This window comes from Rhinolophus sinicus, chromosome 1 (assembly GCF_057876585.1).
Source record: "Rhinolophus sinicus isolate RSI-liver-muscle chromosome 1, RSI-T2T, whole genome shotgun sequence".
Classification (NCBI taxonomy): Eukaryota; Metazoa; Chordata; class Mammalia; order Chiroptera; family Rhinolophidae; genus Rhinolophus; species Rhinolophus sinicus.
The window spans coordinates 72,724,204-73,011,639 of NC_142501.1; the positions used below are offsets into that span (position 1 = coordinate 72,724,204).

Here is a 287,436-nt window from a genome sequence, read left to right on the forward strand (position 1 = left end):
CCAAAAAAATGCACACAATTATTTTACCCTCAAGTAACAAACAAATCATGGAAAGAGAGTAAATCAGATACCAAGAAAATAATATAGTCTTAAAATCTTAACAGGATAACTTAAATGATATTTTCAGTAACTTAAACTAGTCTAGAAATGCTCTCCTAATTTCTGATTCCACATATATGTTGTGCTTAAATATATCAAATTGTAAAGTATGGATTTCATGTTCAAAACAAGATATTTAAATTTTTTTCACTCCCCACAAATGTTCCAAGATATTATGTAGGACATTTATTAACTCAGAATCTATAGTTTATCTAGGAATGATTCTATCAACAGTTAGTAATAACTCCCAAGGCATGTCATTGATACACTACTTAGAATATGGCACCCACAGAAATGAATGAGTGACACATTTTTAGATGTTTCTATCCACACTGCACATTATCTGTGGGAGGACAAGGAGAATCCCCATAGACTCAGCTTTACACATCATTTACTTCTTAATGGCAAACTGACAACACGTGAACAGTGAGAGAGAAAATTGAACTCAGTTCTTTAAGAAAAAAATAACTGATACTGCAACTTTGCCACTGGGGACAAGACTTGGTGGACGGCCTGTTCATCATCCATCAGGAGAATATTGTGGTCATTCGTTTACTCTTCCTTCTCTGTGTATGAAGGTTACTTTGCACTACTTTGACTTTCTCTGGATCCCACTGACCTAGACCAAGATCACTGGCTCCTACTAATGCCGGCCGAGCATGAGCGGATACTTACTCTCGGAGTGTTTTTGTCTTTACCTGTTTATGCTGAGGAGCCAGCTTCCTGGACTTCATTCCAGTCCCTGCCAAAGGCCACTCAACTTCCCAACCCAAAGTCTCTCACCCTCCTAGAAGACAGATGATGGAAAGAGGGTAGGACAGGGATATTAGGACATTAGGGTTAAAAAATTACATGTTTTCTTCCCTTTCACATGTCAAACTGTGAGCATCATTTGGCCAACTCACATCACAGCATAGGAAAGGACACTGCCAGCAGGGACCAGCTCCCTTTCTCTGACCCTCTTTTGTTCTCCTTAATCCTCAAAGCATTTGAGCTTTTCGTGTTCAGTAAATGAAGAGGTGACTTCAGGTGCTTGACAAAGAGAACTTGAGGCTTAGGGAAAGCATATAAATAACCCCCCAAATGTATTTTTAAATTGTACATATATGTTTCATTTTTTAAAAAATGACTGGAAATCTCTAAGGCAGCTCCATTCAATAGAAATACAGCTACCTATGTAATGTTAAAGTTTCTAGTAGTCACATTAAAACAACTAAAAAGAAACCAGTTAAATTAATTTTAATATTGAGTTTCCATACTACAATCCCTTCTATTTAAATCCAGCCTGAAATTTTCCATGTAACCTTTACAAATGGGTATGAAAAACGTTAACAGGGGGTTGCCAGATGGCTCAGTTGGTTAGAGCACAAGCTCTTAACAGCAAGGTTGCCTGTTCAATTCTCGCTCAGGATGGTGGGCTGCACCCCCTGCAACTAAGACTGAAAATGGCGACTGGACTTGGAGCTGAGCTGCACCCTCTACAACTAGATTGAAGGACAACGACTTGACTTGGAGTTGATGGGCCCTGGAGAAACACATTTTTTCCCAATATTCCCCCCCTCCAAAAAAAAGAATCTAAAAACCCAAAACTTTAACAGGAAACCCTCATACATGCAGTGAGTGAAGCTGGGATAGACAATTGATGGTGTGATACAGGAAATAACCGACAGTATTTGGAAGTGATGAGAGCGATCTTTTCAGGTAGTTCTCAACATGCTCTGTGACTGTTGTTTCAGTCACTCTGTGACTGAAAAGAGAGGACGGATCACCTAAATCAGAGCATTCTGTGACACAGAATAGACAGCAATTTGTAGCCTACATTTTGCAGCCTATATTTTTACAGAACTGTCATTGTACAGATCAGTCCTGGAACAAATAAGAGAACTATCCAGAGTTTTAGGAAAGCAGTTGATGAAACCTCTGTATGACCCCTAAGAAAATCTGCCCTCAAGAAATGTTATAGTTCATTTAAACTTACCGTGTTTCCCTGAAAATATGACCTAGCTTGACAATCAGCTTTAATGCATCTTTTGGAGCAAAAATTAATGTAAGACCGGTATTATATGTTATTATATTACACCCAGTCTTATATAAAATAAGATTGGGTATTATATTATATTATATTATATTATATTATATTATACCCAGTCTTATAGTAAAATAAGTCCAGGTCTTATATTAATTTTTGCTCCAAAAGACGCAGTAGAGCTGATTGTCCAGCTAGGTCTTATTTTCAGGGAAACACAGTAGTGTGAATTTCTTTTTTTTTTTTTTTAAATCTTCTCCCGTTCAGTTGGTTGCCTCTTTATTTTTTATTTTTAGTTTTTTTTTAAAGATTTTCATTGGGGAAGGGGAATGGGACTTTATTCGGGAACAGTGTATACTTCCAGGACTTTTTTCTAAATCAAGTTGTTGTTGTCCTTTCAATCTTAGTTGTAGAGGGCGCAGCTCAGCTCCAGGTCCAGTTGCCATTGATAGTTGCAGGGGTCGCAGTCCAGCATCCCTTGTGGGAGTCGAACCGGCAACCTTGTGGTTGAGAGGATGCGCTCCAACCAACTGAGCCATCCGGGAGCTCAGCGGCAACTCAGCTCAAGGTGCTGTGTTCAATCTTAGTTGCAGGGGGCAGAGCCCACCATCCCTTGTGGGACTCGAGGAATTGAACCAGCAACCTTGTGGTTGAGAGCCCATTGGCCCTCAGCTCCAGGTCCAGTTGCCATTGCTAGTTGCAGGGGTCGCAGTCCAGCATCCCTTGTGGGAATTGAACTGGCAGCCTTGAGAGTTAGGAGCACGGAGTTTCAACCACCTGAGCCACCGGGCCAGCTTGGTAGTGTGAATTTAAACACTGTCTCAGGAGTATTTGCTTTTTGATAATAACTGTGATTGAGGATGAGATGGCTTAGTGCAATGCAAGATATTTAAGGCCCTTGTGAGCCGAGGAAGAGCTATTTCTGAGGAAGGAGCATCTTCCTGTCACTCTGTCCCAGTAGGGGCTCCATAAGTCAGAGCCAAAGGTAAACAGTAACTGTGGAGGGGGCGGGGGCATGTGAATGCTTTGCCTTTAGGAATAGAAGCGGCACAGGGATGGGATGCGGTGCTGGACAGAGGTGATGGGGTGGATGGTGACTATTCTGGGGGTTCTCCAGGCATCAATCATCTCTGGGAACAGAAAGGAGGGTCATCATCATCATCGTCAGAAAAGAAGGCTCCAGACATCTGCCTCTGAGAAGTGTTGCTCTTTATTCCTTTCCTTTCCTTCCCAAGGCTCGTGAATGCAAAGTCCCCTGAGCACTCCAGATGCAGAAGGAGCTGAGAGGAGCGTGCTCACCGACGTCTGAGAGGGCACACGCAGAGGGCCACAGACAGAGGCAGAGTGACTGTGACAGGGGCAGGGAGGAGGACTTCTGCTACGTAGGAGAGTTTCCTTCTTCTCAGAACCACCTTGGAAAACACCAAAGTAATGTCGACTCTTCTGACCATTCCCAGTAATGACAAAAGCAGGGACAGCAATAGCCACACCTGTAGTCAGAGCTTGCCTCACACTGTGGCAAGCTCTGTCTGTGCTCAGTCTTTCCTGCGGGTCGTTACACTGAATCCTCACAATACCCCTTACAGAGGTATAAGCACTGTTACCGCTGTCATTTGGATGCGAGGCTTGCCCAAGGACAGTCCGCTAGCAAGCGGCAGAACAGAACAGAGAGGAGTGTTGTACCCAGAAGAGCCTATGCCTGTGATAGGAGTCCCCGGTCCTGCCTTATTCCTGACGAGTAAGTGGAGAATCTGAGGACCTGCTTGGCTCTGTGCAAAAGTACAGACGAGGCTGAACCTGAAATGCAAACATAGCTGAGATATTGAGACCCCTTTCATTGAGTTCCTAAGAGCCCAGGTTTTCTTCGAAAAAAGGAAGCGCAAAAGGAGAACAGCCCTCACGTATCTTTTCATTTTTCTCAAATTGTATTATTTTCTGGATCAATATTTCTATAATTCCAACTCTTAAGGAAAGAAGTTATAGGATATTTTTGTATAGTCAACAGTCCCTTCTCAGAAACCTTTGTGGCTGGATATTTCATAATTTAGAATTTTAAAGATTTTTAGAAAGGTTACGCATTTGTATATCATATTTTACATAATACCTCAGTGGAATCTGCAGATGCTATGAACCAGTTTTGTCCCCCAAAAATTCATATGTTGAAGCCGCAACTCCCAAGTGACTATATTGGTGATAGGACTTTTAAAGAGGTGATGAAGGTTAAATTAAGTCATAAGGCTGGAACCCTGATCTAATAGAACTGGTGTGCTTATAATAAAGGAAGATACCAGATCTTTCTCTCTCTGTTATGTGAGGACACAGTGAGAAGTTGGCCACCTGCAAGCTAGGAAGAGAGTTCTCACCAGAAATCAAATCAGTTGGCACCTTGATCTTGGACTTCCCAGTTTCCAGAACTGTGAGAAATTACGTCTGTTGTTTAAGCTATCTAGTCTTTGATATTTTATTATGGAAGCCTGAGCAGATCCCCCAAAGCAAATATATTAATATTTCTGCAGTGAAACATGACTATTCAAATTAAGTGTGCTAAAGACTGTAAATAGTATTATAGTTCATTTATATAGTAACAAATTGGTAAATAAAATAGTGAAATAAATATTAACCAAATATTATGTTTTATTTTTAAGAGAAATAATCAATAAAATTTCAATTATACACAGGTTAAAACTAAGTTAAAGGTTTTACATACACACACATATAAAGTTATGTGTATGCATATGTATGTATATGTTTACTCTTAGGTGTGTATACACACACACGCATACATACATATACACATTCTTGAAGATCTTAGAGAAGTGGATATATTGGTCATTTGGATACAGTTAGATAGTAGATGATGGGTCAAGACCAAGATTCTCAAATGATGAAGCAGCAGCACTATCCATGGCCTTTAAAACACTTGCTCCACCTTTTGCTTCTGGCCATGATTGAGTAAGTGGGTCCAGACTTGCTCTCCTGCTATAAAAATGAAAACTGGATAAAATACATTAAACAGCTGTTTTTGAACATTCGATAGTATTCAGTGCAAGACTGTGATGTCCAAGAGAAGGAAAACCAGTAAGGTGAGCCCTTCCACCCCCCTTGCTTTCCTGGTGGAGGCACGCTTTGGACCACAGCACAAGGAGCAGGACCCTAAGCGGAGCATGGTGGTATCATTGACTCACCTCAGAGGTGGAAGCGGCTGGAAGTTGTGACAGGTACACCAGAATGGAGGGTGTGATGCAGAAAAAGAGCTCTAGATATCTGACTAGGGCTCCCCATAAGTCTGTTGCTGAAGAATAAACTACAGATACAAAGAGTGCAACTCCAGGAGGCCCGGCGGAGCCAGACCAGGGATCTGTATGCTGAATAACTCCTAGAGCTGACACAGAGTTGGGAGACTTTCAAGTTCTCACCAGTCAGAATGGAGAGTCCTTGTTGAACACCAAAGCATTTACTAGATACCCTAGAAAAATTCCATATTATCAGAAAGACTAAACTAGCCTTAAAGCAAAGACTAATCTTAAACCCACCATCATAAGGTTTAAAAAAATAAACCTTGAAACATTCAAGCTTTGAAATAATCAAGCCTACCACAACAACATCCAACACTCTGTAACGAAGGAGACCAACGAGATACAATTTTACATTCCAACATCCAATGTCCATCTACTAAATACTTGAAAAACCAGAGAACTAGAATGCACACCTACAAGAAAAGGATCAATCGATAGAAACAGATCTAGAAATGACAAAGATGAGGGAGTGAGCATTTGGGACTTTAAAGTAGCTATCATACGTACGCTCAAGTATTATACTTAAAAGAAAACATCAACAGAATGAGGAAAGCAACAAAAGACATGAAAAATTCACTGGATGGGCTTAACAGAAAATTAGACATTACAGAAGAGAAAATAAGTGAACTTAAAGATGTAGTAATAAAAACGATCCAAAGTCAAGCAGAAAGAAAAAAAAGACTGAAAAAAGAAACGAACGGGGCCTCAGTGCCAGTGGGACAATATCAAGCTAATATATATGCAATTGATGTCCCAGAAGGAAGAGGAGAAAGACAGAAAAATATTATATTTCAAAAACTAATGGTTGAAAAATTTTGAAATTTATGAGCATTAATTTTCCATCACTGTGCAATAACTTAACCACGAAGTTAAGCAATCCTGCCTCAAGATGCTAACACAATAATCCTGTCTCAAATTTCTAGCTTGTTTACCTGCCCTACAGATTTTGGAATTGCTAGCTTCCACAATCATGTGATCCAATTCCTTAAAATAAATCTCTTATGTATATACTTAAAAAATAATATCCTATTGATTCTGTTTCTTTAGAGAACCCTGACTAATGCAGCTGCCTGCTGACTATTTGCATTGTTTTCAATGTTTAATTTTTATAGTATATGAGTATTATAACTTGCTTCATGACCAAGAAACTAGTGGTATATGTTCACGTCTCCATTGTCAAATACATTTTACCAGCACATGGTCATGATCTGTACTGTTTGTCCTTTGCGATGTTTTCTTACTTTTCTTTAGTTCTTGATCGTCACTATACAGGAAATCTTCCACAACATGCCATTTTGGTTTTGTTTGTATATTGTTTTTATATTGATATTCTATGTTTCATTAAGACAGACACCATGATATGTCTTCTGCAGGACAATTACGACATTATTGATTACAACAGATACCTTCTTCCTTTCCTTCTCTTACTTGTTACCTACAGAGGCAGCTTTAACTCGTCAAAGAGTGAAACTAAACCCAAGTTTTAAAATAACAAAAATGCCTACAGCAGATGTGATACTTATGGGTAGGAACTCTGAGACACAACTAATGTCAGAACTGTTTTTGCCACCAAATGAGTTTTGTCCCTGCTCTTACAAAAAACACAAAAACAAAAAAACACTTCTCTTTTTCAGACTTTTGGGAATTTGCAGAGAACGGATTATGGACCTGTACCTGCCTCCTGCTAAGATGTCACACATTTGAAATGTACTTGTCCTTGTTTGACTAAGCAATAAGACAGAGTGTTCTCTGGGAAGAGAACTCTCCCTGCCACCTACTTTTGTTACACATGGGACATTAAGAAGGTGACAGTGATCTCATCCTCCTGGCTTGAGTTCCTTGGCTGAGCTTCCAAAGCGGGGCAGTCGGAGGCTCTTGATCCATCAGGCAGAGCTGAGTGATGAGCTGACCTTGGCTTTCACACCTCTTTGCTGATCTAGCATTTTGAGTCCTGGGCAAGCTGGCACCCAAAAGGAATCCCTTTTTCTGCTAATACCAAATCCTATAAAAGCTTCCCTCAATCTCTGAGGGCCTCTACTGCCGGCGATGAATATGCTTGGTTGGTCCATCAAATCTGCCACCTATTAGAAATATCGGATGATGAAGGGATTGATGCCAAGAAACTCTGCACACCTGAATTCTGTTCTAGAGTGAAGTGCATGTACAGAAAATGATACTGGTCAATGAAAGCGTGTTATAGTTTGTTGGGCTCTGGCCCAGCCCAAGTGCACACCTACATGACCTAGAGCAGACCACACGCAATTTGGTGAATGTATTTTGCCCAGACTAATCTGGGCTCTTAGTTTTTCTGTCTTCGTTTCCGTCCCTATAAAGAAAAAGGCACGTAGAGCTTACAGCATGTCCACACTCTTCCATTTGGGGTAAAATGAGGGGACCCCAAAATGAGGGGATACCTCATTTGGTGTGAAATGAGGGGATCCGTGGGGAGAGTGGGAGAAGCTATGAATATTTCCTAGTTAATAGATTCCCTGATTTTTATTCTTTGAGCTATTCTCCCATAGACTTAACTTCTAGGCCCATCTCATCTCATCTCGCCTTGTGGGATGAAAAGTACCGATCGAGTCAGTATCACCAGAACATTGTCCCTAAAATAGAATAATTTGAACCTTTCCAGTAAGACTATACTCCCCAGAAACCTATCTCACCGACTCTTTTTGCTGTTGATCCTGTTGTTGAGGGAAGAGCAAAGGTAGCAGAGAGGGTGGAACTCTGAGCTTCTCATGGCCAACATGGTGGATGTTTTACAAAGTGATGGTTAATACATGAAAATGGAACAAGACTTCTTATAATCACGATCATCCCCTATCTCAGAATGTGGCATAAAGGATGCTGCTCAAGTCATTTGCTTACTTACTATCCTGGGGGGGGGGGGACAATCTCTTCAGTCTTGGGCTAATGGTGAGCTGAGGCAATAAGAGATTGAAATGCAGTATACGTTGCATTTGGAAACAAGGGATCCATATAAACCCCAACTTCTCTCCACTTGTGTTTCTTTCTCTTTCAGAAGCGAATCAAAGGCATTGAAGATGTTGCACTGTCACATATATATCAGACCTCAACACATACTCTGTAACAGAGGTCGCCCTTTAATAAGAAACAACAACCTCACAAAATATCCTCATCCCACTTTGTGAATTATAATCTTGACTTGATGTACTTGTCTGCTTGTGTTGTTTTCATAAGAGTCTAGACCAGAAATCTAATTATACTGCATATTAGAACACTAATGCTGATGTTATTCCATCAAGGCCCATCTTCCTTTATAGGCTATATATATATCTTTATGGCCTAGATTTGTCTTCGTTTACATAACTTGAGCCCTCTTGATGAAATGCTCTGAATTAGGCTGAGAGAAAGTTCATTCTGATATGCGGTCGGATCCAGAACTATTTATTCTCAAGTCTCATTGGAAACCCACTAATAATATGCCTGTCTAGAAAAAGTTGATTGCTTTTTCCTATGATGGTTTGACTATCTAAATGTGAAAAGGAAAATGATACTTCTAGAGGAAAATTTAGGAAAGGACCTTTATGATTTGGGGCTAGGTAAAGATTTCTTAAGACACGAAGAACAGCAGCCATAACTAAAACAATAGATTGGACTGCATAAAATTAGAAATTTCTTTTCATCAAAACACACCATAAAGAGAATGAAAAGGGAAGTGGGAGAAGATATTTGCAATACTTACAACTGACAAAGGATTCTTATCCAAAGTATATAAAGAGTACTACAAATCAATAAGAAAAAGCCAAGTGACCTAATAGAAAAGGGGGCAAAGGTACTTCACAAAAAAGAGGTTATCAAAAGGGCCGGTCAACATATGTTTATTTGTTTTGAAGTCTACCAAGCATGTGGGATTCTCAATTAATATCCAAGGATCAGAGAATCCAGAAAAGTCAAGTGCTGCGCTGATGTGGTCAGAGAATCAAGTATAAATAAGACAGGATTCGTGTCCACAAGGATGAAATCATTGAAAGACACAACACCGTAAAGAGCAAGGCTCAAGGCAGTATGAAGACAAGATTTAAAACTCATGGTGACTACATAGCTTAAGTCTGAATAAGAAGCAAGGCGGCTTCAGAGGAGGTGACACACAGCACTGCCTGCCGGGTGCCTGATGGGTGATCAAATGCATGAGCTAATAACGTGTAACTCCCCTCTCAAGGGGCTTTGCAGGTGGCACTGTTGATAGTGGAAGGGGAGGAAGCACAAGGGAGCAAGTCTGAACAGTTTTCCCAAAGCAGCACCTTGTCAAGGATCGGTAAGACATGGGACCAAAACCTCTGGCATCACTCCACAAGCACTCCAAGAGAAAAGTGATCAAAAGGCAGCTCCTCTTTCAACAGTGTACTCTGTCCACCGGTGGAATAGACCCTGCCCCTGTTCTGGCTCTTACTCTTTGCACCCCTCCCCCAATTCCTAGGCAGACCTTGGCTTGCAGGCCACTGAAATAGAGATTCCTCTTGGTTGTTCTACGTTTTAGTCAGGGGTCAGGTTTGATCTGTTATCAGCACAACTCGTTTGAGTTTTGTTTCTACATCTTTCGTGAAGCCACTTTTGTAGGTCGTCAGCCTTTAGCCTCTGGAAGCTTCAGGACGCTACTATTTCAGTTAATTTCTCCTGGGTGTGGGACACAAAATCCTGCTCCTTTAAAAGATTTCCCATGTGAGGCTTCACAGAAATAATGAAAATACTGTCAACCAGTCAGCAAGAATTTCAAAGCAACCCTTTTATCTCTGGTGTGAGGGCATTGAGGTCGGCCTCCTTTGCTGTCAGTCATTCCAGCTCAAGGCACGATAGCTTTGGTGTTCTTCTCAGAAAACAGTGAAACCCTCCTGGAGCCATTTGGTAAAGGCATTAGAAAAAAAAAAAAAAAAAGACAAGAAAGAACAAAACATTATATGACTTTCCAGAGAAAATAAGTCATTTGCAAGTGGGTCTTAAATGGAATTGTAGCGACACCCTCCTCAGTGCAGAGCTAAGCAGAGGTGTGTGATGCTTACTGACACACTTTGCTCCAACTCATTGAAGTTGTAAAGATTTAGGTAGACTGTTTTATCTTTTGGTATTTCCATTTTTTTTTTTTTTTTTTTTAGGAGAGTCACTATAAATTGTCTAAAAAATAACAACTCCCTTAAAATTTCCTTATAGTTTTGTGTAGGTCAATGGGAAGCAGGAGAAAATGGCAAGACCTAATAAAGATTTGAATTGGATTTCTGATGGAAAAAGGGAAATGTAACAAGCTAAAGAAAGTGGCTTCAGTTCTTCAACAAACTTTCCAACAGATTAGAAGACACCACGTGGGAAATAGTAGTGGATGGCTACAAGAGTGGGGTGAACAGCAATTCAGCCTTAATTTCCGCTATCAGTCTATGTGCACACTCTTTAGATGTGTGGTTTTCAGACTGTGTTCCATGGAGCCCTAAGGTTTTCCTAGGGTTCCCAAGAGACAGAAGTGTCTCAGGCATAGAGGTGCTAAACTCGGTACATCAACGAGGTTTTGAACCCTCATGTCCTAATTCAAACACTATGATCTGGGCTAGTATCTGTTTTACATATTGGTGTTCCTTGTAAGATTTATCTGAAAACTATATGTATATGTATATGTACATGGATATGTACGTGTATGTATATGATCAAGAGAGAGGGACGGGGAAACGAGGGTTTGGAATGGATCATTTCCCTTAGCATCTTCTAAGAGTCTCTTAACTAAACCTCCAGCCCTTCAGTACAGTGCGACCTGAAAACCGTAAGCACTACCTTTAGACATGGGCAGGCAGGGCTGCTGTCTAAGGCCCTGTGGCAAAGGGGGCCTCATGTTTCAGAATGCCTTCCTTGAAATTTTCTACACTCTCTATTGCCTGGTGGTTCCATTACCACCGTCCAGGCAAAGCACTGCTGCCCTACATAGTTCTTGGCCCCTGTTTTTTTTCTTTCTCTTCAGAGTACTTTCTGAAACTCTATCTGGTATGTGTAGCCCACCACTTGCCCCAAGGAACTGTGGAACTTGCCGCTGTGGGTTGTTCTGAGGTCCTGTGGCTGGACCCTAGTTCCAGGAGTACAGCCTGACCCACAGATTGTTTTTACTGAGCAGTGTGGCATTTCTTTCAAAGGACTGTTTAAGATTGGGTTGCCAGAGAAGTGCTGACATTCTAATCTGGGGTTATTGACACTCCTAACAGGCATGAGAAGAAATCCGGCTTTGGGCAGCTGACAGCCCTCTGCCTATCACTGCACTTGAGCTGCCTCTGTGGGCATGTGCATGGGCTCTGGAGTGTCCCTGCTCCGACTACAGTGCCATCTCTGGTCTCCAGCAATCAAGGTTATTGACAGCAGTAGAGGAAACCCATTACCTCCAACCCCTTGCTATGGGCACCCAAGGCAATCACCAGAGTCCCTTTGCAGGCTACCCACCACATGTCAGGGAGTCTTCGAGGAGGGACCAGGCCCGCCTTCTCCAAGGGCTTTTGAGACCGTTGCTGTGCATGGCAGCAGGGTCTCTGATCAGCGTCTTTTCTTTCCTCTGATTGATATGGTGGCATTGTGCTCTCAGGTTGGTCTTCAGCCTGGCCAGATGAGGGATGGATGCTCCTTGAGCGAGTGGACTGTGCTCCTCCTACTGGGCCCACCGGCTCTTCTCCTATCCTTATTGCAGATGGTGAGGGGGAAGGCAGGCGTGTGGTAAAAGATGATATTCTAGGAGTGCAGTGATTATGGCCTAAAGAGTTCAAGAGAAGGGTTCCTTGGAATATGTGCTATTTTACAGTGAGGGTATGGTTCTGAACCATAAATTTCCCATAAGTAGAAAATGAATTATTGCTCGCATTTTCCTGCGTACCCTGGGCAAGACTTGCATTGGTGGTCATCGTCAATGCACAACATAACCACCTCCGAGGGAACCACTGGAAGCCAGTGTTCACAGGCAGTATGACGGATGGCGCCACGTCATGAGCAATGAAGTAACCAGCATGAAATAACTGGTGTTAGGGGACTGCAAGAGCAGAAAGATCTATACTGTTGCTCTACTAACAGATTACAAAGAGCCACGGCACTGCGAGTAATAACTGCGCTGTACTTATTTTTCTTGCAGTGGGAGGTATAAATTAGCCAGGAACAGCGTATTTAAAAATAAAGAGCATGAAGTGATATTTCCTGGACCTGAACAGGAACAGCTGGGGCCTGGACACCATGAAGAATCTTTGTATGCACTAATTGGATAGAAAATCGTTATAAATACCTCTCCTCTACTTATGTTCTAAGTCATCAGTTAATCATCTTTCATGGACCCATAAACTTTGCAATACATTTTTAATAAAAAAATTTATATAGAAAACCCCCCCAATATTTTGCCTAGGGACTCACACCATGGGAACGGCCCCGCTAAGACCCTCACCACACCTTGCCTGATATTTTGTAATAACCTCCTACTTGGTCTCTGTTTTGTTAATGTCTACACTTTCCAGGGCATCTTCCAAACTGCCAGAGTGCTCTTTCTAAAATGCAAATCCAATCAAGTTTTTCCTGCTTACAACCCTTCAATATCTAGGGGACTAAACCAAAAGTCTTTGGCTTGGCACATAATTTCCTTCGTGATCTGGCCCCTCCTGTCTCTTTTAGTCTCATCGTCTACAAACCCTAATAGACGTTCTAATGACACACTTGGCAATTTTCAAAATCCTCAGTGCTCTTCAATGTTCTACTCTCTCTTGGGATTTCCTTACCATCAACTAACTGTCTCCATAAACGATTCCTACGTGTCCCACAAGACTCACTCAGGCTCCCACCACCACCTCCCTGAATGCCTCCTTCCATCCCACCACTCCCAGGCTGAAGAAAAGCAAGGGGACCAGTGAAGTCACAGAGAAGTAGGGGAGGGAGGGAGGGAGGACGGAGTTGAGGTCAGAAGCTGTAGGGTACGATTCACAGAGATCTTCAGAGGATTTTATTCTGAAAGAGATGGGAAGCCATCAGATGCCTTCCAATGAATTACACCTCCCAGTATTCACATCGTCTGTAGTCTTTCCCACTCTGAATCTAGGCTGGTTGTGTGACTCAGTTTCACCAGTACAACAAGGCAGAAATGACACTGCCAATTTCAAGTTTAAGTTATCAGAAGGTATGGCAGCTTCTGCTTTTGTGTTTTGGAAATCCCTGGGTGCCTTGTAAGATGTTCAGCTACCCTGCTGGAGAGACCCCGTGAGGAGGCCATATGGAAAAGGAGAGGCCTGAGTCGACATGGGGAAAGCAAGACACCCAGCCACCAGTAGCCCAGCTGTGTCCAGCTTCTAGCTGTCCTGGCCAAGGGGTCCAACTTGTGAATAAAGCATCTTGGATGCCCCAGCCCCATCCACAGCTGCATGAGGGTCCAGTGAGACATCCACCTGAGCCCTAGTCAATCTTGTGGAATCCAGTGAAATAAGAAAAAGGTTATATCAAGCCACTAAGTTGACTGATGACTGAACCAGAGCTCAACGGGTAAGAATGGGTCTTGGCATCAAGCGTCAATGAAAGAATATTGGATGGGGGATGTGCAGTAAGTACCATTAGCAAACCCCACAAGTGGCATTGGGAAGCAGGGCTCAGAGACTGGATGGGCAGGCAGGATGCACTAGGAGGCATCCAGCGAGACTGTACCTACACTCGTTGATCTTTCACACTCCCTATGATGCTCACTCTGTCAGTCCCACACTTGATCAAGAGAGATAAGGCCTCAAACAAGTTCAGTGTGACATCTATCCATAGCTGTGCCAGGGCAATAAGGCAAGGGGCCCATCCAGCTGGCAGGACACTGAGGACAGGAAGCCAATACCTGATTAGATGTTACAACAGAAATGACTGGAGCTGACCACCAGTGAGTCCTTTGCTCTTCTGTTCAAGGGCACAGATTCCATCCCAGTTAATCTGGCTTTATTCCATGGCCACAGACTAAACCTTTAACCCAGCCAGCTGTCCAAATTGGATTCCCTCCATACATCTTGGAAAAGATAGGATGAGACACCATGTCCAGTTCACAGCTCTTCTCAGGGAAATGCTGTGTCGTGAGTGAGTCCGTCTGTAACAGTGGCATTCTCAGAAAAATCACTGGGTTCTAAAATCCATTTGCTCTTCCCCTTCCTCCCCACATTCCAGCCTAAACTGGTTCCTCTGTTTGAGTTCACTATGTGTGGCAATGGGACGAAGAGTCTCCACTCCATCCCTCAGGTTTCAACTCTGACATCATTTTGAAGTCTGTCTTCTCTCTGTCCCCTGTACTCAATCTATAATACAGAAGGTGCCAAAAAAAGTATACACATTTTAAGAGAGAAAAAAAAAACAGTATTAAAATGGTAATAATATAAACCAATAACAAAAGATGAATTCAAGTCTTGTGTATACATTATTTTGGCACCCCCAGTATACCTTTATGTCACTTCTGCAATGTCTCTTAACAGTCTTTTGATTCCCACGGTTCTAGTTTAGGTACGTATAATCAACACGGAGGGTTCCGGGGACTTCTTAACTGGTATTGCAGTTTCAACACTATTTTTTTCTTCTTCTCCAATCTATCCGTCACATCTCTGCAAGAATAATCTTCCTAAAATATGTTTTGAGCGTGTCATTTCCCAACTCACAATCCACCAGTGGTTCCTAATTTTTGCAACAGGGCTACAAACTCAAATGCCCTCAGGTGCTTTAAGTATAAGATGTGACCAAATGCTTAGGACAACTGCGTAGACCCTCTGGCAAGCGGAGAGAATGGATCCTGCTACAGGCATTTACAGTCCATATTTTTAGAACTACTGTTCTGACCGAATGAACCACAAAATCCCACAAAATAAATGCCAGACTCTTCATTCTAATATTCAAAGTTTCTAGGACTAGATTCCAACCTACTTTTCTAAACCCAGACTTCCAATGTCAATGTGTAGTTCAGAGACGGTATGTATATGGCCATGACCATTACGCTTCCGTCCTGGGTCTACGGCAGACACTGATCATGACCCTCTTTCCTCTTGGGCTCAGGAACAGCCTCAGGACCCTCATCAAGACAATGCTCCAGAGAGCAGCTATGAGCCAGGCAGGCCTAGTGTGCCAGTTAAAACCTATTTGCCATTGTGTGGAGCATATTTCTGATCAATCCCAGCCCAGGCTGAATCCTCTAGGTTCACTCTACTGTGCTTATCATGCAGAGGAATTCAGAATTTTGACATAAACTGCCTGATTTAGCTATTTTTCTCTTGCTGACACTCTGGGCTCTCTCTTAGGCTACTATGCTCTAGACTCAATCCCAGTTTAGGTGAATTGCCCCACTGGTCACTATAGGTCATGGGAGAAGACTGACCTGATCCTGGCAGTTTGCTCTGGAGAGCGTCATAGATGAGGTTTCCCATCTTAGCAAAAGCAGATTTCTTGGAAAGTCTGCCATCCCCACATCCCACCTTTACCCTTTTAGGGGTGAGTGATTTCAGGGAGACCAGATCCACAGTGATGCTGCTGTTTTAACTGGACTGGCGCACAGTTTTCAGTCTGCTCATTGGTCACCTGTTAACATGGTGTACATAGATTCAAGCTCCGTAGACGCATCATAACTTAGGCTGCCAGTTGGATGTGGCTCCGTGGTGTGTGTGGTTTGTGGGAGATATTTATACTACGATACCTACATCAGACTGAGTCCAAGACTTCCCCATTGGGGTTCATTCCATTCTGTAAGCATTGCTTCCACGACTCGGGGGCTGCTTCACTTTTTTTCTATTTAATTGGGGCCTGCACATTCCTAAGACCTCAGTTTAGCATGACGCTTATACCTTCCTCTATAGCAACTGACTTTATTCTTTGTCCTAAAGGAGAGAGTAGGATAGGTGCTAATAATATCTTGCAGACCAACTCAAAAACCCAAGGGAGGGGAAGGAGGAGAAGAACCATTTATTTTACAACATAGTTAATGGAGCCAGTTTGTCTTCGTTTATGATCCTCCTGAGAGGTCTTCAGCCTGGTACCTGCTGTGGTGGACCTCACACCTGCTCCCTGTGGGCTTCGTGCCCCAATAACAGGCGTGGATAAGGCAAAAGTTGACAGAACAAGGAGGCTTTCTTCAAATGTCACCCTAAATTCTACTCTGATTGCCTATACAGGTTGACATGCTTCCTGCAAAGCCTTAGAATGATCTGGTCTCTGGGGCAACCACAGCTAGTGATGCAGCAGTTAGGAGAGTGTGTGTGTGTGTGTGTGGGGTGTTAAATGCCGCATTGCAGCTGGGACCCAGGACCTCAGGGACTCCTATAACCCCATGACCTTAGCCACTGAGTGTTTTTGATCTGTTCAGAGTTCTTGTTTTTGTGTGTATGTGTGTTGTTCTGTCTTGATTTTTTAAAGTTAGGAATAAACTCTGCTATGGACTGAAAGCTTGTGTCCCCCCCAGATTCATATGTTGAAGCCCTAATCCTGAACATGACAGTATATGGAGGGGGAGCCTTTAGGAGGTAATTAGGCCGTGAATGGGCTTAGTGCCTTCACAGGAAGACACATGAGAGGGATGATCTCTGGCTCCACTAAAAAGTGGGTCCTCACCAGACACTGAATCTGCCTGTACCATCACCTTGGCCTCCAGAGTTGTGAGAAATAAATACATGATGCTTACAAGCCACCAGTCCATGGTAATTGTTATAGCAGCCCAAGCTGACTAAGATAAACCCCCACAAATATTTGAAGAAAAGAGGTAAAATCCATGCTAAGGACCATTTGCCAAAATATCTCCCAGGGAGAGTGATTATTTCCATCAGTTTCATCTATACAAGAGGGAGGCATTATACAGTCAGAATCCCCCAGCAGAATGGGAATGTGTTAAAGTTGGTTTTTTTTATATCTTTAATAAAGACAAAGATACCAGTGAGTTTGTGTTTATAACTGAGGTGGCTTCATGGAGAAGGCAGAACTTGGTGGTCCCTGAGGAAATGAGCCCAGAAACCACCCCTGTTTCACCAAAGCTTGTTCCTCATTGGGAGCTCACCTCAACTGCAATGGTAGGGTCAGCCCAGGCCTGGGGAGCTAGGCCTCCCACATGATCCCTGTCCTGGCTCAGGGAATATACATTGTCCCCTGGGCCTGAAGTCCAGGCGGAGGGGGTGCTTCAGCCTTAAGGTCCCCAGTGTACGTGGAGCTGTGTTCTGTGAAAACTCCTGAAAGATGTTAAAATAAATTTTTATGTTTTATTAACCATTTTCCCCAATTAACTGATATGATTACTTTGTGTGTGTGTGTGTGTAGAAAAAATATATATAATTTTACCAAAGAAAGATACTATGGCATTCTTACTCCCACCCCCCCACCCCCCATAACTCTGTTTGATTGTTGACAGGGTGACTCCAGATTAATGTAATGTACCACCCAGTAAGACTCCTGCCAGAAATAGCCTCCCAGCTCAGGCCCTCTGGGCTAAGGATGACAACATGGCTGGTAAGGGGAGACCGGGACCTGTGCTATTCAACAAAATGTTTGCAAAACAACGAAGGAATACGTCTGTTGAAAAACTGACAAAATTATGTCCCTTTCCTGATCATCGCAGGGATCGTAGGATTTTTTTCATAGTTAAAATTTTATCAGGAAATAGGAATACTCAGAAAGACTGAAAAAAAAAAAATCACAAGATACCATGAAGAATTAATTAGGAAAAAGCATAGAGAGAAGGCTGTAACAAATAAGAGCGTATACAATTTCTCTCATGGCACCAACAGTCGATCTCTTGATACTTCTCCTTTTCTCACAGCCACCTTTTATTTTTATCACCCTTCAATTTCTTTCTCATCAAATATTTAGGTTTCTTATTCATTGCCTTATATAAAGTTAACAGTACATCTCCTGTATTCTGTCTTGTCTTTTTTTTCCTCCCCTAAATGCTGCCTGAAATGGCAGGTCAGGGTGTAGGGTGTCTGATGTTCTCTGAGTTACCAGGATTTCTGGGCTGTAAATAAATCATAAATGTACCACATCATTCATGAATTATTCATTTTCACTTGTGGTTTCTATAGAACACTATGCATCCAAAATAGAATCCAAAATACTGAAATCTTAGGTGGTTTAAAATGATTAAAATAGCTAGTTATTCAGCCTTGCAGAAAGATTTTCTAAAAGAGAGCTATTTCTCTGTAAAAATGCTTACCAACTGGAGGAAGTACACTTACCAATGCCACAGTGCTGATGCATTATGCCACAGAGAACACAAGTGGTTTAGAGTCCTAACGTCGTAGGGTCTATATCTCAATTTTTTTAAAGTTGAAAATAGTGCTTTCCTGTAATGTGTATCCTTTTCAGTCTTTGGGCTTGCAGCCCGATTCCATGACTGTCTAAAAGGATATTTTCTCCTCTTCCACAAATGGAACACAGGCTGTTCCCAGCTTACTAAGTTCCAAAGCTTCATTCACAAGTTGTTTAGATGGGACAAATTAAACACATATTCCTATAGAAACAAGATGAGTGGTTCTGTCCCCAGGTGAGCTCACAGCCTATTAACCCACAAAGTACCAGAAATATAGACCTAATGATAACCTAGAAAGTGATCAACAGATAGAAACAAACTTCTGTGGAAAATCATGTTTAGTATTTCAACTTAGGATAGGAAGAACAGATCCCTTGTCATTCCTTCTTTGTTCCTGCCTTCCTTAGCTGTTATGTCACACAGATCTGTGGCTGTTCCAGCCTGGCCAAGACTGGGAAGAACGAGAAAACAGAAAGGAGAGGGTCAGTATACATGGGAGCACCCATGTGGAGGGTTGATTCGTAATTCTAGGGGTCTTCAAATTCAAAATTATGTTTCATGCATGTGTGTGCATATCAACACATATTTTCAAGCAAGATACCCTATTTCTTTCATTGGATTCTTTAAAGGATCTCAGACCCTCAAACTCAAAAAAAGAATGAAAAATCACCACTCTAGCAGATATGAACAAAGAATGGGATGAGCATTGCCAGCTCACCCACTCAGCAGCATTCTTTCATCTTAGGCAACCTCCCAAGACATTTAGGATAAGTGAAAAGGTTCTCCTGCTCTGTGTGCTCCACTAATATCTGACTTTTAAATCAAAGTTCCTCTTCTTTCTGACGCCCTAGGAAACAAGGCCTCCTGTTCTGGAAGCAGTTTTTACCAGTTCTTGCTGACTTGTGTATTTAATCGTGACAGCTGGGGCAAGCGGTTTCAAGGAAACCACAAGATATTTAACCTTGGCTCTAAGAGGTCCAGGTGTGATATCCAGGTTCTGTATCCCCAGTCCAGGCTGAATGCTTCTGCTTTATCCTCTGCTAGGCTTGCACTTTGGATACAATTCTACATAACTCAACATATCACTTTCTTATTTGTTTATATAGTTGCTTTTTTTCCTATACTTTCAGAGGAGTGATTATTGTATCCCAGTATTTTGCATAATGCCTGACATTTAGTGTGTACTCACTAATGTTTGTTGACTAAATGAAGAAACACTGCCTGCTGCCTACCAAAGAGGAGGCTTTTTACCCTGGTTAAACACACCTCGTACGTCAGCCTTCATAAGCTGAAACCCTGCAGGGCACAGAAGACCAGAGCAGCAAGACTGGGTGCAACGATCACTCTAATTTTATGGTCTGCTGCCCTAGCTCTAGGAAAAGGGAGATAAAAATAATATTAATGAAAGAAAGAGAGAGCGAGAAGCAGGGAGGGAAAACAGAGGAAGACCAGGCCATAGACTTTCAGGACCAAATGCACATCTCTCTGTTGAGAGGCACTTTCTCTCTTTTCTCACAGCTAAGGTAGCATAGTAAAAAATTGTTAAAAATGATGCCTGGCCCATCAATGCTATTTTTGTAAGGAAGAATGTAGAGTGCGGAAGAGAGGCTAAGAACACGTATGAGGGTGTGTATGACAGAGAAGAGTGAGTGAGCTTGCAACTGAGCAAGGCAGCTTGCATGAGAACAACAGAAACCGAGTGTGTATAAGAGAAAAAGACAGAAATTGGAAGGAAGGAAAGAAGGAAGGAAGGAAGGAGAAAAGACATAATTCAAATAGTACATACCTAGCATGAAAATAATTTTCTCATTATCAATAGAAGCTTTCAAAACAAAATAAAACAACAACAACTTCATAAAGGTTAAAAAGCAAACATGTCAGCCACCTTTGGATATGGGGTGTGGCATCCGTGGTAGTAAGATATACCTGGTTCCCTGGAAATATCGCCCTTAGACTTGGACCAATGGGGCTAGTGTCTCAGAGTGGCCTAGGATTTGGAGCATCTGGAATTTCTTTATGTCTCTTTCTGGTGCTTGGGACCAGCTTGCGCTAGCAATGCCATATGGACAGGGTAGAGCAAGCCTGCCTTAGACTCATGCCTCTGGGGATATCCTGGGATGTTCTTGTCAGGCCTGATGCCAGACGGGCAGCTTGGTGAGCAGACGTTTCTCTCATTATATAAGACTGGTCCACCAGAGTGATGCTGACAAGCTAATTTGGGGAGGCTCCAATTTTTATATAGATGAGCCCCATACACACATGGGGCAGCGTCCCCACTAGTTCTGCTCTTCCATGATCATGTTATTCGCAAGAAAGAAGGAAGGCAGAGGAAAGTTTACCTAATCAGCTGGGGAGGGGATTATTGAAATAAAGGAAATACATTTCCCAGAGGACACTGTAGGACTCTAGAAGTACATCTCCAGTTTGGGGCAAAAGAATTCTGTAGAGAGGAATCTTGCAGAAAGAATATCTTAGTTGTAGAGTATATCTTAAATCAGTCTTGGCCAGAGTGCAACTGATTCAGAGACATAAGAGACAGATTGAAATTTCCCCCTAAAAATGGAAATTTAAGGACTTTGCTTGACTCAATAAAACTATGATCTCAATGAGTAGGAAGTGGGAAGAGTAGAAGATAGAAGAAAATGAAGAAAAAAGGGAAAGAATCAGGGACTAGTAGGGGATGAAACATGATACTATTTCTGGAAAACCTGTTGTCAGGAAGGACTGGAAGTTGAAATTGGGAGCTTTGGTGGTTTTGATACAAGAAGATAATAGCCCTGAGCCTGATAACCTCTCCAGTGTCTGGGCCAACAAGAAGAGCATAGCCTACAAGGATTCTCAAACTTGAGAGATGGGTGACTTGTTGAAAATGTAAATTCCAGGGTCCTGATGCCTTGGTTCTAATTTGTAGTCTTACCTGGGGCTCAGGCATCTGCATTTAAACATGCCCTCAAGCTGATTCTGATCCAGATGGTCCATGGGCCACACTCTTGGAAACACAAAGTCAGGATTCTTTTTCAATGATTAAAAGAAAAACATATTACAAATACAAACACAAGCACTCTCTCCAGGTCACAGGGTTAAATTCCAGGCCCCTGCAGAGCCTACCTTTGGGTTCCACCCACAACTTTCTGCCCATCCGTCAACTTGAGGTCTCAAACTCTCTCCTTTTACGGGCTCTCCAAGCCCCAAGCTGCTTGGATGGAAAGGAAGGCTCTGTCTGAATCTAAAGGCTGTTTTCTCTCATGCAAACAGTTCTTCTACAACACTGTGTAACTGGTTTTTTCCATGGAGAGATAACAAATAGGTAAATGTGATAGTCTTTTTTCTGTGTTCAGAAAGAAAGCAAGCAGTTGACTAACACTTGAGTCTAAGAAGAGCTTAATTTCTGCACATATACTGCAACTTAAAAAAAAAAAAAAAAGTTTTTAAATACTTTCCCCAAGTAGTTGAAATGTAATTACTTACGCCAACATTTGTTATGTAATAAATTAAAGTGATCAAGAAGAGATCTACTATAATTGATAATGAAAGACTATTCAAGAGACTGCAGAACATATAAACAGCCCCTTTCCAATCCTGAGAGGGTGGGAGATAGACAACCTGCTTAATTTCACTTGTGCTCAGAATATGTTTATTAGAATTAAGTCCATTTTCTTTTTTTATCAAAAATCATTTTCTTTAATTTTTATTTCTCATTTATATACCCAGAGAAATGAATGGGTTTGAAGGTTATTTAATTCAACAGGTATTTCCTGCTGTCTTAGAATTTCAGCTGACATCCAAAGCCGAGAACCATAGCTAAGGAGTACTACAAGTTCCAAAGAGAGAGATGTTGGACACATCTACTCAGGACTTGCTAAGTGGCCAAATGTGATCATGTGACTCTCAGCCTATCACCCACTGTCAGCTTGTCGAAGAGAAGGCTAGAAATTTGGTAGAGCAAAGAGGCTATTTTTGAAGAGCGTTGTCAGTTAGGATAGCAGGCTCTGGAATGCCCTTCGACCCGAAGCCAAGTGAAGGAAGCAGCCAGAGAACCTTTTGAAGCCAGGGGTGTGGTGTCTGCCACCAGGGGACAGGGACAGCTCACCTAGTCCGCAGCTAGATGCACACTGAGGTGTGCCAGTTCTCCTACCACAGCCAGGAATCTACATGGGATCACGAGTTTGGGTGTGTACATGATGAAGACAGAGGCTGCCCCTGGTGACCCCTGATGGCAGGTCAAGGAGAGTGGCCTGATCTTCTAAGTTTCAGTGGTGTTGTGGGGCAAGACAGGCAAGCCTACGTAATGTGCTCTAGGGAGCCAAGTGGACATTAGGGAAAGAAGTTTGGCAAGGAGAAAGAGCTATGTGGAAATTACCCAAAGAGTGCATTGGACAGAGTGGGAGTCTGGGTGTGGTCATGGAAAATGTCATTCAAACAACCCACAAATGTTTGTCACAAGAAAAACAAACCAGCCTTTGAGCTTTTTCAAAGAGAGAGAAGGCAGTTCCAGTCAAGATGGCAGTGTAGGTAAATGCTATGTGTCATGCAGGGTCTCAGCACCCGTTCCCCACATAAGAATGCAGGATATGGTGAGGCCAAAAAGGAACACCCACGGAGCCATAGATAGGGGAGCCATACCACTGTATTCTCGCTGGCGGCCAGGCAAGACACACGAAGTAGGATCCTCACGATCCACAATCCGCCATCTGCTTTTCTGCCTGCCAACCAACCAACCAACGCAGTCACGGAAGTTACATCAGTGGCCAATTGGCCAACTGGTTACAGCTGTTGGCCAACCAGTCACAGCCGATGACCATCCAATAATCACAGCTGATGGTCATTTACTACCCGAGCCAGCACCTTTCCACGTGAGGCCGAGAGCCTGGAAACTGCACTCCTGGCTTGGACCCCATTCTGTGCTCACCTTCTCTCATGACCACATCAACATTACAACTAACTATAAAACAAACATCATTGAAAGTCACCTGAAATCTTGCTGAACCAAAGCTCTACAACTAATGACATACAGAAGAAGCCACCTCATGACTGGTAGGAGGGGTAGAGACATGGAATGGGCTGGTCCCACACCTGCGTGTGACCATTAAAAATTAGGAGGGATACCTTGGCTGTGGAGGTCCCCCCTCAAGAAACAAGGGATCCCAGCAACACAGCAAGCTCCCCAGCCCAGGGTTCCAGTGCCAGGGAGACAAGTTCCTATAATTTCTGGTTGTGAAAACCAGTGGAGACTGTGGTTGAGTGAGATGGAGTCCCAGGTGCCTGCACATAGACTTGCTGACAGATTGCTCACTTTGAGCTCCAGCGCTGGAGCAGCTTCTGAAGAGGTGACAGGGACATATGGGGATGGGGGTGGGGGAGGGAAGGAAACTGAGTTGTCCAGCTTCAGGATAAGGGTAGAGGGGCAGCTTTCTCCCGGACACAGGAGCTGGCAGAAGCTCCTGTTGAGCATTCCCCCTTCCTGGTGTGCAGACACAGCTGCCATATATGAGTCTCTATCAACATCACTAATGTCGTTCATTCACCTGCCCTGGTGATTCTGAGACCACACCACACCAAACTTTCAGGCACAACCAAACTGCTCCCAGGGGCTTTTTCATACAAACAACCAGCCTTGGCTCATGCTGCAGACTTTCCTAGAGTCTCTCAAATGTTCATGGAACACAGACAAGCAGCATCTAACTTAAGGGTGTCCTGTATCTCTGAGCAGCCCTAAGCCTGGGACTAGCAGTACCCAGCCTTGGTTCCCAGCCTGGCCTCTGGGGGCACTTCCAAGCACAGTGTGGGTGGCACTCATCCATGGGATTTCTTTGTGGCTCCTTCTGGATGGCCCTGGGCAGGGCACGGGCTGCGGCTGACTTGGCCTACAGCCGCTGGCCCTGAGGCTGGCACGTGAAGTATCTAGCTTTGAAATGAGCTGGAGCATCACCCAGCTGCCTCCAAAGATGACACATGCAAGGGGCAGATTAGGCAGGCCTCTGAGCCCTGTTGAGGCAGATCTTTCCCTGTAGGGTCAGCCTCTGCAGCACAACTTCTCCACTGTAGTCACAGTCAGTCCTCACAACAAATGAGCCTGAGGGTCAATCCCTCTCATTGATGTGCAAACAAAAACCAAGGCCCAACTACAAGAGGAGGGCACACACAACCCACACAAGGGACACACCTGGAGTGCATGGCTCAGGTGACCAGGAAGCCTGAGCCACTGAGCCCCACAGCATACCTACAATGTAAGGCCACTCTTGTAAGACCTGGACACATAGCAGCCCTGCCTAATACATAGAAACAGACACAGGGAGGCAGCCAAAATAAGGAGACAAAGAAACATGTCCCAAATAAAAGAACAGAACAAAGCTCCAGAAAAAGAAGTAAACAAAATGTAGACAAGCAACCTACCAGATTCAGAGTTCCAAACACTGGTTATAAGGATACTCAGTGATCTCAGAGAGAACTTAACAAACAGAGAGGAAACAAAAATGGAGATAGAAAACATGAAAAAGAACCAGTAAGAAACAAAGACTACAATAATTGAAATAAAGAATACATTACAGGTAATCAACAGTAGATTAGATAAAGCAGAGACTCGAATCAGCGATTTAGAAGATAAGGTGGTAGGAAACACCCAATCAGAGGAGCAAAAAGAAAAAAGAATCCCAAAAAAATTAGGATAGTTTAGGGACCTCTGGGACAACATCAACCATACCAACATTCACACCATAAGGGTACCAGAAGGAGAAGAGAAAGAGCAAGGGATTGAAAGCCTATTTGAAGAAATAATGACAAAAAACTTCCCTAACCCAGTGAAGGAAACAGATATTCAAGCCCGGGAAGCACAGAGAATCCCAAACAAGATAAACCCATAGAGTCCAACAAGAGGTGTACAACAAAACAAATCATAATTAAAATGCCAAAGGATAAAGACAAAGAAAGAATCTTAAAAGCAGCAAGAGAAAAGCAGTTAGTCACCTACAAGGGAGCTCCCAAAAGACTGACAGCTGATTTCTCAACAGAAACTTTGGAGGCCAGAAGGGATTGGCACAAAATATTTAACGTAATGAAAAGCAAGGATCTACAACCCAGCAAAGGTTATCATTTAAAACTGAAGGACAGATAAAGAGCTTCCCAGACAAAAAAAAGTTAAAGGATTTTATTATCACCAAACCAGTATTATTAAGGAATTTTGGAGGGACTTCTTTAAGACAAAAGACAAACAAAAAACAAAAACGAAAAATAATATGAATAATAAAATGGCAATAACTACATATCTATCAACAATTTCTTTCAATGTACCGTGTTTCCCCAAAACTAAGACCTAGCTGGACAATCAGCTCTAATTCATCTTTTGGAGCAAAAATTAATATAAGACCCGTTCTTATTTTACTATAATATAAGACCTGGTCTATAATATAATATAATATAATATAATATAATATAATATAATATAATATAATATAATATAATATAATATATACTGGGTCTTATATTAATTTTTGCTCCAAAAGATGAATTAGAGTTAATTGTCCGGCTAAGTCTTATTTTCAGGGAAACACAGTAAATGGATTAAATGCTCCAATCAAAAGATAGGGTGGCTGAATGGATAAGAACATAAGACCCTTATACATGTTGCCTACAGGAGACTCACTTCAGATTGAAAGACGCACACATACAGAAAGCAAAAGGATTATATGGCAATAATACATAGGTATAGTACCAGGTGGATACTGTTGAATAACTACAAGGTACACCTAAAACTAATACAATATTGTATTGTAATATTGTATATTAGCTATACTTTAATAAAAATCTTAAAAAATAAAAAAAATAGTTTCTAATAAGGAGAGAGAGAGAGAGAGAGAGAGAGAGAGAGAGAGAGAGAGAGAGAGCGAGAGAGAGCACTAAATGACCAGAAGAGATGTTCAAACACTGCTGGCTAAATAATCAATTTTACCCCTTTCCTATCATCTGTCCTCCTCTGCATGCACCCCTTGCTCTGAATGTGGAGGCGCCAATAGCCTCCTGGAGGACAGGAGAAGACGTGGAGTCAGAATAGACCATAGTCCTCTTCCTGAGCATAGGTAAGGAGGAGAAAGGGAAGAAGCTTTGAACTAGATGAGAGAGCAAAAGTCTGGCATGAGATTGGTCTGGATTTCTTAATTACTGACAATAAGAGTGTTCTCATACTTGGACAGGTAAAGCCAAGGGATCTGCCTGAGATATTGTCTGAGAGCAGAGAAGGAAAAACCAACAGGATGTCTGACGTTAGTGATGGAGGAAAAACAAAACAAAACATGTTTATTTCCTGATTTAGTCCTCCTGAGTCCATTTATTAAACCAGATGTCTTTATAATGTGCACTGGCAGGAAAGAATAGAAACAAGAGTGAGGCTATGCTGTCGCCAGATACCTTGGACAAGTGCAGCAGGGATCCTTATTGAGCTAGGAGCTTGTCACTGGTTCTTTGTGATTTTTCAGCCTCCCCAAGGCTAAGAAGATTGCTGTGCTCACAGGTGCCTTTTGCCTCAGGGAGGTTTGTGTTTCAGGGCAGAAAGTAGAATTATGGAGGACAATCCTTCCTTCTATCTTTTGTGAAAGGTTTTATGACTTTTGTGAACATATTAGGTATACAGTAAAGAGAGGCAGAGAAAAAGGAGTATCTTTGAGGGATAACAGAGGAGAGAAATTTCCCTTAAATGAAAAGGGAATAAAATTCAGCTGTGTCTAAGGGTCGCTGGAGTCTGTCTTTTCTTCCAACAGCACCATAAACAGGGCAGAGCTTAGAGCAGGGGTGTTCAAACTTTTTTCAACGTTTTTCACCAAGGGCCATATGCGGTAAAATACACAAACAGCCGGGCCACTCACTCAAAGTGAAGTACGTATTGCCTCACCTGGTTTATTTAAGTAAACTAAATATATTTTTGGAATTTGCTGCAGGCCAATTAAAAATGAATTGCAGGCCACAGTTGGCCCGCAGGTCGCAGTTTGGACACCCCTGGCTTAGAGTGAAGAGAGGACCACGGAAATACAATATGTCTCAGCCACGGGGCTCCCTTCAGGAACCGAGAAGCCCGGGACAATGAGATCTAACAATGGGCTAGAAACTAAAGGCTCATTGCCCTCACTGTGTGGGCTCCATCTGAGGACCATTTAGCCTCTTTAAGTTCTCATTCATCCCTAGGGAAGACTGAATTCTCCAGCAATCTGGAGGCATTCGGACTCGGAGTCAGATATAATATGGTTTTTGAATTGACATTTACTGACCATTTGAATTTGTAGTTGTAAAGTCATATCCACTGTGTGAGAAAAGAAATAACCAAACTGTAAGTCTCTTGATAAATGCCATAAAAGAGGTATATGGTAAGCGGCTCAAGGAAGAGGTCACCAGCAAATGATGGAGGAGATAGGATTTGAGGGAGGTAAACCTTGCATGATACGTAGGATTCCAAATCGTAGTAGGGCCAGAGGGATGAATGCAAGGCATTCCAATGTCAGCAACTGCATGGAGACGGAAAAGTCAGAGGGGAACAGTGTAGAAAAGCACTTTACTGTAGTTATTCATAGAAGATGCGACATGGGGAAATCAGGGGTGAGAAATGAAATTGGGTGGGGCCTGAATGGGAGTCTGAAGATTTGTATTTATTTTGGCAGCAACCGGAAAACACTGACCATTTTTAAGCAATAATGTGACATCATCAGAGCTAAGCTTTAGAAAAAATTAAGGAGGGAAGGAGAAAGTGATTGAGATGGATGGGAAATAGGAGGTTATTGTAGGAATCCAGGTGAGAGGTCATGGAGGGCATGACAGCAGTAGTGACCTCCGGTTGTAAGAAAGGCTGTTATAGACATTGAGGTGGTTGTCTCAGACCTGCGTGGCTGTGAGACGAGAGAGACTTCTAAGTGTCAAGTCAAGCCCAACTGACAGGAAATTTCATAATGCCATCACAGAGATGGGAAATAGAGGACGAGGAGCTAGTTTGTAATTGACAAGTTCTAAACTTGAAGTTTAACCTGATATCTGGATTTACAAGTAGATAAAGATTCCGGAGAGAGGAAGAGACTAAAGATGAAGCAGTGCCTTCACAGCAAAGTTGCCTATCTCCCTCCGGGGATGTCGCAATGATTTGGGGACAGGAGGCAACAGAAAAGCAAAGTGCAGAGTGGGGCAAAAATGTGGCTCAGTCCAGATACTGAACCTGAACAGTACTGGTTTTAAATCATTTTCTGGTTTACTTGGGATTCCCCATTTTCCCCAGTGCTCTCTTTAGCCCTGGGCCCCTATGTCTTTCCCAGTACCTTTCAGGCTTTCTGTCCCATGGACTTTTCTCAAAAAATGGGATGAGAGCCAAATAGACTTCCTGAGTTTGGAGAGGCTCTGCCACTTTTGACTTGGTGGACCTGGGGAACATTTCTTAACTTGGTCTGCTTCATTACCCGCCTCCAAAATTATTTCTAATTAAAAAAAAATGAAATAAGTAGGTTTTTTTGTGGACAAGAAATGAGATCATGCATAATAAACCACCCAATAGTGACTGGTAAATATTAAGCCTTCAACAAACATTATTCCCTTCCTTCTCTTCTGCCCTGCACTGGCGAGTAGTAAGTGCTGGTAGAGATAAGAGCCCCCCAGGGTAGCACCACTGAATTCCACCCAGAAGAAAGCACAGAGACCTACAGCCCCATTCAGCTCTACAGATGGCAACTCCATCCTGTACTTGCTCAGGCCAGACCTGGAAGTCCTAGCAGATCTCTCTTCACTCTCACATCCTACACAAATCCCTTCGGCAAGCCCTTTTGGCTACACCAAAAATGTGTCCAGAACCTGACAGCTTTGCAGCTCCTCCACAATACACACAGACCTGTCCACAAGTATCTCTGCCATGGATTATTGCAGTAGCCTCCTAATTGCTCTCCCAGCCTCCACTCTGTCCCCCACAGAGACTGTTTTCCACACAGAAGCTGGAATGATCCTTGTAAAAATATCAATCAGATCACGTTCCTCTTCTGCTCAAAACTCTCCTGTGATACGCCGTCTCACTGAGTACCAAATCCAAATGCTGGGCTGTGGTCGAAACGGGCACGTGTCAGCTCAGTTTTGGCCCCTCTCTGCCATCGCCTCCCCCCCAGTCTCCAGCCCCTCTGACCTCCTTGCCTGTCTGGACAGGCTTGCCCCTCACTCTTCCCTGCCTTTTGAATGTTCTTCCTCAGATACTGCATAGCTCCCATCAAGCCGGAGATATTTCCCAAACTCTTTTTTAAAAAAGGAAGAAGAACGAGAGAATCTTCAAATCTTACTTCATTAGGGAAAGCGTGCTCTCTCTCTCTTAGACAAAAAAGCAACCTCCACCCCTTTACTCTTTTCTATTATTCTGCTTTATGCATATTTTTTCCTTCCTAGCATTTACCATCACCTGTATTCTATGTTTACTCATTGAGTTGTTTTTTAAATCTCTTTCCACTAGATCATAAGCTGCGTGAATAGAAAGTTTCATTCCCCCCATCCCACCCTCCCACACACTGCTATATTCCCAGTGCCTAGGTGGGCGTGGTGCCTCATTCCTTTTTAAGCAAGAAAAATATACCTGAATATCCCCCACCCCCCGGAAAAGCCCTTCCAGGAGTGCTCTCACTCTAGTTTTTCTTCAGGCACATTGGTTCCTTTCCACCGTGCAGGATATTTACTTAGTGTCTTCTCAGAACACTAAAGTGGTTTGAACGTGCTAGCCCGAGTCTCTGTCACAGTACAGGTAGCCCCGTCTTTTAGAAAGTTCATTGTACACCACTTTGCTTTTACACATGACCTACATTAGTAGCTGTTTTTGCTAACAGAAAGAAATCCAAAGCGGTTACTTTCACAAAAAAGGGATGATGTGAAAATAACATTCAGCGTTTATCTTGCAATGAGCAGTGAGCACCCTGAGCAGGAAATGGGACCCCACCCAGATCCTTCTCTGGGAACTACACTCAGCATCAAGCGCTGTTTCTTCCAACTGTGTGAGCACTGGTGCTTTATCCAGATTTATTTTGTGGATCCGTTAGCAAGATGTGTCCTAAGGTATCGCAAAGGCCCAAGAGAGCTTATAAGAGTGTTAATGCTTAGCCTAAAACTGGACATAATTACGTGGATTTGGTATGATTTGGTAGGTTATTTGGGGGTCTGAGAATGCGCAACATTTTTTTCATTTAAATTAATGGTAATTGCCTTTTCACTTTTCAACATTTCTTCTTACAAAAGTTTTCATAGGAATATTCTACTTTTGGATAGTGGGGGAAACCTATATCTGTTTCTTTCATTACAGTCCTTTATGATTGGCAATTTCTGTTTCATTGATCTGCTTACTCTGTCGTGTCTGTCTTCCCACTGGAATGTGAGTCCCACGAAGGATGGAGCTGGTCGGCTTCCCTCAGGCCGCGCGGCTCTGACAGAGTGGCACGCGCACTGGAGGCTCTCAAACTACTGTTGGACCAATGGGTGAATGAAAGCATGGAATGACGTGGGGAGGGGAAACTGCTGTTGCAAGCAGACAAAAGAAAATCTGCCTATAGATGCTTCCAGCTTTTCAGGAGGTGGCATATTCCTTGTTAAGGAAGAATAGACTTTTATACTGCTCCCTTCCAACTTAGAGACTGGTGTGCCGAAGAGTTTGGTCTCATTCAAGTAAAGATTCAATTTCAAGCTTCTACGGGTGCTCTGTGCTACTAACGGGCAGATATCCTGGGAGAATGGCCTTTGTTTAGAAGAGAGCCGTAATGAGGTGAAGGATTTACCAACAGAGGCTTCCATGAGTTCAGAGCAGGGAACTGGAGAATAAAACTGTTCTACATTAAAATGAGCAGTGTATTAGTTTGCTAGTGCTGTCATAACATACTAAAACAGACCGGGGTGGCTTAAATAACAGAAATTTATCTTCTCACAGTTCTGGAGGTTAGGAGTCCAAGATCAAGGTGCTAGCAGTGTCGATTTCTTCTGAGGCCTTTCTCCTTGGCTTGTAGATGGCTGCCTTCTCCCTCTCTCGTCCCATGGTCTTTCCTTAATGGGTGTCTGTATTATAATCACCTCTTCTTGTAAGGACCATTAATATTGAATTAAGGCCCATGTTAATGAACTCATTTTCACTTACCCCTTTAAGACGATCTGCTGTGTGACAGACTTATTCCACTTAGCATCACGTCCTTCAGGTTCCTCCACATGGACCTGGATTTGCTTTTGCACATTGTAGGATTCCCTTCTTTTTCAAGGCTGAATAATTCCACTGTATGTATATACCACATTTGCTTTATTTATTCATCCGTCAGGGGACAGTTAGATTGTGCCTATATCTTGGCTGTTGTGAATAGTGCTGCAATGAACACGGGAGTGCAGGTATCTCTTTGAGATTCTGATACCAATTCTTTTGGATACATACCCAGACGTGGGATTGCTGGGTCCTATGGTAGGTTTATGTCTAATTTTTTTGAGGAACCGCCATACTATTTTCCACAACAACTACACCATTTTACATTCGCACCAACGACATACAAGGGTTTCAATTTCTTCATATCCTCACCAACACTTTTCTTTTGTCTTTATTTTTGACAATAGTCACCCTAACAGGTATGAGATGATATCTCATTATGGTTCTACTTATATGAAGTATCTGAAATACACTCATACAAGCAGAAAGTAGAATGGTTATTACCAGGGCCTGGGGGAGGCAGGAAATGGGACGTTCCCTGCCTTACTGGGTATAAAGTTTCAGTTACACAAGATGAGTAAGCTGTGAAGATCTGCTGTACAACACAGTGCCTATAATTAACAATATTGTGATGTACACTGAAAACTTTGTTAAGAGGGTACATGTCAAGTTACATATTCTTAGCCCCCCTGCCACTCTCCCCCCAACACACACACAAACGGAGGGAGCAGGAGGAAACTTTTGGAGGAGATGGATAGTTTATTACCTTAATTGATGGTTTCATGTCTGTTTGTATACGTTCAAACCAATCAAATTTTTTATATACGTACAGTTTTATTTTTTGTATGTCCAGTTACACCTCAATAAAACTGTTAAAAAACCAAAGACCCTATCTTCAAATACAATCACATTCTGAGCTACTTGGATATTATAACTTCAACATATGAATTTTGGGGAGGGACACAACTCAGCCCACAACAAAGAGGGATCACAAAGAGGTAGGGAAGTGGAGAGAAAGAGATGGATGAGTGAACATGGAGGCCCCATCCCATGGTGGGAGGCCAGGGATCCTGCGGAGGGAGACACGCAGTGTGGCGGGGGCTGCCAGGTGTCTTCCTTTCTTCCAGAGTAATAGCGTTTAGCGGGGCAGATGGTCACCTCACTAGAGGGTGCATTTCCTAGTCCCCCTTGTGGCCAGGTGTGGTCATGGACTGTGCCATGTGCAGGAAAGGGATGCATGGGATGTCTGTTCACTGGCTTAGAAAACATGTGTTCGCCTTGCTTTCCCACTCTGTTATCTGTGAATGCGAGCATGAGCTTGTCTGCAGCCCAGCTGTGACTGTGCAGTCCAGGACCAGGTCCTCGGGGAAGGCGGGGAAATGAATGGAAAGAATTTGGTCCCTGCATGGCCATGTGGAGTCATCCCACACACCCGACTACTCCCCTCAAGACCCGTATGTGAGAATGAAACCAATTTCTGCATTGTTAGTCTCTGTATTTGGGAGACTCTTTTTTATGTTAGTTACCCTAACTAATATAGATAGCAAAATATCTCCTATGGTCCCATGATTAGTGTATTTTTTTAAGTGGTTTTAAGAAGAGGCATATTTTATTTTAAATTATCTACTATGCCACTTGGCAGTATAAAACTATTGATTGTTTCAAACTTCAGTTAATGTCTACTACACGTGAACTTCTTGCATTGGTGAAAAAACATGTGCTGTTTTTTTCTTGTAAGATGACAATGGATGAAGGGAAGTGGAATTTGAGGTGGGTTGAGAGTTTAATGGGACCAGGAAATCTGAGCAAGAAGTGAGCACAGCAATGGAAGCAGCTTGGGCTTGCAGAAATTTTGGGAAAGTCACGGAACTCTCCACAGAATGTATGAGAGGGACCCAGCCATTTTTATTTAAACATGAAACATATAAACAATTACATAGAGGACTTAGGAACACCAAGATGAGAGCCAGCATGTGTTTAGGATGTACATGAATGAAGAGATGGATGAAAGAATGAACCTAGTATTGTACCATTGGGTACAATGCCAACTTTGGTATTTAAACCCAAGAGGGAGGGCTCTCTGAGACCAAGAGGAAAGCAAAATAAATGGAGCACACTTGTATGACTCCTCTCAGTCTTCTGACCCTCAGTCTAGAATTTTACCGGATGCTCCTTCACCTGGGCCTGTACTGAACCTTCATTGGGCTTTGCCTTTGCAATTATTGATGCTCAGCTTCTGTCTCCCCCTCTCTCACAGCTGTGAGGAGGGATACTGTCTAAGAGGTTGATCTTCCACCTGGTTGTTCCATTTGTGAGGTGTTCAATGTGCTTTATTTGACCTTTTTTTTTTTTTTTTTCTCTCAGTAAGGAGTAATCAATCCACTGTGAGCTCTGAGGAGCAATCCCACCAGACCGTGTGTTTCTTGATCCTCTACAGAACCCAGTGTGTACGTCATGCTTCCTGATACAAAAAGTCAGCATGAAATATCCAAATGTAAATACTGTGTGTCCAGGAGGCAGGTGGGGGCCAGATAACAGGGGTGCTAGTTTAAAGTATTTTCTTCATGATTTTCAGGCTTTTCTAATTTGGGCTACAAGTCCATATTCAGATATTCTGTTTTGTCTGATTTTGAAATCTTAAACTTATTTCCCTCTGTTATAGAAACCCTAGTTTCTGAGATAGCACTCCATCTGCAAGTACACCTCAAGGTGGGGTGTCACGGCTTGCAATAGGATTTCCCAATGAGCAGGGATAAATTATCCTAATTAAAATGAATGGGGGAAACTAGAAATTTCGATGGCTATTGTGTTGTCACAATGCCCATCAAGTGGATTTGGGGACTGTATGAAAATAGAAGAATACTTTTAGTTTGGCAGCAATCCATAGTGTCATATTTGGCAGGAAATTTCTCAAATTCAGTTATTCAAATCTCACTGCTATTTTAGCCAGTCTGTAGAACCTGTGTAGAGGATCAGATTGTGCCGATGAAATTCTTGGCAGAATCCCTGGAGAAAGGACCCGTTCAAGACTATCTGATTCTACAGGGGTCTGTGTCTTTCATTGTCCTTAACTATTTTGCAAGTCTGGGGAAACTGAAGTTAACTGTGGAAGGCTGATGGTGATGCAACTAATTCCCATTCTTAGAAATACAAATGTATTTTGTCCACTGAAAATGCATCAATTGGGTCGGCCTGGTGGCTCAGGCAGTTAGAGCTCCATGCTCCTAACTCCGAAGACTGCCAGTTCGATTCCCACATGGGCCAGTGGGCTCTCAACCACAAGGTTGCCGGTTCGACTCCCGCAAGGGATGGTGGGCTGCGCCCCCACCAACTAGAAAACGGCAACTGGACGTGGAGCTGAGCTGTGCCCTCCACAACTAAGACTGAAAAGACAACAACTTGAAGCTGAACAGCATACTCCACAACTAAGATGGAAAGGACAACAACTTGACTTGGAAAAAAAAAAAAAGGAAGTACACACTGTTCCCCAATAAAGTCCTGTTCCCCTTCCCCAATAAAATAAATAAATAAATAAATAAATAATAATTAAAAAAAAAAGAAAAAAAGAAAATGCATCAATTTCCATTCTGTGGAAGAGGCCAGTTTTGCATTGGTCAGCAAATTAAGTTCAGAATTCCTGATTGCCTGCCTATAAATGTGTTTCTTCTTTGGATTCTCTTTTGAATCAGTTTTTACTTCTTACTGGTTCTGTCATTAAATAGTGAGTGAAATAAAAAATCTTTTACACATTCATTTTATAGTTGTATGAAATTACCTTTTGGCACCCTGATCTCTAGCAACTTGGTTCATCCCCAAAGGTAGGGTTGGCAAGGGGCGAGGGGAGAACCCTGAAATTCTGACTGAGCATTTACCCCGAAGAGATTGATTGAATGACTTACTTAAAAGGGCAAGATAATGTTTACCCTCATTCCTGGACATAGAGGCTCTAAATTTGGGTGCATTTCAGTATAGAGTTATAAAAAATATTATATGTTTGCGCAGCTAAATTTGAGGACTTCTGTGATTCTCTATTTTTTATCCTACATTTTAACTAGTTCACTTATATAACAACAACAACAACAAAAATGGTAATAACAGATGTTGTGCTGGCCTCAGAGAAACGGAATGGAAAAATAAACCCTGTTGGATCTCTCTCTCTCCCTCCCTTCAGCACTTATCTCCTCACCTGTTCCCATGTTAATTTCATTCTCCCAGGCTGCCTCCTCCACAAGTTTTGACCTACTGGCTGCTAGCATTTCAGCATCTCTTACTCACATCCTCTGTGGAAAAAAACAAGAGAACCATTAGCATAACTCTTTTTTTCAAAACTGTCAGCATGAGGAGCTTTCTAACTTGGGAAGAAGGGTGGAATTTTTTATAGGGCTTTAGCAGGCAGGGTCAGCTGAAGTTCAGATAGTTTCAAGAAAATTTGTTCCAAGATGGTTCTCAGGAAAGGGAGGACTAATTCTGACTAATTAGCAGCCATTGTGTGGACAATTTGGATTTACCAAGAGGAGTGGGAGAATGTGAGGGGCTGAGGTCATGTGCAAATGGGGGTACAAGGACACGGAGGGCCACAGTGGCAACTTTTCAGTCCTCAGACCATAGAGACCCTCTCCCCACATTCAGCTGGCTAACTCCTAGAAAAGGATTTTCATTGATCTGAGTTGGAACACGTGCCTATCTCTGGACCACTCACTGTGGTCCAGGAATAGGATTAAGGACAAAGAGGCCTCTCTCCAGCCGCCCCAAAGGCTAGAGCAGGGGGAGGGGCAGCTCGTGAAAGGAGAGAGTAGCCTAGACCTGACCGCTGAGGGTATCACAGTGAGCAGGGTGATACCCTCAGCTCTTCTCTCCTTCTGTGTCCTTGAAACACTTCTTTTCCTCTTTCCAGGTGAAGGTCTCAACTTTGCCTTTAGGGGACAAGCCTTAGCGGAGGGTCACTCAGAGAACTTTTTGTCTAATGAATGTGAAGAGGTGAAAGCTTCTTCTGGAAGCAGCCCCCAACTAAAACTGCTGAAAGGCTGTACACAGCCCTCATGCCCAGAGTTCTTCTTCTGAAATCCTGAGTACTTTCTAAATGATCACCATGGTCATTTAGGGAAGAAAAACAAGTTTGATTTTCACAAACAACTCAACCTTGGCTGTGCTCTGTGCCTCTTCATTCTTTTCTCTCTTGTTTTTGACAACAAAACCCCTTTCAAACATCCAGTGCCCATTAGCCCTTCTTTCCTATAAAAATGAGACAGACCTAACCCATGAACATAGTTACTGGTGAAAAAAAAATTAAGATTCAGGGGAAGAAAATAATTGTCCTTATCGTTTGTATTTTGCTAGAAGAGCAAGTTGCCTACGTATTATATACTCTACAGTCAAAAGCCCCGGAATTTGAATCCTGACTTCCCACTTACTTGTTCCGTAACCTTTGGCAAATACTTAGCCTCAATAAGTCCCAGTTTTCTTATTTGAGACATACAGATAACACCTACCTCAAAATTTACTTCCCCAAGTTAGAATGCTCCTCATGCTCAAAAAGATAATCGGTGTAAAGAACACACCATTGTATCTGACATATATTAAACTCCAATAACTATCATTTTTTGTGATGAAGATGATAATGATAATTATGAAGGTACTAAACCCTGCTCTTCAATATGTCTCCCACAGACACACCCTGAAATTCTAGTAGAATTTCAGGATTAGAAGGGAACTCACAGAGGACATTAGCCAGTGGTCAAGCCTCCCTGAAGAGATCTCAATTGCTCCAGGGCCAAGAAGGAGAAGAACCAGGTGGGAATTTGTGTGGGAGCAGAGTAAACCTCTGCCCTGCAGAAGAAAGTAAGTGAGCCAGGGACAAAGGAATCCTCATTTTAGAGAGTTGGGTCCAGACTCACTCTTTGTTATTTAGTGTGTGGGTGTGTGTCTGGATCTGTGTATGTTCATGGGATGTGATGATTAAATGGAATGTGACATCAAGAAATTATTGACATTGACACTAATTACAGATCAGCATCTGTAATTAGCAATGTAGAAAGGGGAAATGAAATTTGGCTTAGCTGTGAAAAAGTAACACTAATTACAGTCATTTATATGAGCCCCTTACCATTATGCTGAATTATCATGCAGCCCAATCATAATCACGTGTATCATTAAATATGTGCCCAGTTAACTTTCATGTAAGTTGTCTTGATTAGAGTCATCATCTCTGCTTAACGCAGACACCTGCTCAGAGACACATTGCTTCAAGTCCCTCCTACTTCAGCAGCTATCAAGAGCAACCAGAGTCCCTGAAATTCCGGAGCTGACCGTCAGGTTGTACTGATTAATCCAGTTTGCGAAATAGTCGTCTCAATCATATCCCAATGCAGGGGAACGCACAGAGGTGCTGAGGTCTTCCCCTTCTTCTTTTCCACCAGAAGGTCTTCAGAGAGCCCAGGGAACTCACCTGCCATAGCTGAGGGGACACACACAGTTAAGGGGAGAGAGAGAGAGAACAAGAGATAGTGATAAAGACACACAGAGAGAATGGAGAAAGACATGCAAACCAAGAGACAAGGAGAGAGTCAGAAAGAGACAGATTCAGAGAGGCAGACAGAGGTGGAGACAGAGAGTCAAGTAGGCAGAGAGACGATATAAAAAGTTGGGTGGAGGTGCAGACACGGACGGTTGTTGAGTAAGGAGAGTGCATTCAGAGGCCTCATGGCGCTGGTTGTTTGTCTATGATACTTCATGAGACAAAAATATTTCCCACAAGCAGAACCAGACAATTGTAGGGTCCCGCATTGTCCTGGATGGTGAGGAAACAGGAAGGAGAGGTAGAAAGAAAAGGGGAGGGAGGGAGAAGAGAGGGAGATAGAGCAACAGAAAGAGAGACTGGGAAAGACAGACATGGAAGTGTCAGTGAAAGGCAAGAGGGGCTGGAGGGGGTTAATGAGTTTGCTGGACGCTGGGTCAGAACCCATCTGCTTAAAGGCTGTGGAGACAGTGAAACGGGGGACACATTCAGGTCTTACTTTTGTTGTGATAAAAGTCCCAAGTCCCTAATGATCATTTATTGGGCACCTAAGATGTACCCAGAATCAGGCTAAGTGCGTTTACCCATATTGACTCATCAGTCCTCAAAATGACACTACCTGGCAGATATTATCGTGATGCCCATATTATTGAAAAGGCACGTAACTTGACCAAAGTCAGCCAGGTAGTAAGATTCAAACCTGCCATCTGGCTCCAGATCCTGTGTTTTCAACCACAGCATATCACCAGCAAAGTCACTCATGTCATAAATAATGGTTAAGGGATCCGCAGTTTAAAAGCATTCTTTGTGTGTGTGTGTTTTAATTTTCTTTATGGAAAAATGATGAAAATACATATAGGGAGAAGTATTTAACTGTAATAAACTGGCCCCATAGGGCCCTGCCTTCAAAGAAAAGAGCATTCTTGCTTAATTATAATATATTTCTAATTAATTTAAGATGTAAGTCAGTCGACATTCCCAGAATAAAACATATTCATTTCCATAAAGACTTCAATACCTTATCAGCTTAACAAGAGAAGCAGGGGTAGAGTTATAGAGTTGTGGTCGACAGAGAACTAGAAGCCTTGAGGAGTTTGGTTACTTCATGACTTCACACAGTGAGTTGGACAGATTCCAGGTCCCCCCTCTGTGGGCCCCACTTGCTACAGTGAGTCTGATTCTGTTGCTTTTCTGTGCAGAGACCTTAAAGGGATTGGAATTTGGCTCCTCAGTGACTCCAATTTCCCTTGTGGAAACTTGTGCAAAATATCTTCATCCGCTTTCTAATCTGTTAATAAATAATGATAATTTTTAAAATAAATCATTTGGTTATCATCCTTGGAGATTAATTGGGTAATTAATTTTAGCTAAGTGCTTCTGAAGTATAAAGTGCTCCGTACGTCTTAAGGATTTATGCTCCTGTGTTCTCCGTAGGCCTGTAGGGCAGACATTCTCTGTGAAATGAGAAGCTGGTTTGAATAACCCTGATCAGTGCTGACTCTCACTAGATTACACCAACCCTCCTCAGAGAACTCACTGGGAAGGCGGATGATTGTCAGGATCATATCTACTCCCCAGACTGAAACTCTGAGCACTGAACTGAAAAGCTAAAGGGACTGGCTAGAAAGAATTCAGCCTCCTAGTTGCTCAGTGGCAGGTCATCCATGCACTGTATTAATTTTCCAGTAAGGGAGTCGTTTTGGGGGGTGGTGGTGCCGCAAAGGGCTTCGTATGTCCATGGGACCCTCGCCAACCCAAGGACCTAGGGGATATTGGTGCCACTGAAGCCTGTGCTTCCTTTCTATAGTTGCTGACTTTTGAACATATTGACAACTATTGACAACTATTAAAAAGGCAAGAAGGTAACAGTATTGGCTAGTGATTAAAAACATAAACTTTGGAGTCACACAGCCTGGGTTTGAATCTGGCATAGCTGTTCACTAGCTACATGTTCACCACTTTAACCACTGCTTCTATGCAGATAACTTATATTTATAAGTTGAATTTATTGTATAAAAATGACTATACTAGAACCTTTAGAGAACTTGGTGACTAGAGTAGACTGAGACAAAAAGATATGTCTACATTCTAATGCCAAGAACCTGTAAATATTACTTTATATAGCAAACACACACACACACACTCACACACCACCACCACCACCACCACCACCAATAACAACAAAAATACCCAACAACAAAACCCCCAAAAACGTATATGGCAAATGAAGTGGTTGCGGTAAGGGCTTCTCGAGTGTTTATCCAGGAGTATCCATTTGGGCTCTAAATCCAAAGACAAGTGTCCTTATAAGAATGAGGCAGAGGGAGGTTTGACAGATAGAAGAGGAGGACGTGATGTGACCACGGAGGCAAAGAGTGGAGTAACGTGGCCACGAACGCGGGAACTCCCGGAGCCTCCAGAAGCTGGAAGAGGCAAGAGACAGATGCTCCCCTACAGTCTTTGGAGGGATCACAGCTCTACGGACACCTTAATTTCAGACATCTGGCTCCCAGAACTGTGAGGGAATAAATGCCTGCTGTTTTAAGCCACCCAGTTTGTGGTAATTTGTTACAGCAGCCGCAGGAGACTAATACAGTGGCTACTTAGATTCGGGGAGTAAGTAACAGAGTCGGCCTGAGACAGTTGCCGGTTTCTGGTTTAGGTGATTGGGGTTGAAGGTGGTCCCCTTCATCAAGACTGACAACAGACGTGCAGGTCTAAGGAAGCTGTTGGTGAGTTCCGGTTGGACATGCTGACTGTTGGAACAGACATTCTTCCCTCCACGTCTTACTGAGTATGGCAAGGGTGCAAGGCCCTGACTGCTCTCTACCTGGACCATTTCTCAGGCTCAGTTTTGCAGTGAGTAATCCTGAGGGACTCCTTGCAAGACAAGGAGCAGGCTTGCTCACCGCTTGTAATAAAGCAGCAGGTTCCTAAAGCTCAGTGTCCCTTTCCTGTCACACAATCCAGTGTGCGTACAGGCATGTCATCTGGCCCTCCATTGCACTCTTGCAGGACTTGGAGTATAAAGGACTGGCGGCAACATGCTGAGGCTCATGCTGTCTGCTGTGTTGATTAAGGACCTTTGTCTCTGAACCAAGAGTCTCTTTTCTTTTGCCTGCATCCATAAAACAGTGATAGGTGAACTCACTGACTCAGAAGTAGAGTGAAATCAACCTCACCTGGACCCCGAGTTGAGGGTCTATGTATGGGTCCTTCTGGAAACACCAAATAGGGAGTTGAACAAATTAGTCTGCAGGTCACCAGGGACATTTGGGCTAGAGATAACAGATTTGGAAATTGTCAGTTGAGAACTCAGTCAAAGCTATGAATTTGAATCATGTCAGCCAGGAAAATTTTATGAAGTAGGAAGAAAGGGAAAGGGAGGGGAGGCGAGGGAAGGGGAGTGGAAGGGAGGGGAGGAAACCCAAGAAACACTGATATTTGTGGGGGAAAGAGAAGAATGCAGAGTAGATAAAATGGTGCCAATATTTTCCTACTTAGTCTTTGTATCTCAGTAATCTTTCACTTACTATCTTCGACTCCTTCCTCTGCCATCTTCTCCTGCATCTAATCAGTTTTTCATTTCAGTTAATCTTTGAATCACACTTTGTCCCACATCCATCCTTAGCTGACATGCTTGCTCCACATCTATTGCATAAATTCTTTGCAATAGCCTCCTAATTGGTCTCTTTTCTTTCTGTTATTCCCAAAACAATCCATCCTACACAGTGCTGCCAGATTAATTTTCTTAAAATGTCACTTGGATTGACTCATTCTCCCTGGTTAGAAAGAGTCCATAGTTCCCTAGTATGTCTGAGATTCCTATTCTTTCTGTGTCCGGTGACCCTGATTTTTATCACAGAACAGGAATTGGCATCAGAAGGAATAATTTTTTTTTTTTTTTTTAAAGCTAGAAGGAATAAAATTTAATTGTGAAGAGAGAACCAGCAAAAGGATGGATGGGGAGAAAAATGAAAAGGACACACTTAGGTTGTGAGGAAAAGTCATCTTTGTGGGGTATTGGATGGGTCTCATTTCAGGCTAAGCAAGCTATAACCTACAGACCAAATTCAGCCTCCCCCTGTGATTGTAAATAAAGTTTTATTGGAACACAGCCACAGCCATCCTTTGCATATTGTCTAGGGCTGCTTTTGTGCTACAACTTCAGAGTCCAGTAGTTGCGGCAGAGACTATGTGGCCTGCGAATGCCTAAGATATTTACTCTCTGGCCCTTTACAGAAAAAGTTTGCCAATTTCTGGTGTAGTTACAGCTGCAATATGTGAGGTATTTGACCTCTTCAGAATGTAGAAAAGGATATTTTAAGAAGTGATACTAAGGATTACCAATTGGGTGAGTCGCTGCAGACAGCCTCTGAAAGGTTCCAGTAAAGACATGAATTACTTTTAATGCTAGACAGTTTCTCTGAATATGTCTTCTCAGAGACCGAGCCACAAGGCAGTCCCAATTAAGCACCTTTGTTTACACTGCTAATCTCGCCTCTGAAATTTCTCTTCACATTTCCATGTCTACTTTATTCCTTTAAATTCCTTCCTTCAAATTCCAACTCAAATTCCGCCGTCTTTGAGAAGCTTTCCCTGTCCTATACTGAACAGAGTAGTTAACCCTGCATGCCAATAGCTGCATTTAATCAGAACTCCCCCCATTCGAATCTTATTTACTGCTGTGTCTTTTGGGTCAATCTTTTTGTGGTGTGGAGCTCTCTTCCTATAGATCACAACCCCATTGAAGCCAAGGACTGTGTCTCCTGTATTTTTTTATTCCCCCAAGTCCCTGGCAAAGGGACTTGAAGAAAATTGTGTTTGATAAATCTGCTTGTAAATAGTGAAATCATGAGAAATACTAGAAAACAGATTTTCCAACTTCCAAGCCATACAGAAATGCTATGCACAAAGACTGTCACACATTGACGTCTGGGTCAGTTTTTAAGCAACTGGGTTTATTGTGTAAAGTTGCAAATCTGATAATGAGACAGTGAGGGTGGCTGGGCTCTGATATGTGTCACCTTGTTGATTGCTAGGCTTGATTTGCTGTCCTTTAGCTTTTTAGCCCCTCCTGAGTGTTGCCTCCTACAGCCTCCTGCTCAAAAAGGGGTCTTAGACAGGACAGTTCTGTGGTCACATGTGCAGTAGCCTTCCATCAGAAAGATCTGTGATCATGGTGAAAATGTGGGCTAATGTCCTAAGTTTCTGTTTTAGGACACATGTCTCCTGTAGGTGTTCCATATATTTCTTTTTATTTTTTAAACACTTCTTACTGAAAAATAACATATACACATAAAAGTATACTTATCATAAATGTATCGCACAGTGAAAATCACAAATGGAACACACCTGTGTAACCAGCGCTCAGATCAAGAAACAACATTATCCATACCAAGAACCCATATCACGCTCTTTCAGTGGCTGGCTTCCCCAACCCTTCTGCAAAGGGACTGCTCTGCTGACTTGTAACAGCATTGATTAGTTTTGACAGGTGTTGTACTTCATATAAATGGAATCGTATGATATGCACATTTGTATGTGGCTTCTTTTGTTGTGTGTAGTTGTAGGCTATTCCTTCCTGTTGCTTCGTAATGAGTAAACAAATAGTAGTGCATCTGTACAATGGGATACTATCCATTTTGTTTTCATTAACAGCATCTTATATTGGAATCTCCAGAGCTCAGCTGTTTAAAGTGAAGTCCAATGCTGCAGTGAACACAGTGTTATTCTCAAATTTTTAATTCACGAAAGCTTAACAGCATCAGTGTCTTACCTAAGGATAATGTTACAGGCACTATACCAGCTTCGGAGCCAAGAAAACCTGTTTTGCTTCATATCTGTTATTGGTTTGTAACAAAATAATAGTCTCTTAAATTCCATTGTTAAGTATCATTGTTGATCTTAGAACTGTATTCATACGGCGACATTTTTTTTCAGAATGAAATTAGAGCAACCAAAAAAGCTATCATGTACATTAAGTAACTTGATTCATTATCTCCGAAAAATTTCCCCATTCATGCTTCACATACTTATGAAAACATCTTACTTTTAATGACAAAACTACTATATTTAGTTTACTTTGATGTGCGTTTATTCCTTTTACACACACACACCCCCTCACTCTCACTGACTGCAGAGTTTTAACTACAGCCCCACTAGTGGCATTAAACTTCATTTTGACCGTCTTCTGTTGATACTGCAGGAATTAATGCTGTTTGGAAGAAACCCAAAACCCATATTATAGGAAAAGTCACAATGTTATGGTAACTCTCCATAAGCGTGCCTGCAGAAAAGGTTTACTGAGGTATAATTTACATATAATAAAATTCGCACTCTTTACAGTTCTTTGTGTTCCAACACTCTTGTAACCTCTACCACAATTAAGATACAGAATAGTCCATCATCCCCAAAAGTTCCTTCATGGCCCTTTGTAGTCAACTCCAACCCCCAGCTCTACTCCCTGGCAAACAGCAGTCTCCTAAAAGAGTGTAAAATGGAGTTTCCCGCTCTTTGTCAGACAGAAAAGCAAAGCAGAGGCCGGCTCCTTGCTGCCTCTCCCACTGTAACCCACAGCGCTTCTCCTGCCGCTTCCACAGTGGCCTCATCCAGTGCCGTGTCCTCTCCATGCTTTCACCCCCGAGTCTTACCCGTCATCCCTCTTCCCTAGAACGCTCTTCTCTTCCCTCTGCACCTAAGTCCACTCCTACTCATCTTTGAGATCTCAGGTCAACATTATTTCCTCAGAGAAACCTTTCCCGACTAGTTCTAATCCTTCTACGTTGCATTGTGCACATGCGAAGCAGCGGTTTTACATTGGTTTATGTATTATCTGATTAATGTCTATCTTCCCATTACACTGGGAGCTTCATGAGGGCAGAACTCTGCTGGGTTTTCTCACGATCCTATGCTGAGCGTGCAGCACAGTAGTAGGTACTCAATAAAGACTAAGTAGATGAATATATACTTTGAAGCCAGCACTGTCCTATATGTTAATCTTTGGTTCTTTCAACGTTGCAGTAAAATCAATATTATTATTTCTGTTCTACAAATGTGATGACCTTAAACCATATTTTTGCCATTCCTCCCTCCACCAAAGGGTGGAGCCTAATTCCCCTTCCATTGAATGCAAGCTGACTCAGTGACTCACTTCTTATGAATAAAAGAATACAACAGAACAGACAGTATCGTAAAGGCATTGTGCTTTCTTCTCGCTCTCTCTGGGGGAAGCCGCCTGCCTTGCCCTGCAGACCTCAGCAGCCCTATGGAGAAGCCCACGTGGAGAGCAACTGAGTCCTCTTGCCAACAGCCATGTGAGTGAAGGAAGTGGGTTAACCCGTCAAGTCTTCAGATGATTGTGGCCCTGACCAACATCCTGACTGCAACCTTATGAAAGTCTCTGAGCCAGAACCACCCAGCTAAACCGCTCCAATTTCTGACTCACAAAAACCCTATGACAGAATAAACGTCTGCTGTTTTGAGCTACTAAGTCTGAGGATACTTTGCGCAATAGACAACGAAAAGAACTGATAAGGAAAGTAAAGCAGTTTAAGTAAGTTGTTCAATGTCACTCAGCTAGCAAATGGCAGATCCAGGATCCAAACACAGGTCTGTGTTGCTCTAAAACCCATGTCTCTGTACCGTGCCACACTACCTCCTAAATTTGCTTAGTATGGGATAGATGTCCAAGATGGCGGATTGGGTAAATGCTAAGGATCCCACCAAAATTACAAATAAATTACAGCACACTCAACCTCAATAATCCTGTGAAGACTAGCTGAACAAAACCCCTATAACTAAGGATGTAAAGAGGCCACATTGAGACTGGTAGGAGGGGCTACACATGAAGCAGGCTGACCCCAAGCCCGTGGATGCTGTTTGAATGCTGGGAGGGACACCTCAGTGGCAGAGGTACCCCATGAAGAGGGAGGGGTCCCGGCCCCACTTTGGGCTCCCCAGCCCAGGGGTTCTGTGCCAGGAAGAGGAGTTCCCACGGCATCTGGCAGTGAAAATCAGCGAGGAGTCTGTCAGCCAGTCTCGGTGGGGTGGAAGGCAGCTGGAAACCCAGACACCTTTTTATAGAGCCGGCACATGGACTTGCTGGCTTGCAAACACTCACCTGGTCTCTGGTGGAGGGGCGGCAGCTCAGGAGGCCCATTGATATGCGGGAAAGGACTGAGTTGTGTGGCTTCAGAGTAGAAGCTGGAGGGACAGGAGCCATTGCTGTCCCTGTGTGGAGCCTGACTCACCTGTGGCCTATAGGAGGGCACTATCTTTTCAGGGTTAAGCTCGCCCCCAAAGGTCAAGTCTGGGACCACATTGGTCTGGTGGAATCCGCATGTGCGCACTGCCTTGGTGATGCCCTGGGTCCCCGCCCCCCACACAGCTGGTGCTACATCACCCAGGACACTCTTGGCCGCTGGGCTGCTGGGCCCACCCCACAGGCTGCTGAAGCCTTTTAGCCACAGCTGTGGGCCCTTGGTGGCCCAGAAACGTTTGCTAGTGGGCAGTAACCCAAGAACTGCAACACAGCATTTGCTGGGCAGGTCTCGGGAACATGTGGGCCTGAGATGGTCTGTGGCTGGCAGCAGTGCCCTTTCAGGGTGGTCGCAGGCCCAGCACAGTTGCAGGAGCTGACACTGCACTGACTTTGTAGAAACCACTGACCACACCCCTTAGCTCCCTGGAACCCCTACCCACCCACCTAGGGCTGCACTGCCAGGGGCACTCTGGGCGCCTGGGCGACCGGCCCCACTTCACAAGCCATGAAGGCCTTTTACAGCAGTGGACAGAACGCGACAGCCTGGGGAGATTTTGGTGGTGGACAGTGACCCAAAACCTTTGCCGTAGCCACTCTCAGGAAGCTCTCAGGGATTTGCAAACCTGAGGCAAGCTGTGGTTGGTTGCGGTATTCCAAGGGCATTTAACGAAATGATCACAGGCCAGGCACTGCCCCCACGCGAGCTATGGCTGGTTCTGGTGTCCTCAGGGTGTTGTGAGAAGTGGTCACAAGGGGGCACAGGCATAAGAAGTGAATCTGCATTAACTTTGTGAAAACCACCTGCCATGTTATGTGACTCCCTGGGACTCTGCTCTGCCCAGCTAGTGTTGTATCGCCAGGGACACTCAACACTGGGTCAACCAGCCCAGACTGCACCCCAAAAGAGGCTCTTTCAACGGCCGGGCCTTAGGGACAGTCGGTGGGTGGTGATAGGCCTAGGGGCCCCTGGGCTTTTTGCTAAGCTGCCTCAGGCCAATGACTGGTGGCAGCCAGCCTCGGTTCCCAGGAAGGCCTCCAGGTCCAGCACAGGCAACAGCCAACCATATATACCTTTGTGGCTCCTACCAGGTAGCTGCGGGCCGGTCACAGGCAAGGCTGAAAGTGGCCTGCGCGGGAGCCCCCTCCCAAGAGACACCAAAAAGAACACACCCAGAGGCTTGCTTCACACCACACCATAGCACTGCCTGGTTAGCCCCACAAGTGGCACATATAAAGGGAGTAGTCTCAACAGGCACCAGAGCCCATGGGGGTGAATCCCCCTCTGAGGGGTCAGCCCCCACACAGCAGCTCATACACTGTGGGTACAGCCAATCCTCAGTCAGTCAGCCTGGGAGTCAATTCCACCCAGACGTGGCAAAAGCAATCAAGGCTCAACTACAATAGAACACACAAAACACACTCAAGGGACACTCCTGGAACACACGCACAGATTAGGGAGGCTGCACCTGATATTAAAGCAGGTATACCTGAATGAAGTGAGGAAGTGAGCCATATGATAGGAGGGGAACAGTGTTCTACACAGAGAGAACAGCAAGCAAGTGGAAAGCTCAGAGGCGAGGATGAACTTGTGTGTGTTCAAGGAGCAGAAAGACTATTTTTGTACTCATTAGGGCTGTTTGTCAAATGTTCTGGTTGTCTCTCCTTCCAGGCATAAAGTAGGATTGAACTTCCTAGTTCTTCTTTGGATGGGTAGGCCATGTGATTAGCTCTGGACAGTGAGTCCTGAGCAGAAATGACATAGACCATTTGTGGAGTGAGCCAAAGAAAAGCCCTGCAGAGCTCCTTTGTTCTCTATGGCACGGTCATTAAAATGCTCTAGAGAGTGGCTGCTCCATCAGCCTGAATCTGAGTGAGGGAGAAAACAATGGGGAAACAGAGTCACCAGCTGATCCCTAATTGACACGAATGTGGCAAGAAATAAATTTGTGTCCCAAGCCTCTGAGATTTGGAGGTGTTACCTCAGTATGGTATAATTTGTCCCGACTGATACAGTCACTGTAACTGGTGGGGAGAAGGCTAGAGGAAAGGTGAAAGAGGATCTAAGGGACGAGCAGGGGACAGATTATGCAGAGCCTTTTACACAATAATAAATTTGGATTTCATTCTATGTGAAGGAACTTTAAACAAGGGGAATGGCATGACTTGCATATAAAAAGAATCATTCAGTCATGTCCAGGAAAGTCCTTTTCATGGGAAATACATGTTGATGTATTTAGAGATAAAGTATGTCTACAACTTCCTTTCAAGTGGTTCATAAAATGTGTGTGTGTCTGTACAAGCACAACAGGGTAAAGTTGTAATTGTGGGTGAAAGGTATATAGGTGTTGATTGTCCTCTTTTTCAATTTTTTTGTGGGTTTAAAATTTTTTTAAATAAAAAATTGGGAAATCACTTTAAAGAATTACAAAGTAAGTCAGAAGCAAAGAAGACCATTAGGAGGCTGCTGTGAAGTATGGTTTAGGCTAGAGTAGTCATGGTGAGAAATGGGTGGATTTGAAATGTATTTTGTATGTGGAGCCAGCAAGATTTGCTGAGACAGTAGCTGCAGGGTATGAAACAAAGAGAGGAGTCAAGGTGTCTCGTATGTTTCTGTCCTGAACAAGTGGAGCTAGGTGATGCTGTTAACTGACATGGATGGCAGGGGAAGCACTAGGTTTATGGGATGGTAAACAGTTCCATTTTGGACACGCTGACGGTGAGCATCCAAGAGGAGACTGGGCTGGCAGTTGGACAAATGAGTTGGGAGTTCAGAGCAGAGGTTGGCTAGAAATACAAAATGTGGAATTATCAGCATGTAACGGCACATGGAACTGGACAGAGTCCCCTAGGAAGCAAATGTAGGTGGGGAAGAGGGCCAGGACTGAGCACTGGGGAACTGGAGCATGGACATCCTGGGAGGAGGACCATGAAGTTAATTTGATTTCTCTTGTTCTGATGCCATGATTACTGGGCAATCACCTCATTATTAGTTGACTTCCCACCCACACAGTAAGTATTGGTCAGATGAACTTGGAACATTCTAATTCCTGGGACTGTTCTCATTGTAAATAAATTGATCATACCAGTTTGGTTGGAGTCAGCCCGAGACAGGTCTGTTCTCAATGTGCTGACAAAATTTGATGGTGAGTCTGCATAAGAGGGAGCCAAATTCAGGACCGTGGAAATTTCCTAAGAAAATGAATGCCACACCGCTTGCTGGCACTCTTCCTTAGCTCACAGTGGCCTGCTAAGCAAAAATGTTTCCAGAACTGGTGAGAAAACCCCAAACTAGGTATAGCTAAGAGAATATTCCCTTTTTTGGTTATATCCCATTCTTCTGTCAAAGTTTTACTGATTTGTCACTGTGTCTCTCAAAGTTTTTCTTCCATGTTGATCTTGCATTTTTTTAATATCAGGATCCTTATTACTTTATTACTATTTGGGGAGTAATCTCTGTGTTTGCTGTATTTTTAAATTTTTATTTCATTTTTGGATAGCATTCAAATAGTTCAAAACTCAAAATGATATAAAGTATACACTGAGAATTCACCTTCCCACCTCTTTCTTATGCGTGTTTCCCCCCAAATCACTGTCCTTACCCATTTTAGTTTGTGTATCCATCTAGAGTTTAGGTTATCAATCTCTTGCTATTACAAACTTGCAATGAATAACAATATATATGATTTATGAGCTGTAGTTTTTGTGTTCTCTGCTATGCGGTGATGGAAAAGATATATTCTATTCCTCTGAGAGGGGATGAGTAATTTCTGATAAAAGTTCAGCTCAAATTGCATTCCTCTTTCCCTTCTCTTTCAGTCTGAAACACGGATACCAAGGCATTTCCAGTATAACATGACTAAATAGCTCCCCCTAGCTAAAGCAGTTCAGGGATGTTGAACTATTGCCTATTGTTTTGGGGATAAAAATGGCTTGTACTGACCTAATAAGAAAAAAAAGAGGTTTATAAAGGTTATTGGAGAATATGTGTTTATGGGAGGTGAACTGACATGTGACTTCCGAGACCAATAATAAAACACTCAGCTAAGTAGTTCACGCATATTTGTCCTCTTTTCCCTCCCATGGGTGTAGGAGGTTGTATTTTCCAAAAAGAGCTACCTCAATATATCTCATCCCATATGCTCTTCTTATAACATGACAGTGACACTCTTCCCACAGTGGTGGGGCCTATGTTCCTCCCCTTGAACTTCAGCTGACCTTAGTGATTGCCTCAACCAATGGAATACAGTGGACGTCCCAGCTAAGTCCAGGCAACTCTCAGAACCATGAGAAGTATTAACAGTGATTCCAATCTAGTAAGTCTTAAGGTTATTCACTGTGTATCAACAGAAAACAGGAACATGGTCTTGACTTTTAATCATCGTTTTTACATTTTCTTTGGTTTTGATTCTTTAATTTTTATTCAGATTTTACTGTAATTTTGTCTTTTCTTATTGCGTGTCACCTCAAATCCTTTGTTGAGGATGGTTTAAGTACAATGTAATTACACATTAAAAAGTGCTCTAGCTAACCCAGTGGTGTAAACCCCCTGGAGTTCTGTAAATGGTAAGGTTAACCCATGAAAGCAAGACTGATCACCATTTTTGAGGGATTTTTCTAATTAAAAGAAAGACTGCTTTGTGTACACCTGTCTACATTTTCTGCTTCTCCCCCAAAACAGATCCTTTGTCCATGAAAGTTTGATAGAAATAATTATGACCTCATCTATGAGGACCAAACGACTCATTCAACAAGCAGTTCCTCAACAAACACTTATTGGCTACTATTGTGTGCCAGATAAAATTGTGTGCCAGATATCAGATCAGGTGCCAAACATACAGACTCATTCCCAGCTTACAAAGGGACTCTTGAACCAGTGATAATTTATAGCTACAAAACACCTACAATGTGCAAGTCACTGGGCATGTCTGCAAAAGTCTTCAAATGCCTTCAATGATGGAGGGGTATTTAAAAAAACAACAACAAAAATAAAGCAAGACTATCAAATGACCTGTCAGGCAATTTAAAAAAAAGTAAATGGAAAAAATTATACAGCAATTTTACAATAGGTTCATGTATCTATGAATTCGTATTAGAAGTAGAGGTAATTTATTTTCTCCATAGTCACAGAAATTAATGTTATCATATGGCATTAACCTTACAAAAATGAAATTATCTGTGGGTAGATGCAAAGTACTATTTGCATTTATAAACCTTTAAAATAAAATACAAACATTTTGAAGTTCACATTAGGAATAAATGTCTTAAATTATTTGTTACTACTGAATTCTGGCTATGCACCAAATACAAGAAAAAAACAGCAAATACATTAATTATTTTTACAAGCTCTTAGAGGCCAAGAGAAAATTGAAGTATGAATTTCATATCCTTTTTGGAATTAACTTTTAACTACAGAAATGAAAATAAGTTCATAATGCACCAAATCGTATTTTTGGTAACATATCTTCAATAGAGTATGGATGCTGAGAATCCCTTCAGGTTTTTCCACATGAAATGGAAATAAGGGTCATATAAAGTAAAAACCAATTTTATGTATATGCTTTTTGAGGGAAAAAAATAGACTTTTTACTTATTGTTTTAGAAATGATGAGTAGGGGAAATAAATTATTTTAAATGAAGCAAATAATATGTCCTGTATTATAGAAAATTAATAGGATGGGATTTCCAGACCCCATCCAAATCTGAGATTAAATGAGTCTAAGAACTAAATACAGAAAGGTAAGGGAGTAAAGATGAAGAGAGTGAAAAGATACAGAAAAGTAAAAAGAAGGATCTTTAAAGAAACACCCTACCACAAACACACGTAGAGGTGAGACACAGGGACATTGAGGGGGACGAACACACTTAGTCAGATCTTGGCTTCCCTCATTGGGAAGGCTTCCTCCTCAGAACGGTTCCATAACACAGTCTAATACTTGTGTCTGAATGTCTGCTGGCCTCTTAGTGTACTTCTTCTGATGACTTTTTAAATTAGGCTGTTTTCCTAACTACATTGAATGGACTTGAGAATCAGCGGTCACATAACTGCTTTATGTCTTGAGTTGGAGTGTAACTTAGGGTAATAAAAATGTTCCAATTTTATAGTTCCTCTTCTGAATCTAGATCATAAGTTTCCTGAGGTTGTCTCTTAATATTGATTACCAAATCAATGGTTAAAATTTTTGTCAAACACTGAAGAACTGAAGTTAGTAACTGGTACTTACCAGATACTGATTCCAAACCTGTCTGACTGCTTACCATGGGTTGATTGGTTTGCAGTGAGTGAAGAGCTCTTATATATATTTGTGGAAAGCTGTGAATTCCTTTCTTAGACTTATACAGGATTTTGGGAATGCCTAAAAGTGCATTAGCTATGATCCTACCAACCATGGCTGCTTCTGACTGCTGGCATTTTTTGGCATAGATGAGAAGATAGTAATGTAACAAAATCTCAAAATTACCACCCACTGGCAAAACACAACCTGCTGGTATAGATGAGAAACAGTAATTCTGGGAAGTACCCATCTCCAGTGACTTATATCTCACTGGTAACGTATACCCCTTTCCAGCAATTTTTGTGGCCTGTAAACTTTCATAAGAAATTTCTATTCTAGAGTTTGCTCTTGTTGAATTAGTAGAATTACTCTCAATAAATGGATCATGGTCATCAATTATCCTGGTTTTGTTTGGAGATAAACATCTCAGTGTTTCATCTGTCTGGTATGTATCTGTTGGTGTCACTTTTGGTGTTGAACATGGACCATGTGTTTCTAATTCTACACTTGGAACTACCAAATTTGAATATACTTTTACATATGTTTGAATTTTTTCCAGTTCATCTTTGTTCTTTACAATAGTGCCCTGATATGGCCTTTGTATTGAGCCATTAACAATTTCTGGTAACTGACTACTTTCTGTTGTATTCTTATAAATAGGACTAGATATAAAATTTTGGTCACTAACTTGTGTCATATAATTTAGATCAAGGTCTTTAAATAACTGCCGAAGCATTTTAAATGCTCCATGTAAAGCATCCTCATGTTGTTTAACAAGACCCTGCACTGGTCCACAAAGAACTAAACAGTGTGGTATAAACGGGCATGTGGTAATCAAGCCAAGATGAACATACCTTTTAGATCTAAGGATAAGGGGCTCACAAAATTTCACCAAAGCAGTGTTCGAGATTTCACACTGTGAAGAGGCCTGTGGTAGTATAAAGGGAGAAAGACCAGTGATCCTCTGAATAAGAGAAATTTCATCGGATGATAAACACTCTACCACTGATATGCTATTCAGTCCTGCATAATAAACAACAAAGTCTGGTTGTTTCACACTAGATAGGAGCAATTTTACATTCTGACTCTGTAAATGTTTCATTATTGCTTTTGTCCTTTCCATAATCCAAAACTGAGATGTCTGAAACTGTGCCTCTGAATTTAGAATAAACTCTGTCCCAGAAGTTGAAAAGAGAGGCTGAATAGTTTCTGTTACTAGCACTATTCTTATGTCACCATCTGCTGGACAGTATACAGAAAAGTCTCTGTGAAGCACAAGCCCGGCAATGATCCTGGAATCTGAAACAGGAAGGCCGGTTACACCAACATTCAACTCTACAAAACAGTCATCCACTAATTCAAATACTTCTTCAAACCCACTTTCACAAGGCATACACTTGAAAAAGAAGTCACACATCAATTGTGAAATAAAGTTGTGATTATTTCTTCCCACTCTTCCACAAAAGTATGCCCCTAACAGCAACTCTAAAGAGCTCCTACACAATGTTCTCTCTTTAGTGGATGAAGAAAAGATGGACAAAAAGTGTCTACTTAAGTATTGGTCCATAACGTAGTCTAATATTTGTGTCTGAAATGTTAGAAGAGCTTGAGAAATAAATTTCCATTGACAACAATTTTTCCAATGTCTTCCATGGGTTTGAATATTTTTGGAAATAAAAGAATCTTTTTCTTTGTGTGTGACAGCAGTAAGTCCTCTGAGCAAATGGCAAAGAAAGATAATAAATGTCTTAGCACCATCTCCTGTTTTTCTTAGATGACTGGAAACACATGCCACCATCATCCTAGACAAAAAAGAAACAAAGCAACTCAGATTTTCAGTGGACTGCCTTCCTAAATGCCCACAAAGTTGAAACCATGCTTTCACAGCTATAAGCATAAAATGAGAACACTGTCCCTTTGAAATGTCCTTAGTTTCAGTTTTTCCTTTTCCAAGTTACTTTGTTCTATTCCAAGATTCTAGGGTTGGGTAGGTAGGGGAGGAGCGTTCTTGGGACTTGGTAAGATTTGACGAACGGGATGTTCCCTTGGGCAGCGCTCTAACCCTGAGCGTACACCGGTCTCATCCAAGGTCATTTTCCCCGGAGCATAGCCTCAGGGACAATAAATTCAGAGAGATGGCCTGGGGTGCCCGTCTATAGCATGCCCTAATGGGCTGGAGTGCGGGACCGCGTACCTGGCTAAGGGATGCTCTAAGTGTAGCGCCTCCAGGAGGCGGCCTCCATCCCGGCTGAGCAGCACCTCACCGGTGGGCTTCGTACACAGAACTTGACGACCCTCGGGCCCCACACAGCAGCTCACGATGGTTTCCAGCACCTCCGCGACCTGTAACGCCGCCTTCACAGACCCGGCAGCAGCCATAGCCCGCCGGGCTCGGGCCGTTGTCAGAACAGCAGGACAGCCAGGAGGGGCGGGGCGGGGCGGGGCGGGGCATGGCCGGAAGCGGAAAAGGCGGGGAGGCCGGAAATCCGGGCAGCTCGGCTTCTTGGTTGGGCGAGGGGGCTGTCCTTCTGCCCCCTCAGCTGAAAGCCCCGCTATTTTGACAGTTGGGGCTAGCGCGGTCCACTAGCTCGTGAAGATAGAAAACAGGTCAGGACTTTCGGGGAATTGTCGGTGGAGCGCAAACCGCAAGCCCTTCCCCACGTCCCTCGGTAAATTCATTGCCCCCCAGTAGCTGCCGCCAAATCCCTCCGTCTCCCAGAAAGCTGCTTTCCGAAGTCGGCACGATAGTGGGGCCTACGTGAAGGAGGGAGTCGGCTTTATGCTTTCCTCAAGGGGGCTCTGCCACATTTCCTGGGCTCAGTTAGCACTGTGAAGTCTCAGCCACCATAGTTTATTCTTTAGCAGAGGTGACAGATGTGAAGGCTTAGCCACATTGGTGGTAAATAGCATGCTTTAAAAACAGTGGCCTAACATTGGATACAACAGCAGAAAAAAGAACACGTACTGTTAGGCAGAAAGAACATACTGTTTTATATATTAAAATGCACTCTTGTAAGGATGAAATGGTTAAGAGTGTGGGCTTACGATTCAGACTTGGATTTGCTCTGCCATTTGTCTGTGACATTCAGCAAGTAGCCTCTTTTGTCTTATCTTTTTTAAAAAACGGAGATCATAGATATGTAAATGAAAAATCTAATAAGGCTTTGGGGAGGGTGGGGATGTTTATAAAGCGCTTTACCTGCATGGTGCCAAGCATATACTAAGCACTCGACAGTCAAATATTTACAGCTCACTCACCAAATTACTGTGACATTTCACCACTGTATGGGCCCACTGTCTCTACAAGAAAGGGCAATTTTGTAAGGCGCAGAAGAGTTGAATAGCATAATAACATAACATAGCATAATAGCATAACTTAAGAGTGTGATCAGTATTAGTAAGAAATTTATTTATCTTGTAGATGTTTCATTGAGATTGAACAGTGCGGGGCTGTTTTCCTTACCCCTTATTATTCCTATGCACAGGGCAGGAGAAACTTGTAAGCCCTCCCCCGCCTCCCCCCAATTATTAATAAGACAGAACAAACTATTAGCCAGAAGCAATTGGACCCTGAGGAGAGAGTAAGAAAGGGAGGGGAGGAGGATGGAGGAAAACCAGAGGCATAATTTGTTGGAACTCAACTGATGTTGACTCAATATAAACTAATAGGTGATTTGAGGGGGAAAAAACTTTCATATGGGTTTTGTGTATATGCTTAATAGTAAGGTTTTTATTTTTTCTGGTTCTACGCACCACAAAGGGATTACATTACTCAATATAGATTCGAGCAGTGGATTATTACAAACACTTAAAAGTGAAGTGCTGGGATCAGAGTTCTATTTAAGTGTACAGTGGAAAGAGAATGGACATTGAAGTCAGACATAGATTCAAACTTGGGCTCACTATCACTCTTACTATGAAGCTTTTGAAATCATTTAACTTCTCTGAGACTCAGATTCTTTATCTATAAAATCGGGCTAACTTCCACTTATTTTAAGGTTATTATGAGTACTCAAGAAGAAAGAATATAAAGCACCAAGTAAAGCATACATTAGGGATTCTGTTAATCCCTTCTAAGTCCTGTACCACCCATCACAACTACCCCCACACAAAATTTATTTTAATTTAAAAATTAGCACTAATTTAGTCACCACATGTTATATTCAAAGTCATTTGGTCACAATTTGTTCTTTTTTTAAATTTTTATTTAGAATGCCTACTTGTAGAAGTTAGCATAATTTTACAGATTTTTAGAAAAACTCTATTCTTTTGTCTGCAAACATTTATAATAGGTTAGGAATAATAGATTAGAAATGTAATACATTATAAAACAGTAGCCTATGACTATCTATACATTTACAATGCACCTTAAGGAAAATAATCTGACAGTGTGCTGTACTTAACACTGCAGATAACATACCTTTATTCTATTACACAAAACTGACCAGTGGTAGTATTTGAACTTAAAAATGGCCATCAATCAGGTTATTTATCTTAGATGTATATTTAGGCATGCTAAAAAAGTGGAAAATTTTTCAATTGAAGTTCTGTGGCTCATCAGTTCAAATATTTCATGGCATTTTTCTTTAAATAAATTTCAATCTTGTAATACTAAAGTAATTTTACATGATAAATGCATAAAAGAATTTTTCTAAATATTTTAGAAGGTATATTCACATTCATTTTGTCACGGGTTTCTTGTGGCTCTTCTAAATATGTTAATCATATTAAGGAGACACTGGTCCTACATAATTTTAACAGTCCATCTTCAATTAAAAACTGTAACTAAACAAACAGTATGTTAACAGTAACATAAAGTAAATATACTAAATTCACACTATAGGTAAACGAAATGAAACTACATTACATAATAGTGACAGGTTATACATTTTTAAGCATCTCTTTTTCCATATAGTCAAATGAGAAGTTGAAATGCAATGTTAGTGATTTGTGTTGGGTGTCCCCCATTGGTTCAAATTAGAAAGTTTGGTATAAATGCTAATTTTAATATTTTATTTCTGTGTATTTAACATAATTCAAAATAATCTGCAGCATCACATATGGCTCATCAATAATGCCATCATCACTTTATGTCAAACAACCCCCCCAATATAGTCATTGCTCACTAGAAATGCTAAACATGGGAAAAAATGGAATTTTATACATTTGTTTTACTTAAATATGTGACTAAGATATTCTTTAAAAAGTTAAAACTGCCTTTAACAGAATTTTGTATGTATATGGCACAAGTTGACACCCAAAACAGTGTGAATTCCATCAAAAAGGCACTGTTTACAATACTCAGAGTAATCTGACAAATCTACTTCAATGATGTGATAAAGAATATATTTGAAATAAGTAAACAGACAAACCCTTGTAAAAGTACAGCATCACCAACTTAGATATACGTAACTATATAAAAGGAAATAAGGTGACACAGAGAAATGACCCTTTTATGACAAGTCTATAAACACTTTGAATCATATAATAGTTCTGTAACACAAAATGACAAAAAGTATTCTCTTAAAGGCACAAAAGCGTGAATACTAAATGACGGCTGTATTTAACAAGGCCAACTTTTTCAGTGGAATGGTGACAAAGATTACACTGTACCTTTACAAGTGGTACAAAAAAGTGCTGATATGGAATACAAGTAAAATATCTATTGCTGAAACTAATTTCACATGCCCTATTTATTGTCTTTTCCTGGGTCAACTACATCTCAATGGTGAACAACTGAAGGCATAGCACATTTAACAATTAAAATAGAAATGCACATTTCAATAACTCTTACCTAAATTTTCATGAGAAAAAAATAAATTTTTGATCAAATGAAAAAACAGGTCATACGGTTCTAGGTTAAATCCTAGAAACCATTATGAGGCTCTCAGACAACTGGAAACTGTAAATCACAATTTTTATGAATCCATGTGTGAAGGGAAGATTAATCTCAGGTAGAGATCATTCAAAGTCAATTACATATATGGCTAAATACAAAGTTAACTGCGAGTTTTAAAGGATTCATATAGTTAGCCTGGTATAAGCAGTGATCTAAAACTAAGCCACCAGTTCCTGAGTGTTTTCAGTTTGCAGAAAGGAACTCACACAACTAAAAGCATAATAAGACTACTAGATTAATGCTTTTAGAGTACAAGAAACAGTGATGAGTAACCCTGCTCTTTCTCATGAAATAGTTTTTGACTCCTTGGGTAGTAAGAACGCATAACATCTGCCCTAAAAAGAAAATTCAAAAAATAAAACAACTACCTTTCCAGTCTTAGAAGGTACTCATACAAATAAAACACTATTTAGAGCAAATGAAAATAACCCACAAGTGGATTAGACTAAAACCCCAAAGGGGGGATACCAACAAGAAATTTTAAGTTTTCAGAGTTTAATGATGAAATGACTTTTGTGATCAGCCAATCAAGTTATATATAATATAAATACTAATTTCAACCATAAAAAGATCAAATTGTACAATATTTACAAAATGTATATCAGTGAATAGGCAGTTGAGCATAACATTGGAAACAAAAAGTGAGTACAAAAATTGTATTGACAAGTATGAAATACAAATGAAAAACCCCCATTTGTTCCAGTGTAGTCATATTATACCTATACTTATACTGAGTATAGGTATATCTTATTTATATTTTAATCAATTAAAAAATGTTTTCACATGTACATATGGAATATAGCATAATTTTGCCAAAAAAAAACACACAAAAAACCATGGGAAATGGCTCTTCATAAAACCTAAGGATACTTAAGGTAGCTACATTGATTAGGCAGGAAAAAAGCTGGCTCTTTTTATCATTTTCAATTTTCATGATTTAGCAACCATTCTTTAGTTTTATATTTATCATGGCATTCAACAGTTGATTATTATTTTACTAGTGTCTAACAGTCTCTTCTCAGTCAAAGGCAAATGTAGCCAGAGCAATTATTTTGACCTACATTTTCATTAAGAAACATTTTAAAACTATACTTTCAAGGATTCTACGATATATCTGAGAATAACATGTTCCTAACTTTAACTTACATTTGCAAAAATTGCTTTGAGGACTATAAATATTTATGTAAAAACATGAAGTAAAAATATTAAAATAAAATAAAAATTAGGAAAAAGTTTGCCTGAGCCTGAACAAAAGGAAATCTTGAATTGTGGTTTCTGCTACAGAATGAAGTTACTAAGAACCAAGGAGGAGAATAAAAAATTAAACTTCAAAACCTGATGTTCTTCTTAGATGCTCAACTTATTGCACATTGTAAAGAAACCAATTTTAATGTACACATAAATGCCACCACACAAAGCGTCTTTTCTTATTGCCTCTCATATTTGGCTTTTGAAGTAAAATATTAGTTATAATTTCTTCTATCCTACTTATTCACTGAACAACTAGGGTCTAAATGAAAGATAAAATAAGTTTTTCATAATGAAAAAAACAAGAGTTATCAGCATTTCATATGCCCTATAAACATCTCTAGAACTTGGCCTGTGTTATTGGACCAACTGAATTAAAAAACAAAAATAAGAAAAAAGGACAGCAACTAATTTTGATCACATTTTTTTAAGCAAGTGCTTAAGGTGGTATTATATAGGTATGATAAGATATAATCAATAGATCCAAGTAGCTGCATACCATTTTTTATGTTGATATACACATACGTGCATTTGTACCTGTATCTATAAATATTAAATTCTAGGCGTTAAAAAAATCTTGTGTAAACTTTTAAAAAAGCAATTTATCACCTTGTATCTCTCAACAAATCAATTTTAACCACACTTTGTCTTGCTGTTTCTAAGAAGACAATTGAGCTGGGTGCTTTGGAAATGATCTTTTTTTTTTTAACAGTACAGTGTATTGAACTATTTATGATATGTCTATTATTCCATCATTTCCCATTTTGTAATTCCTTATTAATAAGTTTTGTGCCTGTTTTATGAAGAAAACAGATTATTATACATGTACTTATAATATTGATAGCTTTTTTTGTTATGAATGTTAGTGCTGTACCTCAGAACATACTATAGAATACAAAGACTACTGTCAGGTATACATAAAACACTACTGTGTATACATGTGGATTTATTATACTCACATGTAGACACATTCTCACAAAAGCTAGAAATGGTCTGGCACTTAACACATAGTTCACTTTAATAACCAAACAGAATAGCTCTTGTTTCAGGTTAAGGATAAAAGGTATGAAAGGTCAACACTTCTACATTTAAATCTAAGATTTTGTTTCTGAAATATTGTGATGTATTAATAAAGACCAAACCAGTTTGAACTTTGGTCCCAGGCCAAATCTGATCATTCCAGTTCATTGATTCAACTGTGAAGAACTTCTATTTAAAAATGAAGTTTATTATGACTTGAAGCAAGATCAGGAGGAAAATGATGAAGTAGTCTTTTTGTTGTAGAAAATCCGTGGCAGGTGTGCTTGAAACTAAATGATTTCGAAGAGCCGTAATATTTCTATAAAAATAAGCAACAATAAATTTTATAATTATTTGTCAAAAAAGTTAGCACAGAACCCATATTTGATACATGGTCACAGAGCACTTAGTTACGTTAACAAGTACTTACCAGGATTATGCTATGTGGAGCCATTATTAGGACCTGTCTAAATCTATGTTCCACATTGTACCAAATATATAAATTAATGATGCATCAAACATAGTTATTAAGTTTGATAATGTGAAATATATCACCTTCTCTGTTATCACAGTAGTTTTAAAACAAAATTTTTGCTTCTTACCGTGTTTCCCTAAAAATAAGACCTAACCAGAAAATAAGCCCTAGCGTGATTTTTCAGGATGACATTCCTTGAACATAAGCCCTACTATGTCTTTTGGAGCAAAACTTAATATAAGACCTGGTTTTCTTTTTGGGGAAACACGGCAGTTGGCCCACTAAGATTCCTTTATCTTTACGTTAGGGAGATAAAGGGAGAATTGGAGAAAAACCCTAAACTGCCCAGGAAAAAAATAATACAACAGATTTTATGGCATTCCTAACTTGAAGAATACTCTACAGGCATTTCATATGCTAATAAAAATGTTAATTTAGTCTTGAAATGAGCTTAAATTATCCTCAAGCCACCCTAAATGTTTTTGGCTAAGAAGAGCTCATCAGTGAAGACCGTTAATGCAGAAGACACACTCCCCGCTCTAAAGGAGCTCATGGGCCAATGGATGGTAAACACACACAACAACTCTGTAGTGTAGTCAGCACTCAAAAGGAGTATGTATAGGGAGCTGAACCAGTGAAGTGGAGGGATTATTAACGCTACCGGGCAGGGTGAGTGATGAGAAATGTCACAAAAAGGGTGGCATTTGAGTTATATTCCGAGGGATAAACAGAGATTTTCTTGACGGGCAGGGTAGGAGGAAGGGCAATCTAAGAAGTGGACTGAGTATGCACAAAGATCCAAAGATAAGAGAGTGCACTATATTCCTGAGATGTGAGGACTCAGGACTTGAGCATGGGATAGGTGTAGGGGAATGGCAGGTGAGGCTGTAGATGAAAATAGCAACTCAATATGAATCATAAAATCACCATGAACAGAGAAAACATCTTTAAAAAAATCTTCCAGATCACCTAGCACTAAATGAATACACAAAAGCAAGCTGGCTAATATTTAAAAATGTAACATCTGATATAGCAATGAGAGGCAATCAATCTGAACTCATGATAGCCTTAGCAATGAAGCAGGATAAGGACCCTTTTCCCTCCAAGGAACCTTCCTAAGTGTTAATGACCTTTATTTTAGTTGCTGGATCATGGGAGAGTGTGCGGGGAAGGTGTGGGACTGCAAGTGGAGCACTCGAAGGACTCAGGGTAGTGGCTATTTACCCACTGTTTGGAAGTATTTCAATAACTGGTGCACTGCAGTTGAATATTAACCACATACAAAGGGGACTGCAGAGGTCTTTGCTGACTCAGAAACCTCCCCACATCCACAGCCAACCCAGCTACACTCCTGGTATGCTACTGCAATAACGTAATGAGATTCCACTCTACCCTCACAAATGAGGAAAAACCTCCCCCTCTTCCCCAATATTTTAGTGCTGAAAGAATTTCATATGTTTCAGTCATCAGGTGACAAAAGTCAAGGTTCTATTTTAGCTTAGAAATGATATAAAAATGTAGAGTTTGCATATGATTTCCTACGAAACTACTCCTCTCGATTCAAATGAATAGTCACTTTCAGTATATATTACCTTTTAATTTCTTCTTGTGTTTGTTTTATAGATTCGATGGAATTCTGAATGTCTCCCAGCTCTATACCTTTCTTTCTTCTTGTGCTTGGTTTTACTGATTGAGCTAAAAGGACATTTAGAATAAACTTGGTGAAAATAGTGAACATATTTAATTGTAAACAATCCTCAGCTTAATAATTCTCATGTAATAAAAATTTTCCTAGGCATTATTTTATAGTTTAGAGATTAACATAATAATACTAATACTCTGCATTTCTGAAGTTTTAATCATTATTTCAAAACTAGAACACTACAGGTATATTTAAAGTAACCACGAATTAATTTCAGATGGCATCAGTTTTATTTTTTAACAAATATAAATGGACAAAAATAGTTCATTAAAAATACATATATTAATTTGGAGAAGGTATTGCTCTCTTCTGTCTCTTGTACATTTGTCTCCATCTGAAGAAGTCAGCTTTTCTTGCCCCCTTTTCAGTTTTTTATTAATTGTTAATGTTATCTTTATTCCCCTAGTCTCCCAAACTTTAAACCTTTTCAATTGGTTTTGGTATCTTTTCTAGAAATTTTTATTGTAATTCCCCTCTCACATCTGTTCCTTCCTTTCCATTTTTCTTCAGATCTTAACCTCTTTCTCCCAATCTCAGTTTTGTCATTTGTAAAATAGGGATAATAACACTCAAACTTCATATGGTTGTAATAAGGTGTATTTAACATCCAGTTTGTCACATGTTAAGGACTCACTAAATGTCAGCTGATACATTATAGGTAATATAGTAGTGGAGGGATAAGAGAGTAGCCAAAATATCTGCATATGCAACATATGTATGTGTGTGGCCTTGGGCAGATTAATCTCAGTTTCCTTTTCTGCAAAATGGAAACAACAGTGTAATTCTCCATTGTAGCACACTAGTATCATGCATTTCCTGCTGTTAAACCTTTATTAATTTTATCCCTCTCCTATTCCAGTAGCCTGTACCCTACCGTGCATTCTCAAGCCTAGATTGCTGTAGTCCACTACAACTCACTAGGGTTGCTCTAAGAACATTCCCTCAGACTGAATTCAGCTACTTTTCCTTTCAACTCTTTACCATTTTCATCTACTAATTTCCTGATATTTATAATTTATTCACTTCTAGTGTTATCTCTGCAAAAATGAGCTCCCCAGCTCAGTGTAAGCTTAATGATTATGGCATTAAAAAAATTTATTTTTCAGTGTCTCAGACAGTACCTTAACTTTTTCTTGATTATATCGCAATGTAGTTCAACACAGCTGACACATTATTTGACTTAAGAATGGCACACTAGTTAATTTAGTCCATAATGTTGATACAGTTCTTTTTACTTGTCTGTGATGTCTAAACAATACAATAATTTTGAGAATGAAAAATTGTTTTGAAGTGTGGAACTGAGCTCAAAGCTCAAAAAATGCTTCCTGCATTGAATCTAGGAAGCTATTAACATTTTTTTCAGAAGCTAACAGGGCATAAGAGCCACACTACAGTGTGGTTCTTGATTTGCATGTTTCACTCTTTTGTTTTCATTCCTCGTGCCCTTATCTGTAGCCTGGTCTTGAAATTTATCTATAATGTAAAATAGGTTTTTTTTTGTTTTGGTTTGGTTTTTTTGCATACCATCCCTGCCCCCTTCAAAACTCTTGTACATCTTCTTAAGTTAATATGAAAACTATTTTGGTATATCAAACATAGCATCGTACTATCCTTTTAAAAATTTAGACTCCTATAGTGAATTAATCTGCAATAAATATTTTTACCTTCACTTCCCGATGAGTCCTGGATATCAGGTTCCGGGGAGGAATAGCCTTTTGCCACTTTCTTCTGTTGCCTGGTTGGCTTATGTTTCAATTTTGGGACGCTAACCTAAAAAATAAATCATGCTACAATGTGAATTTGCACTGAATTTTGTAATTAAAGACCAATGTTGTAGAACTGTCAAAACTATTTGTTCATGGGCACAATACTTAGAGATACAAACAAAGATGAAATAGTCTAACTAAAACTTAACAAATAAGATGTGATACACTTATATAATCATATTGTCTTATTTAATTTTAATAGGAAATATCAATTTGGCACAAATATCAAAAAGCATAAAAAATATACAATGAAGAGTTTCCCTCTCACTCCTGATCCCTATCTACCCCATCCCCTCTCCACTAAATAGATACTCACTGCTATTTGTTTGTATATCTTTCAAGAGATATTTTTATGCACACACAAATATGAATACATATCCCCCCCCCCGTTCTAACTCCATCAGTTAGTACCTCTAGTTCAATGTTAAATAATAGTGTTGTTTTTAATCATCTTATCTTGTTCCCAACATTAGAAACATTTCCACTGAATGATGTTGGGTTTCCAATGAAATTATTTAGATTATTTACTTTTTCTAGTATCTGCATAAGGTAGAAAGCATCTTATAATAAATAAAAATGATATTATTTTGCAGAGCATGATTTAAATTTACTGAAAGCATTTGAGTGCATGCACAAGATTCAAAAGCATATTAAACCATCAACTAGGACTAAATTTTCCGAGAATAATAAACTTTAGACTTTATCCTATTAATAGGCTTGCAATTTTGGAAGTAAAATCTTAAATTTAAAAACTCCAATGCAAGAGAAGAAACTAGAATCAGAAGGGCAAGGTAAATTACTTAGAAAAACAGGGAACCAGTGGTCATACACCTTTAACCCTGCTCTTCCCTGTTTACTGTTTTAAATAGAAATGATCCCCAAATAATTTTCTCCCCAACTTCACATTCTCTCCTTCCCTCAGTCCCTAGTAACCTCTAATCTTTCTATGAATTTTCCTATATTTTATTTTATATTATGAGTAGAATCATACAACATTTGTTCATTTGTGTTTCACTTATTTCACTTAGCATAATATTTTCAGAGTTTATCCACGTTGTAGCATGTAGCAGAATTTCATTCTTTTTATGGCTGAATAATATTCCATTGTAAGTATATACCACATTTTGTTTACCCATCTATTGATGGACACCTGAATTGTTTTCACCTTTTGGCTAATGTGAATAATGATCTTCTATCCATTATTGCTAGTGGTAGACTTAAGTATCCATCTATTGTTATAGAATGGTCTATTTCTCTCTTTATTCTGTCAATGTTTGAATCATATATTGGGGCTTCACTGATTTGTACATATGTAATTGTTATATATTCTTGACAAATTGACTCTTTTAACAAAATACAATGTCCTTGTCTCTTAAAAGTTTTTTAATTAAAGTCTATTTTGTCTGATATTAGAATAGCCATCCCAGCTCTTCTTTGGTTATTATTTGTATAGAATAACTTGTTCCATCCTTTCATTTTACTCTATTTGTGTCTTTGATCTAAAGTGAGTCTCTTGTAGATAGCACATAGTTCGATCATGTTTGTCTTCATCTATTCTGCCAATCTGCCTTTTGATTAGAGAGCTTAAGCCATTTAAATGTAATGTAATTACTGACTACAAAGGACTTACTTCTGCCATTTCACTGTTTTCTGTATGTCTTACACTTTTTTTGTTCCTCATTTCGTCCATTACTCCTTTTGTGTTTAGCTGATTTTTTTGGGTAGTAAAATCGTCAATTCCCTTCTCATTTCCTTTTGTATACATGTTTTAGATATTTTCTTTATGGTTACATAGGGATGACATTTACATCTAAATTTATAACAATCTAGCTTGAACTGATACCAACTCAATTTCAGTAACACACAAAAACTTTGCTACTATACAGCTCCATCCTTCCTCTCTTTAGGTTGTTGTCACAAATTACACCTTTATACACTGTATGCCCAATAATAGATTTGTAATTATTATTCATTCTGCTTTTAAATGCCGTAGAAAACAAAAAGTGGAGTTATACTTGTAAATTAAAACTATAATAACATTGGGCTTTTATGTTTGCCCAACTATTTATTTTTACTGAAAATCTTTATTTTTCATACAGCTTTAGTTTCATTTCAATCTGAACAACTCCCTTTAGCATTTCTTGGAGGGCAGGTCTAGGGGCAGTGAACTCCCTCTTTTATTTATCTGGAAATGTCTCAATTTCCCCCCCATTTTTGAAGTACAGTTTTGAAAGACAGAATTCTTGGTTGACAACTTTTTTCTTCCAACACTTCATGCCTTCTGGCCTCCATAGTTTTTGATGTAAAATTGGCTGTTATGCCTATTGAGGATTCCCTCATATGTGACAAGTTGCTTCTCTCTTACTGCTTTCAAGGCTCTCTTGGCTTTTGATAGTTTGTGTATAATGTCTCAGTATGGGTCTCTGCATTTATCCTACTTGGAATTTGTTGAACTTCTTGGGTTTGTAGATACATGTCTTTCACTAAATTTGGGGATTTGGAGGACTTCTTTCTTCAAATATGCCTTTGCCTCTTTTTCTTTCTCTTCTATTTCTGTGACTCCCTTAATGCATATGATCCACTTGATCGTGCCTCATAGGTCCCTTAGGCTCTGTTCACTTTCCTTCATTCTTTTGTTTCTCAGACTGAATAATTTCAATTGTCCTGTACCTAAATTTGCTGAATGTCTTCTGTCAGCCCAAATCTTAGTTTTAGTCATTACATTTTTAAGCTCCAGAATTTATTTGATTCCTTTGTATAATTTCTCTTTATTGATATTCTGATTTGATTTATACATCTTTTTCTTGATTTCCTTTGGTTCTCTGTCCCTGTTTCCTTTAACTCTTTGAGCATATTTAAGACTGCTGTACTCAAGGCTTCGTTTGTTAAGTCTGGTATCTGTACTTCATCAGGGATAGTTTCTGTCAATGTATTTTATTCATTTTAATGGGTCATACTTGTCTGTTTCTCTGTATGCTTATAATTCTTTGTTGAAAACTAAACATCTGAATATTATAATGTGGTGACTCTGGAAATAAGATTCTCCACCTTCCCCAGCGTTTGCTGTTTTCTGGATTGCTGAAGTTGTTCAGTGAATTTCCCAAACTATTTTTGCAAAAACTGTATTCCCTGTTGTGCACGGTCACTGATGTCTCTGTTCCTTAGCTGTTCAGTTAGTATTTTGACAGAGATTTCCTTAAACACCAATAGGTAAACAAATAAAAACAAAACAAAAACAAAAACAAAAAAATACTCTCCCAGTCTTAGCAGACTGGCTCTATGCAGGGGCACTCCTTCAACACTTAGCCAGTCTTGCATAGAACCTTGGTATTAGCCTTAGGCAAAACTTAGGGTTTTCTTTTCTGAGCAAAAACATCTTGCCTTGGACATTTTCATGGCTTTCTAAATTTCCCTGTTCATACGGGGCTTTCCAATGCCCTAGTTTGCCAAAAAATCTCTCCCCTGCTTTTGTTTCTGTCTATTGTATGTTTCAATGGTAATCTTTTTTCCTGGGTGTCTGCAGTTTGTTAGTTTGGCTTGCAGTACTTCCAAGCATTGCCTGCAGCCTTTCTAGCTGAGCTCTGAGTTAGATGAAACGGAGCTGTGGGCCCTGCATATATCCTCAAGTAGCCCCCAGACAAATTACAATAGATGTACGAAACAATTTGTGAGCTCTGCTCTGCTCCCTGTGGAACCATGGCTCAGGCTGTGAATCTGGGAACCCTTCAATGTCACTGCATCAGGGAGGAGTTGATGCAAGGGCAGTAAAAATGCCATAAAGCTTTCCTACTGCTTTGAACTTACCTCTTTCTTGAGTCAATGTTCACTTAATTGCTACAAACCTCGAACTGTTTTTCAGATTTCTGGGAAATTTGGTTCTGGCAGTCTGCTTGTTTTTTTTTACGTTTCTTTTGGGGGGACAAGAGCTTGGAGCTGCCCAGTCTGCTGACCTAAAATTTTAAACTTTGAAACCAAATTTTAAATGTTGGTGGCCAAATATACTAGTAAGGATTTAAAACTTTTATATGCCTAGCAGATCTAGTTAGTTTTTTTATCACATACCATTGGAGTGCGATGTTTCACTTTGGTCTGGATAACACCATCTTTCTCGAACTGTATCATATCATTAAGTGGGTCCCATGGTCTAGTACTACATAAGTAAAAAGAACACCATTTGTTTAATGACTAAATAAAACACTCAAAAATTTTCTCAAAGTTTAGATTAGATGAGATTTTCATTAGTAATTATAAACCCAGCTGTTAGATTAAGATTTTTTATATCTAATCTTCTGATTCTCAGCTTATTTTATAGGCTAACTATTATCATGGAGTCAAATTAATAATGAATGGAACATCAAATTTAAAATCTCACACTAATTTATATATCTATGACTTAATAAAAAACCACTCCAACTAACAATAAAAATTCTAGAAATGAAGGCAACAAACTATGTTCATACAGTGTTTGTAATGTACTCTCTTTAAGTACTTACTCTGCAAACTTGTAATGCCATTCTCCTGTGAGTGGATCAAGTTCAAATAATTTGCAAGTCCACTCTTCATTTTTTGTTTTCCGATTTCTGGCAGCTTGTCTTTGAGCTTCTTCTAAAACACATTTCTCTTGTGTAGCTTCTGTTTGGTCTTTGGCATTTATGGCTCGAGTTACCCGCTGCCAGAGTCTAATACACGTGCAAAACAGTATTTAAAAAGCAACAGAAAATCAAATCTACATTGAGTAGGTTTGAATCCCCGTAAGAGAAAATGATGCCCATGTGGGTTTCTGGCTTTGACAAAGCTTATGCTTAGCTACTTGGAAATGAGTCAAGATATAATAAGTGGTACCTGGAGTAGAGTAACACAGTGAAGACTAATTTTTTTTCTTGGCAAGAAAAATTTATTACATGGGTTCTTAAACATATGGCAATGAATGGCTGACCCAATGATAGGAATGTAATGACGTCTAATAAGATCCACTGGCCTCAAAGACCCAACAGTGTAATGCCATGCTTCCCAACCTTGGATGCAGGAATTATCAGGGAACTGTTAAAATCAGAATCTTTGGTAGGCCCAAGTATTGGTTTTTTAAAATGTTTCCCAGATGATTTTAATGTTCAGTCAGTGTTGAGAACCACCAATTAAACAGAAAAGACTACTGAGGTAAAATTTTTTCCCCTACTAAAGTTTAGTTTTTTTATCAGATAAATAAAAATATAATACCTATATTCCACCCAGCTGGGAAGACAACATGTTGGGACTGAAAGAACCAAAGGCTTTGGAATTAGACAGACGAGAGTTGAATCCTAGATCTGCAACTTCTTGGCTGGGGAATTTAGAGTTACTTATACTGTCTATGACTCATTTTAAAAATATGTTAAATTATACCCACACCTCAAAAATTGTATGCCTTGGTAAAGCTTCACTCTGGATGAAGAGCAGCATGTGATTACAGCTGGAACAGAATTTTTAGAACTGGTGCATACATATTCTTCCATCTCTGACAACCTCAATTTTGAGTGTAGAAGGAAAGTACACATAGATTTGAGTCCCATTAGACAGAACGATAACGCACGTGGGAACATGTAGTGAGGACTAAACTGCATAATGTATATACAGTACCCAGTATAGTGTCTTTTACACAGACGCGCCCCCACCCCCCCCACCCCTGTTTCTCCAAACATAAAGAAATATATAGTAAGAATAAAACTGGGCAATGTATATACAATATTTTGGTTCAAAAGTATTACAGATCTAATAAGATATAACAAAGAACAGAAACTATGGCCTTAATTATTACCCAGCCTATGTAAGTCCTCTAGAAGCCTGCATGTCCAGGGGCATTTTTTTTTTTTTTTTTTTTGCATTATTCTTATATTTTAGAAAACGAAACAAAAGTAGATTTTGTGCTACATCCTTCATCGAGAGTTTTACGTGACTCACCCAGGTTAGAAAACAGCTACTAGATAAAAAAACCAAGGATCATTAATTACTCCCATAATTTTATGAACACAAACTAGAAGTTGTTTTTTATTTTAATAGGCTCTGGAACACACAAGAAAAGAAAGGAAAAAAAATGAGAAGTTTTAGTTTTGAGCTGCAGGAAAGCAGTATGATTTGTATTATAGGTATTTATTTGACATTTACATAAACTAAAACAGAATCCCACAAATGTTAAACTATTTTGCTGAATTAAAATGACTGAAGACAGAGAAAAGTGCCCACGCTATTGAGGGATTAAAGAAAAAATACTCTTTATCATCATGAAATTAGCTGAAAAATGTACACTTACTTCTCCGATTCAAAGTCTCCCTGTTCTTCAAATTTTACGGTGTGCCTTATTAATCTCCATTGCTTAATGTCTGGTGTTGGATTCCAGAAAACCTCGGAATTATCAGTCTTTTTGTCATTAATAAAAACTTCACTATCCTGTATTTTAAAATATTAAAAATTAATGTAGAGAATTATATTTATTTAAAAATTATTGAAAAGAGGATTATATAGCATAGTAGTGATACTTTCTTCCTGATACTTAATCCCACAGTTAAACACATTTTTAAAACAAATAAAACTAGCACTTTTCCAAAAGCCCCAAATCTCTTGTCATTTTAATAAAAACATTAAAATTAAATAGTGAATACTAGTCATTTTAAAATTCGATTGAATACACAGGAAATCACAGGATTTTACAAGTTTTACTTCAAAAAGCAAATTTCAAACAATTACATGCAAAGCCTCAACAACTATGTCTGAGCTGCCAGTGGACCAGCATTTGCTGCAGCCATAAAGAGATACACACAATCTATGTAGAAAAATCCAACAGAGCCTTTCTTGGCATTAAAAATTTGAGCACAATATTAGAAATTCCATTAAAAAACACGCAAACTTTTATATTTTTTTCCAAACGATATTCAGATAGAATTTTAAAAATTACAAAGCGTATGTGGCCTCTTAGTTGAGTTTCTAGGGCGTTTCATTTCATTCTCTTCTATTTCTTATCATTTTCTGCTTATTATAATGCAGAAAACAGTATACATTGTTCACAGTGAGAGTGCATCTAGGCAGTAACATGATATAGTCCTTTTTATTCATTTAAGCTTGTCTTAACAAAATTACATAGTGTGAATTTAGGTTAGCAGAGAATAAAAGCCATTGCTCTCATTTACCACTATATAATTTCCATGTTCCTCAAAAGGAAATATAACTCTAGTTGGAAATGGCCCTTCGTTCTAGGTGAGAGGCAGTATACTGCTGTTCATAAAAGCACAGCCCTGGAGGCAAAGTACCTGGGCTAGAATTCTCACTCCATCACTTACTTTGAGCAAATTATTTAAACTCTCCATGCCTTAACAGTGTCCTCTGTAAAATGGGGACAATAACAGACTCACCTTATAGGATTATTATATTAAATGTTAAATGAGTTAATATAAGGAACATTTTTAAATAATTCAGTACATAGTAACTGATATATAAGTGTTAGCTGGTTTTGTTGATTTAAAATTTTGGAAACATAAAATATCACGTAAAACTAAGTATTATTGATAACAGATCAACATCAAAATACTTGTTAAGCTGAAGCTTATGTTAAATAATGATGCTTTTATCAATGGAATAAGTGAGTTTATAAAATGTGATTATTTTTTCACAGAATAAAATTCTTTTGTTAAGCGAAAATAAAAAATACTTACCCAATGGCCTTCCAAAGTAGCTAGGACTTCTTTTCCCAGTTTAAGTTTCCCTGATATTTGATTAACATAGTCACTGCTACCTAGAAATGGCTTTTAAAAGAGAAAATGTTAAAGAAACATTTTGCTTTTAATTTGTATTTACATACAATGTAAACAAAAAACAACAACAGAAAAAGTAACTGTATAGTTACAGTGCTATTGAAGGCCCAAATAGTGAAATACTGACTCAAATTTTAGTCAGAAATGTTCAATAAAAAGAAATGTGAATTTGTTGCTGTGGAAAAGGAGGTTAAAAAGCATAAAATGTGAAGTGCAGATAAACATATTGAGAAAGGTCACACCGACATAACTGACTCAAATCCTGTGCTCTGTTACTGTCACAATATATGAAGCAATAACAACTCGGTAAACTTAAGGGATTTAACTCAGCTATTGAAAGAAATAACACCCCTTCCTTCAAAATAAAACAGTAAAACAATACCCAACCATACAAACAAAAATTTGCTAAAATGAAAAAAATAAGCAAACAAAGGGTACTGTATCTAATAATACTTAAAAGAGAAAATACTTATTAGAGAAAACTGGTTATCAACATAGGAGCTACTAATGAATCTTCAACAGTTCATATTAATAGAAGTATTTTTATCTGAACACAATGTACGGTCTTACACCAACCACAGTGAAAAGGTCTTAAATTTCTTTCACTCTAAGCCAGACATTATTTTCCAAAGATGGTCGTAAGCATACTTACCCTTCCCCCACTAGCCCACATGCTTTTCCCCAGTGAGACCTTGCCATCCTCCCACTCACTGAGAAGTGAGGCCTACATGCCTTCCCCCTTGAATGTGGATGGGTTTATAACTCTTCAACTACTAGACTATGGAGGAAGTGACATAATTTGATTTTTGAGGTTAGGTCCTGGGCGGTGATGCAGCGTTCACCTTGCTCACAAGGACACTCGCACTAGGAACCCTGAGCTGCCAAGTAAGCCAGCACTCTGTGAGGAAGCCAAGCGCCATGGGAAGGCTGCGCGCACGGTCATTCACATCAGCAGTCCTCGTCTCTCAGTCATCCCAGCCAGGCCTGGGACATGTCACTGATGAGCCTTCTGTCACTCGTAGCCTGCAAGTCTTCCTGAGGCTCCAGACATTACGGAGCAGAGACAAGTCATCTTCATGTGCCCTGTCCAAATTCCTGACCCACAGAACCCCTAAGGGTTGGAACACGGTTGTGTTTAAGCTTGTGAGTTTGCGAGTAAATTGTTAGGCAGAAACAGTAACTAACACAACTCTGTCAGAATGCACACAGATATAGCTCAAGCTGATACAGACTTTCTGGTATTTTGTAAAGCAATGCTGTAATTTACTGAAAAATTTCTATCCATTCACATTTAAAATCTCAGCTCCTATACAACACTAACCATTTTATAATTAAAATAAAAAATAAAAAAATGATGGCTTTGTGTTGATTTGGAGCTTCCAAGGCTGCCCTTTCATGAATTCTGTGTTCTTATCTTTAGTCTTTAATTAGGCACTAAACTGTACTCTTTGTTAGGTGATAATTCCTATTAGGTGATACCTCCTATTACTCTCTACTAACCTTTAGTTTGAATTCAAGTATTGCACTGTATCCAGTTTTTTGACATGTAATATTGACTGTTCCACCAAGCTCCAGCGTCATTGTGCCATAAAGAATTCCTAAAGGAAAACACAACTTTGATAAAAGGCTGAAGAGATAGAGACAATGGTTAATAACAAGCATCTTTAATCTAAATTTGTTCTAGGAGAAACTAATAAGGAAAAGATATTCTGTCCCACTCAATAACAATCTGTAATTAAACACATAAAGTTGGTTTCGTAGGATTTAAATAGATAAGAGTTGATCTACATTATCTGCAGATTCCATATTTGCAAATTCACCTACTCACTAAAATATATTAGTAACCCCTAAACCAATACTTATAGCACTTCTGCAGTCAATCATGGACATGGGCAGAGTGGCAAAAATTTTGAGTTGTTCAATGTGCACATTCCCAGCTGCGGTGGAACAGGGAGACACTCTGCTTTCTTGTTTCAGCTCTCAGGTCGTAGGGAAACAGGTGTCTTTTTTGCAGTATAGTTAGTGCCACAGTTTTGTGCTTTTTGTTCATGACTTTACTGTTTAAAATGGCCCCAAATGTAGTACTGACATGCTGTCTAGTTTCCTAAGCACAGAAGGTTGTGATGTACCTTACGGAGAAAATATGTGTGTGAAAGCTTGGTTCTGACATGCATATATAGTACTGTGGGCTGTTAGTTCCATTTTCATGAGTCAACAACATATATTAAATGAAGTGTCTTTAAACAGAAACAAGGTTATGTATTGATTGGTTGATAAAAATGAGACAAGAGGCTCACAGAAGTGTTTCCCCTAGGAGCAGTGGCTCAATATTATTTAATTCAGTGTCTGTGGTTAATTTATAGAACAGAACTACTGCAAATAAGAAGAATGAATTGTATAAGACAAACAAAAATACCCCAAAATAGGTTCTGTAGCTAAAAGCCGGGGAAATTATGAGTTTAATAAAGTTAAACAAAAATTGTGCATATCTGTTGTTGGAATAAGCTGTTAAGACAGCCTTAATATACAAATACACAATGTTAATTTGTTGGGGAACAACTATGCAATGTTTCTCATATTTATTTGGCTATGGAACTCTTATTTTGTAAAATAATTTGTGAGACTAGTGATTTGGGGAACACATCCTAGAAAATACAAAGGGTAGAAAATAATCATTTCCTATGCTCATTTATAAGGGGTTATAATCACTTCTTTTTTCCATCAATAAAAACAACGCTATGAAAAAATTTTCCCCTGTTGATAGTTGGGTATGGTACTGGGTATCTACATGAAATATTTTATTTACTTCAAGTGATATAAAATTTTAAAATATATTTATCAATTCAATTCCTAATTTCAGGTATTTAACATCATGCTTATTTCTAGAACCACATGTGAAGCTCTAAGATTATCTAGCCTCAAGCCACAAGTTGGCCACTCTTGTACTCCGTACTAGGTAGGTTCATAGTACAGTAAATAGGAGTCAACGAGCCCGGATATTAGTCTCAGCATTCTTACTGACTAGCTGGTTTAGCCTTGGATAAGATTCTTAACCCCAGTTTTCTCATCTGTGAAATGAGGTCATAGTATATTTCTGTTTTCATGAATCTGTTCCTAGAATAAAGGATGATTACCAAAAAAGTTATTTTTAAGAAATGGGTTGGAAAGGAAGGTACAGACAATGAGCAACCTGAGTGATTCAGCTGCTGCTCTATAGCACAGCAGTGCAGATGGCAGAGATCTTGGCACTGCCACATCCTAGTGGTGCAATATGGGGCATATTAACCTCATCGTACCTCCTTTTCCTTTTCCATAAAAGAGGGCTACTATTGCCTACCGTACAGGGCTGGGGAATGACTGGGTTTATAAATTGTAAAGCATACAGAATAGTCGGGAGGTCTGGACTGTTGTAAACGATAGTTATTATTTAGTATCTTCACCTATGTCCTAAATAATAGGGATAAAAAAGCATAATACATTAAATTTTAAGAAGTTTCCAAATGAGGATGAAAACATTTTTTAAAGAACTTGGTACAATGAAAAGCAGTAAATTAGAAATTTAAAAAGGGTGGTGGTGCAAGAAGATAAAAATCACTTTTAAGGATTCTGAAATAATAAGCAGTCTCATCAAATTTTAAAGCTTGCCCTTAAGGCAAATGAAATTCCATTATTGTAATCTGTCTCTTTCAACTAAAGTACGCGTCACAAAAAGTCCATTGTTGCTCAATTAATTCACCACAGAAATATTCAGCAGATGATAGCAATGATCTAAGTATCTGTAAACCAAGGACACTGTCAATCAAAAGGCTGACTCCTACCATTCTCAAAACATAACAATTTACAGCCACCGAGTAGTCATTTATTTAAAAGGTTTAAGAAATATCTAACTCAAGTATGAAAAACATTTACCTTTACAATGAGCATATGGCATTGTCATTACATAATCTTCACCTCTATTCAAGAAAGTCAACCGTGCTTCTCCTTCTAATATTGCAGATAATGAGTTTCCTAAAATAAATAGTTCACTAAATTTTACAAAACAAATTCAACCAATTCAAAACAAGCAAGGTACGCGTATATTTAGGATACCTACCACACAGCTACAGTGGAATGTCTTAAAAATGTCTCAGTCTTAATGCGCCCAAACATGTGTTTGTTGTTTTATATCCAAAACACATTTGATCCATATTCCCATTCTTATGAGTACTTTTAAAAGTATAGTTACATTATTATGTTATTTTACATGAGGGTCTCAAGAAAAATCTTAAACATGTAATGCATGCAATAAAACACTGACAGTTTCACTGTATAGCTTAATTTGCCCATTTTTGAATAAAAACATTATTTCTTATCCACCATCAGTCACATTACTTAGTGAAGGCCCAAGCTTTAGGTACTTATAACTGGTATAATACTATAGATACTTTAGACAAATAAAAATATGCATAACCTATTACCCAGGCAATCAATGATAAAATTTCATGGTATTTTCTTCCAGTTTTTCTCCCATGAGTACTTTTCATTCCCCCATCACCAGTTTTATTGAAGTATAATTTACATATATTGTGATCTATTTTAAGTGTGTATTTTGATAGTCTTGGCAATTGTATATAGTCACGTAACTACCACCATCACAATCAAGATGCAAAATTTCCCATCATCCCAAAAAGTTTCTCTTCACTCCTTGGAAGTCAATGCTCTCCCCCAGCCCCAGGAAACCACTGATCTGGTTTCAAGCACTGTAGTTTAACCTATTCTAGAGCTTTGTATAGGTGGCATCATAAAATATGTAGTTTGTGTCTGACTTCTTTCACTTAGCAAAATGTGTTTTAGATTCATCCATCCTGTTGTGTTCACATTTCAGACAATTTTAACACTATTAAGTAATCTAATATATGAACATAGTGTAGTTTTCCATTGGTCTTCTTTAATTTTCCTCAACGTTTTGCAGTTTTCAGTGTACTCACGTATCGTTCATTAAATTTATTGCTAAATATTTTATTTTCCAGACACTATTAGAATCAAAGTTATTTTTTAAAATTTCACTCTGCAAGTGTTTTCATTTCTAGCATATAGAAATAAAATTGATATTTGTATTTTGACCTTGAATCTGGCGACCTTACTAAATTTACTTACTAGTTCTAGTAGTTTTTTGGCATATTTTAAAAGTTTTTCTATATAAATTTGGTATGTATATGGTTTAACTTCTTGCTAATCTGCGTTTTAACTTGCTTACTGCACTGGCTAGGACCTCTAATACAATTTAATACAGAAGTAGTGGGAATGAACACTTTTGCCTTGCTCCTGATTTTAGGAAAAATTATTCAATTTCCACCTCAGTAGTATGAAGTTGGCTATATATTTTTCATAAATACCTTTAATCTAGTCCTAATTTGTCAAGAGCTTTTATTGTGAATGGGTGCTGAATTTTGTAAAATCCTTCTCCCACATCTCTTAAAAAATGATACAGTTTTCCTTCATTCTATTAATATAAATTACACATTGGTTGATTTTCAGATGATATACCAACCCTATATTCCTAAGATAAACCCCACTTGATCATGATATATTGTCCTTTTAATATAATGATCATGAAACTTACACTTTTAATATATCCTTTTATGTGTATTACCCTTTATATATATTGATTTGTTACTAATTTGTTAAAGATTTTTTTTCAAGAGAGATTGATTTGCTATTTTCTTGTAATGTCTGGTTTTTGGGCTTAAAGTAATGCTGGCCTTATAAAATAAGTTGAGAAGTGTATCCTCCTTTTCTATTTTCTGTAATAAGTTGTATAAAATTGGTATTACTTCATCCTTAAATGTTTAGAAGATCTCAAGACATCTGGGCCTGGAGTATATCTTTGAAGGAAAATTTTTAATTAGTAATTCAATTTCTTTCACTGATCTAAGCCTATTAAATTTTTGTATTTCTTCTTGGGTCAGTTTTGGCAATTTGTGTTTTTCAAGCAATTTGCCCATTACAATTTAAGCTGTCAAATTTGTTGGCATAAAATAGTCTATAGTATTTCCTTATCATCCTTTCAGGGTCTGTAGGATCAGTAATGATACTTATTCTAGATCTGTATTCTCTTCATCAGTCTACAATCAACTCCTGGATTCTCTGATTTTCTGTATTGTTTGTCCACTTTCTACACTGATATCTGCTCTTTATTATTTAATTTCTTTTATTTTCTTTGAATTTATTTAGCTCTTTTTCTAATTTCATAGGGTATAAAGTCAGATCACTGATTTAGATCTTTCTCCTTTTCTAATTTAAAATCATAAATTTCCTCTAAGCACTGCTTTTGCTGCATGCCACAACTTTTGATATGTTATATTTTCATTATCATTTAATTTAAAATATTTTCTAATTTCTCTTGTGATTTCTACTTTGGCCTATGAATTACTTAGAAGTATGATTTTTAATTCCCAAATATTTGGAATTTATATTGATATCTTATGTTTATTTTTTATTCTATTTCATTGAGGTTGCAGAACAATATACTCTATGATTTTCAGTCTTTTGAAATTTATGGAGAGTTGTTTTATGGTCAAACACATGCTCTATACCAGTGAAAACACCATACATATATCTGAAAATAATGTAAATTCTGCAACTGTCCACTGTAAAGTTCTAGAAATATCAATTAGGGTAAGGTGGTTGCTAGTGTTCTCCATGGTCTTAAGCCATTTACACTATAGTTATAGAGTGTGGAGGGATGGAAGGTGTAGTAGCGAGGGAATAACCTAAATATATGTAACATTCAGAAGAAAACAATCACACTCTGAAACAAACAAAACATGAAACTAGGCCAAAAAAATACAAAAACAAAAATAAAACCCAAACAAAATTAACATTAAGGGAAATAAAAGACATCTTGAAAAACAATAAAGGCATACATCATGTTCCTGTATCAAAAACTATCAGATTCTCCTGTCACAGACTTATCTATGGTTCTCTGCCCTCTCAGGTAACCAAACCTTAGATTTCTGTTGACATGTTTTATTTTTCCTATTTTACCGTAATTATTTTTTCTCCCAAGATTGAAATTCTTCAGTTGAAATTTAATTTGATTTTTCTCCATTTAAAATTTAATTTTAAAATCCAAATAAAAGCATTTAAGGTTATATGTTTTCTACTGGTGTATAACTTTGGCCATTTGTTTGGATTGTCATAGTTTTTAAATTAAGTTTCCTACTGTAACCGTATTTCTCTATATCCCCTTGTACTTAACAAAACCTTTTAAGGGTGTGTTATTTATAAATGGATAAAGACACTATAAAAGGCTATTATCCAGGTAAAAATGATACTTAAAATGACATACAAATTCCTTACTGAAAACAGCCGAAGACACTGTCTAAATAAAAACTCACAAGAAAATATTTCTTCCCAGAAAAGGGAGCCAACTGAGACAAGGGGAAACTCACCATAGAACTTGGACTTAGCCAGGATACTACCACTAAGACAAAATCCATCCTTTCGGTTACTAACATAAAAGGCAGATATTGGTGGGTGATGAGACACCTATTGAATAGAAGAAAAAACATAGAATACAATTAGCATATCATTGTGCTATTATCAAAAGTTCACTTCTTAAACATATACTCTATTAATGAAGAAGAAGAACATTTGGTAAGTAGTAAAATCAAATATTGATGATTGTAATAATCAGCCGCCAAGATGTCTCCTCAGGAAACTCACCTTCTGGTATTCACACCATGAGGTGGGCTCCTCTTACACTGTTCAAATCTGGTTTATGGGGAAGTGATAGTATGTCACTTCTGATATTAGGTTATAATCCAGTCTCTCTCTCTCTCTCTCTCTCTCAGATTATTAGCTCTAAGAAGCCAGCTTCCACATTGTGAACAACCCTATGCAGAGGCCCAAGTGGTAAGGAACTAAGTCCTATTGTGAAATAGCTTGGAAGTAGAATCTTCCAGCCCAGTTAAGCTTTCAGAGGATTGCAAAACTGTCTGACATCTTGACCACAACCTCCTGAGAGATCCTGTGCCAGAACCACCCAGCTAAGGAGCTTCCAGATTCCCAAACCTCATCGTATCAGATAATAAAGATTGTTTTAAGCAATTCAGTTTTGGCAGTACTTTGTTATAAATATAACTAACACAGTGGCTATTCTTCATATAGAGTACTGAATAGGCGGTAGGAAACTAATAAAAGCTTTGACAAACATGTTATTTTAAGAATTGAACATTATAAATATAAATACATCTTGTGTTTTCTGAAATGACACAAAGCTAAAATTACACTCTTCCTCAAGCATCTCAATTTAGCGAAGCATTGTAACAAAGTAAAATGCAAGGTGTTACAATCATTAATTGAAAAAAATTAATACAAATAAGTGGTTTGAATCCGAGAAGGATATTCAAATCTCTAAAGAAAAGGAAGGTTTTTCAAATGCCTCATGGTCTACGCATCCTCCTTACACTCCCAGCGAGAATTATTATAATAAGGATCCACTGTATGGAGAGATAACGTCATATTCTTCAGGTTTGTTTGGATGAGGGTGGGGGAAGATTAATAATCATGAATACAGATGTATAAAAGTTTAAATTAATAAAATATTAAAACTAAGAAATATTTTATGACTGCCTACTATGTGTACAATAAAAAATGTATTATGGGGAGGGTACACCTTCAAAGGGCTAACAATTCAATTGGGGAAATAAATGTTCTGTAAAAAGTTAATAACAAGTGTCAACATAACAGCTTAATAGGTAATCACAAAAAATAATACAGAAGTTTGAGAAGGAAAACATCACTAGTCATCTGGATCATGAAAGATAAGCAGGTCAGGGTTTGTTTAAATGAAGAATTGCTGAGAAGAAACACTGGGGTGGGAGAATTAAATTTAAACATACTGAGGCAAAGCAGCACAGTATCAGGTCACCTAACTGTGAATGCACAGGTTTAACTGCAGTGGAAGGCTCAGAAAGACATGTAATTTGAGGTAAATTTAAAAGATATGGAGGACCTTGGATACCAGACAAATGGATGTAAAATTGTTTAGTAACTGGGGAAACACTGAAGAACTTTGGCAAAAAAGGTGGGGTGGGGGCACGGTCACAGGATTCCATGACTTTAACAGGAATCCTTATGAGGACGGCATTCAGTAGTACTCAATACTAAAAGGCAAAATGCTTACCAAATGTTCACAAATAAAGGTTAATCAACAGTGAGTTTACTGAGTTAATATTTTCTATGAAAATATCCCAATAACTTCTGATTCAGTTTTGTTTCAGTAACACGCATTTCTAATACCTGTTCAGCAATATAAAAAGTTTTGCTGTTTGTTCTGGGATGAATCCACAAACAACGGAAAGTCTCACCAAGTATAGGATTATAAGGTTTCTTCAGACCCTAGTGAAAAACACAAGTTTCAAATTACAAATGTGGAAGATTCAAAATAGTTCAAACCAATCAAGATGGGTTTAGCTGTATCACCTGGGAGCTTATCCTTATAAAATTTCACAGTAGTGATATGAAATAAAGTTAAATGACTTTAATCATAATGCAGGTGTAAATTATCAAGTATTTTGCCATTTTGCTAATTCAAAAAGACCGTGCGAATGCAATTATTAATAAATAAATATAACATAAAAAATACAGAACTCATATAAGGCTAAAGAAAGTAAAATATAAAAATTACCTTTGGCTTTTTATAGAATCCTGACAAATACCATTTCACTACTTTCTTCAAACGAAAATAAGGATTTTCTTCAAGAGCAGCCCTAAAAAACAAAATGGTAAACACAAAAACTTTATAGAATCTATCACAAATTCTCCCTCACATTTATTAAGTCAACAACTGAATATGAGATATGATTGGGAAACATTTTTAAAATAGATGGCAAAAACAACCACGTACATCAGTTTGTAAGAATCATTTTTCAAAATCTGGTTACTTTTCTCCCCATTTTTCCTATTCTTTGATGTGCTTGCTGCCCAGGTCTTTGCTCAAGCAGTTTTTGAAAACTCTCTGAACTAAGATTTCATGCATGACTGGGGTTCTGGAGAAACCTAGATGTTGCTAGGGGTTCCCTGAGAAATTGTGATTGAAAAAAATAAACAGATTTTGAGATTCATGCACTGTTTGATGCCTCACATTTGCAATAAGGGGCCGTGGCCGAGAAGGCTCATTAACAACTTTGTTAGAGGTCTTCAGTCCGTATGTCAGAGAGAGGACCACGTGCACTTGATTTAGTCTCGTCTTGGTTGTTAATTACAGGAGATGAACGGTAACTGGTGAGTGCTGTAGCACACGGAGGGAGGACACCCGGAGCATGTTAGCCTCTCGTGCACAGACTGCCTCCCTAAGTGTATAGGACTATATGCCTTTTCTGCCCCTTGTACACAACACAGACGTTTCAAACCACAAATATGGAAGTTTTAGAAGAATTTAAACCAATCAAAAGCTTTTAACACATTTTTAGCCTTAACCTCCCCTATGTGCTACCAAATGATTTTCCAGAGTGAACAAACTACCAACATAATGGGTAATCAAAGAATAATTTTCATTTTAAAGAAGAAATTTTTAGAAGCCATGACTCAGCTGCCTTTTTGCCGTTGACATAAACATTGTAAAACACTGACTGTGTACGTCAGAAGTGAATTCTACTGCAAAGTTAATCTGTTTATTGATTATTTATCTATTTTATTATACAATTTAACTATTACACTCTTCAAGCATGTCGGATGGTCCAGTGTGGTGAATTCTGAAGATGATGTGTGAGATGAAGGAGGCTAGGCCTAGGCTTACTGACAACTATGTCAAGTTGGAAGGCCGCATTTTCGGGAATAACACCCTTTGATTGTTCTCTTCCTCTCCGGTTTAAATTCTCTTACTATGATATTTTATTTTAAATTTTACACATATATAGACTACATAGTTAAAAACTCAGAGCAAAATAAAAAAGTATAAAGCAATAAAAGAATACACATGTCCTGTATTGCCCCATCTCTCCATACTGTTATGCTCTATAGGCAATATTTTTTAGCTTCCTTTTTTTAATAAACAATTTTCTTTATACATAAAGAATATAAATATATAGTCTTTCTTTAAAAAGAAGGTAGCAAACTGTACACATTCTTCTGTGCCTGGCTTGGTTCACACACACACATACTCCTGAGGATCCCTGCATATCAGTTTACAGAGTTCTTCCTATGTGTGGGTACACCATACATAATTTAACCAGTCAACTGGGGCTGGATAGTTGAGTTATCTAATTTTATGCTATAACAAACCCTGCTGCAACAACCTTGTATATATGTCATTTTGTATATGTGGAACTATGTCTGTAGGGATTATTCCCAGAAGCAGGATTACTGGATCAAAGGGTTGAATGCATCTGTAATTCTGGAAATACTGCCAGATTCCTTCCAAAAGTGCTGTGATAGTTTGTATCGCCCAGCAGCCGAGTATGAGTGCCTATTGCACACAACCTTGGCAATAAAACAGTGTGTGTTCCCAGAAAAGTGCATCTTTTCAATTTGGGAAAGTGGGCATATCTTAAGAAGATCTTACTGTGATTCATACACTCTGAAAGAAATGAATTTCTAGACAGATAAAAGAAAGAGGTATAATAAGACATAGGCCGAACTGGGGTATAAAAGTTTTTGACTTTTGGTTAATGTGATGGATGAAAAACAGTATCTTACTGTAGTTTCAACTTGCATTTTTCTTATTTTGTGTGATGTTTACATGTTTAAGGACTGTTTCTATTTTTTCAATGTTAAACTGGTCTTATCCTCCTTTTCCTATTAGGTTTTTGATCATTTTAATTCACTTTCTAAGAGTTCTTTTTTATTTCAGGGAGATTAACACTTTGTATATGATTTAATTTGCAAAAATCTCCCACAGTTTATCAATAGTCTTTTGATTCAGGTTATGATTTTCTTTTTGCAATGTTCATTAATGTAACTAATAGACTAATAATGCAACTAGTAAACTGAATACAGATATTGATGGGGAATCTAAACATCAGGTCATAGGGTCAGAACGTAGTGTCTTAGAAAACAGTGCCTTGAAACACCACAGCTGCTAAAATGGGCACGGCAGGTGAAACTTGGAAAGGTATGCACAGAGTTGCTGCCTTTTATTGGTTCTCCAAGCAACTGTTGGGACACAGGTGGACAGTTAGTTCCTCCTCTACCTCCTTTGTGCCTGCCTTTTTCGGAACTGTACCCAGGATCAGCGGGCAGGAAGAAAGATGAAAGTGGGGATTTATGCCGAGAGCCAGCATGTGGCAGAGCATTCTGGTTCTGGTAAGCTGCATGTGCCTCACAGCATGCAGAGAGGATAAGTATAAACAAAAGCACAAGCCCCAGGATGGGACCTGAACAAGGGCTGAGGTGGGAGAACAAACAATGCCAACCACCTGTCCCTGTGTTAGGTCAGGAAGCAGTCAGGGAGCCTGTGACAGCAGTGCTGTCGGGTGAGAGGTAAAACTCCCGTCCTCCTCAAGCTTGTGATCTTAGTTCAACTTCATAAGTGAAAACATTATACCAAAGTATTAAATATGCTTCTTATTAAGGTCAACTGTAGGAGTGGTGGAGAAGAGAGAGGGATAGCGCAGTAGGGTCTGATTTTGGTAAGGCGTAACTATTAAATAGTACTCTAGGAAAAAAATCTAGAAAACCATGAAGTACCTTCTATTTTAAGAAATGAGAATCTACTTACTCAGATAGGAAATCTGCATGATAGTAATAATCTGAAAGTTTATCCAGGAAAGAACGAGGTTCCAAGATAAATGTAGGCAGAACCACCCTGGACAGGTCCATGCCAGGACGAACTTGTTTCAGCAGTGTCCAGATAAGGCTTTTGTTTTCTTCAGACACAGTTTCTGTTTGAGAAGCCTCACCTGCCTTCAGCAATTAACAAAAATACTGAAATATTATATTTATTTCAGACACACAGATGCATAGAAAAGACAGCTAATGTTGAAAATCAGAATTCTCTATTTGACTATTTTAAGCATCGTTAAAATGCGGAAATAACCCATTAGGTAATAAATAAAGTCTATAGCTATAAAAGTTATGTAAAAAGGGTAGTTGCAAGAGATATCAAAGTGAATCATATGTGCAAAGAATCCATCACAAAAAATATTATACTCCATTATATTATTATCTTTACTTCTATGCACAAGTAATAACAAAGTTACAAACTCATGTTTCCTTGCAGTTTACTTTGTACCTGGCAATGACATTGAGCAGTATCCCATTTTAAAAGCAAACCTGAAGAAAATGTGAACTTTATATTTAACAGAATAGAGTCCTATTTGTATGACTACGCTGTATTTTTAGCTGTTTATAAATCATATTTCATATGTATGCAACTTTTAAAATACAATAGGTATCATAGAAATATCCTTTTAGGAAAAATAAGCCACAGGTCAAACAAATAATATATTCGATTACATTTAAAAATTCCCAAGAATTAGAAAACCCAAATCTTTGAAAATCACAGACTTTTACCTCTCCAAGTTCCTCATGACTCTGTTCAGTGTAGGTCGTCTCCTTTAAAGGCTCAACGGGCTCAGGTTCGATATATGAATCATCTTGCCTTTCTGATGTATCGGTGTCACTTTCTTCACTTTTCCCCATCACCTCATTGTCAGACTCATCATGCTCTTGATCATTTTCTTTATCAGATTTATCAGAATACATATCTTGGTCCTTAAAATGCTGTCGTTCAATTTCACTATCATTTAACCTTAAGGGAAAGAATTATTAGAAGGAAGAATAAAAAGGGGTTAAGAATATTTAACTTACAAATAAAGATGCTGTCTAACATTCATTGAGAATTTACTATGTGCTGGGCACTGTTCTTAGTGCTTTATGTAGTTTTACTCATTTATTTCTCAAAATAACCCTATGAAATAGGTAGCTATTCTCACTTTACACATTAGTAAATGGCAGAGAAGTAAAAAAAAAAAAAAATGGGGAAATGTAAAAGATGACACACTGAACTCTTTGTCTCTACCACCTGGGGCTAAAATCTTCAAAAGCAAAATTTTACACTATCTCTTGCTTATTTTCTTAGTTTTGTGATCATCATCACTGGAACCAACCTCACTGTCACTTCTGCTCTGAAACTTCAACTCACAATCATCAGATTCTGAAGTGAATGCACATGAATTATGACTTTCCACCTGTAAAGGTATCCAAAGTCACTTAAAATAAGTTCAAGAATGAGACAAGAAAATGTAAAAGATAACTAATTATATTATTTAATACTTGACCAATAGGCTTAATCTTAAGGAAAAAAATCCAGGGAGAACTGGAAACGGAAATTTCAGCTTAAGGAAATGAAACTATAACCTAAAATTGACAAACTGCTATACTCAACTCTGTTTCTACTAATCCTAAAATGATTAGGTTTGATAATATGTACAAAAAGGAAGATTAAAAAGAACAAACTCATTGTCAGAATCAATTTTTTAAAAAGAAATTTCTTATTTAGGAAAGTATCTGTGGGTTTCATTTGCTATAATAAAACTTACAGGGATGAACACGAAAGTACTTTAAAAATGAATACACAGTGCCATTATATTTAGCTGATATTTTAACAATGCTGAGATAGTAACAGAGCAAAGACGTCCTATTTGATTCCTATGTTAGTTTCTATTTTTCCAAAATCTTCATTTGATGGATTTTTAACCAGAGAATTTCTAATAGAAATACATTTTTATATGCATATTATTTTCTTTCTTTCCCTTTATAACCATATTTTTTTGTTTTGTCTTTTTTTCTATGATAGCTGCATTACAATAGATTTTTACAAAGAAGACTAAATTAAACTCCCTATGCAATTTTATGAAGTCATATTTCTTTTTTCAAAAAAGATTTTTATTAAAATCTAGCTAACACACAATATTATATTAAGTTTAGGTGTACATCATAGTTATTCAACAGTACCCGCCTGGCACTATACATAGTTATTACATTATTGATTATATTACCTATGGTAAAGAAGTGGTCACCATGATAAACCCAGGAACCATCTGACACTGTATCATGCTAACACAGTATTATCCGCCTTTCCCTCCCTTTTAAAATTTTCAATAATAGTTGACATTCAATATTATTTTGTATTAGTTTCAGGTGTATGCACAGTGGTTAGACATTTATATAATTTAGGACGTGACCCCCCTAACTAGTACCACCTGGCACTACACGTAGTTGTTACCATATTATAGATTGTATTCCCTATACTTTACATCCCCATGACTATCATATATTTTTAAAAAGTAGTCTAAAATTGCTGTCTCTGCTTTCTTACCATCTATTCTCTCCTTGACTACTAATGATCTGGCTTTCACTCCCCTAAATCCAGTGAATCTGTTCCCTAAAGGTCACTAATGATGGCTTAGCTGACAAACCCAACAGCCTTGTCTAATCTTCGCCTCCTGTGACTTCTCTGCATCCCAGGATTTTGATGATGATTATTTTCCTTGAAATGGTCTTAGTGCTTGGGTTCCATGTAACCGTGGTTCTACTTTTTAAGCTCTCTGATCTCTCTTACTTCCTTCTGTCCTTAGATATTTTCATCTTCCTTGGCCCTTTTTTATTTTCTATATCCTCTCTCTCCTTTGCCAAGCTCCCCAATTTCAAGGCTTCATTATCATTTGTATGTGATTTCCAAACCCATGCATGCAGGAATAAGCTTTACACCCATGTTTTTATTTTAAATGCTTGGCTGACATCATCTATTTGTCCTGGGACCACTGCAGCCTCGACATGTACAATATTCAATAAATTATTATTTCCCAAACATGGTCCTTTGTTTTATTTTACCATTATCTTCCCAGTTAAAGCTTGGTGACCTTCTTTAACTTCACACACTTCCTGTTTATATCCCAGCAGACTACAAGTCTCGGAGACAGGCTCCCACCCCCTCACCTCTGCATCATCAGCTCCCTGCTCATTTTCTGTCATATACCCAAATAAACATGTTGATATGTTGAGTCTATTTTTGAAAAAGTCTGCTATATTGATCCTCTCCCTGATTGCCTCGCTGGGTGCTATGTTTTCAACTTCTAAATTTTCCTGATCTTATGTATATTATCCTGAAGCATCTCTCCTTTGGTTGTTTATGTCTTTTTCTTCCTACTATTTATAGTTACCAGGCATTTATAGGTTTCAAACATAACAAAACAAAATAAAACATCTCTCCAGGATCACACAGCTAGTGAACTGCTATGATGTATTCAAATTTAGGATCATATCTGATTCATCTCCCTATTCACAATGTGATGAGTTATACAGAAAATGTATGATATCTTCTACTAAAAAGAGGTTCAAAAATTTTAATGAATAAATATGTGAAGCAGATAAATTTTTAAGATCCCCAAATTTACAAATTACCTGGTAGTCAATAAAAACAATGAACAGTTTACAGCTGAAGAGCTTCAAGGGAAAAATGTCGGAAGAGGCCCCAACAAACATCTATTCCCACATAAATTGTGCCCCACCCCCCAATCTTATGCCATTCAGGCTTTCATATTGGGGATTAAGATAAAACTCCAGATTATAGGTCTGCAAGGAAATGATGTAAAAGCTCATGTAATAGAGGTTTTTAAAGAGAGTAAAGAGTCAAGCAAAAGGATAAGAAAAAACCCCAGCTCAGGTTACATGGGGAAGAGGAGAGTGGCAGTCGTACTTTGAGGAGAGTAACCCCAATGCTGATAGGTGTAAGTGGCTGTAGAGCAGAAGCTGAGCACTGGGGTAAGGGAGGAAAAAAGGAAGTCTACTGTTTTTCCTACAAAGCACCAAAAGAGACATGAACCTCAACAAACCACTGAATCTTAAACAAAGTACTTCTTAGTTTCTGTGGAGAAAATTTTTTATTATTATTAACTATAATAAATGCTGCAGGGACTAAAATCACAAATAAGATACAATTCCAACTCGAAACACTTAAAATACACTAGAAGAATTCCACAAATATCAGGTAGAATAAGTCAGGTGCCATTATTAAAAAAAAAAAAAAAGCTACAGAGCAGCAATAGAAGGGCATTTCATGGTTCCATTTCATGGTTATGAGGCAGGAAAGTCTTCACATATGATGTAATATTTGAGATTGGTCTTGAAGAATACATAGGATTATAACAGGAGAAAAGAGCAAGCACCAGAAATCATTCTTAATGAAGGGAACACCATGCACAAAGACAAGGTAGACAGCATGATTGTATTTGGGAAGTAAGTTATTCTCATAGGCTGGAATCAAGGAAATAATTTTCTATACCTTACCATAGTCACTGAACAAATCTTAATCCAGGCCTTGGACATATAATGAGAAGAAGACAGCCAAGTTTCAATCCTAGAAACACTACAAAAATCCTAGGCCTATCTACTAACCTAGTGAACAACATGATCTCTAAAATAATGACCAAATTAGTGGCAATATCTACTTACTGGAAGTTGTCACCACTGTGGAGATTGTTAGCACGTAATAAGCCATACAAAGTCACATGTGTGCTATCTGACGAAATGCTCAGGTCATGTTCCTTTCCTTCCCTGATCATTGTACGTTTAAGAAGACTAGAACATTTCAAAGCCAATTCCAGAGCATCCATCCAGCACCTTCCTAGGAGAACACAGATTCATAAGGAGTATAATTCAAGAAACTAGAAAAACTAGCATCCATCTTAATTTAACACTGTTAGCCTTTAAGCATACTATTATTTCTTTGAGAAAGATGTACTGGTAAAGTTAATTTGAACATAAAATCTTGTAAAGGTTTTTCTTAAATGCAATTTTTTAGATTAACAAGTGCTTTTTACATACTAAGCACATACAAACCACTGGTAAATGAATAGAATATAGCACGAATTAGAAAGTCGCCTAAATAAGTGTACTTAAAAGAAAAAAAAATCTTAGAACATTAACATGTAGTATAATTTGAAGGTACCAAACAAGGTACATAAAATATACGACAGGGGTTATGTTTCTACTATAAACAAACGATTGTCTAAAATAATGTTTTGTTATTGATAATAGGTCTACCCCCAGGTTTAGCATCCATTCCACTTACATGTTTAAAAAATTTTAAGTCAAGGAAATGCTTGTATAATACTGTCATTAACTGCCACATTAGTTAGTAGAAACACTAATAACTGATTTTTTAATTAAAATTTAGAACTGTAATTAGCAGAAAAAGAAATGCTGGTTGCTCTTAAATTCATATACATTTGTTTCAAGATCTGTTGGAAATATCAGCCAAGTTAAACACTTTTATAATGAAAGCTTGTACCTATTTTAATTTTAAAAATAATATCTGGTAAAAGTAAACTTGGAAGATTACAAGATTCCTTAGGCTAAGCGAGTCTATAAAATATAAAAGTGAGGAACAAATCCACTGTCGATTATTAAGGTTGTAAAGTTACCGTGCTTTCATATAAGTAAGTTTTACTCTTCCTGTATTTGCTTCAGGAATTAAGTATTAATTGACTGAGCTTAGTATGTACTTAAATGTCTATGTAAGAAACGCAAAACAGTTTATATGTCTTATAAATGTCAGTATTTAATGATAAAATATAAATAGTATTAAACATACCTCTACAGTGATAAAACTGTGCGTTACCATAGAGAACACCAACCAGTCAAAAGGTGTTAACATGTCAATGGAGCCTGGAGAAGAAAAATCCAGGCTGCTAACTCATCACTCAATTACCCAATGCTTCTTTCCTATCAGATTTCCGTTTGTCTACCAAGTTAATGATAGAACTGTGTTCTAACCAATTTATGATTACGGTAACTCTGCTGTTAATACCATACTAAAGACAGACTTGCCCAAAGGAAAAATACACGGTGGTATATAAAATAAATATTTAGCAATGAGGACCCAAATCCAATCCATCGAAACCTATATTTACCATCTGACTCTGAAGTAGCTCGGATGATCAAATAACTGCTAGGTAAGGGCTGAGTTATGGATCCAACTGCTTCACCTTTTGGACCCTTAATATAAACAAATAAAATAAAAATGAGCAAAATAAATGATTTACTGTAAGTATTATGAGATCTCAACTTATATTATCCATTATTATCAGTAACAATCTAAATTAGGCATGGATTATAATTTAAAAGCAAACAAGCTTTAATTTCATGCTTGCTGACAAAGCAAATGTTAAGTATTAAGGAACATTTTCCTCTTCCAACAAATATACCTCCTTACTAGATAATTGAACTTATAGTTAATATTAGTTAAATATTACCTCTGCGTATTAGTCACATATTAAAGAGAAATTTAAAATGTACTGTAAAAGACCAAATTTTAATTTAACAGAGAATTTCCATTTCATATATACTAGATGAAAAATACTTAATTTCTAGAAACCATAAAGACACAGCTGGAAATACAGTTATAATTTATAAGAAAAAGAGAAAAGAGTTCTGAGTAGGTCTAGGGAAAAATAAATCTCCACTTTATAACCAATGATATACTTGTTTCTAAATACCAACTATAAAACCTCATTTTATTTTTCCAGAAACAAGAAAGAAAAAGGAATTTTTTTATTATTGGTTGGGGTTATTTGTTTTAGAAGTATACAACACCAAGAGCTCTATATGATCAGCGTCAACAAGGATAATCTTACATGAACACAGGTCTAATCTGGAAAGAAAATCTGATGACTGAATTTAGAGTATAATTGTAATAGAAAAATCATAATTTTTAAGTTGTCAGATCAAAGAATAAAATGGACTTTTGAGAAGCATAAACATTAGAAAGATGCAGGTTCAAAAAAAATTACAAAATCAATATGATTTTAACAAATCCTATAATATCCTTTGGGTATTTTCAGATAGCATTATAATTTATGGGCAGTTCCTAGAACCAGTATAGAGTAGGATCTAGAGTCAGACTGCCTGGGTTTCAAATTTGGTTCCATGCTAGAAAAGTTATCTAAGTAATCCTTTAGGCTTCAATCTTTTTGTCTGGTCAATAGGGGAAAATTGTATCTTCCTTAAAAGTATGAAAATTTAAAAAAAGATTCTATGTAAAATGCTCAAAAGAGTCCCTGACACAAAGAACTCATAAACACTACTTTTTCCTAACCATAGACACTGACTTTGAAGCTGTTGTTTTTTTCTCTTTCTTTTTTTAAGTTAAAGTTTATTGGGGTGACAATTGTTAGTAAAGTTACATAAATCTCAGGTATACAATTCTGTATTACATCCTCTATAAATCACATTGTGTGTTCACCACACAGAGTCAGCTCTCCTTCCATCATCATATATTTGATCCCCTTTACCCACATCTACCACCCCCCAACCCTTACCCTCTTATAACCACTAAACTATTGTCCGTGTCTATGAGTTTTTATTTCTCTTTTGCTTGTCTTGTTCTTTTGTTGTTTTTGGTTTATATACCACATATCAGTGAAATCATATGGTTCCCTACTTTTGCTGTCTGACTTATCTTGCTTAGCATTATAATCTCAAGATCCATCCATGTTATCACAAATGTTCCTATATCATCTTTTCTTACCCCCAAATAGTATTCCACTGTGTATATATACCACAACTTCTTTATCCATTCATCTATTGAAGGACATTTTGGTTGTTTCCATGTCTTGGCCACCGTTAAGTAAAGCTGCAATGAATACTGGAGCATACTTGTCTTTATGGATAAATGTTTTCAGATTTTTTGGGTAGATACCCAGGAGAGGGATTGCTGGATCATATGGTAATTCTATTTGTAATTTTTTGAGGAACCTCCACACTGCCTTCCATAGCGGCTGCACCAATCTGCTTTCCCACCAACAGTGTATGAGGGTTCCTTTTTCTCCACAGCCTCTCCCACACTTGTTACTATGTCTTGTTGATGATAGCCATTCTGACTGGGGTCAGGCTTTTATTTGCATTTCTTTGATGATTAGTGATGTTGAGTGAGCAGTTTTTCATATGTCTATTTGCCATTTGTATGTCTTCTTTGGAGAAATGTCTCTTCAGATACTCTGCCCATTTTTCAATTGGGTTGTTTGTTTTTTTGTTATTGTTGAGTTGTATGAGTTCCTTGTGTATTTTGGATTTTAGCCCCTTAGCGGAGGCACTGTTTGTAAAAATCTTCTCCCATTCAGGTGTTTGCCTCTTTATTTTGTCGATGGTTTCTTTTGCTGTGCAGAAGCTTTTAAGTTTCATATAGTCCCATTCGTTTATTTTAGCTTTTATTTCCCTTGCCTTTGGAGTCAAATTCATAAAATGCTCTTTGAACCCAAGGTCCGTAAGTTTACTACCTATGTTTTCTTCTATGCAGTTTATTGTGTCAGGTCTTATGCTTAAGTCTTTGATCCATTTTGAGTTAATTTTGGTACATGGTGACAGATAGCAGTCCGGTTTCATTCTTTTGCACGTGGCTTTCCAATTCTGCCAGTACCATTTATTGAAGAGGCTGTCTTTTCTCCATTGTATGTTTCTTGCTTCTTTGTCAAAAATGATCTGTCCATATTTATGTGGGTTTATTTCTGGGTTCTCAATTCTATTCCATTGGTCTAGTCCATTGGTTTTTTTGCCAGTATCATGCTGTTTTGATTATTGTAGCCCTGTAGTACAAGCTAAAGTCGGGGAGTGTGATACCTCCAGTATTGTTCTTTTTTCTTAAGATTGCTTTGGCTATTCGGGGTCTTTTGTGGTTCCAAAAAAATCTGATGATTTTTTGTTCTATTTCTGTAAAAAATGCCTTTGGGATTTTGATGAGGATTGCATTAAATCTGTATATTGCTTTGGGTAATACGGTCATTTTAACGATGTTGATTCTTCCAATCCAGGAGCATGGAATATCTTTCCATTTCTTTGTGTCTTCTTCAATTTCTTTTAAAAATGTCTTATAGTTTTCAGGACATAGATCTTTCACATCCTTGGTTAAGTTTATTCCTAGGTATTTTATTCTTTTTGTTGCAATTGCAAAAGGAATTTTTTAAAAATTTCTTTTTCTGAGATTTCATTGTTAGTATATAGGAATGCAATGGACTTTCGTACGTTGACTTTGTAGCCCGCAACTTTACTGTATTCGTTTTTTGTTTCTAATAGCTTTTTGGTGGAGTCTTTAGGGTTTTCCATATATAGCATCATGTCATCTGCAAAGAGTGACAATTTAACTTCTTCATTCCCAATTTGGATGCCTTTTATTTCTTTCTCTTGCCTGATTGCTCTGGCGAGGACTTCCAACACTATGTTGAAAAGCAGAGGTGACAGGGGACAGCCCTGCCGTGTTCCTGAACGTAGAGCAAAGGGCTTCAGTTTTTCACCGTTAATTATGAGATCAGCTGAGGGTTTGTCATATATGGCCTTTGTTATGTTTGAAGCTGTTTAAACAATGTCCTAAGCAGGTTTTGCTTGTGTAGAATATTCTTATGTTCATATAATTGTACAATTTTCTTCCCCCAAAATATGGAATTAAAAAAATTTGACATTAAATAAAATATTTTCAGTTATTTAAAAATTCATTATAATTCTTACAATTCCTAAGAGTAGTAGTAAAAAATAAATACTATACATAAAAGGCTTTGAAAGTAATTTGTTTTCACTTGAGAATCTCATGATATATAAATACCACAGGTTCTATGGGTTAAGGTTCTGTGGGTTAAATTCTTTCCCCTGTGGGAAGTATCTAATTCCAGCATGGAACTAACTTTGTAATCCTAAGTTTATTCCTGCTATGACTCCAGACTACTGAAATAAAGATAAGAGGTCCAGGTTTTTTCCTAGGTGCATATATATTGCCTAATTAAGCAATACTAAAAAAGCGGGAGTTACTATTAGTTAGCCCTAATCTCAAGTAGGTGGTTTTCTTTAAAGGAGGAATTCTAAACCCTTTATTCAAATATAATTAACCTTCTTACAAGCTAAAATCAAGAAACACTGTAAAAACTTTAAATAGACTCATTTATTTAGTTAGCGTGTATACTGCATGTCTATTTTTTTGTAGAATTCCTTGATGACTAATTAAATAAGGCATTGCTATTTTCCTGATGAAGTTTCTGCTGTTCTAATACAGAGGTGATCACAGTAATGCTTTTTAGTTACAAAGCACTAGAGCGCCACCTTCAAAGAAAGCTGCCTCTCAAGAGTGAGTAGGACTGAGTCTGCTTACAGTCTTCTTGCCACATATTTACATCACTGCATGAAAACCACAAAAATAAATGGCAGCTTCTGTTTTAGGGGATCTCACAATTTTGATGAAGAAAAAAACACAGTAAACATGACACAATACTACAAAGCAAAATTAGTAATTGTAAATTTAAAAAAATGGTACAAATTGAATTCCCATCACAAAGAGATAATACGGTACAGTATAAATTAGGAAAACATTTTCTGGAGAAATTTTAAAATTAGATCTTAAAGGTAAACATGGAGTTTTGGTGTGCATTTCATTGTGGGAAGAGACAGAAAGAGGAATAACATGCTTGAAAACAAATTTATAAGTCTTGCCAGAGAACAGCAATCATTAGATTAATGGATTTATCTCAGTACTGCTCACAGATTGTCATCTTTACCTTTTACCTATATAACAAGTGCTTACTTACCTTCACTGCCCAAATAGACTGTTCCAAAGGATGAAAAAGTTTGAAGCAAAAGCCATCCTTTTTTGATGGACGCTCAATGATTTCACAGGCATTCAGAAGGACTGTTCCTACCCATTGACCATTTTTTTGGGTTTTATAGATCAGTAGCACCCCAGGTTTCAACACACACCACAACTTGGTCCAGCTCTTCAGAGTACCACGAATCTACAGAAAGATAAGTTGTTGTTTTTTTTTTTAGAAAGCTGTTTTTCTCCTCCTGCTCCACAAGATACAAACTGAATAATGGCAAATAGGATGCTTTAACCTAAAATTTCCAGAAAATGTGCATGTTATTTTTTTTTTAAGCTACTAAATAGCAAGCACTGCTAATACACATAAAAATAGCATGGCTCTCTGCTTCTGAGACACTTAATTTCTAGTGGGAGTCTGGATCAACAGTTTCAAAATACTATATAAGTAGAATGGTTTTCCTAACCTTCCGGGCCAGGTCAGGGGCTATTAAAATATACGTTCTAGTACCAAGATTCTCATACTCTTAGCATCTGTCACAGCTATAATTTTATTTGTGTGTGAGATTATTCTACTTTTTAATATTTTTTCCCTCTTTACTGCTGCATCAAGAGTGATGAAAACACCGCTAGCATACACCAGGCATTCCCTGAATGTTTGGTGAGTGTAGAAAGAACCTCCTTCTAGCCCCTAAAATTACCTTCTCTAAATTGCCTTGTTCTTAGTAATTACGTGAAGTGTACCATATAAATTTCGTGGGGAATTTAAAACACAAGTTACACAAATCTCTCTCTAGTCTCAAAACTCTTCCTCATCCCAGAGTTTAATGCTATGTCAAAACTAAGTCTATAACTAGCTTTTCCTATTCCATTTCTATAATCCATTAAAAGTATTTATATGCAAAGTCACTGAATTCACAATACTGAAAAGGATGCTGATATAATAGAGACTGAAAACTAGGAATCATCCTCACTTTTATTACTGTTCTCTCAATACACTTACAAGAAGTATGGAATACTGGGATCCCTAATCCCTCAAATAGGCATACTACAGTAACTCTAAGCAAGAAAAATTTATAAAGGGGGAACTTGGAGCCAGGCATGAAGAGAAAATCTTTAAGAAAAAGTACGTGTGTATGTAAAAGAGATGAAAAGAGTTATCCTGAGGTAACATTCTGGATCTTGGAGATGTGACAGTAGAAAATGGGTGGCAAATTATCAGAATGAAGGTAGGATTTAGAAAGCAAGTCGGGGGATGTGTTGGGGACTTTTGGGGAGTTAGAGAAAAACCAATGTCAAAAGACAAGAGTAGGTTTAGCTGTGAAAAACCCAAGTGAGATCTGGAGCCAAATTAGTTAGAAAGTGTCTTCTGCACTACACAGACAAAGACCTAGCATTAGTTGAACTACTAGGGAAACCATCACTAGACTGCCGTGTTAGTGAGAAAATTTCCACGACAGATCTCATAAATGTTAGGCAGAGGTTGCTCCAACTCTTTGGCAAAGTGGAAAGCTTTCAGGGTTGGAGTGAATTTCAGGTCAATGCCAAAAGCTTCCTAGAGGAAAGAGTCTCACAAGATCATTCTTAGTTTGAAAGGTTACTACAAATGTCCTTCAGATAGGAAGGAGAAAGAGGACAGAGGGACTAGGGTGCTAGAAAAGGAAATGAAAATAAGTGGAAATCACCAGAGGCCAAAAGAAGAAGGTATGGAAACAGCAGTGTGTACCTTTCTCTGAAAATTAATCTTTTTCCAATGATAACTTGTATTAACTTTGTCTCCGATCTTTTCAATAATGCATATACCAAGACTACAATATTAAATAATTTGAATAGCAAGGAAAATATTCCTTTACAGCATATTGATTAAACTACATAATGTCACACAAATCAAAAGCGTTTTTAAAAGAACTGTTATAAATATTTGATGTTGTTGTCAAGAGAGACAACATTAAGTCTCCTTCTCCCCATTAAGACTGGAACACAGACCTCTGGGATACAATTAACCGTTTGTCAGCGAAAAACAATCATCTCAGTACTTGTTTTTATCTTGTAAGCTTCAGTGCAGTCTGGGTTTTCCTATTCCTATTTCCAGCAACACGAATTCAAAATTCATTACAAACTGACCTTCAACCAATCAGCCATAACAATAACAGCAGGATCTGTGATTGTACTGAGTAACTCCTTTGTGGCTCTTTTCTTTTCTTCTCGGTAATTTTTCTTTTGTACCTATTTTACAGAAATAGAAAAATTAAAAATTTATCAGTAGTGGGGCAATTTCTTTTCAAATGTTTTAGAATTACAGAATGTAAAGCATAAAATTTTAAATCTCTTTTTAGAATTCTAGCATCTTAAGATAAAATAACTATTTTTTAAAATTTTGTTTTGTTTTTAGAGCTGGTAGAAATTTTTAGAGAAGGTTAGAATCTATAATATTTTTTCTGATCACTAGTCCAGTTCTCTGTATCTTTTTAAATAATTTTACCTTTTTTAAATTACAGAATAATACATGAATACAATCTCATGGGAAAAATTTCAATAAAGCTAAAAGCCATCTTCATTTATACCCTATCCTATTTCAATCCCCAGGATTGTTAACCTTTCAGAAAACCACAGGCTTTTTCTATGTATAAAATCTATAGAAATATATAGCTTTTGTGTTTGTTTTGATTTTTCAAACACATAAAAATGTTCTCCCATTCAATATTTTTTGGAGTGTTTCCATGTCTATCTCATTCTTTTAACTGCTCCACAGAACTCCTAGTATGAATAATAACAACTAACATTTACTGGGTACATTCTGTGTACCAGTCGTAGTTCTAAGCACTTCACATGTATTACCTCATTTAATCCTCACAATAAACTTAGGAAGTAGGGCTATTAGTATCCTTATTTTACACTTGAGAAAAATGAGACACAGAGAGTAACTTTCCCAGAACTACACAGCTAATCAGACACGGAGGCAGGATTCAAACAGAGGTAGACTGGCTCAAAAAGACATGCTCTTAACACCATGCTCTACTGTTTCTCTAATTTTTCTTAATATATTGCTTGACTGATGGAAATCTCTGTTGCTGTTTTTTCATATTACAAACATGCTGCAATTGCTTGCAACTGATGATTTTGTTCTTTCCTAATACTAATATGAAAAATATAAATAATTAAGAAACCACGACAATGAAATTAATTCATTCAAAATATCAAAGTTTTACCTTCATAAGTCACTTCTGAGATAATCTGGGAAAACAGCAGTCAATTAATGCAGTCTTATTACTGCTTGGTTGTTATTATGTGGATAAGAGAGAATGGTAACAACTTATTGGCAATATATTTTTTAAACTATAACACAAAATCTTCCTAGTTCCACTTAATGGTAAAGAGACTACATACAAATAACAAAATTTTAATAATTCTACAGCCAACAAACTTTAGACTTTTGTCTGTATTATCATGTATATCTGAATTAACAGTAGATTTAATATGATATTACAAATGCATACAAGATCAAATATGGGGGAAAAAGAGGTAAGGTAGATTACTCAGGGATCAGAATCCACTGGAAGGCACGTGTTGCTTAGGCTCCACGATCTGTGGCCAATCTGGAAGGCAGGCCCAATATTGCATGTTTCTTAAGAGAATTTGGAAATCTGCACTTGTAATTAATAGTTGGCTCAAATTTTACAAACATTGTGTAGGTCAAACAAAATACAGTGGGTCCTCGAATAAGGTTGTTTCATTCTGGTTTATATCAATTAACCTATGGTAAAACTGGTTTTCTTATACGTATTGACAATGTTAAGTGCGGACTTACTGCATATCTACCCAGGGGCCAAATTCAGCCTATGACCTAGCAGTTAGTCAACTCGAATTTCCAAGGGCACCAGCGCTTCCCATCAGGTGTTCTACAACGCAGTGATGTCCCTGACTGGGGTACAACTCTGCAGAGATATACCTGGTCCTCAGCCAGGAGTCACCAATGAGACCTGAAACAGCTGTGGGATAGCTATTAAGTAGCCGTTTCAGATAACTCCAGAACGCCATTCAAATATTAACATTTTTATGTGTGCCTGTCTGGATATTTTTTTTTTCCTTCTTTTAAGAAGACATATTTATTTCTTTATCTAATTAGCTTACCTTCAAAAGCACATGTGAAGCATAATATTAGTTATGAAATGACTATGGAACTAACCTTGAGAGATTCTTTTTTTGTGAGCTTGCTTGAAGTTGAACTATCCTTCTCCGAGCCATTATAAAGTTTAGATTCAGACTGAAATCACATAGGAATGAATAAAAAAGAAACAATAATTAAAACCTTCACTTATTCTACACATCTGGCATATAAAAATTAATGTTCAAACTATGCTTCCCATTTATTGCTGTGATTTAGGCAAATGTCGATTTTCAAATAACGATTTTCTATGTAGTATAGTATTTGGGTTTAAAAACTATAATCCATGTTGAACCCACAAAACCATAAAAATAAACACTAATCAATAAATTAATCTACAATGTGAGGTTAAATAAGATTATTTGTAAATTTTTGCATTCAATTTCCCAGAGAATTTCTAAGAAACATACGCAATTATTTATTCTTAGGACAAAAGTATCTAAAGCAATAGAATTTTTAAGCAGATGACATATTCTAAATAAAAAACCAAACAATGTGCATTCTAGCAAGTTGCTGCGCACACTGATCGCCCTGTTGCTACTCCTCCTCCAATGGAAAAAAATACAAACATCTTCAGAAACTAGTATTAAAACACTCTAATTTGCACACTGTTTGAAAACCAAAATTCCTAGCATCTACTTCTTACTTATCCAGTCAGTGCCCTTAAATTATTATTAATGTCTTAAACTTGTTTCCAGACGTTATTTATACTTCACATTTTCATTTGATCTACATAAGAACCTTGAAAAACAGGCATAACAAGTGGTTTTATCTCCATTTTACAAATCATGCCAGAGAGGCTTAGGGAGGTCGATTTTCTAAACTGACAATCAATAACATAGCAGGGATCAGAACTTGCATCTCTTCATCTAGTATTCTATTAAGGAGACTACATTCTTTCATCAGATTAGAAGAGAATAAAACTAAAAGCTGCTTCTACAAATCCTGAAACAATAGAATTAAACATACTCTTTCAGTGTTCTGCGATTTTCATTGTTACCTACTGTTCGACACAGAAGATAAAGTTCTTAGCATTACTCCTAGTGCCAAGAAAGTATATGGGGCTTGATCCATATGGTGGCTTTCAAATGGTAAATGGCCAGATGTGCATATTATTACTACATGTGATCAAGGATAAAAAACTCTGGATATACACTCCATCACTCAATTTTAAGATCCACAAGGGCAGTGACTATGTTATTTACCAGTGATACCCTGGGGAAAAGGGCTCAAAATATATCCAATGAACTAATAAAATGAAAATGAAACTAGAATTTGCAACTCATTTATCTCTTCTAATAATGCTTCTGTTAGTTGATACAAAATATGGGTTATTACGGTGATGGTAATAAGTGGCTGAAGTAGAAGGAAACTTCAAACTATGCTCCATGCAGAACGTGGGGATTAACCTAATTCAATTTCTGTTAAATTATTCGTTTAAGAAGCAGACTGGAAACATCACATTGCTTACTCCTGTGACAAGGGTATAGATTGTGACACCCAAACAATTTCACAAAATTTCTCAGGCCAAAAAGGTCTCTCTTCTTCTCCTTGCCCTGCGAACCCAAAGAGGGCACAACCACTGTCAGAAGAACATGACAGTTTCTAGTATTAGCTTAAAGGCTAATGAAAATTATTGTCTGTGTGTTCCTTACCAAGTGCTATGCTAAACACTATTGTATACCACTTCATTTAATCCTCAAAGCAACCAGATGAGACAGTAGTAGAACCTCACTTTTGCTCATGAGAAAAGGAAGACCAACTGATTAAATAATTTCCCGAAGTCTGCAAACTAGTAAGAAGACAAGATGGTATTTGTACTCAGGTCTAACTAATTCCCAGTCTCATGTTCTTATTGAGTTCTCACTATACTGATTTCTCACCTTTTAAAACTATTCCTATGTAGTAAGACTCAAATTTAAAACTTATCGTCATGAACAATAGGAAATCTGTTTCTCTGACATGACAAGATCTGGCTTGGTGATTCCTAAAAGATTCCAGTACGTAAGGGACCAGCAGGCCAGAAGGATGTCACATGAGCTTAACTAGAGCACACATACTTTAAGAAATCCCTGCCATATTGTGTAGCTAACTCTGAAAAAAATGATGATGCAGTGACCAAGTTCTACAGTCTTTTTTAATACATTACTCCCTAAGTTTTCTGAATCAACAGGTTACCTTTCAAATACCAAAAATCATAAACTAGTTTTGTTAGAAGTATTTTACTAAATTTTCTATTGTTTATAAGCTTACTGACTACTGTCTTAAGAATGGCCTTAGGGTTTGATGCATAGTACGTACTGCTTGTTTCTTCATTAAATGGCCTCAGGATGCTCTCAGCATGTTACATACTGTTTTCCCCTTGTGGGTTGTACAACTCTGGGAAGCTATTCAATCTCTTCCAGTCTTAGTCTCATTAAATAAGGAGACTCCTACTAACTGACAGGGTTGCTCTGGGGATTAAACAAGGTAGTGTGCGTGATGTGTTTAACATAGTATTGGTATATATATTGTGTTTCAGGTTTGGGATTATCCTCTAGATTGCAAGTGCTGTCAAAAATCTGACCTTTAGATAAACGGGAACATAAACGTATGAGAATACTTCTGACTTGCTTTGAAAACTATGAAATACTGAAGATATAAGGAATAATAACAAGTTACTACGACTATAAGAATATTTTGATTTGGAAAGGTTTTTTAAATATCCAGGTAAATATATTTTTTACAGCAAGTGATAGATGACTTAGCAAACCTACAAGTAAGCAGACTGATGGCTGGAGAATCGCAATCAAGAGATCTGGGCTCACAACCCTTTAACCTTTTAATAGGACTCCTTTTAGCCCACCAGACACATTACTCATGCTAGCAATTCCTTTCGTTGAGATGGACAAATAAAAGTTTATTTAAAAATGCTATGAGGAAGATGGACTGATTTGATTAACTGATTTTTCCAATTCACATACGTATAGGATGTGTGAGAAACAGGAACTGCATTTATTTCTAAAAATGGAGGGGGCGGTAAGGAGGGTATATTCCATTGTGTTTACTGATCTCAATTATGTATTTTAAGAAGTAACACTTAACCCCAAATTCTATGACCAAAATGACAGTATTGATACTTTTTGCACCAAGTTCATAAAGGATAAGTTTAAAATTATTTGATGGTCTGTAATTATGCAGATTGATCCCAGAAGGAATAACAAAATTTTGTTTCCCAAGTTATTTAGGTCAGAATAAAATCTTCTGAATTCCATGAGAATGATATTTAATGATCAATGTATAAACTTTAGGACTGCTCTGAAAAACAACAAAGTGGGTTATTTGTTAAAATATTTAAGAATAAACTAGTGACTGCATCTCTTAAACTCACAGAATAAAACAAGATTAACTCTAAGATAGAATCAGTAAGTTTCAGTTCTTGGAAAATAATAGGATGAGTACAATTTTACGTATACCAAATAATTACCATGTTAAGAATCCCACTCTGCAATGATAACTGTAATGATTTATTCAAAGGAAGAAAATGAATTCTTATATACCTGTAATTAACCAGGTACTCTGTCAGGCACTTGTAGCATCATATTCTGGGAGGCAGATCTTAACGCCTTTGCATAGATAATAAAAAAACTGAAGCCACTTACCATTCTAGCTCTACCACTTTGACCTGTGAAGTTATTTAATTTCTCCAAGCTTCACTTTGTTTACTTATAAAATGGGGCCAGTGATACCTGTCTTCTAGTATTGTTTTGAGAGTTAAAATGACACATAGCAAGCTCTTAATACAAAGTAGCTATAAATACTGTAATTAGCTTCTAAGAAGTCACAGGTAATGTATGATACTCAAGATTCAAACACACTTTTTTGACTCTAAAGCAGTGCTGTCCAGTAGAACTTTCTGAATGGCAGAAATGTTCTATGTCTGACTTGTCCAATATGGTAGCCCCCAAACACATGAGCACTTGAGTTGTGGATGGTGTAACTGAGGAACTGAATTTCTAATTCTATTTAATTATAATTAATTTAAACTTAGAGTCATGTACAACTAGGTGCTAATGTATTCAAAATACAGTTCTACAGCCTATACTTATTGTTTTCATTAAGGCACACTACTTCATTAAGGTATGTAAACTCTTTTTTCAGGCTCATGGTGGCCATCCTCCCAATTCAAAGACTACAATTGGGGAGGTGGCCGTGATATGTAGGAGTGCGGTTTAAGTGTTTAGACTTTTGAGTAGGGATACCATTAACCATACATCCACCAGTTCTGGTATTAACTGTTTCAAAATAAGTTTTTTAAATTCTATAAATTTCTTTGTATTTCTAGCACAGCAAACCCAAGCTAATAATTTCCTTTTTCATTTTCTTTAATTACATTATCTCATAAAATGATCAGGGCATTTATCATGTATATGTTATATACATACAAAATACTATTAAACTTCCATCCTAAGAACTTTTACACATATAAGGTGGACCTTTATATAATCAATACTTAAAAAGTTAAGTGGAAATAAATTTTTGTAAAATTAAACACTAAAGCATATCATGGAATCCTCTCAACCTGTCCCAAGAACAGGAACAAAAATGTAGTTTTAAATGCAAAACCCACTGCTGAAAATAGCAGAGAATTTACTAACTTAATAGGTTTTCTTACTTCAAGTCATTAAAGTTTAATTTCACAAACATAAAAGTTTCTCCTGCTATAGTACTAAGCCTGATCAGAAATAACAAAGTTAAATCCCTTCACAAATTATGGAAATCTAGTGAATTACAAACCCATAGGAAAACCAATGTATCACATAGTGTCCCTCAGTTTCTCAAATATGTACCCTAAAAGAAAAAATTCTCAAAATTATGTACAAGTATCCCAGTTTGAGAATCACTAAGGGAACTATATTTTATTCCAAGAAAATGTCTTTGAATTGTGGGCTATTGCTGTAAGAGGTCTTTGGCCTTTAACTGGTAAAATGTACATATTTTGGTTGTAATTCAAATAAACTGAAAACACTTAAAATTTTTTGTTTTCTAAAACCACAAACCGAGAATTTCTCTAAATGGAACTCTCAAACTTCAGTGTGAGAAGTGCTCTGTAGCAGCCATACCAGAAACAATGTAACTCTAGAGGACAGTGGTTACCAATAGGCTGTATTTCCAAGCAAACAACAGCACTAAATCAGCCCCAGTGGAACTTCCCTTTTTTCATACACACCACATGGTTTATGTACTAACATAAAAACATCTCATGAAAATCTGATTGGATTTTGGTGTTAGTTCCCTCATCTTCAATACTAGAAAAAGGTGATAATCATATATTTGGGGACAACAATATGCTTACCTTGCTCTTTGACATAGAAAGTGAAGATTCATCTTTATTTTGAGAAATATCTTCCTTTCCTCTTTCAAAACCTTTAAAAATATTGTATTATGTCAGTATTTCTACTTTTGAGCATATGTAGGCATTAAAAAGCAAAAGCATGTAAATCATTCAATTTCAAATACACATTATATCTGATGTACATCAGTACAAGAAGTCGAGACTGAACATACAGTTTTAAACTATTGTAAGGTTAAATCCTTCTAAGGGATCCTCTCTAGTACAGTAATTCTTTAGAATAAATTAAGGCTTTCAGAGGCAACAGTCTTTCCTTGAATCCATCAACGTCCAGTTAAATACCTCTTTACTGTGCTCCTAGAGCACTTTGCATGAATTCAGGCCTCATGGAGCTTTTATTCTAGTGAGCTGTTTTCTAACAAAGAATCTGAACTGATAGAACCAATACCTCTTGCAAAACTGTAAAACAATTGCAGAATTGGTGATAGGGGAAGATTAGGGAAATAAATCTAGATTGAGGGACTTAAAAAATAAATCTAATAATGTGCTTGCTTGCTTATCGTGAGCATTAAATGAAAATGCATAGAAAGCACTTAGCATAGTATTGTGTGCCATAGCATACATTCAATTAATGTTAACTCTTAATATTATCATTATCACTGACTACTGCTATGTAAATTCTAAAAGGATAAATCTACAATACATGAGTGCATGAGGCTAAACATGCACACATCCCTGCAATTGGTAACATATTAATATACAATACATAAAAAGCAATGAACAAATTAATGTTATAAAGGGTATAATTAGAGAAATGTTAATACTGAGATTTATGTGGCAGGCATAAAAGAAACAGTACTCATTTTAATGAAGTTCTTACTACTTTTGAGGGCAAGCATTATTAACTCATCCCTAAAATTATTTGTTCTGAGTCCAATAAAAGCCTACAATAAAAAAATATACAATTATTCATAAAACATCACTTAAAAAATCATGAGTAGCACCAGTGCCTGAAGCACTTAAAAATAATTTATAGCACATCAATGATACCGTTTACTCTGTCTTTGGTTTATATTAGTTAAAAACAAATTCATTCCATTTTCCTAATCCAGAGATTTTTTTTTTTTTCTGTGATATAAAGACAGAATCTTTTTGCCCCGTCTCTGGAAAAAAAGAAAGATCACTCAATACCAGTATTAGGGGAAAGAACTGTTGCATAAATTCAACATGGAATGAAATGAAAATGAAAACTTACCAGAACTTGAAACTTTAGTATAAAGCAAACTAAAGTTACATAACTCAGTTTAAAAATTCTAAAATACTTATTCAGAGTAAAAAATATATTGTAATAAGTCATTCTCAATACTAATAAACTAATATAAATTACTTCAAAGATCTTCTAAATGTATGTACAAGAGAACAAAGATTTTCTAAAAGTATATATTATACATGAAAAAGAAAACCACGATGTCTTCTTTTATGCTAACAAAAACAGACCTCAGTTTCTCTAGTGAGTTTCAGCTGAATCTAGACCAATCAAACCATTTATTAGATTAAGAAAACCACCATTTCACTGTATCTACATTCATATATTATTTTAAAAACTGAACAGTAAGTTAAAACAAAAGTAGAAGTTCTAAATATGAATAGACTTTAACATGAAACTATGCCTTGCAGAAAGTTTCAAATGCTGTAAAATGACCCCCATAATCCTAGGTTGTATGGTACCTGTCAAACCCAGTACACGAATAGCATTATAAAAGATTCTCCATACTTTCAACTTGCAAATCAAATCATTATTTTAAAGGTTGGCCATGATGACAACCACGTTACTTAAAATTATAGAGCGAAGAAGCAAAATGCTTTCTAAGTTTGGTCAAATATTTTGAGTTTCAACTAAAGGAAAATAAGTAGATTATAGCATAAACTATAAAGAACATATAAAAATGTTCAAAAGCCTTAAAAAGAAAATATTGCCATACTGTACACTAAGTTTTCAAAGGTAATTCCAAGGTAAGAAAAGCAAGAAATGTCATAATAGGGCCTCTCTTTAGATTGGATAAAGCTGGTTTCCTAAAAATGTGCAAAATAATCTTTATTTTAAAAAGTCAGTCACAAAAATATATTTATTAGAAGACAAAATGACTCCACCAAAATACTTCTTAGGCTTTTATTTATTTTCCACCATGTGTGGGAATTCAAAATTACTTTAAAATGACTCCTTTATTTAAAAAGTGGTATTTGTAGACATAATCCCGAATCCTACAACACATTATTGACATTATCAATAGTGCAGAATAGTTTCAGATCATGACTTTTCACCAAGTTTCCTTGTTAATGATTTTAGGTAGTCAATTATTTTCCTACTATCCTCCACATTGCCACAATGAGATGGAAACCGACATCTCCATCAAAATGGATAAATTAAAAGGGTTAACACCATCCTATTACAGGTGAGAATGTGGATTAACTGAAACTATTCACTACTGGTGGGAGTATAAAGGGCACAACCACTTTGTACAACTACAGAGGGTGCTAAAAACATGTATGCACATTTTAAGAAAGGAAAAAACTGTATTAAAATTATAATAATATATACCGATCACAGACGATGAATACAAGTCACGCTTGATGTCTGCAGTTACAAGAGGTGCTCAGAGTGGTTACCATCAGTGTCCAGACATTTCTGATTACGGCGAACTACTGCTTGAGCAACACTGAGCAAAGTATACACTTGTATATATTTTTTTGGCACCCTGGTATTTGATAGTATTTACTAAAGCTGAATGTGTGCATACTCTAACACTCAGCAATTCTGATTGTAGATATACCCAACAGAAATGAGTGTATATGTTCATCAAAAGACAGGTACAAAAATGTTCACAGCAGCTTTATTCATAATAGCCCAAATCTGGAGCCAATTTAAATGGTTATTAATGGTAGACTAAATTAATATATTGTAGCATATTTACACAATGGAATGTTACACAGAAATGGAACAGAACCAACTACTACACAAAAGACATAGCACTGAGTGAAAGAACCCACCTCTCTCCAACAAAAAAGGTACATACTGAATAATTCCATTCATATAAAATTCAGGAACTGGCAAACCTAATTTACGGTGTTAGAGGCTGCAGCAGTGGTTTACCTTTGTTGAAAGAGGAACTGACTGGGAGGGGCATGAGAGAATGTTCTGGGAATCTGGGAAGTAGTTACACATGTCTAAAAATTCGAACTAAAAATTCGAAAAATGGGGCACTTAACTATATGTAAGTTATGCCTCAATAAAAAAGAAATAAAAACTCAGATATCCTTCTCTATTCTTCCAGTTTAATAGACCTGTCCTGTTTTGACATTCTTCCTCACTTAGTCTATATCCCTTTAATCAATTCTGCACTCGGCTAATTCTGATTCATTCATGAACAATGATGATAATTAACATAACATTAATGAAAAGAACAATAAAGCAACCAACATCCATTTGTAGGAACACTTATGATTATAAGATACTATGGTATATACTTTTCTTATTTTCTAATTTTTAAAACAATGCCACAAAAAAACCCAAATATTAACTAAATTTTATATTATTGAAAAACCTCAGGCTCACAGAAATTAAATAACTTGACTAATGTCAATAAGTGACCATATCAGAGCTGATTCAAATAGGTCTAACTTTAAAATTCATGCTGTTTCTAGAATGCCAGGGAGCCTCTAAAAAACGAAAGGCCATATCTTCTGGGAGGTCTTGCTTTGTGTAGGCATAGTTAGCTGTCCTTTTCTCTGACACATGCAGCACTTCACATCTATTTGCACAACTGTAGTTATCACAATTACTTCAATTATTTGTTTTCACGTAAATGTTCCATACTTGACTTGTGAGTTCCTGAAAAGAGGGATCTAATCCTTATCCTCTCAAACACAAAAATTTAATAAATTGATCTAAAACTTAATAGAAATAAAAATGGACTCCACTTTTACTTGTAATGATTTTTTAAATGTGAAATATAGTATACCTTCAGAAAATGCATAATTATATATGTACAATTTAATGTATACAGTTAATATTTGCATAACCACCACTGAAATCAAGAAAGAGAGGACTGTCAGCATTCCATAAGATCCCCATCACAGATACAGGTAAGTAGATAAAAACTGAAAAAAAATATTTTTAAAATTGTACTATGGTGCCACTATGAGAACATGGGCAGGGGTACCATTTTCATATTATATAGTGTCTTATAAATAAAAAGGTCATACCAATATACTTAAGATAGAAGTGACAAAAAAAAAGATTTTCCTAAGGACAACAAATGGAAAAAGTTTTGTGCTCAAAGACAAAGTTATCTTTATATATCACTAATGTAGAGCCTCTCCTTTCTTAATGTGAGATAAAAACAAATGCATGTAAAATTTTTTTTCAGTACAATGAAATGACCAAGAAGAAATTTATTTTTTTACTTTTAACTTAAAAAAACAACAACAACAAAAAAAACTACAAAAAGCCACTTCTTTGAAGTACCTAATTCCATTCTATTTCTTATCTGATAAAATAAAACATATTTTAAAGACCTTTTTATCATGGCTGGTTGTAATACAACTGCTGGCTGTATTAAGTGGAATATGGAAGCATCCCTATGAATATGATTTTCTCTACTTCAAGAGTTAGAAAACAAAGCCAACCATTTACTTTTCCATTCAGATACATTGACCCAGGATTATCTTCAATATATTCTTTGGTAGGATAAATGGACAATTCTGCCTTCAATAACCTAATTCAGTAAATACCAAACTTTTGAAAAGAGAAGTTTCCTATTTTTTATTAGGGTCACATGATTATTCTTTTTGTTCAGTAGATTCAAGGCATGAAGGTCAGCAAGCACGTGCTACCGAGCTTGCTGGCTTAAAAAAAGAACAAGGAGACAAGAGACAAATACAGAAATGCAAGTCACACTGTAAAAGCAAATGGAGTATTTAACAATATTAAAAATCATTTTCAGGATATTGTCTTTTTCAAAGCCACTTCTGAAAAGAGACAAATACTAAAATTTATACCATTTTGAGAACATAAGAAGAAGCATAACAGTACCCATGCTACACCAAGACGATTAAATATGGATTACGAATGCTGTTTGAAGCTTACACTACTTAGGCAACAGTTCAGGACTATGGTTTCCAACTCTTTTCAGAAACACTGTTAGAAAAGAAAATGAAGTCAATGAATTTAAAATAATTTATTTAATTGCCCAGGTAACTCCTTCTCTTTTTAAAACTATTTTACTAAATTTACTGGGGTGACAATGGTTAGCAAAATTACATAGGTTTCAAGTGCACATTTCTATAATACATTATCTATATATCACATTGTGTATTTACCACTCAGAGTCAGTTCTACTTCCATCACCTTATATTTGATCCCTTTTACCCTCATCTACCACCCGCCTCCACCTTCTGTAAGGTATTTCTCTGTCACAAAAGAATGCATATACCACCTATCAGTATAAATATTCACAAAAAGCCAAGAATAAAGGTCAGTGTGAAAATAGAAAATATAATTCAAATTTAACAAAATATAAGTGTTAGAGAAATATATAAATGGTTAAAGCACCCACCAGTTTCAGGCAATATTTCTTTGTCATGAGTATTAAAAGATTATTTTTATTATAAAAGAAAAATATAACCTAGAGTAGATATAATTGTGTAGCAGTTTAAAATTTTGAAAAGAATACAAAAAAGATTCTTTATATTTTAAAATATATATCCATATATTTGCTACAAATCTTTTTTCAAACAACAAAAGATCAATTTATATCTATCTCTCATTGACCAATTATTTAATATCTAAATTACAATTGTCAAACACCTAATTTTATTTAATATTACCCTAAAAGTAACATTTTTAAGCAAAAAATTATCATACATAAACATCTAAGAACAAGGAGTAAGGCATTTCAAATATTATACTTAGGCAGAAAACTTCACTTTAGTCAGGACCTGAGTTATTAAAGAAACTAAACATCAATTTTAATATAGTTACTATTCTATAGAAAATAGTCAAACAGATATCAATATTAAATATCTGGGTTTCATTTGCAAAAACCTCAGAGTAATTTTCTTATTTATAGAATTTCACATTTATCTCCAGTGCAGAAAAGGCTTTAATTTTATCAATGGGTCACACTATTTATATAGTTAAAACAAAAATTCATGCTATAAGCACTGAAGATCCATACTTTACTGAATTGTTAGTTCTCAAGTTTGAGCTTAAGAGAGAGACCCTAAGAGAAAATATGGAAAAGCCAAGCCACATAGCAGCAGTTACTAAAACCTAACCTTCCATATAGAATTATTTTGTTTAAACCAAAGCAGTTTTAAGATGTTAAAACGTCTACTTTATTATACTGAAAACCGCAAGAAATTAAGAAAAGAATGTGAGACTGAACAGACAAACCTGGCAACGGAGAAAGTTCATTGTATCCTCCAAATGAAGCATTCCGGACAAGCTTTCGGCCATCAATTCGTGGAGGAAATAAAACAGGCGAAACCACAGTACAGGAAGAAAATCTACGTTGTTGTGAGTTCTCTTCTTTCATGGCTTAGAAGGTCTATTTAATGTATATGCTCACCCAGAAGCTAATTAAGCCAGTACGGCAATGACAGGCTTTTCTCTCACATCCAAATGTAGCAAAACCCACCAGCACAAACAAAGGACACACACATTTAACAGCAAAGGAGAAGGACCAGAGACTGTCAAATCAGCAATAAACAGATAGAGAGAGAGACTGACAGAAAAGGCATTAAGCCATGCTGCTGACTTCTTTTAAATGAACTGATAAACAAGAAAGGCTATTCTACTAATGTTTTACTTTCCAATAATGCCCTGCACTGAACTGCTGCTTCAGGAAAACAAAGCAAGATCAATAGTCAGGATGAAGTAATAAAATCAGTTTCTCTTCTTTACTCACAAATGCAACCCTTCTCTCATATCCATTATGTTTTTGTAGTATCCGCCCTACTACCCACCTCTTCCAATTCTTTCCTTTCCAGTTTTCGCTTACTTCAAAAATGGATATAAACATAACACTGTTTATCTTTCCTGAAGCCTCTAGATTTATATCTAACCCACTGCTTGCCTCAGCCATGATTAAAATTCATAAGGAAAGATACTCTTTCAAGTACAATTTTAATGGATTCCAACAGCTAAAGCAGAAAGCAAACATTTAAGTTTTACCTCTAGCAAGGATATGTGAGTCATTAATACAAGGTTAATTCAAACCAATCAACAGAGAAGATAAAAAAGACACCGTAATAAGGCTGTATGCTCCAATACACATTCCCTTAAAACCGATACGAGCTGCTACCGTTCTTCATTACACTAAAATTTTCAAAATATATAATCTACCAATGAGTATTTTGCATTTAAAACTCCTATTTTAAAAAATGCACTTTTATCATCACAGTAACAAATGGAAGTCTCCTTCTTTACTAGATTGAAACTAGGTGACTGGTGTAAATCCCACATTATTTAAATCTAACAAGAAAGTACTTATAGGCAAAATGATAACTACGTCATCTCTTTATACGTAATTTTAAAATTCCAAAAAAATATTTCTAGGTTATCTAAAACTTTTTTTTACCTTATGCCACTTTAATTGAAGTGAAAAAAGCTCTAGTCAATTATTTTCTTTTCATATTCTAGATTGATTTTTGCCATCACAGTTCTTGCTTTCAACCTGGAAGTACATCCATTTAGCTGGACAACAACTAATTCAGTTACAACTGACTTAGTGGTTCATTTTCATAGGTACCTTACTACAAGATCTCAGTTTCCTGTCTCATTGTGCATACACTTCAAGGCTGGTTCTCCACTCATATAAATAAGCATTACATATAGTCTAAGGCTTTCTTTTTACTAGACAGGACACTTAAAAATAAACAAACTCTATTTCCTATAAAGAACATTCTTTCTTGGGCAAGGGCATTTCAAAATCAATTAGTGATAAAAATAAGTTTATGGTTGATACCCACAGCCACAACAGGTTTTTTTTTTTTTTTTGCTTATCTCCATGTCATGAAATATAAATTAGCATTAATTATAGATAACAGAGAAATAATTATAATTAATTCATGCAATGGTGTTTGCCTCTTAAGGCATAAAAGACACAATACCACAAAAGGCATAATAGTACAATGGTTAAGCAGGATTTGAAACTCAAACTGCCTGGGTTCAAATCCTACTTCTAGCCTAGCTGGATGCATTTGAACAATTAACTTAATTTCTCTGGGTCTGGGTTTCCTCCTGTATAAAATGCTAATAATATTACCTCTATTATAGGGTTATTATAAGGATCAAATTGGATAATAAGTAATATCTAGAAAGGTTCAGGTTAATATAGCAGAATGAAGACAATGACCTACTGTGTTCCCTCCTAAAACTTGACTAAAATTACAAAAAGGGGTGTTTTTTAAAAAAAATCATAAACAAGTATGGGTATGTATTCCACAAGTATGTGTCCAGGGGAGGTTACATCAACAACATAAATTTGACACTGGAAAGCATGAGATAAACAAATAGTCACTGGCTTGCAGATCCAAATAAGTCAAATCACAAACCAGCAGTGGTAAATATTGAGAACCAACCCTATTTATTCCAAACAATAATTTTGCATATAATTCACAGTACCAAGTTCTTCTAGATCAGGAATCAGATAAGTTACTGATATCAACAATAATAGTGGAATCAGGACAAAAATATTAATATAAGTAATGTCTTCAAAATTAGAAGTAAAATGACTTCCAATTTAGGATTCAATACCCAACCAAACTATCAATTATATATTAATGTAAAACAAAGATATTTTTAGACATGCAGGATCTCAAAAATTTACTTGCCATGCACATTTTTAAAGAATTTGCTAGAGTAGCCCTTCTCACCTGTGTGGTTCTACAATGGAATTAGGCCTAATGAACTAAAACATCCACTCTTCAAAATGAATTAACTTTTTCTCCCATGCATCCATAATGGCGCTAACCATGTACCATATCCTTTGGAGAATGGAGAAAATATTCACTTAAATTATTTTCTATAGGCTTTACTTCCTGGGAGCCAACAGACCCCAGTTGAGAAAGGCTGTACTAGAATATATACTCTATCAAAAAGTGATGGCAAATTAAGAATGCTTGGGATATTGGAAACTGGGCACTCAATACAAAACAGCTGTCATCACCAAACAGTCCCCTACTCCTGTACCATCTCTTTTTAACCCAAGGACATATTGTTTGGGTGAGCTCTGCCCAAATTCTTTTCTGAACTTGGCTTGTCTTGACTGTTTCTTCTCTTTCTCCCATGCCCTGATGTTTGGATGAGCTGAGAATACTCCTAATACATTGAAGTGTTCACTATTTCTCTCTTTCTCTTTTTAAAAAGACTATTTTTAAGAGCTGTTTTAGGTTTATAGCAAAAGGGAGAGGAAGGTACAAAGAATTTCCATATGACCCCTGCCTCCATACATGTATGCCTCCCCCATTATCAATTTCCCTCACCAGAGTGATACATTTGTTACAACTCATGAACAATGACATATCATATCATAATCACCCAAAATCCATAGCTAACCTTAGGGTTCACTTTTAGCATTGTACAGTCTATGGGTTTAGACAAATGTATAATGACACGTATCTATCATTACAGTATCATACAGAGTATTTTCTCTGTCCTAAAAATCTGTGTTCCACCTATTCTTTCCTCTCTTCCTTCTAACTCCTGGAAACCGCTGATTTTTTACTGTCTCCATAGTTTTGCCTCTACCATAATGGCCATGTAGATGGAATCATACAATATGAAGCTTTTCTTAGGTTGGCTTCCTTCACTTATTAATATGCATTTAAGGTTCCTCTGTGACTTTTCATGGCTTGATATCTCAATTCTTTTTAGCCCTGAATAACATTCCATTGTCTGGATGTACCACAGTTTATTTACCCATTCAGATACTGAAGGACATCCTGGCTGCTTCTAAGTTTTAGCAAAGACAAAATACTATACACATCCTCGTGCAGGTTTTCGTGTAGACATAAGTTGTCAACTCCTTTGGGTAAATATCAAGGAGTGTGACTGCGGGATCGTATAATAAGAATACTGGGTACTTTGGTAAGAAACCACCAAACTGTCTTGCCAAGTGGCTGAACCATTGTGCATTCCCATCAGCAATGATGAGAGTTCCTGCTGCTCCACAGTGATGAGGTCAGAGTTCTGGATTTTGGCCATTCTAATATAACAGGTATGTAGTAGTACATTACGTCATTGTTGCGTTATCTGCATTTCTTTTCACCTGCTTATTTGCCACCCAAATCTCTTCCTTAGAACTCTATCTTTCCTACCTCATCTGAATGGTGGTGAAATAAATATGGTACTCATATTTACACAAACTTCACAAAGCTTCCATTAACATTCTTTATATGAAAGATTTAAAAATTCTTGGTAAACTCAAAATACTTGATGAAAATACCTGGCAAACTAAAAAAAGCATTACTTCAATTAGAACCATTGGAACCAACACTAGGAGCTAATATTTCTGGGGCCTAGATCTGGTTGAATTGTTATCTATGACCTGCCTTGTGTCCACATCATATAATTACAAGGATAAAATCTGTGTTCCACCTATTCTTTCCTCCCTTCCTTCTAACTCCTGGAAACCGCTGATTTTTTACTATCTCCATAGTTTTGCCTCTACCATAATGGTAGATATATATACATGTGTATATATAATGTTTTGATCAATATAAAGTGTTTTGTAAATGTGAAATAGTAATAATAACTTATACTTTTCAAATTCAAAGAAAACCAACATATTACAATGATCTTAGGAAAAGATATAACAAACTGATAGGCATTAACTGCACAAAGGAAACACAAATATTCTTCTTCAATAACGGGGAAAAAAAACACTTTTACAAAACAAGTTTTTAAAGGCAGCTACTAATTTAACACCAAAATCTAGGTTTATTAATCTAAGAACTAAAGATCTATTTTTAAAACATTTTATGTATCTCTTATAATTTCAAATTAATTTCAGAATTTCTTATAGTCACAAGAGATTTCATATCAATTATATGTCAGACTAAGGGTCAAACTATATTCAAAGCCTGATTTACCTCTCTTAAAGACCTATGGTGTAATCACATTTACTGTGTTATGCTGGCTACATTCAACTACTGTAAAGTTTACGCAAGGCTGAACACTCTTAAAACATATCTGGGTTAACATCTGAATCTACCATTTCTTCCATTTTATATTCCATTATCTATATATGAATACTAGTAAAAATTACAGAGAAAGAATGTTCCCTGATCATTAAAATAGTTTTGAAAGTCATATGAGACATTTATATTAGAAACAGATTTTGATCTATGAATAAGCTTACTTATTTAAAAACACTTTTGAAAATTCAAATCATCACTTACTGGTAAATTGAAAAATAAATTTAGTAGGTCACAAATAGCATTTCTAAAAATAAAACAGACTAGGCCAGGATAGGAAATATTAGAGTGCATCATACTCTGGTATTAAAAGGCAAGTTCTTTCAAGTCATTTATTTTAGGCTTTATATAAACATATGGATCATGGTCAAAATTGGAAAATATGATGTAAACAATAGTATTTCTTTTGAAATTCCCTAATATTAAAAATAACTAATTATAAAATTTTATTACCATCTTGCCACTGAAGAGACCAACTAAATATATTATCTCTGGTCTAGTGGCTCTTTCCATATTAAAGTGGCAGACATTTGAACAGAGGCAAAAAGCACAAAAGACCATAATAAAAAGATTCTCTATGTTCCTGCTATATGTCCAAAGAAAATGCCCAGCCTTAATTTCTCTTTCTATAGAGCTAAAAAATTGAGACTGAAGGAGGCATCTCACTGTAATATTTCAAACTCTAATGAGTTCTCTGGACAAATTCCAGACCATCTCTATTTTAAAAACAGATGAATGGCAAACATAGCTAATATTTTGAAATAATCTAATTTGGCAGCCGGAAAATCCACTTAAATTCTATAAAGTTCCATATGCACACTAATAATTGGTTTAAATTGGGATGAAAGTATTATAAGACCTACATACTTTGTCTCCAATCCCAAGATAATAAAATTAGGCTTTAGGAGATTTTAAAATCCTTAAAGCAGCAAAAAGAGTTGGAAAAAGAGCAAAATACTGAGAACAAAATCAACCAGCAAGAATTTTAAAAAGTACATTGAAACATGAAGAGAACAACTATCCTATAAAATGAACTTAAATATCTGAAGATGGTACTATACAAATTCAACAGTAAATTGCTTTATAGAGCACGCAATTCAAATAAGAATATAGTTCACACATTGGAGCAGCTCAGGCTTAGCAAACAAATCTATTAACCTTTCAAAGGATATATAAATTGAGATAGGCAGTAATAACCTTTGCTTTAAAATAGAAAACACAACAATAAAGCTCTATGTCAATGTCCATCCTCCAATGTGGCAAAGTAGTTTCTTAGATGTAATTAGTAAAATCTTGTTGATGATTATATGGCTTGAAAATTATCCAAAGAAATCTTATTATCCTGCATTTCCTCATAAAATAACTGTAGATTCTCAACACCAAATGTGTTCTCAATATAAAAGCACATGCAAATAAATGCACATATAAAATTTAAAGGATGACTCAAGATAATTTTAGACTGAATAGCACTTGTCTATATATTCATATTAATGGCAATCAGTATAAGATAGTACTTTTCTTTGGATGACAAGTTCTTCATATATGTATATTATATAATCATTCATTCAATAAAAATTTAGCGAGCACCTACTGTGTGTTCAGAATTATGTTAAGTACAAGATAGCTATGAACATAATAGTCCCTAGTTTTTGCTCTTATTATGTTCAGTATGTGTGTGAATACATGTTCATAAAAAGTTAATTAAAACGCAGAGAGAGAGTCTAACCCCACAAAGTAAATGTTAAATGAAGTGCTTAGGTTTATAAGACTTTTCATAAAAATCTATTTAACTGAAAATGTACTAAACTAATAATACCTATGAATGTAACCACCATAATACTACTACCTCATAATTACACAGTAATTACTATCTTTTCAAAAGTGTTTTCATATATGTTCTTTACAGACTCAAATAACAACAATATGACATATAAAAGGAGTATCCTGGTTTTATGGGTAAGATAATTAGGCTCTGAGAGACATATACCTCAAGTCACATAGTAAATGAGAATAGAGCCAAGATCCGAATCCAGCCACAGGAGCGTTTACTTTCCCTGCTCTTCCTTCCCTAAGCCTGTCAACACAGATGCCAGCATCAAGCAGTTCTGTGTCAGGTAAGACTCCAAGACCAGGGATAAAAAGAGATGGTCGCAGGCAACAGTAGAGTCTGTGGTAGGAAGGGAGAATATGAGGGACATCCTGAGGTAAAGGAGAAAGAAGAGACCATAGGACATAGGCCACTCAACTAAATCATCCTTTACACAGAAGAACATCCTTTACAAAGAAGGACTCAACTCAAAACTTACAACAAAAAAAATCTGTTTCAATGATTCTTCCATTAGAAATCTGTGCAAATACCATGTTAGGAAAAAAGCTATTACTCTTTCCTTCTATATAACTAAGTGCTGAAAACATAACAGATAAAGGAAATCCCATTCCCCACCTTACCCATATGAATCTCTTAGTGTTCCAAAAGTAAGTCGCTTTCCAGCCGTTCTCCACAAGCATGGGAGCCAAGTTATAAGACAATATTGCTTGTTCCAGGATGAAGAAGCATGGATACTGATCTCCCCACTCCCTCTCCTAGCTGATATCCAAATATTGGTGTCAATGCTCCCATATTTTCACTTATCCACCAGAGACTTTATCCGACATAAGGAGCTTTGGAGTTGGACATAAATTAAATTACAGGCTGCCACACTCCAAAAACTTTCTAATGATGAGCCTAACAAGGTCCTGAAGAAGGTATTTTGGTTCCACAGGTGTAACCACATATCTAACTTCAGGTCCCATTACTTCACATCCAACATACAAAAATTTCCGTCTTTATCCTATATCCACAATCTCGTCACATAGGTAAGTGACATAAACCTATGGTTCCTAGATTTGACTTCCGTGGACCAGTAAAATATCCTCCCCAAATTGTGACACTGCTATTATGGTTTTCATCTTATAGAGACATTTTTAAGAAACCTATAATGCACAACCTCCATCAATTCACAACGGAACACTAAATATCATATAGCAGGAAGACTATAATCTCATAATAAAAAAGTCAGTCCTTTACATTGAAGGAATTTCACCTAATGACAAACTCATAATAGTGTACTTGTTTTTATTTAATTACAGAACTAAGAAAGAACCACAGGTACCAGCATCAGTCCACAGACTATACTTTTTAAAAAATGATACATTTATTCTATATATCTATACACAAGGGTATATACTCATATAACATGTATATTATTGCTAAAAATGAAAATCTAGCTAATGACCACCACCTTAAAAAAACCCAAAAGATTGCAAGTACTTTTGAAGGCTCCCATAGGTGCCTGATGGCACCTCCTTTCTAACCAGAGTTAATCATTATCCCAAATTCTGTTTTACTCATTCCATTGTTTTATCATGTATATGTCCCTACACAATGCATTCACTCATTTTACTTGTTTTTAAACTTTATATAAATGTCATCATACTGCACAGATTTTAATTTGTTTTGCATATTCTTCCATATTGATGTCTGTAGCTTTAAGTCAATCACTTCATTGTATGCTATTCTGCTTACTGTATGCATATATTTTAATATTCATTCCACCGATGATGGACATTTGGGTTTTCCGAGATTTTTTCCTGGGAAAAGTTCTGCTGGTACACATCCTGTGAGAGTTTCACCAAGTCTAGGACATACTAAGGAGTATAAAAGCTAAGGATTAGGGTGTGCTCATCTTCAGCTTTACTATGCTATGCCAAACTGTTTTCCAAAATGGTTCTACCGACGTAAGCTTCCACCCGCAGCATACAAGAGCTTCTGTTGTTTCACTTCCTCACTGACACCTGTAATGCTCAGTCTCTAAAATTATTTCAATCTGGTGGATGTGAAATGGCAATTCATTATAGTATTAATTTACCTTGGTCAGTTTCCTAATGATGTTAAACATCTTTTCACACTTACTGGCCATATGTGTTACTTCTTTTGTAAACAGCTATTCATGATTTTTGGACAGCTTTCTAGGGGGTTTTGGTCTTTTTGGTTGATTCATAGGAGTACTTCACTTTTCCTGGATATTAATTCTTTGTCAGTTATATGCACTACAATCTGTTTCTTCACTATTTTTATGGTGTCTTTTTTTTTCTTCTTTTTTTTTATTTTAAGAAGGGCACAGCTTACAGTGGCCCATGCGGGGATTGAACCGGCAACCTTGGTGCTACCAGCACCACGCTCTAACCAACTGAGCTAACCGGCCACCCAATATGGTATCTTTGATGAACAGATGTTCTTAATTCAACAAGGCAGAATGTAAGTCTTTTCAGTTTGTGTTTGTGTGTGTGTGTGTGTGTGTGTGTGTGTGTGTGTGTGTTTCTTGTTCAACCCTTTCCTACCCCAAGGATATAAAAATATTTTTCTATATTTTGTAAAGTTTAAAAGCTTTATCTTTCACATTTAATCTGGAATTGATTTTGTAAATAGTGAGAGGGATCTATTTTCATTTTTTTCTCATATAGTTTAACTAATTTTCCCCAAACCATTTATTGAGTAATATGTCATAAATTGGATTTCCACTTATGCTTGGGTCTGTTTCTAAGTCTCTGTTGGGTTTCATTCATCTCTTTGTCTATTTCAGCACCAATACCTCCCATCTTATGTACTAGAGCATTATAGTAAAGCTAGGTAATCCCTGACCTTGCTTGGGTCTGCTCCTTCAGGAGTGTCTTGACTCTTTTTTTTTGCCCTCTGCTCTCCCTAGAGAGTTAAGGATGACCCTATCGGGTACCATGAAAAAGTCCTGTTAAGCTATGGATTCAAAACACATTGAACAGATAAATTAATTTGAGAAATGACACGCTAATAATATTGAATTTCCCAATCAGAAACATGGTATGTCTCTCCATTTATTGAGAATACATAATGTTATATTTTTCTATGTAAAGAGATTTCACATCTCGTTAGATTTATTGCTATTTATTTCCTGTCATTCGAAGTGGTATTTTTTGAATTGCATTATTCTAACCATTTGTTTCTGGTACATAGAACTGCAGCTAACATATATCCAGTAACTTCTTAATAATTTAAATAATTTATCTGTGAATCTGTATAAACAATTATACTAGCAGCAAGTAAAGAAAACTTTTCTTCCTTTACTTTCATTTCTTTTTGCCTTATTCACTAGCTAAATTTCAAGTGCAATGCTGAAATGAAATGTAGATGGTACACACCTTTTTATTATTCTTAGTTCTACCTTTGCAATGTTAAGAAACTTCCCTTCTATTCTTATATTGCTAAGAGGTTTTTGTTGTTGTTTTGTTTTGTTTTTTAAATCATGAATGGACGTTAAAAATTTCATATAGGTTTTCTTTATTAGTAGGATGACAACATAGTTTTTCTTCTTTAATCTGTTAAAGTGTTAAATGACAATCATAGCTTTTCCAATATCAAACCCATCCTGGAACAACCCCGATGTGGTTATAATGTATTATTTTTTTATATTTTGCTTGATTCAGTTTGCTAACAATTTGTTTAGAATTGTTGCATCTAGCGAGCAAGAATGTCTTGTAACTTTTCTCTCTTACAATGCCCTTGTCTGCTTTTCACGTATAAGCCTCATATAGGGAATATTTCTTTTTCCATTTTATCAATTCTAAGATGCCATCAACTATTAGTTACATTCCTGACTTTCAGAGATGCCATAAAATACAAGGGAAGAGGAGGAGACCGATAGCAATTTTAACATGTGTAACACATATCCCAGATACAGAGATATTACAGTGTTTAACAATGGCCAACAGAGATTGTAAAACACTATCAATTAAAGATCCAAACCAATTTCAGGATGTTAATATGGGGGTGGAGGGAGAGAGGTGCCTTTTAGAATTAATGAAATGCAGTATAAATGTAAAGTTGGAATTATTTTTTCCCTAAATGTTTGGCAAAACTTGTTTGTAAACCTATCTGGGATTCATGCTGTCTTTGTAAAGGTAATCTATATTACTAATTAGATTACAAAATTCACTAAAATTTTCTATTACTGAGTCAATTTTGGGAAGTAATATCTTTCTAGAAACTTGCTCATTTCATCTAATTTTTCAAATGTACTGACTTTACGTTATTTATATTATCTTTTAAACATCTGCTTACATTTTCAGTTGTTGACCCTTTTTTCATTCTTGATGTCTATTTCTTTTTTCCCCTTAATCTTGGCAAAGGTTTGGTAATTCTTATTTGCCTTTTTGGACAACCAACTCTCTTTCCTGATACTCTCAAGTGGTTTGTTACCCCATGTGTATAAGTGATATTTCCACATCCTTGCCAGCATTTGGTATTGTCAGTGTTTTGAATTTTAGCCTTTTTAATAGGTGCGTAATGGTGTCTCATATTTTTGCTTTTTTGATTTTTAATTATGAGCTCATATTTAATTCTTTGAGGACTGTGTTTAAATATTCTCTAAAGAGGATCTGTGTCAACTCTCCTGAGCACCTGAGAATACTAATATAACACAAGATTAAACTAAACTGGGGGGTGTTTTTGTTTTTGTCACAGAAATAGTATGAATTCTGGTCCCAAGTCTACATAAGTATGTATTTGTGCTTCTCAAGGAAGTGTCCCTCTCTCTACCCATTCTACCTTGAGACGACACCAAGACAGGCAAATACATCACGACTTCCTCCGTGGGCGCGTTTTCCAGTTTGTTCCTTTGTTTTTAATTAAGAATACTGCCCTTTAGGACTCCTAATTTCATATGGAGAGATCTCCACACCAAATTTCCATTGTGAATGAGACACAGGCTTTTACTCATTTCTCTTGTAAAAACCCAAGCTTTTGATCGTCATATTAGCAAGTGCCAGTCAGGACAAATGCTGGCTCCAGAGCTCACCACCTCTCTGAATTTCTGCCCTCCACCTCACACCATTACTTTATTGAGAGTTCAGCTACACTTCAAAAATAAATTTTTAAACATTGTAGTCAGCATTTTGATGTTCTTACTAGGAAGGCTTTCTCTGAACATCCAGTTTGCCATGTTATTGGAACTGAAAGTTCACTTAACATATTTTCATGTTTCCTTATGTTTCCCTGTGTTGTCCCTAAATTTCCCAATTACAAATTAAGCTCTTGAAGGCAGCAGCTGAGAATACCATTTTTGGTTTGTTTTTGCTTTCTAGTACCGAACTATGTAGGCTAAATAAAGACCAGCATGATAAAGGAGACCCTTAGAAAATCCTGTACTCCCCAGGGGGTATTTGCCCATCTGTCACAAACATCTTTCCTTCACCTAGAAAGAGATGAGTGTGATAAACTTTCACTGTTTTTCATCCTGAAGTAAAAGTTACAACAACCAAAGGAAATGGAAACAACCAAAATACTCCCCAGTGTGCCTACTGTTTGTCTTCTATCAGAAAATGTGCAAATGTTACTTGGTAAATTAAATTGATATTATCTTGCAAGATACTTATCAAAAATACAGAAAGCTTGCCACTACATGCCTCAAATAAGAAAAGGAAAATTATAGCAGTCAAATCTACGGATGAATCTCTTATCTTACCACTCTTGCTAAGGAGGAACCTCTCAGACTTTGGAAACAAATTGGGGGAAATCACAATAGTAAAGAGCTGAGAAACTAGTGCATATAATATTTGATAATCCTTTAATGTTACCTTAAGTAAAAAGAATACATCTATGACGTTTATAGGGGAAAAGTATCCTTTAGTGTTCTTAATGTTCATCTTACTGCTCTGTTAAAGAAGCAATTAATGAGGTTTGGCAAGGGTAAGCTGTCTTATCCTTTCTCTCATCTTTGTAAAGATGCTGAAAACAAAGCTGAATTATTCATTCTCACTTTTCAATAAATGCTTTCAAAGTATTTCCGTTTCCCCTGTAGAAGCATAGGAACAGTTGAAGAACACAGACATTCCAACATTTCAGAAGAGAAATTTAGAAAAATATTTTATTCTTATTTTCTTAATTTGCCAAATATTATATTCTCTTTTATTATTTAGTATGTACTTTCACAGCTCTGTGAAGCAACTACCCAAACACAAGGAAATTCAAAAGAGAAAACAACTGTGTCTTAAGAAACAACTTCAGAAATCTAACATACTGAGGATTAAAAAACTCAGAAGAAAATTAATATGAACTCTGATTTATACTAATTCTAAAGAAAACAACCTATGTCTATAAACCAAAGCACAGGATTCGGGGGGGGGGGGAATAAAAATTAAAGACAGTGGGGTTGGGGTGGGGGAGATAAATTCAAGCTCTCTTTCTGATAAAACAATTTTCATGAAATATAACACATATATTCAAGAATACATGTTATGTGTTCCATACACACATGGTCTCATATCTGTTCAGAGTTGATCCTAGAGGTGTCATATCAAGGCAGAAGGAACTGCCTTGGTTCACGGAGGAAACCAACTCCCAGGATTCCTTTTGTCTGTGAGCCACTTTAATGAAGCCATTCCCAGTTAGTCACCTGAGATTATACCAGCAATGTCTACCACTGTCACCCTGGGGAAGCTGGTACATCTGCAACCAGGTAAATCTGTCAAAGAAAACCCTCCTTTACTTTGAAGTTTCCTATGAACTTGTAGATATAGATCTATCATGTCATGTTTAATGCTGGCAGTGTATTCAAGGTGAAGGGACTTTTCAGGTTTAAGAGAATTTACTAAAAGAGAAACAGAGTATTAAATATATACGTTTTAATTCAAGATCAGATAAACCAAGCATGGTCTAAGTAAATTTTAATAAAACTGACTAAGCAGGTAAAATTTTTAGTTTCAAGTTTTTAATTAAAAAAAATTTTATTAAATATATTGAGGTGACATCGGTTAGTGAATTACATAGGATTCAAGTGTACAATTCTATAATACATCATCTATATATCACACTGTGTGCTCACCACCCAGAGTCAGTTCTCCTTCCATCACCATATATTTGACCCCTCTTCACTCTTCTATCACCCACAAACGTGTAAAAATTAGTTTGAAATGGACTTACTAAGTTTTGTCAAAGCAACATTTCATATCCTGTCACAAATCACTACAATTTAAAAATGTTTTTTTTAATAAATAAAAGCATGTAAATTAGTTTATGACCAAAGAATGAAAGGGTAGCTACAAAACTCATTAAGCTTTGATAACGATCTCAAACATGATCCAGAAGGAATAGACTATCTGTCCCTGAGATGAGCTATAATGTTATCGCTAGGCTCCCTGGGCATTGTCCTTATTCAAAAGTAGAGGGGAAAAGGGAGACAACACCCTAATTAATCTACATGTCTTTCTTTCTTGAAAACAACTGGAATACATTAAGCTCAAACAAGTCACCGTAAAACGAATACCATCCTATTTAAGAGACTGTAATCAAACTTAAGTTAAAATTATTTTGAAGTAAACTGGTACTTAATCTTTGAATAAGGGGTAAAGTTTGGCAAACACACAATTTTTTGGAATAATCTGATTTGTTGCCATAATCTAAACATATAACAAATAAAAGATTATCTTGATGCGTGTGTATGCTTTGGTGAGAAGAGTCAGAGTATCCCCAGTTCTTCCAAACAAAAAAAGAAAAGAAAATTCTAAATTTATGGAAGGAAACCACACTGCAAAAAACAAACTTAAGAATCGCTTTTAAGGGATATAATGACCTACATTAAACCGGTATGAATCAATGAGCATGAAGGAGACGCAGCCAGAAAATAGGAACCATGAGAATCCTTGACATTCCAAGGCACAGGCAAAACAGAAAGTTCTAACACCTTGGCATTTGTATAAAAAACAAACAAAAAAAGCTGACACTGTAATTCACTCCAGTGTAGTACAGGAGCTAAGACTATGGGCTTTGACAGTCCTGAGTTTGAAACCTGCCTCTGACATTTACTAGTTTTGTGAACTTGAACAATTTTTTTTAAAATGCCTAATCCTCACAGCTTTCTCTTATAAAGCAGATACAGTAACAGTGCCTATATGTTGTGGGGTTGTTTCAAGAGTTAAATATAATTTTGCACATACAACTTTTAGCAGGATAGCCAAACTCAGTAGATAGCTCAATAAATGGCAGCTATTAGTACGAATCCAACAAATATCACCAAAACAAATACCATTATTTTCCTGCTGCACAGTCATCCACTCGCTAGCAGGACTCTTTCTGTAGCCAACACAGGGACAATATTTCATGTGAGGCTCATGTTAGATAACAGGCTCCCAGCACATGAAGATCACCCCCAAACTGCATTTATTCATTAAAAAATGAGACGGTAAGCTTCCAAAGAGCAGGGTCCAGGACATAACATGTGCTCAATAAAGACACTTATTCACCTACTAAATACAAAAGTACCTATTATGTTCCAGGTAAGCATGCGATTTTTTTTTTTTTAAAGAGAGATACATATAACCACCATGCTGTACACCTGAAACTGACATAAATACTGAATGTCAATTGTAATTGAAAAGAAAAAAATTTCTTATAGAAAGAAAAATCTGCCCTGAAGAGCTTACTATCATATTTATTCCCTGCAACTTTCCTCCTTTTACACTAATCCCAAATTACTTTTAGCAGTTCCGTATTCATCTGTTGGGGAGCCCTTGCCTCAGCCCCCACAGCCACTTCCACAACGTTTGTAAACTGCCCACTGATTCTGACATTTCCCTGTACAGATCCCACCTCCTCCACCACAGCAACTCACCAAACTCGTCCATGAAACCTCCACTCTCAGGCCAGCATCCCACACTCACTCTGCCACTATTCTCTGGTTGTACTCACCTAGTAACACCCAAGCTGACAGAAAAAAATCCCACACTATGGGAGATTGACGCCAACCTCAAGGAGGCCTACACTCTCCCTGACAACCCCAGCACTGCGGTTCCTGCACTTTCCAGCTGATGCCTAGTCCAGCCCATCCCTTCGCCTTCACACTGGATCCCATCGATGCTGCCTCTCTGAGAACCTGACCTATTAACCCCCCCACCTTTTCCCTATATTTTGTATTTCTCTTTCTGACTCTATACTGTCATTTTTTATTTTTTGAAAATGTTTAAAAATCTCCTATCTTAAAATAAATCTGCTTTTTGCCCTGTCTTTCTCAAGCTACCATACACTTTCTTCCCCTTCAAGGGCATAATTCCTAAGAGTTCGCTATCTAATTGTCTCCAGTTCCTTATCTTTCTCACTTCTTGTCTTATTGCCATCTAGCTTCTGCCTTCATCACTATCTCCAAAACTTATTTCACAAATATGAGCAATGATATCTTGTCAATGGGCAATTTTTCAGTTGTCTTAACTGGCTTGACTTTTGAGCTGTATATAAAACTATAGGTCATCACCCCTCTGTCATAAAACCCTCCGTTGCATTCTTCTGGGATACAGCACTCCTTTAGAAATCTCCTTTGCCAATCCCTTCTCCATCGGGTCCTTAAACGTTGGCGTTTTTTAGGACTGTATTCCAGCTTTCTTCTTTTCTCAAGCTACAATTCTTCCCAAACTTTTCACAACTCACAATCAGAAATACATTTTACTTAAGATAGTGTGTGTGTGTGTGTGTGTGTGTGTGTGTGTGTACACATATGAGTATCAGATAAAAATGTCACCGATCAGATTAGCTCTGATCTTTTGATCCCATTCTATTTCATTAAAAAACAAAAAATAGTGATGTCTGGGAATCACTAAAGTGAGCTACATGATTCTTTTAACTCTGTCTTTAATTACTCTATTTATGCTGACGACTTCCAAATCTACATTTCCAGTGCAGATGTGTCTGTTAAATCCTAAACCAATAAAACCAATTTCTCCTTAATAACTCCATGTGCATAACTCCAAAGTACTTCAAACTCACCATGTCCAAAACTGGAGTTCTCAGCATCTTTCTCCCAAACATGGTCTTCCTCCATACTTCCCTATGTAAACTACTGAACTAGTTTCCCAAGCAAAATATCTAGGAGTCACTGCTGATTGTTCCTTCTTTCTTTCCACTGTCACCCCCTACTCAGTCACTCATTAATCCTTAACACATTTTCCTCTAAATAGCTCTCCACTTTTCCCCCCCCCCGCACTACTGTCACTCTCAGCCAGGCTGTATTCTCCTCAACTGGATAGTACAGACTAGTAATGAGTCTTCTCAAATATACTGTATTCTTCCAAATTTGTAAATGCAATTCTAATCATTTTGTGTTACTTACTATTACAGTTATATAGTACTATACAATAAACCACCCAAAACTTAGTGGTTTAAAACACTAAAATTATTTTCTCACAATGCTGCAATTTAGTAACATAAGGTGTGAGTGGGGAGTGGGGAAGGCTTGCCCCTGATCCATACAGCATCTGCTGGGACACCCAACATGGCTTCCTCACTCCACGTCTGGTCTTTCAGCTGAGAAGAACAGAATAGCTAGAGGCTGGTCAATTTGAGCTTCAACACAGCTCAGTAGTGTCTGGATAGTGAAACTTCTTACATGGAAGCCGGCTTCCTCCAATATGCAAAAGCAGAAGTTACCAGGTCTTTTTAATGCTTGGTCTCAAAAGTCCTAGGATGTCACTTCTGCCACATTCTATTTGTCATAGCAGTCACATGGCCAGTCTAGATTCAATCGGGGTAGAAGTGAAGGAAGAACAAACTCCATTTCTTGGTGGGCAAGTTGCAAGAACACAGAGAAAAAGAGCACACAAAATAAAAGGTAATGCTGCAGTGGTCTTTGAAAGTGAAATATAACACAGTCCACCTAATTCACATTCCTTCCACATGCAAAATATACTCAATGCCCTACTCTCGCCCTACCCCACCCCCCCAAAAAATATCCTATTACAGCCCTGCCTGTAAGGCCAGGATCATGTTAGCTTGGAATCAGATGCGAGTGCAGATCGTACTCCTAGGGTTTAGTTCCTCACATACAGCTCCTTAGATACAGCTTCTCTTAAGCCAAAATACCATCACTTCAAAAGATAACGTATCTGTCCCACTGCAGTAAGCCAGGGATAGGATTGTAAGAGACACTTGAATTCAAAAGATGGAGGGGATGGGGAGTTACACAGAAGGCATCTAGCAGTGCCACAGCAGTTGTGAAATCTGCTTGGTACACGTCATCAGCAACTTGATTAGAAAAGAGTTCTGCTTCCTGAAAATAGTCCTCAGTGCCTCTTGATTCTGCCCCTGGGCTCCTGGCTCCATCCTCTGAGTCATTCTTCCTATTTCAGAAGAAAGAGTCCATGTTTCCAACAGTGTAGCTTTCTCAGCCTGCTTCCTGCCCATCCAAGATTGGGATACCCCATTCACACAAAGGCTCTTTTTAGTCGAACTATGTCTATCCTTTTCTGTCTATACCAGTAGTGCCTCCATTAGAACCACACTTGTACAAAGTTGTGGGTTTCCTATGAATTTTACTGCAATTAACTCCTCTGGACAGATGCCACATCCACAGATCTCTGTGACAGGCCACTCTCTACTTCTATCGTGCTGTGGGACAGAGGACTTAAGAGACTTAGAAGCTTTTGAGTAGCTGAGACATTCTAAAAAGGTCGGCATTTAAGACTCTTTGAAGGCCCTTTGTCTAGCTGAAAATCTCTGAGAGGCATTGCCTTAAATCTTTCTGGGGTCTCAAAAAAATTTTTACAGAACGTCCTGATCTGATGCTTACTCTGAGGCCATTTTTAACTGACAGCACCCTGGGATTTGAGAAGTATCAGATAAGCAAGGGGAAGGGAGAAGATATTCCATAGTGGAAGACCAGAATACATTAAAGCATAGTCTTACTGAGGAATAATGAAGAAAGCCATCTAGCTGGGTTTATGATTAGGGAACACAAAATGAAATGGGAAAGGTAGAGTAAAATAAAACATACCAAGAGCCCTGACTACCAGATCATGCAATTTTCAATTTATGCTCTCAACTAAGTGATTTCTCAGACACAGCCAGGCTTAGGAGCCACTGCTCCAGGCGACAGCCATTGCTGACTTTTTGAGAATGGGAATGACACAAATGCAGGCATCTAATGAAGTTTTCAGTTACAAACCTGAATAACAAAAAGTGGCATTTTCATTTACAATTTTCTATTTCTCTTTATTTGCATTATTTCTCTCAGAGACCCACTCACAGGACCCATGTATTCCCTGGCCATATAAGCGTTTACCATGTTTCCCTGAACATAAGACCTAACCGGAAAATAAGCCCCAGCATGATTTTTCAGGAGGACATACCCTGAACATAAGCCCTCATGCGTTTTTTTGGAGCAAAATTTAATATAAGACCCGGTCTTATTTTCATTGTGCAAAGTACTGCACAATTTTTCACTTAAAATAAGACCCGGTCTTATTTTCGGGGAAACATGGTACGAGGCCAGATTTTATTCATATAGTACTTTAATCAAATCATCACATCACAACAGACTAACTACAGAAGCAGATATGAAAATTTAGGTGTCTTTTTTTTAAGCTAGACATTAAAGAGATCTGCAAAAACTGTGAAACAGTAGTTCTCAACCAAAGACGATTTTGTCCCTCAATGGACATTTAGCAATGTCTAGAGATAGTCCTGGTTGCCACAACTGGGGAAAGTGCTACTGGCATCTCGCGGGTAGAAGCCAGGGATGCTGTGAGACATCCTACCAGGAATGCACTGGGCAGCCCCACACAACAGAAGATTACCCAGCCCAAGATGTTAATGCTGCCAGGGTTCAGAGACCCTAAGGGGAAAAATATACCACTCTTCTCACTCATTTTGGGGGTAGGGAGAGGGAATATAGTTATTTTTCATAAAAAATATGTTATCCATAGTCTCATGTAATGAATTAATAATAAACAATTTAAAAATTTCTCGTTTTAATTTATAATACAGTCAATATCAATAGGTTAACCTCCACACATAAACAAAAGCTCTTTGGGGTTGTCAATAATTTTTACCAGTGTAAAGGAGTCCTGAGATCAAAAACTTTGAGAATCACAGAATTAGAAGAATGATATAACCAAGTATGTAGGAGAATATGAGCGACTCTAAAAGAAAATTTACTTATTTGAAGAGTATTTTGAGTGACCGAAACACACAAAACACCCTGTACCACTAAATAGTTCAAAAGAAAAAATGTCATTCTCCCCTCAAAAAAACCAAAACAAAACAAAAACAAAAGAAGGAAACGTTGAAACCACAACTTCTTACCCTGGTTGTGAGGACTTGCTGGACTAAAAGATGCCTGATACAACTCTTTGGTAGGAGTTGGATAAGCTTCTTTCCCTTGGCGCTGACTCATCTTTCCTGGTGTCAGAAGTTGAGATTCGTCACTGTTTGCTACCACAGCTCAAGGAAAGAAGGGAAAAAGAATTAGTACCTCCGCCCTACATTTACATAATGGCATAATTAATAACATGGAATAGAACTATGATTGAAATCACCTCAATGGTTATATTAATTTTACTCGTTCAATGCCTTAATATAATTGTTTTGTTTTCTTTTAACTTTAGTTGGCTATCAATACAAAAGAAATTGACAGGTAGGCATGAGTAAAATAATACAAATTACAGACATTATAAAAATGAAACTACATATTCAACCGATGATAAAAAGTACTCCACGGTTTATTGTGTTATTAACTCTATATTTGCTAATAGAACAATAAGCAAAAGACAAAATCATTTCACATAAGAAATACAAATGGCCAATAAATATATGAAAAGATACTCAACCTCATTAGTGGTCAGAAAAATTACAAATTAGTAGTAGTATAAAATAATATCTTACATTCATTAGAATTTGTATTCTAATTTCTAATTTTTATAGATAGTAGGCATAATTCTTGTTTTAGAGATGGGGAAACTTGAGGTTCAGAGATTGCCTTGCCTAAGATTAAGTAAAAGAGATTAAGTAATAAAATTCTAACTCAGGACCATTTGGTTCCAAAGTTTGGCTCTTAAAAGCTTGCTGCCCCAATAATCAATTTAAACCATGTTTAAGACTGCAGTTCACCCACTTGACCAAGCTATGAACAGAGGAAGGCGATGCCCAGTTCCAGAGAGGACAGAAAAAAGAAAAATACTCAATGAAGGAATAAGGCAAATTGTGAGCAAGCCCACACTGCCCTAGGATCGCCACATTCCTTCACTTTGTATTTCTTGTACTTTCAGCTTATAAAAACCTTAGTTTTATCTTGAGTAAGAATCATTGTGTTTTCATTCTAGACTTAATTTTTCACTTAACCAGAACTTCACATTCACATTTTTATCACCATCTTTTAAATCAAATTGCTTTAACACGTTTTCTATTGTGCTAAAGTTTTAAAATTATATTTTAGCTCCTTAAGTTTCAAAGTAAAAATTAAAAAACTCTTTATCTTCCAAGTAAAGACATAAAAAATGTATTTTCCCATCAAGGCCATTAAAAAAAAGAACCTATACACTGATGACTCCTAAATTTGTGTCTCCTAAACTCAAACTCATGTATCCAATAGCCTGCTTTATAATCACCTCTAGTATTTAACAGGCATCTCAAACTTATCCAGAACATAATTCTTGATTCTGCTTATTCTCCAAACCTTCCTCTCTCCCATCTCAGTGAGTGGAATCACTATACCCCTCTCCCACTTTCTCAGGCCAAAAACTTAGATGTATTCTTTGATTTTTCACATACAGTTTACCTGAGATCTTTATACTCTACCTTCAAAATTTATCCGCAGTCCTTCTACTTTTCCCCACTTCCACAACTACCGCCCTGTTCTAAGCCACCACTACCTTTTCATTGGATCACAGCAGCAGACTTCTACCTAGTCTCCTTACTTGTGTAGAGTCCTTTCTCACGTGGAAGCCCGAGCAATCTTTATAAATCATAAAGCTGATTTGCATCATGCAGAAATATCCTCAATGGCTCACCATTATACTTGCAATAAATTCCAAGGCCTAAAGATTCAGCAATGTCTGGCCCCGGCTTCTCTCTCCAACCTCATCCTCTACCACTCTGCTCACTTGGCTCCAGCATTCTTGGCCTTGGTATTCCTCAAAACACACCATCTTGCCCCAGTCTCTTGTTTGCTCTACCTGAAATACTCCTACCCCCAGATCTTATTATTAACCCCTCTCATCATTTGTTGTTTGTGTTCCAATGTCATCTCTTCAGAAAAGCCCCTCATGGTGCCTTCGGATAAATAAGTTATTTTACTATAGTACAATTTAGCAGTTCTTTTGGATGTTTTTGGTTAGTGCCCACTCCATCACAGTTATATGCTATCACTTTACATGATTTTTTATGATAGCTCCTATCACTGTCTGAAGTTATATCATTTATCTGTCTATCATCTGCCTTCTCTATATATTCCATATATTATCTGCCTTCTCTATAAATTCCATAAGAAAAGGGACTTCTATCTGCTTTATTTTCTCATAAATCCTTGAGTCCTGGTATGGCCCTACGGTTCTGGCATACTGAAGGTGTTCAATAGAATTTTGTTGAATGAATCAATCAACAAATTTTATATTTTATGAAACTTCATTTCATAAAGTACATGGTGGTTCGTTCAGTTATTAAATCCAAGATACATTTAACTCCCAAAAATTATTATTGAAATAAAAATGTACTGATATAAAGACAGACAGATTGACCTAAGGAACAGAGAGCTCTCAGAAACAAACCCATAATTATGTGGAGCCGAGATATACGATAGAGGTAGGGAAAGAAAATCATTGATACTAAGAAAATTGGTTGTGAAAAATAGGTCCTTACCCTCATACCACACACAAAGAATAGTTCTATGAAAGTCAAAGACAAAAAAAGCAAAATTTGAAAACTTTTAGAAGAAAGCATAAACTTGGGGTAAGGAATGATTCCTTTAAAAGACAAACAGGAGACAGACGTTAGGCAGAACTGGTTCATGCCTCGTGTAGGGAAGACAGCGGGGCTCAGGCCTCCCAGAGAAGCAGTGTCTTACAAAATGGTAGAAGATGAACTGGCATTGTTAGATGAAAGCATAAATGAATTCTGGGATACATTCAAAAGCAATGTCAGTGACATCTGTCAGATGGTGGGACTAAGAGCTATCTACAAGGACATTAAAAGCATTTGCAGAAAAGCTGTCTGTGAAATTAAAGGAAGAAGAATGAATGGTTCAATGTTTCTAGAATATCAAAACCACATCTGCTGGCAGAATAAGTTCATTCAAGAAAAAAAGGATAACTTGTTCAGGTTAACTGTTGAAGTACAAGGCCAAAAGTAGGAACTGAAGTACTTACTGCAAATGCCCAGAATCCTAAGGAAAATATGCCAGGAAGAAGGAAACTATTTCTGCTGCTGAAAAAACTAGTGAAGAAAGGTTGAAAAGGCTACAGAATCTGTATAATTGTATAAAGATCAATGTGGACTAGAAATTTGAAAAATTTATGGTGATAAATTGCAGTTTATATTCACTAATATTGACCCTAAGCATCCTATTTATGTTCGGCCTACACTGAAATGTAGCAAGGGACTCGGAAGTGTCAGACAGTTCTCACTTGTGTGCCCAGCAGAATTTCAAGAGAATGCAAGGAAGATAAAAATTTTTCAGCTTTTTTTGCCAATGCTCGGAAAGCTTTTAGTACGATGGGTTATGATTAACGTATATATAATTAAAATAGTACGTAAAACTGTTTTTCTTCCTTACTGTGTATCTCTTTTAAAAAGAATTCTCATTATCCATTGTTTGTCTATAATCCCTTTGTATTTTTTTAAATATTTCTGTGTGGTGTATATCTTTAAAGTATTTTAATTACTATCTTAGGAAATAAAAAAAAAGACAAAAGAAAGCAATAACCATAAAAGAAAGAATTGATAAATTCTATGGGAAAAAAAAAATTAAGCATTAATTTAATCAAAAGATACCATAAAGAAATTGGAAAGAAAAACACACACAGGAGAAGGCGCTAGCAACACATGTAATTAACGAATGGTCAGTATCCTGAATATGTTTTTCTTAAAAAAAATCCTCATAAATCAATTAGAAAAAGACTAACAATGCAATATAAAAATGGGGTCATGCATCAAAAAGAATAAAATACCAAGGAATAAATTTAACCAAGGAGGTGAAAGATCTGTAGAGTAGTCCCCCTTATCAACAGTTTTGCTTTCCATGGTTTCAGTTACCTGGTTTACCATGGTGTGAAAATATTAAATGGAAAATTCCAGAAATAAATCATCTGTTTTAAATTGCATGTCATTTTGGGTAGCATGAGGAAATCTCACGCTGTCCCACTCTGTCTCACCTAGGACGTGAATCACCCCTTTGTCCAGTATATCCATGTTGTATGTACAATAAAATATTTTGAGAGACCACATTCACATAAATTTTATTACAGTATATTGTTATAATTGTTCTATTTTATTATTAGTTATTTGTTGTTAATCTCTTACGTGCCTAATTTATAAATTAAACTTTCTCATAGGTACTCGTATGTATGTACAGGAAAAAACATAGTACATACAGGGTTTAGTATTATCTGCGGTTTCAGGCACCCCCTGGAGGTCTTGGAATGTATCCCCTACTGTCCACTAAAAACTATACGACAATGATGAAAGAAATTGAAGACACAAATAAATGGAAAGATATTTCATTCTGATGGATTCGAAAAATTAATATTGTTAAAATATCCACACTACCCAGAGCAATCTAGGGATTCAATGCAAATCCTATCAAAATTCCAACAGCATTTTTTACAAAAATAGAACAAACAATCCTAAAACTTGTATAGAACCACATAAGACCCTGAATAGCAAAGCGATCTCGAGAAAGAACAAAGCTGGAATCATCGTACTCCGATTTCAAACTACATTACAAAGCTAAAGTTAAAAAACAAAAAATAAACAACAACAACAACAAAACCAGTGTGGTACTGGTATAAAAATAAGACATACAGACCAATGAAATAAACCCAGAAATAGGCCCACACATATATGGTCAATTAATTTATGACAAAGGAGCCAAGAATATACAATGGGGAAAAGGACAGCCTCTACAATAAATGGTGTTGGAAAAACTGGACAGCCACATGCAAAAGAATGAAACTGGACCACTAACTTACACCGTACACAAAAATTAATTCAAAATAGATTGAAGACTTGAATGTATGACCTGAAACCATATGATTCCTAGAAGAAAACATAAGCAGTAAGCTCCTTGAGATCAGATTTGGAGATATTTGTGGATCTGACACCAAAAAAACAAAGGCAACAAAAGCAAAATAAACAAGTGGGACTACATCAAACTAAAAAGCTTCTACACAGTGAAGGAAATCAACAAAATGAAAAGGCAACCTACTGAATGGGAGAAAATATTTTCAAACCATGTATCTAATAAGAGGTCAATAGCCAAAATATATAAAAAACTCACACAACTGAATAGCAAAAACCCCCCAAACATTTCTATTAAAAAATAGACAGAGTATCTAAACAGACATTTTTTTCCAAAAAAGACATATAAATGGTCAACAGGTACATGAAAAGATGGTCAACATCACTAATCATCAGAGAAATGCAAATCAAAACCACAATGAGTTATCACCTCCTATCTCTTAGAATGGCTATTATCAAAACAACAAGAAATAAAAAGCATTGGAGAGGATGTGGAGAAAAGGGAACCGTTGTACACTGATGGTGGGAATGTCTGGTGCAGCCACTATGGAAAACAGTATGGAGGTTACTCAAAAAATAAAAATAGAACGACCATATGATCCAGCAATTCCACTCCTGGGTATTTATCTAAAGAAAATGAAAACACTAAGTCAAAAAATATATGCTCCCTCATGTTCACTGTAGCATTATTTACAACAGCCAAAATATGGAAACAACCTAAGTGCCCATCATAGGGTGAATGGATAAAGAAAATGTGGTACATATGTACAGTGGAATATTATTCAGCCATAAAAAAGACAAAAAACTGAACCTCTGCAACAACACAGATGGACCCCAAGAACGTTATGCTAAGTGAAGTAAGTCAGACACAGACAAAGAGGTATGATCAGACTTATATGTAGAATCTAAAACAAACAAACAACAAAACGAGCTCACAGACACAGAACAGATGGGTTATTGCCAAAGGTGGAGAGGTTGCGGGGTACAAAATGGGTGAAGGGAATCAAAACATACAAACTTCCAGTTATAAATGTCATGTGGATGTAATATACAGCATAACGACTATAGTAATACTGCATCGCATACTTGAAAGATGCTAAGAGAGTAAATCTTAAAAATTCTCATCACAAGAAAAAATATCTGTAACTAGGTATGGTGATGGATGTTAACTAGACCTATTATGGTGATCATTTGGCAATATATGCAAATGTCAAATCATTATGTTGTATTACCTGAAATTAATGTTGTATGTCAATTATAATTCAATAAAAAATTTTAATACAAAAAAAACGGGGAAAATGTGAATGGTGATTTCTTGTAAGAAGAAACGCAAATGGTTAATAAATATACAAAAAGATGTTCACCCTCTTTAGTAATCAGAAAAATACAAGTCAACATCAGAATGAAATAAATATTTCACTCTCAGTAAAATTAACAAAAACGAATGTCTGATAATGGCAAATAGATAAGGACGGATCAGTGTGACTTTTTAAGCACTGCCGGTGGAGTACAACTTGATACAGCACTTTGAAAAGCAATTTAGATCTGTCTTCTAAAATTGAATTTCAGCATACCCTATGGGTACAACAATTCCACTCTTAGCTTTAAAACTTATATGTGTGTACTAAGAGACAAGAATAAGAATGTTCATACTGTTCATATAGCAAAAATCAAAACAATTTAAATATTCATCAATTGAAAAAAATAGATTAATATATTGTGGTATATGCATATAATAGAATAGTATGCAGTATTGAAAAGGAATGATATACAGCTATAACCAATAATGAGGCTAAATCTTGGAAAAAAGATGTTAACTACAAAAAACAAACCCTAGAAGAAGACACACAAGTACATCTTGATACCATTTTTATAAAATTAAAAACCAAGCAAAACTTAGTGATACATATGTAATTTAAAAGCAACAACAAAAACCTCTTTTTTTAAAAAAGCAAAGAATTATAAACAAAAAATACAAAATACTCATCACCTCTGGGAGACAGACACAGGAATAGAAGACAGAAGAAGTACACGGATGTGAGGTATTTTTAAGATTGAAGTTCTTAAGTGGTAAGTTCAACATGTACATACTGAATCATTATACTTTATAATTTACATATGCTACATTTTTGTAGTATCAGACAGTACATTTAACACTAATTTAAAATACATTATGAGAAAGACTAATAGAATTAAAGTATGCTGTAGTATTCCATCAGTAAGACACAGGTATCTATGTCTTGCATAACTTTACTACATAAAAACAGAAATAGTGCAAAAAGTATAAATTTAGTTCTATTCACCCCTTTCTGTTTATGATTTTGATATCCTTAAAGTGAGAGGGTATGTAGAAATAGTAACATACAGAATATACTTCTTTCTGTTTTGTTTTCTCTCACCAAATTCACAAACATTAACTACTAAACTATACAGACAAGAAAGGATTTGCATTACATAAAAATCATTGTGACATCCTACATCATAGTCAGACGTAAGCTCAAGAAGGGCAGTGACTTTGTTTTCATTTGTATCACTTGGCATAAAACTAACAATAAATACTTGCTAAATGACGGATTAAATATTGGATGGAAGAATCCCTGCACGATTTAAGTGTAGTTTCTGACTTTACAATTAATTGCCTCACCTACTAAAGATAGCATTACAGTGCCCTCTCCTGGTGGTACTTTGTACTGGAAGTAAAGTAACCAACTTTGCTATTCAGTGCTTTACTATCTAAGTAGAAACCAATCACCCTGGAGTAATTAACAGCAATTATAATTAACATACCAGCTGCAACTTCCAAGGAGTATATGATTCTATATTACCACTCTTTACTTTCTGAATTCAGCTCAATATAAAATCTAAAGAATTTTATAAGCTTCAAAGTCTGTTGTTTGCCCTTGAAGTAAGTGAAAGCTAAAATAAATTATTTTGAAGTCATAATCTCTACGCAAATCCAAAGTTTCTCTTTATAGGTGGCATTCCTTTTCTCAAATACTTAAAGAATTTAAATACATTGGTATATATAATATTATAGCTTTTTCATTCAATAGTAGAGAGCCTAATAAAGTATTATACTATATGAAATTCATTTTCACTCTAAAAGGTACCTGGTCTCTAGTAAATTATTATGCAGTCCCCTTTTAATAGTGGCAGAGTACAATATAAGCTCATATCTAATATGTGTTGTATGTATTTATTTATATATGCTTAAAATATATAACCACAATAAATTTCGTTTATTCCAAGTAAAAATTAAAGACCTCCATTTATAAAACCTAGTTCCTAAAACAGAACCATTTCAATTGATATTAAAAATTAAATTCCATTTGTGAAATTCATCAGTGCCAATCAGTCAATGAGTTCACCTACGACATCTAAATATATGAAGTAACTAAAATAACTGAAAAATCCATTGAAAATATCTACCAGGTATCATAAGTAAGGCTGAACAAGAAAACATAAAAATGTTTTGGGATTTGTATGCTTTTTTCTACTTTGAAAATTTCTACTATATTCTGATAATGCTGCTTGTATAATAAACAATATATTTAAAATACTATGAATTGTTGCAGTTAAAAAAGGAATTTTAGCATATTACCTTAAATCATCTCTCTTTTTAGAAAAAAATTATACACATATTATCAACAGTATTAGAAACAAATAGCAACTATTCTAGACCAAAGAATTTTTCAACTAGAAGAAACATTGCCTTTGTCTTGCTCAGTTGCTTCCTTTAGCCAATGGGTAGTGGTGGTGGTGGGTGGGTGTGGGTGGGTGGGTGGGTGTGGGTGGGTGGGTGGGAGTGGGTGTGGGTGTGTGTGTGTGTGTGTGTGTGTGTGTGTCCCCAAATCAGTAAAATGACTTGCAACAGTCAGATAACTATTTAGGAATAAACATTAAAACTTTCTAAATCATCATAATTCCCATATTGCTCTTCAATACAATTAAAATCTTTGTCTGATTCACAATGCAATAATATTTTAATTATTCGGTTAAACTTGAATTCAGCAAACTGAGAGTTTCATTCTGATTTCTGAAAACCAGTAGAAGATACTCTGGGCTAATAACCAATTCTAACTCCTTGGATATTTCAGCTCTTAGCTGCAGGCTTTTCATCTATAAAATTGATGCTTTTTAAGATGACTTCCGAAATTCCTTTCACTTCAGTAATTCTATGATTTTTAATACAAAAGTTGCTCCTTTAACAATACTTTCAAATTACCTATTCTTGGGTCTAACTCCTTTGCTAGACTATAATGACCCTTATGTTTTATTCATTGTGTATCTCCCAGAGCTAGCACAGTGCCTGGTTAAAAAAAAAAAAAAGTTTTTGCAGGGGACATAAATTTAAAGGGTACATCTTCTAAATGACTAAGAGAAAACATGTTTCACTTATGAAATCCCCAAAGTATAAACAAATTTTTTTTCATAACCAAATTATCTGTTATGTAAAAATTCTGACAAAATAAAATAGTATTTCTCATTGTCATAGGGCAGTGAGTTTCTTACACCATGTGCAGCCTCAAAGTAGTTTGATCTATGCCTTAGGATGCATATGGGAAGGAATACTTTGAGGAAGAGGTCCTAAATTATGAATTAGATAATTGGCTGAGGAAATAATCTATCTTTAGATAATCAAGATGTAAATGTACAAATATTACCAATCCCAGATGGACACTGACAATAGATGGGCACTGAATGACTATTTATATTCTTTGCTTAGTATTTCAATGCCTGAAAAGTAGAAGACTTAATAATCAACACAGAAATACCATATGCCTTTTACAAATACACATCAAAATATTATCATGTCTCCCAATGTGTCATTCAAACTTTAGCTACTTACTTGATGGCCCAAGGACATCTTTGCTATCACCAAGAAGCTTTTAATGCAGGTAATTGAGCAGCAAAGAAACACAATCCAAACCAGGAAGAAGCAAAATGCATCAGGATTGAAGCAGCAGTGAAACAAAAGGACAAGGAAAACAGTATTAGTTTATAAGTAGAAAGCACATGCACGTAAATCCTAATAATCACAATTCACAAGGAATTTCCTTTTCTACACATAAAAAGATCCTGGCTTAGGCATTATCAAATATTTGTTTTATTTTGGAAAATGAAGGCAGAAAAAGGAAAACGAAGTCACCCAAGTATTTTCTTTTTAAAATTGCTCAAGTCAAAAATTACTTCCAATTAAAATTCAAGATATGGGTTAGGAGTGGTAAAAATTGTTTAGAAGTGTAAGGGACAGCCAAAAGTTATTCATTCTTTAAATTTAAGTGGTTTAAAAATATAGAATACCCATGCACTACTAAATATTAGTTCTGCATGCCATGAAAGCATTTAACACTACCATAGTAACTCAGTCTGCTTCTTCTACAAAAGGAAAGGAACATTTACTGGTTATTATGTGCCAAACATTGAGCAAAAAGCTTTTACAAAGACATCAACAAAATAGGACAATTATATTTTCAAATGGCAAAAACAAAGAGAAATACGGATTAGAACAATATATTTTATTAAGTCAGACAATTTCCTTAGGACCTACTAAATATTAAGCATATCATCTGGAGCTACTGGTCTTTAGGACGTTAGAAGACCCCATTCTTAAATGGGTAACTGTAATCAACTAAAAGAAACAGAAAACAGACTGCTAACCTTTTGTCTAGTACCTATTTAATGAACAGCACTACACTAAATGTTGCCTGTGGACAAGTGTTTTGGTTGCCCTTGGCAGGAGCAAGGTCTTCAGCTCTCCTTCATTTCCAATACCACCTATGGTAACATAATGTATCAAAACTAAAGTAACAGTGGGCCGGCCCCGTGGCTCAGGCGGTTGGAGATCTGTGCTCCTAAGGCTCCGAAGGCTGCTAGTTTGATTCCCACATGGGCCAGTGGGCTCTCAACCACAAGGTTCCCAGTTCAACTCCTCGACTCCTCCTGGATGGCTCAGTTGGTTGGAGCGCAGGCTCTCAACCACAAGGTTGCCAGTTCGATTCCTCGAGTCCTGCAAGGGATGGTGGGCTGCGCCCCATGCAACTAGCAATGGCAACTGGACCTGGAGCTGAGCTGTGCCCTCCACAACTAAGACTGAAAGGACAACAACTTGAAGCTGAACGGCACCCTCCACAACTAAGATTGAAAGGACAACAACTTGACTTGGAAAAAAGTCCTGGAAGTACACACTGTTCCCCACTAAAGTCCTGTTCCCCTTCCCCAATAAAAATTTTAAAACAACAACAAAAACTAAAGTAACAAAAGATTCCCACTGAGTACATTATTGTTTGGTCTTACTCAAAGGGAATGAGAGAATCTCAATTGGCAGTGACCAAAAAAAAAAAAAAAAAAAAAAAGTTGTCTCCTAGAAAAACATGGTGGCCCTGTTACTTCCCTGAAGTGATGGCTATTTCACAGTGCTTGAAATTATGTTCTAATGCCTTTCAAAGGCATTTGCTCAAAAAAAAAAAAAAAGAAAGGTATTTGCTCTATTCATTCTTCTGTTGTTGCCCATTTAAGCTCATTCTCCTATAAATTGATTTCAGTTTCACAGGATAAGCTTAAAAAAAAACACAGCTTTAGTGACAATGAACTAATTGTGCTTATTACCATGTCAGAACAACTAGCAAGCATGCGGGGAGAGATTAAAGTATTGTGGCAGGCAACCTCTAAAACCGCCCAGCGATCCCCACTTCTTGGTATATAATCCCCTTTCTGAGCCTATGGTGGACTTGCTGAAATCACTTCTAATAAACTGAAGATGGTGGCAGGGAAGGGATGTCACTTCCAAGATTAGATTGTAAAAAGACTACGATTTCCATCTCGGTTGCAGTCTCTCATTGTTAGATCAAGGTGTGTGTGTGGGGGGGGGGGGGGGAGAGCAGCTGCCCCTGAGGCAGCTTTGTAGAGAGGCCCATGAGGTGAAGGAGCTGAGGTCTGTCAACAGCCTCGAGTGAGCTCTGATGTGCATCTCCCACCTTGATTCACCCCAGCTCCTGCCCCATCCCCCTGGGCAAGCCTGCCGATAAGGTTGCAGCAGCCCCCTCCCCAGTAGCTGAACTGCAACCACACAGAGATTTTGAGCCAGAGACAACTAGCAAAGCTGCTCTTGGATTCCTGACCCACAGAAATTGTAAAAGAATAAATGCTTGTTATTTTACATTTAATTTTAGAATGATCTGTTATCACCAATAAATAATATAACAGTGGAAAACTGAAAAAAAGTTAAGACACGGATAATTGTTACAAACTACAAATGCTTCATTGGCATCTTCTTTCAAAATCTTCCTGCACTGATATGAATAATGACTAGTTTTCCCAGATTTACCAGGAACTTCCTAAAGGAAAGCAATGGTTCTACCCATTTATACATGGTTGGCAGCATTTACTTTCACAGGGCCAGTCATTTTAAAGGGTTTTGAGTTGGTCTTATATTTAGGATAAAAGATTAAGTTTGCTTTCATTGTACGGTTCTGTGACATTCTCAAGTTTTGCTGATTAACACAGCGCTATGTCAACTTCTGTGCAGCTGTACTCCTTACCTGCTTACTCGCAGGAAATAAGCCCCAGCATATACAGCAACTTCTGAATACTTGTTTCAAATTATACTGGCTTTCAACATTATAGCCTCAAGCATGTTGGTGTCATATAAATCTTATTCTACTTAATTAATCCAATATTTTTTCGACTGAGGCACTGAATTATAATCAAAAGAAACAACACTGTCTATTCCTATCATTGATCCATCCACCCAAATATTTCCTGAGTACCTACTATATAGACAGGTATCGTTTTGGGCCCGAAGTAAACAGAACAGACAAAATCCCTCCTTTGTGGTAGTTATGTTCTAATGGGGGAGATGAACAATAACATAATAAACAAAAGTAAAGTTCCGTTATACATTTTATAGCATAAATACTAAGGAAAAAACAAGCAGAGAAATGACATATAAAATGTTAGGGAAGAGGGAGTTAAAATTTTAGAGAGGGCGGCCTAAGAAGGCTTCACTACAAAGCTGCCTGAATAAAGTGAGGTAACTTCATAAAGACATAAAGGGGAAGAGTATTCCAGGCAGAGGGAAGACAGTGTAGAGCAGAGGAGTGACATGGGACCAAGTTTGGAGTGTTCGGGAAATAGTGGAAAGGCCAAAGAGGCTGAAATACAATGCAAGTAGGAAAGCAGTCGGATGCGAAGTCAAAGACGTAAATGGGTGTCAGACTGTGTAGGACTTCACACGACCTCGTCAGGACTTTGGTTTGATCCTGAATGAGATGGGGGCCGCTGGATGGTTCTGAGAAGAGGAGTGACATCATCAGATTCTGTGTTAAAGGCTCGCTCTGGCTGCTGTGTTGCGAATAGGCTAGAGGGACAAGGGTATACGCAGGAGGTCACTGCAATGAACTAGCGGAGAGATGAAGGAGACCTGAACCAAGGTGGTAACAGTGAGGGTGATGAGAAACAGTCCAGTTCGGAATATAATTTTTAAGGTGGAACAGGATTTTTAGATAAACCAAGTACAGGTAAAAGAAAAGAGGAATCAAAATGATGTCAAGTGTTGAGCTCTGCGCACCTGGAAGGATGGAACTGCCATTATCTGAGGTGCAAGACAGTGAGGAGGAGCCGGTTCTCAGGGAGAAATATAAGCAGCTCAGTTTGAGACAAGTGAAGTTTGAAATGCCTGTTAGACATGCAAGTCAAATGTCAAGTCGGCAGTTGGACAGACAGACCTGTACAGGGGAAGGTTCAGGCTGGTAAGAAAGTAGTATAAACTATGACATGTGTGAGAGTTAGGATAGATGATCTGAATGGCTTAATCGCAGTAGGTTGAAAAATGCCGTAAGATAAAAGAACAGGCACCAGAAAATATATATTACAATCAAAGAACAGAACTAAGAATCAAGCTGAAACACTCCAAATAAAAGCAGAAACACAATGAAAAAATAAGCACAGCTTCAGAAACCTTTCCCAGAAGGATGTGGATACAAAGGCATTAAATTGGGATGCAAGTAAAATCATCCTCCCAGAGTTGCTTGCAAGTGACGTTACTGGGAAATGGGATATAAGTAACTGAAGATTACACATTAAATTTACCGAGTGCCTTACATCACTGAAGTCTTCTGCACATGGCTAAACTGCACACTACTGATTTCTTACTCTTACCACTTTTAGGACCTGGGTCTAATTTGTGCAGTTCCATGTTGTATAACACATAAATAAAGACAATGTGAAAGCATTCTACACAAGTATGTTGTAAAATATTTTAAATAAACAAAAAGCTAGCCACTTTTCTTGGCTTTTATTAGCGAACCAAACTACTACTAGAATCTCAAACAATCCAGGAATTTCTCCCCAGCTTGTCCAGAAAAAGGCCATGAAGATATAACAGACACGTTTTCCCTATTTGAGTAATTTATCATGTTTACCATTACCCCTTAGACAATGTCCACATAATCACCCCAATAATTTCTTTATCACATAAATAAATCCTCTATTTTGGCAGAAGGTATGGGCTGAAAATTGTAAAATAATAGTAACACGCCAGTATACTACCAATGTACTTTAATTAAAAGCATGAAATATAGCCATTATCTAAATCTTTACTGATTTTAGTCTACAAATCTCAGGAAAAGAACATTATACAAAAAAAGTGATCTTATTTTAATGTACTTCTAAATATTTGCCATGACATGTATAATTAGCATAACACTTGCAATCTTTAAGAAGTGTAAGGAATAGGTGAAGATCCTAGTCACACCCCTTGTCCTGGGAAACCCCTCAGTCGTGAGCAATCCAGGACAGATGGCCACCCTGTTCGTACAGAAACGATCCCACGAGGTCTCTACAGAAGCTTGATCCCAGTGCCTTGACCACAGCACCTCCCCTCTGAACATACATATTGATTTGATTTAAGTCATCTTTTGAGCTTAGGCAAAGCACAAAGTGCTTATCAAGCACTGGTATGAGTATAATCTGAAAATAAAGTTTCAGGCAGGTGTCACCTCTTCCCCCAATAAAGTTGATCAAGTTGTACTTGCAGAAGCAATCCTGCAGCAGCTGGCTCTCAGAAGCCACAACTCAGAAGCAGGTTACATAAAACATCTTGTGTGCTAAGTATTATCTTTGGCCCTTTGATTTGTAATGCAGCTGAGATCTGCTCGTTCTTTCAACAGGAATCATCACTCTACACTTAACTGACTTTTTCATATTCCTGCAATTGTCTGCAAAACACATACATGCACATTTTAGTCTTGTGTTTTACAGGTCAGATCCTAAGGCAATACTTTCCTGGGAACTAGAGCTTATCAATGTTAGAGAGAGTATGATCTGGCCAGCCAGGCAGTTATTTAAAAATAACCTAATCACATGTTTGATCCTACTTTTGATTCCACTTCTAGGAATGTATACTAAGGTAATCATTCAAAATGTTCAAAAAGATGTGTCCATAGATATGTATCACATCATTTATAATAATCTAAATCGGTAATCCATTTAAAATCAGGTATTAAATAGATAATAATACATTTACACAATGAAATATTATGTAATCATTAAAGTTTTTTTTTTTTTTTCATTGACTGAAAAACATCCATTATATATTGGGTTTTAAAAGCAGGTTATAAAAAATTTGTATGATATGACTTCACTTTTATAAAATTTCATATGTAAGATACACACATATGAACACAAGAAAGATGCTACTAAAATATTAACAGTGATAAGTTTTATAAGGTAGGATTTTATGTTTTGTGTGGTTTAAATATGCCACACTGGTATTCATTATTTGTAGGCAAAGATGAAACCTATTTACATTTTAGAAAAAAATGTAAACAGTTTCTGAAACTGATCTTTTCAATCTACATTAGCTACTTCTTATAATGACAAACTCATCTATGATTAAATACAGTAAAAAATATATTTTAAAAATCCAACTTGAAATCCTGAAAAAAATATTAAATGTTAACATTTCAAACATAGCACCATATATTACTCACTGTCTCTTGAACTTCAGCAACTTCTGAATATGGCAAGATCTAAAAAAAAAACAAATGTTCTCAGGCGAGATTTAAATCTTATATACCTGAACCTGAATCTAGAGAGCACGCACTGTTAATCCAGTGAAGTAAGTGGTGCAGTCATCTTTTAAGAAGTAGCAAGGGAAAAAAAGTGCAACAGTACATTTACACTGGAAACTAAATCCTTTTTCAAAAAAAATCCTGAGGGTTCAGGAAATTACAGTGAACCCGCCAACCTGTGAAGTCCTCTCTGGAAAGTTCTGGGGCTTCTTCGCAGTCCATATCCTCCCAGCATGACTTAATTCTATCAGTCTTTTCACCAAACAAGCCCTCTTCTCCCTTGGTTTCTAAAATGTTCCACTGCTCTGGCTCCCCTTCTCCTATTTTCCTGTCTCCATTTTGTTCTCCTATTCAAGTGAGTGAGTGGCCATCACCAATGCTCAGCCCTCAGCTATTTGTTCTTCTTTCTGTACCTGTTCTTTCCTTGAAGATTTCATTCCTACTCAATTTATTACCTTTATTCAAACAACTTCCAAGTTTTTGTGTGTTTTTTTTTCCTCCAGACATATCTTCATTCCAAAACACTGCTACCTGAATGTTTGGATATTACTGCAGATTAACTTCTGGTTCTCAAATTCTGTTAACGAAGGAAGGGCTTTAAGCTTGTTTTAGAAAAGATCTCTATGTGAAAAACAGCACTCAGTAGCTCCCTTCAGAAACCAGATTCCATGCCAGTTTGCCTAATTCTTTCAGTGGTACCATCTTTCTTTCAATCACTCAGACCTACGCCCTTGAGTCATCTGCAACTCTCTTTTTCCCCAATATTTGATCAAATCATTAAGTACTGATGATTTTTAACTCGACCATGTCTATCTAACATCTAGTCCTTTCTTTCAATTCCCAGTAATATCACCTAGGCCAGCTCCACATCACCTCATTTCTGAACTTTTGCATCTCCCTTTCAATAGATGTCCCTGCATTCAGTGCCACCTCACTCATTCATTTACTATGAATTCAAATGCACGATGAAGACATGGTCCCTACTGCCAAGAAGATCACCATATACTGAAGACTATATATATATATATATATATATATATATATATATATATATATATATATATATATATATATATGTATTGTATGGTAATTTATTTGACATTGAGGTAAGTTATCGCTAGTCTTCCCAATGTTACTCATTCGTCAAGCTAATCTGATCATTAATAAGTCATTTAGCATCTCTGAGGTTTATTTACTTCTCTGTGACTACATAATAATAAAACCTTACATTTCAGAATTGTATACTTTATAGGTTTTTAAAAAAACAGTATATAGACATAAGGCAGAATTACTTAGTAGTACGACAAATGACAAAGGACCAAGAAGGGAATAATTATTTACCAACTTGACTCCCTAAACTATCAGTTTGGCCATGTTGCTCCTCCACTTAAAAACATTTGCTAATGTTCATTCTCTAGAAAATAAGCTCCAAACCCCGATAATTAAATCTTCTACAATTTGGTCCAATTACTCATTCCACAGAAATGTTGCGATCTATGATGCAACCTTGCACCTCTAAAACTCCGTTTATCTAAATTCTGTCTAGTAAAATTGATTGCTCAGAGTGGTCTGCAATTTAATTCCCACTTTCTTTTTGCTTCCTTGTTCAATAGCTCGAAAGATCCCTGACCCCGAAGGCTCAACTCAAATTGCCAATTCTGCTACCAAAGTTCAAGGTGAAATGATCATTCCCCAACTCTGACTTTCTAATATCAGTTCTTTGACAATGCAAAGTTATAGTACTTCCTCTATTGCTATCATAAATAAATTAAAAAATTAAACTGTTGTTTAACTTTTCCCTAATATCATAATGGTGTAGTACAGTGCTGTCAAGTAGAACTTTCTGCAATGATGGGAAAATTCTATATCTGTGCTGAAAAATAAGGTAGCTACTAGCTACATATGGCCATTAAATTCTTGAAATGTGCTAGTGAGACTGAGGAACTCAAAATTTAATTTAATTTAATTACTTTAAATGTAAATTAGTCATAAATGGCTACCCTATTGGACATCTCAAGTCTAGCACAACCTTCCCTTCCCTCAGCTCAACCTAACTGACCGTTCTCTAGCATTTCCCACTGCTGGCCATTCCTTTTCTCAAAACTGTCTCCCATTCCTTAGTTTTCCAGCTATTTTTCTCTCCTTTCTCTTATTCCCTCTCTCTGCTTGGCTCAGTCCCCTTTTGTCCCCTCAAGACAGTTAGTTCCCAAGGATGCATCTCAGAATCTCTTTTGTACCCATTCCACATGCTTTCCCTAGATGATTTCATTGACGTGATTTTTTAATGGGCTCTTTTCATTGATAGCTCTCCCCAAATTAGCTTCCCACCTGACCTCTCCTGAGCTCCAGCCCCTTAAAACCATGTCAATTACCCTCCGGGTACACTCATTCTTCTTAACCCAGAAAAAATATCACATCCTTGTTTAAGGGCTTTCCTGACCTCCCACTCCAGGCATAACAAAGGGATACTCCATCTGCATTGTCTCTGCATCCTTCTATCAGGCAGAACTGCAGGGAAGAGACTACAGAGCTCCACCGTTTCTAAGAACACTACTCGTGCACCTCCATCTTTCTGACTAAGGAGGTGAAAAGACCCCTCACTGACCTTCCCCCCAAACCTCAACACCTACAGCCTAACCACAGGTCTGCCTAACAGACCCGTGAGCTCCAAATTTGGCCCTTATCTCTGCCTAGAAAAATACCCCGAGAACTGTTCGAAAGTCATTTCATCAGAATACTTCCATGGTATTCCCAGAAAATAGCAGCACCCATCCCCTATTCTGGTACTCTCTGTCCTTCTTACCCTGCTTTATTTTTCATTATAACAATCATCACATAACAGTCTATATTTATGCACTGTTCTGTCTTATTCCACTAGAATGTTAGCTCCACCGGAGTAGGAACTTGGCCTATTTTGCTCACTGTTGTAGTATCCCTTAAGATTAGAACAGAGCCGGACACATCATAGACACCCAACAATATTGAATGAATAAATAAATACGTGAATGAAAAAAAGGCTTAATCATCATAAGTCTAATACCTGTCAAAGGATTCCTTATATGTAGTTCTCTATTCATTAAACGAAGTAGTTTAAATTCTCTTCTGGCAAAAAAACAAGTCTTGCTCATCTTTGTACTTTTCAAAACTTAACATTCTGCATACTTAATATAGATACATAAAGAACTAATATAGACTAGAATCATGAAATCTGGGTTCTAAGCCTACCTACAATATTCCCTGAGTAAACCTGAATAAATATCTTGAATTTAGTTTTCTTATTCGTTCATGAGATCTGGTACATTCCTAAAATTCTGTTATACAAACAGAGAAAATTACCTCAATACTAAGAACATCCTTAGTTGTGCTTAAAGCATATTCATATTTTCTTCTACTATTAGTCTTTGGCCATCATATGCCCAAATTCCATTGTTGGAAATTCCCCCCTACTTTCTCTTAAATAATATCTACCACACATAAAAATGCAGTTAGCAATTGCTGGTCATGTCTCAGCAACTATGTGTTGCTTAAATGCCAAAATATTCACCCCAGATAGAAAAGTCAAAACTAGTTACAGGAGAACAAAGCTTTGGGTTAAAGGAGATCAAGTATCACATACTTTTCAAAGTAGACATTAGGTAATGCATATAAAAACTTTAAAAGGAGGCTTAAAAAGGCGAGGTGTAATAGAGATTGGTTTATAATATAAACACATTAGCCTTTACATTCAATGACAAGAATAGCAGAATTAGAGTACCTGTATTTAAATCCTAACATGGCCCACTGACTAGCTACGTGATCTTAGGAAAATTACTAACACCGTGAGAGCCTCGAGTTTCTTCATCTCTAAAAACAGAGTAACATATACTTCACAGTATTATGGAGAGGACAAATGAGAAAGCATGGGCGATATTACACCGAGATCAGGGCACATAGTAAATGTGCAAAAATGTACTTTTTCTCTCCACACAAATACAGTAACTCATACATGGAAAGTGAAGATTTTAGACACCTAAGGGGGAAAAGCAAAATCCAGAAGTGATATATTTTCTGCTCTGCTACTACTACCCTACAGGTTTTAAATGCCTTTTACCTACATGACACAATCGCATGCTAACTTGTTCCCTAGGCTAATCGCCTCTTTTTTCTGTGGTTCTCGACCTTAGTTGCATAATGAAATCACCTAGGAGACTTCAAAAGTATTGATTCTGCGTCTCACCCTGTGGATTCTAATTCAGTTGAACAGGGATGCAGCCTGAGCATTGGGATTTTTCAAAACACCCCAGATAACTCTACTATTCAGTTAGTTGCCCCTCCAATATTCCATAATTCTGCCAAGATAATTTTTCTAAGCCACAACTCTGAGCAGTTTGTTTCTCTGGGGGGAAAAACAAGCAATGGTTTGACAGTAGCTTAAAAACAAAAATCCCAAACTATAAAATCTGTATAATCTGATTCTAACATAAATGAGGGCAGTCATTAGAAAAATGATTATATCTTGGCCTCTGGAGAAAAAAATGTATATTTTATATTACATATTTACTTAGATATATATTATATATACCGTGTTTCCCTGAAAGTAAGAGCTAGCCGGACAATCAGCTCTAATGTGTCTTTTGGAGCAAAAATTAATACAAGACCCAGTCTTAAATTTATATTGTATTTATTATATTATATTATATTATATTATATTATATTATATTATATTATATTATATTATATTATATTATATTATATTATATTATATTATATTATATTATATTATATTATATTATATTATATTATATTATATTATATTATATTATATTATATTATATTATATTATATTATATTATATTATATTATATTATATTATATTATATTATATTATATTATATTATATTATATTATATTATATTATATTATATTATATTATATTATATTATATTATATTATATTATATTATATTATATTATATATTATATAAGACCCGGTCTTATAGTAAAATAAGACCGGGTCTTACATTAACTTTTGCTCCAAAAGACACATTAGAGATGATTGTCGGGCTAGGCCTCATTTTCGGGGAAACACGGTAAGTGATCTGAGGTCTGGATGAAAATCTTCCATTGCTCTATTTCTCACTAGACAGTTGGACAGGTGAAGATTTTCTTGAACTTTTAATCGAATTTTACCTTCATGTATCTTCAATATGCTAAAATCCTAATCCTTCACATAAAACCTCTTTCTGAGGTTTTATGGGACTCCCATTTTGTTTTTTTAGACAGTAGGAAGAAATTTATTTTAAGATTCTTAATGTACCTAATTGTAATTCAGAGTTAAATGTAGAGCTGTGGGTGTCTCGGCTTTAATTATATCCTGCTTACAAGATGCACCTGCATGGCTTAAAACTAAGGCAAAAACAGCAAGCGATAATACTTATGAAAAATCTTTAATCTGTACTTTAAAAAACTGAATGATTGCATTACTTATGGACATGGAAAGATACAATAAATATTTAAAGCTGGTTTTCCTCCTGAAGTCTAGTTTAGCAAAACAAATAGCTTTTACCAGGCAAATGACCATCTATTTACTTGTGAATTCTCCTTCTGCTGTTTAAATTGTGGGCATGTCACAGCTGGCAAAGATCTTAATATGAATGAACTATCCGACAGTGCTTCTGTTCTTTTGAATCTCTGGTCCATTTTCAGCCACACCTCAGCCATTCCACACACAGGGAACACAGAGCCAAAAAAAAGTAACCAATTTATTTTGCAAATGGGAGCTGTTACTTACAGTGAAACAAACTAGCACTTTCCCTTAAACCCATTCCTAGGGATGGATGGATGGGGAGCAACTTTACAACGGAGAGTACAGTATCACAGATGGAGAAAACGTCAGGGGGCTGGGAGTAGGAGGGAGGGCTGCGAAGCATCTTCCTGTGACCTTTTCTCTTTCTAATACTGGACAGATCGTTGCCCATCCTGTCTACTACCAGAGCAGAATCTGATTTAATACCAACCAGAGGCATTAAACACAGTTTGAAACACTTTTCTTTTAAAACTGTGCAAGGGTCCAGCTGCAGCATGCACATAACAAGCAAAGAGGCTCACTTCTACCCTCCACTGCCCTTTCCCCCAAATGAGCTAAGTGATTACAACTAAGGAAGCAGTTTGTGGAAAAGAACTATGGCTCAGAGCACAAATACAAAAAAGACCCCTAATAAATAGAACACATGAATTGAAGGGGCAAATGAGGAACGATGAAGATATGGTCTTAACAAGAGATTCTCTCCCCTGAGACATGTATTCCCTGGATTGACCAAGAGTCCCTGGTCTCTTATCTTTACATCTAGGACAATATGGGACAAGGCAGTTGATATTCCCAGCAGAATATTATTTCCAAGAAAGTAAAAGCTCACAAACAAAAACAATTAATATCTAAGGAGCCCAAGTACTAAGAAAGAAAACAAACTCAACAATCTTGGTAGAAGGGGCAAAAACTAGTGAAGCAAATTTATAAAAAGCTTAAAATAACCATAATATGTGCAAAAAGATATGGGAGAATATTGTAAAAATGAAGCATGACCAAGCAATCATAAAGAAAACAGCTAGTAATAGTGGATATAAAAATATTATAGTGAAATAAAGTATACAGCAGGTTTGAACAGCATAGAAAAGTTAGGATACAATAATAAGTTAGTGAGCTGTTAGAATGAAGGAATTCAACAAGAACATAAAAACGGAAAAGATGGAAAATACAGAAGAAAAGTTAAGAGATGGAAGATAGAAGCAAAAGTGCCATATTCACAAAACACAAACCCAAAAACAAGACAGGATAGACTTAAAAAAAAAATTTAAATCTTAAGTAAATTTGAAACCTATACAAAATCGACAAATTTCTGGAAAAATATGAAAAGCTGTAAAGACTCCCCCAACTCTCACCCCTAGACATACATATACAAAGCTACAGGCTCAGCTGTATAAGGATTGACAAGGAAGAAAGAAAATAAAATGATTATTGCAGATGATTGAATAAGACAAAATATTAAAACTAATAAAAACAAAGTAAGTTGGCATTCAACAGATATCTGTTAAATGTCAACATGTAAAAAGGAACAAAACAAAAACATAAAAACTGCTTTAAGGTATAGATTATGTCTTAATTCTAGGTACAATTATAAAATAGGCAAATTTTATCTTGGTCATCATCAATCCCTCATTCCACCCCTATCGCCTTCTGGGTTCCTCTTTTCCCATCAGGTAGCTGTCAATTATCCTTCCTTAAAGTTTTAGTTACTGAAGGTTTAAAAGATCAATTCTAAAACTTTTGCGTCCCCAGATTCCTTTACATTCCTAGAAATTAATGAAGACTCCAAAGAGCTGTTGTTTATGTGGATTGTATGTATTGGTATCTGCTGTATTAGAAATTAAAAGTGAGAAATTCACTATCTTAACCAGGTCATCAAGGTCAACATCAAAGGTGATAAGTCATGTTGATAATATACTCATATACCCTTGATAATGAGGTGATAAAATGGCATTTCACCTTTGTGGTCTTCTCCAAAAAAACCTGTAAGGCCAGTCTAATCATGAGACAAATCCCAATTGCGGACACTGTGCAAAATACCTGGTCAGTACTTCTCAGCACTATCCAGGTCATCAAAAACAAGAAGAGCCTGGAAAACTATCACAGCCGAGAGGACCCTAAGGAGACACGAGGACTAAATGTGATGTGTTATCCTAGATGGGATCCTAGAACTGAAAAAGATCATTAGGTCACAACAACTAAGGCAAGCTGAATCAAGTATGGACTTCAGTTAATAATGCGTTAACATGGATTCATTAATTTCATCAAATATACGAAAGTAATGTGCTAATAACAGAGAAAACTAGGGACAGGTACATGGTAATTCTGTATTATGTTGACAATTTTTCTGTACAGCAAGTTCTGGAATAATGTTGTTTGTTCAACACTGCTGTCTTATAACATTGAGGAGCTGGCCAAGGAACTTAATTCTTGTTTATGTCAATTAGCCTCTGGTAAAACGGGTTTTGTTACATGTCATTTCACTTAACCTCACAGAATCTATCAACAATATTAAGTGAGAACTTACTGTAAGCCTAAAACTATTCTTAAAAATAAAGTTTATTATATTAAAAAAAAAAACACACAAACACTGCTTAGGAAAAAAAATTAAACTAAGAAAACTTGAAAACAAGAATACATAAGCACACACTCCATTAGCCAGCAGAGCAATGATATCGTATCATCACATCTCATGCAGTCTCTGGAAAGGTACACAGCACACTCATAAGAGAAAGAGAAAAAAGGCTAATAATATCAAATACCATCATATTACTACAAAAATAATTTTGACCTCACGGATCCTCTACAAGGGTCTTTATGTGTTCCATAGTTCTGAGAACACAATTTGAGAAGATTGTCAAGCATAATGGAAACACAAAAGACGTTAAAAATTTCTGGCTTGCAATTCTGCTGATATACTGTGTAGACGACTGGCTATTTCTTTTACTTTTTCAAAATTAACTCTCCAACCTGGCTCCCTAAATTTATTAAACAGTCCATCATATACCAGCAAAGTTTTTACACTATGTTATTCAAGCCTCTAATAACAAACACCTCTAACAAATCCAAAAGAAAAAAAAAAATGAAGATATAGTAAGATAGAATCTAAGTACCCAATACAATAGGAAATACTGAGTTTTATTTTCCCACTATGGTAGTTCAAACATTACAAATATCTAAGTACTACTAATTTGTAACAGTCAGAAATTAATATAGCATGAAGTATACTATCAAATTGTTCTATGCATTTAAAAAAAACTCTCCCTTTAGAATAAGGTTCAATAAAGTTCTAGAATGCCAGAACGATTAATCGTCTAGAAGACAAACATCTAACAAATCGTAGGTTGTTTGGTTGACTTGTTTTAAGGTCATAGTCATTCTCCCCAGCCCCCATTTTTCTAAGCCAGTTAGGATATTAATTTATACCCCTCTTGAATTAATTGATCTAGGCAGTAGTCACAAAAAGAGAGCAAATCAGACTAATTATATGCCTCCTGATACTATTACACAACATCACCAATGAAGTATTATTTTCAAAAAAAGAAAAACTGAATCTGAATCCGAGCAAACCTCTAATTCTAATGACCAATTTGCAAGAAATATAAGCGACTGAAGAATACATTAAACAATTGCCATGGGGAAAAATCCAGATTGTGGGAAACTCTACAGGACAAACTACCTTATTTCTTCAATACACTGAAAAGAAAATTTAAAAACTGAAAATTACGAACAGATAGTGGGAGACTGAAAAGATTAAAAAAGACTTAAGTGGAGTGGCTGGATGGCTTAGTTGGTTAGAGTGCGAGCTCTCAACAACAGGGTTGCCGGTTCGATTCCTGCATGGGATGATGGGCTGCACCCGCTGCAACTAAGATTGAAAAAGGCGACAGGACTTGGAGCTGAGCTGCGCCCTCCACAACTAGACTGAAGGACAACTACTTGGAGCTGATGGGCCCTGGAGAAACACACTGTTCCCCAATACCACCCCCCACCAAAAAAAGACAAGTGACTTATCAACCAAGTCCAACACAAGGACTATAAAAAGAATATTTATGAGGCAATCAGGGACGTTTAGGCATTGGCTAGCTATTTAATCATATTAAAGAATTACTGATTTTTAGGATAACAATGATATTTATGGTTAAAGTTTTAAAGAAAAGTTTATATTTTAGAGACATATACTGAAATACTAGTGAAAAAAATGACAGAGCTGGGATTTGCTCCAAAATATATGGGGTCGGAGGGTGGGAGTACAAATAAAACAAGACTAACCTAAGTTGCTAATTGCTGAAGATGGGTGCATGAGGATTCATTATACTAATCTTTTCTTTGAACATATTTAAAATTTTTCATAATAAAAAGTTTAAGAAAGATAACTTCTATTAACATTCTTGACTGTGCGGTTAATATAAACTGCTACAGTTAGTAGCTATTGGGAAGATGAAGCTATTTTACTATAAAGAGAATGAGTACGTAGGTAATAAATCGGTGACTGAAATTTCTAGTTATTTTATGTAAGAATCTCTCTGCAACCTAAGACTTACATAATTGAGGACCTCACTTCTAACTGGTAACTCCCCTGGTGAGATGCCCCAACCAACCACAGACTGGGTTATCCAGCAGTTGGACCCACTCCACTAGATTTGTTGGAACGGTTTTTTCCTGCGAGCACAGCCGCTAGAAACTTTCCGTCCTCCTCCTCCTCCAATATCTTATCGGAGCAGTTTCCCTGCGAGCACAGCCTTGGGAGCTTTCCATCCCCCTACTCCTCCAATATCTTATCAGAGCAGTTTCCTGCGAGCACAGCAGTTAGAGGCTTTCCCGTCAAAACAGTATTGAGCGATCACAGCTCTTAGGGACAGACCTCCCCGGCACCCCGGACAGATTTAACCAATCCCTAGCGCTGGAATAGCAATGGCGCGAATCCCCCCAACCCCGGAGGCCTAACCCTATTATTGACCCCAGTAAGTGCTCAGTCTTTGGGAACAATCCCGCTTAGCCCGCCGGCGTAATAAAGCTGTGTTCTCCATGATCTCTGCGTGCCGCTTGAGTCTCTCGGTCCTCGCCGCTTTTCCGCAACAGACTGGGATGCACCAGAGGTTAGTACTATGACTGCGGTAGGCAGAATAACAGCCTCCCACAGATGCCCACATCTCAATCTCTGGAACGTGTGAGTGTTACTTTACAGGATACAAGGGATTCTGAAGGTGTGATTCAGTTAAGGATCTTGAGATAGGGCAGTTATACTGGATTATGTGAGTGGACCCAACATAATCACAAGTGTCCTCATAAGAGGTAGGCAAGAAGGTCAAAGCGAGGAATAGTATGAGACGTGACAACAAAAGCCAGAGGTTGAAGTGATGGGAGGAAGGGGCCATGAGACAATGAATGAATGCAAGGTCTAGACACTGATAAAAGAAAGGAAATGGATTCTCCCCTCAGAGACTACAGAAGGAGCACACACGTTGCTTTTAGATTTCTGGTACCTAGAACTGAAAGATAATAAAATTTGTGTTCTTTTAAGGACAAAACATGTGGTAACTTGTTACAGAAGCACTAGGAAACTAGCATACTGACTAATGGTGAAATTTAACAGAGAAACCTATTTCAGTATAAGTACAATTTCAGCTGCCTTTAGAGACAACTGAGTTAGCTACAACTACTTGTGTTGATGCCGAGGGTAGACGACCAGTTGTCGGAGAATACTGTAGATAGAATTCTTACCTCAGACAGACCATCAGACTAAATAATCTTTAAATTCCCCACAAAGACTAAAAAAGGGAAAGGCAGCCACAGGACTGAGAAGTTTGCAGAAGGCTCTGATGATAGCATAATCATTGTTAAACGAGAAGAAAAGCAAAGAGGCCTCTGCCGAGGTAATCCTGAAGTACTTAAGCATTAGCCAAACACTTAATAGGCAGGTCTCAAAGTATACTCAAATAATAAAAGAGAATATGTACCAAATTTGTTGGCCCTCCTACTTTGACTAAGGCCCTTTTATTATAGAAACTTCACAGCCCTTCCTTTCCCTCATTCTCACTTTCTGGAGGGCAGAGGAAGAAGAATTCTAATTTAAAAAACCAAATGCCACTGTACAACAATACTTGAGGAAGACTGGTAATTAGCACATAGTTTATAATTGACTTGAATGCATAAATGTCTTACAGTTCAGTTATTGAGAAATTGTACACCAAAAATACTGTCATTACAAATATGCTATGAGTAACAACACACAATATACTGAATCAATAATGATAATGATGAAGCTAAACTAACAGCATTTATAACAAAAGTAACAATATCTTAAAACTGTAACTCACTCAAAATAATACTTGATGTTACCCAAAACTGGGGCAATTCAATTAGTTTGCATGCCCATATATAGCTGTACAACGTTGCCAAATGGTAAATGTAGTAGCCATACTTCTTAAAATACGATTTAAAGCTCTCAATAAATTCTAATAACATACTAATGTTTTATGAGCACCAAATCACAGTAATCATGGAAAACTTACCGTAGTAAGTATGTAAAAATCAAAATTTCAAGAAGTTGGATCATCTCTAGGCCCTTCAGGAAGACATTTCTTAGTGGTTAATTTCTAAACTGATATAAACTTTGGACTTTCACAAAAGATTTTAAGATATATGTTCAATGTACCCTTGTGTCCTGAAGTATATTAGTACCACACATAGAGGATTCAATCCGTATTTTTTGGTATTTATACCTAAGACAATATTACCACAAAAATAGAATTATAGGCAGCTGGAATAATGAATGAGCAAATGAATTTTTTTTAAATGGAAAAAGTAATCTCATGTGGAAGAAGAAAATTAAATGGACGCTAAAGTCAGACTGAGTCCAAGCTTTCACAACTTCATGCCAAGACTACTATAATAGTATCTCGATTAATATCTTTATCTCTCACTCCTCCAAACCATTTTATAGCCCACTTGCTGATTCATCTTATCCAACTCCATAAAAGTATTCAATGACACACCATTGCCTATTCAAAAGTTTCCCATAAATTTGGTCTCTATCTACCATGTCAATCAGTACTCCTGTAAACACTACTCCCTTCCAATTTACCTTAATTTTTCTACTCATTTTTCCCTGAATAAACTTTGAGGAATTCCCCATTTAGCCTTGAGTCTTGCTATCCTCTCTTCCTAGGATGCTCTTCCTGTTCATTTTCAATCCTCTCAATCCTATTACCCATGTTATTCAAAGTTTATGTTCCTTAAGAAAGCTTCTCTGACTACCCCAGTGTACGACCGCCCAATTTTCACAACTTGTGAACTATGCTTTGTTTATGTCCCTCATTTAACACTCACTAAATGCTGTTATTACCTTAACTATCCGTCCCTCTATTTAATCTTCCCCAAAATACCGTAATTCAGACAGACTGCACTGTGTATCTCTCAGCATCTCCCTCACCTGTCACAGTAACAGTACTCTGTACGAAGGCTGCATTCAAAAAAAGTTTACTAGTAATATTTTTAAAACTAGTGCCTGCAATCAGATTTTTAAAAACTTTACTACCTCATACTGACATACTGCTTTATACAGTCAAAGAACTTTCTGGTTTCACTAGATCATTCTGTCCCCATCAAGTAGGCAGGATGAATATTCTTGCCTATATAGTTTTTATTGAAATAGAATGTTTGCCTCAATATTTTAGGTAGAAAAACTGAGAATCAGAGAAAGTGTAAAGCCAACACCAACACACAATACACACAACACAACAGAACATACAACACACATAAAAAACACAAGACAACCACAACACACAATAGACACACCACACACAAAACAACACAACACAAACGACATACAACACACACTGAATACACAACACACAACATAACAACACATAAGAACACAACACCACACAAAATGTAACACACAACACATCACACACAGAAATAAACATACAACACAAAACAAAAAATACAATATAACACACAATACAACTCATAACAAAACAACACACAACACAACAGCACAAAACAAAAACACAACACACAACAGAACACAGCACACTAAACCATGCAACACACAACACAATGGAACACAAAATACAAAACACACAACACACACACAACACAACATACAACAAAAACACAAAACACAAAGACTGAATAGCATAGGGCTTTTTTCAATGTTTTATTGCCTCTCCTGCTTTCTAATTATTTATCTTTTTAAAGAGAAGTTTCAATATTAATACTTGTATTAATAACAACAATAGTAGCTTTTATTTATTGGCTGTTTACAATGTGCGTAGCTTTGTAATAGGTACTTTATTATTACCGTATTTCCCCGAAAATAAGACTGGGTCTTACATTCATTTTTGCTCCAAAAAACACATTAAGGCATATTTTCAGGGGACGTCTTATTTTTTCATGTACAACAATCTACATTTACTCAAATGCAGTCATGTCACCTTCTTCTGGAGCATTGTCATAATGTACTAAATGCATCTGTCTGGCTGACGATCTTAACTGGAGCTAATTTTCAGGGTAGGTCTTATTTTCGGGGAAACACAGTATATTATCTCAATTAAAACTCAAAACAACTCTGGGAGGTAGATATTACTATTATCTTTATTCAATTGATGAGGAAACTGGAAACCTGGAGAATTTAATTAATTACCCAAGTCATACAACTAAGCGACAGGGCTCACATTTTAACACATAATTAAATGTCCACAGAGCTCATGTTCGTATCCCACTTCCCCTAAATCTAAATGATAACTAGCTTAGGCTATGCAGTTCAAAGGTGACATTTTATAAGTAAGTAACTCAAAAGTGGATCTCCAGATTAGTTTCAAATACAGAATATTTCAGTTTGCATTGAAATTATTGGTATTCTCTCTTAAATGAGCTATGTCATAGAAGAAACTTAATGATCAAGAAGAAAAATAATTGCTCTCACTGTTTTTAAAATAATTTGCTCCAACTCTCTATATTAACAGAATTTGGATAAAAAATGATTAAGACTTTATTAATACAGTACAGGTATTCTGGTATGGAATTTATCAGAATAAATAAAAGTAGATAAAATAAATATCTACTTAGATATTTATTTTAAAAGGTAACAAATTTTAAGCAATTCTATTCAGAAAGACAGGTACAGAGTCAACACCTTAGTGGCAAAGTATTCAGAGACAGACAGACCTCAGTTTCACCACTTAAGCTGTGAGCTCTTAGAGAAGATAGGAAACCTTCCTGAGCCTATTTCCCTACCTATAAAAGTGAGGAGAAACAAACATCTACCTTTAGTGGCTCTTATGAGGATAGTCTGACAAAGCATACACTTAGAAAATAGCAATTATTGTTATTATTGGCATTTTTATCAAATATTTCAGCTAAAAATCTTAAGACAGTCCATTAGCATTAAATAAGAAGGTATTTATGGAAAAGTAAATATCATGTTCTAAGACAATGTTTTAACATTTTCCCTGAAATTATAGTGAAAATAAAATAACCTATCATCAGTTTTCCATTTATAATCACCATGAGAATAACCTTCACAAATCAAGTTATTCCCATGTCCATTTTATTCTGTATTAATAAGTTATCATTTTAAAGTTTAACTTTTTTTTTTTTTTTTTTTTTTTTACCATTTAAGAAACTACAAAAAATTTGATCCAGAAATTCAAGAAAGGTTGGGACCAAGTTATGCAGATAAGCAAAATAATATTTTGCTATCAATCATTAGACTGTTCCTACATCTGAGCCTGAACAAAGGACATTCAAGTTAAAATTTACAACCACCTCAATATAATAGTGACTCTTAACTTCATAGCAATATGAAAGATAGAATGTTGGCCTCCACATTATCCCAACAACATAAATTTGTCAAAGAATCTTCTACATAACAAATCATAGAACTACCAGCTGACTACATTTTACACAGTAATACCCTTACTTAAGGTAACAGAAATATTCCTAATAAAGAGTGTATAACTCAAATAGTTAATGGAATCTCTCAAAATGCAAAAAGTGAAATTATCATGGGACAAAAGTTTTTTGGTTAACAAATCATCATTTAATCTACCCAATCAAAAGGCAGGAATGTTTATTACATCTTTATACTTTTATAGACAGACTATATGTGGTAACTACTCTCAATTCCTAATTATTTTAACTGTTTCATTCCCCCCCCACCTGCTCATAACAGCGCATGATCTGAGATTTGGAGGCATTTAATTTCCTCAACTGTTAACATCCTCTTGATTTTACTAAGACAAAAAGGTTTTTGGGAAAAATAAACACAAACTATCGCATCAGTATGTCTCACACTATGTCTGGGAAGGTGTGGGAAGAGGAGGAGTTGGAGTAAAAATATCAGAAAACTAGGTTATGCTCCAATGGACTTGAAACTATCTGTAATTTTCATATTATCTGAGGAGTTAAGGTATTATTTAAAATACTTTTTTTCTCCCTTCTTCTGCACAGCACCCCCCACCCCCACTCTGGTTCAAGCCGTTGTTTCTCAGTCCAGTTGTGTGTAGGACACAGCTCCCTGGCCCATGCTGGTATATGAGCCTTGTGCTCCTGGGGGCTGAGGCACTTGGTAGGCGGTTGTTGGTCGGCTGCTCACAGCAGCTCCGGGCAGCTCTCGAAGGCCAGCCACTCATGGCAGGACATGGTAACTAGCCCACAGCAGCTTAAAATTCTTTTTTAAAGTTTGTTTTAAATACATTTTTAAAATAAAATCATGGCTTACATCATACACTTTATAGCTGTAGATGATAGTACCTTACTATGCTGTATTTGAACCACTCACCAAAGTTCGTTCAGGTTCTCCATCTGCCAAACCGGCCTCCATAGTGAAAGAAGATTGGTTTATGCTTCTCTTTCCGTTAATGTTTAGTCATTCTGTAAATCTGGAAATCCTAGAAGAAGAAAATCATATGTATTAGGACTGGTATAAAATTGTGATAAGTGGAAAATAAAGCATTAAGTACATTAGGAGGGAGAAATCATTTTAGGCTAAGGATACTGGGAAATCAATAAGGGAGAACAGGGTTTGACGTGGCCTGAGGAATGATAAAAGTTCAGAGAAAAATGAAAGAAGAAAATATTCCAAGTGAAGAGAAATAGTAAGAACAAGATTAAAGGCATGACATTGCGCAAAATTTGAAAAGATGCTTAAATCTGCTTTTAATTAATGAAATAGAATTAGACTATTTTTTTTTCCATTATTACACTGGCAAAAAGAAGTGTGCTAACACTGGTGAGAATGTAGGAAACAGATATTCTCATACATTTGTGTGATAAGAATATAAATCATAATTTTTCGGAGGACAATTTAAAATACATATGCTTTCATCCAGCATTTTCTAGGCTAGGAATTATCCCATACATATACTTATACAAATGCACAAAGATATATAAATAAACACACCCAACAAAGTAATAGATATGATGGAAACTAGAAACAACCTCAATATCCATCATTAGGAACTTGCTTAAATTATATTACAGATATAAACAGAACACCATGCTGCAACATTTTTTTTAAGGAGGTAGATCTATATACACCAAACTAGAAAGAAGGCCACAACACATTAGGTAGAAAAAGCAAATGATAGGATGTTATATATAAACAGTCTTCGTGTTTCTTTATTTTTCAATTTTTACAATGAACATGTATTACTTTTATACTTATTTTTATTTTGCAAAGTCTTAGACAAGTATGTCTTCATCACGTCTTTCTTTTGAACTTTTAAACAAAACCTCCAAGCTGAACTCCTATAATAACTGTACATATTCCAAAATCTCTAATAATGTCTTTAATAATTCTTCCTTAAAACAGCTAACAAAACAAAAGCCAATACATCAGAAGACCCCTAGTCATTTCTTGGAGTTCCAAAAACATTTCTTTTTTTCTGCAAGCATAAAAGGTTGCACTGATGTGTCAATGCTGGTGAAAATAATTTTTTAATTGTGCTTTGGAGGGCTGGCATTAGGTTTCTCTGATATAACCAATATGATTAGCCCAAACTAAGTTGACTTCCAACTTATGAGCCTTATGTACACTTCCTCACTATATGTATTACACTGCATTGTGATTATTTGTTCTCATGATCCAATTTTCTTCAAGGACAGAGATTATGTTTTATTGGTCTATCCAGCACTAGTTCATGGTAGACATTTAATAAACATTTGTTGCACTTAATTAATACTGTCAATTCAGTTTCCTATATGAATAAATAACAATCCAAAAAAGCAGATGATACATAAATTATATAGTTATTGTTATAATCCAAGCAAGAGACAATGATGATTTGTGCCAGAATAGTAGCAGGGGATGTGGTCATCCTATCAAATTCTAAATATTCATAAGCACTTTGGAAAAAAAAACAACAACTAAGTGATTGCTTGATTAAAGCAGTCTGTCTATCCAAATGAATTTCAACAAAATTATTGTAAAATAGTACAGTATTTATAGTATAGTTTGGTATGCGTCTTAGAGTATGATAATATTTTGGCCCCTATGAATTATGTTAAGGTTCCCTACATTCTAAAAATAACAACAATTAGGATTTGATGATATTGGAAGACCAGGAGGCAGGCAAAAATCTGGACGCTGCTGGGCAAGGGGGAAGGGCTAGTTATCTCACTGTGGCTGTACAACCTGAGGACAGACAGAGAGAAGAAACAGACTGAACTAATCACACCAATTCTTTGAAGAGGGAAAGGCATAGTAAATGACCTAAAGATATAAAGGTGAAAAGAGGGCAAAAAACCCAGGTGACTCCACTTATCTGGATTTCTCTGGAGCATGTAGGTATGTATGCACTCCTATACCTACATGCTCCAGAGCACTACCTCTTTCCAAAAAACCCTTGTAAAAAAGCGCCTTATTACTATGCCTATGTGTATCTATTTCACAAAGTCATTCTACTCTAGTTAGCATTTATTTAATAATTACTTGACAATACATTAAATCTCAATAAATTACTTAAATTCTGAACTAGAAGGGCATCCAAATACCTTTTACATCTTCAGATTAGGCAAATTCATTAAATATTTAAGATAGACGCATTGTTAGATATATGTACATATGTATCAATCATCCATCCAAATGGCAATGGTTACTAATAAAAAACACAAAGAAAAATGTACTAAAGATTTTCTTGATTTGTTGCTTTATAAAAAACACACTACTTATGTCGAGTCCATCCAAACAATATCATCAGCACTTTGCTCAAGGGAAAAACATCAGGTAACATAGTGTTAGCCTAAGTTCAGTGAAAAACAGGAAATCACTTCTACCAAACCTCTGGCAAGGCACAAAACAAATTCCATTTCCCATTATCTCTGGACCAAGGCACTAACACACATTGTTCATAAAATTTATGGTTTATAAACTTTAACACGTTGCGTACAGATCACGAGAATCTTCACGAGGGATTTAAACCCTGCCGTACGCAACGTGTTAATACATACTGTTGCTCCCCCATCAATTATATGTCCTTCATAGGGCTCAAAACACATTCATCAAATATTTATTTACAGCTTGTCATGTAAAAGATACTGTTCTAGATTCTGAATATAGAGAACAATAAACCTCATTCCTGTCCTAGCTGAGACAGTAAAATATACTGGCCAGTATACTGCAATGCAACGAGCTTTATGACAGAGGTACAAACTACATGATGTTACCTACAGCAGTACTTAAGGATATTAAACCCAGACTTTTGGAGGTGGTAGAGTGAGAAAACCAGACCCACCACACACACACACACACACACACACACAAACTACACAAACCACAAAAACCCTTGCAAAGCCCCTTTTATATTAAATACAAACAAACTATCAGAAGTAGATTATATAAATAAACCTAACTAGGATTAATTAATGCAGAACCTTTTATAAACATTTACAATCGAAGGGCTTTCTTATCTTATGCAGTCTATTTTGAACTCAGGTTTACATTTTTTTGAGATTCATCTATTTGGTTTTAGACTCAGTAACAAAACTATCTTCCAATAGATACATAATGCTACAAAAGAATAAAGAAAGAAAGAACAACTAACACAATCTCAAATTACTACACAGCAGTTTATAATTTTTTTTTTTAAAAGAATGTGTGGAAAAGGAATAGATTAGAAAGATCATTTCTTAATTTGAAAATAAACTTTGGTTACAGAAAGATTCTATCATATATATAAATTACTGAACATTTTACAGAGTTGGATACAGAGAAAAAGTATTTATGATAGAGACTATAACTCACTTAAAGTAATATAAGTTTCCCTAAAGGTATCAAGCCAACCTACAGAAAGGTACACAAGACCCCTCTTATTATACATTCATAATTCCTCTTTGAAACCTCAAGGGAAGAAAAAAAAATCATTCCAAAGTGAAATATATACCTCTATGTGTTTCAAAAGAAATAGCAAAATAGCACAGGGAAATAACAATCAATCCAGTAGCACCCAGACCCCAGCACCAGTCAGTGGTCTCTAAATATCACTTCTCATTAAAAGACAGCAGGGCTTCTTGGAGAAATGGTACATTCCAGGTCTCAGACAACAAATGTACAAGGTGAGCCTACAGTATCTTACATTCCAGGAACTTTCATATCTAAGCAAAAAGTCTATCAAACACTACTGGAGTCATATAAAGAAGACTCAAGATCAACCTGAAGGGGCTCCCAGTAGCCAAAGGTGGGACAGCTTTGCAAAGAAAATTTATATCTATAAAAGACACGTTTAAAATCAAAGAGCTCATCATTTATTTCAAAAAATTAGAAAAGCAAATTAAACCTAAAAAAAAGTAAAAGGAAACAAAGAGCAGAAATAAATGACAAAACAATAATGCAAGAGAAAATCAACAAAGTCAAAGGTTTGTTCTTTGAAAACAATAAAATAGACAAATGCCAGGTAAGACTAAGCAAAGAAAAGAAGACAGCAGAAATAAACAATGACTAATAAAGGAGACATCACAACAAAGTCTCCAAATATTAAAAGTATCCTAAAAGGAAATTATAAATAACTCTTTGAAAATTTACAATAGACTGATTCCTAGAAAAACCCAGCTTACTGAAACTTACACAAGAAGAAACAGAAAATCAGAATAGTCCTATTGTATGCATTATAAGAAACTTTCCAATAAAGACAAGTCTCACTGTGCATTACTTCACTAGTGAATTTTATCCAACACTGGGGATTGGGGAGGGACAGAAATCTTATATGAATTTTTCCAGAAAAGCAAAGATGAAGCAGTATTACCCAATTAGTTTTATAAGGTCAACATAACCCCGATATAAAACTAGACAAGGACATTTGAAGACAGGAAAATTATGACTCAAGACGTGTACCTCAAAATCCTAAACAGAATATATGAAAACCAAATCTAGTGATACGTAAAAAGGATCACCATTAAAATCAAATTAATTTTATCTGTTCAAAAAAAAATCTATATAACCCACTACATCATATTAAAGGAAAAAAGTCACATGTTCATTGTAATAGATGCTGAAAAAGAATGATGCAGTTTATACCTACTCATGATAAAAACTCTTTCCAGACTATAAAGAGGAAAAAAAACCTGCCTAATCAAATAAAATTGACATAAAACATCACACTTAATGTGAAATGTTGAATGTTTTTAAAGGTAGAAAAGGATTTCTTAAATACAAAGCACTAACCATAAGTACAAAAACTTATCAACTACATAAAAAGGAACTTATATTCATCAAAAGACATCAAAAGCCAGTGAAAAGGCAAGTGGCAGTGTACAAGAGAGTTGCCACACATGTTACAGACAAATGGCTCACAGTCCAACTAGTATGAAGAATTCCTATAAATCAATAAGACAAACATGTAACCCAATAGAAAAAATGAGGAAGAGACTTGAACAGGCATTCACAAAAGCAGACACTCAAATGGCCAATAAACATATGATATGGAGCTCTAAAACCATAGAGATGCAACTACAAGCCCATAAGAATAATTGGAATTAAGAAGATTGACAATACCAAGTATTGGTAAGAAATGAAGGAATAAAAACTCACACACTGATGTTTGGGAATAGTAAGTTAGTATAACCACTATGGAAAAAGTTAGGCCTTACCTTCCCTCTAAAGTTGGAGATACGTAGCCCCAAAGATAACAGCAATTTACACTCTCAGGTACATATATACCAATATTTGAAAAAGTGCATTCACAATTACACCAAGAAATATATTCAAAAATATTCATAGCGAAATAATAAACAAAGAAAACAAACAAAAATATATTCACAGCAATATTATTTATAATAGCCAAAATCTAGAGGGGGGCATATTCACCAACAGAAGATATAAACAACTGATAAATTCAAACAATGGAACACAACAAAAGAAAACTACCATTATATGGATTATTCTCCATAAAACGTTTTACATAACAGTATATATAATATATAATCCAATTTAAACAGGGTTAAAAAAATAAGACAAATTAATCAATGGCACAGAAATCCAAATAATGGTTTATCTTTGAGGAGGATGGATGGGGTAATGATGAGGATGGGACACGGGGTTTCTGAATGCTATCAATGTTCCATTTCTTGACCTGGTCAGTGCCTACACAATTTTAACAATACACTGAACTCCACATTTATTGTATAAATGTATAAATGTGTTATCTTTACAATAAAAAAATTAATCATTCTAAGGCAAAAATAATTTAAATAAGAGGTAGGTGGGGAATACCCCTATTCCCCACCTACCTCTTATTTAAATTATTTTTTAATTATTAAAATTAAATTATTTAAATTATTAAAAGCCCTTTTAGAGGTTTCGAACTCTAAATTTCTGATAAAATCAGTGGCCCACTAAATCTAATACACCATCATATATTATTAGGTTGGTTGGTGCAAAAGTAATTGTGGTTTTTGAAATTATTTTTAACCTTTTAAACCACAATTATTTTTGCACCAACCTAACAGGCAACAGTTTAGCATTCTTACATCACAGTGAGGAGATACCCTAAGTCTATCCATTGGATACATGCAGAACTACTTTTTAAACACAATCACCTTATACCTCAGCTAAATAGCTTGAGTAAAAGATAACTGGATCTTCCTCGTACTCAATTGTACCACAGAATTGAAAGAATAAGGTGACAACATAAAAGCAGGCAACAGAAAATAAAATTAAAGCTTAAAGGCTAATAAAATAACAACCATTTTCATGCTCTCTAGAACATGTTTCCGGAGAAAATTATAATTTTAAAATTTCAGGCGAGGTCTTGAAAATATTTTATGCTGATTACCTAATATACATGAAATTTTAATTATAAAAATAGTTTTATCAAATATCAATGGCAAATATTAAGCATAAATAGTATCTATTAATACATTCATTTATATTATTCCATCACCTGGTACTTAAATTGTTTTAAGAATGGTAATTAACAGCTCTATAACTGTATATACAATACAAACAGGTTATATTTGCTGAGATAGATGGCAATGGTAAATTTCAAACATTTGGCTTTAAGAACATAAGAAATCAAAATGACATACAAAGAATTTATTAGTTTAATAAAAACGACCAGAAACAATAATCACAGTTTTCCCTTTCACTTGCCTCCCACACAGGGTCCTATAAAACATCTCAGAGAAAATGACTTGAAACAAAAGGCTACAAGACAAAAAAAAAAAAAAAAAAAAATGGGTCATTTAATTGTTCTGGAAAATTTTGTTATGAACTTCTTGTCATAAACAGATATTCCAAATGTTTTTAAATGAATGAATGAACTTGAAAAATGTATACTAATAGCCTATTAGTTCTAAAAAAGGGCCAGACAAGCGCAAATGGACTCCATTTCTCCTCTGCGCAGTGCTGTTTCCTCCTCTGTGCACTCAAAGTGCTTCTAGCAGAACTGATCACACTATATTTCTAAATATTTGTTTATACATCTGCCTCTCCCATTTAGATCCAAAGATCTATGATGACAGTTTACACAAATTAATGAGTGCCTGATACGTGTGCCAAGCATTACGCTACCCTGGAGAACCACAGTGCACAAAATACACATGATCCATGACCTCTGCATGAGGTCATGGGAAGCTTCTCATTGGAAGCGATGTTTTAATGTTTTAAGCTGAGACCTAAAGGATGAGCAGCAGTTAGCTAAAGACGGGCAAGAAACACATCCCAAGCGAGAGAATGCATGAGCCCTAACGCAGCAAGCCACTCCTATATTCTTCTGTATTTCCAGTAGCACTACACATGGCACGACTATTACATCAGTGATAATGAGATGATGGGGCAAGAGGTGTGAGTGAATGGAAGGATGGAAGAGAAAAAATTAAGTCAATGTAAGATCAGCCCTATTTCACCCAGCCCTGGGTACTGTGAATTTGACAATTCACATTTAAACATACTATTTAATTAGACCATTTTAAGAAATAAAAACAAAGAACTGGTGAGGGCCCATTCAGTAGCTGCTTCTCTTAGTCATAATAAGCTAACATGGAAAAGAAGCAATTACAGTGTGTAAAATTTTGATGTTCCTCTACTCTAGAACAAGAAAGTTCTCAAAAGAATAATGTGTTAAATAGAAAGAGCAAATTATTTTTTTCCATCACTTTACATACCTGCTATTTTCTTCCTAAAAGCATTTCTTGTACTTTAAGAATCCAACAACAGGGTTCAAATCTGTCTCACACCCACTAAATCAGCACCTAACATCGTGTGAATATAACATCCTTAACTGTTCATAACACACACCTTGGGTTTTCACAGTAGCCAAAACTGAATTCCTAATTATGCAAACCTGTTGCGACTGTAAAGGAGTGTGAATAATAAGACAACGCTTCTGCCTACCAAAATGAGTTATTAAAAAGTGGTGCGTGGCAAATGTGGAGAAACTGGAACCACTGTATACTGTTGATATGAATGTAAAAGAGTTTGAGCACTGTGAAAAATAGCACGGTGGTTCTTCAAAAAATTAAAAACAGATGACCACGTGATCCAGCAATCACACTTCTGGGTACATACCCAAAAGAACTGAAAGCAGAGACTTGAACAGATCCTTGTACACCCATGCTCACAGCAGCATTATTTACAATAGCTAAAATGTAGACATGTCCATTGATAGATGAATGAACAAAATGTGGTATACAAGTACAGTGGAAATTACTTACCCTTTAGAAAAAAGGAAATTCTGACACATGCTACAACATGGATGGACCCTGAGGACATTATGCTAAGTGAAATAAGCAAGTCACACAAAAAAACACATACTATATGATTTCATTTATATGAGGTACCTAGAGTAATCAAAACCAAAGAGACAAAGTAGAACAGTGGTTGCCAGGAGCTGAAAGAAGGGGAAATTAGGGAGTTATTGTTTAATAGTATACAATTTCAGTTTTATAGAATAAAAAGAGTTCAGGAGATGAATGGGGGTGATGATTATACAACAATATGAATGTACTTGACTGCACTGAATTGTACACTTAAAAGTGGATAAGATGGTAAGTTTTATGGCATGTGTGTTTTACCACAATTTTTTTTTTATTTTGGGGAGGAAAAAGCGGTGTGGATTTTTCCTATTGAGAGATCAGATTCAAGACATACAAACTTTTCCTCAACAATGACAAAATTGTCTAGTTCTGTCTACAAATAAATCAGTTATGGTGGCACTGTGACCCCTTTCCCTGATGTACTAATTATTCACACTGAATCATTTAAACCTGATGATTTCTTGTTTCACTTGTGAGCAAATGACCCTGCCCTTCCTATAACAGGTTAAATCTTAAATCTTTCAAGTAAGCTAAACTATAACTTTGCTGCTTCTTAAGGACTACCCATAAACTAAGTAGTTCTAGAACTCTTAAATTTTTTAAACAGAAAAAAATTACCTACATAAAATCAACTATAACACGTGAAAAATAGAAGTTATATGGTTAAGGTACATGCACATGGTCCTAAGCCAATATTTGATTTACTTGAATTTTAAATTGTCTACTTTAAAATTGGAAAAATAAAATAATTCAGGACCACAACGAAATTGCAGATCAAACAAGATAAATATTTTAAGTTAAATTATGAGGGGGGTATTAAAAATGAAGTATTTACTAATGCTTGAAGAAGTATCTTTGAGGATGCATAACAAATATAGAAAAATGGTGAAATGTAATAACATTTTAAACATTTGAAAAAATAAAAATTATAAAGAAAAAAAACAAAATTGTAAAAACTACAAGATTAATAATTATAATGTACAAAGAACCCCTTAAAGCATATACAATCTTAAGACCTCATTCATTTACTAAACTAATATTTTTCAGCACATTCTATGTGCCAACCACTATTCTAGCTTAATAAGAATCAGAAATAAGTGATTATCCTTATTATCATAAAGGGAGTTACTGACCAGAAGAGGGCATGAGAGAGCTGGAAATGTACTATATCTCGAGGAGTAGTGGTGACTTGGATACAACATGTGAACAATTCATTAAGCTGCACATTTATGACATTAGTCTATGTAAGCTGTACACCAACCTTTTTGTGAAAGCTCATTCACGTTGCCTTCCATTGTTGCTAACTGGTCTTATATATATATTACTTCAATTTTAATTCAAAGAACCTTAAATTTCTGGCATAGCCAAAGAGTATTACATGTCTCACTGTGATCACAGATGTTTTAAATAACCCAAAAGGAGAAAAGAGATGCATATATTTAAAAATATTACCATTAACAGTCAAATACTAAATTAAATCATTGGGTTCTATTCATCAACATATAGCTCAAAAGTATTAACTGAATTTTCCCCAATGCTCTGTAAGCCATAATGAGGCTGTCAGATATGAACTTAACAATTTTTCTCTGTTATCACTGTTTTTCAGTAGTGACTGGTGTACCAACTTCACAAGTTTTACATATATACCAGGATATATGTATTTACTTAATTTTTAAAATCGCCTTTATCTTTAATTAGCCTTATCTAATAAATTTCAAGAATTTACTGGTTTGAGTCATAGGTTCCATTTTTTTCTAATACACATAATATACAACACTCATCAATAACACTCATCAACATATAACACTCAACAACAAAAATGTTCATCAATAGGCCAGTAAAAGTCATCTCACACCACCATACCAAATATTGGGAGACCTAGCCACAAATTGTTTCACCCCTTTGATCATCCTCAAGGCATTCTTTCTATGTCCTGACATAGCAACATGAGATATAAAGAGTATTAGTGAACCTCATTTCAAGTCCACACCTCTACTGAAACTAACAGTGGACCTTTAGGCAAACTATTTTATGTCGCTGGACCTCAGTTTCCTCATAAGTAAGATTATGAAACTAAAATGGCCATCACTGAGATTCCTTACAATGCTAATATTCTACAACGTAACAGCTAGCAGTTCTACCACTTGTCTAAACATTGCTGACATAATCACTGCAATGCAAATGAATATAAGTTGTATCAAGTACCATCTCAACTTCAGGTCCATACTAGAACATGTCTTCAGAATAATACATTAAGGAAAAAAAAAAACAATGTGAGGCAACTTACAATATCCACAGCAAATCAATAAAGCACATTATAGTTTTCTAAGTTTATTCAAATTCAGGGTAAAAGCTTTTTGCCTTACATGATGAGTACAGTTAGCTCCTCAAAAAAAGTCAATTCGAGTAGATGATCAAAGCAATATGTACATTGTAAATATTTTATTACAACTGAAATGCACATACATATGCACTCCCCTCCAATCTTTTGATGAAGGACATTTTCACTGACTATCGATCTGCAAATTAAGAGTTGAGCATCATTTGCCTTGCTTAAACCACAGCTGTGATCAATCATCTGCGATCTCTAGTTTAGTTCTTTAAAATGAAGCAAAACTTAAAACCACTTGCAAAGCCATCAACTTAGAAAATCCTCCTAAATGTTTACAATTAGTTTTCCTATCTTTCCTAGTTATCTACCGTGTTTCCCCCAAAATAAGACCTAACCGGACCATCAGCTCTAATGCGTCTTTTGGAGCAAAAATTAATATAAGACCCGGTATTATATTTTTATTATATTATATTATATAAAACTAGGTCTTATATTACATTAAAATAAGACTGGGTCTTATATTAATTTTTGCTCCAAAAGACACATTAGAGCTGAAGGTCCAGCTAGGTCTTATTTTCAGGGAAACACGGTAGTTACCGTAGCCACACCAAGTCCCAAGGGAGCCATGTGCACAGGCCCAGATGGATGCCTGTAGAAGCAACAGGATGCAAAGCAGAAGAGCTCTGAGCTTAAGAACCCCATTCGTTTTTGTAATGGACAGTAAGCAAACCTGTCCTTTCCTCAGGAGGAAGACATTACGTAGTTCTGCCTTCCAAAGCCAGTCCCTATACAAACATCCTTGAAAAGATAGTCCAGAACAAAGGGCAGTTAGTGTTTTACTTGAAAGATATGCAGAAACCCAAGATACCAATAGAGAATTGTCTTACAACAGCCTGCTTATCCAACACCCTGTAACATTTCACCTTATACTATGTAAGTGTCATTGTTAATAATAGATCGAATCATCAGTGATTCATAAACCATTCCTAAGAGCATTTTTGGAAATGTCTACTGAGTTGTGTAATTAGCAAATTCTTTTTCATCAGCTTTTAAACAATTTGAAAACTCTTTTTATATAAATCACACTTTGTCAAGTCCACTCTTAATTATTGAATGACTTCTGCATCAGTTAACCATCACCCAAAAGGATTCAGGAACCAACACAGTGCCACAGGAGCCCCCAGACTCCATTCTCCCACAAAGATAACAATTAGACAGTTATCTATGAAAAGAAAAATAGCTTTGGGTGAGATGTGCAATCCATTTAAAAAACTTCAGCAACACAACTGAACGAAAACATGAACTGCTGCACAAAAAGGGAAAGAAAACAGCTTTACTTTGCCTGAGAGACAGAGACAGAGACAGAGACAGAGACAGAGACAGAGAGAGAGAGAGAGAGAGAGAGAGAGAGAGAGAGAGAGAGAGAGAGAGAGAGAGAGAGAGAAAGAGGTGCTCAGCACCAAGAAGGAACTCCCTAGCAAAGTTCGCCATGCCGGGAAAGGGAGAGCAGAGTGAGCAACCAGCTTCCCCAGCCCTTACAGGAACTGCATGAAGGAAGTACTTCCACTTCACCGCATGAAGAGAATGGCAAAGCTGAGACATATAGACAAGGCTAGGAACAAGGCAGAAAAGCAAGGGCTCCTAAGAGCAGCCACGCAGTGGAAGCAACCAGTTCAGGGACCTGCTCTGCAGAGGACCCTAGCAACTCTCTACACTGGAAAACACAGCTACCACAAACTACCTGTAGATTTCTCCAGCTATTGCCCCACAGGTATTTGCATTCACTGATACCAGCTTCCTGAACTCCGCTCCATTCCTTCCCCTCACCTGCCCCCACTGGAGCCTGGGGACCCACACAGACAGCCAGTCCAGGCCTCTGTGATTGCACAAGCGCCAGCCTAGTCCTGCACCGCTGTGTGTGCGCTCTGGACTAGCCTCTCCAGTTGTGTACTTATATGGCAGTGGCCGGATGCCTGGTACCATCCTCCATGCTGTGTGCATGTTCAGGGGGAGAATGTGCAGCCATGGAAGAGCAAACCAACAGCCAGGGCACCCGGAGCTGCTTGGAGGTCCAGATCAGGCCCTGTCTTCTGTTACTGGCCTGTACCACTGCACCACCTGCAGCTAGCCCCTCCAGCCGTGCACCTCCATGCCCCTGGCCTGACCCCCATCACTAGCCTCCACTGCCATGCACCCATGGTGAGATGCGGCAGTCATAGCAGCACACGCCGACAGCCAAGGCCCCCACAGCTATCTGTCTGCCTGATCCCCATCACATGTAAGTTTGCAACCACACCTGCCACTACACAGGTACCTGCAACTGGCCCCCACAGCTGAGGGTGTGCATACCACCAGTTTCGGCCACTACTACTACGTGCCCTGAACCCTAGCTCCTGAACCTGGAGGTGCTACTGAGGACTCCAACAGCTCCGGAAGCCCCTGTGGATCCCCCACAGTGGTAACCAAACACTACATAGTTGTTGATGCTGTGGATTCCAATGGCCTGAGCCAGTGAGCCACCAGGTCCCCTAAAAAGCCAGTGCTGTCACACACCCCACACTTGGTACCCTACACACTAGATTCAGGGTCATAGCATGTTTTAGCATGCTCTCACCTACAGGTGAAAGTCTCCCCTTACTGAAGTCAGTCCATAAAATCTGGAAGGGATTTACTGTTTCTTCAAATGCACAGCTACCTACCCAAGGTTATAAGGATCACAAAACACCAGGGAAATATAACTCAACCAAAGGAATACAGTAAATCTCCAGTTTCAGGCCCCAAAGAAATGGAGATCCCAGAATTGACCAACGAAGAATTTAATAATTCCAAAGATGTTCAGAGAACAATAAGAGAACAGATAAATGATTTAACAATATCAGGAACACAATACAAGAAGATGAGAAGTTCACAAAAAATATGGAAAACAAAAAAGAACCAAAATTTTGTGGCTGAAGAATACAGTAACTAAACCAAACAATTCAATAATCAGCATCAACAGCAGACTAGACCAAGCAGAATAAATAAATCAGTAAACTCAAAGACAGATCTTTTGAAATAATCCAGTTAAAGGAGCAAAAAAGAAAAAAGAGTGAAAAGGAATGAAAATAATCTGTGGGTTTTATGAGATACCATTAAGAGAAATAAGGCAAATATCATTGGAGTCCCAGAAGGGGAAGTCAGGGAGAAAAAGATAGAAAGCTATTTAAAGAAATAATAGCTGAGAACTTCTCAAACCTGGGGAGAGATTTGGGTATTCAAATACAAGAAGCTAATAGGTTACCCCCAAATTTCAATCCAAAACAATCTTCTCCAAGACACATTATAATAAAGTGGTATAAAATCAAAGACAAAGAGAGAATTTTAAATGCAGCAAGAGAAAATACATTCTTGCATACAAGGGAACCCCCAAAAGTCTATCAGTGGATTTCTCAGCCGGGACCTTGCAGGTCAGGAGAGAATAGAATGATGATATAGTCAAAGCACTGAAAGAAACTGCAACCAAGAATACTTTACCCAGCAAAGCTTCCCATAAATGAAGGCAAGATAAAGACTTTCCCAAATAAAAGCCAGAGGTGTTCTTCACTACTAGACCTTGACAAGAAATGCTGAAAGGACTTCTTCAAACTGAAACTAAAGGATACTAACTAGTAACATCAAAACTTATGAGGCAAGTATATAGTCAGATTCAGAATATTCTTATACTGTAATGTGGTGGTGTGTTAACCACTTACCACAAGCATAAAGGTTAAAGGACATATATTAAAAATAGCTATAGCTATAATAATTTGTAAATAGATACACAATATAAAAAGATGTAAAGTGTAATATCAAAAACATAAAATGTGGGGGCAGACAGGTGGCTCAGTTGGTTAGAGCGTGAGCTCTGGGTAATGGGGCTGCCGGTTCAATTCCCACATAGGCCAGCTCCTGGGTGGCCAGATGGCTCAGTTGGTTGGAGTGAGGGCTCTCAACCACAAGGTTGCCGGTTCGACTCCCACAAGGGATGGTGGGCTGTGTCTCCTGCAACTAACAACAGCAAGTGGACTTGGAGCTGAGCTGCGCCCTCCACAACTAATATTGAAAGGAAAACAACTTGACTTGGAAAAGTCCCAGAAGTACGCACTGTTCCCCAATAAAGTCCTGTTCCCCTTCCCCAATAAAATCTTAAAAACAAAACAAACAAACAAAAACCATAAAATGTGATGGAAGGGAATAAATAAGCAGTTTTTTATGAAACCAAAGTTAAGTTGCTGTCAGCGTAAAGTAGGCTGTCATATCTATAAGATGTTTCAAGTAAGCCTAAGGGTAACCAGAAAACAAAAACCTACAGAAGGTACATACAAAATAAAGAGAATCAAAATATAGCATTATGGAAAATAATCAATTCACAAAGGATGAGAGCAAGAGAGGAAGAAAAGAACAAAGGAACTACAAAACTGGCAGAAAACAATGAACAAGATGGCAATACTAAGTCCTTACCTATCAATATTTACTTTAAATGTGAATGTATTAAATGCTCAATCAAAAGGCATAGAGTGGCTGAATGGATAAAACAAAAACAAAAACAAGGCCCAACTATATGTTGCCTACAAGAGACTCACTTCAGCTTCAAGAACACATGTAGGCTCCAAGTGAAGGGATGGAAAAAGGTATTTCATGCAAATGGAAACCAAAAGAGTGCAAGGGTAGTAGCTATAGTTATATCAGTCAAGATGGACTTGAAGTAAAAACTGTACCAACAGACAAAGAAGATCATTATATAATGATAAAGGGGTCAATTCAAGAGGATATAACAATTGTAAATATATATGCATCCAACATCAGAGCAACTAAATATACTAAGCAAATACTAACAGATCTGAAAGGAGTATTAGACAGCAATATAAAAGAGTAGGAGACTTCAATATGCCACTTTCGATAATGGATAGATCATCCAGACAGAAAATCAATAAGGAAGCACTGGACTGAAATACACTTTTGAGAAAATGAACATAACAGACATATACAAAACATTCAATCCAACAACATCAGAATACACATTCTCAAGAGCACATGGAACATTTTCCATGATAAATCATATGTTAGGTTACAAAACAAGTCTTAGCAATATTTAAAAGACTGAAATCATACCAAATATTTCTTCTAATCACATTCGCATAAAACTAGAATAACAGGAGGAAAATTGGAAAATGTACAAATATGTGGAAATTAAACAATACTCCTGAATAACAAATGAGTCAAAGAAGAAATAAAAAAATATCTTGAAATAAATTAAAATGAAAATACAGCATACCAAAACTTATGGGATGCAGTAAAACCAGTGCTAGGAAGAAAGTTTATTTTGATGAATGCCTAAATTAAGACTAAGAAATAAATGTCTCAAATAAACAACCTAATTCTGAAGCTCAAGGAGCTAGAAAAACTACAACAAACTAAACCAAAACTTAACAGAAGAAGCTAACGATCAGAATAGAAAGACATAAAATAGAGAATAGAAAAACAATGCAAAACAACAACAAAACTAAGAATTGGTTTTTTGAAGATAAACAAAATTTACAAACCTTTAGCTAGACTTATCAAGAAAAAAAAGACGGAAGACTCAAATAAATAAAATTCAAAATAAATAAGACATTACATTGATACCACAGAAATACAAAGGCTCATAAGAGACTACAATGAAAAATTATACACAAGTTGGACAACCCATAAGAAACAGATAAATTCCTTAAAAAAACATACAACCTACCAAGTCTGAATCATGAAGGAATACAAAATCTGGACTAATAACAAATATGAAGCTTGAATCAAATATCAAAAACCTCCAGCAAAGAAAAGCTTAGGACCAGACACTTTCATGAGTGAATTCTACCAAATATTTAAAGGATACCAATTCTTTTCAAACTTTTTCAAAAAATTAAAGAGAGGGGAACACTCCCAAACTCATTTCCCGGAGCTAGCATTACCCTGATACTAAAAGCACATAAGGATACGTATGCACATAAGAAAAGAAAACTACAGGCCAAAATCGTTGATTTATTTAGGTGCAAAAATCCATAACAAAATATTAGGTTGGTGCAAAAGTAATTGCGGTTTAAAAGATTAAAAATAACTGCAAAAGCTGCAATTACTTTTGCGCCAACTTAATACTAACAAACAAAATTCAATAGCACATTAAAGGATTATACACCATGATCAAGTAAGATTTATCCCTGGGGTGCAAGGGTAGTTCAATATATGCAAACCAATAAATGTGATACACATTAATAGAATGAAAGACAAAAATTATATTGCCATCTCAACAGATACAAAAAATTCATCTGACAGAATTCAACATCATGATTAAAAAAAAACACAAAAAAACCTTCAACGAATTAGCTATAGAAGGTATATATCTTTTTTTCTTTTTAGTTAAAGTTTATTAGGGTGACAATGGTTAGTAAAGTTACATAGGTTTCAGGTGTACAATTCTGTATTACATCATCTATATAGCACATTGTGTGTTCTCCACCCAGGGTCAGTTCTCCTTCCATCACCTAGATTTGATCCCGTTTACCCTCATTTACCACCCCCCTCCCAGAAGTTATATATCTCAACATAAAGGCCATGTATGACAAACCCACAGCTAACACCACACTCAACGGTGAACGGTTGAAAGCTTTCTCTGCAAGACCAGAAACAAGAAAAGGATGCCCACTCTCACCACGCCTATTCAGCACAGTACTGAAAGTCCTGGACAGAGAAATTAGGCATGAAAAAGAAATAGAAGGCATTCAAATAGGAAAGGAAAGAGTAAAAGTGTCTCTGCTTGCTGATGACATAATCTTGTATGTAGAAATAAAAAAATTAAGTGAAAAAACTATTAGACCTAATAAACAAATCCAGTAAAACTGCAGAATACAAAATCAATATACAAAAATCAGTTGTATTTCTATACATTAACAATGAACTATCTAAAAAGAAATAAAGAAAACAACCCCTTACAACAGCATCAAAAAGAATAAAATACCTAGGAATAAATTTAACCAAGAAAGTGGCAGATCTAGACACTGAAAAAATGACACTGAAGAAAGAAATAGAAGACAACGAAAATAAATGAAAAGATATCCCATGTTCATAGATGGGAAGAGTTATAATATTATTAAATGTCCATACTACCCAAAGCTATCTACAGATTCAGTTCAAACCCCATCAAAAATCCAAAGGCATTTTTCACAGAAATAGAATATGGAACGACAAAAGACCCCAAATAGCCAAAGCAATCTTAAGAAAGAAGAACACAGCTAGAGGCATCACACTTCCTATTTTCAAATAACAGTGGTACCTCGGTTTTCCAACGTAATCCGTTCTGGAAGACCGTTCGAATTCTGAGACATTCGAAAACTGAGGCACACTTTCCCATAGAAAGTAACGCAAAATGGATTAATCCGTTCCAGAACTTTAAAATTAACCCCTAAAACAGCAATTTAACATGAATTTTACTATCTAATGATACTATAGATCCATAAAATGATACACAATGAAAGCAATAAACACAATATACTGTATTGTAAAAGCAAAAATAAATAAACACAATGTAAAAACAGTACTGTAAATGATAAACATGAAAATGTAATTTTTTCTTACCTGCAATGATGATAGTCATGGTTTGGATGGGGGGCAGTCCCCTTCAATAATCACAATAGGTGACTGTTCTTCAGGTATTCTGTAGCCCTCTTCCATAATCGAATAGGTGAGTGTTGTTCAGGTGTTCTGTAGCCCTCTTCTGTAATCACAATAGGTGAGTGTTGTTCAGGTGTTCTGTGGTCCTCTTCCAGAATCACAATAGGTAACTGTTGTTCAGGTGTTCCGTAGCCCTCTTCCATAATCACTGTAGGTGACTCCTCTCTTGCCATTCCTTCCCTTGATTTTTTTACACCACTGACACCTGGTTTAGACTCACTGGATCTTTTCCTCACTAAAAGTTTTTCTATCGACATTTGCTTTTTCCGATGTTTTAAAATTTGTCTAAAGTGAGACATAGCATCATCACTGAAAGTGTTAGTGGCATGACTTATAGCAGCTTTATCGGGGTGATATTTTTCAACAAAAATTTGCACTTCAACCCATTTTGCACACATTTCTTTGATCAATGCAGTAGGAACTCTTTCTCTTCCCTCCTCCTCCGAAGACAGTTCCTCAGTTGCCGCCTGTTGCTGCTCCGTCAGAATGTTCTGAAGTTCTTCTGTGGTGAGTTCAGTCCTGTGGTCTTCTACTAACTCCTCCACATCATCACTACTCACTTCCAAGCCCAAGGACTTTCCCAGAGACACAACATCCTCAACAATAGGAGCATCCTCTTCAACATCCTCAAATACACATTCAGGGACAGCGTCTGGCCAAAATTTCTTCCATGCTGACTTCACTGTTCTGTGAGACACATCCCTCCATGCTTTGTCTATGAGATGCAAGCAATGTAGGATATTGAAATGATTATTCCAGAACTTTCTGAGGGTTAGTTCTGTGTCCGAGATCACCTCAAAGCACCTTTGGAACAGTGCTTTGGTGTAAAGCTTCTTAAAATTAGATATGACCTGCTGGTCCATAGGCTCGATGAGAGGAGTCGTGTTGGGGGGCAAAAACTTTACATTTGTAAAACTGAACACTTCCATCAACTTGTCCACCAAGCCTGGGGGGTGAGCTGGAGCATTCTCCATAACAAGTAGGCACTTCACTGTTTGCCTTGGATGTATTTTTTTACACTTGGCCCGAACACTTCATGAACCCACTCAATAAAAAATTGCCTGGTTACCCAAGCTTTGCTGTTTGCCCTCCACATCACATGCAATTTGCTTCTTATGACATTGTTTTTCTTAAATACCCTGGGATTCTCAGAATGGTAGACTAGCAAAGGCTTCAACTTAAAATCCCCACTGGCATTCCCACAAAATAAAAGGGTTAGCCTGTCTTTCATGGGCTTGTGTCCTGGCAATGATTTCTCCTCCTTTATTATGTAGGTCCTCTTTGGCATTTTCTTCCAAAAGAGGCCTGTCTCATCATAGTTGAAAACTTGGAGAAGAAAACCCTCTGCCTCTACATAATCTTTAAATTCCAAAACAAATTGGTCGGCGTCTTCTTTGTTGGCACTGGCAGTTTCACTATATCTCACCACATTGTGTATGCCACTTCTCCTCTTCAACTTTTCAAACCACCTTCTACTTGCCTTGAAAATAGCACTCTCAGCACTTGTTCCAGGGGTGTTTTTGATGAGGTCAGCATGCAAATGTAAAGCATTTTCGCAAATTATGTTCTCAGAAATGCTGTCACCGGCCAACTGTTTTTCATTTATCCATATGAAAAGCAATTTTTCCACTTCTTCAATTGTCTACGTTCTTTGTCTTGTAAGTATTTTAACACCTCTTGCAACACTGGCTCCTTTAATGGCTTCTTTATTTTTTAAGATGGTACAAATTGTAGATTTGGCAATACCAAACTGCGTTGCCATATCACATACACGGACATCACTTTCATGTTTGGAAATAATTTCCTTCACCTCTATTGTTGTTCTGTTAATGATTCTCTTGGCTTTGCAGCTTTTATCCATTTCTCACAGCAAAGGAGGGATTGGTAGAGGGCTCCTGAGATGACATGAACACAGACTGACTGCACACAGTCACAAAAACAAATTGATTGCAAGAGTGCTCCTGAAATGAGATGAGCACAGACTGACTGCACACAGTCACCAAATAAGCCCAAATATCACCTCTGTGTTGTGTGGGTGCTCAGGACTCTACAGCTGACAACTAGGCCTCAGGATCTTGCACTCAGTGGGAGTCGCGTGACATGTTCGACTTCCGAGGCGTGTTCGAAAACTGAAGCACTTACTTCCGGGTTTATGGCGTTCGTAAACCAAAATGTTTGTCAACGGAGACATTCAAAAACCAAGGTTCTACTGCATATTGCAAAGCTATAGTAATCTAAACAGTATGGTGCAGGCATAAAAACAGACACACAAGCCAATGGAACAGAACAGAGAGCCAAGCAATAAACCCACACATGTATGGTCAACTAGTATTTAGCAAGCGAGTTAAGAAAACTCATTGGGGAAAGAATAGTCTCTTCAATAAATGGTGTTGGGAAAACTGGACCCATGAAAAAGAATGAAACTGGACCCCTATCTTACACCATACACAAAAATAAACTCAAAATTAAGGACTTAAATGTAAGATTTGAAACCATAAAATTCCTAGAAAAAAATATAGGGAAAAAAGCTCTTTGACATCAGTCTTGGCAATTTTTGGATGTGACACCAAAAGCACTAGCAACAAAAGCAAAAAATAAACAAGTGGGATATGTGAAAGTAAAAAGTTTCTGCATAGCAAAAGAAACAGTCAATAATATGAAAAGGAAAAGAAGAAAATATTTGCGAACCATATAACTGGTAAAGGATTAAGATCCAAAACATATCAAGAACTCATACAACTCGATAGCAAAAAATCAAAACAAAACAAAACAAACCTGATTTAAATATAGGCAGAGGACTTGAACAGATGTTTTTCCAAAGACATACAAATGGCCAAAAAGAACATGAAAAGGTACTCAACATCACTAATCATCAGGGAAATGCAAATCAAAACAACGAGATATCACTTCACAGCTATTAGAATAAAAAAGACAAGGGATAACAAATGCTGGTGAGGGTGTGGAAAAAAAGCAGCACTTGTGCACTATTGGTGAGAATGTAAACTGGTGTAGCCACTATGGAAAACAGTACGGAGGTTGCTCAAAAAATGAGAAATAGAACTACCTTATGACCCAGCAATTCCACTCCTGCCTACTTATCTAAAGTAATGAAATCACTATCTTGAAGAGATATCTGCACCCCTGTGTTTACTGCAGAATTATTCACAAGAGTCAAGACATGGAAACAACGTAAATGTCCATCAGCAGATGAATGGGTAAAGAAAATATGGAATGTATATACAACAGAATATAATTTATAATAATATTACAAATAGAATTTATAATATTCTATTATAAAAAGGAAATTATGCCATTTACAACAACATGTATGGAGCTTGAGGGCATTATGCTAAGTGAAATAAGTCAGACATTTACTGTCTGACTTCACTTATATGTGGAATCTGAAAACATCAAACTCATGGAAACTGTCGAATGGTGGTTGCCAGGGGCTGAGAGGTGAGGGAAACAGGGAGAGGACGGTCACGTGGTACAAACTTCTAGGTGTAAGACAAACGAGTTCTGGGGATATAATGTACAGCATGGTGACTCTAGTTAACTATACTGCACTATATACTTCAAAGTTGCTAACAGTAGAGCTTTAATGTCCTACTAACAATAAAATAATAATTAATAATGTGAGGAAGAATGTGTTAACTAACCTTATTGTGGTAAATATTTCAGGACATATGCATTTATAAATTATCACATCATAAACTTTAAATTTACACAATGTTATATGTTAATTATATCTCAATAAAGCTGGCGGGGATGCATGTTAGCTTTTATTGTTGAAACTTCAGTTTCTTACATAGTACCTGGCACACAGCAAGCACTGAAAAAAAAAATTCATTGAATGAATAAAGGAAATAAAGAAAAAATTTCTTAAAAGTAATTATAACTATATACTTTAAGTCATTTATTCACTTAAGGGCATGAACAAAAGATGGCAAAAGCGACTGAAGTGTAAAGCAGACCAGTTTTCACAGACATTTAATAAATGCTGTATTATAATCATGGCAAACCTACAAAGGCTGGAAGGTTTGGGTTCAGCCAAGAAATAGTTAATACTGTGTTATAAGATTAAAGAAATATTATGTCAGCCTAGAAACTACACTAGTAGTGGATTTTTATTTTTAACCTGTCCACATCCACTGCCCCTTCCTGTGATAACATGCACCTTGATCTTCCTTTGAGGAGAGCAAAGTTGCTGAAATGTCAGTTCTTTATAAAACTCAGTTTTTCAGTTTTTACCTTAAGAGGGCGAGCTTATTATTCTGGTATTATTTGAGTTAAGTTAGCCAAAGCTTCCTATTGCTTCAAGTATCCTAAATGGACATAGATTCTATCTCAGCCATTCATTTATAACCAAAATAAGTGACCTTTGAATATTAAACCAAAATGAAAGTTAACTTCAAAATATTTGTAAATGAATTTACAAAAGTGAAATCTATGCCAGACCTAGAACATAAAACACCATATGCTATCATAAGAAAAGGAAAAAAAAGAGTGTAATATTCACCCATGTGTGTCTAGCTAGATGTTTTAATTCCATTAAGATTTATCATATTAATATAAACATCACACAAGATCAAGTTTTGATCAGAATCATAAGGAATAAAAACCATGCTTAATCAGAAATGTGATCTCTACCTCACTTTTAGTTTGGATCTTACTATTCAAGGTGCTTCCCCTGGAGCTCCTGCTTCCCATCTTCTCACTATCAAATGAAGGATTTGTGGTCAACTGCATGCTTAATACCACGTAAGAGAAGAGACATATCTAAAATTATCTATTTGAGCAGCTGACTGGCAGTTGCACTTGTCTCGCTGATCTTATAATCCACTGCAGTCTTTATAAAGCAAATACAGGAACAGAAACAAAGTGATGACCAATCTTTTAAAGCCCTGGACCATAATCAATTTACACTATTAACTTACAAAGGGGAAGCTATTTATCCATCTCTACCTCATTGCCTACCTGGTTTCTAAAATTCCAAGTTGTGTCAAGTGCAAAGCTTAGAAATGTGTTTCAAAAAAGAAATGTGATTTCAGTAGAAAGAAAAAAATGCGTGTACATTTCTACCATAGCTTAGGACTTATTATTCACTAGAACAAGTTAATTAAAATGCATAATCAAGATCCATCAACATTTCTAGTATGTAAGAAGTGAAGAAAAGGGATACAAAATAAACAGAAGATAAAACCCCTATCTAGGAAAGCACAGTTTAATTGGAAGGACCAAAAATATACAGGAAAGAAAACACTGATAAATAAAAAGTAACATATAATTGAATACTTTTACATTTACCTTTTCTCCTATTATTTTTATCCTAAACTAAGGTAGTTTAAGAAAAGAAGAAAAATGAAAGCATCTGGGTGCCGTTTTGAAACCAAGAGTGGTAGTCACTAATCCACGATATTTTACTTCCATTTACACGTAGTCAGAAACTAAATAAATACAATCTGAATCTACTAGTAATATTTTTCTTCAATTCAACATGTTCCCACTAAGCACACACTATAGTTTTGGCAAGTGCCATTACAGCTTCTCAAATATTCATGCAATAGACTGCTTTAGGCAAGGCTAGGATGGTTCTGATAAAGAGAGGAAGGAGAGGGAAAAATATGATTTTAACATAATTGAAAAGTGTTTTAACTTCATTTCCTGTTAAGTTTCAGACTTGGGATTTAGACACTTAGATTCTAGTACACACTTTTGCTATTGCAGCCCCGATTTACTGACCTGCTCAAAAATCATGCAGATGAACCACTGGAACTGAGAGTCGCTTACCACCAATGATAGTGTGGCAAAGAAGAACATCAATTGCTACGTCCTTCGAGCCGGCTGAAAGTGCTCAGCATCTTCCTTAATACAAACAATATGTGCCCTGGAAAAGACAAAGCCCCTGTTGGTGGCAACATCTTTGAAAGCAGAAACAGAAACAAATGAAAAACAAAAATCAGCAACACGTACACAGACACAAACAATGAGGGCAAAGAGAAAACTATGCAAAGATTTATCTTCTATTTTCAAAATGATTTTGGGTTGAGGAATTTACACAACTTCCAAAAATCACTATAAAAATAAAGTAAAAGTGTGATATTGGCATGTCATATATATATATATATCAATGAAACAAAACAGGGAGTCCAGAAATGGACCACCATATATATATGGTCAATTAATTTGCAACAAAAGCACCAAGGAAACCCACTTGAAAAGAAAAATATTTTCAATAAAAATGGATATCAAAAGAATAAAAAAACAACTCTTGACTCTTACACTAAACACAAAAATTAACTTGAAATGAATCATAGACCTAAATATAAAAGCCAACACTTCTAAAACTTCTAAAATAAAACAGGAGAGAAAATCTTCAAAAAATTGGGCTGGGCAAAAATTTCTTAGGAGACTATGAGATTTACCCAAGAGAAATGGAAAATGTCCACTCAAAGACTTGTGCATAAATTTTTCATAACAGATTTATTTGTAATAGCCAAAAACTAGACATAAGTCAACTGTCTATCAACAGGTGAATGGATAAATTATAGTATATTCATTCATACAAAGGAGCAATCTTTCATTTTATTTGCCAAACAATAGTACATATTCTACAATTTCATTTATATGAAATTTAAGAACAGACAAAAACAGTCTATAGTGGACAGAAACCAGATCAGTTGTTGCCCAGGGAAGAGCTGGGAAAGGAGAAACACTAAGTGGAAAAGGGTACAAGGGATTTTGGAGACCAAAGAAAATGTTCTATATTTTGATTGTGGTGGTAGTTACCTGGGGTATCCATTTGTCAACATGCACCAAATTATATAATTTAAATGGATGCATTTTACTCTATGTAAATTATATCTGAATAAAGTAGCTCTTTTTTTTAAGTGACATCAGTAGGTTACGTGGTAGAGAGCAAGAAAACAAAGACTACAGAAATAGGGAAAGGCAGAATGACATAATAAAAGCAATGCTTTTAAAACTACGAAAAAAGTTCAAATTCTAGCACAGCTAAAACTAGGATTGTAACAGGGTATTCATTTAATTCCATCTGTGAAATGGAAGTAACTCACAGGATAGCTGTGAAAATTAAATGAGCTGGTTAAACACTATACCTGGTACATCAGAAACACCACTACGATTAGTTGACTCTGTATCTATCCATGTTAAGTGTTAAGGTAAAACCAAAAAAATAAGCAACAGTTACACAGCATAAATCACAAAAGAATTTCTAGAGGGAATGATTTTAGATGCCAATTTTAAAAGAAGAAAAGGAACTGGATGGAAAGGAAGATTACCGCAGGTGGAGGGAATGGTAATGTGCAGAAGAATGGAGGCGGAGAGGAGCGAGCAGTGTGTAGGAGATGGCAAAATTAGCAGGCCTGTGACAGCAAGTCCATATACGGAGTGACAAAAGAACCAGGGTAATCTTCTCATCTGACGCAAATATTCATTTAAATTTTACAGTAGGATCCAAAATAGTAACTTCATCCAGTTGACGCTCTGACACAGGTATGTACACTTAACTGTTTAAAGTAGGGACAAAGAAAAGTTCTGTCTTTCTGTAGAAAAAAAATATGAATCCTTACAAATCATAAGCTTCCATTTGCTGGAGATTAGCCATAGTTCTTTCCCCAAATAAAAAAAATTATTAAAATATAATTATAGCTAAGCAACATATGGACTTGCTGTGCAGCTGTCACTGCACTCTTGTAATTATGAAAGCCTTTGTATTTTCCAGAATCTGAATTCTATAAGTGACTGTTATTTTGGAAAGTAAAATATAATAAATCTCCTCAGAGATCTATTCAGCCACAACAAGAATTATTCATGGCATGCTACTTAAAAGGTATCAGAATGCTAAAATTGTATTTCAGGAGACTTACTATGACCAAGATCAGGATACTTGAACGTTCATAAGTTTGAAGTGTTTTTACATGTATACAGTTAAATGTGTTTAATAAGAGAATGCAGCTTAGCATTTTTATGGCATTCAAACTAACTTAAATCTTTATTAAGATGTTACATATTTGGCAGAATAATTCCTTTCTATATTTTATATATAGAACAGAAAAGTGCCATTTCAACATCTGTTCTCTGGAAAGAGATAGCCAATATAGCTAGTAATAACTGAAGCTAATTTAGTTCCCAGAATGAGAGAAATGTAGAGAAATGTAGAATGAGAATGAGATGCACAATGAGAGACGAAATATTAAAGGGCAATACTACTGACCTTTAAATAGTGTAGCAGCAGTGTAGCTGTGGTGAGGACAACAAAGCCACAGGATTAAATTCTCAAGTCTCTTATTAAGAAAAGATGTTACGTAGTGGCAGTCAGCTAACAAGGTTTCATCTGCTCTGTCTAACATCAGAGCTATATCCAGTCAGAGGTGACTCAGAATAGAACATGTAGAGACTACAGAATGACCTTATCTACTTTTGCTTTCTTGGGCCCAATTGTTACACATTAATGTAATAGCTGAAATATTTATGGACACATAAAAAATTATTGATGTATTATATCATTTAGAATCATAAATGGTTTTCCATTTAAAAATGTCTTTTCACAATGACAGCATTTTATATTATAAAATACTTTTCAAAGCCTTTCCTATATACATACACTAAAAAGAAGTTTCTATTTTAAGATACATAAATTAGTAAAAAAGTTTTTAATATGATTAACAATGATATTAGTTAAGACCCACCACTGTTTGTTTTTTTGTTGTTGTTGTTTTATGTTGAAAGGAGATTTTAGGAGGCCAGTATTGCTAAAGATTATTGTTTTTAAAATGAAGACTGGAAAACTTTTTATATCAAACACTTTCAGAATGACAAACAACATGAATGGAGTCCCTATAAGCATAGTTCAAAGGCTTTATCACTATAAATAAACTTACTTTATTTAGAAGTGGGAAATTTGCCCGTGGTACACCTGCATTACTCAGACTAGAGCTTTGAGGATGAGGCTCAAAATGTAAAGGAATAAGCAAGTCTCTATTGAGAAGCCGTAAGAGCTACTATTGGGTAAGTGGAGGGGGAGGAAAGTATCCTGAATCTCTTGTTGAGAGCTATTTTGGGCTCTCCACCTCAGAACCATGCCACCCAACAGCCATGAAAAGGAACACACACATATCAATGAAAAGTAAATTTAAATTAAAGCTCTCCCTGGGCAAGCCACTATTGAAATCATTAGTTTTCTCAATTATTCTCCTTTATACTTTTTTGTGTCTCTGCCTTAATAAAATCTTACTTGGAAAAAATAATAATTACATTTTTTAAAAGTTTAAGAAAAAAACATCAAATGAAAAGGGCAGAGAAACTTAAAATATATAAAATGACAAGAAAAATAGAAGCTAAAGATTAGGAAAAAGAAAAGAATACATAAATATTAGTGGGCAAAAAACATTATGGAAAAAGATGAAAATGACTAAAAACAGATAAAAATAAAAGGAAATCAGCAACTTAAGACACTGAAAACAAGGAAACAAAAACCATTTTTTAATCAATATATCATTAATAATAACATAGCAATGCTAATTCAAAAACTGAATACCTTTCACTGAAAGATTCTTCAAACACTGCTTTGCCTTCTCAAGTATTTCATGAACATTTAACTTAGCCAATAATCTCAAGGTGCAAAGCCAAAGAATAGAGACAGCACAGCTCCTGGATTCACACCAATGGCTCCTGTCCCTAATGCCCTTGGCTTTTCTAAGACACTTATGTGAAGATGACACATTCTTTAAAGAATGCTGAGTGGGCTGTAAGTCCCATTCCTCTTCCCTCCTACGAGCAGTCAATGAGTACAACCAAACATAGACCCATCCATATCCGATACCCCCCAAAAGAAGTGGTGTGAATTTTCGGTCAAAAAACGTAATCAGCTCTAGGAAAGTTTATTTATTTATTTATTTTTTTCCCCAGTGATATCCTAAAAGTAGCAGGTAGGCCTACTGAGTACACTAGTAAATGATAGGAAATTTTTTGTTTGAATCTTGTTTCTAACATGCTTCCTCCTCCCACTATTGTGTTAACCTGGCAAGAACTTATCCCTGTAAGAATTTGCCAGTGGGTTAAGATAATCACTTTCCAATAAAATTCAAGGAAATGAATGCCCTTTTAAATCCTAGCATTCCCAAATAAATTTTAGAGCTATTAGAAATCTTCACATGAACCATTCACCACCTCTAAATTTTTCAGATAAAGAAACTAAACATGAAGGGGTTAAGCAACTTGCCCAGTATCATGGGGCAAAACAGACCAGAACCCAAGTCTCGTAAGTCCCAGCCTAATGTTCTAAGAACTATAAAATGAAAGGGAGAAATTATTAGGATTCAGCCTTTTAGATTTAAGATGTGTTAACTGGCGAAAAAAAACTGCAAAACAGCATTGCTTTATAATCCCAGTTCTGCTTTTTAAAAAATTATACATACAAATATCTATTTATCTATACATATGTAGAGAAAGAAATATCTAGAGTACCAAACTGCTAATAAGTGGGCTGTTTTGGACATAAAGTGGAATCTAAGAGCAACAGAAAATAACTTTATGAGATTCTACAGCTGTTGAATTATACAGTGAGCAAATGTTGATATAAAAATCACATTTTTTTCTGATGAAATACTGCCATTTGAGACAACATGGATGATCTTGAGAGTGTCATGCTAAATGAAGGAAAAGGACAAGAACCATATGATTTCACTCATATGTGGGATATAAAACAAAGCAACAAACGAACCAATAAGACAAACCCAAAGAAACACACAACAGTATGGTAGCTACCAGAGGGGAAGGGAGGTGGGGAGTGGAGGAAGAGGATAAAGGCGGTCAACTATAGTGACAAAAGGAGGCTAGACTGAGTGGTGAGCATGTATGCAATATACAGATGTTGTAGAACTGTACACCATATGTTATTATACGTTATTAACTTACATGTTATTAACCAATGTTACCCCAATAAATTTAAATAAAAGAAAAAAATTACATTTCTCTAATCAAAATTTAGACAAGCAAATATATATTTCACTTGGAAAAGAAAATGCATCTCAAAATGGCGTAAGTCTCAGTCTCCCTCTCTCCCCCTCCCCACTCGTGTTCATGCCTGTGCATGATTGTCTACACACACACACACACACACACACACACACACACACACACACCGCGCCACAGATATTACTATGTAATTGGGATTGACCTTGAAATTACCTTAATTTGTCTTCACGTTAAATGTGGTCTTCCCTTGAGAAGAGCATAACATTAACATGTTAGAATAATTCTAACAAATTAGGGTAATTTTAAAACGCAAAAGTCTGAATTATAAAATGCATTTAAAGGCATTTTCCTTTAGATACATAACAGTAATATAAAGTGAATTAATGTATTTGTAATGAATAAGAGTATAATTTAAAAATTATTTTTATATAAATGCATATTGCTAACGTGGTTTTAATTATGTTACAAACAGCATTCTTAGTAGGTTAAAGCCAAACATCCCCCATCCTCCTTTCCATAAGTTTAACTATTATATACAGCATTCCTTGCAAGATGGTAAAAACAATGCTAAACTTGAATTCAGTCCTCTATGTATATTATGAATTGCAGAAATCAACAGGTCCAAACAATGAGATTTTATTATAGTGTTCTCAATAGATTTTTATACTGGTTAGCTGCCCCTTAAGGTTATTTATTTTCATTTCTCATAATTTTTGAATATTAAATAGCTACCCAAAGAGTAAGGGATGTTCTAAATGAGTAAATTATATTTCCTTCACTCTTTTTCTCCCCATTTCCTTCTCAACCTGTTCAAAGCTCGTGCCCACCTCTGTAATTCCACTACAAATATTCACACAAAGAAAATTCATTGCCAAATGTAATGCTTACTTTTCCACACTCTTACTCAAAGACTCTCCTGACCTGGTTCCTCTAACCCAGGGGTGTCCAAACTTTTTTCAATGGTTTTCACCAAGGGCCATATGCGGTAAAATACACAAACAGCCGGACCACTCACTCAAGGTGAAGTATGTATTGCCTCACCTGGTTTATTTAACTAAATATATTTTTGGAATTTGCTGCGGGCCAATTAACAATGGATCGCGGGCCGCAGTTGGCCCGGGGGCCGCAGTTTGGACACCCCTGCGAGTCTAACCAATCCTTTGTGGATTCTTTCACTAGCTCCCCTCATTCTGTCCAGGGCTTTGATGCTAAAGCGTCTCAGGGTTCTTCTCAATGAAAACCTCTTCTCTTCCTCTCACTTTCAACTACCACCTTCATGCAGTTACTGCCTGTCCATATCACCAGCCTAGAACTTTCGTCTACATTCAAAAACCATATATCCAATGAAAATGACCTGCAGCAGAGGTTCAAAAACTTTAGGAACATCAGAATCATCTGAAAGGTTTGTTCAAAATAGGATTTCTGAGCCCCATCCCCAAAGTTCTGATTCAGTAGGGCAGGACAGAACCCAAGAATCTGCATTTCTAATAAGTTACTTGGTGACACATACTTTGAGAATCACTGGTCTACAAAATTCAAAATGCTCCCTTGGAAAAGCCACAGGTACCTTAATTTCAATACAACATAATGGATCTCCCAGCAGCTACCCTTGTCGCCTCCAAACCATTACTTCATACAGCATCCAGAATGATCATTCTAAACCCGATCATTTCATGATCTTCATTTAAAATATTCTAATGGTTTCCAAGGGCCCTTAAAACAAATTAAAATCCTTACAATGGTTTATCCAGCCTTGCACGACCCCATCTTTGCCTACTGTACCACACTGCTATCTTTTTTTTTTTTTTAATACTCCAGCCATGGTGAACCCTTTCAGATAGATTCTAGCAAAAGCTATGCTCCTTGCTGTTCCAGGATACTTAAACAAGATGTGCTACCAGAAATATTCTTTTTACCTCAGCTCAAGTCAGCTTCTTGCCTCCCCTCTCCCCACAAGTCAGCAAATTCTTATATTACCCTGTGTTTCTTCTTCTTAGCACTTTCCACAATGGTGATTACACAATGAATTGTGCAACTAGCAGTTTACTCTCTGTTCCTCACCCTTCCCACACACACAAGCTCAGGAATCACATGTCTACCTAGTTCCCATTGAATTTTCAGCCCCTTGCATACTGACTTGCACTCAAATTATCTGTTGAATTAACTATCTGTCTTGTTACATTAAATTATTTTGAAACCTCAATAAAAAGGTATTACTAAAAAGGGACTAGAGAAGTTTTTTAGTATTCTTTAATACTTACAAATGAGGAAGCTTTATTAAACTCCAATATCTGGGAGTTTAAATCATGAAAACTAATACCTTAAAAAGATAAAATAAAATCTTCCTATCACAAGTTCCTCTGCAATTAGATATATAGGTACGTTATTGTCTAATATCTGCGCCAATAAAGCACAGCACTGATGTCCAAAAGGCATTTAATAACAATAAGTGTATAAGGCAGCCTAAGATAATTTTTGCAAAAAAAAATGTTTAGTTGTAAACCTGCATCAGAGTACACTCAGCTTAGCAACAGAAGTGGTTTTAGTTCATGCTAGGAAATGAGATGGGATAGCTGTCTGGAATTAAACTTAACCATGGATAACCACAAATTACATAATAAATACGAATTAACCAAGAATTAAATTATTATGTAAACACATGCTCTATAGATTCATATCTCCTCTAAAATGGAAAGAATACCTGTCGTCTATAATTCATTTAGCAACTCTTTCTCTAAAGTGCATGCTAAATCAGCATAGCACTGGTCTAGGTGTCAAAGGGAACTAACAGGTATAAGTACCTTAAGATGTCATTTTAACTAATATAGCAGAATTTACATACAAATAAAGGTTATCTTCATTCAGAGTAGTCATTTTTAGAGGCCATTTCAAATTGCCACCACACAAAACAATTTCAGAACTCCTCTTTTCTAATCACTTTCTTTCTTAGCCACCTTATAAATCACACAAGAATAATGGGTTTCATCCCTTTGGTTAGGGCTTATTTTTAACTAAAAACGGCATTCCTTATTTTGATTCTTAATTTTAAGCATGAAACTTAGTTCAGAATGACTTCACACCTTTTCCAAATATCAAATCCGTTCTCAAAAGATGTCATTTGCCACCATAGAATGTAGGTAGGTTACAAGAATGAGGCTGAAGGCACTAAAGAAATGACAAAGGAATCGTTCCAAGTGTTTTTGGAACAGTAACATTACTGAAATAAATTCAAGACAATTTTGAGCACACCAATCATCTCTTAGACACTTTAAGCTCTAGTATGTTTATTTAGAAACTGGTCTCATTTGTACTTTGAGCATAACTCACAGGCCTGTTCCCTGACTTCTGGTTTTCCCAAATAACAGATACTGCGATGCAAAATGGGAATTTCCATCTGTAAAATGGGAATACCACCATCTATTTCGGCGCTATTATAAGGATATATTATAGAAGATATTCTCTTACTGCAATTCTAGTCCCTAATACCTTCAAGGAATCCTCAAAAGAACCTAAAAGGCTATCTGTTCCAAACTCTCCATTTCACTAAGACCCACAGAGATTAAGTGGTTTGCCAAGGTCACACAGTTAGTTAATAGGAAAGACAATACTTCTGGCAGGCTCTTTATTTTCCCAGGACATCTGTTTACTAAATCAGTTGGTGCTTGCAATTCTAGGTTGCACAAGCGTGTGACAGCGGGTTTCAAAGAGGATTTCTGAGACAGTATTTAACCATGGACACTTAGGACAGTGCTTACACATATAATACTGGCAATTACATAGTAATAATTTAGTCCTATGCATGTTAAATGTCTCCCTTGGATGATAAGTTTTTATTTTTAAAGTTAGATATTTTAATTTGCAGCTAAAACTACCTGATTCTGCTTAAATTTTCAGTTTTCTTGAAAGATCCTTTTCTAAGGAAAATATGAACCTTGTTTTAAATCAAGATACTAGAAAAAAAGTGTTTCTCATTTATTAAGTATGACAACTGGTTACAATAAACCAAAAGGGTTACCCAGTTTCCTACAAGTAAAATTTATCCTCATACTTAAGCTGAAGGTTCTTTATTAAGCATCAAAACTTGAAATGCAAGATCTAAAGTTAATTCAAGACAATCTCAAGGAATTTTATTATTGATTTTCTTTATCCCAAAAGCAATTTCTTCATATTTTGATACAGATAGAGAATGGCTTTCTATCTTGAACATGAAAAAAAAATGAGTATCTGAGTGCCTCACTCTGGCCTAGATGCTTCTGGGTTTTGAGTTCTAGGTATAAATTACCACAACAAAGCCCTCATCATCTTTAATTTATCGCGTAAGTAACCAAGACACATAATTACACTTCAGCATACCAATTCAAAAAAGATCTATGAGAACCAACATAACTTTCTATACTTGAATTAAGAATGACTACCAAAGGGCCAGCCCAGTGGCTCAGGCAGTTGGAGCTCCGTGCTCCTAACTCAGAAGGCTGCCAGTTCCATTCCCACATGGGCCAGTGGGCTCTTAACCACAACGTTGCCGGTTCGACTCCTCGACTCCGGCAAGGGAGGTGGGCTGTGCACCCTGCAACTAACAATGGCAACTGGACCTGGAGCTGAGCTATGCCCTCCACAACTAAGATTGAAAGGACAACAACTTGTCTTGGAAAAAGTCCTGGAAGTACACACTGTTTCCCAATAAAGTCCTGTTCCCCTTCCTCAAATATTTTTTTAAAAGAAGGAAGGAAGGAAGGAAGGAAGGAAGGAAGGAAGGAAGGAAGGAAGGAAGGAAGGAAGGAAGGAAGGGAAAGAAAGAAAGAAAGAAGGAAGGAAAGGAAAGGAAAGGAAAGGAAAGGAAAGGAAAGGAAAGGAAAGGAAAGGAAAGGAAAGGAAAAGAAAAAAGAAAAGAGTGACTACCAAAAATGAGAAACTATGGAGGTAACCCTTATATTGAAAGCCTGTTCCTAAAAGAAAACTGATCAATATAACAATGAAAAAAATCTTAAGAGAATACCAAACAGCATATATTTTCTGAATTTAATTATAATCATAATTTGTTTCATAGCCACAAAATATGTCAATGATTAATTTCAACTTTTGAGTTTGAAGATGGTAATTACTACTACTGTGAATGAAAAAGCCCCAAAAGGTAAATAAGACTTTGCTAGTTAATATGCTAAATATGTTAAGTAATCAATCTCTGAAGTGAATCTCTTTTTTTACAGAGGAATTGTTCGTCAATAATGACAGGGAATTGTTTTTGTTTTGTTTTTTTAATTCCTACATCCTAATCATAAATTATTGGAAAAATAAAGAAATAAAAGCTATAATTTTCCAAATAATCAAAGCTTTGAAAATAGTCACAATATTACCTATAAATGTTGAAGATTCTATTTTAAAATGTCAAGAACAGTGAGAAAAAGTACCAAAAACTATAAACATAATAGAAACAATAAAGGATATTGTAATGAGCCAGTCGAGAAAGAAATTAACCATAACAACAGATATCTGAAAGGGAATGATTAGAATACATGAAAAAGGTAAACCAAGAGACATATAACCACTATCTAATCCAATCTCTGGGTTCTAAAATCAAGAGTTTCACAGAATATAAAGTTCACAAAATATTCAGTACATAGATGTCAACTACATCAGGAAATATTTACAATTTTGACTTTATTATTTTAGGCATATGAAGAAATTGCACAAGAGCCAATGTATTTTCTAAGCTTCTTTAAATTTCAAATAAGTATTTACTACGCAGGTTCTATAATATCTTATGTAATCAGGTCAAATCTGGGAGTTTAAGCCTTCCAAATCACAACCCTCTGACACGATTTCAGCTTCAAAATAGTCAGTATTTTTAAAATATGGATTGTAAAAACTTCTCATTGCAGAAGAATTTATAACTCCAATCATAAAAGACACACATTCTAGCAGTTGAAACCATCCATAGCTGTAGAAGAAAGAACTACAAAGTCTCACGAGAGAAGAGCTGAACAAGATTGACAGGGAAATGTAGCAACATCATAGAAGAAAGGGGCAAGAAATAGATAAGTTTACGTTTATTTGACTAAGATAATTTATAGTCAACAAATATGGAGCCTGAATATTCATGACAGGACACTGAAAAACAAAAGACAGAGTAAGTTAAAATTTAGAACAATGCTAGGAAATTTTTATGACTATAAAATGAAAGGAGATAAAAATTAAGGCTTTCAATGAACTAGCTAGGCAATCCAAATTCAACATTTAAAGTGCCAAAGATTATAAGTCAGAAGAGAAGGAAAAGTAATAGAGAAAAATATCAATAATTAACCAAAGTAGTTATAACAATTAAGACAGAGAAGTAAATAAAAAGAGTAACACCTCACTTATCTGGCCACAGTTAAGAAACAGACAATAAGTAATGATTTCTGAAAAATCAAAATGTCACAAGAGCCATGTGTTTAAAGGTGACATGCCATTCTGTAGAGCAAAGTCACTATTTTACGCTCAAATCTAAATGGTCTCACTCAGTTTCCAAGTAGCAAGAGAATCATAATGATGTGCAAGTTAGGGTAGATGACAACAGGAAAGCAAGCAGAAAAACTAAGAAGCAAACAAGAATTCAAAACAATACAAGTTTTGGGGCCAAATGGCATAAAGATACAAACATCTAGACCAATCAATGGTGAAGGAACATCACGGTATTTTAACACAGTATCACGATCATAATTTCTATGAATAAACCTGCATTTAAATAAAAGTTTGTTCTGTACCTTCTGTTTAAGAAGCTAGAAACAGATTCCAATAAAAGATGGTAGACTAAATATAAAATTTCTTGCCAGTTACTAAAATATCCCATTGCAATAAAAACAATTTATAAAGAAATAAAACCATTAGAGCAAAGAAATTAAAATTAGGGCTAGGAGTAGAGAGGGTATTCAACAAATTTCTGAAAGATCAAAGTAGATGTGAGATTGATTGATACAACCAGCAAAGAAAGCCACAGCCTCATTATATTCTTCAAGATTGATGCAAAAGGGTGGGAACCCACAGGTCTGGCAAAACCCCAGAGAAGCATGATTGCAAAGTAAATGGTAGAGCAAAGGCTGGGAATAGTGGGGCTAAAAATAGGAGAATTAAATATTACTTGACTAACTGTATAAGATACAACTACATTTCCCATCCCCCATCTCCAAGCAGCACCGAAACAACTGACATTTACCCCAAGGCAAAAAGATACATAGTTGGTTTTTCTCTAAAGATAGTGAATGACTACCTAAGAAAAGATAAGTAGGGATGCTGGGACAGAGTAATAAACCCTTCTCATCTCGCATTTAGAGGGCCCACAGCCTTGAATCTAGCTCCCCTCCCTCTTACCCTAAAATAATGCTTGCCAATACATAGGCCCTACCCTGTACAGTCCTGCCCCCTAGGTGTTTTGGCCAGAATTCCTACTCAACGGAAAAATTTAATGGAGAAAACAGTTCAAGGAACAGGGTGGGAGGGGGGAAGAACCAGACCAGAAACCCATTCTTCTTTGTGAAACATGAATGGAAAACCAAGAATCACGAGGCATATAAGAAAAATTCACCATGAAAATGAATGATCATATAAACAAACATAAAAACTAACTAGAGGAGAAAAGGAGATAATTGAGGAAACAAGATATCTTTTTAAAAATCTACTTTATATATTCTGAGACTAATGAAAGTATTACAACATAAAACAAGAAAATAATGGCAGGAAAATACTGGGGAAAAAAAAAAAATTCACAGATTACTCCTTCCCCCCCCCCCCCCCCAACACACACACAAATCAGCCAAAAAACTAGGGGAAAAAAATCCCGCAAACAAGAAAGTGAAAGGAGGCACATATCAAAGATATAATAGAGAAGAATTTCCTAGAGGTAAAGAATCTGATTCAGACAATAAGAGCAACTGAGTGCCTAGAACAAATAAGCAAAACAAAAACAACCTATACACCTCTTTATGACTTTGTAGCAGAAAGATAAAACAGAAGATCCTAAAAAGCCTTCAGACAAAATAAAGAACAAAACATCTTAAAAGGATAGTGAATTAGACAACACACAACTTCTAGTAAGCATCCATAGATACTAGAAGACAACCAAGCAATGCTTTCGGCATTCAAAAGAAAAATTGTTTGCAGCCTACGATATTGTACCCAGCCAAACTATCAGTCTAATGTGAGAATAGAATGAAGACATTTCTGTACATAAATCAAAAAGTTTGCTTCTCACACACTTTTTTGAGGATGTACTCCAGAAAATAAGATCAAGAACATTTAAAAGACAAGGAAGCTCTGTAATAGAATGGATCCAATTTAAGGGTACAGTGAAAGGAAACTTCAGAAAGAGACCTAAAAGGCAACTAGTACAAACTGAGGCAGAATTACAGGCAACTCCAGATAAATAGGGAACCCAGTGCAACAGGTACTATGCTGAAGAGTTGAGGGGTGGGGGAGTTGAGAGGCTATAATAAAGGCATACAGTATAAGAAGGGGGGCAATTAGAAACATCAAGAAAACAGGAAGTCATGTCAATTTTTTTAATTCAATGGCTAGATTTTGAACAACTGATAAAATATATAAAATCCAGTGGACCTTGATATTATCAACATTTTTCCTCGAGTGGCCCAAGGGCTGCTTAGTACGATCTGTAGAAAAGAAATCACAATCTGAGCATACCAACTGGTCCAGCATTAAATAACATTTACACAATCATAATACAAAACTATTTATTGGTTTTCATCATTTAGAAAGAATCTATGGGTATGACAGGTGGGATTATTTGGGCAGGGAGAGGTGGAAGGGATATGTTTATCTAGGCAATAAATATAGCTAGCAGTTCAGAAGATAAAGAAAAAATGGAAAATTCTGATGTCTGAGTTGATAAATTAATAGAACTATGGTGCAATATTTAATAGAAACTAATGTGTTTCATAAAAACAACATAGCTTTCTTTGTTGCATATTCATAAACAAACCTCCTCTATGAACTCCACCTTTCTTCAAAGAGGAGAAAAAGTCCTTTAATTAAAGGTAAGTTTCTTTCAGTTTAAAATCACTTATTTCAGGTTAACTCAGTTTTTAAGGCAGTGGTTCTCTACTGGAGGTGATTTTGTACCCCAGGGCACATCTGGCAACGTCTGGAGACATTTTTGGTTGTATAACTCAGCAAGGTGCTACTAGCATCTAACGGGTAGAGGATGGGGATGCTGCTATACATCCTACAATGCACAGGCCAGCCACTCACAACAAAGAATTACCTAGCCCTCAAGGTCAACAGTGCCATGCTGAGAAACCCTGCTTTAAGGGAACTCCTCAGACTTTTATAAAAAAAAAAAAAATATATATATATATATTGCAGTTTCTTTCTGTTTCTCATTCTTACCAAGGTATCTGGGCATAGAGAAAACTGGTCTGAATGCAGACCCATGGACTGCCCTCTGGGTGCTCACTGGCCTCTGACATTTGGCCATTGGTCCTCACAGAGTCATAATGGCATATGCCAATGTGTATGTTGGAACACTACCCAGTGGATCTCCTAAATTGGCCCAGCAGCTCTTCTTGGTATGGACATTTTTAGGGTCTCAACAACCTCCGCTATGCAGCCCGTGCTTATAGTTAAGGCAACACTACCTGCCTAACAAATAAACCCCAAATTTTCAGTAACTTCACACAGTTTCTTATTAAAATTATCGTCTGGTGTGGGTGCTCCTGTTTGGCGCACGTGGTAATTTAGGAACTCTATATCCTTCCAATCTTATGGCTCTAACACCCAGTTAGCACCCCAGCCTCTGCATCTGGCCTTTGGAAGGGAAAAGAGAAGGTTAATGAAGAACACCTGCTTTTCAGCCACCTCAACCCAGAAGTTACAACATATCATTTCCATTCGCATTCCACTGCTGAAAACCAGTTATATGGCCCCACCTCAATACAGGGAGGGAGGACGTGGTAGAGGAGAGCATGACTGAGAAATGTGTTCCTGGTTGCGCAGCCACTTCAGTGTTAACCACACTATAACGAGAGGGAACACAAACTTTGATGGGCATTAAGCTGCATCTGCCATAGCCGCCCTCCCAAAACCTCTATTGCATAGTCCCCTCTCTCAGTAGTGGCCTCATTCGTGACAGGCTTTCTGGCTCTCACTGTGCTAACTTCTATCTCCTTCACTAGGATTGTGTGAGAACTTCTAGATCTCTTTTATACCACACAAGAGCCATGGAAAACTCACAGGGTGTATCTCTGGCCTCTCACTCTGCCCAAATCCACCATTTCCTTCCCCTGAGATCACCTCATGTCAGCATAGGGCCAGTTACAGGGCGATCCGCTGGTGTCTGCGCAGGTTCTGACCTTCAGCAGTCTGGTTTCAGAGACTGTGCTCTTCTGTCTCTCTGTATTTCTAAAATAATAGGTAGTAAGAGATTCCTTCCACGATTATCAATGAATATTTATAAAGCATCCACATCTTACACAAGAGCCAAGAAACTATGACCAACTCCCCACTATGATGCACAGCACAGTTTTTCTTTACTTCTGGATTGCTGACCTTAAATGTTATCATAGTCAAAACAAAAGGCAAAATTATACAGTCAGCAAAGCGAGTCTCCTCTCCAGCTTAACAGTGGGCCTGTGCTCTCACGTCCAAGGCACCCACCCCACCTCATTACTCTCACCCAGTAGTAACGGTACTTACACTGACTGCACTTTCTCCAGTAAGAGGACTGCTCTGCTCTTACCCTACTCCCATCCCATCAAAACATATCTACACAGATTGCGTAATTTCCTGAGCTCTTTGTATGAAACTATGTAACCTGATAAACTACTCCTGCTAACATGTGGCATTCGGCAACCAAAAAACAAGTTACTTTAATGGTGGAAATTTCAGCAGGAGATGGCTTTAGTAAACTTAACTTAAACTGGTCTTGAAAAACAAAAAAGGATAGATTTCAATTATAGATTTCTATCCCTAAAATACACTACATAAAAACCATCCACACTGATTCTATATATCAGTCTTATTCATAAAAGAGCTTTTGGGCTGGCCCTGTGGCTCAGGTGGTTGGAGAGCCGTTCTCCTAATGCTGGTTCAATTCCCACATGGGCCAGTGAGCTGTGCCCTCTACAGCTAAGATTGTGAACAATGGCTCTCCTGGAGCTGGGCTGCCATGAGCAGCCGGAGGTCGGCATGAACTGCCCTGGGCTGAGAAACAAAGTCTTGAACGAGGGGTGGGGTGGGGGGGTAAAAACCCAAATCTTTTAAGTACGAATTTAAAAAACTGTAACAAGTCACTTTAAAATACTGTATCTACCATGTTCTTCTATTTCTAGTAGAGTCTGGAATTGCCTAGTGAGAAAATGGCAACTGAATGAACAATAAATAATTTGCCTTACTGCAAATATTTTTTAAGATTTAAAAAAATGTCAGTCAAATACACATGAAATGAAAAAAATTGAGGTTATACACCATCTTATTACTAAATGAACTTTTCACAAATCATACAGTCAAAATAGACTCACAAATATCATGAAGATCAAGGCTTGTCATAAGGTGCAACTGCAAATAAACTATACAAAGCAGTATAGCAGCTCAGACACTTAAGTTCACAAACTCATCCTAGAAAAAGTGCTACACACCTCCTTGCTGAATATCACTACAGTCACCTTCAAAGTACTCCCCTTGGTGGAAGCTATGCACCAACGTCAGTGTGCCTAGTCCACCCTTCAAAACAATTTTGGAACTCTTTTTCTGGAATGGCCATCAGAGCTGTCATCGTATTACCCTTGATGTCCTGAATGTCATCAAAATGTCTTCCTTTCAATATTTCCTTTACCTTTGCGTAAAGAAAGAAATCATTGGGGGCCAGATCAGGTGAGTAGGGAGGGTGTTCCAATACAGTTATTTGTTTACTGGTTAAAAACTCCCTCACAGACAGTGCCATGTGAGTTGGTACATTGTCGTGATGCAAGAGCCATGAATTGTTGGTGAAAAGTTCAGGTCGTCTAACTTTTCATGCAGCCTTTTCAGCACTTCCAGATAGTAAACTTGGTTAACTGTTCATCCAGTTGGTACAAATTCATAATGAATAATCCCTCTGATACCAAAAAAGGTTAGCAACATCGTTGCAACAAGTTTGCAAACTTAACCATCAGAACTCATACTTCAGTGGTTAAAAGGAGAAGCTCTGAAACCAAAGGTCAAGTTAAACTTGAAATTTAAATCCTTTTGGTAGGCTCCACTAACTACTACTTAATCTCTCAGTGTCTGAGGTTTAAAAAAGGACAAGAAAATAGTCTGATTTGGGAGGTCACTGTGAGGAATAAATAAAACATATGTCAAGTACTTTTAAAGCAGCATATAGTTAACAGCCAAACATATTATGGCCAACCATTCCTAAGACACCTTTGGGAACTAGAACAATATCCCTCTGAATCTATCACATTTTTAACAACCCCTATCCAAAACGTTTCTCCTTTCTTTCTAAAAAGAGTCTTCAAGCTCTAAAACCATTTCCTCTTTTTTTTTTCAGTTCTTTGTGAATAAGGAAGATGGTAGGTAAGTGGCTTCTTTATCACTTGAAAACTTAAGATACTTTTTAGTCTTCTTATAACAAAATTCCCTTTCAATTATTATACAAAGGACAGACTGCTCCACGAATTATAAACACTACAACTTCACAAAGTATAATGAAATTTTAAGATTCATAAACGGACAAAGAGCTACTGGAACAAAATTTAGTAAGAAATGATGCAGAAGTCTATTAGCCTGCTCAAAAGATACTGAGTTCTAAAATAAAGCACAGCAGGTAGAGAGATCCTTCATGGGTTATAATCACTCAGATCAGTATTAAGCAAAGGATATTTTGGGAAACTTTCTCCTTAATAGCAGGAAAATCCCATTTCTTCACAACAACGAATAGATACACGGCATGACAGGAAAGGGCAGTTTCTTCAAAAACAAATTCTGTACAGAACAAAAGCCTGAAGTCTCAGATTTTCAGATTTTAAAGCCTTACTTAAAGCTTTAAAAACTTGAGGCCTCCACCATTCCTTGAGGAAGTAACACAATTAAGCCTCATTTCTATCAAAAACCGTTATGCTTGATTGAAAGAAAACTGAGCATCTAAAATTTTGACACAGATAAATTTAAAGGTAATACCATGGGTCAACTCAAAGTTCTAGTAGATATTAAAGTTCATGATAAATACATAAAAGTATTTTTTAAAGATCTAAAGACAAATGTTTTAAATAATTTAATGTTCGTTGATTTCTCCTACATGTGAAATACTTAGGTAGGCACTTTCATATACATCATGTAATTTCATTTTCCCAACAATCATGTGAGATAAGTATTATCCTCCTTTTACAGATGAGAAAACTAAGGCGCAGTCATTTGCCCAAGGACGCTTGCTTGTATAAGATGTAATCAGAAATCCAATTTAAATTATCTCACCCCCAATTCAATGCTGTTGCTTTCACTGTACCATCGTCACCTCCAAAACTCAAGTATTCTAAGTCTCAGCTCTTATAAGGTATGCCAATCTTCTTATCTGGGAGATGCAACAGTTGTGAGAGGAAAAGAAAAATTCTTCATAATGTTACCAAAAAAGACTCACTGTGTTTATCTGACATAATTAGCCAGTCTGATTTAAATGCTTTGGTTCATGCTGTCTACCCTGTTAGAAAACCTGTTTATCTTCAGATATACAGCTTTCAGCAAGACCTAACTCAAGAGTCACCTCCTCCAAGAAAGTTTCCTAGATTAAATGACCTGCTCTCTGCCTCCCAAGCCAACATCTTCGTTTATCACCTCACTGCTTGTATCTAATTTGCACTACATTATCACATACTCCTCCTTGTTTTCTAGTCATATATCTGAAACTACATTTTTTCATTCAATAATTACTACGCATTCGAAGGGTCAATGGTGAGCAAAACAGACAAGGTCCTTGCTTTCATGGAGAGATTACATTGTTTGCAACTTTAGCAAAGGTAAAAAAATGTATAATGTTCCAGGACAAGGATTCCTTCCCTATAAGATCTTTGAAGAAAGCCTGCAAACTTGATAATATTTTTAGGGAGGAAAAAATCCCTTCTATCATGTCTTCTAGATGAAACCTTCAACTTCATACCTTTTTGAAGATATACGTATGAGGGGATAGGAACCAAGGTGGAAAGACAGGTCTAAAATCTCTCAGTGGTTTCCCACACACTGACATGAAATCTTCACACATTAGTCCAGACATCTCTTCCTGGGTCTCATCCATAAGGAAACTATACTTCAGCCACAAATGCTACAATGAAGAACCTCCATCCACTTTCATGAATGAAGTATTCAGAGGCTTTTTAATTTAACTTGTATTTATGTATTATTTGTAGGTCATATTCATAAAAAGAAGGTAGGGTCTGTATCTTCTACCTTTGAATCTTCCAATGCTCAAAGACCATTGCTATAAATGTGTTCAGCTTTGGATATTATAATATAAATATTAAAATACAATACTTCCGGTATTGTTACCAGGATAAGATTTTCGAAATTAATATTAGAAGAATACTTCTAAGTACCCATTCTTCATTTTGTTGTTCATGTTTTAACACAAGTAACCTGCTCTTGAAGGTTATTTACAAACCAAACCAAGTTTAAATGTACTAAGATCACTCACTAGTTAAAGAAATTTTGCAGTTTGTCCTTTAAAAACAAATGATCCTTTTGTGTAAGTAGATTTTGTTAATTCATAATTTTATCACTTCTTTCTGAAATCAAACTAAAACATAACTGCATTACAAAGAAGTGTATATTTCTCCCCAAAGTATACTTTAATGATTTTCAATTTGAAATGAACCAAGAAACTAGACATTGTCAAATTTATCAGTGCCATAAATGTGTGGTAAGAAACATATTTGATTGCCTCTAAAATGTAGTAACATTCTAACTGAAACAAATATAGCAGCATCTGTCACAGGTCACAAATACAACAAATATTATGATACAGTGGAAAAGAACTAAACCATGATCATTTTTAATTAAACTGGCATTTCTAAACACCTGTACACAATGTATTGCGACTCAAACAGTTCACATGGAATTTGACCGCAAGGGCTTAATCTCCATAATTAAAGACCTAAAAGGCAGTTCTTATGTTTCACCTATTCCCTTTCCCAGTATTTTCAAAGGGCATATTATAGTCATTCCACAAACAGTTGCTATCAAAAAAGAGGTAACAAATATTTGAAATTAGTTGTACTTTCACTAGCGGACAATTTGCATGCCCTTACTTTTCCTTCCCCAACCTTAGTAATTTCAATGCAAAACAGGTTCTAGCCAGCACAGAAATTGACCATAGTCTATCAGCATAAGTTTAGATGACCCCTGATGAGATGGAGGAACCCTAAAAAGCAATTCACCCATGTTTCTCCACAATCCTTGCTCTCCTTGGAATCCTCAGGAGGCAAAACAGTTTTAAGTGATTATTTGAAAAGACCTAAAGCACTGCTAATTTGAGGCTAAGTTTCAGGGGAAGTTAATAAAAACTAATAACCCTATCCTACACAGGGCATTCTAATACTACGCTGGCGTCATGTATAGTCCTCCAGCATCAGAAAAGCAAAAACTCCATTAAATTATGTATTTAGAGCAGATATGCTTAATCATCAGTTAGGTAAGTTCATCCCCCCATCTGCTTAAGTCGGAGCCCATGTTACCTATTATTTCAGACCGCATTTAGAGAAAATGAAATTAAGCATGTTCCCCAGGGCAGATGTCTCTCATAAAGAAGAGTGTTAAATGACTTTTGTGAATGGAAAATCTGCATATACAGTTGCTTCGCAGGTCTTAAGTGGGTGGTTCAATGAACCAAAAGCACGCTCCATCTGAAGCTCATTGGAACCTGAGTCCACTCTTGAAAAGGGGCTTTGAAACAAACATTAAATTTAAAAGTAGAGCAAAGGCTTCTCCTTTCTTCTACGCTACAAGGCCACAGGAACTGAGGTTTAGAGGAACAACACCGTGTCATTCGGCTCCGCAAGGGCGGGTGCGTTCTGCGGTGCGCTGCACAGCCTCGGAGCTGTCACAGGAAAACCGGAGCCTCGCCTAAACCGCACCAAGTGACAGCTCCGGCTCTCCCCGGCGCTAGGGCTTCCGGCGATCCCCCGCCTTCCGCCCAAACTTCGGAAGGAGGCACACATTCACGCGGCCAAAATGCTATGACAGCCCCCCGCCCCTGCCGCGGCTTTGTAAGGTTGCAGACGCACCTACTGCGGGCCCCAAAACACTCCACACACGCCAGCCTTTGAACCCCGCACTCCAAAAAGGGACAAAGGCGCCTGAGGAACTCCCCGGCGCGGGGTGCCCGGAGTCCCCGCCCGCCAGAGCTCAGGATGTGGAGCTACGGAGGTGCAGTCGCCAGTAGGGGTGCGAACCCTCCGCCCCCAACTCAGGGACCCACCCGCGCGACACTCACTGGTGCGGAGCCCCCGGAGAGGCGGGGCGCCGGGGGCCGGTTCCTCTGGGTCCCGGCACGCGTTCGGTCCGACCCTAACTTCGCTCCTGTCGCCAGCGGCAGCTGGGGAGCGAGCACAGACCGAGGGCGCTGTCTCGCCGCCACGGAGGCGCTGCTGGCTTGGCCCGCGAGAGGGGCAGGAACTCCGGCCTCGCGGTCCCCCGGCCAGGGCGGGCCCCCACCTTCCCTCTGTCTGCGGGGTATCGGTGGCGGCTGCTGCCGCGGCGAAAGCGAACGCTGCAGCCGCTCGGGCTGCCCCGACCACTACCGCCCAGCTCCGAGCGCGTCGCGGCCTAATGTTGTCATCCGCCGCGTCGCTGCCTCTGAGTATCTAGAGCCTCCAAAATCCTTCACATTCGAGCCCCCTCCCCCAGCCCTCCCGGCCCCGCCCACCAGCTCGCGGGCGCGGCCACACCCCCTCCCTGTCACGTGACGGCTGGCGGAGGCGTCAGCTGCGAGGCCTACAGGGCTGGCGGCTACCACGCCCAAGCAAGTGGCAGCACCTTGTTCTGCTAGAGTCTTATCGCCACGGAGTCGCATGCACACGCCCAAGAGCGGCCGCGGGATGCGAGCCCACCGCCGCCTGTCCCGTGCATGTGATCTGCTGAGGCAAGGCCTTCGGCACCGGTCTCTCTGGGCGCTGCCCAATCTAAGGACACTGCCCTATAGAGCTCCCTACTCAGGGCTCAGGACCCCGCGCCCCAGCGTGGGACCCTTCTCCCCAGCCTTGGGCTTGGCTGAAGTTTTAGCCAAGCAAAGGTGGAAAAAAAAAAAAAAAAAGCTTCGTAGTGTCTGACTTGAAAAGCAGTAACTACTTATTCCTATTTCTAGTAGCACGTTAATTGTGGCATTTGATTTACTCTCTTCTTCATTAGAGGTTTTTATTTTAAAGGAAAGGATGGTGCATTTCAGTCACGCTGGGATGAAAATAGCCTCGCAAATTTATTTTTGTTCCTAGTCATGTTCAGCCAGTTCTACAGTCATTAAGTTTTACAATGTGTTAGGTTGGTAGCAGTTTAAACAAATACGCAGAAATTTGGCATTTCATTCCATTTGAAAAATAAAGCCTTATTTTTTGAAGTACCTTAACTTTTGGACATCACCTTTTGCATCCTTTTTACCCATGGTCCGAGGAACTCTTCCCAACCGCCCCCCCCCCATCCTGTTGATGAGAGGAAAAGAGTAAAATGCTAATCACCAAAAGAAACAAAACAGAAATAGGGAAGGTAGAAAAGCAGAAAGATCATAATCAAAGCCTGCTAACCAGGAAGGCACGTGAGAAAGCTTTCTGTAATAACTAAACTCATTTTTCCTTCCAGCCCAAGAGTAAGATTTTTTTCTTAAGCAGTTCTCATCTCACTGCATTTTCTAAACAAGACGTCAAAAAGCTTTCTGATTGGCTGGATACTCTGAAATTAATAAGCAATTGTATGGCCTATATAATTCTTATTAATATATTTCATAGAAACTAAGAAATCATGGATTTTAATGGTGAAATAACTCACCATTATTTCATATTATCTAAGAAAGAAAAAAAAAAAAAAACACTGCCAAGTAAACTGTGCCATGCCACTGATTTTTTTGACATCTGAAATTCAGACATGTTAAAATGTGAAAAACAATGAGTCTTAGAATCCATGAAATACTGTAATGAACTGGTGTTCCAATGAGGAAAAGATTTTACAGGTTCTGTTATGAAGTCTTGAAAGGTGGTACTTGTAGTTCAAGTAAATATTAGGGAAATTTATTCTGTCAATGACACTAGAGCAAAGCTAGTAACTTTGGAGTTTGTCAACAGATTGAAACCTGTCTCCTATTTTCTAGAGCAGTTTTTTTTCCAGCATGACTCAAAAATCCATTTTTCTCTTTAATAAAATAGGCTAGAATGGAATAGAATCAGAGTGCATATCTAGTAAGGGCAAGAATTGCTTTCTGAAACTTTTTCAGTTATGGGGGAAAACGAGAGTATGTCCTAATTTGTTATTTAAACTATTTCTTATTGTGAGTTACAATCAAATAGATTTGATAAAGAATGTTCCTAGAGCATAGATAGCATACAGAATATACCATCTGGGCTCTGTTTCTCTGGTGCTTTTCCTTTATTTTGGAACTAAGATTTAAGATTGGAAAAAGGCAAATTGCCTTGCCTAATCTTCTCCTGCCTCAGCCCCACTTTCTTATATTGGCTGTTGAAAATAAGTGGTCATTTATTGGAATGTGAAGTACTGTACTGGAAGCAAGGAGGTCTGGGTTATAGACTTAGCCAATTAGATGTGTGACTAGATAAATTACTCTCTACATTTGAAGTTCTGATAAAAGTAGGGAATTGGACTACATTCTCTAAGGAACGATACTCAACCTTTTTCTCCAATGGATGATATTCACATTTGAAACAAACAGTCATGGGATACCTAGGATTATGCAAATTGTTATCAAACTAGTTGCAACTGCTTTCAGTCACACTCAAAAAACAAACAAACAAACAAACAAAATCAGAATGCAGGTAGATATTACAGGAAAACAAAAGTAAATATATCTTTCTCAATCCTCTATTTTAACTATTGCTAGTAATACCATGTTTCCCTGAAAATAAGACCAGGTCTTATATTAATTTTTGCTCCAAAAGATTCATTAGGGCTTATGTTCAGGGGATGTCATCCTGAAAAATTATTCTGGGGCTTATTTTCTGGTTAGGTCTTATTTTGGGGGAAACACGGTAGTTTCTTATCATGAATAACTAATGATTTTGACATACCTCACAACTGACTGCAACAAAATGATGTATCAGTACACTACAGTTGGAAAATATATGCTTTTGAGATCTTTTCAAATCGAATATTCTATGATTTTAGATCATTCAATCTAGCATTTTTAATGTAATCACAACATAAATGGAAACTAATATGTGATTCTGCATTATAACTGAAAAATATCAGATAACTCCCATTTGCTATATTAAGAGATACTTTGCAAGTTTGCTATTCTTAAAATGATTTTAAGATTAACATTTTTAAATGAAAATTCTTATTATAACTATCAATTTCAACTGCAATGAAAATTCATTTCTTTTGCCTAGTGTTTAATTAATTATTCATCTCTAAGAAAGAGAAGGTTGTTTTTTTTTTCCAAATCAGTTTAAGCACTGACAGGTATGATTACCTTTCCCACAGAATATATTTCAACTCTGACCTCGAGTGAGAGAGATTTAGCTTGGGGTTGTTTTTTTTTCTTTTCCACTTTAGCCTGTCTAGACACTTATACTGCCAAAGGTTGCTAATGAGGCTTTTTCTCGAATGAGATTGAGAGCAACCTCAGACATAAATAAGGTATTCAACACAACTTTGAAGATTGTGGTAGATTGTATTATTACTCTTGGTCATGTTACTTGCTCTATCTAGCCAATGGTTTATGAGCATATGTGACATATGCTAACTGCTTTAAATCTGAGTGCAACGTTCAGGTCACTCTCAGCCTTGTGCTGCCTGCCCTGAGAAAGGCATGCTCCAAATAGGGTCTCTGAATGAGAAAATATGTGGAGCAGATCTAAAACTGACCTTTACCCTGGAGCAGTTCTGTAGCAGTTGACCTGCAGTTACTAACGCGAAACAAGAGTAAAACATAAATATTTGATGTTCTAAATCACAGAAATTTTTTAAAATTGTTATATAGCATAATCTCACAAATCACTAAAGTGAATTTGAGGCAGCAGATAAGTGGTTCGAAGGCTAAATTTACTATAGAACAATATTTACTATAGAACAATATTTTTCTAAATTTACTATAGAATAATATTTAAATATTTAAATAATATTAAAACTTCTATTTAGTAAAATAAAATAATAGACATATACAAAATAATCAACCAAATATGTGGTAGACATCCAATTAATATTTGTATTGTAAAGTCATGTAAGGACTGGCCGGTGGCCCAGGTGGTTGGAGCACCGTCTCCTAACGCCGTGGTCTCACAGGTTTGATTCCCACTTGGGCCAATGAGCTGCACCCTCTACAGTTTAGATTGTGAACAACAGCTCTCCATAGAGCTGGGCTGCTGTGAGTAGCCGGAGGTTGGCATGAGCTGCCGTGTGTGGCCGGCGGCCAGTAGCCAGCATGAGTGGCCGGCAGCCAGCAAGAACTGCCCTGAGCTGCTGTGAGTGGCCAACTGCCGACAAGCGACCGACTGCCTCAGCCCCGGGGAGCGCAAGGCTCATAATACCAGCATGGGCCAGGGACCTGTGTCCTACACAACTAGACTGAGAAACACAGCTTGAACTGGAGTTGGGTGGGTGGGGGCGGGGAGAAGAAGGGAGAGGGAACGAAAGTCATGTATATATAAAATCTACAGATTGCTTGCAAAATATTTGCGTCTTGATTTTAAGTATTTCTGTTTTGTATTATTTGTTTTAAAGAAATATCCCTCAAGAAAAGTTTAGATAATAAACAACATGTAAAGAAGAATCTAAGCTTCTGTTTCTGGCCATATCATGGACCCAAATCAGTGATCACACTGAAAACAAATAAAAGTTCTGGAAAAAAATTTTTTAAATCTTACTACATATATTGATTAACTAGAAATAAAATAAGAAATTATTAAATCAGAAAATGCAACGAAGGCAGAAATCTAGAGAGTTGAGTAGATCCTAAAAGCCGCCTTTACCCTAGAGGCATTTACCACACCAAATTTGGTTTTCATTACCTTATAAGAGGCAAAGCTCATGACCTGCCCCTGCACACACACACAGAAAGGTGGTTCCAAGGATTATTCTTTCAGCTTAAATATGTAATAAACTTGCCCCTTACTAGCATACACACCCTTCCCTACAAAGAAAATTAACTGTCCTAAACCTTGGCACCTAGTGGAGAGGGGAAAAAACAAAATCATGTCTAAGAACTTGGAATCATAACCCAGCTCTCACACAAAACTTGGATTCATACTACCTGGGTGATTCCAAAACACCTGAAGCTGATAATTAAGAATGATTTTGGAATGATAGTGCTCTCAGATCTCTGTCAGAAGCAAATACAAATCCTCTCTTGAGGAACCCATTTTCATCTTAAGCCTTCCAGAACGACTGTAAATAAAATTCTGAGGAAAATTATCAGCTCACATTTTAAAAAATAAGAACAGAAGAAAATAAGACACCATCAGTGAGAAACAGTATAAACCTAAGACAACAGAAACAGATTCAAAATGACTTCAGATAATGAAATTACCAGGCACAGGGTATAAAATAATTATATAAAATATGAATAAAGGAATAAAAAGCAAGCTTGAAAATATATACAGAGAACAAGAAACTATAAAGAATGATTGAAGATATTTGGAAAAAATAGGACTTAAATAATTGAAAAACATAAATGATTTAAAATGTAAAACTCAGTGGGTAAGTTTAATAGTATATTTGACACAGCAGAAGTACAATCTAGTGAACTGGAAAGTAGAGATGAAGAAATTATCCCAAACACAACAGAAAAAGAAATTAAAAATATAAAAGAGATTTTAAGTGACATCGAAGACATTGTGAGAAGATCTAAAATAAATCTAATTATAGCTCCAAGGGCCAGGAAAGAAAAAATGGGCAGAGGCAATGTTTGATTGAGAATTTTCCAGAACTAAAGAAAGACTCCAACCCACAGACTTAAGAAGTCTAAAGAATAATAAATCCACACTTAGATACATCGTAGTGAAACTATAGAACACCAAAAATGAAAAAATAAACCTTAAAAGTAGCAGAGAAAAAAATACAGATTATCCTCAAAGTGTCTGGTAACTAACTTTCATCAGTAACAACAGAGACCAGAGACAGAATAATAGCTCCAATGGGCTAAAAGAAAATGACTGTCAGCCTAGAATTTAATACTCAGTGAAAAGATCTTTCAAGAATGAGGCCGAAATAAAGGCATTTTCGAGCCAGCAAAAGCACAGTTTGCTGCTAATATATTCTCACTAATAGAGAGCCTAAAGAAATTTGTTTCTTTAGACAAACATAAAATGATCCTAAATGAAAGGTCTGAGAGTTGAGACTAGAGGGGCATTGAAAATGGTAAATATTTGCATAAATCTAAAAACAATTGGCTGTGTAAAACATTGAGAATTATTAAAATTATTTTAATAATATGTTTAAAAGAAAAAAGCAAACAACACTCATATGCCTGACATCAGAATAAATCCAACAAAATTCTCACTTTATACCTACTATTATACCAACCTCATCAGACCAAGTATCATACCTATTTGTATTATTATCTCCATCTGGTATATGCCTTTAAAAGCAAAAACACTAAACATTTCCATCTAGTTTTTTTTCCTTTTTTCTCATCCATATAGGCAAAGTTATATTAATATTTTATTGGTATTCTCTTTTTAAATTAACTGTACTGGTATATCATTTTAAGTGTTTTTCTTTATAATGACATTCCTATTTCAAATTTACATGATGTACCAAGGAAGATGATTTATTAATATCATGAAATTAGCATATATTTAGGAGATCATGATTCAGAGTAATAAAAAGCAGCATATGTACTATTTTTTACGTAACAATGAAGCGTTAATGATTTCCACCATAGAAGTCTAAAAATGAAAGTTCATCATAATGAATTATATAATTGAGTATTCACAGGGTAAGGACAATTAAGTCTTATTGAAAAGTTCTGCCTACTCTCTACCCACGTTGGCAATTCAAAATTAGATGCATGCTATGACTTTTATCACCATCTCTGGAAATAGTTAGAAATTTATGCTCAGGGTATAAGAATTGACTCCTGTATTTTAATTCAGCTCAGAGGGCATCCTAAACTCCAAATAAATTTTAAAAAGAAGAACCTAGTTCTAATAGCTACACAGATTACCCATTCCCAATTGTAAAAAAATTTTTTATTTCAATTTCATGACAGTGTATAAAAATTTGTTTATTATAATTATGTAAACATGGGAAACATGGAACACATAATCCCTTAAATTTCCAAAGTTGTAACTATAATGCAAAGAAATTATACCTTACAGATTTTTACCAAGTGTTACTCTCTTTCTTTCCCTCAATCACATGACATTATTCAAAATATACTTTTGTAGTACTTTCTTGATAAAACTAAATCTATAATTTCACTGCAGAATGTCCAAGTGACTTTTATGTCTTTATATCATTTAATATATAAACGCTCATATATTACTAGTATAGATTATTCCAGTTAGCTTTGTCTTACCCATATTTATACATCTATAAACTTTCTGAGAGGTCACAAGTAATTCAGTTTATATAAACTAGATTGTACATTAATTCTTTCAATTTAATAAGTTAATCAGTTTTTACTGAGTCTGAGGCCCATCTTTTGGGGAAAAAAAAAATTACCAAATATCTGTAGGTTACTCCACCTATTTCCTGAAATGCATACAAAAATCAGCAAGAGGCCTCGCCCTATACACTAACAATGTTTCAAAACTGTCATTTCTGCTGTTAGCTGCTGGGAGTGAAGGTACCATCTACACAGCATTATCAGGTAGCAGCCATCTACCACGATCCCAACTATGATACCTAGATGCTTTCTGCCAGAGCTCCTAGGTATTTAGTGTCTATCTTACCCTTTCAGAACACTGGTGCCCAGAGGCAAACATTTGTTTGCTATGTTTTTGTTAAATTCATCCCTCTGTTGATATTCCCTCCCAGTTGTTTTAAGTCAATTCCTATGGGAGCCTTGCTTTTTTCTTTTTTTGGTCAATTATAGTTTACATTCACTATTAGTTTATATTAGTTTCAGATGTACAGCATAGTGGTTAGACACATATAATTTATGAAGTGATCCCCTGATTAGTCTAGTACCCACCTGGCACTATACATAGTTATTTTAATATTATTGACTATGCTGTACTTTACATCTGTGACTATTTTGTAACTACCAGTTTGAGCTTCTTAATCCCTTTACCTTTTTCACCCAGCCCCCCAACCCCGCTCCTCTCTGGTAACCATCAGTTTGTTCTCTGTATCTATGAGTCTATTTCTGTTTTGCTTTTGTTGTGTATTTTAACTGAGCTCTGGCCAATTTTATTAAAGAAAAAATTTGCATGATTTATTATCACCAGTATGTTCTGGCATGCTTCTAATGACATCAGAATCTCTTGGATCACTGATAGCCAGTGTGCATACACTGTAGTATTTGCACACGCTGTGCCTAATTCAGTATTATTGCCACTGTAGGGATGGACATCAGTCTTGGCCAACATAGCATAGTACTCTGTTTCAGATTACCTCAAGGCTGGGCAGTTGTTGGCAAGGATTACCAGTTTCACTTTGCCTTGTCTGATCATTTTCAGAGTCAGCTTGTACCCCAGCACATACTTTCCACTTTCCATAACAAGTGGGAGCCTGGATTGAATGACTCCAGCAACTTTTTCGTCTTCTTTGCAGCCACCATCTACCTGCCTTAGGTGCGGGATGGCCCCCAATCAAGAGCAGCTGCCAAGATGGCTGGGGAACAAGAAAGATATTTCTGGGTTTTCTGTTTGTTTGTTTATTTTGTTCTTTAGATTCCACGCATAAGTGAGATCGTATAGTATTTGTCTTTCTCTGTCTGACTTATTTCACTTAGCATAATACCCTCTGGGAACATCCAAGTTGTCACAAATTGTAAGATTTAATATTTTTACAGCTAAGTAATATTCATTATCTATATGTACCACATCTTCTCTATCCAGTTGTCTATTGATGGGCATTTAGGTTGCTTCCATATCTTGGTATTGTAAATAGCACTGCAGTGAACATAGGGGTACATATATCTTTTTGAATTAGTATTTTGATTTCTTTGGATAAATACCCAGAAGAGGAATTGCTGGGTCATAAGGTTGTTCTATTTTTAACTTCTTGAGGAGCCTCCAAACCATTTTCCATAGTGGCTGCACCAACTTGCAATCCCACCAACAGTGCACGAGGGTTCCTTTTTTCTCCATATCCTCACCTACACTTGTTTATTGATTTATTGATGATAGTCACTCTGACAGGTGTGAGATAAAACTATACAACAAGGCCATAGTAATAAAAAAAGTATGCTACTGGCATAAAAACAGACACATAGATCAATGGAACAGAATAGAGAGCCCAGAAATAAACCCACGCCTATCTGGTCATTTAATGTATGACAAAGGAGGCAAGAATACACAATGGGGTAAAGGCAGTATATTCAATAAATGGCATTGGGAAAACTGGACAGATGCATGCTAAAAAAGTGAAACTGGACCACCTTCTTACTCCATATACAGGAATAAATTCAAAATGGATTGAAGACTTAAATGTAAGACTTGAAACCATAAAACTCCTAGAAGAAAACATAGGCAGTAAACTCTTGGACATTGCAACTAGTAATATTTTTTCTCATATATCTCTTCAGGCAAGGGAAACAAAAGAAAAACAAATGGGACTACATCAAACTAAAAAAAGTTTCTTGCACCACAAAGGAAACCATCAACGAAACAAAAAGACAACCTACTGAATGGGAGTAGATATTCACCAATGATACATACAACAAGGGGTTAATATCCAAAATTTACAAAGAACTCACACAACTCAACACCAAAAAAATAAACAATCCAATTAAAAATCGGGCAAAGGACCTGAATAGACATTTCTCCAAAGGGGACATACAGATGGCCAATAGACGTATGAAAAGATGTTCAACATCACGAATCATCAGAAAAAATGAAAATTAAAGCCACAATGGGAGCCTTGCTTTAGCCTGGTATTTGTACAGGCACAGGTGAGTCCAGACTCCCAATCGAATTCCTCCAATTGTAATCCCTAAAACACCCGCCTGGAAATAGACTGGAGTTGGCACACCTTTGTTTAAGACTTCGTCTTTGAATGTCAGCTCCTTTCCAGAGATGGCTAAAGACTTCACGCTGGTGGTCCCACATTGTTGATTACTTCTCACTAACTTATTTCTTCTGTCAACCAATAGCCTTGGACCTGACATCATTTACATCCTAACAATCCTTCTTTAAATTATTACAAAAGTAGTACACTATGTGAATACAACGAGCTAAACTAAGAACAGGGAAAATTCTAGAAGAAAATTACCTTTATTTAACAAATAAAGGCAAGGAAAAACAAAGGAGGGACTGTTATAGATTGAAAGAGACTCATCAGACATAACCAAATGCAATGTGTGGACCTTTTTTAGATTCTGATTCAAACAATCCACTTCTATAAAATACATCAGTGAGGCAGCAGGGACATTTTAATACTGACTAGCCATAACATGATATTAAAGAATTGTTGTTAATTGTCTTCTGTATGATAACATGTGATTATGGTGTTTTTTCCAATGTCTTATTTCTTAGAGACATATACTGTAAATTGTAACTGTGCCTCTGCTTTAGGAAAAAAAATTCAAATTCGTTACTTTCTTTTCTCTACCTGTAGGTCAGGTCCATGGGAATGTACTCTACAACTACAACTTGCTATTTTCTACCCTTAACCATGTATAGTAATAATTTTCTCCTTATCATGTCTATAGTGTGTGTTTTTTTTTAGTAAAAGTATTCAATTCAAAAGCAACTTATGCTGTTATTTACTCCAAACTTCCCTTAAGCCCCTATGAAAGGCTAACATCACATGACCTGTGTTAAATACATCAGATGAAGCACATTAACTTTTCAAATTTATATAAAGCTTTCCACAAAGTACAGATTACTCTAGAGATGCTAAGAAGCAGATGTACTGATCTCCTTGGCATTCACGTGATTCAGTTACAAATAGAATTTGAACAGATTCCAAATGCACAACTGTCAAATTCATAAACAGTAGCAAAAAATGTCAAGTAAAAGTTCAGGTTTTGCCTTGAATAGCACTGACTGTTATCTGAAAGCAAAAATTGAAAGTATTCTATTAATGTTTTATTTCTTCAGTGCTAATATTTGACAAGAGCTAACTCCTTTCATTTCATGCATAGATGTCCCCCTTAGGTTAGCGGGGATTACTATTAGGTCCACAGAAAATCTCAAAATCACTTCAACCAATATTACAAAGTTCATTAATATAAATTTGACTCACTGAAATTGTATAATGTAAGGGGATTGAGCTCCAACGATAAGTCAGATAGATGTCAGTTTTAATCCTAGTCCTAGTATCACTTACTAGTTGTGTAACCTCAGCGAGGCTCTTTTTCTCATCTGTAAAGTGGAGTTTAAAAAAAAAAATCTGTTTTGTGTTGTTATAAGAATTAAAGAACTCTTAAATAAACTGTCATAATTACTATTTGGGGGAATATTACATTCTACATGATATTAATAACTGTATTTTTACTCGACTCAGTTATAAGAAAATGACACACAGACCATACACTCTACGAATCTTCCATTGATACTAAGGCTTTTGCAGCAACTGCCCTAATTCTGAGAATTACAGAAGACATGGGCCTAACCTCAGGTCATGAAAACAGATTTAAGAATTTATACAATTCAAATATCAGGAACTCACATGTGATGTGAGAATGAAAGCCACTTCTTCAGCAGCCAGGAGCTAGACTCAATTTCAGAGTTGTGTTTTCCATTTAAGCAAGACTCCCAACCAGACCTCCTCTTGCAATACATGGAGTCAACACTCTACACCAATCCACTCTTGCCAAACTTACTAAGTACAACGAATCAGAGTAAAACAAAATTTATCTCTAAGCACAATACAGTAATGCATAGATTTCCTTATTCTTCTGCCGTCATGGTGTTGCTTAGCAACCCAGAACATTTTATCTATGATTTTTTATAAATGTAAAAATGGCTTTTTGAAAGCTAATATCTTTGAAAGAGATGTAAAGACTTAATGGCTTCAAGTTAAACATTTTGGGCTAGAGTACTTACAGGTGATGAAGTATATTTTTATATAGCATCTTTCACGCTGTTTGATTGATGCACCATTATTGATGTTTAAACTGGTAATTGAATTAACGATAATGCAGTCTCATCCCTACTTTATAAATTTCTCACTAGGAAGTAATTTGTATCACATTATTTTGATACTATACAGATGTCCAATTTCCCTTCAAACTTAAACCTCATTCTTTAACACTTGTTGAAAACCCGTACACAAGTCAATAATTTCTGAGAATTGAAAAATCATTCTAATTCCATAATTCCTTTTATATTCTGCAAACTGGAGCTTGCCTTTAAATGAAACTATTTGGTTATCTTAAAATATGTTTCCTACAGAAAAGGAAACATAATCTTTATTTTCAGTTACTAACTTTCACAGTAAAGATTAATGGGAAAATCTGAATTTGGGTTTTAGATAAAATGAAAATGTATTGACCTCAATGTAATTTTAAAAAAAGTAAACAGGTTACAAAAATGTACATTAAATATGATACCATTTTGGTTAAAAAATGCATATTTATGTATATGTATATGTATACATATATGCATATATATGGAAAGATAAAGATACGGAAAAATATACAATAAGCTGTTAACAGTGGTAATCTCTGGATAAGAAATACAGTTGTTTTTATTTTTCCGTTTTGCTTCTATATAGTTTCTGACTTTCTATCATGCATATACTGCTTTTATAATAACAAAAGCTTATTTTTTAAAAATCACTATTTCCTACTGAGCCCACATATAACTTCTGAATCATCACCGTCACGAGCCTGTACATTCCCGCATGGAAAGCACAAGGGCACCAGCCTAGCCGGTTAGTTCTTCAAAGCCTCTCATTGCCTGCTGATTTCTTTTGTCTCCGCATCTTACCCAAGGGCTACCTTAGCACTAAATCCACCTAACAGTTATCACCAATTGGCAACTTCTTTACGTGTTTCTTGTTTGCCTGTGGGCAGAAATTCTCTTTTTCTTTTGTTTTTCTGTCATCTATTCTCTCTGTTTTCTTCCTATCTTTCTGACTCCTCAGTCTCCTTTGCAAGTTTATCTTTCTCTACTTTCTTTACTTGCCCCCAAGTTCCATACCCAGCACTCTTCTCTTTTCACTCTACATCTTCTTCCTAGAAAAAGGAGAGAATAAATCATGTGTTCTTATTCTTTTCAGTCTATCATCTATATCTCTATCCTTGCCCTCTTTCCTGTGCAACATAATTATATGCATAATCATTAATTATTGTAATCTCCAGTTAGACATGTCACCACAAATATCTCTAAAACTTAAGTCATCATCTCTATTTATGCATTAATTTTTCAATAGTTATTGAATGCCTTCTGAGAGTCAAATTATGCTAAGATCTGAATATATGCTGTGGTGAGTATAATAGGCATGGCTAGACATTAAACTGAAGAAGTAAATAGAGACCAGATCCTGTAGGCGGCTACATGGCATGGTTAGAATTTAAGATTTTATTCAGAGTGCAGTGCGAAACCACTGGATTGTTTTTAGCAGATACATGACCTGACCAAACTTGCTTTTTAGAAAGATCACTGTAGCTTCTCTGTAGAGGCCTGGAGGAGGGCAAAGGAGGAAGAGGCAGAGAGAGAGTATGAGGGCTAAAGTCCAGGCAAGAGCTAAATGTGGCCTAGACTAGGATGGAGCTATGTTTTGGAGAAAGAATTAATAGGTTTTGATGTTAGCTTGATTTTGGAGTTGAAGAAAAAGGGAAGGGATATATATATATAGTTGGTTCCTTTTCTCTGGAGAACCATGATTAATACTACAACCTTAAAATTAGTTTCTATAGAAGAAGATTAGGAAATGATACTTTATTAAATTTTAGGTTAAGAACAAGATCCTGTGCAAACCGTATTTACTTTGATCTTAGAATGTTGTGTGAAAATAGCAGAATCCTAGAATAACCTACAGAAATAAGTTAATGTTTATTATATTTTATATAAGTTTTTTTTTAAAAAAACTCATTGGTTATAAAATGCATAGATTTTTGCAAAGAACTTTGTAGACTGAAAAAAACAAAAACAACCCAAACAATCTGCTACATATAGGTCTTAGTCTGTGGTCTTATAATCTGTCTTCTTAGGGGAGTATTATAATTACCCTCACAATTTCAGTGTTGTGAGAATGTGTGGCGAGGCGTCAATTATCATTTCAAAAGGAATTCTGAAATGTTCTCCTACCCAGTTCTCCTACCCAAAAGAGAATGCTAAGTTTCCAATTTTAATTTGTTCTCCTGTACACCATGCTATTTCTGAAGCATTTAGTTGCCCCCTGCTGGTCACACAATTTTAGAAAATATATAGTTCTCAGTAGATTTGCATATGATGACAAACTTCTAAAAAGATGTATTGAACCTCTTCATTAAATAAATTCATGATGGATTTCTAGCGCTCAATTGGCTTATGTAAGCTTACCCAGAATTCTTCTTAAACACAATCCTCTGTCATGTTTCATTTCTCTTCAGGTTCTTTTGAAACCATGTAACAATAACATCAAATTGAGAGGGGGAAAAAAAGGACTTGTCCAAAAATCTGAAAAATTGTATTTTTGTCCTGTCTCTGCTACCACCTCTCTGGCTAATCTTGGCCAAGACACTTTAACTTGTTGATACCTACTTCCTCATCTGTAATACGAAGTACAATTGACATTCAATAAACTACACATATTTAAAAGATAATTTGATACGGTTTTTATATATGTATACAACTGTGAACCTATCATTACAATCAAGATAGTGAAAATATTTATCACTCCCTAAAGTTTTTGCCTGCCACTTTGTGTTTCCTTCCTCCTCCTCCTCCTGCCCCTCCCAACCCTCTCTTATCCTCAACAAACCATTCATATGCTGTCACTGTAAATTAGTTTGCATTTTCCAGAGAAGAACATTCATTTTTAAGCTCACTAGTTGAAGAGACTGAAATGAGATATGGAAAAACTTAAATTCTTTTTAAACATCAAAAAATTTTTTTGAGATTCCCTATCTTGAAGCTTGAGGCAACCAGGTGATACAATCGTCAAAGGCCTTAACTTGAAGTCAGCGGACAGAAGCTTGGGTCTTGGCTCTGGCATTTACTAGCTGTGTGACCTTGGGCAAGTTACTCAACATCCTAACTGAGGTGAACAGTTTCCTCATACTTAGGGGAAAGGATAATAATAGCATTTATCCTCATAAAGATGTTGTGAAATGACATACAAAGCAATGAACTCAGCGCTGGACCTGTACATACCACACACTCAACAAAATGGTAACCACCTATCTTTAGACATTTCAAACAGCACCAACGCCGCCCCCCCGGAAAAAAAAAAAAAAAAGAAATGAGGACTCTGACCATGTAGCCAGTGTAATCTCAAGACAATCATTTTAGAAATTTTATGTGAGGGTTATAATAATTCGCTGTGCTAGATGTCTGACTTAAGTCCGTCTTCCCAGCCAGATACGGTTTTCCTTATAACACTTTTCCCGTGTCATGGTTTTCCTTTCTTTGTGATTCCCTCCCTGCCCCCACCCCCAAACATGTGATCTGAACAGTCATCTCATTTCATCTTTCTGGTTTGACAGATACCTTGGCCAAAGTAGACTGAATGATAGTCACTCAACCAGAGTAGAGTGAATGGTAGTCGGACGCCATGAAAATAGAGACAACTGAAGACACTGATATTTTATGATACATGTTCTTTAGTAGTTCTCTCCTTTATACTCAAATACTTCTGTTGCTCTTTTTGAGCTGTCAAGCTCTGGCAGGTTCATATTTGATAAAGTTCTCTCTACAACAGAAACTAATTGAGCTCACTTGCCAGCCTAGCCCCATCTAGTATCCAGGGAGAGTTCTGGCTTTATGAAGGAGAGAGTTCAGATACTGTATTTTGGAATCCTTTTGTGTGCTTTCTTACACGGAGTTTTGGCATTGCTTCATTAAAGATACTCTAGAGAAATTATATGGAGAAGAGGGGTGGGGCATAATTCTGTGGGGAGGAGAACCTTCTGCTTAATATCCCTCCTATTTCATAATGTACCATTTATATAGGTTTACTCAATCCTTCATCTTAACCTCCAAGAAATTAGAGTCTGAGACAATAATTTATGTGCAGGTACTTGATTTGGTGAAGGGATCCCAATGAATAAGAGTGGAGAATTGGGAAACTAAAACATGGAAGGAAGGAAAGCCAATGCAAGAGCACATTATCAATTTAGACATTGCTATAGGCAACTAGGCCTTGTTTTTGTAGATCTTTGATTAGTTGTTTAGAATTAATCTCAAACTGGCTTCCTGAGTGAAGAAGAGGGGAGCATTTATCCATTTGTCTCCATCCCTCATTGTTCAGGGTGGCAGATAGATCCTAAGATAATTCTCAGTGATCCCTACGTTCTGGTATTAATGCTGTTCCTTAAGCTCCTGAATATAGGTAGAACCAATAGAATATGGCAAAGGTAATGAGACTGTTACTCCCGTAATTACATTACATTATATGGCGGATGGGATAGGATACGTCACTTCTATCATTATGTTATATTATCGAAGAGTACACTCTGCTACTAGAATTACTCTTTCTCACTTTCCTGCTGGCTTTGAAGAAACAAGCTGCTATGTTGTGAACTGCCTATGGAGAGTACCATGTGACAAGGACCTTAGATGGCCTCTAGAAGCTGGTGACAGCCTTTGGCTGACAGCCTGCAAAAACCTCTGACACTCTCTTTCCTACAACTGCAAGGAAATTAATTCTGCCAACAACCTGAGAGAGAGAAAGAGAGAGAGTTTGGAAGCAGATTCTTCTTTAGTTGAGCCTCCAGGTGGGAACTCAGTCCAACCAACGCAGTTACTGCTGCCTGGAAAGACCCAAAAGTGGAAACCCCAATTAAGCTGTGTCTAGACTCTTGACTGACAGAAACAGAGATAAATGTGTATTGTTTTAAGCTGCTAAATATATGGGACTTGTTACACAGAAATAGAAAACTAATACAGATTTTGGTACCTAGAAGTGGGGTGCTATTGTAACACATTCTTAAAAATGTGTCTGTGGTTTTGGAACTGAGCAGCCAGTGGAGGCTAGAAGAACAGTGAAGAACATCGTAGAGGAAGCCTAAATCACCATGACCAGACTATCAGTAGAAATGTGGACACTGAAGACATTTCTTGAGGGCCAGAAGGAAGTGAGGAACATGTTAGTGGAAACTAGAGGAAGGGGAATCCTGGTTATATAGTGGCAGAAAACTTAGTCAAATCATCTCCTGCAATTATGTTGAAAGCGGAACTTGTAAGTGATGTACTTGGTTATATAGTTAAGGAGATTTCCAAGTGAAGTGTTGAAGGTAACAACTTGTTTATTCTTGCTACTTATAGTAAAATGAAAGAAAAGAGAAAGAGTTTAAGGGAAGAATTGTTAAACAAATAAAGATCAGAACTTGATGATTTTGAAAATCTTCGTCTTCCCCAGATGATAAAAAATACACTAGGACATGGCTTCTGAACACTGTCAGGAAAGCCTGTTCTAGAGAAAAGGCCCAGGGAGTAACTCTATCACCTTTTGTTAAAACCTCAAAGAGATCAAAAGGTCAGGATGTTTAGTCATACACCGGGCCATTTCAAGAGATTATGGGTATGCCTCAGATATTCTGACTCAAAGCACTGGGCCTCTAAGAAGTTGAAAGGTGCTGTTTCTCAGCTTTCTGCTCTCAGCAGGAGACAAAGATAGAGATGGGATCATTGTGAAACAATCTGTGGATTGTGTGGTTTTTGTCTAATGGAGTGAACCCCATTGAAATACACGAAGAGAAATTTATTTCGTAGAAACAATGCCAGTTTGGGATGAGAAGGATAGACAGAGAGAGTACAAAACAAAAGGAGGCTGTCAGACCACCAAATTTTACTGGCAAGACGTAGGCTGATAAACCTACTCACTTGCGAACACATGCTAACTTCCATGAAAAAGGAAGGATGACTCAGAGGCTGAACTAATAACCCAGAGGGCAGAGCTAAGAGCAGTGAGGATTATTCTCAATCCAAAGAACCTAATCAAGAAACTCCCAACATTCACCTAGTTGTATCTCAAAACTCAAAACTGCTATGAGCCCAGGGACTCCTTTTTATCTTCCATTCCCCCCTTTTTGAACTGGAATATCTGTAGCCATTATACTGTATCTGTCCCACCATTGAATATTGGGTATGTTGGAAGCAGATAACGCCCATTCTCGTGAATGCTACAGATTGTGAGAGTTTAGACCACTTGGTCATCTAACTATAGTGAAGATAATTGGAGTTTTATTAACTAGGAAGGGTATGATTCAGCAGAACAAGTTTCACAGGTCCGTAGATAAATAGTAATTGTACCCAGGAACTATCTCCTTTTCTGAGTCCACTCAAAACTGGCAGCCTTCCGAGTTACCCAAGTGTTGTATATGATGGTTCACCTTACCTCCTTTTCAGTGGTGAGATGCTTCTCCCCTCATTCTTCCCTCCAATCTCCCACCAGAGCTTTCTATCGGCTTAACCTAACCAGAAGTCAATTGGCAAAGTATACTGAGAAATATAGTTTAAACTGGTCATATCCTGTGATTCAAAGTAGAGCAAGAGAAAGACTGGGAATGGTGGAATGGGCTGGTGACCACGACAGGGTCTCAATTTAGAGTGTTTTTGACACTTACAAATTTGGTACAACTCAGCCCTAATTTGGTCTATTTCTCTTAAGAAAGAGTGATCCTTCCTTCCCATTTGCACCCTGTTTTTGTCAGTGTTTTTTTTTTTTTTTTACCTTTTTGGTCAACATTTGTTTTTCCTTTATTAACTTTGTCTGATTGAGAGGACCATTGCCTACAATCAACACAAATAATTTGACTGTTTTTCCTTTTCATTATTGAATTCCCCTATAACAATAATATAGCTCTCTACTTTTTAATGTCAAACCCTCCCTTTCACATAAACTATGTTTTCCATGTCCTTCATCTCGCTTACTATACTGTATCCATGCACAACTAATTCAGGGAACTACAAGCCATTAAACTGACCTGTAGATGCTCATTCATCAAATTGAAGCAGTCCCCAAGGGCTAATCCAACTTAGAGAAACTCTTTTAAACAAGAGACGAAAATAAACTTGGGGCTATTTATGAAATCTCATTTCTAAAACTATCTAAACATTATCTGATCTCTTCTTGGGCCCCCTTCCCACCATCAAAATAATAAAACTGCATCTTCTCTCTGTTTTCTACATCTACCCCATATTTCACCAGTTTCTCCTCTTCTAAATCAAAATAAACACCCTAGTTCCTTGCATCCCATACTCTCCACTCCCATTCTAGTGAATGATACAGATTGTGAGTTTAGACCACCTGATTATCTAACCATAGTGAAGCTAGCTGTAGTTTTGTTAACTAGAAAAGGCATGATTCAGAAGAACAAACCTAGGACCTCAGCACTCAAATCCACACATTACAGCTAGTCTGGGGGGTTCAATTGCCATTAAGCTCAGGCCCTACTCTGTCTTCTAGAGGCCACCTTGAGGTGAAGGCATCAGAACTCTGAGTCACTAAAGCAAAAGTTTGGATCAGACATCAATAAACAGGGGAGGCAGGTAAACCTAACTTCATCTGACTCTCAGATTATCTGCTATTTAGACCCAAAATAGATTTGAACAATTTTTGGACTAAGGAAACACAGCCACTTATACAGTATAACTACCCTCTGTTTCCCAACAGGCCTAAGAAGGCTGCCCTGGAGTGGGGCTGTTGAGGGCTGCAGTTCTTAAATGTTTGGTCTCAGGGCCCATTTACACTTTTAGAAACTATGGTGAATTCCAAAGAGCTTTTGTTTCTGTGGATTATATTTGTTGATATTTACCATATTAGAAAGGAAAACTGATCATTTTAAAAAAGTTTATTGATTCCTTTAAAATTTTTAAATAATAAATCCGTTATATTTTAACATAACACATATTTCATGAGAATTAACTGTATTTTCCAGAATAATTTAGTGAGAAGAGTGGTATTGGTTTTACATTTTTGCTCATCTTTTTAATGTCTTGCTTAATAGAGGACTGCTCGATGCTTATATCTACTTCTGTATTCCATCTGTTCCGATACGTTGTTTTGGTTGAAATAAATGTAGAAAACCCAGCCTGACATACATATGTAATTGGAAAAGGAAGTAGCATTTTTAAAAAGATAATTGTCAATATTGATCTTTGATATCATGCCACCAACACCCTACAAGTGATCGTTTCTTAAAGGTTAGTAGCAGGTGGAATCTGAAAACATATGGATGGACACATTTGTATTCTGTATTAAAATCTATTGGTATATTGTAGTGCACCTTGAACTTCGAATGGACCTTTTATCCATGCATTATTTTGTAATGTCATACATTGGTCACTTGGAAAATAGAGGCTCACCGAGTTATGCGTATCTTCCAAATGCTGACACATTTCATTTTGAAATAGCCAAAACTCACGTTCATTAATATCACTGCTAATCTCATCACCAAAGTCCTTAAGAATTAGAAAATTGTCAAACTCAGGGGTAGATACAAGTTTTCCAAAATTCTAAATTTTTCTTGGAAGCTCAAATTTTATCCTTAACAACAAAGGCGGTAAGTCGTTTTCATTGAAGTGATAGACTTACTTCACTAAGTTTTGAGACGATATCTGCCAAATACCCAAGTCTGAATAACTGTAGTTTATCATTCTTTCAAGTAAAAATAGTGTTCCATACAAAAAGTGGCTTGATCCACTCAGAACTCAATCACATAAATCCTTTTACTTGAGACAACCATTGTGCTTTGTATGTAGCAGGAATGTTTTATGCATTTTGTCTGACAGAATTTTTAAAAGACACGTAATCAAGGGTTCAGAGTCAATAAAATAAAAAATTATTACTATTTGATTGAGCATATTCATAAATGAAACTCTTTTTTATTTCCCCTGTGAGTATATGGCAATGAAGAATACAATGACTGCTGGTACAGTTTGGTATCACTGCCATCATTTCTGTTAAGGCACCAGCATTTTTACCCACCATTGCTTTTGTATCATAGTACAAATGTCAACACAGTGAGAAAGGCAAATAATGTCTTAGTATTATCATGAAAATAGTGCTGACCATTGACCTTGCAGCTACTTGAAAGGTTCTCAGAGACTCCATGGGGTCTGCAGACCACATTTTGAGAATCACTGGTCAAGAGCAGAGCTCAGTCCTAAGTGATAGTAATCCATTTTTTCACACAATTTTCCTCTGGGAGGAGCCTGTGCTGTTAAACCAATCCTGGCCCCACTGCTCTTTCACTGACCTTTTCCACTTGTTGATAATCCTGACCCACCATATTCTGTTTTGGGTTCTAGCTCAGTTTTCCATTTCTAATCCCCCTTTCTTCCTGTCAAGGTAAGAATTCCTTGCCTCTATTTTTATCGACCTAATCAAACACCGCACTAATCTTCTAATGATTCCATTTTAATTCTGGATGTTTTTGCCAGCAATCAACCTCAAGGCAGGGCAGAATTTTATTTCATTCATTTATAATTCTATTTATACATTCATTGAATGATTGATTTAATTAATGTGTTACATTCATTGGTTTCAAAATGAATTTTCTGCAAACCTACTATTTCATCTGCTAGAGAGATGACATTAGCTTGTGGCCTTAAAGGGTGATAGGATTTGAACAACTGCAATGAGAGTGTAGGCTTTTCAAAATATAAAAAATAATAGATTTATGGAGGTAAAAAAAACCCAAAAGTTAACTTCTTAGGGACAGGCAAGGACAATGCAGATAATAGAGTAATTAAAGACAAAGCCAGAAAGGCAGTGTAGGGTCAGCTTGTGGAAGGTGTCAAATGACTGGAGTTCATTTGCTAAGCCCTGGAGAGCTACTAGAGACGTTTGAACAGAAGGAGAGGGCAAACAGCCTCAATAATCGAAGCATTATTTACTTAAGATTTATTTGGCAACTACAGATGAAAATAATTTCGTGGAGAAAAGAGACTTGAGGCAAAAAAACTAGGTTGGAGGCGTGGACTAGGGTGGTGGACCTAGCAATGGAGATGGGTGAGATAGATTTTGAGAACAATGCAGAAGCAAGATCAGTAGGTGTTGGTGCTGGAGAAGTGGTTGTCAAAAATGATTAGTTTCAAGCATGAGTTACTGGGAGAAAGGTGATGCTATGCAAAGAAATCAGGAAGTCAGAAAAAGGAAAGGTTTGTATGAGGCAAGATGATGACTTCAGTTCTCTACTTGTTAGTCATATAAGTGGCTATATGACTAATTAGTTCCCCCATCAAGGGGGGCACTAATTTTATAGCACTTAAAAAACTGGAACCTAACAGATATTACAAGATTGTGGTTATATCTGGACTGGCTTTATATTCTCTCTTTACAGTAAAATGTAAAGTGGTAAATGAAAAATACAGTCACTATTTTAATTACCTGTAGTTTCTCTCTAGACAAATCTAGCAGGAATCTGTAGCTTTTCTGTGTTCCATATATCACAAAGACAATTCTTATAAATATAAATATAAATATATATATATATATATATATATATATATATATATATATATATATATATATACATATATATAACTGAATGATTTTTGTGTTATTTCTTATGCTAAATTTCATGTCAGTTAATCCTCACAACAGCCCTTAGATATTATTATTTGGTTTTCCATAAGAGAAATCAAAGTGCAAAGAGGTTAAGTAACTTTCCCCAAGGTCAAACAGGAAGTGATAGAACGACATTTGAAACCAGGCCCTGTGTGGTTTCAAAGTCCTTGTTTCTTCTCCTCTATCCGGCTAAAGTATTTATTTGCCTTCCGCCCTTTTTCTTTTCACAAAATAAACAGGAAATAGTGCCTTTTAATAAGGTCTGTTGGTCTTTGCAATATGATTGTATCCAGAGTTTGATTTAATGCCTGCTTAGGAGACCTATCTTAGGAAAGGCTTGTGCTTGGGCGCTCTCCTTTTTTGTTCTTTGAGTTTTATCGAGATATGACCACTGTGTAAGTTTAAGGTATACAGCATCATGGTTTGACTTACACATATTAAGTGATTACTGCAATAAGTTCAGTTAGCATTCATCTTCTCATCAATAAAATAAAAAGAGAAAGCAAAAAAAGAAAAAAAAATCATCTTCCTTATGATGAGAACTCGTAGGATTTCCTCCCTTAACTTTCCTATACATCGTGCAGCAGTGTTAACTATCGTCATCATGCTGTACATTACATCCCTAGTATTTATTTATCTTACAACTGGAAGTTTGTACCTTTGACCATCTTCCTCCAATTCCCCAATCCCACCCCTCACCTCCGGTAACTATAAATCTGATCTCTTTTCCATGAGTTTTTTTTCGTTTTTGTTTTTTAAGATTCCACATATAAGTGAGATCATACAGTATTTGTTTTTCTTTCTTTTTTTTTTAAGACTCTATTTCTTTATTTGATGGTAACAGCAAAGACTGCAGTTTAGTACTTAAACCTGTAGTTAATGGTGAGCCTTCTATCCAGGCAGTACCTACAGACAGCTATGAGATCTGTAAAGAAAACTAGAAGAGACGGGAACAAAGCGAGCGTGAGCCTGGGTACTGCAAGCTGGTATGGACTCAGCGAGGGGCAAGGCAAAATCACTGGCTGCTTTCCTTACTGACGTGAACAGTGTTTCTTCAGATAATCTTGTCAACAGTTGCATTCCATTGTATCTGGTTAAATACAAAATCAGCCCTCACAGTAAAATCACATTTTCCAGAAGTATTGTATGCAATACCTTGAGAATCACCGACTGCTGTCTCTTCGTCTTTTTTTCTTTGAATGTGTAGGTGTTTCAGTCTCTTGTTTCTTCTTTTATGCCAGATAAGGGCTGTTTGAAAACTATTTCATTATCTTTATCATCATCTTTCATTTCAGGCACTTCAGATTTTCTTTTCTCCAAAAATATTGGTGTACAAACTGGTGGGGGCCCTGGCTGTCCACAGTCTTCTCAGGAGTGTTAGGAGCAACTGAACCTTCTCCTCCTCATCCTCCTCCTCCACCTTTGTCCTCCTCTCTCCCCCTCCTCCTCCTTCCCCTTCCTCTTCCCTTACCCCTTCCTCTTCCTTTTCCTCTTCTTCTTCTTCCAGGCTTTTTTTAGATTTCCAAAGATCAGTGTTTGATGCATTGCTTTTTCTCCTCTTTATGTAAAATCAATGAAGGAAAACCATAATCAATGCCTTTCTTAGCTAATCTCTTCCTGAGTAATTTTTCTTTCTTTTTAAAGCACTCCTCCATCCCTAGCTTTTGAAGACGTGTCCGGTTCTAATTATACGATTTCATTGCTGGATATGATGGCTTAAATGGAACATGCCACTCTCTAAAAAGTTCTTCATGTACTTTCTCAGGTGGTTACCATGACACTTCTTGGCAACATCTTCAGATTCAAACTCCACGAAGGCATAGCTCCTGCTATTTCCAGTCCTTTTACTTTTGGACAGTCCGAATCTCATAATGGTGCTGAAATGGGAGAAATATGCTTGGATCTGGGTTTCATAAAGCGCTGGAGGTAGGTGGCCCACATAGATTACTCCAGGAGTAAATTTTCTTTTTCTTGCTTCTGTTTCTTGCTTGCACGTCGGCAAACCTGAGCCACCAACTTGTGAAACTTGGCATCCTCCTGCGGGTTCAGGGCCAGGAGTGGCTTGGCTGGGCCTGCAAAAACCACCATGCCAAAAGGGTCCAAGCATAGGAGCTCCATGCAGCAATTCCAGAAATCAGTATTTGTCTTTCTCTGTCTGACTTATTTCACTTAGCATAACACCCTCAAGTTTCATCCATGTTGTCTACAAATGGCAGGGTTTCTTTTTTTTTTTTTTTATGGTTGAATAATGTTTTACTACATATATCACAACTTCTTTATTTATTCATTTGTAGATGTACATTTACGTTTCCATATCTTGGCTACTGTAAATAATGCTGCTATGAACACTGGGGTGCAGGTATCTTTTTGATTTAGTGTTTTTGTTTCCTTTGGCTATATTCCCAGAAGTAGAATTGCTGGATCATATAGTTCTGTTTTCAATTTTTTTGAGGATCTTCCACATTGTTTTCCATAGTGACTTAACCAGTTTACAATCTCAATTACGGTGTACAAGTTTCCCTTTTCTCCATATCCTTGCCAGCATTTAATTGATTGTTTTTTTGAAGATGACCATTCTAACAGGTGGGAGGTGATTTTGATTTGTATTTCCCTAATGACTAGTGACATTGAACATCTTTTCATATACCTGTTAGCCTTTTGTATATCTTCTTTAGAAAAATATCTATTAAAGTCTTTTGCCCATTTTTAATAGCATTATTGCTTTTTTCCCCCGCTATTGAATTGTGTGAGTTCTTTATATATTTTGCATATTGACCCCTTATCAGATATATGTTTTGCAAATATTTTTCCCATCCCATAGGTTGTTTTTTTTTTAACTTTGTTGATTGGTTTTTTTGCTGTGCAGAAATAAGCTTTTTAGTTTAATATAGTTCCACTTTTTTCTCTCATTCTATTGCTTGTGCTTTAGGTGTCAGATCTAAAAAATTATTGCCAAGACCCATATCCTATGTTTTCTTCTAAGAATTTCATGGTTTCAGTTCTTATGTTTAAGTCTTTAATCTATTTTGAATTAATTTTTGTGAGAGGTGTAAAATAAAGGTCTAGTTTTATTCTTTTACATGTGAATATTCAATTTACCCAGCATCACTTATTGGACAGGCTGTCTTTTCTCCATTGAGGGGCTCTCCTTCTTGGGGCAACTACTTTCCCCCATTGGAATGAGAATTCCTATCCCTTTTTTAAGATGGAGAGAGAGATATTAAGTAATAAAATTAATTTAATTGAAATACCACAACTTAAGAAGAGTAGAAAAAACAGTTTTGAAATGTAGTCGTAGTAAAGTCATTAAAAAATAATAAAGAGCCAGTAAGTTCCTATGTAACCACTTTCAATGTAGGAAAACAGCAGAGAATGCCCTTAATAGCAAGTCTGAGCATTCAAATGTGAATGTCTTCCTCTACATAAAGGAAAAGCGAGGGTGACTAACATTCTGGTTGGATGTTCCCACAGAGTGCAATGAGCAGAGATCCAAGAACATGCCTGTGCTACGTACTGTATCTTTCACATGTGCTGCCCGGCACTTGGTGAGTGTTCAATAAATGCTACATCTCTTTCCCTTTTGCATTTTACAAAACATTTCCACACATCTCATTTTATTTACCCTATGTATTAAAAAGAAAATCCCAAAGAATAAACTGTTATCATTCTTATAGTACTGGTACATCAGAACCTTTACTCGTTGAAGGTGAGAAGGACTGGCTAATTCTGCAGTTCAGTCACTCTAACATGAATGTTCTGGATTTCCATTCCCCTATAGGAATGGATCCTGTGTTCCTCTGGCCATTCAGCTGTCATGATGAGAGGAAATATTTCTAATACAAAAGGTCTTCCTGTTTGGAGTCAAACTGAGCATGGATCCCTCATAAGTAAAAACCCATGACGCTTTTTGTATAACATCACTGAACTTCCCTCATGCAGTAGATGAGGACACTACTGTTAATCCCTTTATCCCTATGGTTGAATGGGTGACATTTTGTATTGCAAAAATATGCCAGTTGGTTAATTTGACAGAGTTTTCAAAGACAGTTCTGTTCTAATTGTTATTATTTCCTTCCTTCTGATGACTTTGAGTTTCATTTGTTTTTCTTTTCCTAGTTCTTCAGGAACTATTATTAGGTTGTTTAGTTGGGATTTTTCATGTTTCTTGAGATACACCTGTAATGATATAAATTTCCCTCTGAAAACTGCTTTTGCTGCATCCCAATAATTTTGATGCAATGTATTTTCATTCTCCTTTGTTGCTATGTATCTTTCGATCCCTCCTTTTGTTTCTTCTTTGACCCAGTTGTTCTTAATAGCATGTTGTTTAATCTCCATGTATTTGTGGTTTTTCCTGCTTTCTTTTTGCAGTTGATCTCCAATTTCAAAGCCTTGATGTCAGAGAATATGCTTGGTATGATTTCAATCTTCTTAAATTTGCTGAGGCTAGTTTTGTGTCTAGCATATGGTCTATCCTTGAGAATGTTCCATGTGCACTAGAAAAAAATGTATAGTCTGATGTTCTAGGATAAAGTGCTCTGTAAATGTCAATTATGTACATTTGCTCTAATGTGTCATTTAAGGCTGATATTTCCTTACTGATTTTCTGTTTGGATGATCTATCCATAGCTGTCAATGGCATATTTAGATCCCCTACTATAATTGTGTTTTTGTCAGTTTTTCCCTTTAGTTCTGTTAGTAGTTGCTTTGTATATTTTGGTGCTCCCTGATTGTGGGCATATGTATTGATAAGTATTATGTCTTCCTGTTGTATTGCCCCCTTTATCATTATGAAATGTCCATCTTTGTCTCTTGTTACGTTTTTTATCCTGAAGTCTGTTTCATCTGATACAAGTGTGGCTACACCCACTTTCCACTGGATGCTATTTGCTTGGAGTATCGTTTTTGTACCCTTTCACTTTGAGGCTGTATTTGTCCTTGTAGCTAAGAGGTGTCTCTTGCAGGCAGCATATGATTGGGTTTTGTGTTTTGATCCAGTCTTCTACTCTGTGCCTTTTTAGTGGTGAGTTCAGTCCATTTACGTTGAGGGTGATTATTGATATATAAGGCTTTCCTATAGACATTTTATCTTTTGTTTTCTGGTAGCTCGGTGTCTCCATTGTTTCTTTGCCTTTTTGTTTCTGTCTATTATATGAGTTTGGTGGTATTATATGGTTTTTTTCCTTCTGTTTCCTCTTTCTTACATTATGTGTCTCAGTTCTGGATTTTTTGTTTTGTTTGTTTTTTAGTGGTTACCATTAAGTTTATGTAAAACAAAGTTTCATATATACAGTAGTCCTTTTTCTTCAGCATTCTTCCTATCTTCTTTCCCTTTTGCAAATTCAGACCTTCGTTCCCTCCACTTTTATGTTTTTGTTGTCACAAATTATCCCTGTTTATGCTGTGAGTTGATTTCTGAGTTGCAGTAGCAACGTTTCTTCTTTTTCTTTTTTTATGTTTTTATCTCATTTACCTTTTGTGTTGTGTTTAAGTGTATAGTGTCTTATTTTGTGTAGGGTTGTCATTTCCTTCTTTTGTATGTCTGTTAGAAATCTTACTCATAGTTTTGTATCCTTTTGTCTTTTTGTTTCAGGTAGAATAACCTCCTTCAGTATTTCCTGTAATGCAGACTTTGTGGTTGAAAATTCCTTTCAGCTTCTGTGTATCTGGAAAGATCTTTATTCCTCCTTCATATCTAAAGGATATCTTTATAGGATATATTATTCTTGGCAGCTAATTTTGCCTTTTCAGTAATTTGAATATTTGATTCCATTCCTTCCTGGCTTGTTGAGTTTCTGTTGAAAAATCTGATGATAAGCTAATGAGCTTTCCTTTGTAGGTTACCATCTTCTTTTCGCTGGCTGCCTTAAGGATTCTTTCTTTGTCATTAATTTTAAACAGTTTAAATATAATGTGCCTTGGAGAAGGCCTTTTTGGATTGAGGTAATTAGGTGTTCTGTTTGCTTCTTGGATTCAAGGATCCAGTTCTTTCCACAGGTTTGAGAAGTTCTCAACTATTTGTTTGAATAGGCTCTCTGTTTTCTTCTCCCTCTCTGCTCCTTCTGTTATACCCATTATTCTTATATTGCCCTTTCTGACGGAGTCAGATAGTTCTTGTAGAGATCTTTCATTTCTTTTAACTCTCAAGTCTCTCTGTTCTTTCATCAGTGTCATTTCCAGATTTCTGTCTTTGATATGACTAATTCTTGCCTTCCTCTGGTCAGGAGCTATTTCCTAAGCTCACTATTTCATTATTTATCTCTTTTATTGAGTTCTTCAGTTCCAGAATTTGTATTTATTTTTAATTTCAGTGTCTTTGGTAAAATATTCATTTTGTTTGTTCATTTTTATTCTGAGTTAATTAAACTGTCTATCTTAGTTTTCTTGCGCCTTGTTGAGTTTCTTCAGAACTGCAATCTTGAATTCTCTGTCATTTAAGCCACATATTCCACATCTTTAAATTCATTTTCTAGAGATTTTTCATTTTCTTTCTGAGCTGTCTTGTTATCTCTGTTCTTCATGTAATTAATAGATTATTTCTTTTCCTGGGCATTACAGGAATGAATTCTGCAGCAAACTGATATGAAGAGGTCTTTCTTTTGTTTTTCAGTAGGTGGCACCGGAGCGATTTATTTTCTCTTCCCCTATTCTGTCTTCTCCCGGTGGAGGATTTCTGGGGGAGGTGGGCATCTTCTCTGTGACCAGGTCCCCTCATCTCATGGCACCACGGGGAGGACGTGGTGGGTAATGGGGTTCTGAGCCCCTGAAATCCTGGTGCTGCCCCTGCAGCAGATGCAGAGCTGTGCACCTCAGCAGCCCTAGTTGCCCTCTCTGGGATCAGTCATGAAAGGTGGGAATGGGGGGCTGGTGCGTTTGTGTCTTTGTTCTCATCTGAGTGATGGCAACTGCCAGACCACAGCTGCCTCACCCCTTTAGCTCCTCCCTTGTCAGTGGAATTAGCCTCAGTATGTGCCTGCCACTCATGAACTCTCTCCAGGCTCTATAATCCAGCACCGGCACCATTTTTTCTGGGTCCTGCTGGTAGCACTGGAAGGGTGCGAGGGAGATGAGTTCTGGGACATTGTGGGGGAGGCAACGAGGCTCCATGGCTTTGTTTTCTTTCTGGCAGTGAGAGCTGTTAGACCACAGTTGCACTTCTGCATTCAGTCTTTGCCCTGAGGTCTCTGCCCCGATTGATGGGTTCAGCCGTATAATATGCTGATCAGTTGGGCAGAATTGCTGGGGCCACAGAGAGTGTACCTGCAGCTTCAATTCTTCCGTCTCCGGGGACTTCAGGCTGTGTCCTGAAGCTCATGTCTCTGTACTTCTTCCTTCCTCTGCCCTATTCACCCTGATTCACCCATTTTCAAATATTTTGATGCACATATCTCTCAGACATGTTTGTGTGTTGTGTAGGGAATCCTTTGTTGAATTATAGCTGTTTAACTTGTAACTTCAAGGGGTCAGATCAAGGGGGACCCCTCACACTGCCATGTTTCTGATATCTCAATTTTTAAGATTATAAATTTTGACCATAATGTATTTAAGAAATATTTGGTTATTGAAAAGGGAAGAAATTATTTACAAGTAAAGCCACATAACCTTGCTTAAGATATGTTCTTATGCCTATATTTCAGGTTCCTTCATTCTGTGAAAATGAAAGGAGAGGAATTCATGATGGCTGAGTAACTCAGGAGAACCATAGACCTCATGTTCTCTAAAAGAGAGTAGGAAGAGTAACTCCCAAAACAGTACAGGTGAATTGTTCTTACTTTACTTAGTGTCTGACAAGAATCCTAGAAACTAGGAAATTTCCCTTACTGTATTAAATTCAGACCCTTACAAAATCAGAACCCTATATGTCACGAGATGGTTGAATAAGGCCTCCTTTTATAGGTGTATATAATCACCCATAAAAAATAGAATGGCATTCTGGGTAAGCCAGAATATATGCAAAATAGATTTAAAAGGACCTGTATTGGGTTTAATATCTGTATATAATACCTAATATCTATATTCTATTTGCTCATTCAATAAATATTTATGAATTCCCTACTATATGCCAGGCACTGAGGATACAGTATTTATAAGACAGATACGACCCCTGACCTCCTGGTTAAGTAGGCATTAAATAAATAATTATATCCATTTTTTACCTGTATAACTTTATAAAAATATGAACACATATCTTCTGTGGTATGATGCTAATTATAGGAGATGTAAAAATAGCCATCCTCAAGGAAGTGAAAGTTGAATCTACATGGCTGTGAATGGATTACACTAGTAAAACCTTTCCAGTTGTTGCCCTTAATACCCAATAATGCTGTCTCCTTTACCCCCTAACATGATCCCACTCAAATCTCCTTTCTGTTCAAATCCTCACTATAATCCACTTGCACCAATGATAGAATACTATCACTTCTTACCTCTGAAGGCTAATCGGAGGAGCCTATGAATTCTTCCACTAAATGGAATTTCTCTGCCATATTGAACCTTAGCCAACATGAAACAGGCCTATTCACTCCCGATTCAGAAAGCAGAGAGGTGCTTTTTCTTTGATTTGAAGGTTTATGGAACCCATAAAATCTGAAAGTCCTGTTTTAGAATACAGCACAGTGCAGAACTGAACATGAAGCCCCTGATCCAATATCTTTATGTCTAGGACTTGTCCTTAAGTGTTAACAAGAGATTTGGATGTAAAAAATGAATTCCCTCACATCTGTGGGTTAGGCCTCTTTAAGGCAATGTAACTAGAGGTAAAGGTAAGCTGATCACACTGCCCTCAAAAAACATCAGAAGGATATTTCTGAGTCTTCAGGCAAATACAATAAGAACTTACATCTCTTGAGTCCATCCCTCTAAAAACAGACTAGGAAAGTCTCAAAGCACATATTCCTGCGTTGGTGTATCTATAAAGCTTTTAGATTTCTGAGTCCTAATTTTGGAGCTCTACTTGTGTGGTTATTCATCACACCTATAGCTGACAATCATTCTTACAAGAAATCCAAATGCCAAGACTGATAATGGCTCTAATAAGACTGCAATAATTTGAGATAGATTACTTTTGTGTAATAATTTTAAAATGAATACTCTTTGAAAAATTCACTTGGGCTCCTCCTTCTAAAAGAATACAAAAATATAAAACTCAAATAGCATTTCCTAAAAGTTTCCATGATCTCCAAAATTTAGAAATCTCTACTGAAGTGAAATAATTTTTTTTAAACAAGTGTTTCCTGGAATGCCTTCTTCTTCTTCTTCTTTTTTTTTTTTTAATTGATGGAATCAAGAGAAAAGAGATACATGGTGTACTGGTAAACTGGTTTTCTGGAAAACAGAACTCTGATTTGAAATCTTTGTTGATTTCTTTAATACAAATACTTCTACCATGGCCAGTTTCAAACTACCAACCTGAAGTCACTGAACACAGAGTTGGGAAGAGATGTGCACAATTGGCTCTCATGAGCCCGTGTAAGTCAGCTCTAGCGCAGATTGGCTGTTACCTGGGAAGGAAATAAATATTAACTTATTTTCTGTTAAAGAGCCCAAAGTCTACATCTTCTCTGACATAGTTCCCAGCAAATCCAGTTGTTGAAATTATACTTACGTTTGGTTTTATCACTTTATAAAACTAAAGATTCCTTTTTATAAACCTTTTCAATGCTGCACACTTTGATGTGATTTAGTTTTAAACATGGCTATCAATTTTCCCTAACGAGAAATATAGATAAAGATGTAAGTGTTTGTTAGTAAGACAATGATATTAAAAAGATTTGTGTTCCTCATCTTGGCAGTAATGTTTCTACGCCATTGGATGAGGTAAATTTATAGTACTCTCCATGACTGGCCACCAGATGGCAGCCATTTCCCAGCAACCTTACAAATAAAGCATATCATTTCTGCAAGGCTGAACAATAATTTTTAAGATGCTAAAGGAAATAAAAGCACGTTTGATTAAACAACAACAAATATGGAGCACATTTACAACTTGAATTTTACTCTTATTTTTATCCCCTTCAGAGCATTTGGGGTTCTTTGGGCATTATCGATTGTTCTATCATTCATGGAAACATCTGCATTTGAACATGGCTAACACTGAACTTTTGATCTTTCTATCCCCTCCAATTTCACTCCCTTTTCAGCATTTTTCCAGCTGCTCATCCCAGAAACCCGTAAATCATCCTTGATAATTTCACTGTTCTTATCTTCCAGGTCTAATCCATCAACAAATCCTATTGATTTTTATCTGTCACCTTTCCTTGGGCTTACTGCCATTGCCTCCTAACTCATCTCCCTTCTTCTATTTTCTGTACAACAGTAACAGCATTACTTTAAAAATATAAATTGGAACATGTTATTCTTTTTTTTTTTTAAATCCTTCAATGGCTTCCATTAATTTAAAGAATTTTTTTCTTTCACTTTTGACATTTTTTTCTTCAAAGTAATTAACTTTTTACTTCATATAGCAATGTCTCAGAATAAACTAATAAATGTGAGTAGACAAAACGAAAAGCAATAAATAGACTACAATATTCCACTGGATACAGCTTCTTGGTTCTGTAGTGCAGTGCCTTTGCTCTCAACAGAAAATAAGTTGTTACTTTAGTATCCTCAGGGTCATAATCTACATGCCACCTACCACAGGAAAATTATCTGCTTATCTACCTTCGGGAGGTTACAAGTAAATCTTCAGATCTTATTTCAAAGGATATAAAGCACTCTTGAGAGAAATTGTGAGGGGAACTTTGGGGTGATGGTTCGATCTGAAGAAAATAATATGAAGTGCTTCTGACAAGAAAATATTAAGAGAAATCTGCCTCAGTGCCTTGGGAGGATTCTTCAGTGTTCTAGTTATCTATAGCTGTGTAACAAACCACCTCAACTCAGTAGCATAGAACAACACGTTTTATTCTCTCTCCTGGTTCTAGGGGCTGATGGGGCTCCATTTCACCCAGGCCCTTGTGCTTTCAGTTAAGACTGTGGCTAGAACTGCAGTCATCTCGAGGCTTCCTCATCCACGTCTGTACAGGAAGATGTGGGCTGTTGGTTCGGATCTCCGTGGGGTTTTTGGATGGAACACATTCACATGGCCTTCTGTGTGGGCTGAAATTCCTCAGAATAACTGCTCAATGTGGGAGCACAAAGGTTAGCCATTTTGGCCCAACCTGGCACAGCTCTGAAGGGCCATTCCAGCTCCAGAGATCCCAGTGGCATCATCCAGGGCTATCACTGCAACTGTATCGCAGCTTGACTTCTTTCTCTGTCCACTTCTGCGTCTTTCCCTTTCCTTTCCTTCCCTTCCCTTCCACAGGTGCTTATCCCAAGGCACTCCTTAATAACGTTCATACACACTAACTCAGTCTTAGAGTTGGCTCCTAGGGAACCCAGCTTGCAACAACGTGAGAACTGTAAATTCAGCAGGGAAGGCTTGCTAGCGAGAGGTACATGAGCTGTATACATGAGGCCCCATCCACATTGGTGCCAGAATGTCCATTTGGGCACAGTGGGTACAGCATTCTCTTGTGTGTGTGTATTTGAGGATATTGGGGAAGGGAATGAATTCACTTTGGGGACTTTGAAGTTGCTAGTCTACCTACAAGTATACTATGACTTAGATTGTATATTTATTGGTGGGGCTTGTCCGGGCACCTGATGTGGATATGGAGAATTAAAGTCCCTGCATGCACGTACACATACATCCTCCCCGCCCCACACACACGCACCATAGCCACTGTTAGGATGGACATCTAAGCTTGGCTGCAAGAGTTGTGCATTCTCCAGAAAGTCATGTAAAGAACTAAGGCACTTAGCATCATGGTTGGTGCTTTGTGGCTGAAGGTGAGCAAGAGAGTAATCATGGGGAAAGAACAAGAGCCTGCAGTGGCAGGGCTGATGGAGGACACAAGAACCAGTGACTCGCTGCCTAAACTAAGAATCTTCCTGGAGGAAGATTCACTTAATGACTTGAAGAAGGTTGTTGGAGCCTATTTGGGAATCAACCAAAACTCAGAGCTTCAAAACTCATTATCTCCCGCATATTAGCATGGCTTACTCCTTTCATTTCCTTCCGATTTTTGTCAAGTATCCCTTTTCCAGAAACACTTCCTTGACCGTTTACTCTACTTAAACTAGCACCTTTTCCATGCTCTCCCTTTATACTGCTTTTATTTTATTTTTTTAGATTGCTTATCACCACCTTATGTAATTTTACGTATTTACTTGTTTACTGGCTGTCTTGCCCACCAGAATGTAATCTCTGGAAGGGGAAGGAATTGTATTATGTTGATCACTGTATGCCAAGCACAGACAATAACAAAAACTTCGTAGATATTTGTTGATTGAATTAGTGAATAGGCATTTTCTTGAGTAATCATAGTTTCTCCAATTCTCTATATTCTGGTAGAATTTCAAACTCTCCCAGAGATGGAACCACAGGCAACAGCAACTTTTTACTGAATGTTTCCCAAATGGCTTTTATTTCCTATCTGTGAAATTAAGAAAACGGATTACTAAGATATCATATGTAAAAGAAAATAGATCTCTCTGGTAAAAATCAAACACCATGAGTACTCAAACTTTGGTAAATTGGAAAATGCCTCTTCTATTGCTTGATTCTCCTCATTAAACAAGATAAGGCCACTGTTTCTCGGTGCTTATTGACTTAAAAACACATTTTTCATTTTTTAGTGGAGAGTTCATGTGGGTCAGAATTACACATTAGCATATGAACTTGTTTGTTCCAAATAAATCAGTTGGAATGGGAACACTAATTTATTTGAGTGGGGCTTTCAGGGATGCCCTAAAAACACCAACCATCACAAATAAGCACTGATAATAACCCTGAAATGTATTGATACAGAGACATTGCATTTCCAATGTAATAGAGTGACTTTACCCATGAAATATATTTTGCAAGAATTTGCCTATGAGTTGGAAAGACAACCACAGACTAACTGGTGTGCCCAGTCCTCCAGCTTCCTGGGAACTGCTTTCTTTCTCCATATTCTGGGAATTTGGGGCTCAACTTCTAAATGCATATAAAGATATATTCTTCCTAAACTGTGGTACTTTCCCCCTTTCTCAGGGATAGACTCGCAACCTGGGGACCAAGCTGGGCCAAGGACATCCCTCCCTTGGAGATTTGGAATTTGGGGACCAAAGATTTCAACAGTCTAGAACAGAGGACCTAGGAAGGGATTAGTTAGTGGTGGATATTGTCTGAAGAACAGCGACAGTCAGTGTGCAGGGAGGCACAAGAATGGAGATGTGGAGAGAAAGTGGAGACCGGGGAAGGAGAGCCTCTCCTGATTTCCTAATGGTGCTTGGGGCCCCGGTTCCTGGTGACTGCTGAGGTCCTGCTCCATCTTTGCCCTTCGGTTCAGTGAGACAACCTCATTCCTCATAATAGATGAGCCTTTCCCCCTCTTCCCTCCCCCCGCTTCATGTAGCTCATTTGGGTCTCTATCAATTGCCACCAAAGGTTCTAACAAACATGCTTTAATAAGTTTTCTTTTCTCTCTAACTGCCCCAGAACATTTTCAGAAAAGCGAAGAGAAGGAGATTTTTCTTTATCCCATTACAGAGAAGCAAATCGTGTTTAGCAGCATAAAGATATTTCTCATAAAGGGTTGAATATAAGATATTCACAAAAGTATTCACTCACTTTTCTGTTCAGTTTGGAACGCTGGTAGAAATATATTATCCTGTATGTTTTCTGTTATTATAAAACTCTCTCTCAAAGACATTTGTACACCGGAGTCTTGAAGACAACCAGACTTGGGGAGAGATGCTGAGTCCCCTGCGACCTCTAACAGTCTGCAATTCTAATTGATTGTCTTAATAATTTGCTTCCCTACTAATTATATTAAAACTGACAGCTCTACTATTTAAAAGGTAATTAAATGCGTGTGAGGTTTCTTTGTTAAACCCGAAGAAGAAGAGTTTTAGAATGCCTTGTTCCCCCTTTGTGCACAAATGAATAGCACACAACTCCACTCTTGGTTTCCTTATTGAAACAAACAGGTGAGAGCTTTTGTCTCATTACCCTGGGCCAGTCAGGGTTGCGACTACTTCCCATTTTAAACACATTCCTATTGCTATTACCCAATTTATTTTCATTAACTGACCCCCTCATCTTAGTAAAAGTATTCAAATTCCATGTGTCTTTACTGCCTATCATTTCACAAACAATATTAAAAGATGAGGGTTTTCATTTCTGTGGTATCAACTTACTGCTTGTCAGGATCCAAGGAGGCTGAGCATGAGTGCTACTGGAAGAAAAAATAATTTGATTTCTGTGGTCTCTTAGGGAAGCAGAAAACTCTCTGCAAGATCATTTTGTGAGAAAAGCAAACTCACTTTTGAGTGCATGTCCACCCAAATAATATTTATCTTATCTTATGTGCTTGAATGGTATCTCTTAGATTTTAGAGATCTGCTTGGTTCTATGGTTGTTTGATACATATAGTCCAGGCCTGGGAAACGCAAAGTGAGGAAGGGGACTAACAAGTTGCTGATGATTTGGGGTCTTGTATCATTGATGAAACTGGGCCAAGGAATCCCTTAAACTAAAGCTGCCTAGGGTTTCTCAAGTGCTTATTTTTTTTGCCTGATTTGTCCAAAGAATGGGCTTTGCCTTCTCTCTTCTTCGTTATTCTTGGTCCATACTGGGCAATTTACCTATCACATTTCAGCCAGGCAATTAAGACACAAAGCTATTGTAATACATGTGGGGAAATCTTGGTGCACACATTATATACACAAAGGTAATTTGGTTCACAGACTCTAATTTCTTCATTTTCATCTAGCCCATATAGAGAACTCTTTTACTTTTCCTGATTTCTTCGCAAGTGAGATTTCTTTCCTTCTTTGTTTCTCTAGGGTAACTTGGGTTCAGAATAAAGCTTATTTTATGACAGCTTGTAACATCCTGTATATTTATGCCCTTTCAGTTCCTCACCCATTGAAGCTTCTCTTAACCAGTTCCTCTTTTCCTGGACATGTAGACCTGGACAATTACCCTTACTTTTTCCTCTTTTAAAAAGAATTTCCCAATTGTTGGATTTTTAAGACCACATAGCTAGTAGATGAGGAAGCCAGAATTCAAAACCAGGCAGTCTCTTCCTAGAGCCTGGAATCTTATTTACTGTGGTATATTTCTAATGAATGGACCTGGGGTAGGGATGAGGGGTAAGATGGCAGATAAGAGAGAGGTTCTAGTGCAGTTGTTTCAAACACCAGTTCAGGTTCCTTTTGAAAGAGGGTGGGGTAATAGAGTCAGGATGGCTTAAAAAAAAAAATCATGGGCAGGGTGGATCACTGTCTTTTAGGAAGTATTGTCGTGGTACACTATGAACCTGAATATCAATCCCAAATCTTTTTCATACTTTCTTCCTTTAGACCTTTGTGTCCTCGTGAAAATAGAATTCCTAAGTAACATATTTTTGCAGAGTTTCCAAAGTAAGGCATGCAGATGGGTATCCCCTCTCCAACCCGGCACACACACTCGTGAGCACGTACACAATCACACATACACACACACCCACACACACAGAGAAATCCATTTTCTATATGATACATAGTATAATTAGCTCTGTAAAAACTGTCAGTATTCAACTGGCATCCTGAAATCTTTACAAGGTGTTACATGCCACTCCAAAGATTTATAAATTCTGTGGACTAAATGTTTGGTATCCCTCCAAAATTCCTATGTTGAAGGCCTAATGCTCAATGTGATGATATTTGGAGATGGGGACTTTGGGAGATAATTAGGTTTAGATGAGATTAGGAGGGAGTTCTCATGATGGGATTAGTGCTCTTATAGGAAGAGACCAGAAAACTTCCCTCCCCCAACCCACACATGAGGCTATAGCAAGAAAGCAACCACCTTCAAATCAGAGGGTCCTGACCAGACTCCAAATCTGCTGGCACCTTGATCTTGGACTTCCCAGCCTCTAGAACTATGAGAAATAAATGTCTGTTGTTTAAGCCACCCAGACGATGGTATTTTAATGACCCAAACTGACCAAAACAACAAGGAAATTGAATATTTGGATTTAGAAATGCATTTCCCATAGAAAACCTGACTTAAATAATAATTCACTTCTGAGGGGAAGCCACTAACTGAATCCACAGTATAGTTGAAATATCAAATATTTTTTAATCAACGTATTTTTTAAACTGTTACAACGTTGTTTTTAAAACAAAACAGGAAAAAATAAGTCATTCGTCTATGAAGCCGGAGCCCTGGTTTCAGGCCTTGGATGTGCCGTGTGAATCTGACCAGATCATTCACCTCTCCGGCCCTCAATGTCTTCATTTGAAAAATGAAAGGGTAGGAAAGGTTTCGGTAAAAGTGTTTTTTATTTTATTTTTTTAAAGTCTCCTTCCCATTCCTATACCCACTAAAAGGAACTGAAAGAAGCTAATTAGAGAAGGAAACTATCGCTATTGAACTGAGAAAGGCGCTAACCTCATACGATAAACTGAATAATGCTATTGACCAAGAACATCACTTGAGGTAAGCCAGCAGAAAAGCCAGGTTCTGATGCAGGGTTCCCTTGCCCCCAGAAACACGCAAACTCTGGGGAGCAGGTTGAGGCACCTCCAATTCTATTCAGTTTAGAGGAATGAAGTCTTCAAAGATAGGTGGGCTTCTGGAAAGATAGCAACCGCCCTGCTTTGAGTCATTTTCCTGCTAACGGTCTCCAGGAGGCAATGGTATGTCCAGATGTTCTATTCAGGATGGATTAGAGATGCAGACTGGTTATAAGACAAGCCGTAAAGCTGATTGCAAAGCACCTTACATTAGACTGAGGGAGTGTCCAAGGTCAATGTAAAGGAATTGAGGAGGGGACACTGGTGAAATGATGGGACCAGAAACCCCTTGGCTCTGCCATTGCCAAAAAGAATGGGACAGGAAGAGGTTGCCCTCAATAAAGGAGAACTTTATTTTTCTCTTCTTAGAAACTACGTGGAGGGCAGTAGTGGGAAAACACTGAAGCCCCAAGCTCAGAGCACCTGACAGCTGTGCCGTCGTTTCTGTCTTACTCGGTGTCCCTAGTGTGACAACAGGAGTGGGGAATTGGAGCCACGAAAGCCGAGCAGTTAACCTGTCTCATAGCTAGCTCCTGTCGAGTGGCTGGATGGGAGAGCTTCACAGGTTTGGCATGGCTCAACAGAATAATTGTTACTGGTCTGGCAAAGAGGAAAGCTGGAGTTCCAGCCCCATCAGAGCCACCCCTTTGGCAACGGGTATGAGGAACAGCGCAGCTGTTACCCTATTTCTGGCTACAGTCGTGGCTTTGTAGTGAGTGGAAATTAACACAACTAACTTTCTGCATGGCAGACCTTTGGACACCCGGCTGAAACTGGTTTTGCCTGAGGAAACCATAGCTCTGGCTGAAAACCAAGAGGAAGACCCACGAGAGCTGTCCAGTGAGTGTGCAACCTCGGCTCGGGGGCCTATAAGAACATCGCTGAGGGCTGTAGGTCCACCTGGGGGGTCATCCTGGGCTTTGAGCAGAAAGACCAACACTTCTGACAAGAACTTGCATCTGATTAAGAACTCTTTGGAGAAAGTAGAGTCTGAACAGCGATGTAACTGCACCACCATCCTTCAATTGTACTTAATAGCCAATTCGACTAATCCAGAAAGCAAAGTCTTTTATCTGAAAATGGAGGTTCCTTCTGATAAATTTGTTGCATGAGGTGATGATCAAAAACATACTATAGATAATTCCCAAGGAGATCCCCAAAAGGCATTTGATACAAACACTGAAGAGATGTAACCCACACACACAATCAATCCACCTCAGACTGGCTCTTACTAGCTCTTCTCTATTTTACTATGAGATCCTTAGTAGCCCAGGGCTTGCATGCACACTGGCTAAAACCACTTTTCATGAAGCCATTTATGGAAGTCAATTCCTCGTGCTGATCAACAGGTGGCATTCAAGTAGTTTGGATGCCAACTGGAACAAAGGATGGAAGTAAACATTCAGGATAAAGGTAGCCTTTGGATGAATGTGCGGGGAGACAATGCCACCGGCTGTTTATATTCGAACATGTCCTGTCTCTCTCAATTGTTCATTACTTGAAGTGAGGAACACTTCCAAAAAAGTTGTACTGAACCTTTCTGTGCCTTGGTTTCCTCCCTGTAAAATGAATATAATAGGGATGCCTACCTCATCAGGTTGTTGTGAGCAATAAAGAGTCAATGCATGTAAATGCAACAGGGCAGGTTACAGAGTAAATGTTCAATACATATCATTCATTAGGACGATGCACAGTGACCGTGAAGCATATATTAGGCACCTGTAATACCAGCAGGTATTGGCGGATGCATAATTGGACAGGATGTTCACAAGCCTGATATTTATCTCTCAGAGATTATCTGGCATCAAAATATCCATAGAACAGATTGGTAAGACAATAATCATTTACACTGGTCATGTGACTCTTTAAAAACTATATAACCGCAAGAGTTCATTGAAATGGGATCTCTCTGAGTGTCATTTAGGGTTTATGTACTTGTATACTTCATAGAGTCTTTCCAGAGAGGTGTTATATCAGTTATTTCAAAGCTAGCCAAGTGTCAGTCCCTACCGTGTTCAGCTCTGCCTAGACATAGCTAATAAAGGAAGACCTTCAGCTTTATGAGCTCAGTTCTGTCGTTACCTAGAAGGCCTTTACGATGAGCGGAATGTTAGAAGAAAGGGCCAGAATTAGTCTTGCTGTTCTAATAATCAGTGGATCAGAGGGGAATTCTGATCAGCCACCAAGCTGTATTTTGCCTTCTTAACTTCTGAGTCTGAAAGTTCACATCTTACAGTAGGGCTTCTACCCACGCTCCTGGTCTCCACGTCATTTTCCCCTGAAACTGTAGCTCAATTCTGGACCCCCGCCAGGGCCTTGACAGCCTGCCTACCCATTTCTCACCCTCTTATCCTAACACTCAGACTATGCTACTCTCCTCAGATGCTTCAAACCCTATTGATCCCTCTGGAACAATTATCACTGCCCCTCTGACAAGTACTTCTATAGTCTGGGAAGAGGTAGTAATCATCACATCCCGTCTTGGATGTGGACCCCAGCCCAGATCAACCCTGCATTGCCCATGCCACTTCAGACCCTATTTTTGGAAGTACTGACCAGGCCAGCAAAATCTGGCCCAGCTGCTGGGTTATCCTTCCCTTCCCATGCCCGTTTCTACCTCCCTTTCCCTCTTTCACTACCGGCTCATTCATGACTGACAGGAAGGGAAGATTGGAATGGAATAAGAGAAAAGCAGATATTACAAAGAAGAGGAGTGATAAAAAATACTTTTAGCTCCAGAGATGTAAATACAATGCATAGAAAATGGAAAATAAAGCAATTCTGAAGTTTTAACATGAGGGGGCAAATATAATTTCATAGAGGCAATATGGAAATAAAATGAGATTTAGCCCTGAGCCTTGCCTCTTACACTTGCTGGTTATATGACTCAGTGCAAGTTCAAGCTCTCGGAGTCTCAGTTGCCTCATGTATAAAATGGGGTTATAAAAATGTTTACTTTGTTGTGTGGATTAAATAAGGTATGCAAAAGTGCTCCATTTCTGGGTGGTGCCTGCACTGCCTATGACCATTCTTAGATTAGAAGTTGAAAAATAATACCTGTGGGCTGGATTTGGCTCAAAGATAATTTTGGTTTGGCCTCATGTCCCCAAGACTAACCCCAGGTTCGCTGATTCTCTAGAAGGAATTATAGGACAAAACATATATGTGTGGCTGTCATTTATTATGGCAAAAGATACAAAGCCAAATCCACAAAGGAAAAAGCACATGGGGCAAAGTCCAGGGGTCTCATGGAATCACAATACACATGCTCAGTTGTCCCAGCAGTAAGTAGTAACAACACATGTGACATGCTGACGACCAAGAAAATCGACAGATACTTAGTACCCAGGTTTTTATCAGGTGCTGGTCATGTAAACAGGCACATACCAAAATTCCAGACTCCCAGGAGGAAAGCAGTTGCTCAGCATAAACTATGTTGTTCATACAAACAGTTTAGGCCCAGTGAGTCACTCATATCAGTTCTGGGAACATTGCGAACCCTCCCCCAATTCAAGTTCCTAGATGCCAGCCAAGGGTCAACCTTATAAGTAGGCCTTTCTGAGAATAAGCAGTTAGGCCTACTGTGTTAACCCTTTTTGCACAGGCCTGCACAGTGTTTGCCCATGCAATTTTTTTTCTTTGTTTTGCTTAGTTGTTATACTTCAAAAATTAAGAAATTTCACCCAGGACTTCTAGCTTCCTGTGAAAAGTCAGATATTGTGACAAAAATAGAGCCATAGTCCCACATGACAACAATTGATAATTCTCTTTAAATAAGACTTTAAATCCACCCCAGTCTACACCACTGTCAATAGTCTTTTCCCAAACTGAGTACCAATTGCAATTTAATGTCATGCTTTTGTGACTTTGGCCATGGGCTGTTTGAACCAGGAGTGGCCACCTGATCAGAGGAAAAGAGAAAGAGCCATGGATGTGGAATGCCACTGAGTCACCACAATTAACAATGGAAAAGGAGGCCGGCACGGTGGCTCAGACAGTTGGAGCTCCATGCTCCTAACACTGACAGCTGCCAGTTCGATTCCCACATGGGCCAGTTCAACTCCACTCCCACAAGGGATGGTGGGCTGTGCCCCCTGCAACTAACAAAGGCAACTGGACCTGGAGCTGAGCTGCGCCCTCCACAACTAAGATTAAAAGGACAACAACTTGACCTGGAAAAAGTCCTGGAAGTACACACTGTTCCCCAATAAAGTCCTGTTCCCCTTCCCCACTAAAATCTTAAAAAAAATAAAAAAATAAAAAATAATGGAAAAACAATGTCATGTTATTGAACTCCTGCTGTTGAGGTCCCCAGAAATGACTTGAATCCAGAACTTTTCTCTGGCACTTCCTATTATAGCAATTACTCCTTGGTATTCTTGGATTGATATAATACTTCTATTGCTATATACAAGTCCCTTTTATTTAAGTTAGCTTGAATCAGCGTTTGTTCCTGTCCACCTAAAGATTGTTGACCGGAATAAAGATAATATAAATAAAACATTGCGTGCATTGTCTGTTAGTATTTGTAAATCAAACTCATTATTATCATCACTGCCAAGACTTGTCAGAATGGGACTAAACTATGTCAGCAGAAACGTAAATCTTGTTCAAAGGAAATAGATCCAACGAACAGTGAAAGGGGTTCTGCACATCAAATAAGAAGGTATCGGGGAAGAGCGGCAGAGATTATTGCGGAGGAGGGGTAGTACAATTTTATGGGGGTTATTCGAGAAGGCCTTACTGAAAAGAGGACATGTGAGCCTAAGCAGATGAGAATGAAGTCTGTAGATATCCGGGTAAACAGGGACAGGAAACAGCAGTGTGTATATGGGTTTGTACTTTGCACAGTGAGCCAGAGTAGTGTCAGAGATGAGACCAAAGATTGTAAAATGCTTTGTAAGCTATTGAATTTAATTTTACTCTGAGTTCAGAAGCCACTGAAGAGCTCAAGCAGAGTAGTGACTAGCTGACATTTAAAAATGTAGACTGAAGGGAAGAAACAGGATTAGGTAAGAAATTAGTGAGGTAATCTAGATTAGAGACGTTAATAGTTGAGACCGAAGTGATAACAGCGGACTTGGTTAAAAGTGATCAGAATCTGGATACCTTTTGAAGATAGTGCCACCATTATTGAATTAGCTGAGATGGAGAAAACTGTGGGAGGAACAAGTTTGGGGAAAAAAGCAAGAGTTCCGTTTTAGACATATTAAATTTGTGATACCTATTATGACTCCAAGTGCAGATGTCATAGGCAGTTGAATATATGAGTCTGGAATTCAGATGAGAGTTCTTGGCTGGAGAGTTATTAGTATGTAGATGGTATTCAAAGCCATGAGACTGGGTGAGATCACTAAAGGGGAGAGAGTGTAGAAGATAAAGAGATTCAAGAATGTGGTAGTTCAACGTTTAGATGTCAGGGTGATGATACGGAATCAGCTAAAGAGACTTGACGCTAAGAAGAAGCAGCCAGTGAGATAGGAGAACATTTAAGAGAGTGAAATAGCTTGGAAGCGAAGAGAATAAAGCACTTCAAGGTACGGGGGGGGGGGTGGAGGGGGGCGGATCATTCTGAAATGAAGAGAGGTCAAGTGAAAATAAAGACTGACCTTTGGGTTTAACTATGTGACAGGAGCAGTTTAAATGGTGTAAAGGTGAAGAAAACCACATTGGAGTCTTTTAAAGAGAGACTGAAAAGAAAGGAATTTGGAGACTACAAATATTAACTAACAACAACACAATTTATTTCTAGGTGTTTTGCAATAAAAGGGAGCAGAGAAATGGGGCAATAGCTAGATGAGGGATGTCAAAAGGGGATTTTATTTCAATGGGAGAAATTTACATGTTGCTAGAATGATCCAGTGGAGAGAGGCAACTGCTGGTGTAGGAGTGTGAAGACAGAATTGATGGAGCCGTGTTCTTGAGGAGACATGCAAAAACAACAGACATTCACTACGAAACATGTGGGAGATTTCAGAAAAAAGGATTTCTAAAAGCCCACAGTAAAGATAAGTATGACCTTATGGCCAGATTATTTAAAATGGACAACAAATTACGAAGGATGAGCGAGACTGCGGGGTGGGAATCTGATGGAGTGAGGACTCTGGCTTGAACCTAAATTTTAATCACCATTGGCTTTCAGACATGTCTGCATGTGGTGTCAGCGCATAAATCCTCCATTATTGTGCCTGAGGAAAGGAGTCTCCTGGGAAAAAATTCATTCTGAAGGAAGAGAAAGTAGGGCGCTTAAGTTTGGACCAATAACTGGCCAGAGGAGAGGGGCAACTAGTACACCATGAAGTCTGTCTCTCAGATTTACCCTCTGGCTTAGCCGCGATAAACACATGTTAGAGTCTTAGGGAGAGGGGAATACAAGAAATAAAAGCTCTTTTACAATACACTATGTAAGATACTAGGATCTCACGACAATCTTATTTTGTTACTCATAAACTGATGCTACCGTGTTTCCCCAAAAATAAGACCTAGCCTGACAATCAGCTCTAATGCATCTTTTGGAGCAAAAATTAATATAAGTAAAATAAGACCGGGTAATATAATATAATATAATGTAATGTAATGTAATGTAATGTAATATATAATACCAGGTCTTATATTAATTTTGGCTCCAAAAGACGCATTAGAACTGATTGTCCAGCTAGGTCTTATTTTCGAGGAAACATGGTAACGCACAAAGGAGAAAAGTCTTGATCCCACTTTGGGGCAGCATGGCCTCAGTTCACTAATGACCCTAAAAATTGCCTCCCCTCAACTTTATTTTTTATTTGTTATAATTATTATTTTTTATTATTAGTTTCAGGTGTACAAAACAATGTAATATTTAGACATGTCACCCCTCACAAAATAATAACCCCTCTCCCCCAATCTATTGCCCCTCTGGCATCGTATATAGCTGTTACAGTTCCACTGACTCTATTCCCTATGCTGAATTCCATATCCTGTGACTATATATATTAAATTGTAGTTGACATACAATATTATTCAGCTTCAGGTGTCCAGTGCAGTGGTCAGGCATCTACACCATCCATGAAGTAGTCTCCCTAATAAGACATATGCCCATCTGACACCCTACAAAATCTTTATAACATTATTGATTATATTCCCCAAACTGTCTTTCATTTCTCCTTGGCAATATTTAACTACAATATTGCCCCCCGTCAGCTTTAACATTCGATGAGTCTACAATGGAGACCAGTCCTAATAGAAGTCAGCCCTCATCATCCTGCAGCAGTGGGAACCGGTTCCAAAAGTAGGAGGGATTTTAATTGCACCTTCTGGAGCCAACACCCTTAGCATGGACATCCCCTGCAGTAGTGGCAGTGGTTGGGCAATCTCAAGTGACTTCATGGGAGGCAAAGGCTTGGGCGTCAGATATCACCCAACGGGACCAGAGAGAATCATGGCAGACACAGGTGATAGCTGAGGTGATTCATTTACACGTATGAGAATCTGTGTCATATCACCTTAGAGCCTCCTAAAGACAACTGCATGAGATTTTGCAGGTTGCTAGAAGTCCCAAGACAGAGGTTTAGGATGAAAATCAGAAAAAAAGATACTATTATTGTTACTATGGTTCCATTTTCTCCTTAGGTTGGTGTGGCTAGAAAACATGGGTTATAAGAAATTACAATCCCATAAAGTTAGTGAGGAAGAAAATACTAAAGAAACACATGTGGCTGAAGAGAACTGAGATATATGACGACGATCCAAAGTGCTGTGCACAACCGAGGACACTTACAGAAGAGAAAGCTCAAGAAGGATACAGTGCAGAACCAGCTGACACTGAGGATAACAAAACAATTGCAGTTAAAAAACAAAACAAAACTATGTTTGGAGAAAGAAAATGATGTAATGCTGACAGATTGCTTTCTTTCTTTTCTTTCTTTCTTTCTTTTTTTTTTTTTTTAAATAAAGAGAATGGCCATCAAAATGAGAGGGAGAAAACATAACTAAGCAGGAACTGATCTGGATGATGTGATTATGAGATCCTCCACATTATTCCTATTTTTCTCTGTTTTCTGAAAGTTTTAGAACTAGTAGTACTCAAAAATTATTAATATTTTTTTAAAACAAGGAATTAAAATTTGACATACATAAAAGATTCAGTAAGAGTTCAGCTCAGTGCTTTAGATGATGTAAAGTCTACAGCCCTGATGAATTATTTCCTGAGGCACTAAGAGAACAGATGTGAAGGTAGGTCAACAGCTGATAGTCTTTAAGGCATGATGGAGATCAAGTAAGTTGCCAATAGAGTATATGTAATGATTTTTACAGTTTATACAGCAGCTTTATATGCCTGATATTGGCTACTACTATCTGCTACATGCTACATGCTACACGTTATGCTAGACCAGGAGCCTGCACACTATGGCCCACAGGCTAGTTTAAGCCTGCTGCCTGTTTTTGTGCCAAATATGAGAAGTGAGATGGTTTGGAAAAAATCAAAAGAAGAATATTTCATGACATGTGAAAATTATATGAAAATCAAACTTCAGTGTCCATAAATAAAGTTTTATTAGAACACAGCCATGCCCATTTATTTATGTATTATCTATGTTGCATTTGTGCAACAATGGCACAATTGGATAGTTGTGACAGAGAAGTATGGCCTGCAAAGCCTAGAATAGTTACTATTTAGCCTTTTACTACTACGACTACTACTACTACTACTGCTGCTACTACTGATAATAATTTACAATTCCTAGGCTAAATGCATATCTGAAGTTATCTCTAATCCATGGCAACTGTGAAAGTTTGTATTTCACCAGGTCCTCTCCAGATCCTGCCCAAAGGAGATGGGCTGGGCAGCCACTATTATCCCTGTCATAAAATGGAAGCTCTGTGCATCTAAATGACTTGCTCGTGGTCACACAGATCACATAGGACTCATGTTGGTCTTCTGCTTGCAAAGCCCACACTCTTTATGCCACGCTATACAGCTAGAAGACTAGTGCTGTAGCCTGATGTGTCACTGTCATGCAGGGCGGCCTGCGGGGTCTCTGCTCCCGCTCCCCACATAAGAACACAGGACATGGTGAGGCCAAAAAGGAACACCCAAGGAGCCATAGAGAGGGGAGTCATACCACTATAGTCTTGCTGGCGGCTGGGTTGGAGACACAGGAAACCAGGAGCCACACGATCCGCAACCCTCACTCCTCCGCCTGCTGGCTCAGCCACCATCTTCTTGCTAGCCCCCATTTGCTGTTAGTGTAGCCACAGCAGTTATATTAGTGGCCAATGGCTCACTGGTTACAGCTGTCGGCCAACTAGCCACAGCTGATGGCCATCCAGTCACAGTTGATGGCCATCCAGTCACAGTTGATGGCCATTTACTACCTGAGCCAGCATGTGAGGCCAAGAGCCTGGAAACTGCACTCCTGGCTCTGTCCCCACAGTCACCACTTTTTTTCAATGGAGAAAACAGTACTCCAGAAATTTTAATCTAGTGAGTTTTACTTTAAATCTCAGAAAAAAAATTAAAATAAATTGCTAAATGAAAGACTATAAAATGTAAAAAGGAAAGTATTCATCAAGGATACTTCTGATCATGGTTCTATACTCTGAAACATATCATATAATATAAATGCATTAAGATATAAGAGAATAAAATTACAGTGCTTTATAGATTTTCAAAGTACAATTACATGTACTATTTTATTTGAGGTCACAGCTCTGTGAGTTTGGCAAGGCAGGGATGGTGGGCACCACTTTGCAGATGAAGCTCAGAAAGATAAAATGGCTCATCTAAAGTCATAAAATGAATTAGTGACAGAGCCAGAACTTGAACCCAGATCTTCTGACTTTCAATTCCGTGTTCAGCATATAATACAAATGCTAATGTTTATCGCACTTTTAATTTGTACCAAGAGCGGTTCTAAATGCTTTACCCATATTGACTTATTTGAGTTTACAATGACACTGTGAAATACGTTTGCTTATTATTCTCTTTTTACAGGTGAGAAAACGAAGTCACAGAGTGATCCAATCAGTTGCTCCAGACCACAGAGCTCACAGTAGATGGTGGAGCCAGGATCTGAACTAGACTACATGGCTCTAGAGCGAGTGTTTAACCCCAGCAAACTGCCTGTTCCTGGAGCATCTGACAGCATCCCAACATACCACTCTGGACCAGCAGCAAACCTGTGTGCTGGATAAAATGCAGGTAGGCGACCTACCTTGTATACAGAATAACAGTACTAAGAGTAGTGAATAAAGTTTTGCAGTAAACTGAGTGGATGTTCCTCAAAATGAGAGGATCGCTTGAAAGGACCCATACAAAGAAATGGTGTGCGGTGAGCAGTTCATATATATATATATATATATATATATATATATATATATATATTTACATATTCTAATAATGCAAGCACAACCAACAAAATGATAGCAGAGCCACTCCTTGTAAAGTAAGTGGGGATCCTTTGTGAGCCACAGTGAGAAAACAATTGATAATCTGATCAGACCTAACATATGTAATCTCATTGCACTCTCTAGAAATAGTATTCATAATATACAGAACGAGAAAAAATCATTAATAAAAATAATTTTGCAATCAAAAGAGTTGGAGCCAATGGACGTACATACACAAAGTAAAGCTGAACCCTTGGGCAATGAGCTGGAGCACTGAGTTCAGGAAATACCAGGGACATTCAGATAAATGTTTGGGGCTTGTTCATATGATGTGAACAATTTCTGTTTTCCTCTTAGTTTTGCAAATGTCACAGAATGTATAATTCGGGTATTGCAAGCATCTCCCTGGAAGTTGTTTGCAATCAGTCAAGCCAGTGGCTCAGAGTAGGGTCCCAGGACTAGCAGCGTGAGCCCTGCCTGGGAACTAGCTAGAAAGGCAAATTTTCGCCCCCCTCTACCCTCCAGACTTACCAAGACAGAAGCTTTGCTGGGTGGGGCCCAACAACCTGTGTTTGAACCAGCTCTCCAGATGATTTTGTTTATAATTTGAGAACCACGTGCTGCTTATGTCTAGAACAGTTAAATTAGAAATAGCTGAAAGGATAGAGAGACATTTCTCAATACTTAAAGATAATTAGTATTGGACAAAGGACATTTAAAGTGCCTGCACTTAAACGAGTTTTACAGTATTGTTATTCAAAGTCAGGTCCCGAACCACATCAGCATATTGGGGAGCTTGTCAGAAATGCAGCATGTAGAGACCCTCCTCCAACCTAGTTGTATCATACTCAGCATTTTAACAAGATTTCCATGCACACTAAGGTCTGAGAAGCTGTGTGATAGGAAATAGTTTTTAAAATGTTTGATTGGGAATTAACTTTTAAAATGCTGATATTTTGGCTTTTCCTGTTTGGACGAAATCATATGATAGTGTAACAGTCTTCACCACTTTATGTTTGACTTTTGGAACAAAAATAATTTGAGGGCTTTGTTATTTTCCAAAGGCCTTCTTTTAATCTTTGATAATCAGATCACTGTCTTTTGAAGTGCTTCTCATCGTCCCTGTTTATTTTCTGTTAGTATATGCACATCATGTCTAACGTTTGCTTTTCCATGGCTTTTACGTGACTCAACAGTTTTCCAACATTATCTTTACTGACTTTATGAAAGATATCTTGTTTTTAAAAAATTCACAGTCCACTTTAGAGTCAACTCTTATATGTGTGAATGTTTACATCCAACATTAGGGAAACAGCTGCCTGCCAGGCACTGGCACAGGATGGGTGGGGATGGAAGCTGGCGTTCAGCTGTAGGATGTTTGGGTGGAGACTGTTTTTATAAGCCATCAAATCGCTAGTTGAATATGTCCATATCATGATAACTATCGCTTTCTTGGGTAGCCTCATAACTGGAATAGTGGGATAATGGAAACCCAGAAAACAATGACCGAAATATTAAGGGTGATTATATCTGGGCCATAAAAGTCAGGTAATTTTTATTTCCTTTTTTTGTGCTTATCTGTATTTTCTAAACTTTCTAGAATGAGTGTCTGTTATTTTTGCAATCATAAAAATACTCTGCTCCTTAATAACTTTTTAAATTGAAATATAATTTGCATTCAATAAAATGCACAGAGATCTTAAGCGTTCAGTTCACAGAATTACGACAACTGTATACATCCCCATTGCAAACAAGATATGCAATATTTACATCACCCAAAGTTTCCTTTGTGCCATTTTCAAATCAGAAATTACCCTAATAGAGCACTCCTCCTGTAATATAAACACTGCTTCCAAGGCTTTCTAACCTCCTTGGTGGTTCTACTGTGTTGTACAGGAATAGCATACTACACGCAGAGTTTAGCAAACAACTTTTTGTTGGCCACAAGCATAGAACCTGGGTATACAGAGGTGCTCAACGCTGCATTCTGCATTTCTTTTCACATATTCCCTTTGTATATTTCTAGCTCATACTTTAAGTAGAAATTGAGAAACATGTTTTCCTCCCATAATTTCCCATCCCCCACAGCCATTCCTTTTTTCTTTTTCCTTCCTGCTTTGAAACAGCTATTTACTGCACTGCCAGCAGAGGATTCTATTAAGATGAAAGCTTTGTCCTTGCCAAGGCAGACAAAGGGCTCTCAATAGAGCTTGTTTGCTGGGGTCTAGGAGAGAAAGAGCTGTGCTGCATCCCTCTATCCTATGCTATGCCCCATTGATGCCCACACCTGCCTCTCAAACGTCTCTTTCTTACTGCTTGGGTTTATGGTAACAGTAAAAGCAGTAAAAATAATGCTGATTGAAAGATAAAGTTTAAACACACACAGAGCGCTTTCATAAAGTTTATTTCATTTTGTTAGGCTCCCCTGCAATACCCTTGAATTCTGTGGGGAAATCCTAGTATTCATTAATTCATTCCTTTGTTCATTCACACAGCACATTCATATATTTAGATACTATGTGCCAAGCAAAACACTACCAGACAGTAAGTAACAATGGCAAAAAGAAAAAAGAATAGTCCGTCACAGAGCTTATTGTCCAGTGGGGGAAACAGGTGAGTAAATAGGCTATTATGACTCAGGGTATAACAATTTACGTAGTAGCATATTGAACCCAGGTTAGTTATAATACTGAAAAGTTCGGAACAACCTATCTTAACAATATATTGTGTTTCCCTGAAAATAAGACCTAGCTGGACTATCAGCTCTAATGTGTCTTTTGCAGCAATAATTAATATGAGACCTGGTTTTATGTGATATTATATTATATTAAAATAAGACCGGGTCTTGTATTAATTTTTACTCCAAAAGACGCATTAGAGCTGATGGTCCGGATAGGTCTTATTTTCAGGGAAACGGTATGTTACATTACTGCACAGCTGCTTAATGGAATGTTTTGTGGCCATTAAAAGTTAGTTTTTGGAAAGCATATTTGAGTATATTGTAATTGGCACGTGTGACTTTTGTAATCAGATACAAAAATTGTAAGGTGAAAAACATAATACTATAAGTGTGCCAAGGTACTAGCTAGCGTCCAGTGATGGTTATATTTATCTTCCAATACACCTTAAGTTAAAATGTGTTTTATAATGAAATTTTAATTTTTGAATGTTCCCTTCTAACTTTTCTTTTAATAGACTATCTATAATTAGCTTTTTGGCTTTAAAAATCTAATACTTAAAGAAGCGTTTTAGATCTATACCTACTATGTTTATGTAGTATTTACAGTGCTTTCATACGTTTCACTTTCTTGACACTAATCCTGTGAGGCCAGTGCCATTATCCTTCGGACAGAGGGAAACCATGCTCAGTGATGTTGAAGAATTTAGCCAATGTCAGAATTAGTGGGCGGCACAGCCAGAATTCCAATCTAGTTTTTTTATTTATTTTTTTATTTTTAACTCCAACAGTATTTCTTTCATTTCAAGTTGGTACCTCACTAGTATTATTTACATTCCAATGGACCCCAGACATTTCAATCAAGCAAGGGTGTTTGAACTAGCATAGTATATCTACTTGTGTTCTTAAATTTATTTTCAATGTTGCTTCTTGCTTAATTATTAAAATAATAACAAGTACTTACTAAGTGCCTAATACATAGAAGAAACATATTAGAACATATTCCAGACAATCTAACTCATCTCTGCTTTATTTATTCTTTCAAAGTATTTTTAGTATGCGTGTGTATTTTCCTGATTATAAATGTAACAACTGTTTATGTAGAATTTGTTCGTAAAATTAGGATTATTCTGTCATACGGGTTTAAAAAAACTTTCCCCCTTAAGGTTGGTCTGCTATATAGGTTTTTTTCAAGTGTAATGTTTAAATTTTTATTAAAATAATACACGTATGTAGATTAAAATAAAGTCTGACTAAGCTTTCAGTGAAAAAGAGCAGTCCCTCGTCTATTGCTCCTTGTCCTGATTCCCATTCCCCAACGGATAACTTCTTTTGAAATGCTTAAGCTATTTGGGGGTATAAACCTTGATATTCTGAAATAACATGTGAGCACCACTATTTTCTGTTTTCTTTTTTTTTAAATTTCAGTATTAGCTTTTATATGCTGATTTCTGTTGGGGCTCTGCATTTCCTCGCAGAAGATGTTGGTTCACCCCAACACCATCTGCTCTCTCCCCTCATCCTTCTTCCAGGGAGGAGAGACTTACCTGGCTATCAAGAAGGCCGGCCTCAGCCACTTCTTTTTTCTCTTGGAAGCACCTGCCTGAAGTAAGGTGCCTTCTGCTCTGCTCTTCCATCCCATGAGTAAATTGGGGCAGAGTCTGCCCTGCCCACGATGCCAGTGATGGAGCTGCTAAGTCTGCCAAAATCATAGCTGAAATATTACAAAGCTCATCCCCCATGCTTCAGTTCAGCTTCTGTTTGACAGAAGCTGCTAACGCCCCACTCCATACCCACAGCCACCTCTAAGCTCACCTGCCTGGGGTTGTAATGACAGCTCCCATCCATCTGACAGTCCCTGCATCTGTTTGCTTCTTCACAGGAGGGATTTCTCTGGCCCCACAGGAGCTCTTAGTTGTACCCTTGGAATCAGAGCAGAAGCGCGGAAGAGTCAACACCCTCTTCAACTAGTGGGACGATCCCCATTCTCTGGTGAGACAGTTCTAAGGTGGGTTCCATATGGTTTCTCAGAAGGTCTCCAAGGGAATGAGCTCATTGACTCAAACATCCTTTACTGGCTTTTCTCCCCCCCCCCCCTCTTCCACACATCCTCACTCTACTCCCTAGGGTCATTTCCTCGCAAATCTTCCTGGACCCAAATATTGTCTGTCAGTAGGGAAGTTGATATTATGATCTTCATGTGTCTGACTCTTACATCCATCTCTCGATCCTGAACAAACTCCTATTATGAAAGATGAGAATTGAATCCTATCTCACCACCCTCTCCTTCCCACTCACAGATACAGCTTTTCCAATTCCCAAGCCCCAAATATAGTTTTATAACCTGTCTTAGATTAAATTAGTATTTATTCGCAATGACATTAGATCATTACATTATTATGGCCATAAACATAAATCTTATCTGCTCCATAGACATATTATATTACATTTCCTTCCCGCCACAACTTCTGTTTGTAAAACCCCTCTGACATGATCAAATACATCTGACAACCTATCAGTCTCCTTTTTCTTTGGTGACATTGCTCCTGCCTCCTGCTCCAGCCTGGACTGGTTGCTGTCTGACCTATGCAGACCTCAATTTCAATTTTCTTCAGTCTGCTAAGTCCATTACAATTCATACATATGATTTGTAACAGGTGGAAGATTTTATTCCATGCAGTTGTAAGATTGTTGATATTATTCCCAACTATCTCATTAATAATGACATGCTATTTGCATAGGGTGTTGTAGTTTATGGAGTACTTTCATATGTGCCATCCCATGGGATCCTTCCATTACTTTGGTGAAAAGGGGTATATTATCCTCAATGTGCAGATTCATTTAATACAGTGTAAGATACTGCTTGCTGAGTGCCAAGCCCTGACAAGCCTGCTTTACAAATAATTCATACAACTCCATATTGTAGGAACTTACTCTCCCCATTTCACAGATGAAAAAAGTGGGGCACAGAGGTTAGGAACTTACCTAAGTTCAATTATCTAGTAAATAGTAGCGTTGGGAATCAATACAGTCTGGCTCCAAAGTCCATGATATTAAAGAGCATTTTATGCTGCAGATGAGAAGGTTAAATAACAGACCCAAAAAAATAATGTTCTAGAATCAGCAAGTAGATAAGGGTCAGAGCAAAGACCTGATCCAAGTTTTTTTTTTTAACTCCATGCCTAAAATGTTCTTCAGATTACTATGCAAGATGGCCAACAGATCGGAGTTTATAATAGACAGAAACCTCAGGAACATGAGCTGCTGGGATCCTGCCTCTTCTGACATCGCCGTGATCAGTGCGTTGGTTAGAGAAATCCTTGATTCCATCTGCAACTGTTCTCTCAGAATGGATTTTTGGAAGCTGTTATTGGCGGCCAGGCGAGACATAGGAAGTAGGGTCGACACGATCCGCAATCTGCCGTCCACTGCTCTGCCAACCAACCAACACCTCAGCGTAGCCATAGCAGTTATAGGAGTGCCTAACGGCTAACTGGTAACAGCTGATGGCTACCCAGCCACAGTGGATGGCCACCTGATTACAGCTGACGGCCATCTAATAATCGAGCCAGCACCTTTCCACGTGAGGCCGAGAGTCTGGAAACTGCTCTCTGGGACTCTGTCCCCACAATCAGCCACTAGTACTTTCTGTTTTCAAAAATATCTTTTACAGTTTTTTTGTTTGTTTGTTTTGTTTTTGTGTTGTTGTTTTTTTACAGGTGAGAAATGAAAAAACAAATCAGAACAAATACTAAAATGGTCTTCTGGCTCACAGAAAGTTACCGTCTTAACTGTGTTTATCTAAAGACTTCTGATGCTTTGCAAACTGAAGTCAACGTGATACAGTGAAATATAAAAACATGAAAATCCTGCAACACAGCCAAACTAAGATTTCCCCTTTCTTCTAGCAGATTCCAGCATTTAGAGTCTATATTTCTTTTACAGAAGATAATAAGTTCCCATGAAATGCTTCTCACTACAATAATTACTACCAAACGTCCTATAAAGTTTCTGGACTTGGGCACTGCCTGTAGAATTATTCCGTAGGGCCCAGTGTTTACTGATGAAACACTTCATTAGCAAAGCAGCCACATTCAGCTTACATAAAAAGGAGAAAGTGCTTGACTTGAGTTAACAAAAATTACCTGAGTAAGTTTTGGCAGCTCCATAAAGGGTTATTTTTGAATTGTGAAGACCTTACCAGATGGTCAAGAAACAGCTGAAGACACTAAAAGTTGTTTATAGGAGAGTCCTTAAGGAGAATATTGGGCACAGGTGAATGCCACATTTCTAGAACAGTGAGCAATCTGAATTTGGTTAGTGGGGTTCAAATCCCTGACCCCCTCACCTCCGCAGTGATTGGCCTTGTGATTTTCCTCCTCTTAGGAGATCCTAGAGCTGGACACTGTAGGGTGTGTCTTAAGTGTCACCAAACAGAGCCCCCAGTCAGCTCATTGCCCCAGCAACTTCAGCTAGTTTCAGCTGGATCCCACCGAAGGGTGGCAGACGAGGCTGCATTTATGAAGCTGACTCCCAGAAAAGACTTTTCTTCTTGCTAAAAATAGCCTCTTCTGCACTAACCAGCACATGGAGGGTGCTCGGTAAATATTAACAGAACTCTGAAAGGATTTCAAGGCACAGGGAACATCAGGAAAAGTAGCTGGAGATGCATTTTTTTATAGGTGGACAGAGGACTTCAATACATAGTTATAAACCAGGTATTTCAGCAGTATTTGCCAGTGGGTATTGCCTGCCTGGGGTATTGAGAAAGGTCCCTGATAATTGAAAATAGAGAGTTAAGAACTTGAACTCTGGAATCTGACGGACATGGACTGAATTCCAGTTCTATCACTTCCCAAGGGACAGCCCTTTGGTAAATTGCTCTATCACTTTGTTTAGTTTGTTCATTCATATAAAACGGGGATCATAGATATTAATACCTCATAGAGTTTTTGTAAGGATCAAATGAAAGAATGCATGTGAATTTTAACACGCTGGCTTACAAATCGCGGGCTCAATAAATGCTTGGCCAACTCTAACTCATTATGTCTTTTAGTCTATCCCCATTTGTGAGGATGGTCACATGATTACTCAAAACTCTAGCTTTTGAAATACCAAGAGAGACATGTGAGTGACTCAGATGACTTCTTCAGAGAAATTACAGAAATACGGATTTTGCTTGTCTCTTTTGAACATAGCAAGCCATCAATCTCAACTCGTGAATCACCACCCTGGATTCCACTGTGGAACAGAAACTCACTTAGCAATAATCAAAGCCGCGGTTTACAGAGCTTCCCTGAGAGTGGGTGGTTCTTGTTTTTTTCCTTGCAGCATATTGTCAGTGACCAACCATAAGGAAAAATTCTCAGATTAAAAAATGTGACATGAATGATTAAAATAAACAGGCAACAGAGGTAGAACAAGTTGGTTCTGAGTAAAACTGACAGGGATGGATACTGAAAAGTCTTTTCCCATTATTTTATGATTTTGAAATTGCCTTGCCCCTCAGATGGAGGTGAGGGGATGGAGAGATATGGCAGGAGGGCAAAGGGGGAGAAATCTACCAATTAAATTGTAAGATTCTTTGAAATTATTGCTTTTTGTTTTGCAGAGGGATTTAGGTAAAGCTGACATATTGTCGCTGATTTCCCTCAAAGACAGAGTCAGTGAGGAGGAGACCTACCCTTTTTTGTTTGTTTGTTTGTTTTTTTTGTTTTTTTTTTTGCTTTGGCTCAGGGTCATTTGTTTTTGACTCATCCAACAGCCCTGACAGAATGAAGGAATAAGAATCAAGAAATGAAAAACTCTCTCTCTTCCTGGCTTAGATATTAGCATGTGACATAAATATAGATTGGATGATAATCAGAGATCTTCAATGCAGAACATTTATGGGCCATGCAGTGATGAAAAAACCGTGGGTCTTGTTTGGATATATGTGCCCCAAATGACCCTAGTTTTACTAACCAGGCAGTTCCATTTTTTTACCCTTGAACGACTATAAGTGCCTTGGGGAGAGAAATCTTGTATATACACAAAACAAATTGCTAGTATTATGTCTGGGTGCAGCATGGAACAGTGGTTACCAGCATGGACTCTGGGGTCAGACCATGTGGGTTCAAATCGAATTGGTAGGTGTACAACTTTTGGCAAGCTATTGAATATCATAACATCTCTGTGTTCTCATCAGTGAAATGGGGATGATACTATCATTTACCTCACAGAGTTGCTGTGAAGATGAAATGAGTTAATACATGTAAAGCACTTAGAATATTATTATCCTTGACAATTTGACATATTCACTTGGCATATATTATTTTTTGAAGTCTTCATAACAACCCTATAAATAGGTATTGTTAACTCTATTTTACAGATTTTAAAGTACTAAACTTTGGGGCCCAAAAGACCTTGATTTGAATTCTATCTCTTAGATGTTTGGCCTGGTCAAGATATGTTAAAATAACTGAGCTAATATTCAGGAGATAATGCCTACATCCCAGGATTCTGTTACAATTGATAAGTTGATAAATATAAAGCACTTTGTACTGAGCCTGACAAATGCTAGTAGGCCTTGCATATCTCTAAAAAACATTGTTCATGTTATATTGTACGTAAATGCAACCCCAATTTCATTTCCAACACAGAAATCCTTAATCACATTTAACCTCTTTAGTGTGAAAAACTTATTACTTCCCTATGTGGTCTATTACGTTTGAGGGTTTTTAATTATTAGGTTCTTCATTGTGATGAACTAAAATCTGTTTATGAACCCACTGAGCCTACTTCTGCCCTTTTGAATAGCACAGAATGAGTCGGTTCTAGGGCCCTCATAGTCCTTACACAGGGTGGGTGAGGGGAAGGCGTGGGCTAAAGATATCGAAGCGGAGATTTCAGGGGTCTGTGAACTTAGATGGGGAAAATGACATCTTAATTATCACTTATCTCTAACTAAATTTAGATATCCTTCAATTATGAATGGAGGCAACAAACCACAGTCATCTCAACAGCAGTCCCCATGATTTTATCAACAACAGAAATCACACATATTTTTCACGTCATACTCCAGAAGTCTTGAAATAACACTGACAATGTAACTTTGCAATTTCAGAGGTTATTAGGCCTGTTGCTACCTGTTGTTATTTTTGTGTTAGTAAAAAAAAATATATGCATTGCTACATCACAAATTTGTTTATAAAAATATTTTGGTAAGTGTATTTCAATGTAATTGGTTCCCTGTAATCCTATATGTGTTATAGTTTGTGCATTGAAAATAATTATTCTAAGAAAGCTTCCATAAACTTCACTGGACCACTGAAGGGCATCAAATGTTTAGAAACCTTGGTCTAATTCCTTGTTTATGACTCAGGTCTTCAAATATTCAAAAATAGCTCTGTTCCCACACACTTCCTCTTATCCAGAGAAAGTTCCTAAACGTTCCTACCACCCTATTTCAGGACATAACTTGTCATCAGGAAACTGCAGCCTGGGAGGAGCCAGCACAGGAAAAGAGATGCCCTCACGGGAGAGATGAAACAGACAACGCAGGAAGAGAGCCAGCTCCCATGCAGGAAGCAACAGGGTTCTACAGCAGAGCATGGGCAGGGAAGAGAAGGCCAGTAGAAAATGGGTGGTATTTCAAGAAACTAGTCTATGTGCCTGGCTGTGCATGGAGGGGGAAGGCGGTCATAACACGAAAGAGCAGAAGTGTCCCTACTAGTGGAAAAAGCTCAGAAGGGGAATGGAAATAACATGTATCAGGCATCATGCTAGCCAATGTGCAGACATTACTGGTTTTATCCTCAAGGCAAACTAGTATGGTAGATATCATTTCTCCTGTTTTGTATGTCAGCAAATCGAAGTTCAGTAAAGATTAAGTAACTTACCCATGTTCACCCAGCTGTCTGGAAAACCAGGCAGAAAGGCAGGCAGCACTTGGGAAAGTCAGTTAGCTGGTGAGCATGTTCTGGGGTGTGGGGCTGGATTTTAGCTCTTTGGGGGTGAAATTTGGGCTGGCATGAGCCAAGCAAGATCCTTATTTCTAAAGTGACTTGGAGTATTAGGCAAGATACCAAGAAGCACTCAGGCCACCGCAAACAAAACAGCAGCTATTTATCATAGCTGGTATCCAAAATGGCACCTGGGATTCTAGAATATAGGGAAGTATAACTGACCTTTTCATCTCTGTGCCCTTGTTCATGCTCTTTGTTCTGGCTGATTCCTACTAGACTCTCCTCTGTGACATCGAAACCCCACATTTTCTCTGCTAGATAGACGAAATGCTTGTCAAGTGAACATCTGTCTTCAGGGGCCTCATCCAATTTATAACACCTTGTCTTGCCTTTCACCCAGGTATTTTCCCCTTTCAACCTAATAAAGACATGCAGAAGCAAAGCATTCTTCTTCAATTGAGATTGCCAATTTACCTATAGCATCACAATTAAATGACTAGCAACAGTGCCAATGAATGTATTTCTAATTGAGTCATTCATTTCAAGAAAAGTATCATATTGATATTTAAAGCATTCAATGAAGGTCTTAAAAATGATGAATGTTTTCATTGTGTACTTTTCCCTCAAGTATTTTGAAACCCCTTGTGCATGCTATTGTTTAAAAAACATAGCATTAATTAGTCTTTATTCAAAAGATGTATTGGATGTACATTAATGTGTCTGAAAGGGTATGTAAAAGATAGGGTTCATCCTATTATTAGTGTTTGGATGCACCATCATAGTGACAGAATTCATTTCAATTCAAGAAGCATTTACTGAGCAAATGTTAGTAACAAAAGATATCTACTCTGGGAGATAAGTGAGTGAACAAGATGTCCTCTCTTTTCTCAAAGTGCTTTTCATTTTATGGGAGAAACAGACATACAGAAAGCTTTATGGAGTCTTAAACAAAACTGAAATAGCCAAACTTTCTTTCTAGCTAGAAATAAGGTTTTGGAGGACAGGACTGTCTTTTCCTTTCCTTCCTCTTCTACTTCCTCCTTCATTTCATTAAATTTTAAAATCATTCATGGCATCTGATATACATGTTTCCTATAAGAGATTTATAATAAATTTCAGGTGGATATATTGAACTCAGGTATTTTCATTAAAGATTTTGAGATTGTAGGTCTTATAATTTGGCACTATATGGTATATGTCTACCTGAATACAAGGAGTAATTCTTTTTGCAAATTATTAATTGATTTGTTTATTCAAACTAAATATTTTCCTTTTAACAATCTCTTGGATGACGATGATAACAGGCTTTACCTTTAGAGACAGTCTGAGTGTTACGTATAAATCAGGTTGATTCTCTGAGCTTTAGTTTATAAATGACATTGCTGAGCTAAATGACATCCAAGCTCTCAAATGGCTCTAATATTTCTGTGCTTCATTGGACCTATCCAGAGATGCCCATTTTGCTCATGTGGCCCATCACTCAGTTTTATAATGGTCAATTTAGTTCTCTAATGGTCACGAGATCCATGTAAGAGAAATATCAAGAAGCTTTAAGTAGAACCTTATTTTAGCTTGATTCAGCATTAAGAAAAGTCTGGGGCCGGCCTGGTGGCTCAGGTGGTTAGAGCTCTGTGCTCCTAATGCCAAAGTCGTGGGTTCGATTCCGACATGGGCCAGTGTGAGTGCCCGACCGATGATTGGCCACCGACCGCCTCAACCAGGGGGCAGCGCAAGGCTCATAAAAGCAGCATGGGCCGGGGAACTGTATCCTGCACAACTAGACTGAGAAACAACGGCTTGAACCAGAATGGGGGGGAGGCAGAAGAAGGGAGGGGGGAAAAGTCTGTATGTGTGTTTTATTACTCAAACCAAAGGTTAAAATGCCCACATAAGATAAAAGTCCTCTATGACTTCATTGACTGATTATGCTGGTAAGTGTCTTTTTGTATAATACCAAAAATACTTTTATTGAATTAAAATTAATTCTCCTGCCTGTATTAGCATATGAGCTTTCAACCACAGAAATGGAAATTAGTTTTATGTGTATTTTTCCACATTCGTGATGGAAAGAGATCCTTAATATTGAATTAGCCATGGCTTTCATCTTCAGAATATGTCAAAGTACATTGTTAAAATGTAAATTATGAGTAGTTTGAAAACTTTTTTTTCCTTAAAAATTAATTTCTTTGGATTAAAATATCGAGCACTTTAGAATAAAATGTAATATATACTGCACCCTTAAAGAGATTTCTTCTTGAGTTTCTCAGAGCTTTACAAGTGTGAAATAATGTACAAAAGCATTAATTCTTGTTATTTATGACAATACTATAAGGAAAGGTAAAAGAATAGTCTTTAGGTTGTTTTCCTTTTAAAAGAATTAAAGTTTTTCAATTATTGATATTGAGAATTTCAGTTCAGTGTCGTATGTTTTGGTTCCACCTTCAGCTGTCTTGTAATGCCAGTCAAGTTGAGAGGAACATGCAGACAAAAGAAGGTAGCTCAGTTGAGATGTGGGATAGTGACTGGGAAACAGTAAGATGTGAAAATAGCTGCAGAGGAAATGCTCAGGCAACTGAAGGCTTCCTCACTCCAATACCTGAGTTCCTCCAAGACTTACTACCTTGTACAGAGAACAATCCTGATCCCTATGAAAACACACCTACAACCACCGGTTGCTTACGAGCTAAGGCCTGTGCCTCTTAAAGAGCGGTTATTAGAAGTTATAAAATATACAAGTGGATGATGACAAGAAAGTGTAATTTACTGATGTGTGAATACGCCCTAGGCAATATAAAAACGTAACGAGCTATAATCTCCAGCAGAACAGTTCTTTAAGACTTGCACACTTTTGTACCATTTCGCCCCTTGTCGTTTTTCCAGGCACCCACCAGAAGAAAGAACCAAAAAAGAAATTGAAGTATTGTTCAAATAATATTAATATTTAATCATCATTAGTAGAAGTAATAACTCTAAAATATCAGTATGATGTTTGATATCCCAAAGGTACATGCCAATGCAGTGTAAATATCAAACTTGCTCAAAATTTGGAGTCCTTGTAATAATTCCACATACTGTATTGTCAAGTGAAGTAGATAAAAATAGCACCAGAACCCCCATGCCTGTTTGTAGGTCAGTGCTCACTGCTGAGGATGCTGTAATTATGTAAATGAGCTACAGCTTGAGCTAATAATACCATGCTGAGTACTAGAAAGCTGTAATTATACAACGACATAGTGTATGCTTGGTGAGATTTTCAGTATTGGGGAATCTACTGTCAAACAGCATCTGGCAGAGTTAAAAGTCCTAGTTGGGGGTCAAAATAATTGGTCTAGACTGAACTAATTCAGGGCACTGTGGCTCAAACAGAACAAGTCATATGTCTATGAGACACACAAACCCAATGATAGTGAATGCATCTAGAAATAGTGCAAAGTCTTAAATTGCATTACTTTAAAACACAAAGAATTTCCAAGATCGAATAACTGCTGCATATCTATGCACTGTGCTGGTGCAGGAGATTTAAAAAATAATAATAAAACAGGATAGGAAGAGAGACTTCCTGACTGCCAATTGCTTATGATTATGACATAAGGTAAATTCGTGTTTTCATAGAGAAATGCACAAAGTGCAATGAATTGACAATAACACTGACAGCTCTGCTGTCTTTCATTGTGACCTATATAAATTCACTACTCTACTGTTCAGTTAAAAATATATTTCCCTTAAACTTCATGTTCTTCTCACATTTTCTGATAGAATTATACAGGATCGCCTTCATAAAAATGTTTCTGTGATTATTTTCTTCCCTCCTTGCTAAGTCGTTATATTTTACTTTGAGTCCTGCCTACTCTAATGGCAGCTAAGATTATCCATGGTTATAAATTTCTGTTTCTGTCTGTCACACAGAGAAGTCTGTTCTCTTTAATAATGGTTAATCTTAGTATTTCTTCTGTATGCCTTAGCGCTGAATTCCATTTAGCTTACAAAAAGATTTATGTAGAAGCCTATTTGGTGACAATTTAAAGTACACATGCTTACATTTTGCCAAGTGTCACACTTCTGTTCTGGTAGAAATTATTTGTTGGCCAAGTGATTTCTTGGACTTTTTTACGTGGTAAAGAAAATTTTCAATCCAAGTGATTTGATCATTTTCAGGAACTTCTTTCTAAAGGCATCTAGATTTCTTGTGAATATTTTGGGAAATTTCCAGCTTCTACAGGCATGTGTTTGCATGGAAACCTTGTCCAAGTTTTTTAGGATGGAGCATAATTTTACTTTGTATGTATTGTTCAGGTTAGGACATGGTGTGTATTAATCTCTCGAAGTTCTTATTAAGCAATAAATTTGGATCATCAGGGAAAAATGATCGCTTTGAAATGACCACTTAGACAATTTTGATAGGTTATCATTTAAGAAACTATTCAAGAGATTTTTTTTTCCTTCTCTAATACATGTGCTTACATTTCTTTTCATTGTGATTACCAGTGAGGATGATCAGAGGTTATTAATACTATATATGGCTATTCAAAGAAAGCCATAGAATATTAATTACCAACCTGCTCACTGAGATAAAGTGTTTCTCAGTACAAGTGTTTCTACCCTTTTGTAACATAATGTATTCCCGAAATTCATAATTATGCAGCAAAAATAAAAAGGATTGAACAAATAAATAAGGAAGCCAAAGGTAATTATAGGTATTTATTAGGCAGAATTGAATAAGCTGATCATTGAAATGCAAAGCAGAAGTCACCTGTGCCATTAAATTAGACCAGCTGATTATCGTAATGTGCTCCATTCTAAAGGATATAAACCCGAGTAACTAACATATGAAGTGATGTTCAACTTCACAAGTATTCAGAAAATAGAGCAGAGATTGAGATCGTTGGAGGAGAAGAAGTCATGGAACCAAAAGGCTATTGTATTAAAAGGATAATCAACACAGTGCTTTCTTCAGAAAATGAGAGGGAGTGATGTAAGGTTTGTAGATGATTAGAACGAGAAAGGCTCATCTGATAGTATAAGCTTCATAGAGGGATATTTAGGGAGGAGAGAGAAGAAATTGCATGGGAGGTTGGGGATACAATCTCCAGGGATCTCACGGTTCTGCATGTCTTGTGAGCAGACTGCCTTTGCTCTGGACTATCTTTTCAAGGATGTTTGTAGGGCAACGGCTTAGGAAGATTAAAAAAACAAAGGGCAGATGTGTTTACTGTCCATTATAATGAATATAATGTCCCCCTACATGGTAAAGATGAGGCAGACTTATTACCCATTTTACAATATTTGTGTTCCCTAAGCTCAGGGTTCTTGTCCTATAATGCATTCCCATGTGTGCGTGTATCACCTGACCTTTTTTGTGTCACCCTGAAAGAATTAGGTTTTGGGGAAACAGGTACAAGAAAAATGATGATACTCTGGCCACTGCTATTGCTGGGAGTAATAAACTGTCCTTTGTCTCTGACCCAGGAGTCCTGTATCTTCTGCCAGGATCCATGAACGTGTGGCAAGTTAATTTTTAGTTTGCAAGTCGGATAAAACTCAGTCTTCTCACGGTTCTTCACCTGAAGATTCTAAGGCATCTCCAAGCCCAGTGGTACAGGTATGTGGGCCAGAAAACAACAAACAAACAAACAAAACCTGCAAGGTTTTTAGGATTAGCTCCATTGTTCTGTCTACAGGGAGATGGTGGTGACTGAACATGGTGAGGTAAGGAGTGGGAATCTTTTCAGAAGCCTACAGCGATCTGACAACTTCTCTTTATTCCTGGAACACAGGATGTTCTTTTCATTTTAACCTATTTGCTATTGACAGAGAAACTGTAAAGGTCAGGGGAATGGGATTCTGTCGCATGGAACTCTGGGTCCTCTCTATTTACTTCTTTCACATAATTACTTTACACTATTTGGAATTTACAAATTACAAATACAGACAAAATAATACTGCATATTTTACAAGGATATAATCATATTCATGATGTATATTTCTTACACACTAGGATGGGTCCTTATGATGGAGAGGGCAACAGAATGGGGATCAAGGATGAAGGAGCAAAACCAAACAAAACAAAGTAACAGAGGGCCCTTGCAAACCCTGGGGATAGTAGCATGCCATGAGTATCTCAACCGTCCCCACCTTAGATCCCAAACCAAAAACAATACAATGTAGGTTACACTTTACCGAATTCCAGCAAACAGCCTGAAATAGTCTGAGGCATGTGAACCCTAATGTGAACTAAGTCTGGTGACAGGCCTTGCCTAAGTCTGACTAACTCCCAATTTGAATTCTGAATTCTGTATCCTTTTCCAAAGTTATAGATCTATCCAAAGATATGTATTGCTTGTACATTAGAATGGGTTCCTATGAGGAAGATGGAAATGAGGGTGGGAATCAAAAATGAAAAATGAAAAGTAAAACGAAACCAAATAAAAGGGACCCCTTGCCCAGACTGATGATAGCAGTATGCCATGAGTAAATCAATTATCTCTACCTCAGATTTAAAACCCCAAACAACAAAATATAGATTTGGTCACATTACAGCAAACAACTTGCCATGCTCTGAGATGCATGAACCCTGATTTCAACTCCAATCTGAATGGTTTTCATTCTTTTTCTTTTTTAATTCTTGAGCTCTGTTGCCTATTTATGATGTTGCGTTTGTCCTTAGAACTAGTCATTTGACTTTTTGTTCTCTCTAAAGGACTTTCTAGCAAACTCGTCCCCCATCTTTACACCTTTCTTCTTACCTCAGGATAGGGTCACCCTGGTCTTTCAGAGCCCAACATCTCCTTCTCAGTCCACTTGACTGACACTGGCCAGGCTGTACAGGACCTCTGGGTTCATCCACTCAGCACATGGAAAGTGTCTTGAGTAAGCAGTGGTGTCAGAATTGGTTCGGGACACAAAAGATTCTCAGGGCGACTGTGAACATTCTTTCTGGCACAAGGCAATGGTGGTGGTAGTGGATAGTGGGTGGTGGGAAGTAATTGTTTTGTGGGAGACAGAGGATGAAGGAGTAAAGAGAGGAGGATTAAATAATGAGAAAGGAGAAAAGGAGGTGACTATGAAAGAAATTAAGGTTTGTCTCTCATTACAGTTTATCAGAGTTCAGCATGTGATATGTGAGTTTCAGAGTATGTTTGAAGTGGGAAAACAGCCACACTAGAGTGATTTGAGGGTATCAGAAGGACAGGAAATAGAAAATTTGACTTCAGTCCTCTTAGAATTGGACCAATGGATATCTAAGTGGTAGACAAGTGGGCTGTGGAGGTGATAAATGCTAATATGAAAAGTTCTTCCTTCATCTCACAATTATGAACAAATGAAAAGACTTAAAATATTAGAAATGTGATGATTTGTGTAGGGGATCCTGCCAATTTCACATATCAACTACTGACTTAATGTGGTTATTTATTGTTTTCTATTAAACTTCTTCCCATTACTCTGTGCCAATAGCATTTGCAGGGTATGGTAAATAAGGAAAGAACACTGGCTGTTTCCGTGGAATAAATATTTTTATGTATACCATAAACCAAACTAAGTGGTTACCCTCATGTATTCAATAATTTGAATGAAACAGAAGTTTGTTTCTCCCTCACACAATAGTTCAGGGGTGACCAGTTCAGGGCTATTAAGATTCCTCCATGGTATCAGGTCCTAGACTTTCAGTGGTTTTTCTACCATATCCAGAGGGTGCCCTCTGTCTTTAAGGGAGGAGATAGTTCATCATTATATCCCTGATCCAAGGAACAAGATGCAGAATATAGAAGAAAGAAGGTACTCTTCTCTTTCCTGTGACGAACTGGGAGTGGCACTCAACATTTAGTTCACATTCCAACTACTAAAACTTTATCACCCAACTACAACTAGCTGCAAGGGATCTGGGGAATGTAATTTTTACTGGGTTGCCCTATGCTCACCTAAGACTTTTATTACTCTTGAAAAAGAGTAAAATAGATGTTGGATGATAACTACCAGTCGTAGCTATCCCCAAAAATTTTGATCTGAGATTTTTCAGGGGGCTGGGGTGGGTAGTGATAAGAGTTTATTCTTACAATGATAACGTCTATGAACAGTTCAGTTCAAATCATTTAAATGTCTGGCCGATCCCTGTTCTTGAGGAACTTACAGCCTCACTGAGCTCTTAGAGCTCACATCTATGGGCATTTAACCACTTCCACTTCACCATGCTTTCTTTCCAAGAAGGCATTCCATGGTTCATTTAGCTGGTATGGACAACTAGGATTCTTAGCTGAAAGGGAAGTAAAAATGATTTAAACTATCTGTCTTATTTCTGGTGAGGAAGAAAAGTATTGTATTAGTGAATTCAGCATTTGGAGTGGAATACATAACTCCTTTCGTGGCAACAAAGAACAATGAAAGCAATTTTACCTGTTCTGAAGCTTTGTTTCCCCATTCCCACCTCCCACTCCCTCCCCATAAAAGTAGAAAGGATTGTAGCTTTACCAGAAGGGAGAAACTGAATCCTTTAGATAGGCAGAAGAGTTAATGGTCTCTGAATTTCATCAATGATCTACATTCCTCAAATAGAATTAGAACTGTTTCCTATATAGAAAAATGTTTACTAAATGGAAATTTTATTGCCCAGGTATTGAATTCAGTGATACCAAGGGCATTTCTTTGCAGGCAAATGTTCTTCTGCTCAGGTTTGATTTCCTTTCTTTCACTACCTTAAATACAATTAAATGATGCCTTTGAAGAACTGTGCAGGTTTTTTTGGTGTGTTTGATAACTTAGTCTTTTTTTTTTTTTAAGCCAGTTGAACATTTCCTTTGGATGTCAGTTCTTTCATATACACTTTCCCTTTTTACCCACTAGTAAGCAGAGACTTACTAAGTCTTCCTCACCAGAGAAAACAGGAATTGCACAGATACTTGGAGGACACACTGGTGTGCATAATAAAGCTCCTCCCTAGGACTTTTCTTTCCTAAAGGAGGTTGGACAATTAAGTTCGTGAACTTATCCTAGAAAAAGTGTTACATACCTCGCTGCTGAATATCACTATGGTCACCTTCTAAATACTCCCCTTGGGAAGCTATGCACCCTCACCAGCGCCTACTCTACCCTTCAGAGAAATTTTGGAGCTCTTTTTCTGGAATGGCCATCAGAGCTGTCATCGTATTACCCTTGATGTCCTGAATGTCATTAAAATGTCTTCCTTTCAATATTTCTTTTATCTTTGGGTAAAGAAAGAAGTCATTGGGGGCCAGATCAGGTGAGTAGGGAGGGTGTTCCAATACAGTTATTGGTTTACTGGCTTAAAACGCCATCACAGGCAGTGCCATGTGAGCTAGTGCGTTGTTGTGACGGAAGAGCCATGAGTTGTTGTAGAAAAGTTCAGGTCATTTAATTTTTCACGCAGACTTTTCAGCACTTCCAAATAGTAAACTTGGTTAACTGTTTGTCCAGTTGGTACAAATTCATAAATGAGTAATCCCTCTAATATTAAACTTCCAACACTTCCAACACTGCTTTTTCCAACATTTTTTTCCAATGATTTTTGGCACCTTAAGAATTAGTGCAAATAGGTCACTTTTGGAGAATGTGCTCAGGAGACACAAGTGCAATGACTGCTGTATCTTTCAATGCTTTCTGTCCTCTTTCCTCCCCTCCCCCCAGGCAACCAAACTCAAATATCTATCCTCTGTCCTTGTCTTGGTGTTGGTTTAGTGACTAGATATGGTTGGTATGATTCACCCTAATTCAGATTTTGTTTTGTTTTGATAACATAATTTTTCCCCTAAAGATTTGAACTATTTTGAACTGATGGGACTGAAGAGGGGGAAATAGTGCTCAAGAAATTAATATTTAGGGGTGGCTGGATGGCTCAGTTGGTTAGAGCACGAGTTCTCAACAGCAAGGTTGCTGGTTCAATTCCCCCATGGGATGGTGGGTTGTGCCCCCTGCAACTAAAGTTTGAAACTGGCCACTGGACTTGGAGCTGAGCTGCGCCCTCCACAACTAGATTGAAGGATAATGACTTGGATCTGATGGGCCCTGGAAAAACACACTGTTCCTCAATATTCCCCAATAAAAAAAATTTAAAAACAAAAACAAAAAGGGTGTTCCAAAAAAAAAGAGAAATTAATATTTAATGTACATGCTGTGGATACATTTATATCCCGATTAACAAAACATTTGAGTTCATGTTCAACTAATAACAGATTTCTGACCTTCCTTTAACTGGCCATGACTTCTGTCCCTTCGGTCTTAATCAGTCATTTCTGGAATCCACTTCTTTCATGCCTCTCCTTGCTTTTGTTGGCTCAAGTAAGTGAACTGGGTATTTTCTCCTATTGAGTCCTAATTATGCTCATTTCCAGAGTTTTTCAAAATTCCCTCCAAAGTGTTTGAAATCCAGTCATTTTCACCAACCCTAATTTTGTTGGCCCTGAGGAGCTTTGTTGTGTTTGCTTTGTCCTCTTTCTCCTTCTTCTCCATTTCTTCTGCTTCCTTTTTCCTTTGGGTCCCTCTGTCTCCCCTCTACTCTGTTCTCTGGGGATTGTGGACTGCTGCTACTTCCACCGTTTCTTGGCCCTGCACCTTCACTCCCCTCCTAACGTGTTTCCCTGAAAATAAGACCTAGCCGGACCATCAGCTCTAATGCATCTTTTGGAGCAAAAATCAATATAAGACCCGGTCTTATTTTACTATAATATAAGACCTGGTGTTATATAATACAATATAATATAATACCGGGTCTTATATTAATTTTGGCTCTAAAAGGCGCATTAGAGCTGATTGTCCAGTTAGGTCTTATTTTCAGGGAAACAGGGTAGGTGCATTACTGACCCAGGTGGCACAATCCTGCTAGCTGGGTGGGGCTCTTTGCCATCTCACGCGAATGAGACTACATATTCCTTTGACTGTAGCCCTATGATTTGGATAGGAAATGATGGGAGTCCAAGCTCTGTCCCCCCAAACCAGACCCGGTATTCTTCTCATAACAAAAGTCTCCCATTTCTGTAGTTTGCTTGGGCAAAGTGTTAATTTTCAAAAATTTAAAATATTTCTCATATATAGAATAGACATGTGTCAAGAATTTATTCAAGTCATTAAGGAAGGAATCAGTCAAAGATGGTAAAGCTGATTCAAATAGCATTTGAGTAAATGGGTATTTGAAGGCAGAAAAAGGAATATTAGAACAAGATTGTTAGGTTAGATATAAAACTGGTTAATCGCCTACAAGGCAAGAAAGCCACAAATATGGAATAACCCTTCTACTAGACGGAAATCATTTACATTTGTTCCAGTGGGGGAAAAAATCTACAAGTTAAGATAGAACTTCACAGAATCTGGGTTTTTAATCAATGTTAGATGTGGAGTCAAACAAAGGTGTATTCCCTTAGATACTTAAATCGTCCTTGGGTGGCCCTATTACAATATTTACATTGAAAAGATGTGCTAACTTTCCTTTGTTCTATTTCTAAGTTTTGGGTATTTTTTTCTTAACGTGTCTTTCCTTAATTTTCAAATAGCCCAAATGCAGGAATTAAACATCCTAGACTGTGCAACTTAGCTGCATGTGGTCCCTAATTTCTCAACACATCTGCGCTAAAGCTGTCATGACCTACTTCATGAGATGGCCTATTGAGGCCACAGTATTGTTTTATGTGTGGGGGAGGATGGGAGAATGACACAGAGGGGATCCCTTCATCACACCCACATTTTACCTTTACAATTTCATTGTAAAGGAACCCCTTATGGAGATGATGCTCAGGTAGAACAGATTTCCCACTGCACTCAGCCTAGTGGGCCATGAGAGAAGTGTACAGGTATCATTCAGTCAAAGGGCACAGTGTGCTTCAGATGCCTCCGTGCCATAGGAGCTTGAGAAATAGAGATCATTTCTAGTTGTGATAATGCAGAGAAGCCTTCACTGACACACAAAACATGAAATTAGAGACAATTTATAGAAGCTCTTAGTTCCTACTTAGAATGTTTACTGTATTAAAAATTCCAAATATCTCACATAAAAACAAATGAAAAAACAATCTCTTTGTAGGACTTCAGGTCCCTCTCTTCAGTGACAGCTTCTTATGACAACCCAAACCGACTCCAGGGCACAAGATCACAAGTGAAGCCTGTGTGTTGGCCCCTTATTTTTATAGGATAGTTTCATTTTTACAGGATCTATAAAATCCAGATGATACACAAGCCTGCGTGCCACACCTAGCAGAGTGATTTCTTTGAACCAAATGTGCCTAAGAGCGCTTCCCTTTATGACTTCCAGACCTGTAAAGCCTTCTGCCCTCTGGCAGTGGGAGAGACTGAACACAAACAGGAAGCAAACTGCCTGCAGTAAACTCTCCTGTGGGGCCTTGGGATGAAGGAAGGAGGCAGGGCACAACAATCCCTCTTCTGGTTTTGCTGCTGGAACTTATGAGTCAAACTGTATGCACCACAGAGGTGAGGCCTGGTCCCAGAACTGGAAATGCATAGCAGACTCTGGTACCACAGTCTGTTTCCAGAATGAGCCTTTGTCAAGTCTGTGCCAGAAGGGGGCTTCTTTTTGTGAGGCTCTGCAGTACCTGAGTTGGGATTGGTCTGGTCACACAAAAAAAACAATAAAGCATGGAGAATCGTGATACTCTGGCTTCACAGCACAATGCAGAGGTTAAGAATATGGTCTTTAGAGCCAGACAGCCTAAGTTCAAATTCCAGTTCCATTGTTAGAATCTGAAGCCAGAATGTCCAGATTAAAATCCTGGCTCTGCCACTTCGTATTAACCCTGTGACCTTGAGCTAGTTACTTAACTTCTCTGTGCCTCTATATGTCCACTTGTAAGATGGGTATAATCAGTGACTATGTCATTGGCTTGTTATAGAGAATTAAATGAGTTAATAATATACATGTAAGGCACATACATGATGTAGGGCATGAAATAAGTGCTGAAAAAATGTTCAGCTTCTCCTTTCTGGCAGTTTAACTTAAACACCTTGATTAGGTAGCAGAAACCACATACAGCTAGCTGAAGCAAAACCAAAAAAGATGGTGGGGTTTATGATAAGAAAAAAGGGTGACTTGTGAAAACCTAAGGACAAGAATGCAGCTGGGCCTCTGCTGACGAGACAGGGACTAACCTGCAGTCAGAATATTCTTGTCCAATGCCCTAAACACTCTAAGATTGTGTCCTTTGCCCTCTAAATTTATAATCTGTAGTCAACTTGTATGTGTGGTATGACCCAAATATATTTGTTTCCATTTGGTTTACCTGTTGTCTGAGCACTAGTCATTGACTAGCTTATTCTTTTCCCACTGAACTACAATACCACCCTTGTGATATGCCAAGAACATATACACGTGTGGGTCTACTTCTAGGTTCTTCATTATACGAGTATTCCATTGGGTGGCTGTTTGTATACCAGTATCACATAGTCTTAATTAATGATTTTATAATTATATTGACATCTGATGATAAAAATGTCCCCAGTTATTATTATTTTTCCAAGAGTGTCTTAGCTACGCTTGCGTCCTTCTTCTTTGGGGTAGTTTAAAAATATAGCTGTAAATTCTTTAACACTTTCCATTGAGAGGTGGGGTCTATGTTTCTTCCCTATGTCCCATAGCATCACTTCTGCTATACTTATTGGTTGAAGCAGTTGCAAGCTTACCCATGCAATGTGTGATCCGGGACTAGAAAAAGAATATTAGTGAAACAACTGGTGAAAATTGAATGAAGTCTGTAAATTAGTTAATAGTATTGTATCGATGTTAATTTCTCGGTTTTGATCATTGTACTGTGATTATATAAAATGTTGACATTTGGGGAAATACAAGAACCTTAGAAAATCGTAACTCTGATCGCCTCCCTCCTGACTTTTATAACCTTTTGTCCATTATTTTGCCTTTAAAAAAAACTGCAAATTGGATAATAATATTTTTTTTTTACAGATAATGCTTAGATTTATCTAGCTGTTTACTAGTTTCTTTGTTTGTGATTTGTCTTGCATATCAGACTCTGGAATCATTTTTGTCTTTCTAAAGAACAACCTTTAAAAATTCCTTTGGTGTAGGTCTGATGGAAATAAACTCTCTCCTAGTTATTATTAGCTTTGTCTTTATTTCATCCTCAAGATAGTTTTTCTGGGTGCACATTTCTAAGTTAATAGTCATTTTCTCAATATTTTAAAGATCTTAGTCTACTGTTCTGACTTTTGTTTTATGGTTGAGATGTCTGCTATCAGTTTAAAATTGTCATTTATTTTTAGGTTATCTATCTTTTGTCTGAATGCTTTTAAGATTTTCTCGTCCTTGATGTTCTGTAGTTTTATTTCATATGGATTTTTAATTTATCCTTTTTAATTCACACCATCCTTTCTGTGTCTGTGCAATTTTATCTTTCATTTTCTGGAAAAATTATCAGCCATTATCTCTTCAAATATCACCTCCCTTTATTCTCATCTACTGAAATTTTAATCAGACTTTCTTATTTTGTGTTGCATATTTCTGACCCTTTCTTTCATCTCCTATGCTGCCTTTTTTCAAATCTTTCAGTATACTAAATTATGTTTCTGCTATGTGTAATCTGCTAGTTAACTCATCCATTGAGTTTTTATTGCAACAATTGTGTGTTTCATGTCTACTTGGTTCTTATTTAAATTACTTGTAGTCTTATTTCTTGCTCAATTTTGTGATTCCTTTCTTATTTCTTCTAACATTTAGTATATAGCATTTACATTCTGTGTCTGATGTTCACTATATATATAGTTGTTGGATCTAATGTATTTGTTGTTTCTGCTGACTACAACTTCTGCTGTGTGAATTTATGGTTTGATGAACTTTACTGTGAGTTCATTTGAAGGCATATGCTAAGGATGTTATTATTCAGAAAGGATTTGTGATGTTCTGCTGGAATCCAATGGTGTTACTGACCTGGCACCATACAAATTCCCTTTTGGGGTCTCAATTTAAACTAAAAGGCTCAGCCTGTCCTCCCCTACACTGCTGTTTGTCTGGGGCTTCTTTACCGCAGTGCTGTTCTAGGCATTTGTTAGCTTTAAAACTTTTTGATAAAGTCCAACCATTGGCAACAGCGTCTTTTGTTATCCATTTTCAAAATGGAAGGGAAAATGAATTTTTCAGGCAACCTGGCTCTGTTCTAAAAGCAATAGATCAAATCATCTATATTATATAGCTCTATAGTCAGTATATACACGTAAGAGAGCAAGTTAGGAGACATGTCAAGATGTGTCATCAAACCTCAGTTTCTTAAAACTTCATCCCTTATAATGAGAAGCACAGACATTACACACAAAAAAAACAACAACAAACAAACAAAACGAAAAAAACCACTTTGATAAGACTACAACAATTTTGAATTTTTATGTTTACTGCATTTTCTATCAGTTATCTTTTATATTTTGAGCTAAAGACATTTGAATCCTAAAGTCTGATTGACACACTAACATTTTGATTGAAATATAATTAAAAATTCAAACGAAATTTAATTGAAATATAAATTTTAAATCTTGACTTGTAATGGTTCATATAAAAACCTTATAGCTTTATTGAAGTAGAGATAAAGATAAATGTTTCTTCCTTCTCCCCTGTAGGTTTAGGGCCTGAACAGAGGGGAGGGTCACTTGGGGAAAGTGCTGACAGTGTTCCTAGGACCCAAGAGAATACTTATACTCATACTGAAAAGCAACAACATAGCATAGCAAGTTCAAAAGCATTAAATTCAAAATCATTATTCATTCAACAGACATAGTAAATATATTGCCAGGCAATCTTCTCAGTGCTAGAGAAATAGCAGTGAACAATACACCAGGTCCTTACTTATGAAGGTTTCTTTGCATGGAGTGTGTGTGTGTGTGTGTGTGTGTGTTAGATAATAAATAAATATAATATAAATTTCATGCAGTAATAAGTACCAATATTATAATAAAACAGCATGCTATGATTGGATCATTGAATTCGAAGGCTAGAGGATGGCCACTTTTGGTTGTGGTCTGTCAGAGATCAGATTTACTCCAAAAGAAAAGTGTTTTATCCACACCGTATTTTAAACATTTTTAAATTAATTGCCAATCTTTACTATTTAGGAAATTTTACATAAAATCCGGATCTTTTACTTTCTCTTGAAAAATCAGAAGATATCATTATGCTGGGTGAGTATCTCTGATGGCAACAGAATTTTTTTCAATGGGAAATGTCTCTCCTCTTCTTCATAACACCCCTCTGCCCCTCCCCCCAACAGAGTTGCTCTTCTCATTTGCAGTACCTGCCTTCTTCTGAATTCCAAAGAATTTTCAATCCCTGAGCTAGTCAAAGGACAGGAGCCAGTATATGGTGTGGAATGGATCCAAGGCATCTAGAAAACCATGAGCTGAGGAGCAGTGGGGAACAGGCCTAGACTCCTCTGTGGACATCTGAGATCACTTTATTGCCTGGTCCCAGTATAGGCTTGTAATGGTATATAGTGTCTATCTTTAAAAATTGTGCAGAGAGGACCAGAGGGTTTAATATGATGGAAAAATGAATGAACTGGTGGTCAGGTTCTGCTGCTATGTAGTAATGCAATTTTACATGATCACATGTTTTCCATGATCATGTGTTTTTCTAAAATTGGCAAAAGTAAGACATTTAAAGCACTGTTTCTTTCCAGGCAGACTTCCCATCTGTTAGACTTTCCCTAATATCAGTAGGCATTGGAATGGCAATGGGCGTTTTTAGAACCCAGCTAAAGAAAGTTAAGTTGGGAATGTGTCACTGTAACTGCAATTTGGAAAGACATTTGGGGGATGTTTCAACAAAACTAGTCAGAAATAGTAAGGCTACCTTCTTTGG

General features: G+C 37.3%; 2 protein-coding genes, 1 long non-coding RNA gene, 1 other non-coding gene and 4 pseudogenes across 15 annotated transcripts; 3 read left to right on the forward strand and 5 right to left on the reverse strand.

Moving 5' to 3' along the window:
* Nucleotides 1–51,670: 51,670 nt before the first annotated feature.
* BBS10 (Bardet-Biedl syndrome 10) lies at nt 51,671–55,330 on the reverse strand. The gene is made up of 2 exons (XM_019755070.3): nt 55,082–55,330; nt 51,671–54,689 (listed from the first exon to the last, which is right to left on the reverse strand). Exons 1-2 carry the CDS (start codon nt 55,264–55,266, stop codon nt 52,712–52,714), a joined length of 2,163 nt encoding a protein of 720 aa, XP_019610629.3. The 5' UTR covers nt 55,267–55,330; the 3' UTR covers nt 51,671–52,711.
* A 5,400-nt stretch (nt 55,331–60,730) lies between these two features.
* OSBPL8 (oxysterol binding protein like 8) lies at nt 60,731–210,950 on the reverse strand. Of its 12 annotated transcripts, none has more exons than XM_019755050.3 (26): nt 210,544–210,907; nt 188,841–188,985; nt 164,580–164,688; nt 148,148–148,186; nt 142,006–142,042; nt 132,231–132,359; nt 105,839–105,909; nt 100,525–100,602; nt 98,463–98,564; nt 96,331–96,534; nt 91,678–91,762; nt 90,218–90,389; nt 86,276–86,513; nt 85,482–85,666; nt 82,452–82,533; nt 82,064–82,162; nt 80,212–80,308; nt 76,688–76,786; nt 74,279–74,376; nt 72,680–72,769; nt 71,284–71,420; nt 69,491–69,676; nt 69,060–69,147; nt 64,896–65,001; nt 63,122–63,224; nt 61,097–61,373 (listed from the first exon to the last, which is right to left on the reverse strand). In XM_019755050.3, exons 3-26 carry the CDS (start codon nt 164,619–164,621, stop codon nt 61,244–61,246), a joined length of 2,697 nt encoding a protein of 898 aa, XP_019610609.2. In that variant the 5' UTR covers nt 164,622–164,688; nt 188,841–188,985; nt 210,544–210,907; the 3' UTR covers nt 61,097–61,243. The 12 variants fall into 12 exon arrangements, with proteins under 12 accessions (XP_074181491.1, XP_074181494.1, XP_019610609.2 ...); XM_019755048.3 differs by having other exon boundaries at nt 132,231–132,368; XM_074325392.2 differs by lacking the exon at nt 142,006–142,042 and having other exon boundaries at nt 132,231–132,368; nt 210,544–210,924.
* Nucleotides 121,265–121,338, reverse strand: TRNAT-GGU (transfer RNA threonine (anticodon GGU)). Its single transcript has one exon. It is a non-coding gene; the product is annotated as a tRNA-Thr (tRNA).
* On the forward strand, nt 134,771–135,760 carry LOC141568551 (kinetochore protein Spc25 pseudogene; annotated as a pseudogene).
* A 7,677-nt stretch (nt 210,951–218,627) lies between the features above and the next one.
* LOC109460029 (large ribosomal subunit protein eL30 pseudogene) lies at nt 218,628–218,994 on the reverse strand (annotated as a pseudogene).
* A 15,211-nt stretch (nt 218,995–234,205) lies between these two features.
* LOC109460036 (MKI67 FHA domain-interacting nucleolar phosphoprotein-like) lies at nt 234,206–235,130 on the reverse strand (annotated as a pseudogene).
* Nucleotides 235,131–250,207: 15,077 nt separating this feature from the next.
* LOC109460030 (14-3-3 protein theta pseudogene) lies at nt 250,208–251,122 on the forward strand (annotated as a pseudogene).
* Nucleotides 251,123–261,414: 10,292 nt separating this feature from the next.
* Nucleotides 261,415–269,797, forward strand: LOC109460037 (uncharacterized). Its single transcript, XR_012491695.2, has 3 exons — nt 261,415–261,551; nt 264,563–264,688; nt 265,879–269,797. It is a non-coding gene; the product is annotated as an uncharacterized LOC109460037 (long non-coding RNA).
* The last annotated feature ends 17,639 nt before the right edge of the window (nt 269,798–287,436 follow it).

Excerpts from the sequence above, each read along its gene's own strand:
- BBS10 (XM_019755070.3), bottom strand. The coding sequence starts at position 55,266 with ATGGCTGCTGCCGGGTCTGTGAAGGCGGCGTTACAGGTCGCGGAGGTG. Across the intron at positions 54,690-55,081 it reads TTAGAGCATCCCTTAGCCAG|GATGATGGTGGCATGTGTTT; the intron begins GTACGCGGTCCC and ends TTTTTTGTCTAG.
- OSBPL8 (XM_019755049.3), bottom strand. The coding sequence starts at position 164,621 with ATGGAGGCCGGTTTGGCAGATGGAGAACCTGAACGAACTTTG. Across the intron at positions 96,535-98,462 it reads TTATGGCTGATTGGTTGAAG|ATTCGTGGTACTCTGAAGAG; the intron begins GTCAGTTTGTAA and ends ATCTTTCTGTAG. Across the intron at positions 85,667-86,275 it reads GTCATGAGGAACTTGGAGAG|GCAGGTGAGGCTTCTCAAAC; the intron begins GTAAAAGTCTGT and ends TAATTGCTGAAG.